This window comes from Nomascus leucogenys, chromosome 4, assembly GCF_006542625.1.
Source record: "Nomascus leucogenys isolate Asia chromosome 4, Asia_NLE_v1, whole genome shotgun sequence".
Lineage (NCBI taxonomy): Eukaryota > Metazoa > Chordata > Mammalia > Primates > Hylobatidae > Nomascus > Nomascus leucogenys.
Genome location: NC_044384.1, coordinates 133,622,403 through 133,889,171, shown reverse-complemented (window position 1 = coordinate 133,889,171; position 266,769 = coordinate 133,622,403). Strand labels below are relative to the sequence as shown.

Genomic DNA, 266,769 nt, shown 5'->3' with positions numbered 1-266,769 from the left:
CTATGAAATGTCAGACAACCTGAGAACAAAATTTTAATATTTCCTTTTTAATTACCTGGATTGTAGTTTGCTAAAAGCTTTTAAAGACAAGTGAACTCTTTTGGAGAAGAGACCTAAGGACGCTGTATTTCACAGTTTTCTATACCATGAATATTAGAATAACTGACAGATGTCTTGCCATTGATAGTTGTAAAGACTTTTCACATGTACAGTGATCCATTATTTCCTGACTACAAAACCCAGGGGTATATAGGTCAGATTATCTCCATTATTCAAATGAGGAATTGAAGCTCAGAAAGGTCAACTGACTAGCACAAGGTTACACATCCAGTGAGGGCAAGTGCTAACCCAGCCAGCCTAACTCCTAATCTTCTTTTTTAATTCCATTACATAATGACACCTCTCATTTGCTTCAAAAATCCCTGTTGTAAAGATAGATGCAACTAGCATGAGCCCTGTTGTTAGGAAAGGCATGTGATTAATTTTAAATAGATATAGTATGTAACACCACCAGATGAGTCTCCCTATGAAAAAGCACACAAAACAAAACGCTGACATAGTTTCTGCAAGTCACGAGGCAATTATGCTAATTAGCAACAAGCCTCTATGCCTAAGCAGAATAGTTCTTGTGTTAAACATATCATTTAATCTTTATAACCCTGATGTGACCTAGATGATTTGGTCTAAACCCCACAATCCTATTGTGTGACTTAGTTATATCTATAAATATAGAACCTGTTTTACTTCATTTTTGTATCAGATGGTTTGAAGGGGGAAAAATACTATACTCTGCTAAATAATTAGAGCTACTTATGCAGGCATTGGGGAATCTGAAACTTAGCCTCTAATTGTCTCCACATAAAAACAGAAGTTAACTTCTAGGGACATCTTCAGGGACTCCTCAAGGCAAATATTCAGGAATTGGGGTCTTACTGGCTTCTTTTTTCATCTTGGTTCTGGGCATGTTGCCATGTTCCTGATCTCTGAACTCTGATGCTGACCTGCTACAGACTCTAGGAGCAATATTAAGGATAAAATAATAACTCACATAACTTTGTGGCTCTTTATCCTAAAAAATAAAAAAATAAAAAGTTGGCTCAATGTTTTTTCCTCTGTGAGAAAATGCAAATTGAAACTATATTGAGAAACCATTTTTCCACTTATCAGATTGTCAAAGATTAGAAAGTTTGATAATCACAGTGTTGGTAAAAGTATAGACAAACAGTCACAATGAAAATGTAAATGTAAATTATAATGACCTCCATAGGGGGAAGGTCAGGATACCTAACAATATTGCAAATATACATATAAGAGTTTCTCTTGGCCCTGCGTGGTGGCATGGTGACTCATGCCTGCAATGCCAGCACTTTGGGAGGCCGAGGCAGGCAGATCACTTGAGGTCAGGAGTTCGAGACCAGCCTGGCCAACATGGTGAAACCCTGTCTCAACTGAAAATACAAAAATTAGCCAGGCGTGATAGCAGGCGCCTGTAATCCCAGCTACTTGGGAGGCTGAGGCAGGAGAATCCCTTGAACCTAGGAAGCGAAGTTTGCAGTGAGCTGAGATTGTGACACTGCACTCCAGCCTGGGCAACACAGCGCAACTCTGTCTCAAAAAAAAAGGAGATTATCTTACAACACACAGCAGAAATGGTATGTATCTACAACCTTATTTATTTCAGCATTGTTTATAATAAGATATTTTTTAAATACAAATACTCTTTAGTAAAGGACTGGTAAATCATGATACAGGCATAAAATGAAATCCTATGAAAGCTTTTAAAAAGAATGAGAAAGCTCTTTGTACTTTTATGAGATGATCTTCAGTATATATCATGTGCATTTATTAACACAAAACAATTACCTAATAGTATGCTACAATTTCTACTAAAAAGGAGGAAATGATACAAACTTGTATGGATACATATATAGATATGTTTGTATAAGCATAAAATAAGCATAAGCCACCAGGCATGGTGGCTTGCACCTTTAATCCCAGCTCTTTGGGAAGTCTAAGGGGGAGGATCACTTGAGCCTAAGAGTTTGAGACTGGCCTGGGCAACTTAGAACCTGTCTCTATAAAAAATACAAAAATTAGCTGGGCATGGTGGCATGCGCTTGTAGTCCCAGCTACTCTGGAGGCTGAGGTGGGAGGATGGCTTGAGTCCAAGAGGTTGAGGCCACCGTGAGCCATGATTGTGCCACTGCATTGTAACCTGGTGACAGAGCAAGACCCTGTGTCAAAAGAAAACCAAACAAAAACCCATAAAATACCTGGAGAGATATACCAGAAGCAGATAATATTGGTTGTGTCTTGAGATGGGAGTTGGATAGTTAAAGGGCAGCATTGGAAGAGACATTTGTTACTAAATACAATTTTGTACTTTTTTTGGATTTTGAGCCATATAAATAACAGAACCCATTCTAATATTTTAAAATGTTTTACCACATGAAGTTTTGCCATCAGGAATGACTAAAGTTTTTCTGTGAATAAATTTCACTTATAGATAAAATAAATGATTGGCTAGGCATGGTGGCTTACGCCTGTAATTCCAACACTTAGGGAGGCCAAGGTGGGTGGATCACCCAAGGTTGGGAGTTCGAGGGCAGCCTGACCAACATGGAGAAACCCTGTCTCTACTAAAAATACAAAAATTAACGGGGCGTGGTAGCACATACCTGTAATCCCAGCTACTAGGGAGGCTGAGGCAGGAGAATCTCTTGAACCTGGGAGGCGGAGGTTGCGGTGAGCCGAGATCTCGCCATTGCACTCCAGCCTGGGCAACAAGAGCGTAACTCCGTCTCAAAAAAAAAAAAATGTTCAATAGATGATTTTGACCCTATTTCTTCTCTAGTTTGTCTAAAAAAGAAAACTTTGGTACATAAAACTCTTACATGAGTGTGGTGAAAACGATGAATTAGCAAATTCCTTACAATTTGATTAGCAGTGACATCTCCCTTGGGTAGGGCTTCCAGCTAACTTTCCCAAAGTTGCATTCAATAAGAAATGAAAGAAGTATTCCAGGCCTTAATTCTCAAGGGGAACTCCATGGAGTCATTGCCTTTGTTCACAATCCGGGTCCCTTTTTTTTAATTTATGTTTCCTTATGCCACCATCTCATTGAGAAAGGAGTTGAACATCTTTAAAAGACAGGAACAGTATATTTTAAAAATAAATATTTCAAAGTGTAAGTATTTTTAGTATAAAATGGGATTCCCGGAAAAGCATACAGGTAACAGTAAACGTACTATTGAGCAACAAATTAAAACACTGAGCTTCCTGAGCCCCAGGTACCCCAAGCGCTTACATAATTGTCATTTTCAAAAGAGGCTGTTAGTTTCTCAAAGGAAGAAAAACTTTTTCTAGCTCTGAATTTTAAGAAAAATTTTTGTCACTCATTTTCAATTCAAGACTACAAAATGGAAAATGACAGTATACTATTAGAATACCATAAGGAACTTCATGTGGCTATTTTTCCTAGGGACTGTGAATAAAACTAGAAGTTTTTTTCTTCTTCTTTTTTTTTTTAATAGAGACGGGGTCTCACTGTGTTGCCCGTCCTGGTCTTGAACTCCTGGGCTCAAGCAATTCTCCAGACGTGGCCTCCCAAAGTGCTGGGATTACAGGCGTGAGCCACCGTGCCTGGCCAAAAAAGCAAAAGTATCGTAATAAAACTCAACTTGAGGAGGTTACTCACCCAGACGGGGACCGGTCTTATAACAGCATAATGAGATCAAGGATTGCCTGTAAATAGAAGTGTGGAAAGACGGCAGCTTCTTCCGATACACTTCTGAAAGTCAAATATGCTCATGGTAAAACATGAACATCTCCACAAATCCCTTGCCGCAGAGGTAAACACAGTTGCTTTATACAACATTCCAGAAATTTTCTAGTGAGCACTCATTAGACAGGTGCTGGAGCATTGTCAGAAGTTGCGGTAATCTCTGGCAAAGTCCCAGAATGCTGGAATTTTGTGATACTGTCGATGACCTTTTCTTTGTTTTTGTGAAGAGAATATGTATATTACACATAGTCATATGATTCTTCTTTTTTTTTTTTGAGACGGAGTTTTGCTTTTGTTGCCCAGACTGGAAAGCAATGGCACGATCTCGGCTCACCACAACCTCCACCTCCCAGGTTCAAGCAATTCTCCTGCCTCAGCCTCCCAAATAACTGGGACTACAGGCATGTACCACCGTGCTCAGCTGTTTTGTATTTTTAGTAGAGATGGGGTTTCCCGATGTTGGTCAGGCTGGTCTTGAACCCCCAACCTCAGGTAATCCACCCGCCTCGGCCTCCCAAAGTGCTGGGATTACAGGAGTGAGCAGCCGAGCCTGGCCTATGACTTTTAATTCTTGTATCCAAAGATGGTGAGACGTGCGTGGTAAGATACCCAAACTGACCAGCTATAGCAATGGCTGCATAACAAGAAAGTGAAAACGTGAGAGCAGTGAATGGTCCTGATTTATTTACCAGTAACTCCCAGGTTCTGGATTATCTATTTTTTTTCTCAGTGGACTTGAAGACCCAACTGGACTCTCCTCTTGTTTATTTAATTTTCTTTCCTTTCTTTTTTTTTTTTTTTTTTTTTTTTTGAGATGTTGTCTAGCTCTGTCACCTAGGCCAGAGTGCAGTGGCACAATCTCGGGTGACTGCAACCTCTCCCTCCCAGGTTCAAGCGATTCTCCTGCCTCAGCCTCCCAAGTAGCTGAGATTACAAGTGCCTGCCACCACGCCCAGCTAATTTTTGTATTTTTAGTAGAGAAGGGGTTTCACTGCGTTGGCCAGGCCGGTCTCAAACTCCTGACCTCATGATGCACCTGCCTCAGCCTCCCAAAGTGCTGGGATTACAGGTGTGAGCCACCGCACCTGGCCTCCTTTTTTATTTTCTTATTTTTGAGACATGATCTCACTCTGTCATCCAAGCTGGAGTGCAGAGGTATCATGATGGCTCAACTGCAGCCTCAACATCCTGGGCTCAGTTGATCCTCCAAAGTAGCAGGGAATGCAGTCATGTGCCACCATGCCCAGCTACTTTTTGTATTTTTTTTATAGAGATGGGATTTCACCATGTTGCTCAGGCTGGTGTCCAACTTCTTAGCTCAAGTTATCTGCCCACCTCAGCCTTCCAAAGCGCTGGGATTACAGGCATGAGCCACTGCGCCTGGCCCTGGACTGTCTTCTTAATGTTCCAGAAGGTGACTAACAGAATAGAAATGTTCTCATGCCGGCCAGGCATGGTGGCTCACACCTTGTCATCCCAGCACTTTGGGAGGCTGAGGCAGGCGGATCATGAGGTCAGGAGATCGAGACCATCCTGGCTAACTTGGTGAAACCTCATCTCTACTAAAAATGCAAAAAATTAGCTGGGTATGGTGGAGGGCACCTGTAGTCCCAGCTACTAGGGAGGCTGAGGGAGGAGAATGGCCTAAAACTGGGAGGTGGAGCTTGCAGTGAGCCAAAATTGCGCCACTGCCCTCCAGCCTGGGCGACACAGTGAGACTCCATCTCAAAAAAAAAAAAAGAAGGTTCTTATGGCAAAATATGAAGATTTTTAAGTATCTCAAGAAAGGAGTTTTTTGTTGCAAGTTCAAAGCAGTAGAAAAAATGAAGAAATATAGCTTCCTCTCATCAAAATGACCTGCGAGAGTTTGAAAAACTCTTCGATCTCCCTGTACCATGGAAGGCATCTTCAACAGTCCTATTCCATTTATAGACTCTCTAGAAGGAACAGTTCTTATAACATGATGCCAAAATTATTTTAGTTCACACACAAACAAGTTGTCCTGAAATTCTGCCGTGGGCCTCCTCATATTAGGAAGAAATTAAGAAAAATATAGTACCACCAGTTTGTTATGCAACCACTTTGAAAATGTTTACTTTGCTTAAAATGTCATGGCTAAAGAAACTACTCGTCTGCATAATCCACTCTGGACAGTGATTCATAACTGTGTGACATTTGGGCTTGGTCAGGCTTTACTCCAGTCAGATTGAGTCTTTCCTTAAAAAGGGGATATATTTTCAATTTCAAAGTATTTACTGCTTCATGACAAATATTAATAACAAGTTTGTGGCTTTGAGGCTTCATACCTTTGAGACTACCACAGTCTACTTAACTTTTTTTTTTTTTTTTTTTACTTAGACCTTTTGAATTTGCTTTTAAATTATGCCCCTGGCCTTGTTCTCTTGACCAAATAAAAGCCCTAAGAGAGCTTCCACTGCCAGCAGCCTTCCAGTTTGCTCTGTTCCCCCTTGGGCCCTGTTGATTGGGCCCAGTGATCACCTAAAAAGAGTGCAAAGAGTCAGGAAGCCATGTGGACTCAGTCTTTCTGTGCTGACACCAGGCCACATCCAGGCCTGATGTACTAACTGATCCCCAGTTCATTCCTTTTGCAATTTTTGGCCTTGATTCATAGTTCCTGATTCATGATTGACTCTGAAATCCTCCCCATTTGCAAGTGGGATGCAGTCAAGCAGGCCAAAGCGTTCCATGCTCTAAGAAATGTTTGCAAATCATAATAATGTAGGAAGAGAACCATAAACTAAATGAACAACAGGCGTTAGCCCTCATGTTGTCACATAAGCATTCCTCAAAATATAATCATGCTTCTAAACATGGGCTGGCATTTCAGGAAAGGGCCACTGAAAATATTAGCCTCGTTATTTTCTCTGTATAGTGAGCACAGACTAACTATGCCTAAACCACATTGCAGTGTGCCAGCATTATAAATTAATGCCTGATTGGTTAACTAAAAGTAAGACAATCTTACTTTCAGGCATCTAGAACACTGAGAAATCCAGGATGGACCCTTAACACTACCAAACATTGGTCTATTTTGGCTAAGTATACTTCTGATCTCTTTTTGAGGACTGTATTAGTCCATTTTCACACTGCTATAAAGAACTGCCTGAGGCTGGGTAATTTATAAAGGAAAGAGGTTTAATTGACTCAGAGTTCTGCATGGCTGGGGAGGCACCAGGAAACTTACAGTTATGGCAGAAGGCAAAGGAGAAGCAAGTACCTTCTTTACAAGGCAGCAGAAGAGACAGAGAGGGCAGGGGAAACTGCCATTTTTACGCTACCAGATCTTGTGAGAACTCCCTCACTATCATGAGAACAGCATGGGGGAAACCGCCCCTATGACCCAATCACCTCCCACCATCCCCCCCTCAACACGTGGGGATGACAATTCAAGATGGAATTGTGTGGGGACACAGAGCCAAACCATATCAAGTACCTACAGAATTATGGTGAATCTTCACTAATTTGCAAACTGATTATCTGCAAATCTTAGAGACTAAAACACAAAAATATCATTATCCCTCCAGAACTGAGGACACAAATTGGATTTAGAAGACTTAGCTTTGACATCTAGATAGGTTTTCATTGATTTGACCTAACTTGATCTCAGTTTCTCTTTTATGGAATTAGTTCTTTAGATCAGAGATCCCCAACCCCGGGACTGCCACTGGTCTTTGGCCTGTCAGTCACCCGGCCACACAGCAGGAGATGAACGGCATCAAGCAAGCATTACCACCTGATCTCCACCTCTAGTCAGATCAACGGTAGCATTAGGTTCTCATAGGAGTGTGAACCCTTTTGAGAACTGCACATACAAGGGATCTAGGTTACATGCTCCTTATGAAAATCTAACTAATGCCTAATGATCTGAGCTGAAACAGTTTAGGCCAAAACCATCCCTCCTGCACCCCATTTTGTCTTCCAAGACAAAAGATTATTCAAGGTTACTATGAACACCTTTATGTGGACAAACTAGAAAACCTAGAGGAGATGGATAAATTCCCGGAAATATACAACCCTCCTATATTAAACCAGAAATAAAAATAAATCAGAAACTGAACAGAACAGTAACAAGTAGTGAGGCTGAAACAGTAATAAGAAAAATTGCCAAGAAAAAATAATCTAGGACCAGATGGATTCACAGCTGAATTCTATCAGATATTCAAAGAAGAACTGGTACCAACATTATGGAAACTATTCCAAAAGATAGAGAAAGAGAAAATCCTCCCTAAATCATTCTGTAAAGCCAGTATTACCCTAATACCAAACCCAGGAAATGACATAACAAAAAAAGAAAACTACAGACCAATATCCCTGATGAAGATAGATGCAAAAATCCTCAACAAAAGGATTCTCAACAAAACACTAGCTAACCAAATACAATAGCATATCAAAAAGATAATACACCATCATCAAGTTGGTTTCATACCAGGAATGCAGGGATGGTTTAACATACACAGGTCAATAAATGTGATACACCATATATGGTTGTCTTATGAAAGTTTTTTGTCAAGTAGATGCCTCAGGAAGTGTTCGTGGAAACAATATTCCCTGAATTTTTGCACAGTGATTACATTTTGTATGCTGCCTTTATTTGGAAAACTACTGAGTCATATTTTGTTTCATTAAATATCTTAAATATATTACTCCATTTTTCATCTAAATCATTGCTGTTAAAAAAAATTGATGGCAAATCTGATTTTTTTTCCTTTATAAGTGGATTTTTTTTTGTCTGGATGCCCAAAATAATTTTTTTCCCCTTTAAAATGTGTAATTTTGGTGGGACGATCACTTGAGCTCAGGACGTCAAGGCTGCAGTGAGCTGTGATCACACCACTGCACTTCAGCCTGGGGGTCAGAGAGAGACACTGTCTTGAAAAATATTTTTTTAACTAGTAATTTCATTATAATATGTTTTGGTGTTACTAGTCCTGGGTCAGATTTTCCAGGTATGTAGTATAACCTTTCACCATGTAGCTTCAAATACATATATTGTTAATTTGAAGAAAATGTTCTTGATTATAGTTTTTTGGTAGTCCTTCTGTGCCTTGCTTTGGTTTTTCTTCTTGAGAAACTCTTGTTAAACATATTTTTGTATATCTGTTTTGCCTGTCTCTAAGTTTGTTTCTTTCTCTCAAGCCCTTTTTATTACTTTCCTTCAATTAAAAAAATGTTTTTCTCTTTCATCTTCTCTTCTTAAGGTATTCTCTGTATTTATTCTTCCATTGCTTTCAGTTTAGTTTTTTTGTTTGTTTGTTTGTTTGTTTGTTTAAGAGATAGGGTCTCACTTGTTGCTCAGGCTGGTCTTGAACTATTGGGTTCTTGAACTACTGGGTTCAGAGGATCCTCCCGCCTCAGCCTCTCAAACTGCTGGGATTACAGGCATGAGCCACTGCACCCAGCCTAGTCTCTATTTTTGACTAGTGTTTCTACATCTTTTTCCTCAGCCTAGTCTCTGTTTTTGACCATGTTTCTATGTCTTTTTCCTTGGCCTAGTGTCTGTTTTTGACTATTGTTTCTATGTCTTTTTCCTAAGTATATCTATCACCTCATTTCTGATATTTCCCAAATCTCATTTTTCTTGTTTTTTCATATCTTGGATGATTTCTTTAACGTCTTCTAGCATACGTTGAAATAATAAGTAATGGTTTGCATCTGTTCTGTAGGTATGTCTCTTTAGCATCTTTGGCATTGTCTGTGGGGATGTTTTCCAGTTTCTTCTCTTCTTTCCTGACAGTAATTTTGTATGAGATTTAATCTTGGTAGTTTTTTGGTCATTTAAAAAAATATGAAATAATCTTCTTAAACTTTCAGGAGGAGGTAGGATTTGGGAAAGCATTTCCAATTTAACAACTTGATCACTCTCTTTTTTTGTTGTGTTTGTGTTGTGTTTAAAACTATTGGGGCTTACTTTTTTTTTTTTTTTTTTTTTTTTTGACGGATCTCGCTCTGTCGCCCAGGCTGTAATGCAGTGGTGTGATCTTGGCTCACTGCAAGCTCTGCCTCCCAGGTTCACGCCATTCTGCCTCAGCCTCCTGAGTAGCTGGGACTACAGGTTCCCGCCACCACGCCCGGCTAATTTTTTGTATTTTTAGTAGAAACGGGGTTTCACCTGTGTTAGCTAGGATGGTCTTGATCTCCTTGACCTTGTGATCCACCCACCTCAGCCTCCCAAAGTGCTGGGATTACAGGCGTGAGCCACCACACCCGGTAATCGCGGCTTATTTTCTGAGATGGTCAGACTGTTTTCTTTCGTTGCTTTCATCTGGACTCCGTCTTTCCTTGGTCTCTGTTGTCCCAGTTCCATACGATGAGCATTCTTTTCCACGAAGTTTCTTCTCTGTGCAGTGCTTGTCCAGGAGTGGAAATTTAGGTGGTTAGTTTTGAACATTCATTGTGCCCCTCAGACACTTTGCATTCCCCTGACTTTGGAGTATGCAAAACTTTTTCCAGTTTCAGCTGCTGTTCCCAAGTGGAACCTCCAAGCTTTCCAGCAATTGCCTGCTTGCTGTTTTGAGATTATCAGATTTATCAGTGTCTCATAACTTCCCTCCACTTTCTATTATACAGTTGCTGATACCACCTAGCCCTTGTATCTGTCTGTGGCTTTCCTCAATTCCTTATGTTCTAGGGTTCGTGGGCACACTTCATCACCTAATTTTGTTATAGATGTTGTCCATAGGTTTTTTATTTTATCTTTTGTCCTTTGTCTATATTTGCAGCAGAATTTTAAGTTTAAAAAATGATGATCACCAGATACAGGTGCCCATTGTAGGGGTACAAGGAAAATACCCCCTTTGTCCTCTGAAGATTTGCTTAAAAATCAACTCATAAAAGACAGATTAATTGGAATAAAGGTATATAAATTTTATTAACAAGTACATGAGAGCCTTTAGAATAAAGACCCAAAGATACAGAGAAAATTATCTTTTTTTGTTTGTTTTTGTTTGAGACAGGGTCTCTCTGTCACCCAGGCTGGAGTGCAGTGGTGTAATCACAACTCACTGCAGCCTTGACCTCCTGGACTCAAGGGATTTTCCCACCTCAGCCTCCCAACTAGCTGGGACCACAGGAATGAACAATCTGCTAATTATTTTATTTTTAGTAGAGACAGGGTCTAGCTATGTTGCCCAGGCTGGTCTCGAGTTCCTGGGCTCAAAGGATTCCCCCACCTCAGCCTCCCGAAGTGCTGGGATTATAGGCATGAGTCCTCGAACCCAGCCTGGAAATTATTTTTATGTTTAGGTTTAATAAAGTACAGACAGCCATGTAGAAATATAACTGGACAAAAAGGGTACTTTCTAATGTTAATAGACAAAGTAGGGAAACACAGGAAGGCCTGATTAGACAGTAAGCTTGGATAGTAAGGCCTGTGTATTAGTCTGTTCTCATGCTGCTAATAAAAACATAACCGAGACTGGGAAATTTGTAAAGAAAGATGATAAATGGACTCAGGATTTCACATGGCTGGGGAGGCCTCACAATCATGGCAGAAGGCAAAAGAGAAGCAAAGGCATGTCTTACATGGCAGCAGGCAAGAGAGATTGTGCAGGGGGACTCCCATTTATAAAACCATCAGATCTCGTGAGTTTTATTCACTACCACAAAAACAATATAGGGGAACTGCCCCCATCATTCAATTATCTCAACCTGGCCCCGCCCTTGACACATGGGGATTATTACGATTCAAGGTGAGATATGGGTGAGGACACAGCCAGACTGCATCAGCCCATCTCTCTGAGTATGTATTTTTTTCTTTTGCACGTAGGGTAGGACCCTCTCTGGCATGGGGATCGTACGGCCTATAATTAAGGTAGCTCAGATAATTTTTTTATGACCAGGTTTTACACAGAAAGCTGCAGGGAAAATTAGAGTAATATTTTTAGGTTTTTATGGCTGGCTTTGGGGCAAAGAGGTTCTCATTTGTATGACCCGCTTTGGGGAAGAGGGATTCTAGTTTCTATGGCAAGCCTGAAGGAGAATGGGACCTTAGTCTTAGACAAGTCTTAGTCTTAGACAAGAAGACAGGAGAAAATTAGAAAAAGAAGTTTTGCTTCTAAGACTGTTTCAGAGGCCTTTATTTTGGGGGTGTGTTTTGAGTCCTAACACAAATAGATCTTGGTAGCCACTGGCTGTGTATGGTGAGTACTCCTCGACAGCACCAAGAATGAAAGGCTCGAATAGGTTGGCAGAAGTCCCTGTGGATGCTAAAAGGTTGCCATAGAGAGGAAAAAAGAGCAGAAGGCAACCAGCTTTTATTTGAGATCTATGTGCCAGATATTTTGCTAGTAGCTTCCACATATATTATTTGATTTGATTTAATCTAATAATCACCCCAATCTTCTGAAGTAGAATCTTCAGGTCTTCCTAAGTCCTATGCTCATTCAACATGGAATTGTAAGAAGCTTAATCTCCCTGATGGAATAGGAATCAGTTAAAGTGCAACAGAGTAGAGGCACCTGAGTCAGCACTAATGAACCTTGTGAAGTCCTTTAGTGTTTGTCAAAACTACTGTAAACATACTATCTGAGACTAAGTAATTTATAAAGGAAAGAGGTTTAATTGACTCACAGTTCTGCATGGCTGCAGAGGCCTCAGGAAACCTACAATCATGGTGGAAGGGGAAGCAGGCATGTCTTACATGGCGACAGGCAAGAGAAAAGTAAGTGCAACCAGGGGAAATGCCATCATGTCTCATGAGACCTCACTCACTACCATGAGAATAGCATGGAGGAAAACGCCTCCATGATCCAGTCACCTCCCACCAGGTTCTTCCCTTAACACCTGGGGATGAGAATTCAAGATGAGATTTAGGTGGGGATGCAAAGCCTAACCACATCAATATGTATCATGGATTCAAAGATTTCTTGATTAAAATTATGAGATATTAAGATTAATTATGATTCTAAAAATAATACCAACCTTGACTGTGTACCATGCACGATTTTAGACATTTTACACTTTACATATATTAATTGTGTAAATATTCATAACATCTCTATTAGGTAGATATTATTATTCCATTCTTCTTCTTTTTCTAAGAGACAGGTCTTGCTATGTTTCCAAGGCTGCTGCTGACCTCAAACACCTGGACTCATGTGATCCTCCCACCTTGGCCTCCTCAGTAGCTGGGACTATAGTCATGTGCCATGGTGCCCAGCAGGTAGATATTATTATATTCATTTTATAAGTCATGAAGTTGAAACCCAGTCTGGTTATAAATATGCCCAGTGTCACAAAGCTAATAAATAACAGGATTAGGATTGAAATCCAGGTCAGTCTGACCTCTGAACCACCAAATATACTGCCTTCTTATAACTCTGCTCTTTGGAGTTCTGCATTTGATTTACTTTTGTGTTTCAACCCCAGATGTATAGTTCAAAAATAATATATAACTTTTAAAATAAAGAAAATTTTTAATGAAAAGAACCAGAATTAATTGTATAATCTGTTGTTAAAAAAATCTCTTGGCCAGGTGCAGCAGCTCACGCCTGTAATCCCAACACTTCAGGAGGCTAAGGCAGCAGATCACGAGGTCAGGAAATCGAGACCATCCTGGCCAACATGGTGAAAACCCATCTCTCCTAAAATACAAAAAATTAGCCAGGTGTGGTGGTGCACACTTGTAGCCCCAGCTACTCAAGAGGCTGAGGCAGGGGAATCGCTTGAACCCAGGAGGCAGAGGTTGCGGTGAGCCAAGATCGCACCACTGCACTCTAGCCTGGTGAGTAAGCAAGACTCTGTCAAAAAAAAAAAAGAAAAAGAAAAAGAAAGTAAATGCAACGAAGAAACACAAGTCAGAAACACTTGAGCCAATTTACTTAAAAAACAGAAACATACAGAGGGTACCCCTGCCACCGCTATCATTAAACAGAGAATGTAGAAAGATTTAAATGTGTTTTACATATTACATGGTTGCATACTTAAAATGTCAGCAGAATCAAACAAAAAAAATTCTTATACAAAACTAGAGTACAGAATTTATGATATCAATAATAAATTCAATACCTAGCAATAAAATTAACTTGAAACAGATGTGTTTTTTAAAAAAATTGATTGAAGGGACAGACAAAGATTCCCTGACAAAGATGCCAAAAGCAATTGCAACAAAAGCAAAAATTGACAAATGGTATATAATTAAACTAAAGCGCTTCTACACAGCAAAAGAAACCGTCACCAGAGTGAACAGACAACCTATGGAATGGGAGAAAGATTTTGCAATCTATTCATCTGACGAAGGTCTAATATCCAGAGTCTACAAGGAATTTAAACAATTTACAAGAAAAAAATGAACAATCACCTTAAAAAGTGGGCAAAGGACATGAACAGACACTTCTCAGAAAACATGCAGCCAACAAACATAAAAAAAAAGCTCAACGCACTGATTATTAGAGAAATGCAAATCAAAACTACAATGAGATACCATCTCACACCAGTCAGAATGGCTATTATTAAAAAGTCAAAAAACAACAGATGCTGGAGAGGATGTGGAGAAATAGGAACACTTTTACACTGTTGGTGGGAGTGTAAATTAGTTCAACCATTGTGGAAGACAGTGTGGTGATTCCTCAAAGACTTAAAGGCAGAAATACCACTTGATTCAGCAATCCCATTATTGGGTACATACTCAAAGGAATAGAAATTATTGTCTTACAAAGATACATGCATGTGTAAAAATAAATAAAAAGATACGTGTACACGTATATTCATTGTGGCACTATTAACGATAGCAAAGACATAGAATCAACCTGGACACCTATCAACAATAGAATGGATAAAGAAAATGTATATATACACCATGGAGTACTATGCAGCCATAAAAAGGAATGAGATCATGTCCTTTGCAGGGACATGAATGGAGGTGGAAGCCATTATCCTCAGCAAACTAACACAGGAACAGAAAGCCGGTCACCGCATGTTCTCACTTATAAGAGGGAGCTGAACCATGAGAACACATAGACACATGGGCAGGAACAACACACACTGGGGCCTCTCGAAGAAGGTGGGATGGTGGGAGGGAGAATGTCAGGAAGAATAGCTAATGGATGCCCGGCTTAATACCTAGGAGATGGGTTGATCTGTGCAGGTCTGTGTAGCAAACTACCGTGGCACACGTGTGCTTATATAACAAACCTGCACATCCTGCACAGGTATTCAGAACTTAAAAGTTGAAGAAAAATAAGTTGATTAAATTATAATGAAAAAAAGCTAAACATACCTAAATAACTATGCTACATTCTTTTTTGGAGAGATTAAATAAAACATCAATTAAAAATGTTTAATACATAAATTTATTGCAGTTACAAATTCTGTGAGAACTGATAGTGAAAAATAAATGGATGAAATTATCAAAACATTTTCATTGTTAATAAGGGTGAACTCAGCAAACTTCGAAAACTGAACACACTGCAACAATGATCAAAATCATATGGTCTTGAGTTATCACAGTCTGAAAAAAGAATCCAACCTATAGGGCAGGGGAAAACCACATAATAAATTGTCTTCCAAATAGTTGGCTAACAGGCTGGAAAAAAAATCATGTTAGATACATAAATACACGGAAACAAACAGTATAATAAATTCCAGCTGCATCAAAAAGTAACAGCACTTTTTTAAAAACGGAAGAGTGGTGTGTCTATCTCATATGGGAAAAAGAACATGCATTTTTATTTTCTTTTTTGAGACAGTGTCTCGCTCTGTTGCCCAGGTTGGATTGCAGTGGTGTGATCATGGCTCACTGCAACCTCAATCTCCCAGGGTCAAGCAATCCTCCCATCTCAGCCTCCCACGTAGCTGTGACTACAGGCATGCATCACCATGCCTGGCTAATTTTTTAATTGTTTGTGGAGACACAGTCTCACTATGTTGCCCAACCTGGGGAACATGCATTTCTAATCACTGCAGAAAACAAAGGTTGTTACCAGAAGCCGGGGGGATTAATTGAACATATTTAAATTTTTTAACTTTCATGCAACAAAATGTAAAATAAAAATGCTATAAAGAAAACTTTCTAGTGTAGAATATATTATAAATATAACCTGATAATAGCTTTCTCCTAAAATATATGAAAAAATAAATGATTATGTAAGTCAATAACCACTTTCCACTTGATGAATGGACAGTTTGCAGTTAAGAACATTTAGACTACATCATTGTGTTTTTAAAAATCACAGTTTTATTAAAAAATCAAAATAAAGGTTAATTGAACTCACATGAAGACTCCCTTACAGATGCATTAAACTGGAAGACATTTTTTATTTTTTTTTTTTTATTATTTTTTTTGAGACAGTGTCTTGCTCTGTCACCCAGGCTGGAGTGCAATGATGCGATCTTGGCTCATTGCAACCTCTGCCTCCCGGGTTCAAGCAATTCTCCTGCCTCAGCCTCCCGAGTAGCTGGGATTACAGGCACCTGCCACCACACCAGGCCTGTTTTTGTATTTTTAGTAGAGACGGGGTTTCACCATGTTGTCCAGGCTGGTCTCAAACTCCTGATGTCAGGTGATCCACCCTTTCAGCCTCTGAAAGTGCTAGGATTATAGGCTTGAGCCACCGCACCCGGCCTGGAAGACATTTTTTAACTTGTAAAACCCAACCTGGACAAGTCTTTGGGAGGAAGGCAGATGTATATTTTGTATGTTAATGGTAGAAATGTAAAATGGTTACATATTTCTGGGGGGTAATCTACAACATGCTCTTTGACCTATTACCCATTCCTTCCCCTGAGAAAGGAAAATGAACTTATAAAGCAATTTTCACTGCAGCCTTACCTGTAGGGGGGAAAATTAGCTTCAGTTCAAATGCCCAATAGTATTAAAATGTTTAAGTAAACCATGGTGTATTACCATATACAAATTAAAATGGCAAGTAAATGGAGGATGTAGCACATAGATATGTTTATGTGAAACAAGATGAAGTAAATAACTTGAACCCATGATTGCTTTATACAATTAGATAGACATATATAAATGTAAGCCGGGTGCAGTGGCTCACACCTGTAATCCCAGCACTTTGGGAGGCCAAGACAAGTGAATTGCTTGAGTCCAGTAGTTCCAGACCAGCCTGGGCAACATGGTGAAACTCTGTCTCTACAAAAAATACAAAAAAAAATAGCCAGGTGTGGTGGCACAAGCCTATAGTCCCAGCTACTTGGGAGGCTGAGGCAGGAGGATCAACTGAGGTTGAGGCTGCAGTGAGCCATGATCACACCGCTGTACTCTAGTCTGGGCTACTGAGTAAGACCTAGACATTTATATTTCTTTTTCCAGGTATGTCATGTATCTATATATATATGTGTATATATGTATTTTTTTACTGGTTTGTAATATATAGTCATATATAAGAATATATATATAAATATATATGAATATATGCATATATATGATATATATGTCATATATATGTCACATATATGAATATATATATGACAGCATCAGTCTTAATAGCTTAGATGATTTCTATTTGCTAGTTGCTTTAAATGACTTCCAAATTCTGGTCCTTACATCGCATGTCTACGTCTCCATTCATTTCTCTAGTGTGAAAAAAAGGGAAAAAACTGAAAATCTCAAGAGGATTCCAGGAAATCAAAACAACGAATTATTGAATAAAGAATTTGAAAGGGAAAATACATGCATATTGAAAAAACAATTTTGTTCAGTGAGATAGATGTAATAATGAAGACATGTTGCTAACAGGGGAGGCTATGTATACATGAGGGGAGGGATATATTGGAAACCTCTGTATCTTCCTCTCAATCTTGCTGTGATCCTAAAACTGCTCTAAAAAATATTTGGAAAAGAAATAATGATGTAGTAAATATGTTCTGTTATTTAAAAAGAGAGACTTTTCATAGCCACCTCCCTCCCCCTCTACACACATAGAGTCATGTCCATCTTGATTCCCTTACTCGATAATTTGTACAGACACAACCGCTGGGCTCCAGTAATCCTAAAGTTTCTAGAAAATCAAGCACAGAAAAAGGTTAAAACCCTGAGGGAATAAAAGAATTCCTTTGTATCCATTGCATTTCTCAGGAAGTGAACTAACAAATTCACTGCTTTTAAAGGAGGAAATTTTCTCAGTGAAATTGATTCCAAACCTTCGTTAGGTCATCTGTTCCCAGACTTCTTAGCTGATGCCTGATCTGACTATTACTTTAGTACAGAAACCAAGGTGAATGACCTTTAAAAAACATATTACACTGTTGACATGTCTTCTATTTTGTACTCCACGTAAAAACGATAAACCAGAAAAAAGAAAGTGAAATTCAACCTTAGGCTCATGGATCCAGAGTGGATAATTATGAGTCTAGTATCTAAATGCATGTGATGAGGTTCAGGGACAATAACCATAAAGCAAAGACTCAAAAGGTTTTATCATTAGAATAATTGTAATTCACTTGATCTCTCAAAGCAACAAAATACTTCAGTCTACTGTCCTAAGCCATTATTATGTCTTACACTCAGCATGTTGGTTTGTCTACCATTAAATATTTATTTTCTACAGTGCTTTCTGGAAGGCAAACAAAGCAGCCAGCAGCCACTCTGCTACTTTATATTGATTCCTGAGTTGTCCTTAGGAAACACTTTCAGGAAGTTTAATAGGTCTGAAAGATACTTAGACCTGTGACTGGCAAATATACTTCCTTCTTTTTATTTCAATAAGAGAGTGCTAGAACTTAGATCTTTCTTTATTGTTTAATCTAGTCAATGCTGTCATTGTTAATCAAGTTCTCAAATGACATTTGTTCTGAACCGTAACTGATCTATTCAGAAGAATATAAAAATAGTAAAGAGGGCAACTATGCATGCTTTTACTGGACACGATTTTAATTGCTTTAAAAGGAAGTTATGCAACCAATGAGGAATGGAGCTTTTGGAGCGGCCTGAAGCTAAAGGTTTCAGGTGTATTTTTGCTTTCTTTGAAGAAAGAACTAAATCGTTTTATTTAATAAAAAGTCCGTTTATCAAGAATTACTTAAAGCTGTTTTAAACCTGAGTTTGCAATTTATAGAATATGTTCAAGCAGCCTCAGTGCCCTTTTAATTGGATGGTTTTCACAGATTTATCCAATTTGAGATTTATCCAATGAGAATTCCCTTTGGTTCAAGTATATATGTCTTCTCTTCCATAAAGCAGATTCAAATGGAAGAGTGCAATCTGTTATATCAGACATATCAGTTATACATTTGATGTGGTAAATTTATAAAAGAGGCCAGTTATTGTTATGAAAAAATACATCGAAATACATGATAGTCATTTACTGTTTTTATAGCTAATCTAAAAGTATTTACTAAAAATAAACTATTTCTTTTCATATGTACTTTACTTTTTACTTTAACTCTTCATATGTCCTTTAAATAAATTAAGAAAAGAAAAAAGTCGTTTATATTTATCCACATATTTTCTATTTCAGGTGGCCCTCATTCATTCTTGTAGATCCAAGTTACCATCTGTTATTATTTTCTTTGTCACCTGAAGAATCTTCAGAACTATTTCTTCCTATATGTAGCATGTACAGATACTCTAAAAAGTCCATTATATGATGTAGAAAACAAAGCATACAATGTAGTCTCTGCCATAATTATTTGTAATTTATATAAAACCTTTTGTTATTTTTTATTTTTAATTGGTTATTTTATTTTATTTTATTTTATGTTTTTGAGATAGTCTTGCTCTGTTGCCCAGACTGGAGTGCAATAGCGTGGTCTTGGCTCCCTGCAACCTCTGCCTCCCAGGTTCAAGTGATTCTCCTGTCTCAGTCTCTCAATTAGCTGGGATTACAGGCAGCACCAACACACCTGGCTAATTTTTGTATTCTTAGTAGAAACGGGGTTTCACCCTGTTGGCCAGGCTGGTCTTGAACTCCTGACCTCAGGTAATCCATCCGCCTTGGCCTCCCAAACTGTTGGGATTACAGATGTGAGCCACTGCACCCAGCCTAATTGGTTATTTTATTATTTAGACTCCACATATCAATTTTCTTACTATGGTGGTATGAAATAGCCATTAACCTTGAAATATCATTTATTTTTCCCTATTACTACATTTCCCTTAAGAACTATAATAAATTATTTTACTGAAAAACATTGTCCTTAACGTACCATGAGCTAATCATCCAAGAATTGTGACTAAATTATCTAAATTATTTCGGTGTAATCACCTGAGGTTCTAGGTAAGCCCTCCTTCTCATTCTCTGCTTCACACATGCCAGTGATTAGAAGATCAGATTATCAGCCAGGCACTGTGGCTCATGCCTGTAATCCCAACACTTTGGGAGGCAGAGAGGGGTGGATCACAAGGTCAGGAGTTTGAGACCAGCCTGGCCAACACAGTGAAACCCCGTCTCTACTGAAAATACAAAAAAAAAATTAGCTGAGTGTGGTGGCAGGCACCTGTACTCCCAGCTACTCAGGAGGCTGACGCAGGAGAATCACTTGAACTTGCAGTGAGCTGAGATTGCGCCATTGCACTCCAGTCCAGGTGACAGTGCGAGAGACTGTCTCAAAAAAAAAAAAAAAAAAAGATCAGATTAAGTAAAAAAATAGTCAAATGGAGTTCCACTTTTGGTAATGGTAGGGTAGCTGGCATCAAACTAGATCTCCTGCAGATCAAAATTATGTATTGCAAAAAATGTAAATAATGTCTATCTGAAGGCACTGGAGAGTGTCTAGAAGCATGCAGAAACAAGAAGGGAATCCTTTAAAGAAGGGAACTATATATGGTTTTTCAGTTGAGGATACTCCCCAGACCTTGTGGTAGAAAGAAGCTAGAACTGAAGCTAAAACCACAATTTTAATTGCTTGAAGAGTTAAAGGACAGAATTTGGGACTGCCAATATGGCTGGATTATGAGGGGTGAAATTTCAGAAAGACGGTAGCCACAGATATGGGAGCCTCTAAATCCATGTGTAAACTCTCTACACACATTCCTGCAGACCTCTGAACTGTGTATGTGTGTAGGTGACTCCAAGGAACCCAAACAGGAGGCTGAAAAACTGAGTAGAGATTTCAGCTAATGCCCTGACAAGGGAGAAAAAATTTGGGGTTTGAGTCCAGCTAGGTAATTGCCTGCTAAAACAAAACTCAACACTCAGCCAAAAAAATAAGAAAATCAAGAGTATGTAAAATGTACATACTTTGATTGCATATGGTACATCAAGTGCACCATATGATATCAAAACTTACTAGACATGCATGCAAAGAAACAGCATATCTCTTGACCCACAGTCAAGAAAAATTCAATCAGTAGAAATCTATCCCAATATGTCTCAGATGTTGGAATAAACAGAAAAAATCTTTTTAAAACTTTTAAATATATTTAAGATCTTAAAAGATAATATCAGCAGAAAAATAGAAAGAACCAAAGTAAATTCCAGAATGAAAAAATATAATAATTAAGTCTTTAAAATCGGCTTAACAGCAGATTGGAAACAGTAAAAGAAAAGATTAGTGAATTAAAAAAAAAAATCAACAGAAATCATCTAATCTGAAAAACAGAGAAGAAAAAGAAATTGAGAAAGTTCTTTTGAATTGAGTAAAGAATCTATGAAGAAATATCAAACATACGAACACAGATATACTTAGAGTCCCAGAAAGAGAGGAGGTAGAAAACAGTGTAGAAAAATATTTGAAAAATCAGCCAGGTGTGGTGACTCATGCCTGTAATCCCAGCACTTTGGGAGGCCGAGGTGGGTGGATTACCTGAGGTCAGGAGTTCAAGACCAGACTGGCCAAGATCCCAAAACCCCATCTCTACTAAAAATACAAAAATTAACCGGGCATGGTGGCATACACCTGTAATCCCAGCTGCTCAGGAGGCTGAGGCAAGAGAATCATTTGAACCTGGGAGACAGAGTTGCAGTGAACCAAGACCATGCCACTGCATTCCAGCTGGGGTGACAAAGAAAGACTGTGTCTCAAAAAAAAAAAAAAAAAATAGAAAGAAAAAGGCCGGGCGCGGTGGCTCACGCTTGTAATCCCAGCACTTTGGGAGGCCGAGGCGGGCAGATCACAAGGTCAGGAGATCGAGACCACGATGAAACCCCGTCTCTACTAAAAATACAAAAAAGTAGCCAGATGTGGTGGCGGGCGCCTGTAGTCCCAGCTACTCTGGAGGCTGAGGCAGGAGAATGCCGTGAACCCGGAAGGCGGAGCTTGCAGTGAGCCGAGATCGCGCCACTGCACTCCAGCCTGGGCGACAGAGCGAGACTCCATCTCAAAAAAAAAAAAAAAAAAAAAAAGAAAGAAAAATATTTGAAACATTGTGGCCAAAAATTTCCCAAAATTTGGTGAAAATACAATTGTACAGATCTAAGAAATTCAACAAACATAAGCAGAAAGAAAAATACTGAAAACTATGCCTAGATACATCATAGTAAAATAATTTTTTAAAAAAGATAAACAGAAAATCTTGAAAATGTCTATAGATAAACTACACATGAGAAAAAGGGGACTGATTAACCAAGTTTTGACAAGTCAAGGGAAATAATAGATTCCAGGAGACAATGGAATTACATCTCTCAGGTGCTGAAAGAAAAGCCTGTCCACCCAATTCCACATCCAATGAAAATGTCCTTCAAAAATGAAAGAGAAGGGCCAGTCGCAGTGGCTCACGCCTGTAACCCCAGCACTTTGGGAGTCTGAGGCCAGCGGATCATGAGGTCAGGAGATTGAGACCATGGTGAAACCCCGTCTCTCTACTAAAAATACAAAAAAAATTAGCTGGGCTCAGTGGCAGGTGCCTGTAGTCCCAGCTACTCAGCAGGCTGAGGCAGGAGAATGGCGTGAACCTGGGAGGTGGAGCTTGCAGTGATCTGAGATCGCGCCACTGCACTCCAGCCCGGGCGACAGAGCGAGACTCTGTCTCAAAAAAAAAAAAAAAAGAAAGAGAAGTAAACACATTCTCAACAAAAGTGAGAGAATGAGTCACCAGCCAACATGCACTACAAGAAATGCTATAGAAGACTCTTAAGGTGACAAAGGAAATAACAGCAGATGGTAACTTGGATCTACAAGAACGAATAAAGATCACCAGAAATGGTAAATATATAGATATATATAAAAGGGTACATTTTTTCTTCTCTTATTTAAAGGACATATGAAGGGTTAAAGTAAAAATTATCACACTGTATTGTAAAGTTTACAAAATAAGCAGATGTAATATATATGATAAAATAGCACAAAAAATGGGCAAATAAAATTATGCAGTTGCAAGACATATTTTACATGTAGTGATGTAATATTAACTTGAAGCAGATTGTACTAAAATTAAGGATGCATACTGCAATCTCTAGAATCACCACTAAAAACTGATGTAAAAAAGTAGAGCTAAAAATTTAGGGGCCAGATATGGTGGCTTATATCTCTTAGCTCAGTACTTTGGGAGGCCAAGGTGGAAGGATCACTGGAGGTCAAGAGTTCAACAAAAAAGCCTAGGCAACAAAGCAAGACTCCATCTCTACAAAAATTAAAAATTAAAAAAAAATAGTTGGGTGCAGTGGCATGTACCTGTAGTTTTAGTTGCTTAGGAGGCTGAGACAGGAGGATCTTGAGCCCAGGACTTCAAAGCTACAGTGAGCTATTGTTGCACCACTACACTCCAGCCTGGGCTGGGTGACAGAGTGAGACTCTAAAGAAAAAAAAATCAACAGAGAATTGATATGAAATACTAAAATATTGTATTAACATAAAAGAAAGCACAAAAAGAGGAGCAGAGAAACAAATATCAGACTGGGCAAATAAGAAACAAATAACAAAATGATAGCCCTAAATCCAAAAGTATTTATAATTATATTATATGTAAGTTAAAACATAGAGATTGTCAGGATGAATTTAAAAAAGCAAGAATCAAAGATATGCTGTCTACAAGAGATGCACTTTAATTATAAAACACAAATAGTTTGAAAGTTTGAAAGTAAATGAATAGAAATGATATGCCATGTAAACAGAAACCATAAAAAAGCTGGAAAGGCTTTTTTTAATAATTAAAAAAATACACTTTAAGAGAAAGAGTTTTACCAGAAATAAAGACATTGTATAATAATATAAAAGGGTCATTAATCAGGGAGACACTATCGTGAAAGTATTTGTACCTAATAATAGATCATCAAAATATAATAAACCCAAACTGACAGAACTAAAGGGAGAAATAGACAAGTTCACAATTTTGAGTGAGACTGTTAACATAGCCATCTCTGTAAACAACAAGGTAACAAAAAATCAGTAAGGACTTAGAATATCTGAGAAACATTATCAAACAACTTGGCCTAATTGACATGTATAGAGCACTATACCTAACAACTTCAGGATATTTGCGTATAGAACATTCATCAAGATAGAACTTATGTTAGGACATGAAATAAGTCTCAGTAAATTTCAAAAGGTTGAAGTCTTACAGAATATATTCTCAGATTATAATTAGATTATAACTAAATATCTAAAAGAATTTGCAAATAGTTAGCAATTAAACAGTATGCTTTTAAATGTGTTGAAGAAGAAATCCTAAGAAAAATTAGGAAAAAATGGAACTGAATGATCACAAAAGTACATTCCTTCCAAAAATCTAAATTCCCAAATAGAAGTTTGTGAGACTCATCTAAAGCATGGTTTAGAAGAAAATTTAGAGCTTTAAATGGCTATATTAAATAAGATAAAACTTTCAAATCATGATCTTTCTACTTAAAAAGCTAGAAAAAAGAGGAGAAATGAAATCTGTAGTAAGTAAAAGCGATGAAAATAAATAAGACTAAAAACCAAGAACATAGAAAGCAGACACAATAGAGAAACTTAACAAAGTCACAGTTGATTCTTTGCAAAGATAAATAAGATGAGTATATCCTGGTGAGACTGAAAAAATGGAGAAGTGGGACAAGAGACCACAAGAGAAAGAACGCACATTACCTATGTGAGGAATAAGAGGTAATAGGAGAATATTATAATAGACTTTACGTCAATAAATGTGACAACTTAGGTGAAATGAAAAATTACTCAGAAGACCACTTATCACACTCGATACAAGATGAAATAGAAAATTTGAATAACTACATCTATTACATAAGCTCTTTCAGAAAACAGGAAAAATAAATACGTCTCAACTCATTTTACAAGGCCATCAAAATACTGTTTTCTGACTTTGTCAGCATAACTCTAACAAAGACATGAACAAAGGAAATTAGAGACCAATGTTCCTAATACAAGCACAATAATCATTAACAAAATATTAACCAACTTATCCAATAATATGTTAAAAAGATATTATATCATGACCAAGGGGGTTTCTTCCAGGAATGCAAAGTTGGTCACCATTTGAAAATTAGTGTAATTCACCGTATTAACAGAATAAAGAAAAAAAAACACACGATGATTTCAATAGATGCACTTGTGATAAAAACTCTCAACAAACTAGGAATAAAAAGAGACTTCCAGGCCGGGCATGGTGGATCACGCCTGTAATCCCAGCACTCTGGGAGGCTGGGGCTGGCGGATCACCTGAGGTAGGGAGTTTGAGACCAGCCTGACCAACATGGAGAAATCCTGTCTCTACTAAAAATAAAAAATTAGCCAGGCGTGGTGGCATATGCCTGTAATCCCAGCTACACGGGAGGCTGAGGCAGGGCAATTGCTTGAACCCAGGAGGTGGAGGTTGCAGTGAGCAGAGATCGCGCCATTGCACTCCAGCCTGTGCAACAAGAGCGAAACTCTGTCTCAAAAAAAAAAAAAAGAAACTTCCTCAACCTGATATAGAGCATCAGTCAATATCACACTTGATGGTTAAAGAGGTAACTCCTCTTACATGATTGGAAACCAGGCAAAAATGCCTCTTCTCCTTTAACTTCTATTCTATAAACTTCTGAACCAGTTTGATAAGCCAAAAAATGGAAATAAAAAACAGAACAATTGGATAGAAGAAGAAACTGATTCCTATTTGCAGATAGTATAATTCTTTATGTAGAAAATCTTAAGGAATCTACAAAAAGTTACTGAAACTAATATGTGAATTTAGCAAGATTTCAAGATACAAGTTCAATAAAAAATAAATCAATTACATTTCTACATACTAACAGTAAACACATTTTTAAATCAAATTAAAAGGTTATTACTTTAACCATAGCTTTAAGACATAAAATATTTAGAAACAAATTCAGCAAAAGATCTGTAAAACCTCAATGTTCAAAGCTACAAATACTAATCAGGGCAATTAAATAACACATATAGAGATACCCCATGTTCAAATGTTGCTAGACTCAATATTATTAAGATGACAGTTTTCCCCACAAGGATCTTAGCTATAATCCTAGCAGGCATTTTAGTAAAGCTGACAATCTGAGTCTAAGACTTTCGGAAATGTAAAGAGCCTAGAGTAGCCAAAACAATCTTGAAATAAAAGAACAAAGCTGGAGGATTTATATTATTTAACTTCAAAACTTAACATAAATTATGATAAGATGTGGAACCGGATAGACACATAGATCAATGAAACAAAGAACGAGGTAGAAACAGACCAACATCTAGCGGTTATTTCATTTTGAACAAAGGTGGCAAGGCAATTCAGTGAGGAAAGGAAAGTGTTCAATAAATTATGTGGGAAAACTAGATATCTATATGGAAACAAAAGAACCATAACTTCTACCTCATTCATCCATGGACCTATATATAAAAGCTAAAACTATAGATAGTCTTTAAAAAAAAAACCTAAGTCTACAGTGAAAACCTCAGGTAAGTGAAGATTTCTTAAAACAGAAAACCACCACAGAATTGTTTTAAAAGATAAATTAAACTTTATCAAAATTTAAGCCTCCTCATTAAAAGACATTTTAAAAATGAACAGAAAGCCACAGACTGGGAGAAAACGTAAAGTATCTATCTGACAAAAGACTCGTATCAAGAACATATAAATAACTGCAGCAATTCATTAGTAATCACACCAATGCAAGAAATAAAGTAAATAAAATCTGTAATAGACACACAATAAAGGAAATATTATGCATGTCCAATAAGCACATGATCAAGTTCTTTATTAGTCATTGGAAAAATGCAAATTAAAACTTCAATGAAATACTAGCTTATACCCAACTAAAATGGCTAAAATTAAAAGGACTGAAGACACCAAATATTGACCAAGATGTGAAAGTGGAAATATCATACATTGCTAATGGGAATCAAAAACAAAAAGGATTGGTAATTTCTTATAAAGTTAAGCATATACCCGCTCTATGAGCCAGAAATTCTACTCCTAAATGTTTACCAAAGAGGGATTAAAACATAGGTCCAAAAAGCATGAATGAGGACATTCATGGTCACCAAAAACTGAAAACAACCGAATTGCTCATTAATAGGTGAATGGAAAAACAAATTGTGATATTGTACACTCAAACAATGAAAAACTATCCACAGGAAAGAACTCTTGATATATCCAAAATATGGATGAATCTCTCAGATATGCTGAGTAAAGGAAGCTGGACACAAAGAGTATGTTCCATGATTCCACTTACATAAGTTTCTCAAAGAGGTTAGAAAATATGTGCTGAAAATCTGTGGTGGAAAAATAATCTAGAATGGAAAAAAAAGAACAAGAGTTTGCCTCTGCCAGGAGTGTTAATTAGGAAGAGGCATTAGGGAACTTTAAGGGTGAAAAAAAAGCTCTGAATTTTGATAGAGGGTTATACAGAATATTCGTGTCAAAATTCATCCAACTGCACACTTAAGATTTGTGAATTTCACAGTATTTAAATTTTACCTCGAAGATAAAGAACCAAAAACAAATATCAGCTCTAGTAGATTTGCTTTTCTCAGTGGATTAGCAATTCCAACATGAGTTTTTGTGTATTCTAGGTTGGAACAAATATATGAATTTATTGAGGATAATGAAAGCCAGGTTTTTCATTGTTCATGGAGAAAGTTAGAAACACTGAAAAGGGAAACCAAGCTGTGGATCGGAATCAGAGGTACAAATATGAGGTAACGCTTTTTACCATCTAGATATAGATTTGTAGATAGAGGTAGCAATAGTTATGGAAATACATAGATATGTATGTATATGTATGTATATGTGTCTATGTAAGTATATGTGATTCCTAAATCTGTCCACTCATTGGACCTAGAAGGGCCTTCAGCAAAGAACACAGCGGCTATCCAGATAATTGTCTGTAAATATCTTTACTCTAATAAATGGAACCTAGGTTCCTTGAATAAATGCTGACTCCAAAACTAGAGCAGGAAAAGTGGAAGATGAATCAGGAACATCTTATTGTATCTGTAAGGATATGCTCAAAATATGATGGCCCCATATCAAAAGGACAGGGGTTGGCTTGAAGTGGTTCCCACTAACCCAAACTGGCAAAATTGCACATTAATATAAATAATAGTAACACTGGGTTATAATCCATTGAGTAAAGTTAGAATGTATGAGTCCATACTGATATGAATAGAAAGAAAGAAAGGGAGGGAAGTGGGTTAGACCGTTTTTGCATTGCTAGAAAGGAATACCTGAAACTGGATATTTTATAAAGAAAAGAGGTTTGATTGGCTCATGGTTCTGCAGACAGTACAAGAAGTGTGGTGCTGGGCCAGGTGCGGTGGCTCATGCCTGTAATCCCAGCACTTTGGGAGGCTGAGGTGGGCAGATCACCTGAGGTCAGGAGTTCGAGAACAGCCTGACCAAAGTAGTGAAATCCTGTCTCTAATAAAAATATGAAAATTAGCCAGGCATGGTGGCACATGCCTGTAGTCCCAGCTACTTGGGAGGCTGAGGCAGGAAAATTGCTTGAACCCGGGAGGAGGAGGTTGCAGTGACCCAAGATCGTGCCAGTGCACTCCAGCCTGGGCAATAGAGTGAGACTCTGTCTAAAAAAAAAAAAAATATAGTGTGGTGCTTGAATCTGCTTATGATGAGGGCCTCAGGAAGCTTCCAGTCATGACAGAGGCAAAGGGGAACAGGTGTCTCACGTGGTGAGAGGGGAAGCAAGAGAGAGATGGGGGAGGTGCCACATACTCTCATTTTAATTTTTTAAAATTTATTTTTAAATGTTTAAGTGTTTGATGTTTGTGGGTACGTAGCAGGTGTATATATTTATAGGGTACATGAGATGTTTTGATACAGGCATGCAATACGTAATAATCACATCATGGAGAATGGGGTATCCATCCCCTCAAGCTTTTATCCTTTGTTACACAAAATCTAAATACTCTCTTTTAGTTATTTACTTACACGTACAATTAAGTTATTATTGACTATAGTCACCCTGTTGTGCTATCAAATAGTAGGTCTTACTAATTTTTTCTATTTTTTTGTACTCATTAACCAACCCCACCTCCCCTCCCACGCTCCCCCTGCTCCCAGTCCTACCCTTCCCAGCCCCTGGTAACCATCCTTCTACTCTCTATGTCCATGAGTTCAATTGTTTTGAGTTTTAGATCCCACACATAAGTAAGAACATGTGATGTTTGTCTTTCTGTGCCTGGCTTATTTCACTTAACATAAGGATCTCCAGTTCCATACACTTTTAAACAACCAAATCTCGAGTGAACTCAGAGCAAGAACTCATTCATCACCAAGGGGATGGTGCTGAGCCATTCGTGAGGGACCCACCCCTGTAATCCAGTTGCCTCTCACCAGGTTTCACCTCCAACGCTGGAGATTACATTTCAACATGAGCATCGGAAGTGACTAACATCCAAACTATATCAGGAGGGATGGCGGGAGGAAGGGAGGAGGGAGGGAGGGAAGGACAGAAGGAAGGGAGGGAGGAAGAGAGGGAGGGAGGTTGTTTGCTACACTGCCAGCCTCAAAAGGAAAAATGTTAACATACATTGCATAGGGTTTTGCAATCATATATACTCATTTTAATACCTATAATCTTTATTCAGCATTTTAAATTCACTGTATCTATTTCCTATTTATGCCAGCTTAAGAACATGTGGCTTTGAATTATTTCAAATGCAAACTTTTTTCCCCATTTTATCATTTTGTTGGCTGTATTGGTTTTCTATGGCTGTTGTAACAAAATACCACAGATTTACTGTCTTAAAACAACACAAATTTAATCTGTCACCATTCTGGAGGTCAGAGGCTAACATGAGTCTTAAAGGGCTAGAATCCTGGTACTAGCAGGGCTGGTTCCATCGAGAGGCTCCAGGAGAGAATCCTTTCTTTGCCTTTCCCATTCCCTCTCTCCAACATGTCTTTGGCTTTGCCTTCTGCTCTAACAGAGTCCAATTTGTCCCTCTGTTTCTTTCTTTGAAGAATACCTGTGATTATATTTAGGACCCATGAGGCTAATTCAATATAATCTTCTCGTCCCCAAATCTTTAACTTAATCACATCTGTGAAGTTCCTTTGCCATATAAGAGCACACTCATGGGTTCTGGGCATTAGAACATGCACATTTTAAGAGGCCATTATTAAGCCCACCACATTGATTATTCTAACTACTTAGTCTCTGTCCACCAGAACACTGAAATGAAATATTTGTTATTATAATAATTTATATTTTATTATTTTACTCTTAAGATGAATTTACAATACTTTATTTCATATGAATTAGAATATTTAAAAATATGAAGACTAAACTTACACTTAATAAGTAATTATACATATTTTTTTTTTTTGAGACGGTCTTGCTCTGTCCCCCAGGCTAGAGTGCAGTGGTGCAATCACTACTCACTGCAGCCTCTACCGTTTGGGCTTGAACAATTCTCCTACCTCAGCCTCCTGAGAAACTGGGACGACGCGTGCATGCCACCATGACCGGCTAATTTTTTTTTATTTTTCCTTCAGATGCAGTCTTGCTATATTGCACAGGTTGGTCTTGAACTCCTGGGCTCAAGCGATCCTCTCCCAACAGCCTCCCAAAGTGCTGGGATTACAGGTGTGAGCCACTGAATATACTATTTATATATCACTTATAAATAAATATATAATATATTAATAATAAATCTAAACTTCATAAGACTATTCAATCTGAAGTTTTTTCCATTAGTTTAGTTCTCTTTATACTTAAGATTCTAGACAAAGAGTAACTGTGAAAAGTAATAAACAAGAATCAGATTTGGAAGACAGTCTATCCTATTCTAGTTGCCTAGTCATTCATTGAACAAATACTTACTCGGTCCCAATTGCTATTGTAGATACTGTCCCGCAAAGAAGACTCTATTTCCATTTGCTCTTCTCTGTTACGGCAGATTGTTTTTTCCAAGATGGTTATAACAACACCTCCTGTTCTACCTGCTCATCTTATCATACAAGTTGTCACTCTTCACTTTAAGAGATGGGGACTATATTCCCTTTCTTCAAATCCAGACAGGCCTGTGATACAGCAGTTTAGCCATGCGACTTCTGAGGTTAGGTCCTACAAGTTAACACAGCTTCTGCCTGGCTCTCTTAGGACAATCAGTCTTGGAACCCATCTCCCACACTGTGAGGAAACTTAAGCCACATGGAGAGGCGACTGTGTTCCATCATGTGGGTGTCCTAGGCAAAAGTTCAATACCATCAACTCACCAGCCAGATATGTGACTATGGAAGCTTTAGGGAATAACTCTATTCTTTCAGTTGAACCCCAAATTCATGAGAAATAGTAATACAATAATATAGTTGTTCTAAGCCACTAAGTTTTGGAGTGATTTGTTATATAGTGACAGATACCCTGAATATCTATTACCTACTCATTTTATGAACATATACCATACTTACATTTCATAATATATAAAATTTAGAATGATCTCACTTCCTATTTTACTAAACTAAATGATACCATGTATATGTTATTCTTTGAAGGTCAATGAAAAAAATAACAAATTAAATTCAAAGTGCTTTCTATGTGCCTTTTAGATTGTTATTGAGGAGATAAATGGATTTAAAAAATCATTCAAGCTGGGCACGGTGGCTCACGCCTGTAATCCCAGCACTTTGGGAGGCCGAGGTGGGCAGATCACGAGGTCAGGAGTTCGAGACCAGCCTGACCAACATGGTGAAACCCCGTCTCTACTAAAAATACAAAAAATTAGCCAGGCGTGGTGGCGGGCGCCTGTAGTCCCAGCTACTCGGGAGGCTGAGGCAGGAGAATGGCATGAACCCAGGAGGCAGAGCTTGCAGTGAGCCGAGATGACGCCACTGCACTCCAGCCTGGGCGACAGAGTGAGACTCTGTCGCAAAAAACAATAAATAAATAAATCATTCAAGCAAGAATTTCAAGAAAAAGTGGAAGCTTCACGACTTGCTGGGGCAAAATCACTATTGCCTTTGTTTTTTGTTTTTGTTTTTTTCCTTTCTGTCTCATTTTTAAGCCATCTGACTTTCAAAATTACCCTGCAAACTCTGGTGTTCTTCTAACTTTCCTCTCTCAATGTGTGTCATCATCCATGCAGTTACTCAAGCCAGAGGTTTTAAGAGTTGTCCTTGACCGCTCTGTCTTTCACATCCATATCCAATCTATCACTAAGTTCTGACCAGTTCTTCCCAAAGAACTTCGGAAATTTTCTCCTTTCCATCTCCCCTGACACGATCTCAATTCAACAGAAACCTATCAATTGTTCTCCCCAAATTTCTAGTCCTCACCAATCCTTTGTGTCAGAATGCAAACCTGGTCATGTCACTGCCCTGCTTTCCTTTTTTTGAGACAGAGTCTCACTCTATCACCCAGGCTGGAGTGCAGTGGTGTGATCTCTGCTCACCACAATCTCTGTCCCCCAGATTCAAGCAATTCTTCTGCCTCTGCCTCCTGAGTAGCTAGGACTACAGGCGTGTGCCACCATGCCCAGCTACTTTTTGCATTTATAGTAGAGATGGGGTTTGCCATGTTGGATAGGCTGGTCTCGAACTCCTGACCTCAAGTGATCCGCCTGCCTTGGCCTCCCAAAATGCTGTGGGATTACAGTCAAGAGCCACTGCGCCCGACCCTGCTTTGTTTTGATGGCTTCTTAACACTCTCACAGAAGGAGATCAAATCCTAACCATAGTCCACGAGGCTTTGGATCATGGGACTCCTTTCTCCCTCTCCGGCTTCTTCCTGGCAGCTTCTTGCCTTGTATTCTAGCCATAATGGCCTTTTGTCATTTCCCTGTGTCTTCCTACGTCGGAGTCTCCTTGACTAAGATCCCTATGCCTGAAATCTTCTCACATCATTTTCTTTGTTAATATGGTTCTTATTTAACTGTCCAAGCCTCCTTTAAAAGGTTCTTTCCTCAAAGGATTCTTCCCTAATTCCCAGCCTAAGTCCAGTTCTCTGCATTTTTACATCTACTGTACTGTGTCACTAAAAAATATAACAGGAACAGAAAACCAATTCGTAAGATTTCCTATGTTTTTCCACCACCACAATCACTAAAGAAAACTCTCGCCAGGAGGTAGCTTCATTTGCATTGAGGATAGAACAGATGGAAGAAGAGGAAAAGACAGGAGTAAGAGGTCAAAGAGCCAGGAACCTCTCGGGCCAGGGGTCAGGAAGAACTTAGGAAAATTCATTTTTATCAGTGAGTAACTGGAAAGGGAAACTTTGAGAATGTAAGACACAGGAAAATATGTTAAAGTTTTTCTGTTTTGCAGTAAGATGGACTCTCTTGGGTATTTACTGAAGAGTTGCAATAAAGTTTTTTTCTGCTGGACTGACCAAGAGAGGGGCTGGTTTATATAGTTTATGCATATTGAATATTAATTTAACAATGCTGTCCTCCTCTCACCTCCACTTATGTACAAACTTTATGTGGTCAATGTCTTGTTTTGCTTGTCATTGCAACCTTGGTGTTTACACAATTCGTAGTGGTGGCCGAATCAATATTGATTGAATTAACGTGTGATTTGGGGCAATTTGCTTAACCTCTCCAGACTTCAATATTTACCCCCTCCTCCCACCTCCAGAAGTCTGGGACAGCCTGAAACAGCTAATTACAGTTCTGATATTTCTCTGGAGTTTCTTTGAAGTTTCATGTTTTGTCTAAAAAACTTGTTTTATGATTCATTTTACAACTTTAATGTTAATATTCCATACCATTATATGTCAGTATTTATTTAAAATTAAAATAATTTTATCTCAAGTCTTCTAACAAAATGAATGGCATTGTACCTATTACCTCCAGGGCTATACAGACTTCAAACCAGTTTGACAAACTCAAGTATTCCTTAAATAATCACAAAGGCTCTCTTTGAGCCAAAAGTTTTATGACTCTTGGATTCTAACAAGTGGAACAGCTAATATTTACTGAATTCCTTTTATGTTCAAGTCACAGGGGAGAATACAAGGAACAATGAGATGAACTGCCTTGGAGATGCAGTTATGATGACAAGTCATGCATATGTACAAGGTAATATTATGAGGCAGTACAGACTGCCAAGTGAGTAGAGCAGCTTGTTAATGCAGAAGAATCCAGGATGACTGAGCCCTCTAGGCCTCAGTTTCCTCACCTGTAACATGGGTAACCATGCTCATGCTTTTATATCACAGGATGGCTATAGAGCTCAATAAGATGAAATGTACCTACATACAAATTAGAAAGCATATTATTCTCAGAGGGTTTCGATCACATGGTAAAACCTTGAGATGGGGTAGGAAACAAGTTGATACACTAGCATAGCAGAACGGCCGTCAGGAAGACACAGAAAAAGAAATACACCACAAAGACACAGGAAACTAAAAATGATAATCTTTATGGGGTGGAAAGCTCAATCAAGGGAGATAGGTCTGAAAAAGCAGAATATTGCGGGCCTTGAATTCTAAGTTAGGAAATTTAGAATCACTACTGTGGATGTCATTTTCAAAAGATAAATCCCTTGGTACATAATTTGGTTCATGTTTTGAGACAGCTGGGAACATTTTGGCACAGACAAAAGGGCTATTTTAAATGCTTTGACTCCTTTAAAGAATATTAAAGGGAGACTTGAAGAAATCAGATAATTGCTTGCAGAGATCAAGTGTCAGGATGGTAATATTGCTAAAAGAGGAAAGAAGAGAACATGGTTTTTTTTTTTTTTTTTGAGTTAAAAATGAATTGGCATTATGCCAGATGTGGGCAAACAGAACAGAAGTAAATTTGAAAGGAGTTTCAATATAACTCTTGATGCTTGGAGGCAAAAAGCAAATGGCCCTCAGCGTAATTTGGAATAAATTCTAGCATTATTGGATGAATAACACATGGCTTAAATTTTAATCCAAAAGCTCAACCAGCTCTCTAAGATGAAAGTGTGGCATTGGTAGAAGAATGAGTTTTTGAAAATAACATAGAGGAAATAGTACCCGGTGATGGTGATAATTCTATATATTCAATCATTTAAATGAGATTTTTGAAAATCAACTAAAAAGAAAATACATTGTTAGTATACAGTATTAGCATTTGTTTAATGGAAGAATGTAAGTGCAAAACAAATCTTTATTTTAAGAAGTTTGCAGAAAGCACATCCCTTTTGCAAAATGTAGAAAAGCCCACCAGTGTTGAAACCATATACCTCTGAGTGTTATTAAAGATGGCTGCATTTGAACACTGCATATTGTGCTATAATTTGTGTAGAAGAGAAAGAATACATCTACTTGTTAGTCTATAAATAAAATAACCCTGGAAATCTACAAAGCAAACCTGTAATCTTGGTTTGCCGCCAGGACATAGGAGAGAAAGGGAGAAATTTCTTGGGTTTTTTGTTTTATTTGTTTCTTTTTTGAGACTGAATCTTCCTCTGTCGCCCAGGCTGGAGGGCAGTGGTGCGATGCTGGCTCACTGCAACCTCTTCTTCCCGGGTTCAAGCGATTCTCATGTCTCAACCTCCCGAGTAGCTGGGATTATAGGCACCTGCCACCACACCCAGCTAATTTCTGTATTTTTGTAGAGACAGGGTTTCACCGTGTTGGCCAGGCTGATCTTGAACTCCTGACCACAAGTGATCCGCCCGCCTCGGCCTCTCAAAGTGCTGGGATTACAGGAGTGAGCCACCGCGCCTGGCCGAGAAATATCTTTGTATATAATTTTGAATTTTTAAACTTTGAATCGCATAAGTAAATTTTGTAGTCTAATAAACAGATAAATCAAATGACCTCAAATAAAATGATTATCTTTGATATGGTTTCTAGAGTTTGAAGTTCACTTTATTAATAAATAAGTCAACTTACCCTACGTACTCAGATGGGTAAGATAATCCTCTTTCTCCAGCACATTCTTCCCAAGCGTTTTTAGTGTGCATCAGAATCACCTGGGGACTGTTAAAAACAGATTGCTTGGCCTCATCCCCCAGATTTTCTGACTCAGACTGGCTGGGGCAAGTCCCAGGAATTCTCATTTCAACAAGTTCCCAGGTGCTGTTGCTGCTGGTTGTCTGGGGACCAAAATTTGAGAACCACATTTTGTTTGTGTGTTGTTGTTGTTTGTTTGTTTTTTTGAGAGAGTCTTCTTGCTCTGTTGCCCAGGCTGGAGTGCAGTGGCATGATCTCGGCTCACTGCAACCTCTGCTTCCCAGGTTCAAGCAATCCTCCTGCCTCAGCCCCCCTCGTAGCTGGGACTACAGGCACGGACCACCACACCCAGCTAATTTTTGTATTTTTAGTAGAGAAGGGGTTTCACCATGTTGGCCAGGCTGGTCTCGAACTCCAGACCTCACGTGATCCAGTCACCTCAGCCTCCCATGGTGCTGGGATTACAGGCATGAGCCACCGTGCCAGGCCAAGAACCACTGTTCTAGCAGTAACATCAGCAATGAGTCACTGGTGCTGTAAAACACTTCACATTCCATAGCAGAAATAAAAGTGTATATGAATTAGAAGACTGCTGGGTGCGGTGGCTCATGCCTGTAATCCCAGCACTGGGAGGCCGAGGTGGGCAGATCACCTGAAGTCAGGAGTTTGAGACCAGCCTGGCCAACATGGTGAAACCCTGTCTCTACTAAAAATACAAAAATTAGCCGGGCATGGTGGCGGGCACCTGTAATCCCAGCTACTGGGGAGGCTGAGGCACAAGAATCGCTTGAACAAAGGAGGCGGAGGTTGCAGTGAGCCGAGATCACGCCACTGCACTCCAGCCTGGAAGACAAGACCAAAGCTCCACCTAAAAAAACGAAGAAACAAAAAATTCACCAGGCTCTAGAGAATGTAAGCAAAACTTTATAAACCTAAAATGTAACAGGTTTTGAAGGTAGCATCTCTAGATAAATTGCTTTAAAAAGTCTTCTCTGTGATCGGTAAATCAACGCCATGCCCAGCACACTACTATTATGATTACTCTAATGACATAGAAGATACCCCTCTGCCATCAAGGAGCTTTGAATCTAGTTTAAACCAATGAGTCCCTTTTTGAGAGATGATCCATTTAAATGTTTGTTTTAATACTGAATTACATAGAAGGTGTAACTCAAGAAGTTTTGTGTAAAGTTTAGTATCTCTTGTATTTATTTCTCATTAACTTTTACCCAAATTCAGACCTGTCAATGCTTGATGAAGAGTAAACAATTTGCAATTTGCACATGGTGAATTGAAAGCCCATGAAAATACAGATGTGGGCCGGGCGCAGTGGCTCACACCTGCAATCCCACCACTTTCAGAGACCAAGGCTGGCGGATCGCTTGAGCCCAGGAATTTGAGACCAGCCCGGGCAACATGGCAAAACCCTGTCTCTACTAAAAATACAAAAATTAGCCAGGTGGGTGCTCCTGTAGTTGCAGCTACTTGGGAGGCTGAGGTGGAGGGATCAGTTGAGCCCAGGAGGTCAAGGCTGCAGTCAGCTATGATTGTGCCACTACACTCCAGCCTGAGTGACTTGTCTCAAAAATAACAAAACAAAACAAAAAACAGATGTGGGTTGAAGGACAAGCTTTACTGCTAATGTTATGTAAGCTTAACTTTTCTTATACTGTTTCATCTAAAACTGAGTATAATTTTAACTATACCAAATGTGATACTCTGACGATAATAATAAAATCTAACATTTATTGAACACTTACTAATAATTTACATGCATTAATTCATTCTTTCCAACAACCCTACGAGATACGTACTATTATTATCATTTTCCAGATAAGAAAACAGAAGCTCAGAAAGGTTTAAGAAACATATCCAAAGTTAGTTGGCCAGTAAGTGATACAGCCATGATTGGAATACCTGTTCCTTCCATAATCACCACGCTTGCCGCTTTTCTTAAAAGCTGGAGATGAAGATAGACCTTTTTCCACCTCAAACACCTTAGCTATCTTTGGTGGGTCGTATAAATGGGCCTTTGTACTTTAAAAAACATATTGCCCTGATATGTTTCTATAAATGTGGAGAAAACAGATGTACTTATGTTACTGTATGATACGGTTTTTTGTGTGCGCACAAGGTAGTGCTCTGTTAGACCATTGCATAAAAGTCTGTTAAGTTCAGGTAATATCTTGGCTGGGTGCAGTGGCTGAAGCTTGTAATCCCAGCATTTTGGGAGGCTGAAGTGCGTAGATCATGTGAGGTCAGGAGTTTGAGACCAGCCTGGCCAACATAGTGAAACCCCGTCTCTACTAAAAATACAAAAAGTAGCTGGGAGAGGTGGCAGGCACCTGTAATCCCAGCTACTTGGGAGGCTGAGGCAGAAGCATCAGTTGAACCCAGGAGGCAGAGGTTGCAGTGAGCTAAGATCGTGCCATTGCACCCAGCCTGAGTGACAAGAGTGAAACTCCATCTCAAAAAAAAAATTCAGGTAATAGCTTAATTGCAAAAGATATATAGCCAATATTTATTGAATATTATACTCTTTTTACTTCTTGGTCAATACCCCACACTCAGCATTAGACAGATAATCTAGACAGAAAAATCAACAAAGAAACATTAGATTTAAATTAGACTTGAGATCAAGGGGACCCAACAGAGATTGACAGAGCCTTCTACCCAACAACTGCAAAATATACATTCTCTTCATCAGCACCTGGAACATTCTCTAGGACAGAATGTATGTTAGGCCACAAAACAAGTCTCAACACTTTAAAAAAATATTATTGGGCCACATGCAGTAAAACTAAAAATCACCGGGCGTGGTGGCTCACACCTGTAATTGCAGCACTTTGGGAGGCCGAGGCGGGTGGATAACCTGAGATCAGAAGTTCATGACCAGCTTGGTCAACATGGTGAAACCCCATCTCTACTAAATATACAAAAAATTAGCCAGGCATGGTGGCAGGCGCCTGTAGTCCCAGCTAATGGGGAGGCTGAGGCAGGAGAATGGCGTGAACCCGGGAGGCGGAGCTCGCAGTGAGCCAAGATCACACCACTGCACTCCAGCCTGGGTGACAGAGCAAGACTCCGCTGCAAAAATAAACAAATAAAACCAAAAATCAATACCAATAGGCCTATCAGTCCCAATACTTCGGGAGTCTGAGGCAGGAGGATCACTTGAACCCAGAAGTTCATGACCAGCCTGGACAATATAGTGAGAGCCCATCTCTACAAAATATATAAAAGTTAGCTGGGTGTGACGGCACATACCTGTACTGCCAGCTACTAGGAAGGCTGAGGTGGGAGGATTGCTTGAGCGCAGGAATTCAAGGCTGCAATGAACGATGATCGCATCACTGCAGTCCAGTCTGGGCGACAGGGTGAGACTCCAATTCAACAAAACACAACACTAAGAACTCTGGAAAATATGTAAATATATGGAAATTAAACAACATGCTCCTCAATGACCATTGGGTCCACAAAGAAATTAAGGTGGGAATAAAAAAATTTCTAGAAACAAATAATGGAAAGAACATATCAAAACCTGTAGGATTCAGCAAAAATAGTGCTAAGAAGAAAGCTTATATCAATAAATACCTATGTCAAAAAAGTGGAAATTTTACAAATTAGCAATCCAGCAATGCACCTAAAATAGCTAAAAAAGCAAGAACAAACCAAACCCAAAATTAGTAGAAGAAAATAAATAATAAAGATCAGAGCAGAACTAAATGAAAGAGAAAAAAATCAATAAAAAGGACTGGTGAAAGGAAAAATTGGTTCTTTGAAACGATAAACAAAATCGACAAAAGTAGACATTTTTTTAGGGCAGTTTTAAGTTTACAACAAAATTAAGCAGAAAGTACAGAGAGTTCCGATATATCTCCTGCCTTCACGCATGCATAATCTCCCCCATAAACAACATTCCACCCTCAAGTGGTACATTTGCTAACAATCAATGAATCTACGTTGACACATCATTATCACTCAAAGCCCATATTTAGGGTCCACTCTTGATATGGTATATTCTATGAGTTTTGACAAATGCATAGTGACATATGTCCTCCATTGTAGTATACAGAATAATTTCACTGCCCTAAAAATCCTTGGGCTCTGTCTATTCAGCCCCTCTCCCCACATAACCCAGTAATATTTTTTCTTTTTCTTTGTTTTTTTTTTTTTTTTTTTTTTTTTGAGAGAAGTTCTCACTCTGTCTTTCAAGGTGGCATTCAGTGGCACGATCTCAGCTCACTGCAATCTCCACCTCTAGAGCAAGAGATTCTCACGCCTCAGCCTCCTGAGCAGCTGGGATTACGGGTGCCCGCTATGACACCGGGCTAATTTTTGTATTTTTAGTAGAGATGGGGTTTCACCATGTTGGTCAAGTTGGTCTCGAACTCCTGACCTCAGGTGATCTGCCCACCTCGGCCTCTCAAAGTGGTGGGATTACAGGCACGAGCCATTGCTCCCGGCGATAACCCACTAATTTTTAACAGGTTTTTCTTATACAAATAATATATAAGGAGGAAGAAATATTTTCATCCAAATAATATAGTGTGGTTAAGAATGTTTGCTTAGTATAGACATGAAACTAATTATCAAGAATATCAGACAAGTCTATCAAGCACTATAACTTCAGAATCATAGGATGAGCCTTCACGTGTCTTGTACTTAACTCGTCCTCTTCTGCGGTTAGGTGAAGATTTCTTTTTTTTTTTTTAAGACGGAGTCTCGCTCTGTCACCCAGGCTGGAGTGCAGCGTCATGATCTCGGCTCACTGCAAGCTCCGCCTCCCGGGTTCACGCCATTCTCCTGCCTCAGCCTCCAGAGTAGCTGGGACTACAGACGCCCGCTACCGCGCCCGGCTAATTTTTCCTATTTTTTTAGTAGAGACGGGGTTTCACCGTGTTAGCCAGGATGGTCTCAATCTCCTGACCTTGTGATCCGCCCGCCTCAGCCTCCCAAAGTGCTGGGATTACAGGCGTGAGCCACCAAGCCTGGCCAGGTGAAGCTTTCTTAAACTGGTGATTGAAAACACTAACCACAAAAACAAAACTAATAAATACTCAAGAATTACCCATCAAAAGAGAATGAGAAAGCAAGCCACAGACTGGGAGAAAATACTTGCAGAGCTTATATCCACATATAAAGGAAATCTACAAACCCTTAGAAAAAGACAAACAACTGAATTTTAAAATGGGCAAAAGGCTTGAATAGATCCTTCCCAAAGGAAGTTACCCGGTGGGCGTAATGGAATGAGTATATGCAAAAGTGCTCAGTCTCTTAGTTAACTATCAGGGAAATGCCTATTACTGAGATGCCGTGATGTACCCATCAAGATGATGAGTTAAAAACAAAACAAAACAAAAAGCCTGAAAACACACACTGTTGGAGACAATGTGGAGCAAATAGAAGTCTCATACGTTGCTGATGGGGGTATAAATTGGAAAGATAACTTTGAAAAATAGTTTTGCAGGATTAAACTAAAGCTAAACATCTCTATACCGCATACGAGGTACATACAGAAGAGAAGCAAATGCTTTTGTCCACCAAAAGGAACATACAAGAATGTTCCAAGAATATTCATAGCAACTATATTCATAATAAACCAAACCCGAAAACAACCCAAATGCTCAACAATAGTGCAATTGGTAAATGAGTTGGAGTATATTCATACAATGTATTATACTACAAGCAACAGGAAGAAACAAACAATTGTTGCACGTTAGAAAATGGATGAATCTCACTCAAAAATGTTTAGCAAAAGAGGCCAGGCACAAAAGTACATACTCTAGTGGGTGTGTGTGTGTGTGTGTGTCTGTAAAGTTCAAATACAGGCAAAATGATGGTGATGAAATTTAGAATAGTATAACAGTAATTGCTTCAATGTTCAAGCCCAGGGAAGAGTGAGAAGAGATGTGACAGAGCGTTTGGGGTGCTGGAATGTTCTATATCTTGATTTAAGTAGTTCTGCACAAATGAATACACATGAAAATTCATCAGATTAAGATTCACGCACTTTACACCTGAATAAAAAAGAAAACAAAGTCATTCTGATTAATATAATAAAATACATATTTCCATGCTAAATATTATCTTTACAGCTTTGAAAGATTAAAAGACTGAAGAAGTAGTGAGTATTAATCTAGTCAGAAGGGTCTGACTGCCTTTGCTAAATATGGAATTGGCTTGGTAAAATTACACTTTACCCATGCAGTGGTGTGCAGTGATTCCATCAGTGGGACACTAGGGGGAAACTATTGAGTAACTTTCACCCAGTGAATATGCTTTTTGTTAAGAGACGCTTGCTTCTAATTGCTTTAAATTTGTGAGTCAGAAATTGGAGGAAGAAGGGGTGGAACCATTCCCCACCCTTCTCCCCTTGGCGCCCCTACTGACCACAAATCCTTGGCTTTGAATCTTATTAGAGGTTTTCTGTCCAATTTTATGGTTTTCCGTGTTCTAAAACACACATTGTATAAATAAATGACACATGCTTAGGGCTTGCAGATGCCTTTAGATGTTTCTCAGACTTCCCTGTGGGCCAGTTCTCCACCTTCCTGGTATTTGGACTTGAATTCACAGTCAATAGTTGGAATTTTACTTTGGACTTTCATTTGTCTATTGTCCCAGTGGCTCTAGGTAGGATTTGATTAGGATTACCCCATAGGATTTCAGTGAACAAATTTTAGAAATTGTTGGAAAGGTCACATCCACCAAAATAAATTTTGTATTATGTCCCTAATGCATGTTAATAATCTGTTGGTATATCATATGCTGCATTCTGCAAAACTTAACTGGAACATATCTAATATAATTGGTAAAGGTAGAATTCAGTCAGCTCCTACCTCCAAGTTCAAGGATACATCCTGCTGGCTAGGTAGAAAAGAGAGGCTGAAATTTCTGCATAGAAGCTTGACTTAAGGTTTCTGCAAAGACAGCACACTAGAAATGATAATGAATGTTTGCAAGCTCTTTCTTCACTTACCACTCACTATACCAGATTAGGAGGAGTAAAATATCTAGGATCTGGAGAAGATGGAGCCTTATGTTATCTTGATGTACAGTATCAGGTGCAGATTAGGGCTAAGGGCTTAGGTGGTGAAACGTCATTCTGAGATTGTAAACACTCTCCCACTGCTCACCCAGCCATGGGCAGGACATAATAGTTTCTTATTGCTCTGAGTCTGTGGGCTCCTGAATCCTCATTCATCCATCCGAGCTGGGGTTTTGGTACAAAGATGATGATGATAAGAAGTAGTTTCTTCTCTTTATCCCTGCAGATGGTTGCAAAATGGATCTTTTCAGGATTTTATCATCGGGGTGTCAGGTCAGATCCATGAGGCAGGAAAGTCAAGTTGGGTAAAGGACGTTCTAAAGTGAATTTATTAAAATGATTCTAAGAGAGAATTAAAATTGTGCTAAGAAATTTTTTTTTACTGGCTTTACACAAAAGCCTCACGATGGTAGTTATTTACCTGTCTTTGAAAATTAGAATTTCGAGAATTGAAATATGCTAGTGTATGATTCCTTAGTCAATTTTCTTTACACTTGCCTTGATTTCTTTCCTCCATGACTCATTTCTTTCTCCTCGGCTTAGAGATACTTTGTAAAGTGTGATTATGCGTAAAGTGTGTGGATTCTAGAGCCAAGGTAACCGAATTCAAATCCCAGCCTACTAGCTGCATGATCTTAGGCATCATTACTTAACCTCTATCTGACTGTTTCTTCATCCGTCACAAGGTGGGGGTGATTATTGTAAAACCTAGTCACAGGGTCACTGGTAGGATGAATGAGTAAGTAGAGACAAAGCTCCTAGCCCAGGGTCTGGCACACAGTAAACACTGCATTAAGGATCAACTTTATCTTTGTTCTTGTTGAGGGACTCCCCTCTTATCTTTCATCGCATGGCTTGGCTCTTCCTGATGCTCTGTCTTTCCCAGTCTTAACTCCAGGCTTTGCTCTACATCAGCATACCAACTTGTTTATTTCTTGGTATAGTTTATTCAAAAGTTTTGAATCCTAAAATCTGGGTGGTGGAGAAAGAAGAGATTATTATTGACCTTCATTACATGCCTACAAAGACCTTGCTGTAGTACGTGAAGACTGTCACTTGTTAAGTGACTCATTCATTACCCAATACTGTCATGCACTAGTCATAAGACAGTTGGAAGGGACAGATGAAAAGAACAGCCATCTACTTTAATTGCTATGTTTTGGAAATAATGCATAATATTAAAACCACAACTCCAGATCGTAAAGCCTAAGGTTTGGAAGAGACCGAAGATCACTCAGCCTAACCACCCAGGTGATGCTTGCGTGTATTTGCAATATTCTCTACAGAAGGTTCAGCCTCAATTAGCCTGCCCTGCCATGATACTCTTATCAAGTCAAGAAGCAGTTTACTTTATCTTTTAGATAGCTCGGAGTCTTTGGAGGATCTTTCTAACTTTAGTCAAAATTAATATACTCACAGTTTCCATCTATTATGTATTTACATGTATTAATTTACTCTTGAAGTCTTATGGAATAAATGTTATACATCTTTCCATTAAAAGCCTTCCAGATATTTGGTGACTGCTAGCATGTTTTTTCTGGAGTCCTCTCTGGATGTTCCAGTCAAGCTAAATATTACTCATCTTCTTCAATGTGGATGATCTGTTCTGAATGAGCTACGATTTCTTAATATCCTTTTAATGTTGGTCCCAAATTGAACCCAATACTGCATATATAGTTGGGTAAGTCCAAAGTAGTTACTACCTGTGTCTACTACTCTAGCTTCTAGATGGTTATACTTCTATTAGTGAACTCCAATATCATATTAGCTTATTTTTGGTAGCTGCATCATATTTGTGAAAAATATTGTATTAATTCTGTCCAAATGACTTTTTCCATGCCCTAAGACAGACCTAACTAGCAGCTTATTCTTTGGAGTTTCCACAGCATTTTGTATGGATTGCTATTGTAAAACAAAACCCAAAAATTTATCTACAGTTATACACTGCATCAGAACATCTTGGTCAATGATGGACTGCATGTACAATGGTGGTCCCATAAGATTATAATACTATATTTTTACTGTACTCTTTCTATGTTTGGATATGTTTAGATTCACAAATACTTATCATTGTGTTACAATTTCCTACAGTATTTCACACAGTAAATGTTGTACAGGTTTGTAGCCATGTAGATTTGTGTAAGTATACTCTATGATGTTCACACAACAGCATAATCACCTAATGATGCATTTTGTAGAATGTATCCCTGTTGTTAAGTGATACGTGACTGTATATTATTCTACTGTGTTTTTATTCTAATTATTTTATTGTGTTCTTGCATTTGACTATGAACTCTGCATAGGGAAAATTTTCATTATTTTGTTGTGGTGACTAATAACCCATCTGTTACTCGAAACATGTTTGTCAAATAAATGTTGAACTAGTCCCTTGATAGAGCATTTTAAGGTAACTCTAGTCAACAAAGACCACTGCACCATAATGTCATATGAAAATTTTGATATCAGAGGCCCACAGAGATTGATAGCCCCATCTCCTTTTCTAGAGTCTTACTTATACCTAAACCATCCAGCTAAAGATTTGTATAACGGAGGTCTAATGGACTTCAGGAAAGGGAATTAAACCCAGTAGCTTAGTCAAGTGCATGTCCTATGTATGCCTCTAACTATAGAACCATTGGAAGTATCATGCAAGAGTGTGGATAGATCACTTTGCAGTCAGCATTCACCATGGCAAAGCAATCAGCTTTAGAAGACAGAGGCCATGTGGGAAACTGTTCCAAGGAAACCTGATCCTGGAAACTTGCAGTGAACTCGGCTGCCTTGGCAGTGACATCTCATCTGGCAGCCTGGAACAGGAAAACTTATTTAGAGAACAAGCATGCCTTTTAGGAGATCGCAATGAGTCCAGTCCTAAACTGAAAACTCGGGGCCTAGGAGATTATGGTTCTGTTTATGTTGTTTGTGTTTTACATATGCTGCGTATCCTTCCTTAAGTGGTCTTTGGTTAATACGTATTCCTCGCTAACAGTTGCTGTATTGAACACAGAGGAACAGACACACCTCTAGACCTTCATTCTTTCGGATTTTGCAAACCCGATAGTCAATTTCCAGCTCAGCTTTGATTGTAATATTTCCAAATAATAAGGAACAGGAAATGTCGCAACAAGTTCTCCTGACAATGAGGTCCTGTGTGCCTAGGTTTTGTAGAATGTACTGAAAAAGTAGGTGGCCATGTCTTTGATATGCTTTACAAGGTTCATGCAACTACAGTTTCCTTCCTTTCTGCCCAATAATTCCCATCAACGAACTTAGGCCTAAAATAAATAAAGCTGTTTTTTATAAACTATTATTAAAGGGCATTTCCACTACCTGAGAAGGAAGGGAAGACATTCTAGCTCACCCTTATTAGCACCGTAGGAGGCACTGATGAATCAATACCTGAAAATGTACAACTCCCAGACAATCAGTACTCAGAGGGAGAGTGGGCAGTGACTGAACTTGGCCCCAGGCCCACCTGTGAAGCCTCCTAAAGACACCGAACAGCCTGATGCAGAGAATGCCAAGTCCTGGGGGGGGACACAAAGGTTCCAGACCAAGCTCAAGGGTGTCCCAGTGCACTGGGCCAGCATCCTAGGGAGGAAGGGGTAAAGGAAGGAAAAGAAGAAGCCTAGATTCACCTACAATTTGATCTGTGAGGAGCAGCCTCCTTTGCAACTATAGCTTTGGAGGGAAAACAAATGCATGGTATAAGTTCCCAGTAACATCCTGCCTGAGACAGACTCAGTCACTCTGTAAGACCCCACTGTGCAGACAGGGAAAGAGACATAACTGCAGCTGATTCTGCAAACAGTGGCCACAGTGTCCTACCAAGATGACAGAACAGAGGTCACAGCCACCCTCTAAAGGGCCTCGGGTCTGGCACCCACCCCCTCACCACCACCTTCTTGCCAAACCCGTAAACACCCAAGCTGGAAAAAGCTGATAAGTGTGTCTTAATTTCCCACCCCTGTTTGAACTTTCTTGGTTGAACCACTTCATAAAATTTCCCCCTCACAAAGAGGAAGACTTCTTACATTTTTTTTTCTCTTACTTTAGGAAATTTGAACAAAATATTTTTTTCCGGTAAACTATACAAATATTTATTTTTAAATATTTGCATGTCAAAATACACTCAGGCCCAGAAAGTAGTCTTAATGGGAGACTCATCAGATCTTGGTATTGAAGGCTCTGTGTTTTGGCAGGTTTTCTTTATGGTTATACAAAAAAAAGAGTACCTGAAAATGAAAATGGTTAAATAGACTGCCCCTCACTTTACCATTTTCTTTCTTTTCTTTTTGCTCTGGGCTTGAGATCAGCATGGAAAAGTTTTAGCTTCTAAATAGACTCTTTCAGGAAGATTTAGATGCTGATGAAGACGGTGTAAAGAAAAGTGGTGTACCACCCTAACTTGAGATTTTTTGTTTGTTTGTTTTTGAGACAGAGTCTCGCTCTGTTGCTCAGGCTGGAGTGCAGTTGTGCTATCTTGGCTCACTGCAACGACCACCTCTTGGGTTCAAGCGATTCTTTTGCCTCAAGACTCCTGAGTAGCTGGGATTACAGGCACCCACCACCATGCCCGGCTAATTTTTGTAGTTTTAGTAAAGATGGGGTTTCTTCATGTTGGCCAGGCTGGTCTCAAGCTCCTGACCTCAAGTGGTCCGCCCACCTGGGCCTCTCAAAGTGTTGGGTGGCTTGAGTGAATAATGGCTTGAGCCACCGCGCCCAGCCACTTGTGCTTTGATTAACATTATTTTCCTGTGAAAAAATTAAAGTGATCAATGAGCTCCAGGGGTTCGTTTTTAATTAAATGATGAAGCAGCTGGCATTCATGGCCTCTTGGCAGGTAGTCCAGCCTGGGCTTGCCGACTGGAGGAATGAGAGTGGGGAACTTACCAGCTGTCCAAGCGTCTTGGTTCCAGGTAAATGATACTTATTGGGCTGTTGAAGAATTTAGGGAGCACACCCGATAGCCATGTGCACACGGTCAGCTTCATTGAATTATTCTTTTCTCGCTCTGTTTCAGAAAACTGTATGAGAATATAAATCCAAACTTTTCACATAAACTTTTATCACTTTTAGGTTTGTTCTGAAAGATTGTCCTTGAACCGAAATGAATACATGAAAACTGCTCAGCTTCTCTGAATGGGAAGTATTGAGAAATGATCTTTAAACTTTGGGGTGAATCACATTTATTTATGGAACTTGTTAAAAATGAAGCAGCCCGTGCTGGTGGGCGCCTGTAGTCCCAGCTACTCGGAGAGGCTGAGGCAGGAGAATGGCGTGAACTCGGGAGGCAGAGCTTGCAGTGAGCCGAGATCGTGCCACTGCACTCCAGCCTGGGTGACAGAGCGAGACGCCGTCTCAAAAAAAAAAAAAAAAAAAAAAAAAATGAAGCAGCCCAGGCTTAAAACTTGGTATGAAAACCAGCCTTGAGAGTAAAATACCCAGTTCCTCCAAACTCCTAGTTCCTCTCAGTTACTCATTCTACCACGTGATGACTCACATACAAACAATATACGGATGTTCTTTGAACCTGGATGTCAAAAGATCTGTATTCAGAAAGAATTCTCAATCACATTCACCATATTCCTAATAGACTCCAAAAGTTCTCAGAATTTTCTTATTCCCGATCCTGCTGACCTCTGAGTCATCATGGAGCCCCTGTTAAAATTTTATTTTAATTTGACATTGCTTTATTTTGCATAACCATTGTCTATGTAAAAGTCTATCTGCTTCTGACTTTTTAGAACGAGATTATTTTATAGAAAGTGTTATTTATTTCCTATCTGTTCAACGTGAGTAAATGCATGAGGACATTAAGATTCTTTCAAACACAATTATTAGCATAGGACAAAAGTTGAAAGAGATTAGTGACTTTCCATCCCAAAGCTACGTACTGTAGTTTCAAATGTAACTTTCCTGTAACTAGGGAAGCATGGGCTATTTTTAAGCTTTTTTTTTTTAAATAGTGATTAAAAAACTAGTATTCTCTATAAAGGACCTTCTTTGAAGAACATATGATTCCTAAGAATCTCAATTAGTTGGTCACCAGAAAAGGACAGAGAAGGCTTTATAGCTAGCAGACTTTTCTAAGGTTTCATTTTATAATTCAGGAGCTGTGTGTTTTAATACCACTCAACTGTCAAGAGATACTGTAGGTGGAATAAAGCAGGGAAGTAAAAGAGATGAAACAGCCGGCATATGTTAGCCAGCTTTAAGAGCTCCAAAATTACCCAGTATTCTGGAAAATTATGACGTGCGTGATCATTCTCTCTGGGAGAGATGCTGCAGCAGAAAGCAAACAGTGATGTAGTATGCAACAAAGGGGCATCTTTTTGGCACCCTGAAGAAAAATATCAAATTGCCCCCACATCTAGACAGTTTGGGTAAGGTTATCATCTTCTAATAAACTTAAAATTCTAGCTCTTCCAAGATATGCTCCTGGCCCCGTTCCAATTACTGTATGACCTTGGAGAAATGTCTTTTGAAGTGTTTCTGTGTCTGTAAAACCTGGATAATAATACTGTCTGTCCCAGATGGTTGGAATTGTATGAATTAATTAGTTCAAGCTGGAAAGGTCTTTGATAATGTTAAGTGCTGAATATTGTTGTTATTATAGATGCAGGTGGAGGCCATGCTACACAGCACATCTATAATTAGAAAGGCCTAGAAGCTGAAAGTCGTGCCAACACCACAGGAGTTAAGGAGACAATACCCTGTGTCATTTTCTCCCAACACTCGGTCAGTTTGCTATGATGGAATACTTAATTCGCTCTTATCCTCTTCAAAAGGTTGAAGCTTGTCTTGGACTTGCCGACCAAGCAGCATAGTTTTAACGGGTGTATGTGCTTTTTCAGGCAGTGTTTTGAATGAAGTGCTGACATTTATTAGAACACAGGATACAGTCTTGGGTTTACAATGCTTGTTAATTGTTCTGAGTCAAGAGACCAAGAAATTCCATTACCAGAAATACCTGTCATCTCAAAAATGCAGATTTTTTTTTTTTTTTTGAGACAGGGTCTCACTCTCTTGCCCAGGCTGGCATGCGATGGAACAATCATAGCTTGCTGCAGGCTCAAACTCCTGGGCTCAAGCAATCCTCCTTCTTCGGCCTCTCAAGTACTCTCAGGACTACAGATGCACACCACCATATCCAGCTAATTTTATTGTTTTTGTAGAAATGGGGTTCTTGCTTTGTTGGCCAGGCTGGCGTCAAACTCCTTGCCTCAAGCTGTCCTCCTGCCTTGGCTTCCCGAAGCACTGGGATTACAGGTGTGAGCCACCACACGTGACCAGAAATTTTCTTGAGCTATAAAATGAAGAAGAGGTCTAACCTTCTTTTAGAGATTAAAAGGTTTTCTTTTTTCATAAACAAACTGCCAAGTGTTATGTGGAATCAAAATACATAAAATAGGCTGGGCGCAGTGGCTCACGCCTGTAATTGCAGCACTTTGGGTGGATCACCTGAGGTTAGGAGTTCGAGACCACCCTGACCAATATAGTGAAACGCCGTCTCTCCTAAAATTACAAAAATTACCCAGGCGTGGTGGCGTGCGCCTGTAGCCCTAACTACTTGGGAGGCTGAGACAGGAGAATTGCTTGAACCCGGGTGGTGGAGGTTGCAGTGAGCCGAGATTGCGCCACTGCACTCCAGCTTGGGGAACACAGCAAGACTCCATCTCAAATAAACAACAACAACGAAACATAAAATAGGTTAAAAACTGAGCTGTGCTGAATAAAAGGAAAAAGGGAAAGATTATCCTTGAATTTGTAATAACCCTAAGGAATGTTTTCAGAATCTAAGGCTCCCCTGAGCCCAGTGGACCATATCATGTCTAAACCAATTTTTAACACCTCATTTTTGAGTATTCTAAATACCAGCAACATTAAAAAGCTGCACTGCTGGGCTGTTCTAGAAGACATAGTTTACCCAGACTGACAATTTATTTCATATGCTGTCTCCCCTGGAAAACCTCCTCTGACCATCTCCTCTCGTCTTACAATTTCAACTCTTCGTGAAAGTCATACAGCACTCCAATTTAGCATTTCAAATTCCTTTTTTATCTTCTCCTCTGTCATCATCATAGCAAATATTTATGAAATACTTATGTGCCAAGCATGGTATTATCTCATTTAATCCTCTCAACACTACCATGGGACAGTTATAATATTATTCATATTTTAGAGATGAGAATATTCAACACAGGGATGTAAAAGAATTGACCACCTAGGAAATGGCAAAGACAAAAGGTAAACCCCAAAGAGCTTGACTCAAGTCTTCTTGGGCAATAGCAAAACCCAAGATCATCTTGTTTATCAGTCGGTGTAGAGTAACTGCCTATGTATTTACTTGTCTTTCTCCAAAACCAGACCTGTCAGTTTCTTGAGAGCCAGAACTCTGTTATGCTCATGGCTACATCACTGTGACCTCACACAGCACCTAACACACAGTAGTTCTTTTTTTTTCCCTCATAGGCTTTGGGGGAACAGGTGGTGTTTGGTTACATGAGTAAGCTCTTTAGTGGTGATTTGTGAGATTTTGGTGCACACATCACCCGAGCAGTATACACTATATCCAATGTGTTGTCTTTTATACTTCAGTCCCCCTCCTACCCTTTCTCTCAAGTCCCCAAAGTCCATTGTATCATTCTTATGCCTTTGCATCCTCATACCTTAGCTCCCAGTTATGAGTGAGAACATACTACGTTTGGTTTTCCACTCCTGAGTTATTTCACTTAGACTAATGGTCCCCATTTCCATCCAGGTTGCTGCAAATGCCATTATTTCATTTCTTTTTTTTTTTGAGACAGAGTCTTGCTCTGTCACCCAGGCTGGAGTGCAGTGGCACCATCTCGGCTCACTGCAACCTGTGCTTCCCGGGTTCACGCCATTCTCCTGCCTCAGCCTCCCGAGTAGCTGGGACTACAGGCGCCCGCCACCACACCTGGATAATTTTTTGTATTTTTAGTAGGGACAGGGTTTCACTGTTAGCCAGGATGGTCTTGATCTCCTGACCTCGTGATCTGCCTGCCTCGGCCTCCCAAAGTGCTGGGATTACAGGCTTGAGCCACCGTGCCTGGCCTATTTCATTCCTTTTTATGGCTGAATAGTATTCCATGGTATACATATATATCACAATTTCTTTATCCACTTATGGATAGCAATCACACTCCTGGGATTGATAGTAGCTGTGTGGATTAATACTGGGTATCTGCCCAGAGGAAAAGAAGTCATCATATGAAAACAGTACTTGCACACAGAGTAGTTCTTAATAATTGTTAAATTATAAAACGCAGCATGTTTCCTTCAAAGGATAAAACAATTTGCCTGTGGTTATTCAAAAGAGTAAAATATTAAATAAATTAGAGTTATGGTTGAATAAAGTTTAAAATGAAAAATTTTAAAAAATAATTTCCAATAGAAAACACTAATCTTTGAACATTTGGGATGAGGCTACTTTGGTGGCCAAGCCTAAATTCTTATTCTGCCCAAAAATGTCAAATTGACACAAACTTTAGGAAAGGAATTCAGCAATTCCACTTCTGCAAGTTTATCTTATAAGTAATTCAGAAAACAAAATAAATAAAATTACTGTGTAGAAATATATTTATTACAACATTTTTATAACAAACAATTGGAAATAGTCTAAATATTTAAAAAATAATTAAAAGATTTTTGAATGGTCAACAATCAGAAGAAGAACCTTATGATAATTTTTTTTTTTTTTTTTTTTGAGACAGAGTCTCGCTCTGCTGCCGAGGCTGGAGTGCAGTGGCGCGATCTCGGCTCACTGTAAGCTCCGCCTCCCGGGTTCACGCCCTTTATGATAATATTTTACAGAAACTTCAAAATTATGTATGAAAATATATTTTAATAGCTTGTGCATATAGTTAAATCACAGTACTGCATTAAGTAAAAGAAGGAAAATGTAATCCTACATTATAAAGGATTAAATGTATTTAATGTACATATTAAATACATTTCCCCAATTGTTGTTAGTAAAGCAAAAGAAAAAAAGAATAATCATCTCCAAAGGGTAACATGGGTTAACTCTGGTTGATGAATGGTGTTTGTTTTTTCCCCTTAAACATTTCTGCATTTTAAATTTTTCTACAAGAATATATTATGATCAGAGGAAAAATAAACTATGTGGTATTTTTTTAAGTGTTATTAAAGAGCAGCCATCTGGTATCACAAGATCAGTTAGGTTAGATTTAGGAAACTGATATGAAATAAAAAAAACTAGACGAGCAAACTTGGTTGTTTAATTCCTAGAGTCAAATTGTACGTCACTGTGTGTCACATAGTGTATCACGTGCACACAATCAGTTCCCCAAGTATCAGGAGTTAAGAAGACGCATTTATTAAAATAAGAATTGATATGATGTCCGTGTTACTCTTATTTTATTCTACAGTCGTTTCTGCTAGTATTGAAAGTTTTTGACTGGGCGTGGTGGCTCACATCTGTAATCCCAGCACTTTGGGAGTCCAAGGTGGGCAGATCACTTGAGGTCAGGAGTTCAAACCAGCCAGGCCAACATGGTGAAACCCCATCTCTACTAAACATACAAAAAATTAGCCAGGCGGGGTGGCACGTGCCTGTAGTCCCAGCTACTCAGGAGGCTGAGACAGGAGAATTGCTTGAACCCGGGAGGCAGAGGTTGCAATGAGCTGAGATCATACCACTGCACTGCAGCCTGGACAACAGAGCAAGACTCCGTCTCAAAAAACAAACAAACAATTTTTGAATTTGGGTGGTGAGGTAAATATCTGGGCTCGTGAACATATTAAATGCATAATTGTTGCTTATAATTTCATTTATCGCTCTTCAGTCAGATTCAATATGACCTACTATGTTGCCAGACACAGTGCTAGATGCTTTTTCACTGTATCTCATAATTCAACTCACATAACAACTTTTTCCAGCCAGTTTTAATGTCCACACTTGACAGATGAGGAAACTAACTTTCAGAGAAGTGATCATTCCAAATTCAAGTAGTTTGTTGGGCTATGAATGCTGATCTTCAGCATCTGAGAATCTTTTGATAGTGTCAGAAGTAGACCATTTATCCTGTTAGAAAACTAAAACGCAACAAACATATTTATTTAAAAAATTTTAAAATGATAAAAAAATTAATAATAAAAACAATTCTCATCTTTAAAGTTGGAACAGTCTCTAGGGCTTAGTAACTAGAAAAACAATAATTGAATCTCCATCCAAAATTATGTTCTCTTAGCCAGATGTGATGCCACACACCGGTAGTCCCAGCTACTCAGGAGGCTGAGGTGGGAGGATCACTGAACCCTAGGACTTTGAGGCTGCGGTGAGCTATGATTGTGCCACTGCACTCCAACCTGGGCAACAAAGCAAGACCCTGTCTCTAAATAAATAAATAAGTAAATAAAATTATTGTTTCCAATTTGTTTTTTATTTCTATAGAGTTTAATGATTAGCAGATACTATAATGTGTGAGCAAATTGCATAGTCTTATGGCCCAATGCGTGCCCAACATAGAATTCTTCTAGACTGTGTTCAAACCTACATAAAAAGAAATTAATACAAACAAGCCTTGCATGCACAACCAGAAATGTATAATCTCACTAACCCATAGCCCTAATAATAATAAGGACTTCTCAAAACCAAGCTGGTCTATGTGTGAATGTGTGTGTGTGTCTGTACATTTTAAGGAACATGTGTGTGATGAGGTTAGAAGCCACCATTCAAAAATCTCTTTTGAAAGACATACATGCAGCCAACAAATACATGAACAAATCCTCAACATCACTAATCATCAGAGAAATGCAAATCAAAAACACAATGAGATATCATCTGACATTAGCCAGGATGGCTATTGTTAAAAAGATTATTAAAAAACAGATGTTCATTATATCAAAAAGATAACTGCATACGTATGGTTATCACAGCAGAATGTATAGTTGCAAAGATATGGAACCAAGCTAAGTGCCCATCAGTTGATGAGTAGATAAAGAAAATGTAGCATATATACACTGTGGAATACTACTCATACTACTCAGCCATAAAAAAGAGAGAAATAATGTCTTTTATGGCAACTTGGATGGAACTGGAGGCTATTATTCTAAGTGAAGTAACTCAGGAATGGAAAACCAAATACCATAAGCTCTTGGTTGTAAGTAGGAGCTAAGCTATGCGTAGGCAAAGGGACATAGAGTGGTATAATGTCCCTTGGAGACTCAGAAGTGGGGAAAGTGGAAGGGCATTGAGGGATATTGGGTACAACGTACACTACTCAGGTGATGGGTGCACTAAAACTCAGAATTCACCACTATATGATTCAAGCCTGCAACCAAAAACCAATTGTACCTGAAAAGCTATTGCATTTCATATATATATATATATGTAGTGTGTGTGTATGTGTATGTATATGTATAAAACACAACAGATGTTGTTGAGGCTGTGTAGAAAACGTAGCATGTATACAATTTTGGTAGGAATGTAAATTAGTTCATCCACTGTGGAAAACAGTAAGCAGTTTGGAGATTTATTTATTTGCCTTTTTTTTTTTTTTTTTTGAGACAGAGTCTTACTCTGTTGCCCAGGCTGGAGTGCAGTGGCATGATCTTGGTTCACTGCAACCTCCACCTCCTGGGTTCAAGCAATTATCCTGCCTCAGCCTCCTGAGTAGCTGAGATTACCACACCCAGCTAATTTTGGCATTTTAGTAGAAACGGGGTTTCACCATGTTGGTGAGGCTGGTCTTGAACTCCTGACCTCAGGTGATCCACTTGCCTCGGCCTCCCAAAGTGCTGAGATTACAAGTGTGAGTCACCGTGCCTGGCCTACAGTTTGGAGATTTCTTACAGAACTTGAAATATAACTACCATTCAACCCAGCAATCCCACTACGGGGTATATATCCAAAGGAAAATAAATCATTCTACAAAAAAGACACGTGCACTCATATATTCATCACAGCACTATTCACAATAGCAAAGACATGGAACCAACCTGGACACCCATCAGTGATAGACTATATAAAGAATATTGGTGCATGTACACCATGGAATACTACACAGCCATAAAAAGGAATGAAATTATGTCATTTGCAGCAATGTGGATGCAGCTGGAGGCCATTGTCCTAAGCAAATTAAAGCAGGAACAGAAAACCAAATACCACGTATCCTCATTTTTAAGTGGGAGCTGCACACACTGAATATATATGGACTTAAAGATGGCAACGATAGACAGTGGGGACTACTAGAGGAGGGAGGGTTGGAAAACTACATATTAGGTACTCTTCTCACTACCTGGGTAATGGGACCATTCACACACCAGCCCTCAGTGACATGCAACTTACCCATGTAACAAACCTGCACGTGTAACCTCAGAAGCTAAAATAAAAGTTGAAAAAAATCTCTTTGGAACCCCTTACAAGAGAATGAATGAAAGACAAAAGAATATTCAGCCTTTTTCTAGTAAGCCAGGTAAATCTATTTTGACATGATTTTACAATAGCTGTCCCTGTTTGTAGTGACATCTGGGGCTTACAATAGCCTCAGTATTGTTCTATGAATGGCATTTTAAAAAGGAAACATCTCCTCTATAGGGTGTAAGTTCTTTAAAGGCAAACCATGTTTATGTATGCAGTATTTGCAACACTTAGCACTGTGTTTGATAAATGGTTTACTTTTTTAACTGTTGGAGCAGATTTTTTTTTTTTTTTTGAGACGGAGTTTCACTCCTCTCGCCTAGGCTGGAGTGCAATGGCGGTTCGGCTCACTGCAACGTCCGCCTGCCAGATGCAAGAGATTCTCCTGCCTTAGCCTCCCAAGCAGCTGGGATTACAGGCACCCGCCACCACGCCCAGCTAATTTTTGTATTTTTAGTAGAGACGGGGTTTTGCCATGTTGACCAGGCTGGTTTAGAACTCCTGACCTCAGGTGATCTTTCTGCATCGGCCTCCCAAAATGCTGGGATTACAGGCGTGAGCCACTGTGCCCGGCCTAGATATATTTTTTAAAAAGGAAACGTATATCTAGTTTTTTAAAAACATTAATTCACTCAACAGTCACACCTAAACAGACATATACTATCTTTGCAGATTGTAGGCACACCGTATACAGGTTGGGTGAAAATTCTTTGGCATTACTGTTCAAATAAAAATGTAAGACAAGCTGGTAATTAGAGCAATATATGTAATTTTAAAATTTCTTTCTTTTTTTTTGAGGTTGTCTTGCTCCGTCACTCAGCCTGGTGCGCAGCGGCGAGGTCTCAGCTCACTGCAACCTCCACCTCCCAGGTTCAAGCAATTCTCATGCCTCAGGCTCCAGAGTTACAGGTGTGCACCACCACACCCGGCTAATTTTTGTGTTTTTAGTACAGACAGGGTTTCACCATGTTGGCCAGGCTGGTCTCAAACTCCTGACCTCAAGTGATCCGGCCGCCTCGGCCTCCCAAAGTGTTGAGATTACAGGCATGAGACACTGTGTCCGGCCAATATACATAATTTAAAAATGTCTAATAATGGCATTTAAAAAGTACAAGTACAGAGGTCTAATTAGTTTTAGTAATATATTTTATTTAGCCTCATCCATCCAAAGCATTATTTAACAATGTAATCAACACAAAAATTATTCTTTTTTGTGGAGGTATTTTCTCTTTTTCTGGGATACTATGTCTTCAAAATCTGTTGTGTATTTTATACTTATAGCTCTTCTGAATAAGGACTAGCCTTATTTCAAGTAAGCAGGAGCCACATGTGATTGGTGGCTGCCGTATTCACAGCGCAGCTTGACAGCGCTTTTCAGGATTTTTGTTTTTGTTTTTGAAATAAACTAAATTGCCAAACCTACATGTAATATACCTGATAGAGTCATATCCTTAATGTCATTTGATTTATTTCTTTAGGACCAACAACCTATTTTATTCACTTTGCTTATATAAAAAGTATTATTATTAAATATGTACTATGCACATATGATAAAACATTTCATAGCATTAAATGGTAGGAAATAGAAAAAGGAGTGTCCTTTCATTACATCTCCAAGCCCAGTCCCCTGAGGTAACCATTATCACATATATATGCATATTTTTTCCACATATATATGAGATATGTATATCTTTTTAAAGTATCAGTGAGGACATAACTTACTTTTCATAGTCCTGATAAAACACAAACAAAAACTTTGCTATATGCATAAGATTATACAGGATATTTTCATGTGTCAATTCTTTTTTTTTTTTTGAGGTAGAGTCCCGCTCTGTCGCCCAGGCTGGAATGCAATGGCGCAATCTCGGCTCACTGCAACCTCCACCTCCCGGGTTCAAGTGATTCTCCTGCCTCAGCCCCCTGAGGAGCCGGGATTACAAGCGTGTGCCACCACGCCCGGCTAATTTTTGTATTTTTAGTAGAGACGGAGTTTCACCATGTTGGCCAGGCTGCTCTCACACTCCTGACCTCAGGTGATCCAGCCGCCTCAGCCTCCCAAAGTACTGGGATTACAGGCGTGAGCCGCTGCGCCCGGCCCTTGTAAATTCTTTACTAGCAATGAGGAAAGAAAAAGAAAAAGTAAGAATGTGGGATCTTAAATTTGATACTATTTTTAGACATTGATTTTGTAGGATCCAGTATTTTGATATTCATAGAAATAACCAGTGGCCATAAGTTCTGTAATGTCAAATGAAGTAGCACTCCTCTATGGAGTATACACTTTACATTCATTACATGGTTTCTTTTTTTACTTACTTCCTCAATCAGTCAGTCAACGAATATTCGAGATCCTGTCGTGTGTCAGACACTGTGCGGAGAGCTGGAGATAAAACTGTCAACAAGATGAATGCAGCCTCTAAACTAAAGAGTTTGTAATCCAGTGGATTCTCTGTTCACGCAACCAGGCTTCTTGTATTTTCTCTACACTTTGCTCTATCAAAAAAAAAAAGCATTCAAAACACTCACAAGTTTGTTGACCTTAAAGTGGAATCAGCTGATACAAATTAAAAGCATTTTGCACTTCAAAAAGTGATAAAGCCTAATAAATAACTCACTAATGGTGAAATTTCAGAGACATTTATTTTAGGCTGGGGTCTTCCTAATTGAGAAAAAATCAGTCTAGTTTCCCTATTTTACATCCAAACTCCTCAAATGACCAATCTATAGTCTCTCTCTCTTTTTTCTTTTTTGGAGAGGGAGTCTCACTCTGTCACCCAGGCTGGAGTATAGTGGCACAGTCTCGGCCCCCTACAACCTCCACCTCCCCAGTTCAAGCAATTCTTCAGCCTCAGCCTCCTGAGTAGCTGGGACTACAGGTATGCGTCATGATGCCCAGCTAATTTTTGTATTTTTAGCAGAGACAGGGTTTTACCACGTTGGCCAGGCTGGACTCAAACTCCTGACCTCAAGTGATCCCCCCACCTTGGCTTCCTAAAGTATTGGGATTACAAGCGTGAGCCACTCCTCCAGGCCCCAAGCTATTCTCTCTAACAGCTTTTATTTCCTGGCCTAGATCTCCCTATCATTCCCCTGAAATGGATTTAAAAACACAAATAACATTATCAGTAAGTCCAAAGATCTTTCATTAGAACTTCTTCTCTTCCATTATTTTATGGCATTTTAAATTTTTAAAATCACTCCTGCATTGAAAAACTATTATACTGAGGTTTGACGCCATAATTTGTTTAGCTCCCCTCCCACTTCTCTGTGGAATCATTTTTTTCTCCTTTAAAACCTTTTCTTCTTTTGATCTCCTAATTGTGTGAGTTCTTCAGCCTACTACTTGAGCAATTAAGCCCATATTTAAAATTGTCACTGATGATCCATTATTTATAGCTTACCAACATGTGTTCTATGGAACACTGTTCCCACAAGACCACAATGAAAAACAATCAAGAACCCTGGCAAACATTTCTCCTTTGCCTGCACATTCTATAGAGATCATAAAAATAAATGTTCTTTTTCCTGATCATACTTCCAGACGGAGTGAACATATGATACAATTCTGAGCAAAAAGGCATAAACTGAAGTCTGTGTACCCTTCGCTTTTCTTACTGCTTTTAACATGAACTCAAAGCAGGAACTGCGGTAGACAATTTGCAATTTTGAAGGATGGGCTAAATGAATTGCAGGGACATCAGCCTCCATGCTGCACTGAACATAGGTCAGCAATTGCTTACCTCCTGAGTTCTCACTACGTAAGATGAAGAAATCTTTATTTGTTTGGACTTCCGTAATCAGGTGATTTATACCTTGCACCAGAACATACTCTTAATTAGATATAAAAATGCTACATACTATATGTCCTTCTTGGAACTTCAGAATGCACATCAGAAAATTAGAGAACTGAGAAATTCCCAAGAGAAGAAACCTGTGGAATTCTCTTGAATATGTCATCTCCTAAATTTATTTGATCAAGCAGCCCTTTTCTTCTTTCTGTACTAAACTACCAACGTCTCACAGAACTGTGGCTCTCTAGCTTTTTGCTTTTCAAAGTGTAATTTCTAGACCACCAGTATCTGCATCATCTGGAAACTTCTCAGAAAACCCAAATATTAGGCCCCATCCTGGAATCAGAGTTACATTTTAGCAGGATCTTCAGTTGGTTTGTATGACACTAAAGACTGAGAAGTGCTGCTTGGGAAACACTGATTTAGAGAATAAAGTACAACTAACCTTAATATCCTTATGTGGCCTATGATTTCAAAGGCCTCTATATCATTACTGTCCCTTAATGCCTACTTCACAAATCATCACACCTAGTTCTTACTGAATGCTTACTTTGTGCGAGGTACTATGCTAAGTGCTATAATTTTATAATTCTCAAAGCAACCCTATGAGGCAGGTACTATTGTAATCGTTATCTTGCAGATGAGATAGCTAAGGCTCAGAGAAGTTAAGTTCCCTACCCAAGGTCACATAGCAATTAAGTGGCAGAATCCTTGGCTTAAGGATTTAAGGATCACTCAACTATATTGGCTTTCTAACCTTTTGTTCCCAAGCACTTTCCTGCTCTGCGTACTTTACATACATGATTCCCTCTGCTTGCAATATCTCCTCACGTACACCTTGTTAAAAGGTCTCAGCTCAAAAAGTCAGTTGTTCTGGGAAGCTTTTCTGATCTCCTACCCCAAAGCCATGTCAGATCCTCCTGGTAAACATTCCCCAGGCACGTATCTTCACTTCATACATATCAGCTTTTAAAATTATGTGTATTTTGTGGTTCTATGATTAGTGTATGTGTTTACCAAAAAACCAAGCTCCGTGTGGGCTTTAACTGTATCCTCTGTGCCTGTCAACATAGTTGACACACAAATATTTTTAGAGTATCTTTTTTTTTTTTTTCCTGAGATGGCATCTCGCTCTGTCGGCCAGGTTGGAGTGCAGGTTGGCACGATCTCAGCTCACTACAACCTCTGCTTCCCGGGTTCAAGCAATTCTCCTGCCTCAGCCTCCCCAGTAGCTGGGATTACAGGCTCACAGCACCACCCCCAGCTAATTTTTGTATTTTTAGTAGAAATGGGTTTTCATCACATTGGCCAGGCTGGTCTCAGGCTCCTGGTCTCAAGTGATCCGCCTGCCTCAGCCTCCCAGAGTGCTGGGATTACAGGCGTGAGCCACCGTACCCAGCATTTTGGAGTATCTTTTACTCTCATTTGAAACGTTTTCTCCCTATTCTGCACCAATCCAAGTTCTATCCAGAAGAAGCTATAGGATGGTGGCAAGACATTTCATTTAGCATCAGAAGACTTGGATTTGAGGCCTTGTTCCCCTACTTTGTAACTTCGAGCAGTCACAAAAACTCAGACCCACTAATTCTCAGCTCTGTTAAATGGATATAATAATAACCTCACAGTATTGGCATAAGAATTAAAATGAGCCCTGTGAGAGAAGTGTATAACCTACATAAACTTCCTAAAAATACGAGTAGGGTTTTGTAGTGATTAAGATCCCGGGTTGTGCTTAAAGGTTTCCACTCTGTAATCCAAAACCTGAGTTCAAATCCCAACTCATAATATTTGTCTCTGCAGTTGATTCGGCAATCCATTATTTGCTGGATTTTGTCATGTGTTTTGCCAATTGCATTCATAATTTATTATGCATTTATGCTTGTATCTCCTAGGTCATGTTATATAATCTATGCTTTTTATGTTTTGTCTGACATAAGCTCTTACCAGAGCCCTTTGCACACAGGGATTCAATAAATATTAACACAATCTACATTTATTTGATGAATATTGCATATCTGCTGTACTGAAAGTACATTAAGTAACAAAGGCAAGTAAGAAGAATGAAAAGCAGTACTCACAACAGTGATCGTGATTGCACATGGATATGTTCAGAATGAGTATTTTTCAAATCACTTTAAACAAAGCTGAATTACAGAAACGAAAGCCCAACAGCAACAATTAAATTACATTTGGAATAAAATCATTTGGCCTAATTTTCATAACCACAGATTTCAGAGAATACCACCACCCATGCCAGGTGTACCAAACAATCCCATTGTCTGTTTCAGCCGTGTACGGGCCGCTGTAGTATACACCATTCAGGTTTGCAGAGTGACACCTAGTGGAAGGGGGAAAAAAAAAGGAAACGACAATCAGACTGGAAAAATATTGTTCAGAATCCCTTTTATTTTGCTAGCAAATACTCAAAACTTTTGAACTATGAATTCTGCCATTTTTCAGACAAGTAAATATTTACTAGTTTCCAAAAGCTGAGAAATTTCTACAGCAGATGGCTATTGTATTTTTTCTTATTTTTAAATTTTTTTAATAATAGAGACAGGGTCTCTCTATGTTGCACTGGCTGGTCTCGAACTCCTGAGCTCAATCAATCCTCCTGCCTCAGCCTTCCAAAACGCTGGCGTAACAGGTGTGAGCCACTGCGCCTGGCCTCAGAGATGGGTATTTTAAACTGGTGAGTTTTACTGCAATAACAAATCTGAAAATACAACCCAGGCCACTCACAGTGCATTGAAAAACAAGCATTTCAATTTTCGATTGCCTTTAAACAAAAAATTAAAACAAGCAAACAAAAACGCATCCTTGTAACCTCCAGCCTTACAACCTCCTGATTCAGAACAGTGTTAATTTCATACTTAACAAGAGCTAAGGTGAGTGTCAGCAAAGCAAGGCGTGGGCAAGGTGCTCTACTCCTGGCTTTCCGGGATAATTTGCACTCACACGTTCGTTCCTCTGCTGCTAAGACTTAGCTTTCATAATTCAAACTCCCTATCTCCCGTTCTTTAAATTGCTAGCATATCAATTATTTTAATCTCAAGGGTAAGCAAACAAACCTAAACGACCATTTAAAGTTTTGCCACCCATCAACCAATAATCATTTTTTCCTAGTTGCTGAGTTAATTTTTTACATATATTGCACAAACCTAGATAAGCTGATTAGGTTATCGACAATGTAAAAATGTGTCTTTCCTCCTTTGGAGTCTGTAAATTTAGTCCTTGATATGTATAATTTACATGTAAGAGTATGTAATAAGTTTATGTGTGTTGTTATGAAATTACTTACCATATACTTCTTTATTGATACAATTAATGAAAAGATGTCAGAATTAGGATAGAAGGAGAACATTCACAAGAGGTAGTTCTGAACATCTATGGAAAAATCCAAATTATTGAATCAAAAAAGCACATAGTCTACCCATTAAGGCTGAGTGGCTGGCTTGAATCACTTACCAGCTTAATGATTCCCTCCTACTGAGCGTTCTCAAAGTCCTCCTAACTTAAATGAATGTAATTAATTGAAAATACGTACGTCAAGTCTGCAAATGTCAAAGCCTACTGTGTTTTGGCCGGGCGCGGTGGCTCACGCCTGTAATCCCAGCACTTTGGGATGCCAAGGCGGGCGGATCACGAGGTCAGGAGATCGAGACCATCCTGGCTAACACAGTGAAACCCCGTGTCTACTAAAAATACAAAAAATTAGCCGAGCAAGATGGCGGGCGCCTGCAGTCCCAGCTACTTGGGAGGCTGAGGCAGGAGAATGGCTTGAACCCCGGGGGGCGGAGCTTGCAGTGAGCCGAGATCGCGCCACTGCACTCAAGCCTGGGGGACAGAGAAAGACTCCATTTCAAAAAAAAAAAAAAAAAAAAAGCCTACTGTGTTTTTAAAACAGCATGGAAAGTAATGCCAAAAAAGAAAATACTGTAAATTGAGACTCCAGAATATACATTTTGGCATATATTTGTCTATCTAGAGACATCTGCTAACTATATTTTTATATTTGGTCTATGATTTGAATCCCATTAGGAAACCGACTCTGTGATGAACATAAGAAACCTTTGCTATTCTGAGACCAGTTTTCCAGCATCCTTTAGTTTTTAGAACAGCCTGGATTTGAAACTAGGTTGAGGGATGATTGGGGCTTCCTTGGTGAAGAAGTAGCTATGAGCAATTACGTGAAATGCTACACTAACAAAGAAAAGACATCAACACACAGTGATTGGTTTGCTACGTGGAAAAAGAACATCTTATAGGTGGGTCATAGTTATGAAGTGCCAACATTTCATGTAAATTAGAACTATGGGATAGAAAAAAAGCAAGAGTAAAAAGGAAGAAAAGATGATAGTCAAACTCACTAACAATAGGCATGGTAGAAGTAGCACCAAGTTTCTAGAACAATCGACTTCCTCTCCCTTAATGCCTACTGATTTTCCAATTGCACAGCCTTATCAACTCCTTTGATTCCAAGGACAACGTGGGCTCTGTGGCTGGCTCCACCTAATGATTCGCCTTTCTTTGTTCTCCCTGAACCCTTGTCTTTAAAGTCAGGTAAATCATTCCTTTGCCCACATTAATATGTATGGTAGTTTTCATTCAGATGCCTTAGAAGGCAGTCGGCTGGATAAAGTAGACGGTTCTGATCTCAGGATACTACTAGTAATTATTTCTGTATATGAAATTCTTTTCAAAATCAAACATTGTTGATGCTTGCAGACGACTTCATGAATTACACGTAAGTTTTAAGTCATGCTAACTTAGAAGAACAAGGGGGAAAGAAAGGAGGAGTAGGAACAGGTGAAGAAGATTGTTTTTAAAATAACAGGAAAACCACTAAGGAAAAGACCATCATCACCTTAAATTTCCAAAGCAGGAGAGAGAAATTTGTTTCTCTCCTTCATACTACTGGAAATACTCCAGTTCCTTTATAAATGATCAAATATTAAATAGACTCAAATGTTTTTTTAAAAAAGCAAAATATAGAAAAAATGACTATTTTTACAACAGCAGTAGTACTTCCTCATCTGCAGGGGATACGTTCCAAGATCCCTAGTGGACGCCTGAAACTACAGATAACACCAAACTCTGTATATTGATACTATGCAGTTTCAGTCTGCTAACCGAAACAGCTACGAAGTGAGTAATGAGCAGATAAAGAAAATAAAATTTACCAAACGGAAGGACATGATATAGATTGAAAAGAACCACTGAGTACCCACTATAGTAAACAAAAAGAAGACCACAACAGTGTATGTCACTGTAAAATTTCAGAACGCTAGGGGGAAAAATCTTTTGGGTGTAGGAAGGAAAAAAACCATCTATAGTAGTTCTCTGTTTTTCCCTATAATATATATACCTATGATAAAGTTAATTTATAAATTAGGCACAGTAAGAGATTAACAACAACTAATAATAAAAGATTATGATTATATAACAATATGTCAGCATTACAGCTTTGGTGCTTTGGGACCATTATTAAATCAAATAAGTGTGATTTGAACACAAGCACTGTGAAACTGCAACACTGGATCTGATAACTGAGACTTCTACTAAGCGTCTTGGGGCAGGGAGGGCTTTCAGCGTGGATACGCCAGACAAAGCGGTGACCCACCTCCTGGCAGAATGAATCCAATGGTACGAATCTCTGCTCAGAATGACGTGCAATTTAAAACTTATGAATTCGGCCGGGTGCGGTGGCTCACGCCCAACACTTTGGGAGGCCGGGGTAGGTGGATCACATGAGGCCAGGAGTTTGAGACCTGCCTGGGCAACATGGCAGAACCCCATCTCTACCAAAAATACAAAAATTAGCCCATGTACCCCAGAAATATATAAAATATTTTGTATCAGTAAGAAAAGAAGCAACTATGTACAATCAAAAATGGAATGAATTTGCTGATAAAGTAACACGAAAGTATTCAGTCAGAGGGTAGAATTAGGTTTCAAGATTATTGTAAAGGAAATTTCTGTATTGGGAGAGGCTTAGACTCAATGAATTAATGAAAGCCACAGTGATTGAAAAGTAGTACTATACAGAAACGTTACAGCAATAACAGCGGCTCTTCTGTGTGATATGGTCAGGTGAAGAACTAGTTGGTTATTAGGATGCCAAATATTGTCCATATGTATATATGCTCTCTCTTTCTTTGTGTGAATTTGTGGCCTTCTATTTATAACTCATCCATAATTCAGTTCGCAAATGATCTTTGTAAAAGTAATAATTTATTTCTATGACATTTAAACTTTACTAATGTACACAATGAACAAATCCTCAAAACTACTTCATTGCTGAAGAATTCTAATAAGAATGATTACTTAATAATACTAATATTAGAAAGACTAACATTACCATACATATTATATTGATAATTAATGCCTATCAGTGAGATATTATCAACTCCATTACGACTGTGCTCATAAGACATCAAACCTGTTAAACCACCAGCCAGACTGATCTTCTTCTGCGCAGTTCCCTTTATAGTTGTCATGATCTCTGTCCCATGTGCTGAATTTCATTCTTTGGTGACTAGCCCACCACTGCACCTCAGGATGAAAATTCCCCGCAAGGGAATCTCCAGCTGTTCCAGAATATTCCCCAATATTCAACTCGTAGAAATTCTAAAGTAAAAGAGCATTTCTACTGTCAGTGGAGTTCCTCTATGACCATTTTAAAATCGAGTTTATTTCATAAACAAAAGAACAGGTTCTGTTGTATATTTTTATTTCCACTGACTCCAGGGTCATATTGCACATTTTAAGCATTTATTCATGGTTTTACTTATTAGAAAATTGTAGTACCTTTTCATCTCCAACTTTGAAATTCTTATATTGAGCATAACGGCTATTTTTTTCAAAATCTGCAAGGTCGATTTTTAAAGTGTAGTCTTCTAAAAAAGAAACAAGAAATTATAATTTTTAAAAATGTCTGACATGACAAGGACTACTGCAGTTTAAAAATAATTCAGAGCTCTATTTCACTTGTACCATTTCCTTTGGCCAAGAAACAGTTTTCAAAGATTAAACAGTGACTCCTTTGTATTTATAACATGAACATTTTATCGTGTAATTTATTTGAAAAAAATGATGGATACAATATTAAATTTAAAAAAGTCTACTAGATCTCTCAGAGGTAAAACCTAGTGCAATTCACTTAATAATGAACAACAGAAAAAATAAGTGATTATTTAAAGCAATCTAACAATGAAAGGATTGACGTTTTTACGTTTAATAGTTTGTCCTCTTTTTCTTGATTTCAATAAGAATGTTGATCTTGAATATAAATGGTGACTTTTTTTTTTTTTTTTTTTTGTATTTTTAGTAGAGACGAGGTCTCACCATGTTAGCCAGGATGGTCTCGATCTCCTGACCTCGTGATCCGCCCGCCTCGGCCTCCGAAAGCGCTGGGATTATTAATGACATTGTGTAATCTCTAGTAGCTGAGCCACTAGGTTTGTAAAATGTAGTTGCCATTGCCTGCATATGCCTGAACTTGGTTATTTTCCTGATAGCATAAAAGATCAGCCAGCAAACCCTTTAAGAATAATTTGAGGAAGAAATATGAATCCTAATTGTTACCTGAAAACCTTCCTTTGATACTGGCTCATAAGATCAAGAGACTGTTTGCATCAAAGTTTGTAGAGTGGATGTCATTGGAAGAGAATTTCAGAAACAACAAGGAAACATTCTTGAGAAATGCTGTACCACCAACATTCTCAATGGCAGAGATGATGATAATTACTGGAAAATACACTAACATCAATGCCTCTAAGTAAAAAGATATTTCTGAAGAGTTGATATCTACATGTAAAAGCATTTTAAGAATACAATGTGGCCAGGGGCATTGGCTCACGCCTATAATCTCAGCACTTTGGGAGGCCGAGGCAGGCGGATCACAAGGTCAGGAGATGGAGACCATCCTGGCTAACACGGTGAAACCCCGTGTCTACTAAAAATACAAAAAAAAAAAAAAAATTAGCTGGGTGTGGTTGTGGCGGGCGCCTGTAGTCCCAGTTACTTAGCATGCTGAGGCAGGAGAATGGCGTGAAACCAGGAGGCAGAGCTTGCAGTGAGCCTTGATCGCTCCACTGCACTCCATCCTGGGCGACAGAGCAAGACTCTGTCTCAAAAAAAAAAAAAAAAAAGAATACAATGTATTGGGTATATATTCTCTTTTACATATGCTAAAGAACGATATATGATGACAAAAAATCTCTAAACGTTAAAGATATACTTTAATGACTGTAAAAATTTTATGTGATAAAAGGGCATTATATTTTTAAAATGATTAAAATAGTTGCTATCTTCAAGTAATCTTTTTTTTTCATTGTTCCATTGTTTGGAAATAACAAAGACTATTCCTTTTTCAGAAACAGAACTCTTGTCAGGTGCACCAAAGGTTATAAATCAAATTATTAGACGATATCTGTTCTATCCTCCTACTTTGATAAATAAGATATAACAATGACTTGTAAGATCAGGTTAGAATTTAGAGCCTCACTTTCCTAGGAGTTTCAAGCCAGAGCATGGAGACACTGGGAAAGAGGGTCCCTGAATAGTCCTATCACCTAGGCTCCATCTCTGGTTGGCCTCTTCTCTCTTCCCATCCCCATCTCCGTCACTTATAGCAAGGGGCTTTGGATCCACTTGTGGACATCCCAGGCTGCATATCCAAGTTCTATTCACACCCAAGTTGGGTGGATTACAAGGTCAGAGGATCGAGACCATCCTGGCCAACATGGTGAAACCCCGTCTCTACTAAAAATACAAAAACTAGCTGGGCATGGTGGCGCAAGCCTGTAATCCCAGCTACTCGGGAGGCTGAGGCAGGAGAATTGCTTGAACCCAGGAGGTGGAGGTTGCAGTGAGCCGAGATTGCACCACTGCACTCCAGCCGGGCGACAGAGTGAGACTCTGTCTCAAAAAAAAAAAAAAAAAGCAAAGCCACTCTTTAGCCTCCCCTCAAGCTTAAGGGTGCACACACCAGAAGCAGAAGATGACAGACAACACAACAGCCTGAAGGAGTCCTATAAAGCAACTCAAGGCTGTTGGGGTAGGGAATGCTGGATTCCTCATGACTGGAGTCCCTTTAAGAGGGGATGTTGGCCTCTCTTGGGCTTGTTGATTTAGCACCACAATTTCCTTGCCCCAGGGAGCTCTCTCAAGGTAGTAAAGGTCACATGAGAGAAGACTGTAGAGTGTGTAAGAGCAGCAAGGCAGGCTAAGTCAACTGTCTTTAAAAATATTCTATTACAGTCTAGATGCAGTGGTTCACACCTGTAATTCCAGCACCTTGGGAGGCTGAGGCAGGCAGATCACTTGAAGCCAGGAGTTTGAGACCAGCCTGGTCAGCATGGTGAGACCATCGTCTGTACTAAAAATACAAAAATTAGCTGGGTGTGGTGGTGTGCACCTATAATCCCAGGTACTCAGGAGGCTGAGGCATGAGAATTGCTTGAGCCAAGAGGCAGCGGTTGCAGGGAGCCAAGGCTGTGCCACTGCACTCCAGCTTGGGCAACAGAGCAAGAATCTGTCTCGGAAAAATAAAAAATAAAAAAACTTCTATTATAGAAGAGATATAAAGTCTCAATTTTTTGGCTAACCATTTAAACGTCTCATTGTTCAATAAGTAAACAAATTACATTTACCATTACTAAATCAATTTTATTGCCACTACTTCTAGTCGAGATTTATGTAGTGGGGATAAAGCTATTCTCAGAGGTAATTCATTAGCTCTAATGCTCTCATAATTAAAGAATGCAGAGACAAAAGCACTGCCTATTGTCTGCATTGATGGGATACGTGGTTGTGGGTCCAGGAACTGAAAAATACATTTTTACTGCCATGAGATTAGCCAGCCTGAGTACAAAGTCGAAATACGAAAAGGAACAGGTTTGTTGGCAAAGTTCCTTTGGGCAAATATGTACATCATAATAACTTGAAAAACAATACATTTGAATTTCATATATTTAGAAAGAGCCAAGGGTTACTGCTCTGGGGTTTTCATAGTTTCAGTAAGAAGGCAGATAAATATCAATGTGCAAATGAAACAGAAGTTGGTTTGGAAAATTTTATATATCTGGCATAAAATTCTTAAAACTAGAATAACAGAAATGTTGAAGGAAATGAAGCCTTAAATAAATTTAGAGAGCACTGATCATAAGAAGGACATACAAAGAAAGTATAAGGTTTCTAGGATTACTCAGCCTGTCTAATGTTTATTATTCTAGTGTCTCAAAGAACTTTATAACCATAAGCCTACTACTATAAATATAGAAACACCAATAGCTTTCCAGAACTTGGATGGAACAAATGAACTCTTGTCTTATTTTAATTAATTTATTATTACTATTATTATTTGAGACAGTCTCACTCTGTCACCCAGGCTGGAGTGCATTGGCGCAATCTTGGCTCACTGCAACCTCCACCTCTTGGGTTCAAGCGATTCTACTGCCTCAGCCTCCCAAGTGGCTGGGATTACAGGGGTGTGCCATCATGCCCGGCTAATTTTTGTATTTTTAGTAGAGATGGGGTTTCACCATGTTGGCCAGGCTGGTCTCGAACTCCTGGCCTCAAGGGGTCCACCTGCCTCAGCCTCCCAAAGTGCTGGGATTACAGGCATGAGCCACCATGCCCAGCTGTTTTATTTTTAATGCAATTGCAGCGCAACTTAGCATGCTTTCTTGGGCATGACAGTTGCCTTTTATGAAGGATTCAGGATCAGACTTGAGTGGGACTGATGATAATCTCAGACTACAACAGAGGTAGGGAAGACAATGGATTGGAGCAAAAGAACATGGGAGATAGAAGCTTGGAAAAGTCATTAACAAAACATTGATATTCTAGACAAATATTAAACTCTAAAGATAAGAATTTAAAGGTATATAGGGAGACTTGTCCAGATATCTGCTATTTACTTTGAAATTTATATACAGAAAAATGGATTGATGGTTGGATTGAGTAATGGGCAAACGGATAGATATGTAACAAAAACAAGCAAAGTAAAATGTTAACATAGGATACAGGTGGTAGGTTGAAACTTCTTTCAAGTTGGTTGCATCTTTGAAAAAATGTCAACATAAAAGATGAGAGGTATGTGGAAACGTGGACATTTCATATGTTATAGTATTTTATTGGAAAAACAGTGCCAATTCCCCAATTCTTCACCTCTCTCTCGTAATATGTCTTCATAACTCCTCCTATTGTTTATTTCCTTTTTTAAAAAAGTCTGAGGTGCTCCTGTGATTTGCTTTCACCAATAGAAGAAAAATGACTCCGTGCCAGTTCTGAGCCTAGATCTCAAGAGACTTACATACATCCACTCTTTTTTCTGGAACCCTGCCTGTGCTACAAAAACAAGTCCAGGCTAGCTAGCTGTAAGATGAGAGACCCTATGGAGCCAGGTTGAATCCTTCCATCCTAGAGCAGCAACTTCAATGAGGAAGTTGATTGCAGACTCATAAGCAAGCCCAGCCATGATCAGCAGAGCCCAGCCCTGATCAGCAAAATCACCCAGCCAAGCTGCAGATTTGTGAGAAGTAATAAATGGTTGTTGATTTTAAGCCACTAGCTTTGGAAGAGGATTGTTACACGTTATTATTGTGACATTAGGTAACTGATACAGTGTATATAATCTTCAGGAACCCAAGGCATCAAAAAGGAATAATTATGACATTATATATCCTTTTCAGAAGTAGAATATATATATATTCTATATATATCTATAGATATATATAGCGACATATATCCTATATATCTATATATAGCTATATATATACTATATATAGAATATATATCTATCTATAAATACATATATATAGATATTTCTCATACATATATATGAGAAAATAATTCCCCCCAACCCAATTCTAGCTTTTTTTTCTGTTTCTAATTTTAGGCAGCCACATTTTACATTTGGGATTATCACCCAAAAGTTATCAGTACCATCTGCAAATCATAGCAATTATTGAATTAGTTCCATTGCCTATAATTTGGTTAAAAAAACTGTGTTGTTTTTATTGTATTTCAAACAAATTTGACATCATTCAGACCTTACCTTGAGTGGTCAAGAAGTGAAGATTTTTATTGCCCAGCCAATATTCACCATGTTTTTGGACAAAATTTCCAAAGCCATTTTCATAGTCTTTCCATCCTCTAAAAAGTGTAAAGCGGAAGCTGATTTGAGCAAACTCCATTTGTGGTACCAAAGTGACCACCACCCACCCCCTGCTACCACCACCTCCAATATTTTCTTGATTAGTTAATTCATTTTCAGTATTCTTATTTAGAGAGATTGAAATTCTGTCTAATAGACTTCAGGATATGGTCAAAATATTTGACTTATAAATCTCACATTTGCTGCTACAAATAAAGTCTTACATCATAATTCGCACACCTGTTAAAGTTCTCACTGCCATCAGACCGTCTCTGAATTACAGTCCATCCTCCTCCATCGGACATGTCACAATAAACAGAAAATTCTGCTGGGCTCTGGAGAGGTTTGATTTTGTAAAATCCACTGAGCTTATACCCATCATTGAAAATCTCCGAACAATCTGTTTTTAAAACAAGGTAATGTAACATTCATTATGCGTCTTTTTTTTTTCCCTTAGGAAGCCTCTGAATGAGACTACTCAACATCACTGGAGACAGATAACACATGGTATAGAAATCAGCGTTTTAAAATTGCATCTTGTACATCTTCCAGTGGATATTAGGAAAGTTTTATTTCCTTTGCTAATATTTGCCACCTGAATCCTTGATATAATCATGGAGGAAAAAAGGGAGTGAAATAAGAATCTAGTTTTTTGTTTCTTTCTTCTTTTTTCTTTTACATGTTTTTTAAGAGATGGGGGGTGTCACTCTATTGCCCAGGCTGGTCTCAAACTCCTGGCTTCAAGCAATCCTGTCCTCCAGTCACAGACTCCCAAAGTGCTGGGATTACAGGTGTGAGCTACCAAGCCTGGCTTAGTTTCTAATTTCTGAGTTTTGTAGAAAACAATATTAAAAAAACAAGTTATGTGTAGTCTGTTAGTAACAGTATATTTAGGTGGAACTTACAGTTTTATCAGACGGAATAGTAAAATTTATCTCACCCATGAAGCTAAAAATGAAAGCAGAAATGTTAACACCAAACAACTAAGTTACTACAGGTTATCTTGACTTAGAGCATGATAAATCAATCTGGACATCTGAAAATAAACCCAAAACAGTAATCTTGTCAAAATCTTTTTTTATTATTATTTAACTTCTAGGGTACATGTGCACAATGTGCAGGTTATATATGTATACATGTGCCATGTTGGTGTGCTGCACCCATAATCTTGTCAAAATCTTATAACCTCTTAGCCTTGTTAGATTTTTTACTAACCCACTGAAGTTTCTAAAAGTACATACATTTTTACATGTTTTTGCTAAAAACTGCAAGCTTCTGCTATTCTTTTCATCCCTTAGTTCTTTTTTGCTGTGGTATTTCTTTGAACACTGAAGCAAATATAGCTACCCCTTTGTCACCAAAAACTGGTATCTGTTTCTTTCTTTCTTTTTTTTTTTCCTTTGAGACAGAGTCTTGCACTTCAACCAGGCTGGAGTGCAATGGTGCGATTTCGGCTCACTACAAGCTCCGCCTCCCGGGTTCAAGCAATTCTCCTGCCTCAGCCTCCTGAGTAGCTGGGATTACAGCCATGCACCTCCACACCTGGCTAATTCTTTTTGTATTTTTAGTAGAGACAGGATTTTGCCATGTTGGCCAGGCTGGTCTCAAACTCCTGAGGTCAGGCAATCCGCCCACCTCGGCCTCCGAAGTGAAATCGAGAGGTGACAGCGTGCTGGCAGTCCTCACAGCCCTCACTTGCTCTTGGCAGCTCCTCTGCCTGGGCTCCCACTTTGGCGGCACTTCAGGAGCCCTTCAGCCCACCGCTGCACTGTGGGAGCCCCTTTCTGGGCTGGCCAAGGCCAGAGTCCGGGTAGGCGTGGGCTTGGTGGGCCCCGTACTCGGAGCAGCCGGCCGGCTCTGCCGGCCCTGGGCAATGAAGGGCTTAGCACCTGGGTCAGTGGCTGCAGAGGGTGTACTGGGTCCCCCAGCAGTGCCAGCCCACCGGCGCTGCGCTTGATTTCTTGCTTGGCCTTAGCTGCCTTCCTGCCGGGCAGGGCTCGGGACCTGCAGCCAGCCATGCCTGAGCCTCCCACCCGCTCCGTGGGCTCCTGTGAGGCCCAAGCCTCCCGGATGAGCGCCACCTCCTGCTCCACGGCGCCCAGTCCCATCGACTACCCAAGGGCTGAGGAGTGCAGGCGCACGGCGCGGGACTGGCAGGCAGCTCCACCTGCAGCCCTGATGCGGGATCCACTGGGTGAAGCCAGCTGGGCTCCTGAGTCGGGTGGGGACATGGAGAACTTTTATGTCTAGCTCAGGGATTGTAAATACAGCAATCAGCACCCTGCATCTAGCTCAGGGTTTGTGAATGCACCAATCGATATGCTGTATCTAGCTACTCCGGTGGGGCCTTGGAGAACCTTTATGTCTAGCTCAGAGATTGTAAATACACCAATTGGTACTCTGTATCTAGCTCAAGGTTTGTAAACACACCAATCAGCAACCTGTGTGTAGCTCAGGGTTTGTGAATGCACCAATCGACACTTTGTAGCTACTCTGGTGGGGACTTGGAGAACCTTTGTGTCCACACTCTGTATCTAGCTAATCTAATGGGGACGTGGACAACCTTTGTGTCTAGCTCAGGGATTGTAAACGCACCAATCAGCGCCCTGTCAAAACAGACCACTGGGCTCTACCAATCAGCAGGATGTGGGTGGGGCCAGATAAGAGAATAAAAGCAGGCTGCCCGAGCCAGCAGTGGCAACCTGCTCGGGTCCCCTTCCACGCTGTGGAAGCTTTGTTCTTTAGCTCTTTGCAATAAATCTTGCTCCTGCTCACTCTTTGGGTCCACACTGCTTTTATGAGCTGTAACACTCACCGCAAAGGTCTGCAGCTTCACTCCTGAAGCCAGCGAGACCACGAGCCCACCGGGAGGAAAAAACAACTCCAGACGCGCCGCATTAAGAGCTGTAACACTGCGAAGGTCTGCAGCTTCACTCCTGAGCCAGCGAGACCACGAACCCACCAGAAGGAAGAAACTCTGAACACATCCGAACATCAAAAGGAACAAACTCCAGACACGCCACCTTAAGAGCTGTAACACTCACTGCGAGGGTCCGCGGCTTCATTCTTGAAGTCAGTGAAACCAAGAACCCACCAATTCCGGACACAAAAGGATAACAGGTGTGAGCCACCACACCCTGCCAAAAGGTGATGATCTCTGTTTCTTAAGCCACTTGAGGGTGACGTAAATTAACACCCATTGGGTCTCAGCTACGTTGATCTGTACGGACTTAGAGAATGTGGCCAATGGGGACCTCTCTATTGTTTAGATGCATAGCAAGCTAGATTTTAGGATGATTGAAGTAGTGGTCACTATAAACAGATAGTCTCAAGAAGAGCCATCTACAAACATTTGAAAAAAAATACTATAACATCATCACCTGTAACTTTTACCCTTATTGCTCTCTTAATTTCCTTATGAAAAAATTTTTTTCTGATTGGATAATTCCATTCTTGTAGCATATTTTAAAGTTCTTTTTCATGTTCATTGTTTTCATACTAAAATGCCAGATTTATAACTCTCTTGTTTTGTTACAGATAAAATATATTGCACATTAAGTGGGTTGAATAGGCCATAGACATCAGAAGAGAAAAGAAAAGAAAGAACCTTAGTCATTTTATAAAGCCTTCACGTGGTCGGGACCAACCATATACTCCTGCTTTGGTGAGATGTTTACCTTTGTAATGATTTAGGCTTTATTCTATATTTATTTTCAAGATTCAGAAGCAAAAGTGTTCAAATACATGCTAAATTATAAAAAGGATACTGTTTGGCAATTAAACAAGAAGCAAAACAAAGAGAAAATGATTACCTAAAATTGGTTCAATGTTGTTATAAAGCTTACATCTTATAGTCAAGTATATAGTACAACACTTTTATTATAGTCAAGTATATAGTACAACACTTTTATTAAAGTAAGCAGATTTTAGCCCTATTTGGAAAGAAGCTTTTTGCTTACATTTAGTTTCCTACCAAAGAGCTGAATACTAAAGATTCACAAGGATCAAACTATGTTCCAGGCAAATATGGAAGTGATTAGCTATAACATTTGCCTCTGGAAAACTTAGTGAATATAGAGGTTTCAGCCAACATTTTCTACTTGTTATTATTTTATGCTAACTGCGAGTTTGTTATTTTTTTGGTCTTGTTTTTGAAATTTTCCTTCTCCCCAGAAGAAAATGCCAAACACAACTTAAGAAAAGCTTTTAACTGAAATAAACAGTAACACAACAACAAAACCCCCAACGAATAAATAAACATTACAAAAGCAAAAAAGCACCAGTAGTTCAACTTGCTTACAGCTAACAAGTTAAGAAGCCTGCTTTGGGAAATGAGACTTAAACCGTAACAGCAGAAAGTATGAAAAATGCAGAATTCAAAATATGAGCTTGATATTTAAAATGATGATTTTCAAAATGTTCTGACCCACTCAACTCCCTGGAGAATAGCTAGAAGAAAGGCAAGGTTAAAGAGCTTTGTGTTCATAGGAGTTTTTTTTTTTTTTTAAAGAAAAAGAATTTTGAATATTTACATAATACTAGAGTGAGGCCAAGGCGTCCTGCCTTGTGTTTTGACAAACACTGTATTAAACTGGATGATGTGCGTCCTCTCTCTGATCATGCAGAAAGCAAGCCATTTTGTAAGGCTGAATGTTTAAGCTCATAAAGTGACATGACAGCCTGCCAAATGGGCTTTTTCCTCTTGTCTCAGGATGGTGGCTGAGGCTCAAAGCTGGGAACCGAAGGCACAAAGTACCACACATTCTAAACACAAAAAGAGGTCAGCAACAGAGGTCAGCTGCCACTCCCTGGAGCATGCTGGGATATGCCAGAACTGGCCCTGCTACCGCCATCTTCACCCCCAGGCAACATAAGGGAAAAACAAAAGGATAAAGGAAGGTGGGTACATAGTAGGTGTATGTATTTGTTGGGGTACATGTGATATTTTGATACAGGCATGCAATGCATAATAATCACATCACGGAAAATGAGGTGTCCATCCCCTCAAGCATTTATCCTTTGTGTTACAAACAATTCAATTTTGCTCTCTTTGTTATTTTTAAATGTGCAATTAAATTAATATTGAGAGAAGGCGATACTCTTGTAGGGTAGAGTGAGTAGGCTCTCTCCCTTGAAAACAAGGGTATAATAATGTCCATAGATAGCTGGCATTCATTGAGTACTTCTTTTGCTCTACGATGTTAAATATATTAACTCATTTTATTTTGTTTATTTATTTATTTGAGATGGGTCTCACTCTGTTACCCAGGCAGGCTGCAGTGCAGTGGCACAATCAGCTCACTGCAGCCCCAAACTTCTGCAATCCTCCTGCCTCAGCCTCCTGAGTAGCTGGGCCTGCATGCATGTACCACCAAGCCTGGCAATTTTTTTTTTTTTTTTTGTAGTGTGAAAGTCTGACTATGTTGCCCAAGCTGTTCTTGAAATGCTGGCCTCAAGCGTTCCTCCCACATCGGCCTCCCAAAGTGCAGGGATTACAGGCATGATTCGTGGCACCTGGCCAAAATATATTCACTAATTTGAATATATTTTAATCCTTACAACAAATACACAGCATTCTTATTCTCATTCTTCAGATGGGGAATATGGGACACATAGAGGTTATGTAATGTCCCCAAAGGCCACAGCTAGCAAGATGGGCAGCTGGACTTTGAAATCAACCTCCAGAGGCAACACCTTAGGCCACTTTGCATCCTACCTCAAGACACTCACATGCAGACTGGGAGCTCCTGAAGAAGGGGAGATGGTGGAGCTAGTGGTCTTGTCAGCTGAACAGCGGTGGTGATGCCAGATTTTTGTTATTGCCACTAGTTGATATGAATTTGATACGGTAACCTTTTAATTCATAATTTGCTAGCACCCAAATGCTTTAAAAAAAAGATACAGCTTAATAGTATGCTGTAGAAAATCATGTGCCTTGTGCATTGTTTGCATAAATTGCTAAGTTGTATGTAATTGGGTGTTTTCTACCATCAGATAAATTAGAATTCAGAAAATAACTAATTTAGTAATAATAAAGTAACTTGTAAATAAGAAGAAAAAATTTATATTTCTACAGATTATATGTATGAATACTTAATTGTTTTACATTTAAGGACACCAAAAACATAAACTTTGATGGGAACGAGTTCTTATATATTTTATACCATATTATATATATAAAAAACACTATACTTTATTGGAATTTTTATGTTATATATTTTATTTATTGAGTATCTGTTCTTAGTACCCTCTCTAGTACTATTTGCCTATATACTAAAATATAAAGAACAATTGAACTGTGTTTATATTTTATATTTTATTTCCCCTTTTTCTCCTTCATGCTTGTACTTAATGTATGAAGAATATTGTTTTAATCTACTGAATTCTGATCTTTTTGGCTTTTATATCAAAAAACAGTCATCTCAAATTCCTGTCATCTGTCTTATTATTATAACAGTCTTATATTTATAATAATTATAATGTTTTTTCTGAACCATCTCTATATGACTCTTCTAACTCCTGCTTGTACAGTTAATCCTGCTCTGACCTTGGCATCGTAATTTCCAAGTAACTGATTTCTTCCCTTATTCCTTGGTGACCCCTTGCTTCCCAAAGTCTGCTCCCCAGCACTGTCAACACAAGGACTGGATTTTCAGCTCTTGATATGATTTGGATGTGTGTCCCCACCAAATCTCATGTGGAGTTGTAGTTCCCAGTGTCGGAGGGAGGGCCTGGTGGAGGTTATTGGCTCATGGGGGTGGAGTTCTCATGAATGTTTTAGCACCATCCCCGTTGGTACTGTACAGTGAGTGGTGAGTTCTCATGAGATCTGGTTGTTTAAAAGAGTGTCGCACCTCCTCCCTCTCTTTCTCCTGTTGCCACGATGTGAGATGTGCCTGCTTCTGCTTTGCCATCTGCCGTGATTGTAAGTTCCCTGCGGCCTCCCCAGAAGCAGATGCTGCTATGCTTCCTTTACAGCCTGCAGAACCATGAGCCAATTAAACCTCTTTTCTTTATAAATGACCCAGCCTCATTCATTTTGTTATAGCAGTATTAGAACGGAATAATACAGCACTTAAGCCTCAGTCTTCCCATGACTGGTTGTAGAGGCCTGGGAACAAACATCTGATTAGCTGCCTCCTGCCATGACTGACCCTTGAGTCTGTGTCAATAACCTGCTCAGAATGTGTTTGAATAGACACCCCAAGTCTTGGGCTTGGTTTGAAATTTGGAAAAATGGTGCTCCACTTGCATCTACCAGTTCCTTGCCCTTGAGATTAGCTTTGTATGTACTTTTGGGATCACTTATCTGTATGCTCATCCCTTAAATGATAGTCTATTTGCTTCCCAAGCCCATTTTTACCCAAACTGTCCCTGGTTCCTCTTGGCTCCAGAGGCACTGGCCATCTTCACGCTATAGCCATCCCCACTACTGCAGACCACTGGCCCTGGCCTCTTTCTGATCTCTAAGGGCCAGAGGGAGGGCAGTTGGATCAACATGCTGGCCAAAAGAGAAGCAGGAGCCCAGGGCGAGGAGTCTGAGCAGAGGGAGATAAGGATCTTGGTAGAAAAAAAGGGAGCATTTTAAGAGTCTCATGCGCTGCTGTCTCAGCTAGCCAGGTGCCCTGAAGCATTTTATTGAAGCATAGGCCCCCACAACTCCTATATCCTACACTTGTATGTTTAGAAGCAGAAAATAAACACGTTTCTATTCCCATAAGATTGGCATCTCTTTGACCTCTACGTCTTTCAATTCTAGTCAAATAGTTTTCCCAATTTATATTTGCTTATCTTGCTGTTCCTCTCCCTATGAACTACCTTCCCTTCATTCCTGAATATGAGGATCCACTATGTTCCAGGCACTCTAATAGCCAACAGGGAGATAAAAGTACATTAAATATCATTCTAGACCTTACAAAGCGCCCAGTTAATTGACCACAATAGACTCATAGACAGAAATTACAATGTAGCATGGTAGTGCTAGAGTACACATATGGACAAAGTGCTCTCGCTAGCATTCTTTTTGTTTCTGACAATCACTGTTTACTCTAAAAGATACCTTTTGCTTCTGGAGGAATTCAAATGAACAGTTTTCCATAGAGAATAATGATTTGTGCAGCAATGTGTGTAATGTGTTCCCAGTTTAAAATCATTTAGTTTCTGGGGAGAAATACCTCATGGAAAGGAACATTATGAAATCACAAAATATACATATAAAAAACGACTCTTTTATTTTCCTTAGTAATTCTGGTTCTTTTTCCTTTTTCTGCTCCTTTATTTTTTACCTTATTTGCTGCCCTAACGCACATTAGGATTTCAGAAGGGAAAACCGCATACATGTAACAAGGAAAGACACATAAACACAAAGCTCAAATGCAAAAATTCCCAATTGTAATCTGCCATGTGTACACTGATTTTTTTTTTTTTTTTGAGACAACAGACTCACTGTGTTGTCCAGGCTGGAGTACAGCGGCACAATCTTGGCTCACTGCAACCTGCGCCTCCCGGGTTCAAGTGATTCTCCTGCCTCAGCCTCCCAGGTAGCTGGGACTACAGACACCTGCCACCACGTCCAGCTAATTTTTGTATTTTTAGTAGAGATGGGGTTTCACCATATTGGCCAGGCTGGTCTCGATCTCCTGACCTTGTAATCCGCCCACCTAGGCCTTCCAACATGCTGGGATTACAGGCGTGAGCCACCGCGCTCGGCCGTATCCATCAGTATTTAAACAATCTATTGTCCTGATTTCTTATTAAATGATATAAATTCTCAGATATTTAGCATTCACAGTAAATGCCCTGGCAGAGATAGAAAAACAGTGTCGGCTGGGCGCGGTGGCTCATGCCTGTAATCCCAGCACTTTGGGAGGCCGAGGCAGGCAGATCACAAGGTCAGGTGACCGAGACCATCCTGGCTAACATGGTGAAACCCTGTCTCTACTAAAAATACAAAAAAATTAGCCGGGCGTTGTGGCAGGCGCCTGTAGTCCCAGCTACTACTCGGGAGACTGAGGCAGGAGAATGGCATGAACCCAGTAGACGGAGCTTGCAGTGAGCCAAAATTGCACCACTGTACTCCAGCCTGGGCGACAGAGCGAGACTCCGCCTCAAAAAAAAAAATAAATAAAATAAAGCATGAAAGAAGACATTTATAATTGATATAATGCTTCATATTGCTTGTTACTCAAATAGGAAAAGCCTGAAATAACTAGCACCATCATTGTACATGGGTGCGTAATGGAAGTTATTGAAACACTTAAGAAAAGTCCATTCTGACCTGCATACTGCCTCTTGCTTCCAAGATCAATGACAGTATTCTCATCTCCTTTATCAAGGAACTGGACTTCATTCTCCTGCAAAAGCTGCTTGATCTTGACCTGCTGCTGCTTGACCCGGGTCTCAAGCAGGCGCACCTGGGCTCTGAGCCGCACCTGCTCCTGGGCACAGTCCTCGAGCGCCTGTAAAACAGGTGAGACGAGATGAGTATGCATCTCATTTTCATGGAAAACAAGTGCTTTTTAAACATTTGGATAAATCAGTGATTCCATTTTGTCTCCGGTTCCCGTTTCAGAATATCATTCCAAACAGAAAGTGGTTTGAAAAGTTCTAATACCACCTACTATTTGAAGAATTGGAAATTATGGCTTATGCGAAAACTCCTGGACTCAAAAGATCAAATAATATAAAATAATCAGAATCGCTATGCTAGGAGCTTTACAGTTGTCTCATTCGATCCTCATAACAATTCCATGCGGTAGGAAAGGGCTCAGTCCTGATGCCCAGTGGGTAAGCAGAGGTGGGATTCAAATTCAGTTCAAGGACCATGCTGTCAATCTCTATATGACCTTGCTTATGTGTTTTCTAAACAGTAATGTGCTTTATAGAAGTTAATTGTATTCTTGGCATGTAAATCTCCATAATAAATGAGGTTTTTAAATGGCTGTCTGGTATACATTTACATACATATATTTAATATTTATTTATAAATATATATAGATATATATTAAATATATATCTATATATTTATATATTATATATCAAATAACATATAATATATATTAAATATATTATATATTAAATATATTATATATAATATAATATAATTCTATTATATTCATTATATTATAGTCTATATTATATAATGTTATATTTATATAAACATTTTTATAAAATTACATAATATATTTGTATTATATTATATATTATATCAAATACATATGTATATATAATATATTTATATTTATATATAGTCTATCTATAATATATATATATTTTATATATATGTAGTATATCTCCCCTCCCTGCCATCTCTAGGTCCAAGTCATGGAACCTCTCCCAGCCATTTTTCTAGGATGATTTCTCTCTTTTCCTTCCCCTTCCCCTTCCTCTTCCCTTTCCTTTCCTTTCTCAGAACCTCTCCCAGACATCTTTTCTAGGATGAATTCTTTCTCCTCTTTTCTTTTTCCTTTCTTTCGTTCTCTTCCTTTCTTCCTCCCTCCCTCCCTCCTTTCCTTTCATTTCCCTCCCTTCCTTCCTTCCTTCCTTCCTTTCTTTTCTTTCTTTCCGTTCTTCCCATCCCTAGGTCCAAGTCACAGAACCTGTCCCAGCCATTTTTCTAGGATGATTCTTTCCCTCTCTCTCTCTCTCTTTCTTTCGACAGAGTCTCGCTCTGTTACCCAGACTGGAGTGCACTGGTGCAATCTCAGCTCACTGCAACCTCTGCCTCTCTGGTTGAAGCGATTCTTGTGCTTCAGCCTCGCAAGTAGCTGGGAATATACAGGTTGTGTGCCATAACACCCGGCTAATTTTTGTATTTTTAGTAGAGGTGGGGATTCGCTATGTTGCCCAGGCTGGTCTCAAACTCCTGGCCTCAAGCGATCCACCCACCTCGGTCCCTCAAAGTGCTGGGATTACAGGCGTGAGCCAATGCGCCAGGCCTCTCTAGGATTATTTCTTATTTGCTCTTGTTACTCTCTCCCTATCACTCAGATTTATCTCTTCTGAGAGAGTTATTTACTTAGCACCTTGAGTCACATAGGCTAAAAAATGAACAGCAAGAACATTTTATGGTGTCTGGGTCCTGTGTTGTTTTACAACAGTGGGGGATCGGTTGTGATATTGTTAAACATAGTGCACTATGCAATTTTAAAATAACTGAAGAGATCACAGGTGAAGTGCGCCCAATCTTTATGAGACTGCATATGCCTATTTAGTAAGCTTATTTAAAACCTAGGAGTTTTCTTTCTCTAAGAACTTTGAATGAATGTTTTGTCTTTTTTATTCACAAATAAAGGACAACACAAGTTTGATGTAATTACTTTCAAATAATCTGGTTAGTTTTACACTTTTCAATATTGAAAAGCTCAGGGTTAATTTTAATTACTATGGACTGTTTCAAATTTCTAATATTCCAACCAAATAACTCCAGTGAATTTTTAAAAATTACTTATTGCGAATACTTTATATTTGAAAAAATGTAAAACACTTTTTTTTTTTGAGATGGAGTCTCACTCTGTCGCCCAGGCTGGAGTGAAGTGGCATGATCTCAGCTCACTGCAATCTCTGCCTCCTGGGTTCAAGGGATTCTCCTGCCTCAGCCTCATGAGTAGCTAGGACTACAGATGTGTGCCATCACACTCGGCTAACTTTTTGTATTTTTTTTAGTAGAGACGGGGTTTCACCATATTGGCCAGGCTGGTTTCGAACTCCTGACCTTCTCATCCACCCACCTCAGCCTCCCCCCCAAAAATGTAAAGCACTTTAAAGTACTGCTTTACTACGTGTCCAGTGTTTCCACCAGGCTCTTTGCTTTTCCCACGTAGTTAAGTTTTTTCAATGACAAGCCGCTATAGATTTAATGCAAAATGAAAGAAAATTCAGATAAAAGCAGGCATTATAAGTATAACAATAGTTTTCACAATAAGCTTACCGAAATTTCCCTGCCCATTATCAGAGCAGTGGTAACAAGGATGAAACTGAACATCTTCGCCATGTTCCCCGTTGAAAAAACTGCAAGAACAAAAAGAATTTTATAAATGTATCAACCTTGAATTTTTCATGAGACCAGAGTTCAGACTTAAGTAGCTCCAGGAAGTCGGATGCAGCCGCAGGCCATCCCTAATCTTAGAGTCGCCGAGGAAATTCTCCCAGACTTTCCCAGCCTCTCACCACACAGAATGACACTCAGTGTTAACTAGAATTGAACCTGTTTCATCACAAAAACAGAGGAAGGACTCTGGTTCTTTTCGCAATCCTCATGTGCTGTTTGTGTTATGCTGTGGAAAAGGCACAGGAGCGTTATAATCAGTTACCTAATGTTACACAACAAGGAAGCGGCTCAGTCAAAATATGCACACAGGTCTCTCTGCTTATGGAGCTTGTGTCTTTTTCTCCCTATGTTGCAAGGCTGGTCTCAAACTTCTAGGCTTGAGTGATCCTCCCGCCTTGGCCTCCCAAAGTGCTGGGATTACAGGCACGAGCCACCGCCTAGAGTAAGATTTTTGAAAGCAAAGGTCACACCTTGCTAATTTTGGTATCCCTAGCGTTTAATTCTTGTGGTGACCCCAATAACTGTTGTCGCCTATACGGAATTATTCCTCAGGAGGCAAAATCCTTCACAGAGGGAAAAATGTAATTTCCCTGCTTTAAACTACAGCCTGTTTATACTGACGCACTTTCCTCTTTTACTGGAAAACAATGGGCTAAGAATAGTTTTGAAGGTAAGAGTTAAGAAGGAGTTGGGGACTTTTGGTTGGATTGAACACATAAATTTAATTTTTTCCTTCTCACAAAGCCCACTAGAAAAAGAGTAAAGAAAAAGTGTAAAAGACGCGAATTGACAAAGTCAAAGAGAAAGGGAAAGAACAGCTAGTGTGCAATGTCAGCAAGCTGGTAGATGATAAAAAGCATGTGGAGGGCCTGGTGTGGTGGCTTATGCCTGTAATCCCAGCACTTTGGGAGGTCGAGGTGGGCAGATCACTCAAGGTCAGGAGTTGCAGACCAGCCTGGTCAACATGGCGAAACCCTGTCTCTACTAAAAATACAAAAATTAGCCGGGCGTGGTGGTGGGCGCCTATACTCCCAGCTATTCGGGAGGCTGAGGCAAGAAAATTGCTTGAACCCAGGAGATGGAGGTTGCAGTGAGCCGAGATCGTGCCAATGCACTCCAGCCTGGGTGACAGCGTGAGTCCCTGTCTAGAAAGAAAAGAAATGAGAGGAGAGCAGAGGGGAGGGGAGGGGAGGGGAGGGGAGGGGAGGGGAGGGGAGGGAGAGGAGAGGAGAGGAGAGGAGAGGAGAGGAGAGGAGAGGAGAGGAGAGGAGAGGAGAGGAGAGGAGAGGAGAGGAGAGGAGAGGAGAGGAGAGGAGAGGAGAAGGGGAATTGGCAAAGCAGCAGTAGAGAGGAGCACCATGAGAAGCGAGAGAAGTCACATTGTAGCACCCTAGGGGATTCTGGATTGGAGGCACTGCTAGCTTGGAAGTGAAAGTAGATGCAAATGGGCTGACAGTCACATCCTCATCTAAACCCTGTGCAGCCAGGTGAATGCTGCTTCCCGTACCCTTTCAGAATATGGAAGATTTACTTTGTGTTAAGATTGCCCAGAGATGTTCCAGGTGGCATGACAGCAGAAGCGATGGAGGGGAGGGGAGAGACACTGTTCAAAAAGGGTGAGGCTTTCCCAGGCTACTTCTCTTGCTGCCAGGCAACCAGCTCTACACTCTTCCTACCACTTTGCAGGCCAGAGAACGTGGGATTCCTCACTGGAGGAATTGCAGAGATTCACAGAAAAGATCTTCAGAGACTGATATTGGGGGATTCTCCATCAAAGGAGCCTTTTGATCACTCTCCAAAGAAGCCCACCAGATGGGAAGCCTCCTTCATGCACCTGGAAGAGGTATAAAAGGTATAGGCACACTATTCTGCTTATTTCTTTCAACCTAAGTCTTTCTGAAGAGAGGCATATTTTACATTTCATTCTCTGTCCACATCAAATGGTCTAAAGAGAAACACCAAATTTCTGTATTACAACACTGGGCAGAAATTCATATTATAGCAATTAGTCATGACTCAACCCTTTCACCCAACATTGTGAACAAAATAACCAAGATGGGCCGGGTGTGGTGGTTCACGCCTGCAATCCCAGCACTTCGAGAGGCCGAGGCGGGCGGATCACGAGGTCAGGAGTTTGAGACCAGCCTGGCCAACATAGTGAAACCCTGCCTCTACTAAAAATAAAAAAAAAAATAGCTAGGTGTGGTGGCTGGTGACTCTTATCCCAGCAAACTGGGAGGCTGAGGCAGGAGAATTGTTTGAACCCGGGAGGTGGATGTTACAGTGAGCCGAGATCACGCCACTGCACTCCAGCCCAGGTGACAGTGCGAGACTCCGTCTCAAAAAAAAAAAAGTATCTCTAGACCCATTTTTCCATTAAAGTTATCCTTTTAAACATGTGATATAATTTGTAGCAACAATTTATAAGAACTCTGGCATTTCACTCTTTACTTTATGTTAGTAAATATTTTTGCTTTAAAATTCAATCGTATATTGAGTATGTACCTACCTTAGGCCCAGTGATAGAAATAGTAGATATTTTTATATGTAACTTATTAAATATAATTGATTTTATTAAAATATTTGCTGATATTAAAAATAGAGAAAATTAACTTTCTGATATTTAAAACCCTTACCAATGTGAAAAAGAGACACCCTCTGTGTATTTTTATAAAAGATAAAATGGGGTGAGAATAGGATTGTAAAGGAACGGAAGTAGTGAGCAAATTAGAAAAAAAGATGATTAGGTTTGCTATCAATTAATATTTGCTAATTAATATAATAAGCTTGGACTTATTTAAGGAACACTTTTCTAGGTCACCTTTATTATTGTCATGAAAGATAAAATCACTTTCTTTAAGATAAAAACATTGACTGCACTAAAGAGTCATCGTTTGCAATGCAATAGTGTCCTAAATCTCATATTCCCAGATGTCAAGATTAAGTCTACAAATTAAGAAAATTTCAAGTTGAAATAACTATTCTAAACCAAAGACATCTGATGTTAGGAGCAAACACACTTTCATTCTGATCCTGGGGTTAGTTTCATGTTTTCTTTTGTTTTTCTTTTTTTGTCTGAGGGTTCTTGGGAACACTCCTTATTCATTGTGGCTGAATTTTTTCCACATCAGCATTGAATACTGTTACAAATGACTGTATCAGTTATAAATCAATAGTCAATAATTTTATTAAGAAGCAAAAGCCATCCATTTAAACTGAATTACAGGAGGAAAATATATTTGTAAAGAAGGCTTAGAAAAAAAAAACAATAACAACAAACTAGAATGAGATTATTTCAAGCATATATTTTCTAACTATTCGTAGGTAAAGTTTTAAAAATTGAATGGGTTCTAGTCCTCTAATCCCTGTCACTAGAAAATGACTGACCTACAGCATGATTTAGTATCTTTTCTTCACAATAAGAGAATAATATTTTAATAATGACACAGAGTAATTACTAAATAGGTTTGTTGGCACAATTCGCGTAGTTCCACAAAGATGCCAAGCAGCCTGCACGGCCTGGGGCATTATATAAAAATGAGCTAGCCATTCAAGTAGAATGTACCTCTGCAAGGCTGCAATATTACTTACATTAAAGGGCCTATCAAGGGGACAAGGGCTATTTCCCCAAGTCTAACATGTGGATTGGAAAAATAAGGAATACTCATCTGAAACCATATTGTGTTTGTGTTTGGGCATCACTAAACACTGCCAAACTTTGGCTGGGCATGGTGGCTTAGGCCTGTAATCTTAGCACTTTGGGAGGAGGAAGTGGGAGGATCACCAGAGGTCAGGAGATCAAGACCAGCCTGGCCAACATGATAAAACTCCATCGCTACTAAAAATACAAAAATTAGGCAGGTGTGGTGGTGCATGCCTGTAATCCCAGCTACTCGGGAAGCTGAAGCATGAGAATCACTTGAACCTGGGAGGCAGAGGTTGCAGTGAGCTGAGATTGTGTCACTGCAGTCCAGCCTGGGTGACAGAGTGACATTCCACCTCAAACAACAACAACAATAACAACACCCCAAAACACTATCAAATTTTAATTGGCCATTTTATTTTATTTCATTAGCCTCACAGTGAAAATAAGAAAATAAGCACAAGGAAGCTTATGATTTCTCCAGGACCATTCAACCTCTGGGGATACCCTCTGGGAATATCTCCCAAATTTCCTGAAACTCTTTCCTTATTGCCTGGTTCATCCTTTCTTACTGTATTAGGTTGAACTATAAGAAATTTCAGATGTTTGAGCATTTCTGACTTAGAAAAATGGCAATTTCATTGTTTCGAATTAATGCATATTGGTTTGATAGGAAGAACACATTTGAAATCATTATAATCATTTATGCTACAATGGATACCAAAAAAAAAATAGGTTCAAAATACAGTTTGCAGCTTACTCGATAAGAGAGAGAACAAATTGGCAAGAACCTGTGTTTATATCAATGCTGCCTCCCATGTTACTACATTAATGTGTGCCATTTAAAATATGTTTACAAAATTGCTAATACATCATCAACACATGGAATCTCATGGTTTTGCCATCAGCTAATCTTCACGATGCCTTTAGAAGAGAAATTATGTTTATTTTTTACCAAAGGAAGCTAAAATAGTGAAGCAAAGTAACTTTCCTAAGGAAAGACTCTACGTTCAAAATTTATACAACATCCAATCATTTCTCAGCACCTCTACTGCTACTGTCTGGCCCAAGCTACCATTGGAAGATTCCAAACATTTTTTTAGAATTACAATGAGATGACATTCTATACTGAGCCTTTCCTGGGCAAACTAGGATATTTGGTCATCCACCAACAAAGCTTTACGTCATCTGTGAGCATCCACCTCCCCAACACACATCCTTTCCCATCATTTTTGCCTGTTCTGGCCACATAGGCCTCTTTGGCATTTTTGGAACACCCTGAAATACATAGACTTCTCAGGGCGATTGCACTTGCTGTTCTCTCTACCTGGAATGCTCTCCTGAAAATCTGTATGGTTTGTTCCATAACATCCTTCAGGTCTTTGCTCTGGTATTCCCTTCCCAGAGATACCTTCCCTGACTACCACATATAAAATAACAACTGTCCCCCATTGTCTTAGTCCATTCTCATTTTATAAATTTACCCAGTAAAGAACTGCCTGAGACTGGGTAATTTATAAAGGAAAGAGGTTTAATTGACTCACAGTTTGCCATGACTGGGGAGGCCCCAGGAAACTTACAATCATGGTGGAAGGCGAAGCAAACATGTCCTTCTTCACATGACGGCAGGAAGGGGAAGAGCCAAGCAAAAGCCCCTTATGAAACCGTCAGATCTCAGGAGAACTCACTATCACGAAAACAGCAGCATAGCGGTAGCTGCCCCCATGATTCAATTACCTTCCACTGGGTCCATCCCACAACATGTGGGATTACGAGAACTACAATTCAAGATGAGGTTTGGGTGGAGACACAGGCAAACAACATCACCCATACACTTCATATCTCTATTACAATGGATTAAGTTTCTCCTTAGCACTTACCAGCAAATACAATGAAATATTATAATATATGTGTTTATTGTCTACCCACTCCAACCACCATCTACTATATAAGCACCAAGACGTGAGTGGCTACATCTATTATATATACTGCCCTAATGGTGGGTGGATGGTTAGGTACTGTACTAGTTTCTTAAGGCTACCATTACAAATTACCATAAACTGAGTGGCCTAAAACAACAGGAGTTTATTATCTCACAGTTCTGGAGGATACAAGTCCAAAATCAAGAAGAACAGGGCATACATCCTTCAAAGGCTCTAGGAGAAAATCCTTTCTGGTCTCTTCTAGCATTTGGTGGTTGCCAGCAATTCTTGACATCCTTTGACTTGTGGCAGTATCACTCCATTCTCTGAAACCATCTTCACATGGCTGTCTTTCCTCTGTGTGTGTCTGTGTCTAAATTTCCCTCTTCATATAAGGACATCAGTCATTGGATTAGGGTCTGCCCTAATCCACCATGACCTCATCTTAACTCACTTACATGTACAAAGACCCTATTTGCAAATGAGATCACATTCACAGGTAATAAAAGTTAGGAATGAACATATTTTGGGGGTCACAATTGAATCTAGCACAGGTCCTCAACAAAATATCTATTGAATAGATGAGAAGAAAACTTGTAAACCTAAATTAGAACTGTAGAACTTCCCAGGATCTGTTATTGTAATTTCACAGTTGCTTATGGGAGATCATATTCTTTTGTATCTGTTGAATTTATAAGATGTCTTTATCAGATTCCCTCCATCTTCACCCTTCTAGCAATAACAAAAATAACCACTCTTAATGAATTACGCTTTTCATAAACTTTTTTGTGATTTGAAAATATGTCATGTCAATATGTAGTAGCTTATTTTGGTTTTAAAAGAGATATCTGGATTTATAAAATCCCAAAAGAAAATACATAACTGAAAAATTAATAGCTAAGATATTTAAAAGTTGGCTCTCTCACTAGGCCAAGGTCATTACCATAGCTATCTCATAATAAGTTTTTGGTTTGACTCATGTTTTCAGTTGGCAATAAATATGTTTTTTGAGCAAAATTGTAATAGCTATGTTGCTTTTTAAATTTGTACCCTTGTGTCTTTAACTATCTAATTTTAAAATTTATCACAAAACTCAAGTAGCAAAAAGGAAAAGGACAAATGCCCTTACTCAAATGGTGATTTCTTAAACATAATCAATTGCCTAGTCACAGACATACAACCACAAAGTATTTTTCATGTTATGGAAAATAAGAAACAAAAACATTTTATTATAAGGAAGCAAAAGAAAGATGGATAACAAAATATTTTTAAAAAACATATAAAGAGATTTTAGAAATAGCCTTGTTCCCCGAGACTAGAACATGCAGACAAAACATAATTAAAGGAAGTGACATCATTCAGTCAAATATCATCAATACTAGAGGAAACGAGGCTCAGAGACGGAAAATTGTTTGCCTAAAGACATAAAAGAGACTTTCACTAAGTATATTCACACTAGTCTGGGAAATCAGCATAACGATATGATATAAATACCATTTATTTGTGATTCCAACTCAAATTGTTCTTCTGACTGAAAATAACCAATGTGTTTAATGGATTACTGATTAGGATTTTTCCTTGATAAATGAAACTGCTAAGGATCAGTAGTAAAAATAATGTCCTCTTTTTTTATGTGATAGGAAACAAATCTTCATTATTTTAATCCACTCCCAGATAACATTCAGGAGTCAAAAATTAAAAGTCATGAAATGTCTGGGTCTTCCAGACTTCGCTTTAATGCTATTTGTTGAAATTTTTGTTTATTTGGTTCAAGTCTTCTTATACATTTGTGGGATCAAGTACTTTATTTCAGAAGTGAATAAATTAGCTTAAAAAGTTAGAGCTTAGCCAGACTTGGTGGCTCATGCCTGTAATCCCAGCACTTTGAGAGGCTGAGGCAGGCAGATCACTTGGGTCAGGAGTTTGAGATCAGCATTGCCAACAGGGCAAAACCCTGTCTCTACTAAAAATACAAAGAAATTAGCCGGGCATGGTGGCACACACCTTTAATCCCAGCTACTGTGTTGGCTGAGGCATGAGAATTGCTTGAACCTGGGAGGCAGAGGTTGCAGTGAGCCAAGATCACACCACTGCACACCAGCCTGGGTGACAGAGTGAGATTCCGTCTCAAAAAACAAACAAACAGACAACAACAAAAAACACTTAGAGCTTAAAAAAAAAAATTTCTTATTCCGGTGTTTGATTCTGGCTCTTACATAAATGAAAGTATGTTTTGAAAATGCTCTGGGTGATGCACCTATATATCATATAATTTTACCTATGCACACTGTATATATATGTGTATGTGAGTACACAACATTACTCTACATAATTATGTATATGTTATAGATTATATTATATATACATTATATAAGTTATATAAATATTGCTTAGCATTAGATTTAGTAAAAAATAAAGGGCTAATGAAATTTTTTTGACAGGCCTCTGTCTCTTGATGTCCTGAAATGTTCATCTCATTGCCATTAAGATAATCCAATAATCAAAAAGGCACCCCCTCGTCTGGTAGCATATAAACAATAAAGCATTTCAAAATGTCATTATATATATTTAGAAAGTCATTATATTACTTTGATTAGCTTTAGAATAATTCCTGAGAATATCTTAAGTTCTCTAAAATTTTCCGTTTTCCTCGTTTGTAATTCTAACCAACATTCTCTGTAATATTGAAGAAATGCTAGGTATTAAGAAACTTGCTTTGAAACTCTGGTCTCCATCATTCATTATAGTAAACCATTATTTATTCTGCACATCTGGCTTACAGTAAAGTTGTATCAAATTATTCTGTTCATTTACTGCACAATTAGTTGTATTTCTTTTATAATATTTTTGCTGTAGGCAGTTTCAAAACTTTAGTTATTATAAAATTAAAATTGTTCTCGAATGACTGTTCTTTGGTGGACTATATTATTTTACATAAATTATTTTAATGCTATGAAGTCTAATTCCTTCCCCACTGCATTTAAAGAAATATTTAATTAATTACACTGCATTACATTTAAAGATGAAGACATTAAATTTGTAAGTGAAAAGTTCTACAGATAATATATAATTTTTAAAAACAATTACAAAACAGAAGTATATTAGTAGCATGTAAACATTTCAAAATTGGTATGTTTTAAGTGAGCCATTATAAAAGGATATATAGAAGAAATAAAACGGAAGGAAAAAGTTATTGAACGAAGTATATTTAATAAGTTAGCATTCACAAATGGATTATAACCTAAGCCAGTGAGTTAAAAATTTACCCATAAACACAAGCTTAGAGACTCCTTTTAAGCTATTTCCTTCCAAATTTTTTCCAAATTCTTTCTGTTCTTTTCTGAAAATGGAATATAAGTGTACTTTTGTATTTTTCTTAAGAATCTGTACTCACTGAAAGCCTTACAAAGCTAAATATATTTGACCTCGCAAGAAATGCAATAAAGAAAAATGTTTCTGAAGTTTTTACTTCTGAAGTGAAATTTGTCATATAGTCCATTTTATTTTTAATTTTTTATACTGAAACTGCAAACCTATCATTTACATCAAACTCCCATGCAATTCATTCAAAATGTAAAGGAAAAATAAAAGATACATAATTCTAAATCTCTTCTCCAAGTTGCAGAAGCAGACTTCTTGCTAGTCGACCTGACTTCTTGCAAAAGCTGATGGTTGTTACCTGAGTTTTGGTTACTATCATACCTGTGAAATAAATTAGCATTATTACAAGCATATCAAAAATGCAGAGACATTAAATAACTTGCCTAAAGTCAGAAATGAGTCAGAGACCGAGCTCAGGCTCCATCCAGACACTCTGCTTCCCAGGATCCTCTAACTGCATTCAGAATTTGTAATTATTTCTCCATTATTTGATTAGAAATAGGGACAATGTTGATTCTGGCTTCAATCCAGAAACAAGCGTGGACATTGGTTTAACTGAAAAACTAAAAGTGGAGATTCAAGGACAAATCCCAATACTCTGATATTTTTCTTTTTTCCCCATTTGTTTGACTTTTTGTGAAAGATCCAATAATATATCTTTTTAAAGATATATACATTTTACAACTTATTATTATGTTCATTCAGAGAATTTTTGTACTTTAACTTCAATAATGTTCCACTCAAGATTAAGTAAAACAAAGTCCAGCTGAAACTTTGCTTTGTATTAAGGGTAAAAACATTTTACCCATAAAGATATGAATTAATATGTCATCTCAACTAAAATATGGAGATAAGCCAAATTTTTCCTAGTTGTAAAGAATGAGGCAGGTTAATAATTGCCAAGGTGAAATGGTCAGTTTATTTGCTCTCTAAAAAAAACAAAAGTATTCCCTGAGGTGCAAAATTGTGAAATTTAACTGGAAGTGTCAATTATACTCTGGACAAGTTGTTCCTTTTGTTTTAAAATCCTGTAGAAGATTTTCTAATGTGTAATAGGCACTTGTTGGCTCCATTAATCATATCGTGTAACAGTTTCATATTGGAAATCCGGGTTCATCATTTCTTCTTTCCTTCTGTTGTAACTCAAGCAGTTGTTTGCCATTTGTCCTGTGGTCCCTATTTATTCACTCAGATTCCAGTAAAATACCAAAGTTTTGTTTTCTTTCTGTTCTTTGTTATCTACTGGACTTGGGCACTGACGATGTTTGGTCTTCCCGTTAAACATCTTCCTGTCCTTCACGTGGACATTTTGAAGATTATCAAGGGAAAGGTAATCCTGTTGATTTACTGGAAATAAGAAGAAAAAAAAAAAGCCAGTTGGGCTGAAGTGATTTGCACACACACAGAAGAAGTGGAAATTATACATTCATAATTGTAGATAATTCAAGCTTCTAATGTTAAATTTCAAAAGCAAAAATATGGGATTATTTGGCTAATTTGATAATTACCTCTGTGGAAAAATGACATATTTTGAAATACAAACTTATCTTTCCTTCTTGTATGCCTTTAGCTTTCTCCCCATTCAAGCAATAATTTAGCCTTGTGTCCATTTCCTCACTGGAGGGACATACTATTAACAGCAGCTAACATGTGGTATACTTATCATGTGCTAAACATGGTAATTATATTAACCTACTCAGCCACACAGCCCTATAAGTAGGTACTGTTAATGATCTCCATTTCACAAATGAGGAACCCGAGGCACAGAGGTTTAAGTGACTTGCACAAGGTCACACTGCTAACAAGAGGTGTAGCTAGGGCCAAAGGCAATCCTGCTCAGAATCTGTGCTTTTCTCTTCTAAAGGTAGACTATGCTGTCTTTCGGAAACTTGGCTGGCATCATTGCCTCAGGAGAAACTCGCAAAAGCTAATCAGGCAGTAAGGACTACTCTAGGGCCGATATTTTGTGGAGGAGTTCCAAAAGCCAAATTCTCTTGGAGTAACATTATTCCCTGGATGTGCTGCCATAACATGGTGGAGGAACTATCAACAAGAAAGGTCAAAATTATGGCCAGGTGTGGTGGCTCATGCCCGTAATCCCAACACTTTGGGAGGCTGAGGCAGGTGGATCACCTGAGGTCAGGAGTTCGAGACTAGCCTGGCCAAGGTGGCAAAACCCCATGAATTTCTAGTTTCTACTAAAAATACAAAAATTATCCAGGTGTGGTGGCAAGCATCTGTGGTACCAGCTACATGGGAGGCTGAGGCAGGAGAATTACTTGAACCCAGGAGGCGGAGATTGCAGTGAGCTGAGATCGCGCCACTGCACTCCAACCCGGGTGACAGAGCAAGACCCTGTCTAAAAGAAAAAAGCAAGAAAGAAAAGAAAAAGTTGTGACTTTGCACAATTGCACCAAAGCTATGAAATGAGAATGAGACCTAAGATCACTGGCTGAAAGAGGTACAAGAAAAGAATGATATAATCGGACAACGGGTACAGTTCCACCAAGATCAGGCTGATTAGGCTCCCAAACAGATTAAACGGACACTGTCAATTTTCTTTTCCTTCTCCTTGTGGAAGACCTTTTTCAGAGAACTCTTCAATTACTACATCAGTTACAGCACAACTTTCATCCAAACCCTCTGGACCCTGTATTGTGCCTGCTAGATTGAATATCGGTCCACTATTTCATACTTGACCCAGTACCCGTGGGAAGGTTTAATTCCAGATCTCCCCGCCTCCAGTCCACTCAAGCTTGCAGCGAGGAACATGTCTGCTTAAGGCTGCATGAGGAGCTAGACTCAGACAACGGATCTTATATCCTTGACTGTATTCTACTAGCATAAATTTCTGATGGTTATATTTTCCAAACTTGACTCCCAGTTCAGGAGGCACCCTTTTATGGGACTTATAAAACTCCATGCTCTGATTACAATGATAACATTTTAAACTTCAAATATGCCTTTTATTAAAATATTTAGAATGGAGTGTATTGTAGGTTTCAAGGAAAGGGGTCGTTAAGAACAGTATTCGTTTCACACAACTAGCAGAGCCTTCTCAGGTGGAGGTAATCAACTTCCTTCCTAAAATGCTGGTTTCAATGTCATCTCAGGCAGAGTCCTGAAAAACTAGAAAATTTATTTGCACATGACATAGGTTTCAGAAATTTCCATGGAGAAGCATTTTAAAATTAATAAAACTAAACCAATTTTACTAGTGAGTTATCCTAAATATTCCCATTGTTGATGTAACTAGCAGAAAGTTTAAATTAATAGATGCTCAAGAAATAGTTCCACCTTCACACACACGGATAAAAATAAACACGAAGAAAAGGAACCAAGAAAAAGTGAAGTGCTTTGTAATGCGTCAACTTGGGTAGGCCGAACTACACTTCCCAGAATTCCCTTTGCCTTATGTTTTCCATTAGGAGCAGCTGGAGGGCAGAAAGGAAGTGGCAGCCATGTTTGTAGCTCCCCCATGCTGTCACGTATCTGATTTGCTTTAAGATAGTGGCTAAGCCTCCAGCTGTTTCACTTCCCTTTGGATATAATGTAGAGCCTCCTTTAGCACATAACAAATTGGTCTGGCTTCTGTAGGACACCCACATCAACCAAGGTCAGAGGCAACAAGAACTGACACAGGTTTCAGTCCGTCCTCATAGATTCCAGCTCCTGCTTCTATTACGCTCATCTACACTCTTGCTTAACTGCAGTTCCTACTTCAAGCTCCAACATCATCCGTGGAGACAGCTGCCTTTCAAAGAGTACTTAACCAGCTCCCACAGTTGTATTAATTCAAATCACTTGTATATCCTAGAAGCCCTCTGCTTCTCTGATTGAACTCTGCCTGTAACTCAGGCTACTGGACAGGAAAGCCGAATGCCACAGAAAGAATTTTGTCACTGCACCATTGTTTCTTCCTCCCAGAGCCCTCTGTTCTTTTGCCCATATCTGGATTGCTCTCCCTCTAGGCCTGCTACATGAGGCATGTAAAAAGTATTACTGATAGACATTTGGCAGATTCCCCCAAATGTGTAGCTTCAGGTTCCACACAACCTGTATCCTCCCCTGCATACTAGTTAAGATAAAAATGAAACGCTTTTTCACTACTCATCTTTTCAGAGCTTTCTCACCTATGTGTTTGGATTTTTTCCTCTCTGATTATCAAACTAATTTTAAATTGGTTCCCTAGCAGGAAGAGTGCAAAAGATGTTTTCTTATTTTTTTTCTGCCACAAAAAATAAAAAGTGTTCTTGCTAAGGAATACGTTTTTCTTTCTGTGTGTATGCAAGGACTGTGGACTGGCATTTATTTTATGCTTCTGAATAATAACATCTTTCTTATTAAAGAAGAATCTCCCCAGAAGGTCACATGTCAGTAAAAAAAACAATTTCAACCAAATACACGTAAATTCTAATAGAAAACAGATTTTTTACCCGTTAACACATGAAGAAGAAATTTAGCTATATTGTATAAAAATATGTGGGGAAAAAAGAAAACGAGAGCTCATGTTAAGTAAAACCACATTTTAAAATATGCCTTTAGGAACACGGAAGACGGAAGTTATCACAAGATACCTGCTTTCATTCTACTACTCGGTGATGATGTATCTGCCTTTTTTTTTTTTTTTTTGATGAATTTGCAATGTATCTTTTCATCCTGATGCCTAAATCCAATCTCTATGTGTGCCTCTTTTCTCCAGTTTTCAGACTCTTAAAATATTATCTCTTCATGAAGTATTCAACTAATTGGAAAATGCGTGATTCCTACCACTATGACAATATCTGAAAGTAGAATCCTCAGGGTTGCAAGCTATTCTGACAAAATTTCTGAACTCTAGCAGAAAATGTAAATATATCCGTTTGACAAAACTATATTTGCCCATTTGAATTTAAATTTTGTCTTTTTTTCTCAGTTTTTATTTCTTAGAAAAAGGAAGACAATCTAAACATAATTCCCTGATATATAGTTTCCTCCTTTCACTTCAAAAGAACTGTCCATTAGGTTGAGAAACAAAAAAACGTCACTGTCTACAATTACACATACTTTCTGATTAATTTGTTGGTTGGCCACATTTAGTTCATCATGCACAACTTATTTTTCTGCATGTGCATTTGGGACAATAACTTGGCATATGAAACCTTTAAAATTTACATTTAAAAATTTATATTTGCACTTGGATGACTTTGCCAATAACTATAGCTCCCTCAAAAGAAAAATGCTAGGTACCTGACTCCCATAGGCATGACCAAGAGTACACCACAAAATGATTCCTCTGAGACCGAAATGTTTTTTTCCTGCTTCCCCCTCCGAGAGACATTGTGGAAAAATTCTAGAACTTTTAGAATAGACATTGTGTGCTTGACTCCAGCGATGAAAGATTCTGAAATATTGAGGCCCCATTTGAGAGTCATACACTCATACCAGTTTTATTTGTTGTTGTTGTTGATAATCTAAAGAAATGAACTTCAGCCATCTAGAGCAAAAATAATTGGATTTGTTGGAGGGATACTGACTGAGGTAAATAATAGAATCAATGACAGACTGATACAAGCCAAGAGAAGGCAGAATAAGGACAGCTCCAAAAATCACTCAAAGATGTGTCCTTGGATTTATTCTGTAGTATGCGGCCCTTAAAATGTTTTAGTTTCAGTGGAATTTTGGCCTCAGTGTCTTTCCATACAAATCTCACATCCCTAAGAGACAGGGAGAATCCAATTAGCCCAGTCATCTATGTTTCTTTTTTCTTTCTTTCTGTTTTTTTGAGACAGAGTCTCGCTCTGTTGCCTGGCTGGAGTGCAGTGGTGCGATCTTGGCTCACTGCAACCTCCACCTCCCGGGTTCCAGCAATTCTCCCACCTCAGCCTCCCGAGTAGCTGGGACTTGGGCACGCACCACCATGCCCAGCTAATTTGTGTAGTTTTAGTAGAGATGGGGTTTCACCATGTTGGCCAGGATGGTCTCGATCTCTTGACTTTGTGATCTGCCCACCTCAGCCTACCAAAGTGCTGGGATTAGAGGCGTGAGCCACTGCACCCAGCCATCTGTATTTCAGTGTACACCTAGATATATGGCACCCACACACTGAGGCCACACCTTTACTCTCTGGCCCAAAAATTTTTGTTAAATGTGGCTGCTGGGGGATCTGTTGTGAGCAAGAAAATCTCCATAGTTTGTGCCATTCTCCTACTACAAAATTAGGAAATTTCAAGAGAAATGAAGCCGGGAGATCTGTCCAGTTTAATGGAAGATTGCCTGGCTCAATAAAGATGCTTGGCAAGCCTAAGATTTCATCTCCAATGACTCTTTCACCAATGAATAAACCATAATATATGTACTCTTTTCTATTGCTGTGATGTATATAATTGTTACCTTTTTATTTATCTATTCTAATTTCTATGTACCCTCTCTCAATGAAATAAGTCTTAATTAGCCACCAGCTCTTCTCCTAGCCCATCCACCAAGGCTAGATGTTCTCCTATGTATTTACTTCTCTTAAGTCACACTTCACTAAGTTGTGTACTGGAGCTTCTCTTTTCATTCCAGGGAGACCAGGGGCTTGTTTTTTCTTATTTCAATATCCACAGCACCCAGCATATGCACATCACACAACAGAAGCTCAGAAATATTTATTATGCATGGTATAATAATATTGCCAATTTCTAGTAGCATATAATGTAAATATTCAAAATTGGTAACTTGATTAAACTTGATAACTTACATGAAGTGCTTTTGACAATGCCTGATAGAAAATATGCAATAAATATTCATTTCCTTCTGTCTTGAAACAACATCATGACTGTTTAATTCATTCTGTAAAGAAGGAGGCAGCAGGCTGGGCGTGGTGGCTTACACCTGTAATCCCAGCACTTTGGGAGGCCAAGGCGAGTGGATCACTTGAGGTCAGGAGTTTGAGACTAGCCTGGCCAACATGGTGAAATCCCATTTCCACTAAAAATACGAAAACAGCCAGCCATGGTGGCGGGTGCCTGTAATCCCAACTACTCCGGAGGCTGAGGCAAGAGGATCACTTGAACCTGCGAGGTGGAGGTTGCAGTGAGCCAAGATCACACCATTGCACTCCAGCCTGGGCAACAGAGTGAGACCCTGTTTCAAAAAAAAGAGTGAGGCAGCAATGTACACACAAAGATAATAAATCATTTTATAAAGATAATTCCAATGTTAGATGAGGAAGCCACCATGCCCAGCCTGCTGCCTCATTCTTTACAGAACTAATGAAATAGTCATATTATTTTTAATAATGTAGAACTATTTGTGAAATGTGGACACAGTGAATGTTGATGCAGACAGTACAATGCCCCTAAAGTCATTTTACTAACATCCCAAGTTTACTCATGCTTTAGCACAAGAATTTTACATTTCAGTACAGAAAGGTGAAAGAAACTTCATTAATCTGTAATGGAAGACCTTGTAGCACAACAAAATTTCTACGAAGAAAGTTGAAAAGTAGATAAAATATAAGAAAAATATTTTTGGGACCTGGATTCACAAAGTCTGGGATTATGTTCTTACTCGACAACTATTTAAATTGGGATTCCCTGAAAGCAGAGCCTGAGACAAAGATGTGGATACAAGTAGTTTATTTGGGAGGTGATTCCAGGCAGCATAAACAAGGGAGTGGTCAAATGAGATGGAACAGGGAGGAAAGCCAAAAAGTACCTAATGAGTGGGGTACACTCATAGAAAACTGAGGCTCCAACCTACTGAAACCTCTGAGAGCCCCACATCAGAATTTTCCTCTCAGGCGGCAGGAGACCAAGAGTTGGTATATATCCGCCAACCCCAGGTCCTTGTTGCTTGAAGGTTGCTTCTGTGGTATTGATTCCACCTGTTGTAGTGTTATCCTTCCACCTGTGCTTTAATCCCCAGCTCCTCATTTCTTCTCTAGAGCTAGGTTGATTACCTTCCTCTTTTTCACTTTTGACTTCACCCTTTCCTTCCACAGTCGTTTCCCCTTTTCACTCTATGAACAAGCCCAAGTCTACTAAACCCTAGAAAATTAAAACCTCTCTTATTCCTGCCTCTAGCAACTTTCCCATTTTCTCTCCATTTCAACTATGCTTATTGTTTTAAGAAGACAGTCCACACTGATTCCACAGTCTCTCTTTCCATGAACTCCTCACTTAAAGCCAGTGACTTCTGACTCCTTTACTGCAATCGCAGCTGCTTACAAGACGCCACAACACTCCTCATGGCAGTTTCTCACTGAATTCTCAGGCTGCTCCTTCTTCCTCAAAAGTTCTTCTTCCACAGGCTTTTATAAAACCCATCTCTCTTAGTTCTCTGGGTGTCCTCCGAGTTTTCCATCTTTCCTTTATGGAGTATTCTTTCCTTTTTGGTCCATTGAATGTTAGTGTTTAACAGCTCCCAAATATTTCATTCCAGCTATTACTTCTCTCTGTAACTCCAGAAGTATTTGTCCAGTAGCCTGCTAGCTCAGACTAAATTTATTATAGTCTCTTCTCTTCCTGTTCCCTCCCCTTGGGAAGAAAGGCTTGCCTTCGAAAGAACATAGTGAGTTGGCAAAACCACGATTTACTCACTTCATTTACCCACCTCAAAATCTTGAGATTATCAGAGAACATTCCTCCTCCTCATCCTGCATTTCCAGTTAGTCAGTAAGTTCTGCCGATTCTACCTTCTAAATGCTAAATTCTCTCCATCAGCCCTATTGCTGCTGCCACCTTAATTTATGTATTCATCACCTTGGCATAATCTACTGGTATCTCTTAGTTGATCAACGTGCTTCCAGTTTCTTCCTCATGCAGACCATCTCCTACAGAGTATAAAACATTATCTTGATGCAGAAAAAGACTACATTACTTCTCTACTTAAAAAGGCTTAGAAGTTCTCCATCAAGTCAACAATCAACAAGCTAAAATCCGATTTCTTTTATGTGGTGATCTAGCTAGTCCCAGTGTCAGTATCTAGAAGCTGCTCAGGTGGTCCCTATGGCTAAAGCCATCATGAGCCAGCCAACCTGGCATGTGTGGGTGCTTGGAAATCAATGGTTAAAATCTGAGTGTGGGAATGGATCCTGAGACCTTGTAGCCCCAAGTCAGTACTGGCACAGAGCCTTCTCTGTAAACTTAAGTGCCAACATTTAGAAATCACTTACTATGAGCCAGGTACTCTCTGAACACTTCCTATGTACTAATTCATGTAATCTCCAGAGTAGCCCTTTGAGATATGTATTATTATTTTTAATTCCCATTTTCCCAGTGGGGTGACTGAGAAATAAAGAGAGCAAGCAATTTGCTTAACATCATATATGCCACGATTTGACTTGAAGTAGACTGTTCTAGAAGCAGTGTCTTATCCATTTGCTATGGGCTTTGTTAGCTTTACGCAGAGGCTGTGGGGTTCCCAGCCTTAGAACATAATTCCAGCCTGTGCAGGGATCTAGACGAATCAGAGGTGAAGAATGGAAGAAAGAAGCAGAGTGGAAGCCCAAGCCACCGATGGCAATCTGAACTTCGAGCGTAACATCACTAGGAGAATCTTTATGTCCACATCTTCCCAATCCTCTACAGTTCTCCATTCCAACACACACACAGACACACACATACACACACACACACACACATAGACACACAATCCATGAGAAGCTTTCACCAGATCAGAAGTGGAATTATTGCTGCAGAAGATAATGATGGGTGGCCCCAGACCACATGAGAATGTTTTTAAAAATGACAAGATGTTGGGAATATAACAAACAAACAAAAAAGTGGGACCTATCTAGAGAGCCAGATGTGGTCTCTAATTCCTCCCTGCACTGTGGGTTTGGACTGAAAACTGGCCCCTAAGAACTGAGTTAGCCATGCCCTGTTCTTCTCTTGAATATAATGGGAGGGGATGTCAGGGAAATGGAGATATCTCTTCTCACAATATCGGTTAATCAGGATTAAGGGCCTTGTGCAATTAATTTTAGCTTTCAAAAAAGAAATAATTTCTTAGAACTCCATGGTGAGGAAATAGATCATACTCATTAGCGTAGTCATACAGGAAGAACAGTGTTTAATAATAGAACTGGCTAAAATAGGCTAGCAGTGAAACTAGAAGGGCAAAATTATTCTGTTAATGAAGAATTAATGAAGATTTTGGAGTTTCCGTTGGTAACCCAAGAAGAAAGGGGTGAAAAAGGAAGGAGTGAATGAGACAAGAATGGGGAGGAGGATGTGAGGAAGGAATACATCAAGATGCCAGATTGCTGAGCAAGAGGCACCCAGGGAGAAGTTCTGGGCTATGGCCAAGGATCTTTAAATAGTCAGTTTTAAGGTGTTTGGTGCAGCCTAAATTCCTCTTCCTCGTCCCCTGCCTGAATCTTCCGTGAGAATCTACTACACAGAGATGCCTTGTATCTGCAGCATTTTGAGAAGAGGGAAAGAGGCTGTTGCTTTGGGAATGATGCAGAGTGGAGAAAAAGAACAGCCAAAAGAGGCTAGACTTGAGAGAAATCACAGTAATTCAGTACAAGCTGGAAATAATAGAAAAACATTAACTCCAAAGATCCTGGAAGGTGCCAGCAAGTGAGGTTAGGTTTCCCACTGTAGATGTGATGGAAACATGGTTTCCCCACCAACTTCGAGGCTTGAGAGCATTCAGGTAACTGATACTTGACTATGTAAGTAAAGTGGGTATGTGTCTTCTGACAATTCACATGTAAAATAACTGCAACTCAGTTTTCTAATTGAATTTCAAGGCTCCATTCCATGGGCTCAGAGAAATCTGATCCTCTACTCGTTTCAGCATGATATCAGATAGTTTAGAGTCTCTCTCCAGTCTGAGGGTTGCATATGATTTCTGGAGTTTGGGGTGGTGTGAAATTGGTATAATGTCACTACAACTGTCTACTCTTGCTCTAGTCACTGGCACCTCAGCCTCAGGGACTACACAGATTGCTGCTGCACCTTCCTTTTGAGCAATGCAAGGGAAAACATCACATTCTTTTGATTTCCCACCAATTCATCCTCTTTCCACCTAGGCAAATTGTGGGAGTGGCAGCTCCTCTGATTTTAATCTTTTTTCATCTGTTGCTTCTCGTATTGCTGGCTGTGACAATCCTCAGAGTAAATGCATGCCTACCTCTAGTCTGAATAGGGAAAAACAAAATCCAGTATATAAGAAAATATATGGTACAGTGGCCGGGCATGGTGGCTTGCGCCTGTAATCCCAGCGCTTTGGGAGGCCAAGGTGGGTGGATCACAAGGTCAAGATACCGAGACCATCCTGGCCAACATAGTGAAACCCTGTCTCTACTAAAAATACAAAAATTAGCTGGGCGTGGTGGTGCACACCTGTAGTCCCAGCTACGTGGGAGGCTGAGGCAGGAGAATCACTTGAATCTGGGAGGTGGAGGTTGCAGTGAGCCATGATTGTGCCGTTGCACTCCAGCCTAGTTACAAAGTGAGACTCTGTCTCAAAAAAAAAAAAAAGAAAAGAAAATATGGTACAAACTAATACCTACAAATATCATTCAGTTATATTGGCTTTATACCCTACCTTTCTATTAGTTCAAAATAGTACTTATAAAATAACCTTTCTGTAAAGTAATGAAACTGAATTTTATTCCATTGCTAATTTCTCCTCTGACCTAACATTAATTATCTAAGAACTTAAGTGTTTAGTGCTCTACATCAGAGGTCAGCAAACTATTGTATCACCCACAGTCTAAACTGGACCCATGGTCCATTTTTATATTTTTAAGTAGTTGAAAAAAAATCACAAAAAGATCAATATCCTGTGACCTGTGAAAATGTTAAAAAATCTAAATTTCAGTGTCTACAAATAAAGTTTTATTGTGATATAGGCATGCCCATTTGTTTATATACTGTCTGTAGCTGCTTTCATTCTATAACCACAGAGCTGAGAAGTTGCAACAGACTGTATAGCATACTATGCTGAAAATATTTAATATCTGGTCTTTTACAGAAAAAGTTTGGTCAACCTTGTAGGGGAACCAGCCTGCTACACTACCGTGGGTTCTCCCCTTCCCGGTGGAGACAAGGGAATGAAAAAAATAAATAAAGACAAAGACATAAAGTTCAAGAGTTAACAAAAATGGGTCCAGGGGTCCATCGCAACGTGGAAACTGTGACGACCCTGAGCTCTGGATTCCATTGATATTTACTGAGTACAATTCCTTTGATCCTATAGGCTGATGGTGGGCAGATGGTGGGGTGATCATAGGGTGACCATGGGGAGAGGTGGCAGAGGGGGTAGCGTGCGTCATCAGCAAGTTAATATTATTTACTATTCCACTATGTAAGCTAATACTCTATGTTTAACTTACAGATAATCATTAGAGTCCAACTAAGCGGTTAACAGAACAGAACAGGACGTGAAAGCAGACAGCCCGTCAGACCACAGGCCTGTGCATCAAAGGAGCAGTCCACTCCAAGCACCATCAGCAGAGCAGCAGAGCTCTCTGCCTCTGGGAACGAGCTGGAGATAGAAGACTTCCTCCTTATCCTCAGAGGACTTCTCCTCTTTTACAAGCAGCCTCCTGCTGTTCCCTTCTGGGGAATGGAGCGGGGGTCGCTTCCCTTCCCACGAGACGTTTGTTCAGGGACTCAAGTGAGAGGTTGAGCAATAAGCAAGCTTTCTTGCTTAGAGGCTCTGCACACTTCCTGCAGTTGTTTGTTCCATTCTGTGGTCAGTCAAGCAAGCTCACCGCTTATTCTTATATTGTTGGACTAAGCACAAGCTATTCTTATGATTCATGACTATATTAATAAAGCACTATTCTAAAGCATATATTGTTAATCCTTAAACAGGCACACTGTAGGCCAGCCCTCAACCACCTCGGCCCATACCCAAGCCCCTGTTTTGACCCACATTTCCCCCTTTTTTTAAATTTAAAACTGCCATCTCAATGATAACTTGCTTGTGGTTTCGATTTTCTTTCAGGAGCTGCTTTCCACATCTGCAGACTAAAAACAGACAACATAAGCAGACACAAATTAAAACAAAATTAGCAATGGCAGAGCTTCCCAGAGTTTTAATCCATTTGATAGAATTGAGCTCCGAGAGCCCATCTGCAGCTCCAGCAAGCACTTCCGCTCCAGGCAACAAATTTAAGTGAGCCTGCTATGCTGCAAAAATCTCTTCTTTTAATTTAGTTATATCCAGGATTAGATTATCTTTTCTTCCTTGTAAGTGGCATTGGACCTTTTCCCACTGATGTTCAGTAACATTATAAGGAGTAATACAAAAAGCAGATGTATTCCAGTCACATTGCATTTGCATAGGACGCTCTAAATTCATAAAACGATCTCTTATCCAGGTGACTGTTTGCCTCAAATCATTAATTTGATTGGCCAATTTCTGATCAATTTTTGCCTGAGAATTCCATAATCCAGTGGAATTTTTCTGCCAGGCACTAACAGAATGAGCAGTTTGAATGGAAGAATGCAAGGCAACACCTGCCACAGCCGCAGTGGCGGTGACAGCAATCAGGCCCATAATCACAGCAATTAAAGTAAAAATAAATCTTATTGTACGATTAAGAATCCCTTTTAAAACTCCAGTTATTACATGAATAGAGGGAGAAGCCTCCCAAGGCCTGTTAAGAGTAACTGAAATCCAAACGCCCTCTTGTGCTCGGACCAGCAAAATGCTATTCCTCATATCAAAAGTAGAATCAATACAAGTAAACAGATGGCAATTGTCACAAGTAATGGTATGAGAGTCAGGTAAAATGATAAGTTTTCCAACAACTAACATGTAAGGAGGTTTAACACAACTTTGAAGACAAATAGACTGATGAGACTGAAAAAGCATGGTAAACAGTAGCTTATTACTTCTTGTTCGCCATGATGCTTCCCCTTTCCACACTGTCATTCTGGAGGTTGCCATAAGCAACTTCCACAATTCTGGATGCTCCGGACCCATGAGTGGACTAATTATCTTTGGTCAGGGAGGAGCAGTACCTTTATCTTCCCATTTCAATGGATATAGCGATTCCCATCTTCTAACTAAAGTGGGGGGATTATTGGGACTTTCTCTATAATCTATCCTGAAGGAATCCTCAGCACACCCAGCATTTTGTCTGGTGTAATTTCTAGCAAAGGATCCTTTGGGGGTCCAAGCTATAATTGTTCCATAAGAATCATTTTGCAAAATTACTGCACCATGTGCTACACAGTCCTCCCAAGTAAGAATCTCTAGTTTTTCTGACCATTTTGGATTTCTTTTAGGACAAGCCAGTCCTTTAGGTTTGTAATTTTTGACTTTTAAATTTGACCGAAAATAAACATCCCCGTAAGTTTTTACAGTCATGATAGGTTGGAAAGACATTCCACTCACTACGTGATAACTGGGTCAGGTACGATTATGGGGAGGTACACAGATTATCCATCTTTGTATTTGCAATGGTAAACACCGAGGTGCAATTCCTCAACAAATTGGAGGGTATTCATACCAGACTGTTACATTCATCAACATGCCCTCCCTCTCAGGCTGTGCAGGACAGCAATCATCAATCGGCCCAGGCATCAAAATACTGTCATTTGTGTAAACTTCAATAGGGGAATCCGTCCAAGTAACTGGCCTAATTAAAGGAGGAAATGGAACAGAAGCCAGTATGTAAAATTTTGTTCAGCCCAGACAGCAGGGAGACTTATCGCCGCGGTAATTACCATCAAGGCAGCCAAGATCATATTACCCGGGGTAATTGCCAGTTGTTTCTCCTTTAGGCTGTCCTCTGCCATTTGAGTCAGCTTCTTTACCTGTTCTGTTGGTGGTGTAGCCTGGCGAGTCTTCTCCATCTTCTGTTGTTTCTCTGAGATGCTCAGCTTCGCCATCTTTCTCAGCTCCCGAAAGGACAGATCAGAGGGACCAGTCTTCCTCTTTGGATTCTTCCCTTTCTTCTGTCCGGTCGGTGTAGGGTTCATTGTAGAATTTCAAATGTCTGTTGGGTATCTAAATGGGTGTTTGATTGTCTCTTGGTGAAACACAAGCAAAAGCCCTCCCCCAGGTGATAATTTTTCCCAATTCCCAAGTTTTAGTTCTGGTGTCCTTCCACCAGACCGTTTTTCCTTCATGTAAATTAACTTTCTGTCCAGAAAAGTGTTCGGCTGCTGTGGAGACCTGATCTCTGGAAATGTTCAAAAAATTTAGAGTCAAAAGGGCTAATCGTAACTGCCTATGGGACTTGGTATACTCCTTACTACTTTCCCCTTTCTTTTGTTTTTCTAATTGTGTCTTAAGAGTCTGATTGGCCCTTTCTACTATGGCCTGACCTTGGGAATTATAGGGTATTCCTGTAGTGTGTACAAATTTCCATTGCTGAACAAAACTTTCAAAAGTTTTACTGCAATATCCTTGTCCATTGTCCGTTTTCATTTTCTGTGGCACACTCATGACTGCAAAACAAGACAATAAATGTCGTTTTACATGAGCTGTACTTTCTCCAGTTTGGCATGTAGCCCAGAGAAGCCGAGAGAAAGTATCAACAGTAACATGCGCAAGAGAAAATTTTCCCAATGATGGGACATGAGTCACATCCATTTGCCAAACAGCATTTGGTTTAAGCCCCCTAGGATTAACTCCAGGTTCTTGAGTAGGTAGCTGTAGCACCTGGCATTGTGGACAATGTTGCACTATATTTTTAGCTTGTTTCCAGGTAAATGAATATTTATTTTTTGATCCAGCAGCATTTACATGAGTTAATGAATGGAATTCTTGAGCCTCTGTTAAAACAGGTGTCACTAATAAATCTGCTTGATTATTTAATTGGGTTAAAGGTCCTGGTAAATTTGTGTGAGCTCAAATATGTGAAATATAAAAAGGAAAATTTCAAACTCTAACTGCTTGTTGAAGTGAACTAAACAAAAAATTTAGCTGATCATCAGAAATATATTTTATTAAAACTGTTTTTACCATTGTTGTCGCCTGAACTACACAGGCAGAGTCAGAGACAATATAAACAGGTTGATCAAAATCTTCTAATACAAATACAACTGCTTGTAGCTTAGCTCTTTGTGCAGAATGAAACTGGGTTTGAATAACCTTTTCTTCTGATCCTGTATAAGCTGCTTTTCCATTCTGAGAGCCATCAGTAAAGACAGTTACAGCCCCCTCCAAGAGGATAGAACTGGTTATTTTAGGTAAAATCCAGGTAGCCAATTTTAGGAACTGAAAAATTTTAGTTTTAGGGTAATGATTATATGGCCAAAAAACCCAGCTAAATTAGACTGCCATTCTGATGAATTTATAAAGGCTTGTTGAACCTGTGCTTTGTTTAAAGGAGCTGCAATTTTATCTGGATCAGTACCAGTGAATCTAACTCTTCTTAATTGGGCTTGGCCTATAAGAATAGCTATTTGATCTAAGTAAATTGAAAAAGTCCTAGTTGTACTGTGGGGTAAAAAAGACCATTCACCCAAGTCAGCATCTTGAATAATCACTCCTGTAAGAGAATGGAGAGTAGGAACACCAAGAGCTGTAATGGAACACCAGGATCTATTCTATTGACTTGAGCACTTTGAATTTTTTCCTCAATTATTCTTAAGAGCTGAAGCTGTTGCAGGCATCAGAGTTCTTTTGCTATGTAAATTTGCATCCCCTCTCAGCAAAGCAAACAAGTTAGATGTCGCATAAGTGGCGATTCCTAAGGTGGGCCTTATCCAACTAACGTCTCCTAATAATTTTTGAAAATCATTTAACGTTTTTAAGGACTCCTTACGAATTTCTACCTTTTGAGCCTTAACTGTTCTCTCCTCCACCTTCATTCCTAGGTAATGATAGGGTGTAGTAGTTTGAATTTTATTTGGCGCTATAGCGAGAACTGTAAGCCCCACCATCTCTTGTAACATAGAAAAACATTTGATAAGTCTATCCCTACTTGTAGCAGCACATAAAATGTCATCAACATAATGAATAATATCAACAATCAGGAAACTGATCTCGGACAGGCTGAATGACCTTCCCAACGAAAGTTTGACAAACGGTAGGACTATTTAACATTCCTTGGGGTAAAACTTTCCACTGATACCTAGTAGCTGGTTCCTTATTATTTATAGCAGATATTGTAAATGCAAATTTTTCAAAGTCCTGGGATCCAAAGGAATGGTGAAAAAACCATCTTTCGAATCAAATTTTTTTTTTTTTTTGAGACGGACTCTTTCTCTGTCGCCCAGGCTGGAGTGCTGTGGTGCAATCTCGGCTCACTGCAAGCTCCGCCTCCCGGGTTCACACCATTCTCCTGCCTCAGCCTCCGGAGTACCTGGACTACAGGCACCCGCTACCATGCCCGGCTAATTTTTTGTATTTTTAGTAGAGACGGGGTTTCCCCGTGTTAGCCAGGATGGTCTCGATCTCCTGACCTCGTGATCCTCCCGCCTCGGCCTCCCAAAATGCTGGGATTATAGGCGTGAGCCACCGCGTCCTGCCCAAATCAATTATTACCATCGGCCATTCTCTTGGAATCATGGTCAGGGATGGCAACCCTGGTTGGAGAGCCCCTATCGGTTGAATGACTGCAATAACCGCTCGTAGGTTGGTCAACATGCGCCATCTACCGGATTTTTTCTGAATTACAAAAACTGGGGAATTCCACGGTGAGAAAGAAGGTTCAATATGTCCTTTGTCTAATTGCTCTTTTGCTAGTCAATGTAATGCCTCCAGTTTTTGCTGAGGAAGCGGCCACTGATCAACCCACACAGGTTTTTGAGTTTTCCATTTCAATGGGATGGGCTTTGGAGGCTCAACAGTGGCCGCCCCTAAAAAGAGTACCCAATTCCTTTTCAGTCAAATTTAACTGAGGCTTCAATCGGCTGAGTTATTCCATCCGCTTTCTTTCCTAATGCTTTTCCAGGAGTATACCCCATTTTAGTCATCATGCTTTGACTCTCTGAACTGTAAATCATAGAGGGAATGGTGATTTCTGTACCCCATTGTTGTAAGAAATCTTTTCCTCACAAATTAATGGGAATGGTAGTAATTATAGGTTGGATGGTGACTTCCTGTCCATCCGGTACTCAACAGTGTAAAATTGTAACACTCTGATAAACTTCAGATGCCATGCCTATTCCAATTAAACCCACAGAAGCTCTCTGTTTGGGCCATGTTTTTGGCCACTGATCCAGGGCTGTAATAGAAATATCAGTGCCTGTATCGACAAGTCCTTCAAAGTGTTTTCCCTGAATCGTTATTGTGCACACAGGTCTATTTTCGGAAACTTGATTTACCCAATAAGTTGCTTTTCCTTTGCTATCAGTGCTGCCGAAACCACCTTCTCTTTTTACCATAATTTCTCCTACTTAGGTAATAACAACAATTAGGTAATAAGGTAATAACAACAATTGAGCAATTCTATCTGCCAGGCTTGCAGTCCAAGGAATACTAGAACTAATAACCAATTGAATTTCTCCCACAAAATCTGAATCTATCACTCCAGTATGAATTTGAAATCCTTTTAAATTTAGACTAAATCTCCCTAAAACAAGTCCAACTGTTACCTCAGGTAAAGGGCTAAATACTCCAGTGGGCACCTTTTGAGGTGGTTCCCCTGGAAGCAGAGACACAGCTCTGAAGCAACATAAATCTAAAGCGGCGCCCCCTTTTGTAGCTGGCACCAATTGTGTTACGGTGGTGGTTGGGCTAAAGGTATTTGTGTCACTTGAGGGATTAAAGGCACTGGTGCCGACTGAGGGACAAACTGCTGGAGAGGGAATGCCCCAGTTTGCAGTGGGGCCTGTGGCTGGCCCCTCTTCCCGTTTCCCGATTGCGCCTGCAAGGGTTGGGCATTTTCATCAAATTTGGAGTGACACTGTTTAGCCCAGTGTTTACCCTTCTGGCACCTGGGACATAAGCCAGGTGGCTCCTTTGTTTGATTAGATCTGGATTGTTTGTTTGATTTGTTCTTACATTCCTTTTTTGTATGTCCAGATTGCCCACAGTTATAACAATTGCCTGAAAAGTTTTTCACTGGACCTCCCACCTTTAATCCTGCCATGGTTTGAGCCATTATCATAGCCTCATCCATGATTCCACTAATCTATCACATGCCCTGATATACTCATTGATTACATCGACTCCCACCGGAATCTTTCCTTTCACAGGGCGAATAACTGATTGACACTCAGGGTTGGCGTTTTCATAGGCCAACAATTCTATAATCACCTTCCTGGCATTTTCATCAGTGAGAGCCTTCTGAGCTGCATGTTGAAGACGAGCAATAAAATCAGGATACGGTTCTTTTGAGCCTTGTCTGATAGAATTAAAAGAGGGATAAGAAGTTCCTGGGTCCTGAATTTTTTCCCATGCCCTCAAGCAACAATTGCGAATTTGCTCAATGGCATCATCCTGAAGCACTAATTTCTGTTGTACAGTTCCTCACTGGCCCCCAACTCCCAACAGTTGTTCAAGTGAAATGGCATCAACGGGATTAGCAGCACGGTTTTTTCAATCTTGATTTTGAGCCTCATTGGTCTACCAAGTTTTAAACTGAAGAAATTGCGAGGGCGAAAGAGTAGCTTTTGCTAAAATCTCCCAATCGTCCGGAGCCAATCGCTTGTCCTGAGTCATGAGTGTAATAGTGACCGGACGAAAGGCGAATTGGGACCATACTGACCAACAGCTGCTTTGAGATCTTTAAGCAGCTTAAATGGTTCCCATACCACCTGATGGGCACCACCCTGCTGCTGTGGGGGTTGCAAAACTACTGGAAACTGCCAGGCATCGGGATCTCCAGCTAACCTAGCCTGCCGAATAACCATTTGAAATGGTGATTCATTGACATTCGGTGGCAGTGCAGTCCTATGCTGTACTGGTGCTGCAAAAATGTGTTCTTGATTCCTGCGCCCCTAATTTATCCATTCGGGAAACAGAGCAAATTTGAGATTCGAACCTCCAAGGCTCCAGGTTACATTGCCTTATTGGAGGCGGCCACTCTGGATGATCCCAATGAGGAGCCGAAGATTCCTCAAGACTCTTCTTTGTTTTAAACATATTAGCATAAATAGCTTCTCTCTTTATTTTAGGAGCAGCTGGAGGTCCCACATGCTCCTCAAAAGAAATTAAGTCATCTCCAGGTTTGTCTATACTTTCCTCAAAATCTTCTTCACTATCCTCTTCTCCTTCAGCTTCCTTTATATTTATATTGGCGGCAGCACCGCCTTCCTCTGCTGGAATTCTTTCTGCTGGAGGATAAACTTCATTTTCCGTTTGAAACTGTTCCAACGCTGCTTTAACCATAGCCCAGTCTGACCAGACTGTTAGAAGAATAAGTTTTCCTTCCTTATGAACTTGTTTTAAGGCAATTCCAACCTGCTCCCAATCTTTTAAATCCATGGTACCTTGTTCAGGAAACCAAGGGCAATACTGCTCTACTGTTTGAAACAGAGTAATCAAGTTTTCTGTGCTAGCCTTTATTTTCCCCCTCTTTAAGAGGAGTTTGATAAAGTTTAAGTAAGCAGAGTGCTTACTTTCCAATTGTCCCATGGTGTCCCTGGAATACTCTGAGCACACAAGCTTACCGCAAGGCTGACCACACGTTCTCGGGAGTCCCTCAACAGACTGGTCTCCGCAATGACCACACTCAGGCATAACTTCACCTGGGTACAAGGAGCCCACGCTGGGCGCCAAAGATGTAGGGGAACCAGCCCACTACACCACATGTGGGTTCTCCCCTTCCCGGTGGAGATGAGGGAATGAGAAAAGAAATAAAGACAAAGACACAAAGTTCAAGAGTTAAAAAAGTAGGTCCAGGGGTCCATCGCAAAACGGAAACTGCGAAGGCCCTGAACTCTGGATTCCACTGATATTTACTGAGTACAATTCCTTTGATCCTATAGGCTGATGGTGGGCAGATGGTGGGGTGATCATAGCGTGACCATGGGGAGAGGTGGCAGAGGGTGTAGCATGCGTGATCAGCAAGTTAATATTATTTACTGTTTCACTATGTAAGCTAATACTCTATGTTTAACTTACAGATAATCATCAGAGTCCAACTAAGCAGTTAACAGAACAGAACAGGACGTGAAAGCAGACAGCCTGTCAGACCACAGGCCTGTGCATCAAAGGAGCAGTCCACTCCAAGCACCATCAGCAGAGCAGAAGAGCTCTCTGCCTCTGGGAACGAGCTGGAGATAGAAGACTTCCTCCTTATCCTCAGAGGACTTCTCTTTTACAAGCAGCCTCCTGCTGTTCCCTCCTGGGGAATGGAGCAGGGGTCGCTTCTCTTCCCACGAGACCTTTGTTCAGGGACTCAAGTGGGAGGTTGAGCAATAAGCAAGCTTTCTTGCTTAGAGGCTCTGCACACTTGCTGCGGTGGTTTGTTCCACTCTGTGGCCAGTCAGGCAAGCTCACCACCTGATTCTTATATTGTTGGACTAAGCACAAGCTATTCTTATGATTCATGACTATATTAATAAAGCACTATTCTAAAGCATATATTGTTAATCCTTAAACAGGCACACTGTAGGCCAGGCCTCGACCACCTTGGCCCACATCCAAGCCCCTGTTTTGACCCACAAACCTCTCCTCTATACCAGTGTTTCACCAACTGTCAGGGTTTTACTTGTTTCCTTATCTAGATAGGGGAGAGTCTTGGATAGACCAGCCTGCCATCCAACTTCCTTGGTTTTTAGCCCTGGAGATTATTTAGTTCTGGTAAAGAGAGGGCATTTTCTCTCACCTGGTTAATCTGAATTCACATGTTTTGCTAGTTCTCTCCTGACTTTGGGATCTTTCTCATGGAAGGAGGAATGCAATGTAGAAGCCTTTTTATGGTAAAACAAAAAATTATAAGGCCAAGGTCGGTGGATCACAAGTTCAGGAGATCGAGACCATCCTGGCTAACACGGTGAAACTCCATCTCTGCTAAAAATACAAAAAATTAGCCGGGCGTGGTGGCAGGCGCCTGTAGTCCCAGCTACTTGGGAGGCTGAGGCAGGAGAATGGCTTGAACCTGGGAGGCGGAGGTTGTAGTGAGCTGAAATCGTGCCACTGCACTCCAGCGTGGGCGACAGAGCGAGACTCCATCTCAAAAAAAAAAAAAATTATAATATACACAGCTGTAGCTTTCCTACATAATGCCCTGAATTTAACGTGAATCGTTGCAACCCGAATCATGCCACATACTCCTCTGCTAGTCCGTATGGATACATATTACAAATGTAGCTGTCACCTGCAGCTCTCTTTATTTCTGTGAATAAAAACTTTTTTGAGGCAAAAACCATCTTTTATAATATCATTCCAGATTATTCCTTATAACTATGACAATTGTAAGTCCTTATTTCATATCATTTTGTTTTGACGGCGTTTTTAAAGTGAAAGCTGAGGTTTAATTTTCATGCCTTTCTAACATTTTTCCTATGAATTAGGACACAAAATCTGTATCAGCCCATATTTCCATATTTTTGGAACTCCCTCACCTAATTATCCAATTTTTCTACTTAATTACCAACAAATATCTAGTTACATAGTTCTGGTTTAACTGTTTTGGTATAGCGTTGGTGGGCAACAAGGAAAAAGATATAGATTATTTTCCTTGTAGTTTTAAAAAATTGTTACGCATATCTTTTTGTTTAAACCTCTCCAACTTGGTGTGTCTTGGGAAGGAAGCAATTTGCTCAAGATTTTACTACATGATTGCAGCTTTGACCAGATTTTCAGTGAATAGAAAAGACGGTGTAAAAACATACACACAAGAAAAATACAGGAAGACTCATGTAGTAATCACAACTCTGTAGAAGTAAAGCCACGTGAAAACTGATGAAACGCAACTAAAGATGAAATTGTCAGAATCACAAGGGTTACATTTATTAAACGAGCGATTTTTGAAAGAAAAGAACATAAATTGATTATGAAGGAAGGGGCAGTTCGGACTGTTACAAACGTTAATATTGTATGTCGACAGCAGTAATTAGGTATTTTCAAATCTAATAATAAAGAATCCAAACTAGGCAGTAATGAGAGATGTTCTGGTAATTACATCTAGGGAAAACAAAGCAAGGTAAAAAGAGCCTTGAAACATTACTTATGCATGTGGATTTGATAGAATTTGTTGACATAATTATATAATGGCTGGTTGATTAGATTATACACATGAACTTTTAAGTTTTTGAGCAAAAGAGTTATGGAAGAAAAATCTCCCCCACCAAACTCCCGAGGATGCTTGGCAATCAATATCAGGAGACATTTTTGGTTTCCACAATGGGCAGGGGTTTGCTCTAGGTATACAGTGGGTAGAGGTCAGGGATGTTGCTAAACTTCCTGGAATGCACAGAACCGCCCGACAACAAGAATCACCCAGCCCAAACTGTCAATACTACGAAGTTTAAGAAACTCTGGGCTAGATTAAAAGGTAGAGAAGTTAACAGTGCTAAAATTTAACCAAAAGGTGTAAGAATTAGGTCAGAGGTCTCCAATTAGTCTTTTGTTTGGCATGACCAAACTCTTCTTCCATTAATTTACCCAGAAAGCCCAGTTATATTTTTAAGAAATATTCAAAAATTAATTTTACATTCTGCTCTTAATAAATTTGGGGTTTATATCCACTAAAATGGATGAATCACAGAAACACAATGTTGAATGAAAAAAGCAAGTCAAGCAAAAATATATTCAGTATGATATAATTTATATAAAGCTTGAAAACAAGCAAAATAAAACACAATATTTAAGGGTATCCACAGTTACATGAATAAAATGAAGGAACGATAACATTGAATTCCGGATAGTATTTATGTCTGCAAAGAAGAAGAAAGAGTTTGAAGAAAATGTGGCAGGGAGTAGTCCTTAAACATCTTAAGTTCTTTTTTTTTTTTTTTTTGACATGGCGTCTTGCTCTGTCACCAGGCTGGAGTGCAGTGGCACAATCTTGGTTCACTGCAACCTCTGTCTCCCAGGCTGAAGTGATATTGTCCTGCCTCAACCTCCCTAGGATTACAGCCTCGCAGCACTACATCTGGCTAATTTTTGTAGTTGTAGTAGTGGTGGGGTTTCATCATGTTGCCTTGTCTCAAACTCCTGACCTCAAATAATCCTACTGCCTCGGGCTCCCAAAGTGCTGGGATTACAGGCATGAGCCACTGTGCCCGGACACGTTTTGATTAAATTCTATTTTCAAGGTTAGGTTGTGGGTTTTTTAGTGTTTCGCTCATTATTGTACTGTCTGTCTGTCTGTCTGTCTGTAGAAACGGTCTCCTTAAGTTCCTCAGGCTGGTCTGGAGCTCCTGGCCTCAAGTGATCTTCCAGCTTCAGCCTCCCAAGTAGCTGAGATTACAGGTGTATAATGTGCCCGGTTGTCAGTATTGTACTATAGAGTTTACATGTATGTTATATATTCTTTTGAGTGCATCAAAAAATCACATAATAAAAACAAATAACATCCAGTTATAAAGTAGTGTATTTGTCCCTGAAGATTTTTCCTTGAAGTTCTATCACCATCTGCAGGTTAAAACTAGGTATTGCAGAAAACTGTTTTTTTAAAGAATTAAAAAGTACAAAAGGCTGGGTTTCTGTTACAGACATGCTTACAATCCATCTCTGGATAAGAAGCACACAGAATACATTAAAGAGATAAACAATATAGCGCCAAGTGTTGTTTTTTTTTTTTTGAGACAGAGTCTCGCTCAGACTGGAATGCAATGGCGTGACCTGGGCTCACTGCAACCTCCACCTTCTAGGTTCAAGCAATTCTCCTGCCTCAGCCTCCTGAGTAGCTGGGATTACAGTTACATGCCACCATGGCAGGCTAAATTTCGTATTTTTAGTAGAGACAGGGTTTCACTATGTTGGTCAGGCTGGTCTCGAACTCCTGACCTCGTGATCCGCCTGCCTTGGCCTCCCAAAGTGCTGGAATTACAGGCATGAGCCACTGTGCCCGGCTGTGTTATCTTATAAGTACCACCTGGTTAGTGTCCTACCAAATATCAAGAAACAGAAATAGTATTTTCACATATAACAACCGATTTAGTTTATGTTAATGAAAATTTAAATCCCTTACTTTATTCATCCTGCTACTATCTTGGGCCAAGCCTTCACTACTTCATGAGAGATTGGCACCTGTTCTCCTTGTCTTCTCTTCCTACTCTTTAGAAAACATTGCCACTAGATTGAAGTCTTCAAATAACCATTTCATTACAGCATTGACCTCTTCCAAAGTCTCAAATGGTGTCACACTACCTGAAGAACAAGGTCCAAATTCTTTAGATAAGTAGTTGACTTTCTATAGTTTGGACCCAACCTGGTAATAAACCTTGCCTTCTCCCACCTCCCCATCACTTACCATATATAAATCTTCTACTTCAGCCAGTCTGTTTGTTGTCCATTGCTTACTTTGGATGTGTGATCTGTGTTCTTGGTATATCCCACTTCCTTGAACATCATTCTGCAATTTGGAACTTCCACTCCCTGCAGATTTAATACACGTGTTAGGTTGTTCTCTTCAATATGGAAAACTGAAATGCAGTTTCAATGTTTATCTCTTAGAGGCCATTCTTCTGTTTCCTATCTACATTTCCACAGACAGCTGCCCCTAATTTCATCCTACCTATAAATCCTAGAGCTATCGTTATCTCTGAGACAAAACATCCCTATTTTAAAAATCTAAATACCAAAGCAATCAGTGTCTACATCATTTGTTTCGCATGGTGACAGATTATTAACGCTAAATTGATTCATTTTGATAAAGTTTGTTTCTAAAAACAGATGTTAAATTTCTGAAAGCCAGGTATAATTTTATCGCTTCTTGTTTTTTTCTTTCCTTCTTCCCGTACAAAAATCAGTAATGCTCTTATTTGAGTTTGAGAACCCCTTTACAATGTAAATATTTCTCAAATTCCTCTTATCTCCTAACAAACAATAGTATTGACATTATGGGGCTTCATAAATTCAGAAAACATAATGACTAGTAAATATTACAATTTCATGCTTTTGAATTTATTAGAATTGTTTTAATGGTAACAGCTTCTACATTTCAATGTAAATATTTCTCAAATTCCCCCTACCTCCTAATAAACAATACTACTGATATTCTGGAGCTTCATAAATTCAGAAAACATGACTAGTAGGTACTATAATTTCATACTTTTGAATTTATTAGAATTGTTTTAATGATAACAGCTTCTACATACGTTTAATAATACATATGTATAAAACAAAATAATGATGATAGCTAATATTTTGGGCCTCAACATATACTAGTGTTTTTATACGCATTTTATTTAACTAAAAAAATCTTTAAGGAATCAGGTAGACCTCTGTTTAAATCTAGGCTCTACCACTCGTAGCTGCTAGAAGTTTGATTTATATAACCTTTCATTGCTAAAACGGGTCAGATTCAGAACCAGCCTCTTCAGGGTAACTGTGAGGATTAAGAAAATCACAAGAGCCAAAGTGCTTTACAGTGTGCCTGGCATAAAACAAACTCTGAGAACATTTTTTAAAAAATCCCTTCAAGATAGGAAGTATTATTCCTTCCCCCTCATTTCATAGATGGGGCAATTAAGGCTCAGAAAGGCACGTCGCTTGTCCAGGATCTTGGAGCGGTGGAATTAGGATAGGGCATTCTGGACCACAATAAACACCTGAGCGTTTAGCTGCTGTGTTCTGAGCTCCCACAGCACTTTTTATTACAACACAAACTTTATTTACATCACACTCCACTTCCCCATCCTTCACTAAAATATGAGCTCTTCAAGAGCAGGGACTCTATTTTTGCTACCTCAGTACTTAGCGATACACACACAGACTATGAGGAAAAAGTTTCTGACAAACCATCAATGCACTCACGACTGAACCTACCGTGGCAAATTGCAGTGGGATAGAAGAGCTTTATCTGAATTGGTTACTGAGATGCAGACCTACTATTTTGGGAACAATTTGTTTTTGCTGTTGAAACCCAGAATGCAAGTCTTCTTTTTACCTTTACTTTGCTTAAAAAGTTATTCCATAATTATAAACTGCGTAAAACTAGAAGAATGCCCTTGCATTCAACTAAAACTGAAAAGTGTTTTAAATTTCCAGTCAGGCACATTGAAGGCCTTGTGACTTTATTGATTTTTGTTTTTTAAAGGGAGGACCTGCCAATTTACTAATCTTAATAGAGCTGTAACAGGAGAGTATAAATAAAAAGATAATTCAGAGAAAATTTACTGAAATTAAGTTTGGATTAAAGTCATCTGGCTCTTTTAAGGAAAAAGGACATTAACCAAAAGTGGCGTTAACTATCAACAATATTTACCATTCTCCCACTCAGTAGATACATACGACATTTGGTAAATTGTTTAACTTCCGTGGAACAATCCCCTCATATGTAAACTCAGGAGGTTGGACTACATGATAAGTGTCCTTTATGTTTCCACCTCTTCGTGACCGGGATGTAGGTGAGGAAGGGGCAAAAAAGCGATCCCGGTCTTGGCTCCTTCTTCCGCCACGGGCCGGAGCTGACACCCCCACGGAAAACCGCACAGCGCCTCCGCTCTTTCTCCACAGGCTCAGAGATCAATGCACTTCCGCATAGGCCTAGGGCCCCACGTTCCGCGATAAGCGCCGGAAGCGCACAGCATGCTGGGATTTGTAGTCCTCCATCTGTGGTCGGCAGCTGTTTAGAACGCGAGGTCTAGTTGGCATTCTGGGATACATAGTTCCTGGGCGGGTGGGGGGCGGATTCGTTCGTGTAATCTATTTTTGGCTTAAAGAGCCAGAAGCGACACCACAGACTCCGGTGGGTCACATGACTCCAGTCTAGCGTGTAGATCGCACTGCGGCTCCCGCCCAGGCGAGTTCTCGGCCCCGCGCGGCCGTTGCCGAGGAGACGGCGCATGTCCCGCCGCGCGTTGCCCCCTCTGCAGTCCCCCCGCCCCTCTTCTCCCACCACAATGAGATCCTAAGATGGCGGTGGCTGCGGCGGTTGGCGCTGCGTAGCTGAGGTCGAAAAGGCGGCCATTGGGGCCAAGGCAGCCAGGAAACGTGTGGGCCTCCCTGCTGCGGTCTCCGAGGGCTGACCGCTGCCGGTGGCGGGTCGTGGAGGCTGACTGCCGCTCTGCCTTTGACAGGAGAGGCTGCTCCTTGTAGAGGTAATGCCTGCGCGTCCCCAGCCCTTGGCAACTGAGGGCGGCGCGCCCCAGGGGCGGGAGAGTAACGGCTCCGGGACAGTTGGCCCTGTTGGGTCTGGCCACGGGCGCACGCGTCCTTGGTAGGCTCCCGGGTCTTTCTGCCCCGGGCTTCCCGTGCCCTAGGCGGTCAGTCCGCCCCCTCCCTCAGGACCGACCTCCGGGATTCCCGGGTGAGCACCTCGGGACGCGTTGGTGATTGCAGGACCCCCTTGCCTCCTCGCCCCTCTTGCTGGCCCTGCCGGGGAGGCTGTCTTGCGTCCCGGTGGCTCCGGGAATGCCCCTTGCGGGCGGAGGAAGCGGAGGGGGGACTCTGGTTTGGGTGCCAGGGGCACTGGGTCGAGTTCTCAGAGAAACAGGCCTTGGTGGCCGTAGTTCTTCCCCGCGTTCCCTCCGATTTTATTCTGTGGAGCTCTCGGTGTCCAGAGTTTGGGGTGCAGAAGGGCGGACGAGGAGCGACGCGACTCTGAGGAGTTGCAGTCGAGCTGTGAGCTGCAGGACTTCCGCCGTCTCTGGTGCTGTGGGAGCCGACCGGCCGGGGGAGGCGTTCCTGGGAATGTTAATGGAGTAATTATTGCCCCTTCTTTCTCCCTTCCTGCAGATGTAGTTAGAATTGGGCCTAGAGCCGGGAAAGACTAAATGCCCAGTGGGACTGGGGGAAACGTTGCTTGGTTTGCAGAAACTGGCGTTTGGGGGTTAGGCCCCGCCGGGGAGGCTGGGCGCGCCAATTTTGCATCCCTCAGCCTACTCTCCAGGAACTCGCCTGGTTTATTTATTTATTTTTTTTGACCGAGTTGAGGTCTGTATCGTGTGTCTTACGGGTGACGGTTCGTGTTTGGGCGCTGAAAGAAGCGAGCTTTCCGGGCGCCCCTACCACCCCCGCCCCATAACCGCTTTCCAGACTCCGCCTGCTGGTGTTCTCTGGTTACCGGAGTGGGTGTTGCGGAGCTTCGGGTGCACCTGCTCCTTTCTTTCCCTAGCACCTTCCTGGTGAGGGCCACTGAACACCAATATAACACAGAGTTTTTGAATTGAAGATAAACCTGGTATTTATGTAGTGACGAGGTTATTTTATTATGAAGTACAGTAGCTTTTAAATGAGCAAACGTTTTTTAAATCATGTGATATACCAGGTTGTTAAATAGTTTGAGTAATAGGAAGCTCGATCAATCAGAGGAGTAAACTTTGTCATAGACTATTAAAGGATACTTAGGACTAACTATCTTTGTTATACTGTTCGGAAGTAGATATCACTTTGCTGTTTGGTAGGATTTCAAAAGTTTGGAGGATTTAAGCCTTTATGGATATCACAGTATTTTCCAAAAGAATTGAGGTAACTTAAATTTAAAATATGGGTAAGTTGTATTTTTCCCCTTCTTTTTATCTTTCTAGACATATTTTAGACCAAAACTGTAGTATTTGTTATTGTGTATTTCATAGTGTAAGTAATTCACTTAAGTGATATATATCTTTAATCCTAAGCAGGAAACACCTTTGAAGTGTGGAGCGGGAAAGGAGCAGTTTCTGAGCTGCAAAAACTAGTTTCTAAACAGGGAATTTGACATTATCTGTATTCTTTGTATTAGAGTTGGAGAAGACTTTATGGTGGACACTGCTATCACAATTACAGTGCATGACTGAGGACCCTGTCTGCTTAGTAAACAAACTTTCTGGGTCCACCGCCCTGTTTGCTCTGCTTTTCGGCCTGCTGCTTTGTCCTGCCCTTATATCTTTGTTAGGAAAGGCGTCATTCCTAAATATTAAGTACTAGAATGGTTTATGCAGTACCGTCTGAAATTTATTTGTCTTCACAGAATTTTTTCAACCTGTTTGAATTTGTCCTGTAAGTGGATAGCCTCTCTTTCCAAATCCATTTAATCTCAAGTTCTCTTCTACAACATTCCTGTTAATTGGCTGTTCATGAACTCTACTTTTTGAACTTGTTATACCTTGACCGAAGTTTAGTTGTCTAAAATTACTTTATTATTATTTTTTGTACTTCGATCTCCCTTTCCTGGTATAAAGTTATTTTAAACATTGCTTTTAGCGCATAGTGCATTGTCACATGCAAGTGACATAATGATATTCTCTGTCCAGCAGAATAAAGTCAGTGTTGTAGAATGAAAGTTCGCTAGAAGTTCAATAATTGTTTGCAAAGGGCAGTTTGGAAAAATGGCTAAAAGATTATTAGAAGTTTGTTAAAAGCTTTTAAGAAATAATTGCTCTTCAGAAAAAACCTCAGAAATAAATAATCTAAATTTAATTCTACTCTTAAAATTTTAAGAAAGTTCATTTTGAAAGTTTTATAGAGGCCAGGCGCGGTGGCTCACGTTTGTAATCCCAGTACTTTGGGAGGCTGAAGCCGGCGGATCACGAGGTCAGCAGATCGAGACCACGGTGAAACCCCGTCTCTACTAAAAAATACAAAAAATTAGCCGGGCGTGGTGGCGGGCGCCTGTAGTCCCAGCTACTCGGAGAGGCTGAGGCAGGAGAATGGCGTGAACCCGGGAGGCGGAGCTTGCAGTGAGCCGAGATTGAGCCACTGCATTCCAGCCTGGGCGACAGAGCGAGACTCCGTCTCAAAAAAAAAAAAAAAGAAAGTTTGATAGAAATTGGCTGGGCACAGTCGCTCACGCCTGTAATCCCAGCACTTTGAGAGGCCGAGGTGGGTGGATGACGAGGTCAGGAGATCGAGACCATCCTGGCTAACGTGGTGAACTCCATCTCTACTAAAAATACGAAAAAGATTAGCCAGGCGTGGTGGCGGGCACCTGTAGTCCCAGCTACTCCGGAGGCAGAGGCAGGAGAATGGCGTGAACCTGGGAGCGGGAGGTTGCACTGAGCCGAGATTGTGCCACTGCACCCCAGCCTGGGCAACAGAGTGAGACTCTGTCTCAAAAAAAAAAAAAAGAAACAAATCAATATATATTCTTGCTTTCTACAAAAGCAGACAGATTTTTGTTTTATAGCTCTCCTATGAAGATGTGAAATGAGACTCTCATGAAAAATACAAATAGTTGATGTATATCTTAATTATAATGTTCAGTGGGGTTTTTTTTTTTTTTTGAAGTGGAAGACCAGCAAAACGGCAAGAAAAATGGAACTCAAGGGAAAGGTCACATGTGAGTGTGTGTATTAGAGTTGTTAATACTAGAGTGATTGCTGTATGGTGGGCTTTAGTAAAATAAACAATAAATACAAAATTAGTTATATAATTTTCCTTTTAGCACATTGGGGAAGATGATGGATAAGACGAATAAAAATAAAGGGTAATTGAGTTAACTTAAATTGGAAGACCTGGGTTTTTTCAATAGATTTGACCATTTTTTTCTGAAGGAGGAAAGTGGATTTGAGACTTGGAGAAACTAGTAAGGCTGTGAGATTCACAGTACAGAACTAAGAAGACAACCAGAGATACATAGCAGTACTTTCATTTTTACAGATTTGAGTGCCCTTCAACATGCTATGTAATGACTAAAGTACTAGAGATACAACAGTGTGCAAAAGAGACAGGGTGCCTTTCCTCGTGGAGTAAACTTACATTTTAAAAGTATGTGTATATAGAGTGTAGTATACCTTAATAGTGATCACAGTCAATGCCATTTTATGATGATTTCCCCACTTTTTTGACAGCTTGAGAATAAAAGCAGAGAAAACAGATAGTGGAGTTTAGCCAGAATTGAGTTGACACAGTAGGCAAGTAGGTGAGGAAGTGAAGGATGGTAGCTAGCAAGGCATTTTTGCAATGACTTACTTGGGTTTGGGTTTGAGTAAAGAATCAAGGGATTGATGGATTTAGGGAGAGAGAAACGATCAGGGGGCTGGTAGTATTCAGGAAGGCTAATAGCAGTTTCAGCAGGAATAAAGTGACAGAAGTAGAATGCAAAAACTTATTATCAGAAAGAGGAACTTCAGAAGTTCAGGATCTTGAACAAATTACCAGTTCGGTATTGGAATAGAGAAGATGAGATGGATATTGGAATTGAGGCCAGAGTCCTAGAAAAATCATTGCAAGTGTTTAGGTCATGAAAGCAGGGAATGAAGTAGAAACTGAAACCATGTGCCAGTTACTATCAGGAAAAGTACAAGAATATCTTGGATGTTTTCAGAGGTGATTATGAGTAATTTAATGCCGTTTGAGAAAAAATTATTTTCTTTACTGATTACTTTGTGTTTGTTTGTTTTTTTTTTTTTTTTTGGAGACAGTCTTGCTGTGGTCCAGGCTGGAGTGCAGTGGCGCTATCTTGGCTCACTGCAACCCTCTCCTCCCGAGTTCAAGCAATTGATTCTCCTTACTCAGCCTACCAAACAGCTGGGATTACAGACATGCCCCACCACATGTGGCTGATATTTGCATTTTTAGTAGAGACAGAGTTTCGCCATGTTGACCAGGTGAATCAAGTGATCTGCCCGCCTCAGCTTCCCAAAGTGGTGTGATCACAGGCGTGAGCCGCTGCACCTGGCCTGATTACTTGATTACTTTGAATTTCTTCTATACCTTATATTCTTATTTCAAAGGTAAACTGTAGTCATAGTTATTTTCATGGTAATACTGTGATATTCTACCGTAATACGCCTCTATAGTAAGAATCCTGCAACGGGATATTCTTTTTTTTGGCGTTGGAGTCTTGCTCTGGCATCCAGACTGGAGTGCAGCAGCGCAATCTTGGCTCACTGCAACCTCTGCCTCCCAGGTTCAAGTGATTCTCCTACCTCAGCCTCCCAGTAGCTGGGATTACAGACTGTGCCACCATGTCCGACTAATTTTTGTATTTTTAATATAGACGGGGTTTCACCATGTTGGTCAGGCTAGTCTTCAACTTTTGACCTTGTGATGCTCTCGCCTTGGCTTCCCAAAGCGCTGGGATTACAGGCGTGAGCCACCGTGCCCAGCCTAACAGGATTTCTTAAAAAAAAAAAAAAAAAAAAAAAATTAGTCATTGAAAGTAGCTTAAAATTGCCATAGTATATTTTCATTTTTGTGTCTTTGTAAAAAAAAAAAAACCACTAAGGCTGTCAAAAATAGCTAAATGAAACTTGAAAGTAACAGTTTCAACTTTGTTTAATAAGGCATAGCATGAGTAGAAGTGCGTGTTTAAAGTAGAAGAATTTCATTTTTATCCCCATTCAGCTGCCCATAGTACCGTCATCAATCGCTTCTACCAATTGTTTTTTTACAGCTTCAACTTTCTTATCTTACTGTCTTTCTGTTAAACTTGCATGGCAAAATTTCAGCCTTGGATTCAGTGGAATGTTTGTATTGAGGGTTATGAGCACTGCTGGAAAAAAATATTTGTAGTACCTGTTATATCAGTCTCTCATTTCCCTAAGTCCGTAGTGCTGCCCACAGTCATTCTCCATTCCCTACTTTCCTACTATCTGTCAGACACTGGTTTCTCACCCTCACATTTAATGTACAGTCCTTCCTACTTCACGACACTTAGGAACACCCTTGGTTTCCTACCACCACATCTGCTAACTAGCCTCCAACCAATTCCATCCTTTGTTTTTTTCAATTAAAGAGGTGTTCTACTTCCTGTCTACAGCTAATCATTTGTCTTTTCCTCTGGATCCCAATGGCCCCCGCCTTCTCAGAGCCCACGTGCTAGTTGCTTGTCTCCTTTCTCTTCTGCATTTTTAGTATCTCCCTCTTTTTTGTGGTTTTTTTTTTTTTTTTTTTTTTTGCAGTGAGACGAAGTTTCTCTTGTTGCCCAGGCTGAGTGCAATGGCATGATCTCAGCTCACTGTTACCTCTGCCTCCCGGGTTCAAGCGATTCTCCTGCCTCAGCCTCTTGAGTAGCTGGGATTACAGGCATGTGCCACCATACCTGGCTAATTTTTGTATTTTTAGTGGAAACAGGGTTTCGCAGTTTTGGACAGGCTGGTCTCAAACTCCTGACCTCAGGTGACCTACCCGCCTCAGCCTCCCAAAGTGCTGGGATTACAGGCGTGAGCCACCGCACCCGACCAGTATCTCCCTCCTTACCAACAAATTGTAAACATACTGAAGATACTTATATTTTAATAAAACTTTCTTTATGACCGTCTGTGCTTGCTTCTCATCATAGGCTGATTCCTTAAAAATATTAGCTAGTGACTTCCTTTTTTTTTCCCCCCTCCCTCCAATTATACATTCCAATTATGGAATTGACCCTCACCACTCCTGCTGAAATTTCTCTCCAAAGTCAGCAGTAACTTTGTTGCTAAATCCAGAAGGATACTTCTCAGTACTTCTCATATGTGGCAAAGTAACTGTTTGGTTTCTTATCACATTCTCCTTGATACACTGTTCCCCTTTTGGCAGGCTCTCCTGGTTTCCCTACTATCTTTCTGTACCTTATTAGTATATTAGTGTGTCCTTTTCCTCTGCCTCTTTGTTTAATACCGGTGTATTTAAGATCTGGTCTTCTCTTACTCTTTATCGTTTCCCTGAGTCCTTTGTCCCACTTTTTGAGTGGATGACTCTCCAGCCCAGATTTCTCTCTTAAGAGATAGATCACTATTTGTGAACTGGACAGTTTAATTGGGTGTACTATAGGCACCTCAAACTCAGCATTTCTAAAACTTGAACTCATTATCATCCTTTCTCAACAAAGAAAACTTGTTTCTTTTCTAATCAGTTTAACTGTGTGTCACATACCCAGTTTCTAGCAACCTAGGGTTTATCCTTTAATTCTTCTGCTTCCTTATCGCCCGTGTTGTAATACAGTAGTCTGCTGTTTTTTCTGTGGGATACCTTCCAGAGACCCCCAGTGCATGCTTGAAACTGGGTAGTACCAAACTCTATGTGTATGTTATTTCCTGTATGTATATAACTGTGATAAAGTTTAATTTATAAATTTGGCACAGTAAGAGATTAACAACAACTAATAAGATAGAATAGTCACAACAGTACACTGTAATAAAAGTTACAAGAATGTGGTCTCTGCCGTCAAAATAACGTACTTTACTCACCTGTTTCCTGACCATGGTTGACTATGGGGAACTATAATCCTGCAACACAAAACTGCAGATAAGGGGGGATTATAGTCACCAACTTCTATTGATCTTGCCCGGAAATTTTGCTTGAATTGGTATTCTGTACATCCTTAGTCTTTTCTTTATTGGAATACTTTCTTTCTTTCTTTTTTTTTTTTTTTGAGATACAGTCTTGCTCTTCCGCCCAGGCCGGAGTGCGGTGGTGCTATCTCAGCTCACTGCAAGCTCCGCCTCCCCAGTTCACACCATTCTCCTGCGTCAGCCTCCCGAGTAGCTGGGACTACAGGCGCCCGCCACCACGCCTGGCCAACTTTTTGTATTTTTAGTAGAGACGGGGTTTCACTATGTTAGCCAGGATGGTCTTGATCTCCTGACCTCATGATCCCGCCCGCCTTGGCCTCCCTAAGTGCTGGGATGACAGGCGTGAGCCACTGCGCCCGACTGTTACTGCAATACTTTCTGTACTTGTAAGTACTAGTTAATGTGTTTACGGAATAAAATTTAGAAGGCAGAGATCCTGTATTTTTAATGGTGACATTAGGTGGTTAGAGAGGTTGACATAAAGAAGAGAGAAATAACATGCCATTACTCCTATGAGGGAGATACTTAGTATTTTTGGGAAATGTTGTGAATGGGGAATGTTAATATGTTAAGAATTCATCTGTATGCAATTATTTCTTTAGCTTCATACTAATAGTTTTACTTTTTAAAGGCATACTAATAGCGTGCCTTTTAAACACGTTTAAGTGTCATCATTATTAAGTTATAAAGTATTCTACCCCCTATGGCAATCACAGTATAGCAGTGGATGAAATTGTTTATTTTACCAAGCTAATAGATTAGACTTTAGTAAATTTTCTTTTAAGAAATACTGAAAAAACCTCTGTTTTTCCCAAACTAATTAGAGTGTATAGTTTTAAAATTGTTTTAGAAACTTATTTTAGTCGTGTTCAAAGTCATTAGCCAGAAATAGGTCTTTGGAACAAGCTCTGCATTTTAGGCAGAATTTATTGTAATAGGAAAATAGAATGTAAAATATTCTTTCTCCAGATATATTCTTTTTTTTTTTTTTTTTTTTGAGATAGAGTCTTGCTCTTGCCCAGGCTGGAGTGCAGTGGTGTGATCTCAGCACACTGCAACCTCTGCCTCATGGGTTCAATTGCTTCTTCTGCCTCAGCCTCCCGAGTAACTAGGACTACAGGCATGTGCCACCATGCCTGGCTAGTTTTTGTATTTTTAGTAGAGATGGGATTTCATTATGTTGGCCAGGCTGGTCTCGAATTCCTGACCTTGTGATAACGCTGACCTTGGCCCAGATATATTCTTAATACATTTATCTTACTTTACTTTTACTTCATTATTCTATTGATAGAAAGTATAGCTCACATACTCTTTTAAGATAAAAATGATAAGTAGTAATTTTGACTTAAATATCTTAATTTTCCCTTCCAATTTACGTTTCAAAACAATTGCTTTTAGTACTTTTAAATATGGCATCACTTCTATTGCATGCCTGTTTTATTCTTCAGTATTACAAATTATGTCAGTATATGTAGAAAACAGTAGTTGCAAAGTGTTTTATTTAAATGAGTCATTTTGGTTCACTGGATATACTTCTATGGGTATTATTTTTTAAAGTTTTAAAATTTATTTCTAGTATAAATAATTATGTAAACTATTCCTGAAAATACATGAGACAGAAAAAAGAAGAAAAATCACCAGTGCTTACCCTGTAACCAGCAATTGCTTTTGTGAAAGCACTTTAATAAAGTTTCTTAGCTTTTGTTTAAAAAAATTTATATGTAATTTTTCATCCTGCTTTTTTACTTTTTTATATTACTTTTTCCATGGTATAATGACAGGTTATATTGTCCAGTCTTCATAATTACATGTTTTGAAGGGTACTTAGTATTCTACCCAGCAGGTGTAGTACAGTTTGCCTAATAGCATTGATTTTGTCATTTGACATTTGGTGTTATTTTTTAATTTATCACAATTGTAGCGTAGTAAACAACTTCATTATAGTTCTTTCCACCATATTTAAGGTTGTTTTCTTAGATTACATATGGAGAGGTAGAATTAGTTCATCAAAAAATCAGTTTTACATCTTGATACAGTATTGCCAAAATGATTTCCCGAAATGTTATACTGGTTTATATTCTCAATATAGTGTCTGAGAATTCCATTTTCCTTTTACTGTCATCAGGATTAGATAATATGTAATTTATATGAAAGTTAGCAAATTTAATAGTTTCTTATTTTAATTTGCATCTGGACTTTATATATTCGTATTATTTTATGGGTTTTTTTTTTTTTTGCAAACTACTTGTTTTGCTTATATTTCTCCAGTTTTTTTTTTTTAAAACAAATTCTCTGTATAACAAAGGTATTAACTATACTTAGTATTTCTTTGACATTTTTTTTTCTCCCAAGCTGTCATTTACTATTCTCAGCACACTTAGGATTTACTTTTATGTGAATAAAATCTGTTGAACTTTTTATTTTTTGTTTCTTTGTGTTGTAAATTTAGTAAGTTCTCTATTTTTAAAAACTATTCAATTTTTTTGTCTTTTTAAAATCTTAATTGATGTTTAAAATTCTGTTTTAATCTTTGCCTATTTTGATAGTGTGATATAAGGCAACCTTTCTCAGTTAGGAGAGAATTAAGCTCCAATACCCTAAGGCATCTGTTGTTTACTGTGAATTAACTTTTTTTCTGTGTGTCTGGGATGGATGGTACTGGATATGTACCATCCTTGGGAGAATTGAGAAAGTAGTGACTCAAACTATTTTTTCTCTCTTCTGTGATTGAGGTGAAAAATACCACTTAAGAAAGACTGTTAAAGCTCCAAATGTATCTTTTTCAAATCTGTTAGCAAATTGTTCTATCAGTTGCTCACTCCTACATCATAGAATTGTTATGAGGCTTAAATGACATAATGGACATAAAATATTTTAGCATGGTGTTTGGCATATAGTAAGCAAAATAAAATGTGTTAGCCGTTACTAATTTTTCTTACTACATTTTTCTGATTACATGTATTTGAGGGTTTTTGTTCCTGAGCTAGTACTGATTTAACCATATAGACAGCATTGTTGAAACCATATAGCCAGCTAACTTGGATTAGCGTTCCAACCTCCTGACCTCTGTTGTTATTCTTGCTTTATTTTACAGATGGTAACTTTTTTTTCTGACATGTTTATTCTTCCAGATAAATTTTAGAATTATTTTGTCAAGTTCTAAGGAGAATCCCAGTGGGATCTTAATTGGAATTGCATTAAGCCAATATACATTTAGAAAAAGTGGTTGGTTGTAATATTTTGTTTCCGATCATGGAAGATAGTTTTTCTACTTATTCACATTTTTTCTCCCATATTGTTTTATAGAGTTTAATAGTGCTTCTTGACATGGAGCCAAATTATTATTCCTAGATATTTTATATATTTGTCACTATTATAAGTAGCATCGTTTTTCCCCATTATGGTTTCTAAGTGGTATTGGTGATATTTTGACGTTCTCTAGATTTTTAAAAAATACATACTCTTTAAGAATACCACCTTTTCCCTTTTCAATGTTAATATTTCTGTTTCATATTTGTCTGCTTGATAGAATTTCTGAAAGAATGCCAAGTAACTGATATGTAGCATTCTTATTTTGGTCTTTATTAGAAATGTCCTTCATGTCTTACTTTAAGCATAATGTTGACTATTTGTTTATAATTATTTTCAACTCTTTAGAGAATTATTAAAGTAATATATACTCATTAAAAAAACAGTAAAATATAACAGGAAGGGTCAATGTGATTTTTAAGTTTTTTAAAATTAATGTTTTGTTGAATTTTATCATTTTTATTTTGAGATAAAATTTAATTTGCTATATAACTTGTTAATGTAATATGTTATTCTAATAGATATTCTAGCATTAAAACATCTGTGGGACAAATTCTACTTTTTCAGAGTTGATAATCCTTTTGATATTTTTTCTCTAGTGAATGGGATGAATTAGGATCTTAGAATTAAAGCAACTTGGATTTTTATCATTATTACTATTTATTTAATTTTTAATCTTTTTTTTTTTTTTGAGATGGAGTTTCACTCGTCACCCAGGCTGGAGTGCAGTGGTGCAATCTCAGCTCACTGCAACCTTGGCTTCCTCTGTTGAAGTGATTCTCCTGCCTCAGCCTCCCGAGTAGCTGGGATTACAGGCACCTGCCACCACGCCCGGCTAATTTTGTATTTTTAGTAGAGATGGGGTTTTACCATGTTGGCCAGGCTGGTCTTGAGCTCCTGACCTCAAGTGATCTGCTCACTTCAGCCTCTCAAAGTGCTGGGATTACAGGCGTGAGCTGCTGCACCCAGCCTATTATTTTTTTATTGCCATTTTTAACTGAATGACCTTGGCCAAACTGTCTCTTTCCAATGTCATTGCTTTTGTTTGTAGTTTAATGACTTTTTATGTCCCTTGAATTTTAGATAAAATTATCTCAACCTCTCCTCTCTCAACTAGCACCCCTTCAACCTGTACAATTCCACAGCTAGTGGAAATCCAAAGTCTTGAGCAAGATTATGCAGAAATCTTATTTTCTGATGATCATCTCTGCCTTTGAACGTCTACTTCCACCATTGCTGCTGCTTTTTCTCATCTCTTTGACCCGGGTATGAAATTCAGTCCCTTTCTTGATTTTCACCTGTACAAGCAAAAACCCCATTTTTATGGGAAGGATTAGAGTTTGGTAGTCTTTACCAAATTTAGAGAAAGCACTAAAACAAATTAAACTAGGGTAGTAAGCATCACTATTCTTAAAATGTCTTCTAGCCACTGCACTTTTAGATTTTTTGGCCCTAGTCCTTCTTCTCTTTCCCCACCTTCTTATAATCTTGCTATTGTACCTTCCTTCCTGTTAAAACCAAAATTTTCTTCTTGTTTCTTGCAGAGCAGTTCTCCCCTCTTTGAATCTTTGGCACACAACTAATGCCTGTGTTTTCAGGGTATCGTCTTCATCCCAAGTCCGTTGTCAGAACAGAGATACTTTCTTTCCTGAGAGAAGTTCTGGGTCTACCTGTTTATGACATTTTTCCTACTTTATTGTTTTACCTTTTGGAACTGTGTTGAATTAAGTAAGTAATCTTCAAGCATGCAGACTAGTGTGCATAAGGTATATTCAGGGGTTTTCCTTTCCTTCTCTGTCATTCCAACTACCTAACCCATTTTAATCGTAATATGCCTGTCACAGCTAAATCAATTTGTCTGTGATGGGGTTGACAGTGCCTCATTTTAGTTCATAAAAATCAGTGCTTCAAAGATTGTATTGCTAAACTTCATGGAATGATTTAAAAATTGAACTTGTTTTTATGTGTTATAAAGCTCAGTTCTTAACTTGTTTCGCAGAGAGTTAATTGTTAAAGCCAGTATGGCCACAGGAGGAGGTCCCTTTGAAGATGGCATGAATGATCAGGATTTACCAAACTGGAGCAGTGAGAATGTTGATGACAGGCTCAACAATATGGTATGATACCTTACTCTTCATGGTGTGTTGTTGGCTGTTAATGTTTAAAATGCAGTTTTCCCCTTGACCAAATTTAACTCACTGATGCTCTTCGTAAACACTTGCTGGCCAAGATATTAAGGGACCCTGGGCTGTTTATTATATTAATTGAAGACATGGAAATCAAACTGAGTTAGCTTTTAAGCCCCAAAGCAGATTTACTGTTATATAAAGATGTAAAAGTGTATTTTTTATGGAAACCATGTTTAAGGCATGCAGCTGGGTTTTAGGAAGGGACTGGGAGAAGGAATTGGGAAATTATCAAGAATTACGTTTTTACCACCCTCACTCTGCTTCTGAGTGCATCTGCGTAACACAACTTTCTCTTTACAGACCAGTTTTCTCTCTCCTCTGGTCCATGTGATATACTGTGGCTGTCCCATCGTTCTAAAGTTTTTAGTTTTGGGTGTGGTTGTGTACTGACTAGTTAACCTCTTAGTTCCAATTTGAAATTTTATAGTATGTTTATCCTAATTTGGATTAGATACGTGTTTCTTTTTTCAGTCTTCTGTGGCGAAGGTGGGGTGAGGTAAGTAGTGTAACAGGTTGGCAGGAATATTCACTCATAGATTGGATGGAAGGACAATTCATAAAGAAGGGGGCTTTGTTAAAATAAGGAAAATATCCCAAGTGGTTTACTATACTAGTAACTAAAAGAATTTTCCAATTGGATAAAGTGGGAATTTACAGACCTTTTTGTTGAATGAATTAGGTTATGTGGGTATAACTAAGTAAATAAAAATGTTTTCTAGGTAAAACTATAAGCACTTTTTGTAACTCCATATTAGCTGTTATTATGTACATTTTTACCTATAAAAATAATAGCTATATTTATTGCTTGCTAAATGCTAGGTACTAATTATTTTTAATCGTATTTTGAAGGTGACAGTATTTTAGAGATTAGGAAACTGAGACTGTAGAAAGTGAAATAAATAGCCTAGGGTCACACAGTGGAGTGTTTTTTCAGAAAACAGTAATTAGTTTTAGAACCTAGGTTGATTCGATTTCAGATCTCTTTTTGATACATACTGACTTTATAGGAGGTCAGTAAAGGTATCTGTAATTTATTTCACTATTTATAATAGAAAATCACAATGTAAAAAAATCCTCTTTGAAATATTCAGATTGATTTTAGGGTTGACGTTTGAGGATTTGTATTTGTTAGTGATCTTGATAAGAAAATAATTATTTTCAGAAGGATGGGCTATAAAATTAAGGGTAGATGTAAAATGAGGGGAAAATGGGTTCATAGAAGTAAATGTCTGTCTCTAGGAGTATAAGTCTGTCAAAAATGTTTTGTCTTTTTTAATTTTAAAACTGACCAAAACTTTTTAATTATCCCAGACTGTTTTCCTGGTTTGATAGAGGCCAGGTTAATGTTTGCTTTTACTTTTTTAAAGGATTGGGGTGCCCAACAGAAGAAAGCAAATAGATCATCAGAAAAGAATAAGAAAAAGTTTGGTGTAGAAAGTGATAAAAGAGTAACTAATGATATTTCTCCGGAGTCATCACCAGGAGTTGGAAGGCGAAGAACAAAGATTCCACATACGTTCCCACACAGTAGATACATGAGTCAGATGTCTGTCCCAGAGCAGGCAGAATTAGAGAAATTGAAACAGCGGATAAACTTCAGTGATTTAGATCAGGTTTGTGAATTATTTTTAAAAATCAAGTTATTAGTGTGAGAAATACTTGAAATGGTTAAAATAATTTGTCTTAGGAATAAAAAATTGAGCTGTTTATGTAATTTTTAGAAAAAGTTTCTGTGCCTATGGAAAGAATTTTAATCACTGGGGATGGTCCTGTGTTCTTCAGAAGGAAATGAAGTCCCATTTCTAAACTTGCTAAAGATATGCATTTCTGGACTTTATACTGTGTTATGTGACTAACTCAAGTGATTTTACTATGAAACTAAATTTTGCATTTTGGTAACTGAATAAAATTGGTATTAAGTAATGGAAAGTTCCAGTTTAGTATATACATCATTGGCTAAGTTTGGGATGTGCTGGGTTACCTCAAGTGTAGAATGAAACTATTTTGTATTTATAACCACCAAAATAAAGTTTAGATCTAAAAGTAAGTAGAAATGATAATAAATTCTTGACAAATATTTCACTGTCAGATCTATATGTCATAGAGACACACACATTTCCAAAAATGTAGAAAGGTAGATTCAAGTCTGATAATGATGGTAATGATCATGTATCATTTATTTATATCTATTTATCAATTATTGAACACTTAACTGTATGTCAGGCACTGAGCTGAATACTTTTTTAGACAGTTTTTCATACAGACACAACTTTAATTACATTGATTCATTGGGTCGAAAGCCTATAAAAATACTATAAGCAAGTAATAAAAAGCAGTATGAGTTAAAGTGTGATCCATGGTCCTAGGACACGTTGAGCATCCCTAATACGAAAATCTGAAATGCTCCAAAATCCAAAACTTTTTAAGTGCCAACGTGAGTGGAAAATTTAACACCTGACCTTGTGTGACGGGCTACAGTGAAAACACAGTCAAAAGTTTGTTTCGTGCACTAAATTTTTAAAAATATTTTATAAAATTACCTTCAGATTATGTGTATTAAGGTGCATATGAAACAAATGAATTTTATGTTTAGACAGTTCTCTTTCCTAGGATATATCTCATGTTTATTCATATATTCCAAAATTAGAAAAAAAGTGAAATTCATAACACTTCTTGTCCCACATATTTTGGATAAGGGGTACTCAGACTGTACTTCATTTACACTAATCTTGTTCATATTCATCGGTTGAATTGTCTCAACAAAGTGAAGTCCAGAAAATGCTAATCACATTTTTGTATTGTAGTGAAAGACTTACAGAGCCAAAGCTCTTTCAGGTCTTACTGCAAAGCTGTTTGTGTGCAATTTCTGAATCAGTATCTGATGGCGAAACTAAGAACATTGGGGTTAAAACAAAATTTTGTCATAAGGTTAATATTTGTGTGATTTGATTTCTTTTTCATATATAGAGAAGCATTGGAAGTGATTCCCAAGGTAGAGCAACAGCTGCTAACAACAAACGTCAGCTTAGTGAAAACCGAAAGCCCTTCAACTTTTTGCCTATGCAGATTAATACTAATAAGAGCAAAGATGCATCTACAAGTCCCCCAAACAGAGAAACAATTGGATCAGCACAGTGTAAAGAGTTGTTTGCTTCTGCTTTAAGTAATGACCTCTTGCAAAACTGTCAGGTGTCTGAAGAAGATGGGAGGGGAGAACCTGCAATGGAGAGCAGCCAGGTGATAACATTTGTTTCTTTTGCTCATTCTTTTCACAAACCTCAAAATATGAACATTAAGATTTAGAAAACTAGGTTATGCACACAGGAATTTTAGTTAGGTGGAATCAAAATGCTTCACTGACCCTCTTCGTTAATCTGCCACATTTACTTAAAATAGGGTAAATTTCTGTTTATCCAAAAAAATTTTAGAAATGTCATATTCAGGTTAATTAAAGGCTTCTGTTTATTTACAAAATAGCATATTGCCAGTTGTTAGCAAAGGGGGATTGGAAGCAAAGTGATTAATAGATTTTTGTAGGAATTTTTTAGAATGGCAATATTCTTTTGAAAAGTAGTTGTAAAACTGTAATACATTTAATTTTTAACAATATTATGTAAACATTAGGAAAGTTTATATAAAAAATAGTATGCAGTTGTAGGAGTAAAATTTTTCAGATACTGTAGATTAAAATTTTGAAATTTATTTTTGAATTGACAGTGATTGGAGTTTTTAGTATTACCAATTATGTTTTGATTAAAATCTAAGCTGGATTCAGATTTTTTGCATGTATTAATTCACACAATAATCCAAGTGTCTTTGGTTATCTTCGAAATAAAAATTTGTAAAACTGTTGCTATTGAACTAATTATCCTCAGTTTTATATATTGTGTACTTTCATGCTTTTTTTTTTTTAATATTTCCCCTGCAGATTGTAAGCAGGCTTGTTCAAATTCGTGATTATATTACTAAAGCTAGTTCCATGCGGGAAGATCTTGTAGAGAAAAATGAGAGATCTGCTAATGTTGAGCGCCTTACTCATCTAATAGATCACCTTAAAGAACAAGAGAAGTCATATATGAAATTTCTTAAAAAAATCCTTGTAAGTATTAGGCTTTTTAAATAACATATTGAGTTATTTTTGTAGTATCTCAGTGTATATTTACCGATGACATTCTGATGCCACCCCAGAGGAGTTAACATATTTTCAAAAAATCTTGCCATCCATTATAACAATTTATTGCCCATTTTAATAGTTGTATGATTTATACCACTAAAATATTTCAGGCTAGAGAAAATGAGGAGGAGGATGTTCGGACTATAGATTCAGCTGTGGGATCTGGTTCTGTAGCTGAGAGCACATCGCTAAACATAGATGTGCAGTCTGAGGCTTCAGATACCACGGTAAGCGGCTTTTTGGTAATTAAAGTGCTGGAAATGAAGGTTTAAGTTTTTCTCCCAGTTTTCAAGATGTTATTTTATAGGCGTTCCTTAATGAAAAGTGTATTGCAGGGAAGAACCCCTCAAATTGTTAATGCTGTATGTATTCTTCTGTATTTAAACATGGAAGTTACGTTTTATTAACGCTAAAAATAGTTTTAATGGTTGATTTGAAAATGTAATTTTTGATCTTCAGTTTATAGAAACATTGTTTTTGTAGATTGTTTTGTTAAGCAAAGCTTCACTAATTTTAAGAAGCATCGAGCAAGTTAAAATTGATGGTGGAATTAAGGGCAATAGGCAACATTAGTGATTACTTAGCATATAGTCTTTTGGAAATAACCAAGTTCATTTGTCACTGAGGACACCTTAAGGATATTAGAATTTTTCATTTCTTGGGCTCTATCCTAGTACTGGAGCAAAACCAGATGACTAAAAAATCAAGAGAAAGACTAGTAAATGGGACAGGATTCCATTTACATTGTGATTTATTCACAATGAGAAAAATGCTGTAATTGCTGACTTGCCAAAATGAAATTTGTGAAGTAAAGTACTGTTTTTCTGAAAAATAGTAATTTACAAAACTTTGAGGAAAGATTTCTAAAACTTCATGTGGTTCAATGCTAGGGTGTTTTTAGGCATTTTAAACAGGTGTGCCTGTAACCGTGCATTATTGAACTTTTAACGCCTATTACAGACTAGTAAAGCTTTTGTTTTGAGAGGATAAACATGTATCTCTTTGGGTTTTGAGGTGTTCAAAATGCCATTCAGCATTAGGAATTTGAAGGTTTGTTTCCTATCAGTATTGACCTGCATAATTCTTGAACCTGCCTCCTTTCTCTTCCCGGACCTTCCTAATTTGAAGAGGTGATTTGGATTTCTTTTCTCTACATTATTTTCAACAGGAGATAGTTAGCCTAATCCAAACAGTTGTTGAAGAACGGATTTTACTGTGGGGAAATTCTTTTTCTATTTACAGTGGTGCTAGGCATAATTTCTTCCTTAGGTTCCAGCAGAAATGGAAGGGTTAGGACAATGTGGGTAAAGGAATTCTGTTGTGGAGGAGTGGGAACTTGTATAGATTTATTGTAATTTATATAAAGTATTCATTGTGATGACAATTTCTTTCATAATATAAAATCATGATATGAAAGTTGACTAATAACATGTAGCAGAATAAATGTTAAAAATGTGCTTTAACAATTGTGTAGTGTAGAAATTCCCCAGGATGTGGTAATTGATTAGTTATAGTAAGCAAGTCTAGTCTACAGAAAACTTAAAAGACTAAGTTTACTGCCACTTGGAGGGAGATGTGGATTGATGTATTTTTTTTTTTTTTTTTAAAAAAAGGTGGACTGGTACTTTTTAAATTGTTTTACAAGGCTGGCTTATATGTTGAACAGGAGTTTGTGTTAAGAAATTAATATGCTACACTATTTAATAAAGGAGGAGGCATCTTTTAGTCTGAGAATTCGGCCGTGCATTGAGGACCAACTAGGGAATTCAGCTTCACAAGAACAGGTTTCAGACATTAACGTTACTACAAGTCCAAAAGGGAAAGGTGACAGACCTCAGAATGACAGGGAACTGAGGCCTAATAGGAAATATAGCCGAAAACGTGGATTTCCCTCAAAGGTATACTGTACAATATTAACTTGGGAAGTCTTTAAATGAGCACTTCTTTCGTTCGTATTTCCTCTTCTTTATTTGCTTTTCTGTTGTTGCTGTTACTCTTACATATTGTTAATATAGTTGTCATACTGTAATTTGCTTTAGTAAAATTCTGTCCCTTAGTGTTTTTCTTTCTACTTTCTTACATACTTCTCCATGGCTTATATCTGTCAGCTGTTTTTAATTTACATTAACAAAGGTTTTGAAATGTAATTTATTCCCTTTTTTATAAATTGCGAATATAATTTATAACACGTTCTTAAACCTCGATCAGCAGTCAGTTGCCCTTTGTTTCTGATATTTGTGTTTATAAATTTAGATGGGGCCAGGCGCGGTAATCCTAGCACTTTGGGAGGCTGAGGTGGGCAGTTCACCTGAGGGCAGGGGTTTGGGACCAGCTTGGCCAACGTGGCGAAACCCTGTCTCTACTAAAAATACAAAAATTAGCTGGGCATGGTGGCGCACGCCTGTAATCCCAGCTACTCAGGAGGCTGAGGCAGAAGAATCGCTTCAACCTAGGAGGCGGAGGTTGCAGTGAGCCACTGCACTCCAGCATGGGTGACAGAGTGAGATTGCGTCTCAAAAAAAAAAAATAAGTAAAAATAAATAAATTTAGATGGTACTTTAATGTCAGATTTTTTGGGTTATATTTTTATTTTTGGAAACCCCTTTCATTTCCTTTTTTTGGAAAAATTATCCAGTTGACTTGGTTGTCTCTGTTTTTGCTGGTTTTTTCTTCAGTGTTTAAATGGTTTTTTAATTTTCCATGATTTGCATAATGGCATTCTAGATAGAGTTAAAGACAACTATTTGTAGTTCCACATAAAAGAGTTTGAATAGGCCGGGCATGGTGGCTCATGCCTGTAATCCCAGCACTTTGGGAGGCTGAGGCAGGTGGATCATGAGGTCAGGAGATTGAGACCAGTCTGGCCAACATAGTGAAACCCTGTCTTTATTAAAAATACACGTAAAATTAGCTGGGCATGGTGGTATGCGCCTGTAATCTTAGCTACTCCGGAGGCTGAGGCAGGAGAACCACGTGAACCCTGGAGGCGGAGGTTGCAGTGAGCCGAGATCGTGCCACTGCACTCCAGCTTGGGTGACAGAACGAGACTCTGTCTCAAAAAAAAAAAAAAAAAAAAAAAGAGTTTGAATAAAAATACCATTTATAAAAGTGCACGTATTTGTTGGCAGGAGCAAAGTACTATTTTAATTGAGTATAGGTAAGACTAATTTCATGTTTTATTACTGGTTTATTACCTACGACTATACTTTCCCATTTTGTAGCTATTTTATGGGTTTTTTTTTTTTTTTTTTTTGGTGTGTGTGGCTATTTACAAATGATAAAACTTAACCTGTAGATATTTTGGCAGTTTTTTTTTGTTTATTTTTTCTGGTTCCTACAAGAATTTGAGAGCACAGTTTGAAATTAGTTATGGGAATCTTATTATTATCAAGTATCAAGTAAAATGTGCCCCAGCTCAGCAGTACAGTAAATAAAGTAGCTGATTATTTTAAAAACTAGTGGCATTGGAGAACAGCAAATAAACATGAAGCATAATAGGTAGCCTTTGGAATTTTATTCTCTTTAATCCTTCTGAATGGTGACAAGCAAAATTTAAGAGTTAATAGTTAATACAGTATCTGCCAGTTCTTTTTTTCTTAGGGCATTACATATAATTTAAAACAACTTTTCTGTTTTTAGGTTTCTTTGAATAATATCCTTATAAGTGATTATTATTCTTTTTTGAATTCTTGGCATTTATTTCCATTTGACTTTCTTGATTCATAAGGCTGTCTCATTGTTTTTCTGTTAGTATTCTATTTGTAAAATCATTTTAATTTCTTCAGGGAAAAAATCTTAATTCCCACCACCTGTGTTTATTTTTTCTCTGCTCTGCAGGAACTGTCATTCTTACCACCCCACCCCTGTTTTCTCCTTAGAATCTTTTCAAAATGTAGTATTCTGTTAGAATAGTGGAAAATACAGTTGAGGGTCTTATATGAGATTCAAGGTTGAAAGCAACCTTGAGACTTACGCATGATATGAAATGATTGATATTCTAGAGCTGCCTACCAAGGGCACATTCCACTTTATGAAATATTTTAAGACATGATGACATCTTGCATAATTTTACAAAAGAAACCCTTCTACGAGTAGCCATGCCTTCATTGTTTTCCTGTACTCATGACCCCCAACTTAATCTCACCTCTTAAAATTTATAAGCTTTCTTTGTACCTTGTACTTGTGTTTTGCCATTATTTTCATCATTGCTAGTTATTTTGTGTGACCTTGCCCTGTCTTCTAAACCAGCTATGGTTCTTCAGACATGATGTCTTATAATTCTGTATTTAGAACCCAGCACATAATTTGGAGCAGCTAGTATGACATAAAGAAGACTTAGAACTTAAGAACCTGATTTCCCTTAACTGACACTGGAAAAGTCACAACTTTATCTTCTCTGGGCTTACAGTTCCTCACCCTTCACATGAAGAAATTGAAGTACATAATTATCTGAAGCTGTAAAAATACATGTGGATCCATTAATAATTACTAGGAGAACCTCAGTTGAGTAGAGGAAAGGAAGATTGAGAGTTCTCTGAAATTGGACTACTACATATTTACAACTCAGGGTTTGATGCCTAAGTTATTTTTTAATCTGTAAACTAAGAATGTAGTTGGTGAAAGTGACTTTTTCAAAAAAAGTTTAAAGAAAAATATATGTTTGAAGAATTAATATACACCTAGCATCCTTTTTTGATTTCTGTTCCAGGTGCCATCTTCCTGGTGTGTTCTTACTCCTACCTAGATATTTTTATTTTCTCCTCTTCTGTATATTTTATCATAGGCTGTACTCCCATCTGTTGGCTCAGTTTTTCTGAGCATCAGTCTGAAATGTTTATATGAATGTGAAAGTTATTGAGTAGTAATATTTCACTAATTTTGAAAATTGTTGAGAATTCATTTTTCGATTAGTGAGAAATCTGAAGATAATTGTATTTAATAGCTTAGAATTCTTTATAATTAGGTTATCAGTTTTGTGACTAATAAGGATTAAAGAACTTTTTAAAAAGTATGCTTTTTTCTCATTTGCATAATTTTTTTCTCCTGATTAAATTTATGCTTTGCTAGAGGAGTATTTGATCAACCTGGAGAGATTTTTTTTACTCCTTCCATTGATATCTGTACCTATTTGATTTGGTTTTACATTTTACCGTTGACTTTGATGAAATCATTATAAAATTATTTTTGCTGCATTCTGAGAGGGCTAGCTGTTGATAATTATCCCTACCCTTCAAAGTTTTTTTTTTCCTAAAGATGTAAACCATCTGGAAATAAGCCAGACTAGGATGAATTTCCACGGAAATGGATGTAAATATTTACAAGGTAACTCCCCTTATATAGGATAGGAGAGAACTGAGTAAACAGTACTTAATTTGTTAAAAGTTTCAGTTTATTAGAGGTTCAAGACAACAGAAAAACCTCTAATAAATAATTGGCTTACCAAGATCCAGGTAGGCTGTTTGTTTCCCATGTTCATGAAGTCTAGAGATAGTCTAGGATAGAGAGGCACTGACTAGGCACCTCTGATGTTTACATGAAATAATCTAATTATAGTCAACTTCCTGTTTGATCATAACTTTCTTGAATATTTAACTCTTTGCCATGTACTTATTTGTTTACTTATTAATTTTATGGATTTCCAAGTCACAGTGTAAAATATTACCACAGTTACTCATGTTTATTCACAATACTGATGACTTCTACTTGGGGAGGTAAAGAAATTTTTATGTAGTATTGTAAAGGATGTCACCCAGAAGGGAGTTTCTCTTGAGCCCATCTGCATGCTCCATAATTTCTCCGGGAATCAAATGTGCATAGCAAGTGTAGATCAGTGCATTTTTACTTTCAAAAGAAATCTTTGAACTTCTTTGCTCTCTTTAGTCATTTGTTTATTTAAAATTTACATAACCCAGCAAAAATTTGTTAGCAGTACAAATTTAAAATTGACTAAGTGAAACAAAAGTAAAATATTTTGTGTAAATATTAGGTAAAATCATTGAACTTTTAAAATAAAAGACTTTTTAAAAGATAAATCAGTGATGAAAAATACAATTACGGTATACATTTCAATGTATAATTTAGCTTGTAATATATTGTTTCCAGGTTGTATTTAAATTCGTCTTGCTTTGCTTTTCCATTTTCTTGTTGGGTTACATTTTGAATAGTTTCAAGATTAACACTTAAAATTTCATCATTTTTTGTAAGTGCCACTTATTTAATACATCCCTCTACTTTTAGACTAGATGATAACCTCCTAGCATTTTCGGGGAATTTGGAAGTAGTTACTTCCATTTTATGTCATCAGACTCAGATGAATGAGCATAATTTAAGAGGAAAATAATGGTGCCTTTCATATAGAATATAAAATTTGTTATTTTCTTATATGTCTGATAATGTGATGTGATTAAATTCTTTTTACATAAGATTATCAAATAAAAAATGTATTTTTAAAATTTCAGCCCTTTGTTAGAAATAGTAGGTGTGCCTGCTTTCTAGGTTTTGTTGTTGTTTTTAAATATTACTTCCAGTCTTTTTTTTTTTCTTTTTTCTTTGAGATGGGGTCTTGCTCTGTCACCCAGGCTGGAGTGCAATGGCGCAGTCTCAGCTCACTGCAGTCTCCACCTCCTGGGTTCAAGCGATTCTCCTGCCTCAGCCTCCTGAGTAGCTGGGATAACAGGCGCGCACCACCACACCCGGCTAATTTTTGTATTTTTAGTAGAGATGGGGTTTCATATGTTGGTCAGGCTGATCTCAAACTCCTGACCTTGTGATCTGCCCGCCTCGGCCTCCCAAAGTGCTGGGATTACAAGACTTTCAGCTCATTAACCCAGTATAATGTGCTCCTGCTTTTCTGTAGGGGCCTAGATTCTTCAGTGCGTGTGTGTGTGTGTGTGTGTGTGTGTGTGTGTGTGTGTGTGTATTCTTCACTGTGTGTGTGTGTAGATTCCTCTGTGTGTGTGTGTGTGTGTGTGTGTGTGTGTGTGTGTCCCTCTTGGCCTTTTATGTTTTGTATGTCTTTCTTTTCCTTTTGTTCATTCCTATAGCTTTTTACTGTGAAATTACCTCTTAAGTGGCAGGCTATATATATCTCTGTGTCATCATTCTATTCTTACTCTTTTTTCTTGATGTCTACTAAAACTATATTTAGGGTTTTATATTTAATAATTTGTTATCAATGTGTATACTTTGCCATTGATAGTTGAAACAGCAACATGGATTTTAATAGTCAGATACCAGTATTGTTGGTCTTATTTTCCAGGCCAGAGATCCTCAGCAGGAGCCTATGGAAGAGATAGAAAATTTGAAGAAACAACATGATTTATTAAAAAGAATGTTACAACAACAGGAGCAACTAAGAGCCCTACAGGGACGGCAGGCTGCACTTCTAGCTCTGCAACATAAAGCAGAGCAAGCTATTGCAGTGATGGATGATTCTGGTATGTCACAGTCTGAGAATATTCTTTTTGTAAGGAAGACTCATACATAATTGTATTGCAGGGTGGATGCTGATTATTACGTAATCAGATCTTGATTGTTGTCTAGTTTAGAAAGCTTCATATGAGGCTTATACTTTCCTGTGTTTTTCTCTGGTTATGCAAAAAAGGTTGCAGGGACAACTCCTGGCCATCATACTATACCATGCAGACAGCCAGATCGCTCTCCTTTTCATCAGAGAGTACCCTTAAGAGGTAAAAGAGACAGGCTGTAGTTCTGTTTTTGTACCGCAGACTGATAAGGCTCGTGATCTGTTTATTTCCTTTTTTTCTCTTTTATTCAGCTAGGATTGTCATTCTTTGCTTGCCTCCCAAGAAAGGGTTAAAACCTTAAGTGAGGCAGTGAGTAAATTTATAAAGTATCTTTAGCCTTCAAGGTTAGTAGCAGCGGTTCTTTTAGATATCCTTTTGTATATGCTGGCTCCTTAGAACTATATTTATAGTGTATACATTCTTCCTAAGACTCAGAAATTTTCTTCCTCGTTTCCTCATAGCCATGTGTGAGTTAGATGAAAGTTGTGTTGAATTTATTAGTATTCAGTCTAATTTTGTAAGTTTATCATCACCTTCAAACTTATTTTAGTTTCTCATTAAATTGAAAAAAAAAGATGATTAGTTCTTAAAACTCAACAAAACTAAGTTATGTTTCCTAGTAGTCTGTTCCCCACCATCCCCTTCTAATAATAATTTCTCTTCTTTGAGCACTCTGTTTTTGTGAGTGAGTTTAGGTTCTCACTAAGGCTACCCTGTTGTCAATCAGTTTATTCTGCTGTGCAAAGCTAGCCCACTGGCTCAGCTGTCTAATCCCTGTTATACCTAATTTAAGTTTGCATTTTCACAGGGAACATTATGACTTTCAAATAACTCTTTTTTTTTTTTTTTTTTTTTTTTGAGACAGAGTCTCGCTCTATTGCCCAGGCTGGACTGCAATGGCATGATCTCGGCTCACTGCAACCTCCACTTCCCAGGTTCAAGCGATTCTCCTGCCTCAGCCTCCTGAGAGCTGGGATTACAGGCGCTCACCATCACACCTGGCTAATTTTTGTATTTTTAGTAGAGTCGGGGTTTCACCATATTGGTCAGGCTGGTCTTGAACTCCTGACCTTGTGATCTGCCCACCTTGGCCTCCCAAAGTGCTGGGATTACAGGCGTGAGCCACCGTGCCTGGTCAATAGCTTACTCTTTTGTAATAATGATATAGCTGTATATAGTACTGTATATAGTAATAATTACAAAGATTTTTGTCCCCATTCCTCCATTGTAAAATTTAAAGTACCATTAGCTTTTATATTTAGGAAACAGATAATTTAGGAAAAGGCAATTAAAATACTTTAACATAATGACTAATACTAGTTTGGTTAATGACTAACCTTTTAAATATTTTTCGAGTTTGGAATATCAGATTTAAAAGCTTTTGTTTGATAGTTAATATTAATCTCTAAACTTGCATAATCTCCTTTGATCATCAGAGATTTCTAGGTTAGAGCTTTAATTCTTATTTCTGTTTTATGGAGAAGGAACTCTACAGAGTTTGGGACTTGCCTAGATTTATATAGAATTTTAGCAGAATTACATTTCTTGAATTCTAGGTCAGGGGTCTTGTTTCTGTTTCTGAACATGAACTTTTGAAAGTAAACAGATAATTTCTTTTTAAAAAATACCCTATTATGAGTCAGAGAATAGGAGTAGAATGCACATGAGTTTGAACTTCATGCTATTTCAAAAAGAATTTTAGCTTAGTAATTTTAAAATAAATTTAGTCTTGTATTTATGAGATTTTGCAGGGTCATACTAATGAAAAGCCATGAAAAGCTACAATTACAGTATTTAATCTGGTATGTGAGACATTATCTTGGGATAATTATGTTACCTCAAAGAGTGTCCCTTTCACCGTTTAACTAGCAAGTTACATATGTTATCAGGACTGTAATTTGTTTCTTCTCAGCATAGAGTTTTGACTAAATATACAGGATTCCATATAGCCTTGAAATTCTCAGTTCTCAGTGGAAAAAAGGTAGTGTTTTCCTTTAAAACAGAAGCAATTTATAACCAATTGTCTTTTTTCTTTCATCTTTTTTTTTTTTGAGACAGGATCTCGCTCTGTCACCCAGGCTAGAATACAGTGGGGCTCACTGCAGCCTCGGCTCAATCCCAGGCTCAAGCGATTGTCTCACCCAAGCCTTCTGAATAGCTAGGACTACAGGTGTGATGTACCATGCTGGGCTAATTTTTGTAGTTTTGTAGAGATGGGGTCTCACTGTGGCGCCCAGGCTGGTCTTGAACTCCTGCGCTCAAGTGATCTGCCCACCTTGGCCTTCCAAAGTGTTGGAATTACAGATGTGAGACACTGTACCTGGCCACCAATGTCTGTTTTAGAGTTGGAGAGTTAGAAGTGAGGTTAAGGGTGGAGTTATTTGTTAGTAGAAGAGTAACTATTGTGAAAATTGTTGTCACAAAACTGCTTTATGAATATGGGGGTATTTTTTTTTAAATTAAGAAGATAAAAACCACAGTCTTTTAGTATGACTTGTATCACAAATAGCCGCTTCAATAAATTATCCATTTTACTGCAGGGGTCAGCAGACTATGGTCAGCTGAGTTTGGCTCATTGCCTGAAATAAAGTTTTAGGGAACACAGCCATGCCCATTTGTTTACATTGTCTGTGGTTGCTTTTACCCTGTAGAGTTGGGTGGTCGAGACAAAAACTGTATTTCTCACAAAGCTTAAGATATTTACTATTTGAACCTTTAAGCAAAGTTTGCCAGCCCCTCTAGCAGAGAATGGATTCTATTCAAGAACATGGAGATTGAAACCTGTCAGAATCAGCTGTGGTTTTTTACACTATCACTTTCCCTTTCACTCCCCACTGATCTTAGACAGACCTGCTCCACTGAGTCACTACTATTAATTGGAATGTAATAGTAACCCTCCTTGTATGTTGGGACAGAAAAAGATGAACCACTTTATTAGAGTTTTGTGACCATCCCTTTATTTTTAAGTTAGATGGTAACTTCTAATAAAATGATTGTTGGCAGATAGATAGGATTGTTAACTAGTTTCAAGTTACGTATGTGAGCTTTTTAAATTCTTTTTTTAATTTATTTTTAGCTTCTCAGATTAAAAAAGGTGTTTGACTTATTTATATTAATCAATAGTTATAATTTCTTTCCAGTTGTTGCGGAAACTGCAGGTAGCTTATCTGGTGTCAGTATCACATCTGAACTAAATGAAGAATTGAACGACTTAATTCAGCGTTTTCATAATCAGCTTCGTGATTCTCAGGTAACCTAGATGTTTTAGTATAGTTGAGTTTAAAAAATCACATTAATTAGAACAGTGATTCAGAAACTTCAGTGAGCATACTTCTCACCTGGCATGATTGTTGAGCAGTGTAGGTTTCTGATTGGTGGGGTCCCCCCACCTCCAAAATTATGATTCATGGATTTGGGGTGGGCTTCTCCATGTCTCAGTCCAGTGCTGGTGGCCTGGGGACTATACTTTAAGAATCACTAAATTAGAGGAGAGTTTACTTTCAAGGAAGTGATTAATGAAGTTTTTCTTTGTATGCTACTGGATGATGTATTCTTTTTTCCTCTAAAAGACTTAATGGTCACAACCATTAAGACTTTGCTTTAAATCTGTGTCCTTCGACTAGATACATGGGATTTCATACAGCCTTGGAATTCTCATTTGAAGGAATATTTTACTAACAATTTTAAGAAAGTTCTTAATTTGAGAGTTAGTAAGTGTTGTAATTTGATGCACTTTGTAAGTGATATAAATGCAGATTTTCAATATGTGGGCCTTGGGTAAGAAAGGGTGAATTAATGCCTCTCCATTGGAAGTGAATATGATTGAAGATGTAGTGTCTCTTGTCTTCTTGCTGACCAAGTGAAAATGAGAGAATATGGCCCAACCACTTTGGAGAGTTATATAGCAGTACGTAGTAAATTTCTTCTGGTAGACTTGGGACTTACTTTAGAGAAACTCTCACATGTTCAGAAGGAGGTAGATAGAAGAATATTCATGGCAACTCTGTGTTAATAGCAAAAAACCAGAAACAGCCCAAATGTCCATCAACAGAAATGGGCTAATGAATTCTTATATAGAGTGAAATTCTTTACAGCAGTTATAGTAAATAAGCCATTGCTAATGAATACAAAATTCAAGTTTAAGAAGGATCCCACTTACCTTATTTTAAAAAAAGTCTACATTTTTAATGTGTATACATAGGCATTAGAAAATAAAAATGTGTGAGAAGGGTAGATAGCTGATTCCAGGTTGGGGTTACCTTTGGAGTGGGTAATGACATTGGAAAGGGTACAAACAGAGCTTTAGTTAAATCTGTAATGTTACATTTTTCTTAAAATAATTGATGCAAATATGGGAAAATCTTAAAATTTGACTAAGCATAATGGGAGGTATTCATTATATGATTTCCTAAGCCCTAGTGGATTCTTGCAAAGTTTCATAATTAAAAAAAAAGACGGCCGGGTACAGTGGCTTATGCCTGTAATGCCAGCACTTTGGGAGGCCAAGGTGGGTGGATCACTTGAGGTCAGGTGTTTGAGACCAGCCTGGCCAACATGGTGAAACCTTGTCTCAATTAAAAATGCAAAAATTAGCCAGGTGTGGGGACATGCACCTGTAATCTCAGCTACTCTAGAGGCTGAGGCAGGAGAATTGCTTGAACCCAGGAGTCGGAGGTTTCAGTGAACTGAGTTCACACCACTGCACTCTAGCCTGGGCCACAGAGTGAGACTGTGTCTCAAAAAATTTAAAAAAAGAAAAAAAAAAAAAAAAAAAGGAACATGAGAGAGAAGTGATGGGAAAAATTGATAGGTTAAGAAGTTTACGGTGGTAGTTCTAGAAAGAAGGCAAGAGAGAGTGAGATTTTTAAAGGTTTATTTATATAACGTGGTATTGTTACTACTTTTGATTCAAGTAATGATGTCTAGTGAATCCAAGACCTCTGTGTGGTCATGTGTCTGTAAAACCATGTAGAGTCAGCTCTCAGTATCTGTGGGTTCCACATCCATGGATTCAGCCAACCATGGATCAGCAATATTTTGGGGGGAAAAATAACACAACAATTTTTAAAATGCAAATTTAAAAATATAACAACTATTTTATATAGTGTTTATATTGTATTAGATATTATAAGTAATCTAGAGCTGATTTGAAGTATATAGGAGGATGTGTGTAGATTATGTGCAAATACTACACCATTTTATATAAGGGATTTGGGTATCTGTTGTTTTTGGTGTCCCCAGGGGTCCTTGAACCAATCCCTCATGGATAGTGAGGGATGACTTCATATGTTAATAGTGGCAAATCAGGAAACCATATTTAATTTGGGAATAGTAAGGGTATATTATATACTTACCTACTAGCACAACCTAGCAAATATTTCTTTCTCTTTATAAAGAATATTTATGCATTTAAAAAATGAGAATGCCTTTAATTGCCTTAGGCTTAATTCTTCTTCTTTGTTTTGTTTTTAAATAAGCCTCCAGCTGTTCCAGACAATAGAAGACAGGCAGAAAGTCTTTCATTAACTAGGGAGGTTTCCCAGAGCAGGAATCCATCAGCTTCACAACGTTTACCTGATGAGAAAGTCCAACTTTTTAGCAAAATGAGAGTGCTACAGGAAAAGAAACAAAAAATGGACAAATTGCTTGGAGAACTTCATACACTTCGAGATCAGCATCTTAACAATTCATCATGTGAGTAAATCTGGTTCAGCAGTATTGGGTATAAAAAGACACACAGGACTGTCACATAATAAATTTAGTATTTGGTGAATGAACACATAGCTCCTCAAAAGTATTTGTAGGGACTTAAGACTTGCATATGAAAAGTTTTTAAGTTACAAGCCAATATATATGAAAGCCAAATAGGTGATAAAATCAGTTTTATAATTCAGAAAAGGGAAAGAATAAAGTTGGACCTTGAAAAATTAGTAGGATTTTAACAAGGGAAAGGTAGAAGAGAAGGTAACTGTTTGATACGTGGACATAATAATACTATGTTTTTTAACATATTCAATATTTTCCCTTAAAGAAAAGTTAATCCAGTTAGTACTTTGATTTAAAAACCCAAAACTGTGAAACATAGAGAGGGTCTATTAAAAAAAAAAACACAAAACTATGAAAAACTTGTATATATGGTTTAGTATAGACAGTCCAGAACTTCTAACTGCTGGACTTATATTCATTTTTTAAAAATATATAAATAATCATCTCAGTCAGCTATAACTGCAGGAGTTATCTTTTCTGCTCCATACATATTTAACCTTTGTCTAAATCAGATCTAGTCTTCAGTTCGTATCCTAATACCTTTTCAAACATGGCTCCTGTCTCCTATCCAAATAGTAATAGAGGCTCAAGCATTAGAAATTGAAGTCAGTAGGGACGACTTCCAACTAGTCTTTAAACATTCTAGCTGCTGTCTAATTAAAGAAAAGACGAGGGATTTAAAAACAACAAAACCATTGTCTCTGGAGCCTCTGGTCCTTATTCCCCACATATCTCCTTTTTCTTTTCCACCCACAAAAGAACCTTACTATTCCTGCCCTAAAACATACTCCTTTCTTTTCCCTGACTTCTGCTAGTCTCTTTCTCCTCTAGAGTATAATCCCAGTTTTTATTCTTTACAAACACATGAACACAACTAAGAAAACCTTAACATGTGGGCCAGGTGTGGTGGCTCATGCCTGTAATCCCAGCACTTTGGGAGGCCGAGGCGGGTGGATCACCTGAGGTCAGGAGTTCGAGACCAGCCTGACCAACATGGAGAAACCCCATCTCTACTAAAAATACAAAATTAGCCAGGCGTGGTGGTGCATGCCTGTAATCCCAGCTACTCTGGAGGCTGAGGCAGGAGAATCGCTTGAATCTGAGAGGCGGAGGTTGTGGTGAGCCGAGATCGTGCCATTGCACTCCAGCCTGGGCAACAAGAGCGAAACTCCATCTCAAAAAAAAAAAAAAAAAAAAAAAAAAAAAAAAAAACTTAACATGTGAAAGTTGCACTTAAGTCCTTGTGGTCAGTTTTGTATGCATAAAGTAGCACTCTGTATACTGATGACTCTTAAAGGCTATTTTTTTTCCTCACTGGGAAGCAGTGTGAGAGCAGCAGCAAAAGGTAGAATGATCAAGGAATAGAATAATGAGGAGACTGCTGGAAGCCACCTACAGGAATTGTGGTACTAAAGTGAGCAACAAATAATGATGGTTCCTGTGAGAAAGATACTGGTAAATGACAGCACTTTTGAAATGGTAGGAGGTAGAGAAGTGCAAAGATTCTTAATCTTTAATTCCTCTTGAAAGCATGATTTATATTTGATAGTGAAAGAAGTTAAATAGAAAGTAATTAAATTTAGTTCAAGGATCATAGAGGATTACCCATTATCTAAATAGCAGGTTTTTATTGCTGTTTAATATTTAATGGTTTGAGGTACCACAGTCACTTTAACACTTTTCTTTCTCTCCTGGAGCAAGAAAAGTTCCGTCTTGGTGTCCAGATGTAACTTCCCTGAGCTGTGGGTGTGAAAAACTGATGAAGACCTAATCAGCTAGAGCTACCCTATGAAGATTACAGATTGAGTACTGCACATGATTCATAGTGGTCCTGTTTAACTTAACCTAGAACCAAGTTTTTCAAGTTAGTTACCAAGTTTACTCGTTAGTTAAAACTAACTAGAGTATTCCTCTAGTTAGTTTTCCAAGGTAGAATATCATTATTCTTGTCAATTTCCATCTATTTTCTTTCCTTTCTGTTTTAACCCACTGGTTGTGATGTAAAGGTGATAGAGTCTCTGGAAGAAAGAGGTAAACGTGTCTCTGTGTGCATTTTGATGTGTTTAATTGTGGAGTAAGTTAATAAACAAGTTTCTGAAATTTGAATCTGCAGAAATTAAGTTGTTAATGATTTTTACTTTTTATTTTTCAATATCCAAGCCAACTGTAAGTGTTTGTTGATGGTAACTGGTGATTTAAAAAAAATTTTTTTTGTTGTGCCTTCTTCAGCCTCTCCACAAAGGAGTGTGGATCAGAGAAGTACTTCAGCTCCCTCTGCTCCTGTAGGCTTGGCACCGGTTGTCAATGGAGAATCCAATAGCCTCACATCATCTGTTCCTTATCCTGCTGCTTCTCTGGTCTCTCAGAATGAGAGTGAAAATGAAGGCCATCTCAATCCATCTGAAAAACTCCAGTAAAACATTTATAATCATTGTTTACATGAAGTTAAATAATAGGGATAAATTCTGTTTTTTTTTTCCTTTGTGTTGAAAATTCTGGCAAAATGAGATTTATTTAATATTGTTGTAAACATTCTTAAGTGATAGGTAGAAGAGGCGTGTGTGTGTTCTGTGGGCATAATTTGAGTTGTCTGAGAGATGTGATGTAACAGTTTCTGTGAACTGATGTTACTTTCTTGTTTTTCAAATAAAGGATCAAAAATAAGACTACAGTTAAAATATTTCTATATTCAGATGGTTTAGAGACCAGGCTGTAGAATTAGACAGCCCTGAAATTGTATCACACAAGGTTGTGTTACCCTGTACAAATAACTTAGCCTTACTAAGCCTGTATTTCCTCATCTGCAAAATAGGCATAATAATATACCTGTTCATAAATATGTTTTCATTAAAAAATGTTGGCACAGTTCCTGGCACTTACAGTAAGAACTCAGCAAACTTAATTTTTATTTTTGGTAAACATAGTATGTAGTGTATAGATCTCATATGTGCAGACAAATCAAGAACCTTCCATACATGCTCTGTAATGTCTATATACCTGATTGGCCTGAGAGGTAGTATTCAGTAGTACTTCACACATTTGATGCTTGAGAGACCTAGAAGTATTTTTGACATCAAGTTTTCTGCTATTAACATTTACACCTGCTTAAAATGAACAATTAAATTGAAATTGGTTTTCTTACACTTTTGTCCCTAACAGCATAGGAAAATAATGTGAGATTTTGAGTAAGCCATACTTGGCATTAAACTCATCCCCCCTGGATAGTTCACTAGGTGGATATTTCATTAGGTCTAAATTTTGTTTGTGTTAGCTGCTATTATATGAAAATAATGTCTGCATTATTTTGCTAAAATGGGCGTAAACCTTATACGTAAATTTTTTGTTTATCAGGAAGTTAAATGAAGTTCGAAAGAGATTGAATGAGCTAAGAGAATTAGTTCATTATTATGAACAAACATCAGACATGATGACAGATGCTGTGAATGAAAACAGGAAAGATGAAGAAACTGAAGAGTCAGAATATGATTCTGAGCATGAAAATTCCGAGCCTGTTACTAACATTCGGTAAGAACTTTTTGGGGATGTTTTTCCAGCATATTCATTCTATCTTGATACTTTTAATGTGGGAACAAAAATACTTCGTTAAAGTATTTACTATTTGCCTTTTATTTAAGCTTTTCTCTTGTAAGTCTACCATTTTGGTCAGTGTAATCATCTCTGCCCTGTGAAGAAAGATGAATAGGAAAGTATGGAGTACAATAGTTCAGTAAATTTGCCATTTGTTAGATTGAATTCAAGTAAATCATGAGATGTATCTAACTTAGCATTTTGCTGTCTCTTTATTTTTAGGTGTAATTTTCATTTTTTCAGATGTTTTTCTACTTAAATAGCACATATGCAGAAGTTAATGAAAAGCAGGAGTCGATTATTCAGTTTGAATTTAAATGGAATAGCCAGCATTGTTCTTGGCTTGGTGTTATTTTATTAGCAGTTCTAAACTTTGATTTCTTTCTCTCTTTTTTTATGCCTTAAATAACTTCATGCTGTTTTCTTTCTTCTAGAAATCCACAAGTAGCTTCCACTTGGAATGAAGTAAATAGTCATAGTAATGCACAATGTGTTTCTAATAATAGAGATGGGCGAACAGTTAATTCTAATTTTGAAATTAACAACAGATCTGCTGCCAACATAAGGGCTCTAAATGTACCTCCTTCTTTAGGTATGACTGACTGTATTTACATATAATTTTGCCGTGTTATTCTTACAAAGTGGGTTTTCGTTCATGTGTGCTCTTTATTTTAAAAGTTACCGATTTTAATTATACTTGTTTTCAGCAGATTGTCGATATAATAGAGGAGGGGAACAGGAGATTCATGTTGCACAAGGTGAAGATGAGGAGGAGGAGGAGGAAGAAGCAGAAGAGGAGGGAGTCAGTGGAGCTTCATTATCTAGTCACAGGAGCAGTCTGGTTGATGAGCATCCAGAAGATGCTGAATTTGAACAGAAGATCAACAGACTTATGGCTGCAAAACAGAAACTTAGACAGTTACAAGATCTTGTTGCTATGGTACAGGTAAATATTGCTTGGTCTTTTAAAAACCTATTTGTCAAATAGTACAGTCTTAAGTAAAACTTGTGTATGATAATTACTTTGGTTTAATTATGCTAATACACATTTATGTATTATATGTGAGGTTTAAATTTTTAGCACTTTACATGCTGTACATCAGAGGTCAGCAGCCTTTTTAAATTAAGAGTGAGTTGGTTAGATAGTTGAGGCTTTGTGGCAATATAGTCTCTGTCACAATTTCACAATGCAAAAGCAGCCATACATAATACATAAATGTGAATGATTATTTGCCAATATAGCATTATTTTATTATAAACAATATAGCTGTTTTTATTTACAAAAACAGAAGAGGTTTTGTTGTTTTTGTTGTTTTGCTGACAACTCTGAACTTACATTATTTAGAACTTGCAGCATCGCAATGAGGTAGATATTAAATAGATTAAAGAGATCTTAATTGCCAAAGTTTATATGACTGTCCAAGCCAGAATTCAGAGTTCCTGATACCAGAGCCTGCGATCTTAACCTACTGTATGTAAAAGAAAAACCATGTTATCTTAGTAAGGTTAAAGTTAGAACTATTAATCATAAATTTTAAAAAGCAGTTTATACATATTTTGTGTTAATAGTTAACGCAGTTAACTATAATTTAATATACAATTGTATATTTATACAAATGTAAAAATACACAATTATAGTTAATTATATAACTATTAACACAAAATGTGCATACACTTACAATTGTATAAATATGTAATTAACTATAATTGTATTACCGTATAACTATTAACACATTTATAAAGGTGTTGTGTATATATGTATATATATATAAATCATATAAAATGGTTTTTGTGAAAGAAAAACTCAAGTTTTATTAACAGTTTCTTTTGAAATGCTATGTACTTTGTATTACTCAAGTGAAAGGTGAGTGTGCTCTCTCGGTTCAAAAAAAGTAGGTATTTGTATTTATTTTTTGGGGACAAGGTCTTGCTCTGTCACCCAGGTTGGAGTGCAGTGGCATGATTTTGGCTCACTGCAAGCTCCGTCTCCCGGGTTAAAGCGATTCTTCTGCCTCAGCCTGCTGAGTAGCTGGAATTACAGATGTGTACCACCACACCTGGCTACTGTTTGTATTTTTAGTACAGATGGGGTTTCACCATATTGGCCAGGCTGGTCCTGAACTCCTGGCCTCAGGCATTTCACCCACCTTGGCTTGCCAAAGTGCTCAGATTACAGGCAAAAAAAGTACCTATTACTAGTAAACTCCCCCTTCACCCCCATTAATAATCCTATTCTTCACTGAAGTTGCTAGGCCTTTTCTGTGCAGTTAGGTACATCACTATGCACCTGTTTTTAAAACAACACATGACATTTTGTGGTATGTTTCTTTGTTTTTACAAACCGTATATATAATACACTAAGTTATTTTATAGCTTTCCTTTTTTCTCCACTCGACATTGTCTCAGAGAACTTTCATGTCAGTATAGTTCTATATAATTACAAGTAATTAAGAAACACAGATATGATAATTGTAAAATATAAATAATACTGCATATATATATACACAATACATATAGTTATTTTTAGCTGCAGTATAGTTTTCAGCGTATCAATGGACTTTAGTTAATGTATAATAGCATCCAGTTACTGCATACTTGTTTTCAGTCTTTCACTGTTTAGAAACAATGCACCAAAGAATATACTTGCACAAGCTCCTGTGCATTTGTGTTTTTTCAGTAAGATTTGGAGAACTGGAACTACTATGTCAGAGTTTGTGTACATTTTAAAGGACACAACTTAATTGGTCTCTAGAACAATCAGTTTTCTAGAGAGCAATTTCCTGTATTTCCATATGTATTTATATTTCTATATGTACAGAATTTTTGATATGTATTCATATTTTTCTGTATGTATTTTCTATATTTTAAGCAGTGGTATATGAGAGTTCATTTTGCCACACCCTTGATTACATTTTATTTTTATTTATTTATTTATTATTTTATTATTATTATTTTACTTTAGGTTTTAGGGTACATGTGCACAACGTGCAGGTTTGTTACATTTGTATCCATGTGCCATGTTGGTTTGCCGCACCCATTAACTGGTCATTTAGCATTAGGTATATCTCCTAATGCTGTCCCTCCCCACTCCCCCCACCCCACAACAGTCCCCAGAGTGTGATGTTCCCCTTCCTGTGTCCATGAGTTCTCATTGTTCAATTCCCACCTATGAGTGAGAACATGCGGTGTTTGGTTTTTTGTCCTTGCGATAGTTTACTGAGAGTGATGGTTTCCAGCCTCATCCATGTCCCTACAAAGGACATGAACTCATCATTTTTTATGGCTGCATAGTATTCTATGGTGTATATGTGCCACATTTTCTTAATCCAGTCTATCCTTGTTGGACATTTGGGTTGGTTCCAAGTCTTTGCTATTGTGAATAGTGCCGCAATAAACATACGTGTGCATGTGTCTTTATAGCAGCATGATTTATAGTCCTTTGGGTATATACCCAGTAATGGGATGGCTGGGTCAAATGGTATTTCTAGTTCTAGATCCCTGAGGAATCGCCACACAGACTTCCACAATGGTTGAACTAGTTTACAGTCCCACCAACAGTGTAAAAGTGTTCCTATTTTTCCACAACCTCTCCAGCACCTGTTGTTTCCTGACTTTTTAATGATGGCCATTCCTACTGGTGTGAGATGGTATCTCACTGTGGTTTTGATTTGCATTTCTCTGATGACCAGTGATGATGAGCATTTTTTCATATGTTTTTTGGCTGCATAAATGTCTTCTTTTGAGAAGTGTCTGTTCATGTCCTCTGCCCACTTTTTGATGGGGTTGTTTGTTTTTTTCTTGTAAATTTGTTTGAGTTCATTGTAGATTCTGGATATTAGCCCTTTGTCAGATGAGTAGGTTGCAAAAATTTTCTCCCATTCTGTAGGTTGTCTGTTCACTCTGATGGTAGTTTCTTTTATTTTTTTGATACACTGTAGCTTGTTTAACCATTACTGGAATTGGCCTTTTCCAAATTTCCCAATTATAAGAAGAGTTGTTGAGGTGAGATAAACATGTATGCAAATACAAAAGTGTATAAACAAATGTATATTGAACACATGTAAACATGTATACAAGCATGCTTTCTTTACTGCTTTAATCTTTTTATGTAAATTTTACAGAGTAGTGGTATTTACTAAGCTGTGAATTCGATAATGTCTTTAGGTATCAAGATTGTTTTAATGTAATGATGCTCTTTCAGGATGATGATGCAGGTCAAGGAGTTATCTCTGCCAGTACATCAAATTTGGATGATTTCTACCCAGCAGAAGACGACACCAAGCAAAATTCAAATAACACTAGAGGAAATGCCAATAAAACACAGAAAGATACTGGAGTAAATGAAAAGGCAAGGTAGGTTAAGCTTTTGGCCTTCATTTAATATAATAAAAATTTAGTGCCTGTTTCGGAGAAGGTACTCAGCTAGGTACTGTGTTACGTTGTGCCTAATGCTTCATCACATTTGATTGGAGTCCATAAATATAATGTCAATTTAATTGTAGAGAGAAATTTTACGAGGCTAAATTACAGCAGCAACAGAGAGAGCTAAAACAATTGCAGGAAGAAAGAAAGAAACTGATTGACATTCAGGAGAAAATTCAAGCACTGCAAACGGCATGCCCTGACTTACAGGTAATTATGAAATTTATTTGTACTTGTCTGAAAAAAGATGTTTAAAACCTGATGTCAACTGAAAGTACTCTTTTTTCTTTTTCTTTTCTTTTTTTTTTTTTTTTTTGAGACAAAGTCTCACTCTGTTGCGCAGGCTGAAGTGCAGTGGTGTGATCTCGGCTCACTGCAAGCTCTGCCTGTCAGGTTCACGCCATTCTTCTGCCTCAGCCTCCCGAGTAGCTGGGACTTCAGGCACCCGCCACCATGTCTGGCTAATTTTTTGTATTTTTAGTAGAGACAGGGTTTCACGGTGTTAGCCAGGATGGTCTCGATCTCCTGACCTCGTGATTCGCCTGCCTCAGCCTCCCAAAGTGCTGGGATTACAGGCGCGAGAAACTACTCTTTTTTTCTAGTATTAAGGTGACAGAATTATATCTAGTAATTTTGTGATTAATGAAGTGGAATAACTAATGAAGAGTCGGGGTTATACATTTACAGTGTAAAAGAGAGCACATAGGAATTGACTCTGATTATTTTCATTCTTATTGGGCTGGCTGGCCATAGATTCAGAACATGTGTACTCATAACTGTTTATTATGTTAAAATATTGTGGTTTGACTTTTGCAGTTATGGACCAGCATTTCCATCTTTTACTGGCCTGAAATAATATAATAAAATCTTTAAGCCACCATAAGATATCTAAGGAAAATAACTGTATGTGGTTTAAAGAGTAAGTTGTATATACTTTTGCTTATTAACTAGTACCCTATAAATGGGTCTTGAGATTGAACAGAAAATAAGATATCTTTGATGATATCAAATAATCAGTTAATAATATGGGAAGGGGATAATAATTCCTTCTGATATTTTCCTGGAGTTTATTGGCTAGCTTTATCTTCAGTTAGGTTGTGTTTTCAAAGAAAGGAAAACACGTCAAATGTGTTTATTTTCTAAACCCTTGCCTTTCCTACTGTATCTAATCCTTTTTCTCTCCTTATCTCCAATCTAAATAATTGGAGATATATAATTCTAGAGAAATATGTTGCAAAGTTGGGTTAAGTATACACAATTTTCCGTTATCTTTTATCCCTGTTGTTTCTGTTGTTCCTGAGGGCTTGTGTTTGTCAACCTCAGCTTGTGTTTTCATCTTTGTTTTCTTATTTCAAGCTATCTTTGGATGATGATGGCAATCGGGGTCTGATAGCAGATTAAATATGGCACTAGAGCCTTAGTACCATCTTTAAAGTAACTGCTTTTATGAAATTAATATAATTGCTTTAATTCGTCATAACTTTTTTTGTGAATTCCTTTTTAGCTGTCAGCTGCTAGTGTGGGTAACTGTCCCACCAAAAAATCTATGCCAGCTATTACTTCAACCCCAACTGTTAATCACCACGAGACCAGTACAAGCAAATCTGTTTTTGAGCCTGAAGATTCTTCAGTAGTAGATAATGAGGTATTGTAAATTGTAAATTGTACTCCCTTGTTCCTGAGTTAGTCTTTTTTTTGTTTTCCTTTTTTTTGTTCTTCAATAAGGCACATCTTAAGAAAGGAAACTGAATATCCTTGAAACATGTTTGTAACTGGTAGTCTGCTTTGTGCCTTTTTTAGTAGACACAAAAATATAATAGATTATAATAATAGAAAAAAGACAAAACATTTTAATTTTTAAACTTTAATTGAAAAGTTTTCAATAATTTTTTCTAAAAAGTAATTATCTTTTAAAAATATGCATGGTCTTTGTTAGTAAATATTTGGCAGAAATATATAGGGGGGTAGTTGCAGCAAATAGTAATCATTTCAGTTAGAAAGACCAATCCTTTGACATTTTATTTATATGTAGTTTGTAGAAAATATAATTTTTCCTAAATAATTTCTGAAGTATATTTGAGTTCTACTTGTTTCTATTAAGAATTAATAGGCCAGGCACGGTGACTCACACCTATAATCCCAGCACTTTGGGAGGCTGAGGTGGGCAGATCATGAGGCCAGGAATTCAAGACCAGCCTGGCCAACGTGGTGAAACCCCATCTCTACTAAAAAATACAAAAAAATTAGCTGGGCGTTGTGGTGGGCGCCTGTAATCCCAGCTAATCGGGAGGCTGAGGCAGGATAATCACTTGAACCTGGGAGGCAGAGGTTGCAGTGAGCTGAGATCACACTACTGCAATCCAGCCCAGGCGACACAGTGAGACTCTGTCTCAAAAAAGAAAAAAAAAAAAAATTGGCAAATTTTTTTGTATTCATAACTAAATTATTATTTTAACCTTCATGGATATGTTAGTGTGAAAAGGAGAGAATGAGAATAGAAAGCTTTGTTGATACTGACAATACTATTAGTCTTCTACTCTTTTAGGCTACAGCAAATCCAAATATTTACTTAACTCTGGTTTCTTAAAAAAAATAGTTGTGGTCAGAAATGAGAAGACATGAAATGTTGAGGGAAGAGCTGCGACAGAGAAGAAAGCAGCTTGAAGCTCTGATGGCTGAACATCAGAGGAGGCAAGGTCTAGCTGAAACTGCATCTCCAGTGGCTGTGTCATTGAGAAGTGATGGATCTGAGAACCTGTGTACTCCTCAGCAAAGTAGAACAGAAAAGTAAGAGAGCTGCATTAATCACTTTTCTAAAAATGTCACCTGCCAAAGATTGTCCTGTAGGCTAGGCAGCCACATTTCTCCTCTACACCACAGCACAAATCTGCTATTTCAGTGAGGCTACTATTTAACTACCACCTTTGTGACCCAGTTTAACTGAATCCATCCACTTTCTGTTCTGACTTCTCGTAGCATCAGCTTTCTCTTTTGTCTTAAATTACTATGGCACTTGATCAAATGGTGATACAGATTTTCTTATGTGTATAAGTCTTATTTTCTTAGTTAAGTTTATAAGAAGAAAATGCTTGATATTTTGTAGTGCTTTTCTGTCAGGCCAGAAATAAGCACTTTTTTGCTTAAATTGAGTATCTGCTGTTTGTAAGGTTCTTAAGGATCTTAAAACATTTTATTATAATAATAATTTAGTTTTTAGGATTTCAGGTTAAAATGTCCATATTTAGAATATTTCTAAAAGAGTTGGTCGTCTATAAGATCAGTGAATTATTTAGCTATGTGGTAATACCCATATCTAAAATTTTGAAATTTAGATTTGTTTATGACCTTCCCTTTTGATATCCTCAGATGGCATTTCTGGAATTTCTGGAATTTTGCACCAAGCCCTACTCTCTTCTCAGATGAACTTCTATTCTTGGAGTCCCAATATGCATTTTACTGATCAGACTATATCTACAGTGTTTTTATTCTGTTCTGGGTACTACACATCTGTTCTTCTACAGAGTTCTTCAGATAGTTTTGATGAGCATCTGGTTTCAGAGTCATTGGTCTGGAGTTTTGCTGTCCAGTATGGCAGCCACTAGATATAGGTGGTTATTTAAATTTAAATCAAATGAAATTAAAAATTTATTTTCTCAGTCATATTAGCTACATTTTAAGCGCTCAGTAGCCATGTGTACCTAGCATCTACCATATTGGATAGCACAGATATAGATGATTGCCATAATTACAGAAAGTTCTGCTGAACGGCACTGATCTTAAAAACCCCCTCAAGGAAAAGTTAAGGGTAGTTTAGCTTTGGGAAATAGTCCCAGGGGATATGATGATTATTTAAATTTACTTGAAGAATTGTTTTGAGGAAGGCAAACTAAACATATTCTATATATAACAGCAATAGGGAGAGTGCCACCCATAGCATAGTTATTGTGATTAAATGAAATTTTATATACAGACGTGTATATTTATGTTTGAAACAATGCCTGGCACATAGTGTCGGTGGCAGAGTATTTAGCTTATCTCCAGAATGACGTCTGTTTTATGTCTCTTAATCACTAGAACAATGGCAACTTGGGGAGGGTCTACCCAGTGTGCACTAGATGAAGAAGGAGATGAAGACGGTTACCTTTCTGAAGGAATTGTTCGGACAGATGAAGAGGAGGAAGAAGAGCAAGATGCCAGTTCCAATGATAACTTTTCTGTGTATCCTTCTAACAGTGTGAATCATAACTCCTACAATGGAAAGGAAACTAAAAATAGGTTAGTTTATTTTAATTTTGTGCTTAATTTTAGAGGCTCAGGTCTTTTTGACTGACAGCAAGCACTTCTGCAGTTTTCCAAGCCAACTGCATGTCCTACAATTTGATTCAATTTTTACACTAACTACTCAGAGTGCAGACCCCACAAGTTAAGGGGCTCAGTTCGGTAGGACTGCCCTCACCTCAGACTTTAATTTCAAGTGCTTGGTCCCCACGTTTCCCACACTTCTGTGCAACGTGGCTAGAAATTTGGGAGTTCCTACAGCCCCTTTCAGGTTTATTTGCTACAACAACTCACGAAATACAGGAAAACACTTACTTATGTGTACTCATTTCTTATGAAGGATTCTGAACTGCTAAATGGAAGAGGTGCGTTAGGGCAATGTATGGGTTAGGGAGGTGTGCACAGCTTCCATGGTTTCCTCTGTGTGTCCCACCCTCCCCAGCATTTTGATGTGTTCAGTGACCCAGAAGCTGCCTGAATTCTGTTTAGGGTTTTTTAGGAGATTTCATTGCTTAGGCGCAATTGATGAAATTGTTGACTCTTGGTGATTGGTCTCATTAGCAAAAATTCAGATCTGGTTGAAAGGGGCTTGTTATGGATAACAGAAGACACTATCACTTGGGAGATTCCAAGGGTTTTAGGAATTCCGTGCTAGGAACCAGGCACAAAAAACAGATAGATATTTCATTATACCACAAGAATGTTGTTCCAGTAGATCCAGGTAAACTGGATCAGTCTTCACTCCTGCTGTTGAGAAGTAACCAAAAATAACAAATTGTAGACAGTGAAAAGGGTCTGCCAACAAAGATATTATTATATTGTTACTATTAATTATAACAGTGAAAATTTCTTCATGAATAACAGATGGTGAAGTAGATATAGTGGTTCCACTTGATGAAATACTATGTGGTTGAACTTAAAGCATGAAGAATGGAAAAGTACTTGTGACATAATAAATATTTTTATTTTGCAGAATACTTAATTATATGGACAATTCTGTGTAAAAACATATATGAAAAAGACCGGAGACTAATGAAAACTAGTAATGGTACAAAGCTAAAGATCTGGACTTTCTCCCCCCTCTATATTTTTTAATACTTTATATGTTCTTTGAATTTAAAAGAGAATATTGGCCCATAGGCCTGAGTATCAGAGTTTATTGCTGTATTTTAAAAACCAAATTATTATGTATGATGACTTAATGCTTTCAATCTGTATTAGGTGGAAGAACAATTGCCCTTTTTCGGCAGATGAAAATTATCGTCCTTTAGCCAAGACAAGGCAACAGAATATCAGCATGCAACGGCAAGAAAACCTTCGTTGGGTGTCAGAGCTCTCTTATGTAGAAGAGAAAGAACAATGGCAAGAACAAATCAATCAGCTAAAGAAACAGCTTGATTTTAGTGTCAGTATTTGTCAGACTTTGATGCAAGACCAGCAGGTAAAATTTGCTATGAAAGTATATTTTTCTTCCATTTTTATAACTTTCGAAGCAATACAAATTTTTCTCAAGTCATCAGTAACTATTAACAAACATTTTCTTTCAATAGACTCTATCTTGTCTGCTACAAACTCTTCTCACGGGTCCTTACAGTGTTATGCCCAGCAATGTTGCATCTCCTCAAGTACACTTCATAATGCACCAGTTGAACCAGTGCTATACTCAGCTAACATGGCAACAGAATAATGTTCAGAGGTAATCTATTTCTTAGAATTATTGAGACTGTATAAGAGCTAACATTGAGCAGAGGTTTTACAGTTAGCTTCTGGGAGAAAAGAGCAAGACCAAATTGCTTATTTGGACATTCTCTTTCCCTTGAGAATTTTGTAAGTGGTGATTTACCTAATGTTTCCTTTTAATACCATGGATATGTTATTAAATTTTACACTTATATTTTGGCAAATTTTATGGTATGTAAATTGTACCCCAGTGAAGCTACAAACAAACAAAAAAGTGAGTTTCTTACAGTTTTACCGACTGTCGGACAGAAGTACTAAGTTCATTTCTTGTTCCAGAGGGAAAGTTATTGAATTAAGCCTTATAGAGCAAGCACGTATTTGTTACAGTATCAGAGCAGTTTGTCTGCATGCTTTTGAATCATTTTTTACATGTATTCTTCCTGAATGTACTTTATATATATGGTAATATAACTAATTCTTAGATTACTGACTTAAATTTTTGTAGGTTGAAACAAATGCTAAATGAACTTACGCGTCAGCAAAATCAGCATCCAGAAAAACCTGGAGGCAAGGAAAGAGGCAGTAGTGCATTGCACCCTCCTTCTCCCAGTTTATTTTGTCCTTTCAGCTTTCCAACACAGCCTGTAAATCTCTTCAATATACCTGGATTTACTAACTTTTCATCATTTGCACCAGGTAAGTGTCTTAACCTAAAGAGAAAATAAATAAAAGCAAAGTGTTTGAGAACATAATTTGTCTATTGCCTAGATGTTTTAACATTTTCTTTTGGAATGGGGTAGGAAATGTTAGCAAAGAAAGTTACAAACTCTTTTCTATATTTTATTTATTTATTTATTTTTTGAGGCAGAGTTTCACTCTTCTTACCCAGGCTGGAGTGCAATGACATGATCTCACCTCACAGCAACCTCTACCTCCCAGGTTCAAGGGATTCTTCTGCCTCAGCCTCCTAAGTAGCTGGGATTACAGGCATGTGCCACCATGCCCAGCTAATTTTGTATTTTTAGTAGAGACGGGGTTTCTCCATGTTGGTCAGGCTGGTCTCGAACTCCCGACCTCAGGTGATCCACCTGCCTTGGCCTCCCACGGTGCTGGGATTACAGGCATGAGTCACTGTGGCCAGCCTACGTTGTTTCTTTTAAACCAAACTTTAATAATATGGTTGCTAATGAAATTAAGTAAACTACTTAGGAATGATTGCCTCAACTATTTATTAAGAGGAAAGTGAATTAACATGTTCAATGGCTGCTGTATACTGGGCACTATGTAAAACGCTGGGAGAGTAGAGATGAATAGGACATTGCTCTTCTAGAGGAGTACCATGTCTTGTTAGGGGGATACCAGTAGACTAAAGGAGAGCACATTTAGCTTAAGCTTTTCTTTGGATGTTTTTTTCTGCGCTCATTACGTACCAGACACTATGTAAGTTACTGGGATCTAAAGATGAGTAACAATGATCCTTTAAGGAATTCGGGGTCTAGTGAGGATGCTATTAATGAATGCTTATAGTACAGTGCCTCGGGTGCCGTAACAGTGGTGCAAATGCTGATTAGAAATGAAAGGGCTTTCTAATAAATAGAACCACTTAGAGTTATAAAGCAATGAAACAGTACATCACTCAGGGAATTTAGAGGTATTTAAGTGTGGCTAGTATTTAGGGGAAGAGTAATTGATGTGGGTGAAGAGTGGCAGAGAGATTTTATGATGTGCAAAGAAGCTTAGGTTTTATATTGCAGACAAGGGTGCTATTGAAAGGCTTTGAGCAAGGGATAACATGAAATTTATATTTTAGATTACACTGGTGAAAGTGTTCAGGAGAAGTTAGAGGAAAGGAGTGGAAGATTTAGCTGGTGAGAAGGCTGTCATAATAATATGGAAAGGATGATAGCCTGGCCTTAGGCCTTGTCAGTAGGGATCAAGAAAAAGGAGTGACTGAAAGACATTATAGTGATGGAGTGAATAAGTTAAGTGACCGATTATATGAGGTGAATCATGAGGAGGAGTTAAAGGTGTTGGCAGGGAATATAGGAGGAGAAAAAAGGTTGAGAGGGCTTTGTGAATATATATACATATATATATATCACAATATATATGTACTCAATGCTTCTTATATGTTACAGTGTTATGCCCAGCAATGTGTATATATATGGATGTATATATATGTGTGTGTATATATATATGTGTGTGTGTATATGTATATGTGTGTGTGTGCGTGTGTGTGTGTGTATATATATATATATATACCACAGTGTTTTTTAATAGGATTTTCAAGACAGTGGCATAAAAAATTTAACAGGCTCTTTAGTTCTTGGGCGTCAATATATTGGCAGCAGAGATCACATGAGTAGACTTTTAAGTAATAAGAAATTGCAAATGCTCTTCCTTTTTATTAAAATATACTTCATACCCACACCAACTCTATATAAAGGCTCTTCATTCTTTTTAACAGTACAAATTTTTGTGAAACCTTCCCAGTCCCTTTCCCCCATGTTGTTAGTAGCCTCTTGCAAATACCTCTGATACATAACAGTATTTGGTTAAGTATTTAATTATATTCTACTTTCCCAATGAAAATAGAGTAGGAACAACATAAGCGTAGGAGTCATACAGACCTGAGATCTAACCATCTTTTTCATTTATTAGACATTTGATTTCTAACCCTATTTTCTCACTGGTAAAACGAATGCAGTATCTATTTCATAATTTTTTAAGTATTCAACCAAATAACATGTGAAGTGCCTGCAGTAGAGTGTGTCACCCAGTAATTGATAAGTGTCCGGTACTATTATTTCTAACTTCGAGCTCTGAAGAGAGTGGGGATTATTAGTTGTCTTTGAGCAATGCCTAAAACATAGTGGCCTGAGCTGTAAACAGTGATTGGATAAATAATAGCTTTTTTTTTTTTAATTAACAGTTTTTTGTTTTGGTGGATTTGAATGACATATTTAATTAAAACTGTCTTTTAATTTGATTTTAAAGCTAAAGACATTTATTTATTTTTCCTCTTACCCATTGCTTTTACTGATTAGGTATGAATTTCAGCCCTTTATTTCCTTCTAATTTCGGAGATTTTTCTCAGAATATCTCTACACCCAGTGAACAGCAGCAACCCTTAGCCCAGAATTCTTCAGGAAAAACAGAATATATGGCTTTTCCAAAACCTTTTGAAAGCAGTTCCTCTGTTGGAGCAGAGAAACCAAGGTACCTGATTGTAAACATAGTCTTTTATTGCTTAGACATTCACTTTTGTGATTACATCTAATTATGTGTAATTCGAAAACACAACTAGGGAGGACGTTTGTGATGATTTAGCTTGATGATGTTGGAAATGTGAAACTTTGACGTATCAGTAGATGAGATGCCAGAGACTTCCTGGTAACCCTGGTACACGAAAAGTTCAGTTTGGAAGGATGTGGCATAACTCATAGGATTTATTTTGTCTCTGATTTGATATCTGTCTTTAAGGTTAAAGCACTTTGCCGTTCAATGACTTAGGGCTAGAAACTAATATTAACTGCTAGAAGATAGTTGTTAAGTGATGATCCCTTTTTTTGATTCCTAACTCTTGATTAGAATCACTTCCTAAAGCCTCTTCAAATATAATGTTGACTACTATTAGATTATAAAAACAACTTTTGTCTCATAAGTTTTGAGGATGCATGGTATTAATCATATTTAGGATTTTTTCTGAAACACAATTTTTTACTCAGTGTGAAAGGTTGGCTCCGTTGAACCTAATCTGTCAGATGTATCTCTCTGATTGTCTTTCCTACTCTGTAAAAATATATAAAATTCACATTATAGTTCTCTTTCGCTATGTGATTAGGAAGGTCTCAGGCTCTTATATTAGCATTTTGACACTGTTTAATTACTGAGTCATTAACTAGGATTTTTTTTTTTTACTTGATTAACCAATAACTGAGAATTCCAACTTTTATTTACACTAGGAATCCTATGATTAACATCCGTTACTTTGTTGACTCCTTTCTTTTAGTTGTTCTGTTTTTTTCGTGTTAAATCTCATGTTGCTCTATAAAGGTATTCTATTGTCAGAAGACTAACACAGTGTTAGTTCACAGTTGCCATTCCGAAATGATTTTGAATGAATATCCATCACAAGCAGTAAACATTTATTCAAAGCTTCAGTGAATAGACCTTCCTACTAGAATGTCCCTACTTCATTATTTTCCATCTTTTTTATATTATTGATTCTGGTTCTAACTTAGTTATTTATATCATTTCTAGGATGGATCTGAATGTCTATTAATATTTTAGATATTTGGCCTAGTTCAGATTAGACCTCATTTCCCAAAATATCAACTATTGTAATTTCATGGAATTAAATGACTAGAGATAAAAAGTCAGATAAAATCTTGTAGTCTTATTCAGGGGTCAGGGGTCAGAAAACTTTTCCTATAAAAGACTAGATAGTATTTTAGGCCTTGCTGGCCATATAGTGTTTATCATAGCCATTAATCTGTGACAGTTTTGCACAGTAGCAACCATAGACAATATGTAAACATGAGTATGGCTGTGTTCTCCAATAACACTTTATTTATGGGCACTGAAATTTTGTTTTCATATAATTTTTATTTGTCACAAACTTTTTTCTTTTAATTTTTTTCTTCCAACTATTTAAGAATATAAAAGCCATTCTTAGCTCTCAGGTCATATGGAAACAGGCAGCAGGCTGAATTTGGCCTGTAAGTTACAGGTTTCTAACCCTTGTCTTGAGTTAAATCCTGTAGGTCACTGTCTCCGAGACTATTCTTAGGAGCAGTGTTGTTGTTCACGCTAGGTTCTGTGATAAAGTTTTGGACTTGTTGCTCACTACCACTCTTAAGAGATTTATAAAGCACGTTGGCATATTAAAAGTTCTGAGATATTTTACAGACTTGTTTAACTTTGTTTTATGTGTTTTCTCCCCAACCTAGACGACCGATGAGTACCTATTAAATATTAAGGGATGCTAGTGTTCAGCAGATAAAATTTGGGAAATGACAGTAGACTAATAGAACTACGGACTTAAGGAGTGGAGAAATAAATTACTAGTTGAATGACCAATTGTTTTCACCAAATTCTTGTTCTACTTGAACTGCTTTAGGTGAACACAAATCCGTGTATGTTCCCAAGCCCTCTGCTATAGCTCTTTCTAAGCCATTCTTCCAACATTTTGTTCTTGTATATCCCATCCTCCCTTGATTTTTTTGTTGTTGTTTTTTCTAGAGACAGGGTCTCACTTTGTTACCCAGGCAGGAGTGCAGTTGATATGATCATAGCTCGCTGCCTCCTTGAATTCCTGGGCTCAAGGGATCCTCCTGCCTCAGCCTCCTGAGTATCTAGGACTGGAGGCACATGCCACTGTGCCTGGCTCATTTTTAAATTTTTTTGTAGAGATGGGGTCTCACCGTCTTGCCCGGCCTGGTCTTGAACTCCTGGGCTCAAGCAGTCCTCCTGCCTCGGCCTTCCAAAGTGCTAGGGTTACAGGCATGAGCCACCGCAGCTAGCCAGGTTTGTCTTTCCCACTGTTTTCCATTGCAAATGCTAGATCTTTGATAAGGAACTTTCGCCACTAAAAGTGGTTTAGTGAGATGGGTCCAGAATTAAAACTAATGTAGTACCTTAGCTTATGTGATATTTCCATATTTAATGTGTATTTTTGTGAAAACATTTTTATAGCCTGTTGGCAATTTTATTCACCTAAATCTACTCAAGAGTAGACTATAAATCCAGTATATTTGGAGTTTTTGTAAATAATCTGTAATTGTTAACTTATAAAAACTTGTTTTCATTGGTAAGGAATAAAAAACTGCCTGAAGAGGAGGTGGAAAGCAGTAGGCCATGGTTATATGAACAAGAAGTTGAAATAGAGAAACCATTTATCAAGACTGGATTTGCAGTGTCTGTAGAAAAATCTACAAATAGTAACCGCAAAAATCAATTAGATACAAACGGAAGAAGGCGCCAGTTTGATGAAGAATCGCTGGAAAGCTTTAGCAGTATGCCTGATCCAGTAGATCCAACAACAGTGACTAAAACATTCAAGACAAGAAAAGCATCTGCACAGGCCAGCCTGGCATCTAAAGATAAAACTCCGAAGTCAAAAAGTAAGAAGAGGAATTCTACTCAGCTGAAAAGCAGAGTTAAAAACATCAGTAAGTGTTGAAATTTGTTGAATGTTGATCAGTGTAAATGTTGGTAATCTTACTTTGACATGTTGACATATATATAGTTTCAGTAAGGCTACATGTGCAGGTGCTGTTCTAGACTTAGTTGAACAGAGTCATTTTTAGTTACCTTTATATATATATATATATAATTTTTTTTTTACAAAATAGTATTTGAAATAGGGTTTAATTTTCTGGATTACTGTTGTAAAACATGGCATTTATTTTGTGTACTTCTTAAAGCTTAAATTTTGTAGGTTATTGAAAAATTGCCAAAATGCCCAGGTTTACTATTTTTTTTCTTTTGCTATTGTATCGGATCCTGCATCAAACTCTTTGGTCATGACTTTTAGATGGATTCTTGATTGATTCATTTAAAGAATAGTGGGCTTCTAAATACATTGCAGTTTTTGAATATCATATAGATAAAACCAGTTTTAAAACAGGCTGGCTTAAGTCCTTCTGGAAGTAAACTCGTATTTTACTCAATCTTGCCATTGAGTGTCATATTAAAGTTCTTTAAAAAATTTTTTTTAAGTTTTCTTTATGGTGTTAGTGATACCTCTTACAAAAATAGGTTTTCTGTGATTTTTGAATTATTTACTGAAGTGTAGTACTAGATTAAAAATAGTTTGATTAGCTAAAATTGCAGTGTTACAGCTGAAGGATATTCTTTTTATGTTTGCAAAGGATGGGCTATGGCCTTGAAAGGTTGTTCTGAGTTTAAGGAGATAGTATTTGGTGCTTAAGGCTAGGTGCGGTGGCTCGTGCCTGGAATCCCAGCACTTTGGGAGGCTGAGGCAGATGGATCACCTGAGAGCAGGAGTTTGAGACTAGCCTGGCCAACATGGTGAAACCCCATCTCTACTAAAAACACGAAAATTAGCCAGATGTGGTGGGCGTGCCTGTAATCCAGCTACTAAGGAGGCTGAGACACAAGAATCGCTTGAACCTGGGAGGCAGAGGTTGCAGTGAGCCAACGTCATGCCACTGTACTCCCAGCCTGGGTGACAGAGCAAGACTCAGTCTGAAAAAAAAAAAAATTGGTGTTTAAGAACATAGTATTCTAGACTTATAATCAGGAAAGTTTGAAATGCACTGCACACGGCTAACTCCCTTTCTTGGAAGTTCACAACACATGCAAGTATAGTAAAGGCCCTGAGAAATCCTGTAGTAAAAAAATACACTTGTAAACTTTGGCAACCTTCATCTTAATCACTTTTAGATAATGAAACCTTAGAAAAATCTAATGAAAACCACAGATATAAGAGAATGTTGGCACATTTTTTAAAATTTCAGTAATTCATCTACCCTTGAAGTCGTTGGCTCCTACCTTGAACCCCATGTGAAGAATCTGACGGATGGTTTAAAAAGCAAATTTGAACAGGAGTGAAAGGGGTGACATTTTTCTTAGCATACACATTATCAGCCTTGAAGTAATTTTCTGGTTATAAAGGTTTAGGAGAAGCTGGTTTATTTAGTAAATTAATTGGTAATCTGAAGCTATTCAGAAAGTTACTGTGCTTTTCCAAGATTACTGTTGGTGCTACCAGAGAAGATTTAAATAGATAATGGCCATTTTGAGACAGGGCTGTTAGGCAATTCAGAACTTTCTATTTCCTAGTGCTTTGCCCTCACAAAGATGCTCTTTGTCATATAAATAAATGAAGCAAAGCTGACGTTTTAAATTTCAGCACTGTCTCATTCAAATAGTTAATTTGAATCTGATAGGTCAGTACTTCTTTTTTTTTTTTTTTTTTTTTTATTTTTTTTATATACTTTAGGGTTTTAGGGTACATGTGCACAATGTGCAGGTTTGTTACATATGTATCCATGTGCCATGTTGATTTCCTGCACCCATTAACTCGTCATTTAGCATTAGGTGTATCTCCTAATGCTGTCCCTCCCCCCTCCCCCCACCCCACAACAGTCCCCGGAGTGTGATGTTCACCTTCCTGTGTCCATGAGTTCTCATTGTTCAATTCCCACCTATGAGTGAGAACATGCGGTGTTTGGTTTTTTGTCCTTGCGATAGTTTACTGAGAATGATGGTTTCCAGTTTCATCCATGTCCCTACAAAGGACACGAACTCATCATTTTTTATGGCTGCATAGTATTCCATGGTGTATATGTGCCACATTTTCTTAATCCAGTCTATCGTTGTTGGACATTTGGGTTGGTTCCAAGTCTTTGCTATTGTGAATAGTGCCGCAATAAACATACGTGTGCATGTGTCTTTATAGCAGCATGATTTATAGTCCTTTGGGTATATACCCAGTAATGGGATGGCTGGGTCAAATGGTATTTCTAGTTCTAGATCCCTGAGGAATCGCCACACAGACTTCCACAATGGTTGAACTAGTTTACAGTCCCACCAACAGTGTAAAAGTGTTCCTATTTCTCCACATCCTCTCCAGCACCTGTTGTTTCCTGATTTTTTAATGATGGCCATTCTAACTGGTGTGAGATGGTATCTCACTGTGGTTTTGATTTGCATTTCTCTGATGGCCAGTGATGATGAGCATTTCTTCATGTGTTTTCTGGCTGCATAAATGTCTTCTTTTGAGAAGTGTCTGTTCATGTCCTCTGCCCACTTTTTGATGGGGTTGTTTGTTTTTTTCTTGTAAATTTGTTTGAGTTCATTATAGATTCTGGATATTAGCCCTTTGTCAGATGAGTAGGTTGCAAAAATTTTCTCCCATTCTGTAGGTTGCCTGTTAATTCTGATGATAGTTTCTTTTGCTGTGCAGAAGCTCTTTAGTTTAATGAGATCCCATTTGTCGATTTTGGCTTTTGTTGCCATTGCTTTTGGTGTTTTAGACATGAAGTCCTTGCCCACGCCTATGTCCTGAATGGTATTGCCTAGGTTTTCTTGTAGGATTTTAATGGTTTTAGGTCTAACATATAAGTCTTTAATCCATCTTGAATTAATTTTTGTATAAGGTGTAAGGAAGGGATCCAGTTTCAGCTTTCTACATATGGCTAGCCAGTTTTCCCAGCACCATTTATTAAATAGGGAATCCTTTCCCCATTTCTTGTTTTTGTCAGGTTTGTCAAAGATCAGATAGTTGTAGCTATGCGGCATCATTTCTGAGGGCTCTGTTCTGTTCCATTGATCTATGTCTCTGTTGTGGTACCAGTTAGGTCAGTACTTCTTAAACTTGAGTTTCACACGAATCTCCTTAGGAATACAGTTTAAGTGCCGATTCTGATTCATTTGGCTTGGAAGGGACTTGAGAGTCTGCTTTCCTAACAGACTCTCTTGTGTTGCCAATATTGGTCTTTGGACTATACTTCAACTAGCAGATTTTAGAGGAACCTTAGCTAATTTATGGCTATGACCACCTAACCCTAGAAATATTGGTATGTTTTAATTTTTTCTGAAACCCCTTTATTCTGGGGAATTACTTTTCCACATAAATAATTCAGCCTTTTAACTTCAAGACAAAGATCGACATTCTGATCTTTGTGCTCTTTTCCTTCATATTGAAGTATAAAAATACCTGCTGGAAACGTACAGTCACATTTGCTCAACAAGCATTCAAGACCACCTGTCAGTGAGTGCCCCACTTTAAGGCACACATACTCAAATAAAAGGCTTGATAGCAGAATCAAACTATACATAGCGGAGCCGAAGTAATATGGGGTAGAATCAAATTAGCTCAATCCTTGTTACTCAAAATCTGAACTGTGGACAAGCGACATTACATCATCTGGGAGACTATTAGAAATGGGTGCTTTTGGGCCTCACCTTATGTCAACTAAATCAGTATGTGTTTTTCTTCAGTATGCATTTTAGCAAGATTTTTGATATGAAGATATGTACATGAAAGTCTGAAAAGTACTGAACTAGACCACTGGTTTATGTGTTTTTTGTTCCTTTTGTGCTATAAGAATGGTCAATATTTGTTAGAAAAAAGGATTTTTACCGTATGTTTAACCTCCACCTCTTGGGTTCAAGCAATTCTCCTACCTCATCCTCCCGAGTAGTTGGGATTGCAGGCATGCGCCACCACACTGTGCTAATTTTGTATTTTTAGTAGAGACGGGGTTTCTCCATGTTGGTCAGGCTGGTCTTGAACTCCCAACATCAGGTGATTCACCCCCCTTGGCCTCCCAAAGTGCTGGGATTACAGGTGTGAGCCACCACGCCAGGCCGATTTTTATTGTATCTTAAAGGAAGTGGTAAATAGAGGTGGGTGGGGAAAAGTTTAGAACGCCTTTCAAATTGTTACTACAATAAGAAAAATATAGAGTGCGGAACAAGCAGGATGAGAGGAATTGGGAACGGATGTGACAGACATTTCTGCATAGTGGGAATTACATTGCTGTCTTGAGAGATACGGTATAGCCAGTTATACTGTCCCATACTTACTAGACTGATCCAAATATATATGTGTTTTTTTGCATGTTGACATTCTTAAAGAAGTAGCTTGGTAAATCTCACATAACTTGTTTCTCATGATGGTAACGTGTTTTAATCCTTAGAAGGTCTTTATATGTGAAAATAGATATTGCATATGAGGTAAGAATATATAAATTATGTAATAATCGTGTTGTAAACTTGAGTTCAGACTTAGACCATATGAGTTGAAGGTGATTTCCTGCCTTACTGAATTTTTCTGTTATCAGACCTATAATTTGGTTACACTGTACTCTTCTGATATTATTAGAGAGTAGGAGCCTAGATTTTCTTCACTCTTTTCTTGGAAAATTGGATGGAACTGTTAAGGTACTGCCTTCTGGATTCTTAGTGTCCTTGAGTCTTTTCATTTCTTCCTTCCTCCCTTTCCTGTTGCCCACTAATGAAGATGGACATGAAATGGATGTGAAACATTAGGCAAGGCAAGGCCTGACAGATTTGGCTGGTAAACAACCAGTAAGCTTTTTGAATTTAGGCAGTTACTAATTTCTTAGGCAGAGAAAAAAGTAGTCCAAGGTGCCATTTCTGTGTGCCCCTTGTCTCACACTTGGAAAGAGTGACACTGAAATAAAAGGGGCTGGCTAATGATTGTCCCTTGAATGGTGGGACACCCTGTTGCTGAGGAATCATTGTTATACTGCAGCTAAGCCTGTTCAATCTGCAAATGTACCCTACAAGGGTGAGGAAGAAAGGTCTCATGTTTCATTAGAACCTGAGACGAGATGGGAAACTCTCCTGACAGAAGCATCCTGGGGCGAGAGAGAGGTGAGTGGAAAATGTCCATCCATATAGCAACTTCTCAAAAGCCTCTCTTGTCCATGTTCCAGGATGATTCCATGGCCTTCTGCCAAGACAGCTTGCACTGTGATTCAGACCTTAACCTCTCTGCACTCTTTGGACATGTGCAAGGTCTCCAGAGTGCCTTGGCTGATCTGTTTCCCTTCAGTGGAGGCCCAAGTAGAAGTACTGTTTCTTCTACTAATGTCACCCCCTCATGCTGAGAAAAACAACGACAAAGGGAAAGAGTGGTGAAGTGGCATAGGAGATGACATCTTTATCTCTCATCAGTCACACATTAGTACCCTAACTTTGGAAATCTAGCCTTTGATGTTTTTAATTTGGGACTCATATATAAAACCATAGTTTTTTTTTTCTCTTTTCATAGCATCTTAATAATTATAGCCTACTTCGCTTCACAGTTTCAGCTATTTTGGAGGATGACTGTATGTATTCCTTTTTAAAGTACCTATTGGGACTCCCCACTGAGAATTTTGTATATGCCACATTACCTGTATTTTAATTTTGATTAAAATTTATTCAGCACTTTTCATGTGATACAGTAACAGCGTTTAAATGTTTAATTTCACTTATATAAGTGTTCATGTTAGAATAACATACTTAAAATCTTTTTCTTTAGATCATTGTATGTTATTAAATGAGCAACAGTACTACCAGTCATGTCATTTTACGTATTACTTTTGGCACTCATACCCTTTATTGCTGGTTTTACATTAAGATCAATAATAATCAAGAAGTCTCTCTTTTCAGTAAATTTCACGCAGACTGGGTGGCAAGAGACTACACTTTAGTCTGAGAGACCAGTGAAAAAACCTGGAACCTAAATTTGAGATGATGAAGTCTTATATGATGGCCTTGGAAATAGGGAGGGTCGAATATAGATGGGATATCACAGATAATAAATTGACAATATTTGGGGAAATTATTTGTTATTAGTAGACCTGCAGTGATCTGGAAGATGCATGCAAGGCTTTAGGGTCTGCTGGCTTTTTACTAGAGTGTCAGGAGCATGGTCAGATCTCCATGATTCTTGGAGAAAGCTATGTTGGAGGAGATCCTTGCAATTCCTCCTATTATTGACTCTTCCCCTTACCCCCAAGAGTAGCAATGTATTGCTACTGCAAGCTACTAGTTGGCAGAAAGGTTATTGAATAAGTAGGTGGCAGTCTTCCTTAACCCTGTACATGGGAGAGCATTAGTCTTTGCAGCTGAAGAGACTAAGCAGTAGAGAAGGTTCCTCTCATTGTCTTGATGAGGGACTGACAACTTGCTAGTGAAAATGTTGCTTGACCACAGGAATGAGACTTCCATGCACCCTCATCTTGCCATCATTAAAGCTATCCAGCATTTGGGTCCAGCTTTAAGAGAAGGTGAGAGTCATGACTAGGCCAATGAATATAACAGTACATATAAAAGGGACCTAGTTACCAGGGAGAAAACAGAAGTAGACCACTGAAACAGGAAAAACCTAGTGAAAATAGAATTATTGAACAAAATATTGAACAAATACCCGTGAACAAAATAATAAGGGCACATAAGCAGATTGGGTTACAACAAATTCTTTAGAGCTAGAAGAAAAATGACTCTAAGTTTTAATGTTTAGATTATTTGAAAAAGAGGACACGTGCTATTAAGTTCCAAATTACTGGCCTAGAAAATCAAGGGGAAGAATTATGTCATTAAGTGGAATGAAAGTACTAACAGATAAAATCAAGACGATTAGAGGCTTACAAGAAGTTCTAAAAGAGAAAAAAAAAAGCAGGTGGACAAGCAATAACTAAATAATAGATGGGATGAAGAAAGACTTGAGACTGCAGATGAGAACAGCTGACTGTTGTCTAGCCAGGAGAGAAGTGAGGGAAACACACAAACACCTGTGCAGAGTCTGGTAAAATCCCTGAATTCCAAGGAAAAAGTAAAAATCCTCTAAGCTTCCACATGAAAGACCAAGTTGCATACAAAGAAAAAGAAGCAAACCGACACCAGGCAGTCTTCCTTACCACACAAGCAGAAGTAGAAAAAAGTGGAATGACGCTACACAGTTGACAAAGAACTGCAACTCAGGAACCTTGTACTCAGCCAAAGGACCCTAGATACTAGTTTATCCTATCTGAGGAAAACTAAAGAAACAACCTATGAATCAGAATAGAGACCTTTATACAGGGGAAGATAAAGAAGAGAGAGAACAGTTTAATAAAGAAAACGGTAGATCAGTCTCAATAATATAAATTCAAAAGTAAAAATAAAATATTAGCAAACTGAATCTGCCATTGTATCAAAAGAATTCTAGACTATCAACACTAGAGTTTATTTCAGACACGTAATGATGATTTGTTATCAGGAAATCTGTCAAAATAATTTATCAAAGGGACAAATAATCATAGCAGATTAGATAAAATTTGAAGCTGTTCTCATGAGAATGTGAAGTAAAATGGGTATAAGAAGGCAGTTATGCCTGTAATCACAGCACTTTGGGCGGGTGAGGCAGGTGGATTGCTTGAGCCTGGTAGTTGGTGGTTGCAGTGAGCCAAGACTGTGTCACTGTACTTGAGCCTGGGCAGCAGAATGAGACTCAGTCTCAAAAGAAAAGGAAAAAAAAAAAAGGCAGTTATTTAAGTGTAATAAAGACTGTTAGCCAATGTACACCATTGTAAATGCAAGTACTCCAGAGATATTTCCATCTCAATTAGGAACTAAACAGGGATTCCTTTTGTCCCACCATCATTATTTACCATTATTTGGGAAGCATTGTGTCAAATAATTGGAATTATAATGGTAATAAATATTGGGAAAGGAAGGAAACAAATTTTATTTGTTTTTTCTAGTGGCATTTTTGTATACTAAGAAAGCCCAAGAGATACTGGAAAGTAGCTCCTAGAGTTACAAGGTAAACTGTTAAAGTGGTTGGTTATGGAATAAGTGTGTGAATATTTTTCTCTATTGTAATATCCAGTAGCATGAAATTGGAGAGGAATGCTGTTCTCATAGTACTCAAAATGTTTGAGTGGGGGATGGTGAAATGTAAGGAACAAATTTAACAAGGAAAGTACTAGGTCTATAAAAAGCTATAAAGTATTCTTGAAGAACATCAGAAAGATTGAACAAATAAAAACATAACCATGTTCTTAAGATGGAAATGCGTAAGATTGTTAAATACCAGTTCTCCTCAGATTAATACATTCTTTTAATTTGATTCCATTTTGAGTCCCCAGAGATTGTTTTTAAAATTGAAAAAAAAATAACAAAGCTTATGTGGAAGGACAGATGCCCAAGAAGAGTCAAGAAAAAAGTGAAGCTAGTGGTACTTGCCTTAGCAGATGTTTGATCATACTGTATAACTTGTGTTTCTAAATGAATGAAAATGGCATTGGAATAGCTAAGTTGAACACATAACATGTCCAAAAATAAAACCCCAAATATTGGAATTTAATATATTGACCGATGTATATTTTAATTCAGTGCAAAGAGGGTAGGCATAGCCACCTATCCACGTGGAACAACAACAACAAGAAAAAATGGAATTTCTACGTTGCGTATATACCAAAATGTTTTAAAAACTTGAAAATTTTGTAGAATATATGATCAGTGGGTAAGACCTTTTAAACCAAGTCACGTCACGTAAAAGATAACAATAAGAAAGGCAAACGTATTTGACTACTCTCCCTCTATAATGGATATATGTATATATTGGATGTGATTCTTATGTTTCCTAATATTAAAAATAGCTAACTTGGAATTCTAGTAGAGATTTGGGGTCATGAAAGGTCTGCCATATACTTTGAATTGGAATATACTCATTAAGATGAGTATCAAAGAACAGTGAAGGTTAGATTTATTACTGTTAGCTCATACTTCTAAAGGGTATTGCAAAGATACCTCCAAGACATATTTACTGTTTTGTATCCTATTTATACCAGGCCTTCCTAGCATTCTAAATTGAGTTACCTGTACTGTTGCACAATGGAAACCGATTTCCCTTTTAGTTTGAGTTAGTTGCAACTGATAACAGTTGTCACTTTTTTTACTCAAGGGTATGAAAGTGCCAGTATGTCTAGCACATGTGAACCTTGCAAAAGTAGGAACAGACATTCAGCCCAGACTGAAGAGCCTGTTCAAGCAAAAGTATTCAGCAGAAAGAATCATGAGCAACTGGAAAAAATAATAAAATGTAATAGGTCTACAGAAATATCTTCAGGTATGTTCTTTTTTGGTTTGCATTAATATAAGGAGGTTTTCAGCTTAGATTTGAAAAGCTATAATAAAGCAGGTTTTAAAATTGGTGTTTCACACATATCTATCATGTGGAAGATTTTATAGTGGAAATTATAGTACACATTCCTTGATATTAAGAAATAAAAACTGAAAATATTTTTTGTTTTACTATTTAATAGTTTTGGACACATTTTAATAAAATTCTAAACAAGCAAAGGATAGTTACAGTTGTGGAACTCCTCATTTCAAGTTCTGAAAATCTTATCTGATTAGATTACGAATTAGATATGAAATCATGTCATCCGCTGCTTCAGTCCTTTGGCTCACTGTGCCTACAGGATAAAGTCTGAATGCCTTCATGGAACGTACATGGCCATCAGGGATTTGGTTCCTTCCTGCCTCTCCAGACTCATTTCTCAACACACTCTGCCTTGAACTTTTTTCTTTCTGTGGCACTGAACTGAAGTTTTTGTATAGCTATCACATTCTTTCTTACCTTGGTAGCTGTTTTTCTATCTCAAGTCCTTTCTGCATTTTTTGGAAGTTCATTTCTCTGCTGGACTCTTAATACAATTTTAATTCTGGAACTCCATTCTGATCCTAACTGGGATAGTTTCCCCTTTCTCCTGTTTTCCTTGTAGCTTGTGTAAACCTATTTTGTTGCCTCAATCACATTATTATAGTAGTTCCCTGTTTGTCACTTTTTTGAGTCCCCTAGCAGCAGATAATACTTAAATAAGCACCAGTAGTTTCCTAATTTGTAAAGAATATCTCAAAGAAATATGGAGAGAGGCAATAACATGACATTAGACTATAGTGGATAGACCTTAATCTAATAGCTTTCATTGACATTAGTATAAAATGCATGCATTTTTTGCTTAAAAATGATAATAGCAGCTATCTTTTGTACCATGCTCCATTATTTTCAGATTACCAACAAATCTCATTTGAGCCTCATAATGCTGAGTTGGTTTTATTTCTATTTTTCAGAGGAAACATGGTCAAAGAGGGAACTTTTGTTTTGTTTTGTTTTTCAGTACTCATAAAGGCCCAGTAATATAAACTGGTACTTTTCTGGAAAGCTTCAGAAGTCATGCCCTTAATCCAGTAATTGTAGTAATCCATCCTAAGAAAACCAAAGGGAAAAATAAAAAAGAAATTAAGACTTAGTGTTGTCTCAACAGTATGATTTCAACTATGTATAAACAAAAATTTGAATGCAAAAAGGCTGGAAGAAAATGCATCAAAATGTTAATAGTGGTTTTATCATCTTCAAACTCATAATGAGCATTTATCATTTTGTAATCAGAAAAGAAACATCACATTTGTTTGCATTTTGAAATGAATTTCTCAAGTCCACATTGCTAGGAAATGGTAAAGCTGAACTTAGAAGCTGTGCTTCTGTTAAGTCTGTGTTCCTTTCTGCAAAAATATCAATCCTATTCTCCTGAACCCAGAATTTTACTAAAATTTAGTAATTTTCATCTCCTTTTACTCTCTACCAAATAGTGATATCTTCAAAAAATAAACAGTCGGGTAGAGGTCGAAGAAGGACACTAAACTGAAAGTCTTAATAAACTGAGTATCAATTACTTAAATAATAATTGGACATAGTACTTCAGGCCCTATTACTGTTACTTAGTGAAATATAATGATTGAATTTCGGTGAATTAAAAAATGTTTGAATATATAAATATACACAAGTTTACATATTTACATTCTGAAAAGATTTTTAAAAAAATTTTTGAGACGGAGTCTCGCTCTGTCACCCAGGCTGGAGTGCAGTGGTGTGACCTCAGCCCACTGCAACCTCTGCCTCCTGGGTTCAAGCGATTCTCCTGCCTCAGCCTTCTGAGTAGCTGGGACTACAGGCGCCCGCCACCATGCCCGGCTAATTTTTTGTATTTTTAATAGAGACAGGGTTTCAGTATGTTAGCCAGGGTGGTCTCAATCTCCTGACCTCGTGATCCGCCTGCCTTGGCCTCCCAAAGTGCTGGGATTGCAGGCATGAGCCACCACGCCCAGCCCTGAAAAGATTTATTTTTAGTTTTAATCATTACCCTAAAATTCTTTATAGCATGTAAGGCATGTTACTTTTTGTAACTCTACTCATAACATATGATTATTAGAGTACAGCATAATATGACTGCTAGTATTAAGTTACGCAGTCCTCTTCTCCCGTGGGTGTTGTGGGAGGTTCACCTTGATGTGTATGCTTCTAAAAATGAATGATAGAAGTTTATTATGATAGTCATCATCAGTTGCCTTAATATACGTTTATAGCAAACCTTTTGAGATTTTTTTTCTTGAGATTATTTTTAAGTAGAGCATAAGCCTTAGTTCAAGCAAACAGTTTTAAAGAAATTTGCTTATTTCTTTTTTTCATTCACTTATTCATGTTATAGACCCTGTCTTTACTACTCATACACATTTTATGTTCATCCTTATGTCTGCCCTTTCCTACAGCACATGCTAGGAGAATACTACAGCAGTCTAACAGAAATGCATGCAATGAAGCGCCAGGTAACAATCTGCATAGTTTTGGTGTCCACTTTTTGTTAATTTTTTCCCATTGGTCCTAGAAGTTTTATTGTTCTGATTTTTTTCTTTTTTAAATTTAGCTTAGAGTATATATGTTATGTGACTATTGTAAAAGATAATTTATATTCATAAAATTCTGAACCCATTCATTTATAATTCTTGGTAAAATTGGCTGCTTTTGTTTTCATATTCTGTTAGTGTATGTAACCTAACACATTCATAAGGGTAATAGAAACCTTTTTTACAGTTTAGTACTTGATTTGAGGTTATTTTGTACTTCTTCAAAGCATTAATATTTCTTAGAACTAGAAATATAGTTACTTTTATAGTTTATCTTTCCTTTTTAGCCAACATCTTAGAAAAATAAGTCATCAAACAAAACTATGATTACATCTAAAGACGTGATAAATAAACATCATGGAAGTTACAAAGATTCCCAAATACTATTTTAGTCTCTAATATAAGTATTCTCATTAAATGTGGTTCTTTATGATTTAGAGTTGTAAATTTTTTTTTAACTCCTCTTGCAGCTTTACATGAATGAAAAGTAAAAGCCAGTTTGAATGGAACCCTTAGGGGACTCTAAAGATATAAAACAAGGACCCAGAACTGACAAAGCTGAATATATCAGTGGCACTGTGAAAAGAAAGAACTCTGAAAATAGGATATAAAAACAAGATGGAATTAGAGAAACCTGATTAAGATTAGGGATTTTTCCAGCCAAAGCTAATCAGTTTCAGTTCAGGAGGAGAAACTGGCGTAAACTTTCCACCTCTTGACTGCACAAGTGGTGGGGGAATGAAGCTAGTGTTTAAACGGCATATTCATTATTTGAGAATAATTTAATTTTTAATGATATGCAATTTAGAATGATAATTTTATCACATACAGAGGTATTAAATATGTCATTAAACATAGTTATAGCTTTGAAATGAAATTTTTAAATTAAGTATGATTAAACTGCAATATAGTATATAAGATGAAAGTTTGCATATCAAATTCTTTTTACCTGGATTTTTCCCATTAGTAGAGATTGCTTACAGAGATAGTTTTGGTTCCTACTTACTATAGTAAGTGTCATTTTTGTAATAGTTCATACTTTAAAACTACTAGGAGAACTTTAGTGTATCACTTGATTTTATACCTGTAACTGAGGCAAAATAGGGAAGTTGCATATTTATTGTTATATATAATTAATATATTTTTCTATTAATATATTAGTAATGTTGTTATTTTATGCTTGTGGAAATTGAGACCTGAAGATATTAAATTATTAGCCAAGTAGTGGAAAATTTTTCTATTAGAGCACATTCTTTTTGCATTTTCTTACCATTCTCACAAACATGAGTTTTTATGATCTTGTATACTTATTTGAAAGCACAATATATTAAGATACTCAACATTTTAAATGTATACATTTGAGTGTGATAATTTTGTGTTATCAACAAGTAAATATAGCCGAATTGTAGCTAAATAATAGAGTGATGCCTAGATTCTGTGAAACCGAAAACTTCAGTTGGGTCACTTGCCTGCTCCAATACACACTGAGTATGTAAATAAGACACAGTGGTGAAATTGACCTATTATGTTAGGTTACAAATTTGGTTACTCATCATCACAGCACTTTTCTGTGTGATGTATATTTGATAATTAGTAGAGTATACTGGATAGACCTTAATCTAGTAGCTTTCATTGGCAGCATTCAGTTTATTCTTTTTAACATTAACAAAATATACAAACTTCCTTTTCTGTAATGAAGTTCATATTAGCAAAAGCAAAAAAGAAATTAGCACTTAGCTTATTTCTAAGTGTTGAAAGATTTTCACTGATTTTTCCCATGAAATGTATAATATTTTCTTTATATTTTATATGATCAGAAATAAACATGTTTCTTAGTAATGCTAGGTAATGTTATTCATTAAAATTTTATTTTTAGTACAAAATGCATATCTTGGTATCTTAAGATTTTATTTATCTTGGTAATATTAAGCTTCTTTTCTACTTTAAAAGCTCTGAAATAGAATTGTCTAAAATAGAATTTTTAGATAATTTAAAGCTGAGAGTAATGATACTAGCTAATAAAAGTTGTCATGAAGGTACTTCATCAATATTAACTTTCTGGTCTTTTATGTATTCCAGAAACTGGGAGTGATTTTTCCATGTTTGAAGCTTTGCGAGATACTATTTATTCTGAAGTGGCTACATTAATTTCTCAAAATGAATCTCGTCCACATTTTCTTATTGAACTCTTCCATGAGCTTCAGCTACTAAATACAGACTACTTGAGACAGAGGGCTTTATATGCATTGCAGGTATCTGGTACCTAACATAATTTTTCCTACCCTGTTATCACCTTCTTCATGATTATCTCTGGTTGCTGTCTTAGACTGAAGCATGTACCATATGAATTTTCATCTGTTCTCTGTGTTTTCTTGACATTTTATTTAAAATTTTTGTATAGCTTAAGTATCATTAAAGTATTTTTTTGAGTACTTTTTCAGTGTTTTGTCTACTTCCTCACACTTAACCTGTGAGGATAGAAACAGTACGTTTTTCCTTCCATCTGCTTTTATTTTTGAATCTGTAATATAAATGAATGATGAAGCATGTATGTTTTATATAAATGATGATCTTATTTTCTTATTTAGGACATAGTATCCAGACATATTTCTGAGAGCCATGAAAAAGGAGAAAATGTAAAGTCAGTAAACTCTGGTACTTGGATAGCATCAAACTCAGAACTTACTCCTAGTGAGAGCCTTGCTACTACTGATGATGTAAGCTGATAATGATTAGTGAATTGTAGACATAATTTTAGTATGCACTAAATAAAAGTTAAATAGGTTATTGTCAAATTGTAGGTAGACCTAATATATTTGATTTTCAGCTTTTTTTTAAAACCTGGGTATAATGTGTTATTTTATTTTGAGGGCGAGATACAATATGCAATGAAAATATGGTAGCAAACACCAAAAATTATGTATGTATGTTAGATTATGAGGTCTGAGATAGCCATATTTATGTTGTTATTACCCAATATAGGGGCTGATTCTTAAAAGACATTTACAAATATATGTTGTATTTATTTAAGACACTGAGTAAAACAGACAGCAATCAGATTATAGTAAAAATGCTTGAATGAATAAATACAGGATAAATCACGTCTTTGGATTTAAAAAGAAAAAGCCTAGACAAAAGAAAGTCTTCCAGGAAAAAAATTGTAATTTAATGTATTCTGATTGATGGAGAAAATTTTGAATAGAGTAAAAAGGACCTGGAAATGGAGAAGAGTGCTAAGGAGAATGGTATAAATTCAGTAAGCTGTGTCCTCCAAATAGCACTTAGCACATCGTTGATTGAATAACAGTGACAAAACTGCTAGTATACTGAGGAGATAATGTGCTAGGTGTTTGGGAATCACCTATTTCAAGGTTCAGGCCTTGATTTTATTGGAAAATATTACATGTGGTCGTGGGATAGCAAATACATTCCTTTTTTATGACAACTCTAGCACCTAGAGATACGTGGGTAAGAGTTCCATAGTTGATTAGCAAATACCAGCTATAGGTAGAGAGTTGGAAGTTACTGCTTCTGCCTTTTATTGAAGTGTTAATACTAAGTTTTTTCTGAAGCCAGTGTTTTCTCAAAGGATTATCTTGCCTCTTCAGATACAGTAGTTTTCTGAGTTTTTCTCAATTTTTGCTCTTTAACTTCTACTCGTGTTTAAAATACTTCCCCAGCTCATCTTTTCTGTTTAAAATGTTTTCCCACTGGACTCTGACTCCTTTAGTACTATAACATAAACCTGTGTCTAAAAACTACATGGTTTTAATTAACTTTGCAATGTGAAATGTAAATTTAGTGTCAGTGTTTGCTCCTTTGGATTGTTACAACTAATTGAAAATTGTGTATTCCTTTTTGTGGGAAATGAAATGTCACCTGCTTGAATACATTAAAAATGATGTTAAATTATACTAAGGTTTATCGGGCATTGAAATAACTTGAGAGAGAATGAATAGTCTCCATTCCTAGACGTATTTTTCAATAATTTTATATCCTTAATTCCAGTGGTTTCACTTTTATCCAAGTTTCATGCAGGCAGCATTACTTCCATTTATTTTAAGAGATTGGAGCACATTGGTTTGCACCATCGATAGCACATTTTGAAAGTTGAGCTACAGTTTAGGATAAAGTTAACCTAAGAAGGTTTTAAAGTTAAATGAAATTTAAAGATGCTGTACTACTTGATAAGTAAGGACTTGGGATAGTAATTGTATTTAGTATTACTTTTAATTAAGTAACTAAATCAGTTCTTCGATATTTCTTCTGAAACTTAAATTCAGCATTAAGGTCAACATCTTCCCTTTACTAATGCCATTTAATCAGCGGCACCACAATATCCAGTGTAGATACTCACAGATCTGATGCAGCAGTGTCCAGTAGAACTTTCTATAGTGACAGAATTGTTTTATGTCGGCATTGTCTAATGCTGTAGCCATTAGCTACATGTGGCTAGCAAGTACTTGAAGTATAGCTATTGTGACTGAGGAACTAAATTTTAAATTTTATTTAAATAGCCATGTGGTGTTTTTTGTATTGGACAGATTTAGAGCCTCATTCTCTAGATGCTTCTGTGCTTCTTGAGCTTCATTTTTGGAGTTTTTACAAACGTATATTCAGATGTGTAAGAGATACTGCTCTTTCCCAGGAAAGAGAGAAATGAAAGTGAAACTGGGTATCTGGGAGTTGTAAGTCAAGGAGGATGGAGTAGAGACATTGAGGTTTAGGAAGAAGAAAACACACTTTGTGTCTCCTGCTCCTGATGATAATAAAATGGTAAAAGCAATCTGTCTTCAAGTCTTACTTGAAGGAGTAAAAAAATGGTTTCCCTATTTCTAAAATATGTTCCTCAATGTCTAAATTTCCTTTAATCAGGAACAAATCTTTGATTTCATAATTGAAGATAGGAAACTTTAAAAAGATCAATAGTTAAGGGAAAGAACACAACTGTAAAACGTCATAATCAAAATATAAGTGAGACACCCTACCACCATCACACTATACACAAAATTAATTTGAAATGACCTAAAGTCCTGTAAAAGCCAACACTATTAAAACTTTTAAAAGAAAATGGGAGAAAATTTTGACCTTGACATAGGCCGAGTTTTCTTAGGACAGAGAAAGCACTAACTATAAAAGAAAAAATTAATAAATTAGACTTGACAAAAATAGGAATTTTCTGCTTTTCAAAAGATACTGTTATGGGAAAATAATCCCAGTATATATCTCTGACAACTGACTGATATATAGACTGTATAAAGCTTACAACTCAGTTGTAAGACAACTCAGTAAAAACTGGACAGGAGATTTGAACAGGTACTTAATGAAAGAAGATATATGAATGGCTAGTATGCAAATTAAAGCCACAGAAAATACCACTTCACATCAAGAATGGCTAAAATGAAAAGATTGACAAGAAGTGTTGGTGAGAATGTGGAACAGTTGGAACTCTCACAGTCCTTATGAGAATGTAAAATTGCACAACCACTTGGAAAGCAGTTTGGCAGTTTCTTATAAACATAAATGTGGCATGTGACCCAGCAATTTCTCTTGTAGGTTTTCATCCAAGATAAATGAAAATATGCATCACAAAAACACTTGCACATTAATGTTCATAGCTTCTTTAGTCATGATAGCCTCAAACTGAAGCATCAAGAGATAAATGGATAAACAAACTGTGGTATATCTATACAGTGGAATACTATGCAGCCATTAAAAATAATGAACTTCTGAAACACACAACATGGATTCATTTCAGAAACATACTAAGTGAAAGAAGTCAGACAATGAAGAGCGTATATTGGCTGGTTCCATTCGTATGAAGTTCTACAACCAGCAGAACTGATCTACAGTCGTAGAAATCATGAGTAGGGTGTGGTAGAGATTGACTGTAGAGGGTTGTGAAGAAACGTCCTGGGCCAGTGGAAACGGTCTTTATCTTTAGGGAATCTGGTTACATGAGTGTATACATTTGTCAAAACTCATCAAACTGTACATTTAAAGTGAGTGCATTGTATATAAATTATATTTCAATAAAGTTTATTTTTAAGAAATGCAAATAATGTTGTGATGTTTTTTTTCCTCATGTGAGGCAACCAGATAGAGTAAGCTACTAGACATTGTTAGCATTTGGAGATAGGAGAATGTCCCTGAGAGTACAGAAATAATTTAAAATGTTAACTTTGCCAAATTAGAATTTAATCAGTAGCTGTCTTTGTGTATGTTTATCTACATAATAACAAATATTCTGCAGGGCTACTTACATTACTGTTCTGTGTGACTCTGTATTCAGCGTTTAATGACTTTGGTTATATTATCATCTTGTTTGGACAGAATACTGAGGAAACTTACGAATATCTTTTAAGTGTACAATTTTATGTAAATAGTTATCTCTGTTAGATCATTAACATGAAATTCTTAAAAGAAGTATTAGTGATTTTTGTTTGTTTTACTGTAACTTAGGAAACTTTTGAGAAGAACTTTGAAAGAGAAACACATAAAATAAGTGAGCAAAATGATGCTGATAATGCTAGTGTCCTGTCTGTATCATCAAATTTTGAGCCTTTTGCAACAGATGATCTAGGTAAGCAGAATTTTTTATAATCTTAGAAACAACTTTAAGTTGATCTGGTCCAGCCTTTGAATTGGCGTTGATAAGGAAACAAGTCGAGAAAGGCCAAGTGTGTGTGTGGTTTAAAGAATGTGGACTTAATTATCTATCAGTCTAAAATCAACAATCTTCTGACTCTTAACCCTGTGGGCAAATCATCCAACATTTCTGACTCTGCATATACTAAGGAAATGGGAATCTTAATCTACCTTGCTATGTTTGTGTGAAAATATAATGGAACTTACTTGCTTGAGTTCAGAAAATGTTTATTTCCTTTTCCTTAAAGGAAAGGCTATCGTTTAAGGTCATCTAGTTAATTCATGGGAACAATTCAGGCCTCATCTAATCATATTTTTAATAAAAATGTTAACTTTGTAATTTCAGTTAAGCAGTCAGATTTCCTAAATAACCTGTAGTGAAAACCTCAAGTAACTCTCAGGCATAGCACATGGTTTTGGTTGTTTTTTTTTGGTTTGGGTTTTTTTTTTTTTCCCCTCTCCCATCAGCTGTAAAACAAAAGAGGTTTAGAGTGTTGCCTGGCTGCAATGGAGAAAAAACTCGAGTCCTAGACTTGGAAATTTAAGGAAAAGAAAAATACATAGATACTTGATACGTTTCTAGACTGTGGCCAATCAAAAGATAACCTGAGAATTCAGTCATTCTGCCATCCAGGGCGCTTAGTTGATAAAATAATGTAATGTCCTGTTACTCTCGTGTTTGTTCACGTGATGAAGAGAAGATTTAGATTATTTCAAAGGTATTTTTCCACTATAAAGAAAAGGGCTTAGCCTTGCCCTATCATTACATTTCTACTGTTCTCCAAAACAAAAGTCTTCCTTTTGCTTATTGTAATTACTGAGGACTCTGAGCCTTAGCTGACCTCTAAATATTTGGGTCTGCATTGAGTTCATCCCATTACAGAGAAAAATTGCTGTGTGGCCTGCCAACCCTCTCCCCTCAGGTTGTCCATCCCTTTCTGACTTGCCAGAATACTTTGACTCCTACGTATTTTCTTTCATTTACTGGTATTTTTTTTTTTCTTACAACCCTGCACCAGTAGCTGTGTCTGAAAACATAGAATTGGGAAATTTCATTGATAGGCCTTTTTCTTACCTAATTTGCTTGTTTTAGGTTGCATTGTTTTCATCAGAATTTGCATGACATTTTGGAATTTACTTGTGTTGTTTAAATGAAACAACAAAATGTGATGAAATAAATATGGGCTTCAGAGTTTGATAACTAAGTTTAAATCCATGTTCCTACATTGAACTGTGAAACCTTGAGCAAGTTACTTAAGTTTTCTGCAAATGAAAGTAATGTCATCTAATTTATAGGATTATTTTAAGGATTAAATAAGTTTGTTAATGTATATGAAGTACTCAAGTAGTATAGTGTGTAGAACTTGTTAAAGCTAATTTTCCTTCCTTTTGTTTGGACATTTATTAATGCGTTTTGAGGAATATATGAAAAAGTTCACTTTTACATACTCAAAAAATATTTTTGTTCCAAATGTAGGTAACACCGTGATTCACTTAGACCAGGCATTAGCCAGAATGAGAGAATATGAGCGTATGAAGACTGAGGCTGAAAGTGACTCAAATGTGAGATGCACCTGCAGGATTATTGAGGATGGAGATGGTGCTGGTGCAAGTACTACAGTTAATAATTTAGAAGGTATATATTTTTGTTTTCAGTAGGTTTTTGGAGAACAGGTGGTGTTTGGTTACATAATAAGTTCTTTAGTGGTGATTTCTGAGATTTTTGGTGCACCCATCACCTGAGCAGTATACACTGTACCTAGTGTGTATTCTTTTATCCCTCACCCCCTTCCCACCCTTTCCCCTGAAACCCCAAAGTCCATTGTATCCTGCTTATGCCTTTGCATCCTCATAGCTTAGCTACCACTTATGAGTGAGAACATGCAATGTTTGGTTTTCCATTCCTGAGTTACATCACTTAGATTAATGGTCTCCAATTCTATCCAGATGGCTGCAAATGCCATTATTTTGTTCTTTTTTATGGCTAAGTAGTATGCTGTGGTGTATAAATAAATAAATCTATCTATCTACACATATACATACACCACATGTTCTTTATCTGCTCGTTGATTGATGGGCATTTGGGCTGGTTCTATATTTTGCAACTGCAGATTGTGCTGCTATAAACATGCACGTGCAAGTATCTTTTTCATATAATGACTTCTTTTCTTCTGGGCAGATACCTAGTAGTGAGATTGCTGGATCAAATGGTAGATCTACTTTCAGTTGTTTAAGGAATCTTCATACTGTTTTCCATAGTGGTTGTACTACTTTACATGCCCACCAGCAGTGTAAAAGTGTTCCCTTATTACCACATCCACACTAACATCTATTATTTTTTGATTTTTAAGTTATGGCCATTCTTGCAGGAGTAGTATGGTACCACATTGTAGTTTGTGCTTTGATTTGCATTTTCCTGATAATTAATGATGTTGAGCATTTTTTCACTCAACATCACCAAAAAGGTTTTTGGCCATTTGTATATCTTCTTTTGAGAATTGTCTATATCCTTAGCCTACTACTACTACTTTTTATTTTATTTTTTTAATTGGAGTACAGTCTTGCTCTGTTGCCCAGGCTGCAGTGCAGTGGCACAATCTCAGCTCACTGCATCCTCTGCCTGCCAGGCTCAAGTGATTCTCATGCCTCAGCCTCCCGAGTAGCAGGGATTATAGGCATGTGCCACCATGCCCAGCTAAGTTTTGTATTTTTAGTAGAGATGGGATTTCAGCATATTGTCCAGGCTGGTCTTGAACTCCTGGTCTCAAGTGATCTGCCCACCTCAGCCTCCCATTGTGCTGGGATTACAACTGTGAACCACCATACCTGGCCTTAGCCCACTTTTTGATGGGATTTTTTTTTTTTTTTTCTGATTTGTTTGAGTTCTTTCTAGATTCTGGGTGTTAGTCCTTTGTCAGATGCATAGTTTACAAAGACTTCCTCACACTCTGTGGGTTGTCTGTTTACTCAGATGATTATTTCTTTTGCTGTGCAGAAACTTTTTAGTTTAAGTTCCATCTGTTTATCTTTGTTTTTGTTGCATTTGCTTTTGGGTTCTTGGTCATGAAGTCTTTGCCTAAGCCAGTGTCTATAAGGGTTTTTCCAGTGTTATCTTCTAGAATTTTTGTGGTTTCAGGTATTAGATTTTGAAGGTATATTTTTTATTGATTAGAAGTAATAATTCTATGTAAAAAATTTAAATATGTGATATCTAATAGTGGTTTTATTACTGCTTTATTTTAATTGGTGGGGGTGCTAAAACTACAAACATGTTTCTTTGTATTATGTTAGCATAAAATCATCAAATTTAATATTTTTCAAATTTCAACATAAAGGCATATTTGTATATATAATAGGCTTTGTTATGCTAATGTATTTTCTTTTTAAAAATTAGAAACTCCCCTTATTGAAAATCATAGTTCACAACAACCTGTAAGTGAAGTTTCTACCATCCCATGTCCTAGAATTGATACTCAGCAGCTGGACCGGCAAATTAAAGCAATTATGAAAGAAGTCATTCCTTTTTTGAAGGTAAGCAATTATTTTTAAAAATAAACAAAACTTTCTATGTTTTGTTTTTTAATTCATACAAAAGACCTTATTTTGATAAAGTTCAATGGTATAGGTAAACGAAAGAAAAAAAAACTATCACTCATAATTTTTTCACCCTACCAACATTCTTTGAACCTTTCAGTAATATTTTGTACACGTGCATATTCTGCCTTTTTCATTTACTATATCATAAACTTCTTTCTGGATCATTATTTTTCTACCGCATTTTTTCAGGATTTATCACCTTTATTCTTATTTTATTTTTAGTTTTTGTGAGCATATAGTAGTTGTATATATTTATGGGATACGTGAAATAGTTTGATATAGGCATGCAATATGTAATAATCACATCATGGTAAATGGGGTATCCATCCCCTCAAGCATTTAACCTTTGTGTTACAAACAATCCAGTTATACTCTTTTAGTTATTTTAAAATGTATAATTAAATTATTGACTGTAGTCACCCTGTTGTGCTGTTAAATAATAGATCTTATTCATTCATTCTAACTACTTTTTGTACCCATTAACCATCTTCCCTATTCCCTATTCCCTATTTCATAGCCTCTGGTAACCATCCTTGTACACTTTATCTCCATGAGTTAAGTTGTTTTAATTTTTAGCTCCCACAAGTAAGTGAGAATGTACAGAGTTTGTCTTTCTGTGCCTGGCTAGCTTCACTTAACATAATGACCTCCAGTTCCATCCACATTGTTGCAGATGACAAGGTCTCATTATTTTTTATGGCTGAATAGTACTCCATTGTGTGTCTGTGCCACCTTTTTTTTTTTTTTTTTTTTTGAGACAGAGTCTCGCTGTCACCCAGGCTGGAGTGCAATGGTGCGATCTCAGCTCACTGCAGGTTCCACCCCCCGGGGTTCACGCCATTCCCCTGCCTCAGCCTCCCGAGTAGCTGGGACCACAGGCGCCCGCCACCTCGCCCGGCTAATTTTTTGTATTTTTAGTAGAGACGGGGTTTCACTGTGTTAGCCAGGATGGTCTCGATCTCCTGACCTCATGATCTGCCCACCTCGGCCTCCCAAAGTGCTGGGATTATAGGCATGAGCCACCACGCCCGGCCCCACATTTTCTTTATCTGTTCATCTGTTGATGGACACTTAGGTTGCTTCCAAATCTTGGTTGTTGTGAACAGTACTGCAACAAACATGAGTGTGCAGATACCCCTTTAATACACTGATGTCCTTTCTTTTCTGTATATACCCAGCAGTGGGATTGCTGGATCATATGGTTGCTCTCGCTCTATTTTCAGTTTTTTGAGCAACTTCCAAACTGTTCTCCAGAGGGGTTGTACTAATTTACATTCTCACCAGCAGTGTATGAGAGTTCCCTTTTCTCCACATCCTCGCCAGCGTTTATTATTGCCTGTCTTTGGGATAAGTGCCATTTTAACAGAGGTGAGATGATTTCTTGTTGTAGTTTTGATTTTCATTTCTGTGATCAGGTTGAGCACCTTTTATATGCCTGTTTGCCATTTGTATGTCATCTTTTGAGAAATGTGTATTCAGATCTTCTGCACATTTCTAAATTAGATTATTAGATTTTTTTCTATAGAGTTGTTTGAACTCTTTATATATGCTGGTTATTAATCCCTTGTCAGATGGATGGTTTGCACATATTTTCTCTCATTCTGTGGGTTATCTCTTCACTTTGTTGTTTGTTTCTTGTGCAGAAGCTTTTTAACTTGATGTGATCCCATTTGTCTACTTTAGCTTTGGTTGCCAGTGCTTGTGGGGTATTAGTCAAATTTTTGCCCAGACCAATGTCCTGCAGAGTTTCCCCACTGTTTTCATGTAATAGTTTCATAGTATGAGGTCTTAGATTTATGTCTTTAATCCATTTTGATTTGACTTTTGTATATGGTGAGAGATAGAGGTCTAGTTTCATTCTTCTGCATATGGATATTCAGTTATCCCATCACCATTTATTGTGAAGAGACTCTCTTTCCCCAGTGTATGTTCTTGGCACCTTTGTTGAAAATGAGTTTATTGTAGGTATGTGGGTTTGTTTCTGGGTTCTCTGTTCTGTTGTATCGGTCTGTGTTTCTGTTGTTTGTATGCCAGTACCATGCTGTTTTGGTTAGTATAGCTCTGTGGTATAATTTGAAGGCAGGTTATTGTGATTCTTCCAGTTTTGTTCTTTTTGCTCAAGATAGCTTTGGCTATTCTGAGCTTTTTTTGTGGTTCCATGTAAATTTTAGGATTCTTTTTTCTCTGTGAAGAATGTCTTTGATATTTTGATCACAATTGCATTGAATCTGTAGATTGCTTTGGGGAATACAGACATTTTAACAATACTGATTTTTCCAATCCATGAACATGGAATATCTTTCCATTTTTGTGTCTTTTTAAATTTCTTTCATCAGTGTTTTATAGTTTTCATAGTAGAGATCTTTCACTTATTTGGTTAATTCTTAGGTATTTAATTTTATTTGTGTCTGTTGTAAATGAGATTACTAGCATACAGAAATGCTACTGATTTTTGTGTGTTGACTTTGTATCCTGCAACTTTACTGAATTTGTTGATCAGTTCTAATAGTATTCTTGTGGAGTCTCTAGGCTTTTCCAAGTATAAGATTATATATATATCATATACAAACAAGGGTAATTTGATTCTTCCTTTCCAATTTAGATTCCCTTGATTTCTTTCTCTTGTCTGATTACTCTAGCTAGGACTTCCAGTACTCTGTTGAATAACAGTGGTGAAAGTGGACATCCTTGTTGTGTTCCAGATCATAAACGAATGGCTTTCAGTGTTTCCCCATTTAGTATGAAACTAGCTGTGGGTCTGTTGTATGTGGCTTCTAGTATGTTGAGGTATGTTTCTTCTATACCCAGTTTTTTGAGGGCTTTTATCATGAAAGGATGTTGAATTTTATCAAATGGTTTTTCAGCATCAGTTAAAATCATATGGGTTTTGTCCTTCATTCTGTTGATATGATGTATTACATTGATTGATTTACCTATGTTGAACCATCCTTGCATCCCTGGGATAAATCCCACTTGGTCATGATGGATCATCTTTTTAATGTATTGTTGGATTGCGAGGTCTCAGTTGTAATGTCTCCTTTTTCGTTTCTGATATTATTTGGGTTTTTTATCTTTTTTTCTTAGTCTGATTAATGGTTTGCCAATTTTATGTATCTTTTAAAATACCAACTTTTTGTTTCGTTGCTCTTTTGTATTTTATTTCAATTTCACTTATTTCTGCTTTGATCTTATTAATTTCTTCTATCTTGGGTTTGGTTTGCTCATGCTTTTCTTGTTTTTTAACATGCATTGTTTTCGTGTCTGTTATGTGTATGTTTTTGGATTTCAGGTTACCATGAGGATTGCAAATGCTTTCTTATAACTTCAGTATTTTAAACTGATAACACTGATCACATAAACAAACAAAATGAAAACTTATGTAAATGTTAACTTTGTTCCCCTTCTTTTTAACTTTTTGTTGTTTCTCTTTATATCTTATTGTACCATGTCTTGAAAAGTTGTTGTAGTTACTATTTTTGATTGGTTCATCATTTTGTCTTTCCACTTAAGAGTAGTTTACACACCACAATTAGAGTGTTATAATATTCTGTGTACTTTCTATTACCCGTGAGTTTTGTACCTTCAGACGATATTGCTCATTGATGTCTTCTTTTAGATGGAAATAAAGTATTTAGTATTTCTTGTCAGACAGGTCTGGTGTTGATGAAATCCCTCAGCTTTTGTCTGGTAAAGTATTTCTCCTTCATGTTTGAAGGATATTTTTGCTGGACATACTATTCTAGGGTAAAAGTTTTCTTTCTTCAGCACTTGAAATATGCTCAGCACATGACATTCTCTGCTGACCTGTAAGGATTCTAGTGACAAGTCTACTGCCAGATATATTGGAACCCCATTATATGTTATATGTTTCTTTTCTCTTGCTGCTTTTAGGGTCCTTTCTTTATCCTTGATGTTTGGGAGTTTGATTATTAAATGCCTTGAGATAGTCTTATTTGGATTAAACTATCTTGGTTTTCTGTAACCTTCTTGTACTTGAATGTTGTTAAGCTTTCTCTGTCTCTCTCTACCCCCTCTTTAAGGCCAATAACTTGGATTTGTCCTATTGAGGTTATTTTCCAGATCCTGTAGGTGCACTTTATTGTGTTTTACTTTTTTTTTCTTTTGTCTCCTCAAGTAGTGTGTTTTGAAAGAGCCTGTCTTCAAGCTAATTCTTTAGCTTGATCAATTCTATTAAGAGATTGATGCATTCTTTAGTATGTCAGTTGTGTTTTTCAGCTCTAGAATTTCTGCTTAATTCTTTTAAATTATTTCAATCCGTTTATTAAATTTATCTATGAATATAGAATTGTGAATTCCCAGCCAGGTGCTATGGCTCACACCTGTGATCCCAGCACTTTGGGAGGCTGAGGTGGGTGATGACTTGAGGTCAGGAGTTTGAGACCAGCCTGGCCAACACGGTGAAACCCCGCCTCTTCTACAACTTACAAAAAAAAAAAAAAAAAATAGCTGGACATGGTGGTACACACCTATAATGACAGCTACTTGGGAGGCCTAGGCAGGAGAACTGCTTGAACCTGGGAGGTGGAGGTTGCGGTGAGCTGAGATTGTGCCACCGCACTCTAGCCTAGGTGACAGAGCAAGGCTCTGTCTGAAAAAAAAAAAAAAAAAAAAAAAAAAAAAAAAAAAAAAAATTCTGAATTCCCTTCCTGTGTTATCTTGAATTTCTCTTTCCTCAAAACAGCTATTTTGAATTCTCTGTCTGAAAGGTCACATATCTCTCTTTCTCCAGGATTGGCCACTGGTGCCTTATTTGGTCCCTTTGTTGAGGTTGTGATTTTCTGTGTGGTCTTTATGCTTGTGGATGTTTGTTGGTGTCTGGGCATTGAAGAGTTATATATTTCTTGTAGGCCTCACAGTCTGGGCTTCTTTGTGCCCATTCTTCTTGGGAAAGCTTTCCAGGTATTCAAAGGGACTTGGGTCCCAAGTCCAAAAACGCTGTGCTTTTTGCAGACTCATAGAGGTATACCACTTTGGTGATTTTGGATAAGATCCAGAAGAATTCTCTGAATTACCAGGTGGAGACTTCTGTTCTCTTCCTTTACTTTCTCTCAAATAAATGGAATCTCTGTGCTGAAATGCCTGGAGCTGGAGATGGGGTGATGGAGGCAGCCCTTTGGTGACTACCACTGTGACTGTGCTGGGTCATACCTAAAACCAGCACAGCACAGCACAGCACTGGGGCTTGCCCAAGACCCTCTGTAACCACTACCTGGCTATCGCCTAAATTTGCCTAAATTCGCTCAAGGCCCTAGGGCTCCTACTTATTAGCAGGTGGGGAAGCCAGCCAGGTCTGTGTCTTTCCCTTCAGGGCAGTGAGTTCCCCCAGGTCCCTAACGGGTCCACAGGTAGTGTGCTTGAGCTTAGAAATCTATCTGGTATTCTGTCCTACTGTGGCTAAGCTGGCCTTTAAACCACAAGACAAAGTCCTTCCCAGTCTTACCTCTGCTTTCAATAGGCAGAGGAGTCTCTCCTGGTGGCTACCACCACGACCACTGGCCCATGAGTTCTGCTATTACTCATTTAAAGCCCAAGGGCTTTTTAGTCAGCTTGTGATGAATGCTGCCAGGCCTGGTACTCACCCTTCAGGGCAGTGGGCTCTCCTCTGGCCCAGGGCAGGTCCAGAAATGCTGTCCAGGAGCCAAGTTCTCGAATTGCGGATCCCAGGAGCCTGCTTGGTGCTCTACCCCACTGTGATCGCACTAGGTACTTAAGGTGCAAGACAAAGTCCCCGTTTTCCTCTCCTTTTCTCAAGCAGAAGGAATCACCATAGCCATCACAGCTCGGTATACGTTGGATCTCACCTGAAGCCAGAACATCTCTGAGTCTCACCCAAGGCCCATGGCATACTACATGGGTATCACTGTCAGTTATTCAAGGCCCAAGGGCTCTTTAGTCAGCAGGTTAAGATTAAGCCAAGATTAATCCTTCCGGGACTGGGTCCTTCCCTTTAAGGCAGTGGGTTTCCTTCTGGGCCAGAGTGTATCTAAAAATGTTATCTTGGAGTTGGGGCCTGGAATGGGGACCTCACGACTCTCCCTGTGCCCTGTTGTAGCTGTGGCTGAGCTGGTATCCAAGATACAACACAAAGTCCTTTTTACTCCTTGCTCTCGTCTCCTCAAGCAGAAGGAGTCACTTGCATTGCTGCAGTCAGTGCTGCCTGGGGTTGGGGGAGGGGTGGCGTCAGCAATTCAAGATGGTCTTTCCTATCCTCTTCAGTGTCCCTTTCAGCAATACAAAGTTAAAAGCAGGTACCATGATTGCTCACCTGGTTTTTATTCATATAATGGTGCTTTTTTTGTGTGTAGTTAAAATTTGGTGTTCCAGAAGGGGAAGATGATTGGTGGAGGCTTCTGTTCTGACATCTTGCTCCACCCCTGCCTTTTTTTTTTAATGGTTCCACAACATTCATTGCAAAATATTTATAAAATGCCTACTTAATGCCAGGTTTGGCAGACCTAACAGTGAACAAGGCCTTTGCTCTCATGGAGCTTGCATACTAGAGTGGGAATACTCTCTGAAATAACGTAAGTAAATAAAAGACATACAAGTAACTGTATATCAGTTAATGATACGGGCCATGCAGAGAATTAAAATTTGGCGATATGGCGGTGTCTGTTTTATATTGGATGATGAGGGAAAGCTTCTCATGAGGGAACATTTAAGTAGAGATGTGACTAAGGAGCCAGTGTAAACCAGGATCATTCCAGACAGTGCACTGCCCTTAAGGTAGGAATTAGCTTCGCATGTTGAAGGAACTAGAGGGAAAGCCTATATGGTTGGAGGATATTTGTATGAGACTAAGTTGAAAGGGAGGCAAGGGCTAATTGTATAAAATATTACAGGCCATGATCAGAAGTTTTGACTTTGCTCAAAGTTTGAAGGGAAACTCCTAGAAGGTTTTAAGCAGAGAAACAAAGTCTGGCTTGTTTTTAGAAAATTGATTATAAGGGGGTCAGGAGTGCAGTGAGACCAGAAGAGAAATGATAGCAGCTAAGGGTGGTGATAAATACATAATTGGGATATAGTTAGGAAATCAGTAGGTCCTACTAATGGTTAGAGTGTCGAGAGATAGAGAAAACTGGCTGGGAGGAAATACGATTTACTGAAATGAAGAAGGCTTGGGAGAAGGGGGAGATGAAGAGCTCTGTTTTTTTTTGGGGGCGGAGGGGTTTGAGACAGAGGTTCACTCTTAACACCCAGCTGGGAATGCAGTGGCGTGATCTCGGCTCACTGCAACCTCTGCCTTCTGGGTTCAAGTGATTCTCCCACCTCAGCCTCCCAAGTAGCTGGGATTATAGGCTCGAGCCACCGTGCCAGCCAAGAGTTTTATTTTGGACTTTAAAATTGAACTGTCTTTTAGGCAATCGTTGAGTGGTCAAGTAGTCATTTGGTTACTCAGCTAATTCCAGGCACAGGGGTAGATAGACATAAGGTAGATTATAGCATATAGCTGCTGCCTAAAGCCAGGGCATTTGATGTGAGAATAGAAAGGGGCCTTCAACTGGGATGTGGGACCAGGTGATTCAGCATTTGTAAGTTGTACAAAAGCAGAGCCAGAGTTGACCAAGAAGGACTGCAAGGAGTTATGTTGATGGCTGCTATGAGGTCAAGTAGTCATAGAATACAATTTTCTATTAATTATTTTTTCAGTCCCTATTGTTAAATATTTGTGTTTATTCTGGTTTCTTTTCCACTATTACAAACACTTCTTCAATGATTGAAGATAATCTGTTTACTTTTGTTTCTTTGGAAACAGTCTTTAGACATAAAATTTTTAGTTCAAAGGTCATAAACATTTTTAAAGCTTTTTAGACAAGCTAATTGTCCTTCAGAGAAACTAACCAGTTTATATTCCCATCAACATTGATAGTATCAGACTGGTAAGCAGTACTATTAATTTTATTTAGTAACATTGATCAGGGCAGATGGAGACATGTGCAACAAATCGAATAGGAAGACAGGACTTCTTTCTGAGATGGTACTCATTACATTCTAATTTAAAATGGAAATTTTAACAATTAGAAGTGAAAAGTAATTGTTTTCTTTTCATCCAGATATGGTAAACTACAAAATACATTGTCACTGGGCTAGTTTCTTATAATGTACTCATACTTTTCTTTGTAAGCCATGTACCACAGAGAATTGCTTCCAGTGTGCTTATATTTCTTCCCTCAGCAGAAGTAATTGCTTTTTTTTGGAATGTTTTGAGAGAAGAGAGATCTTTGAGAAAGCACCTGTAGAACCTGCTTTCTCTGTATCTGACTTTACAGCTGAGAGGAAAAAGTCAGCTGATAGTGTCCAGTGTCCAGATTATTCCATGTAAAAACAGAAACACCTAGCCTTGTTCTGGGCAATTCCAACAGTTCCTAAATGGCCTTACTGTCCTTTTGCTGCTGCTTCTAACCTTTCAACTCTCCTACTAGAGTTGTTAGCACTTCTAAGGCCTTGGCACTTGCTAATACTTCTGCCTGGAATGCTCTTCCTTCAGATATCTACCTGCATGGCTTGTTTTCTTGAACTCAACTGTTTGGTCAAATGTCAACTTTTGCTGAGTAAACCTCTCCCTTATCCTTTACCTGTTTTCCTTTACCTCCATAGTGCTTGCACGCCACCTTTAACCTATGTAATATTTGTCTGCCTCTCCATGCTAAAATACAAGATCCATGACGTCTGAGATGTTAATCTCTTTTGGTCACTGTCCAAAAATAGTACTTGCATATTGTAGACACTCAGTAAACATTAATGAATTAATAAATGACTGGACTCTTCAACCCTCAACTGTAGTTGAGCTCTTTAGACACTATAAGTGTGAAAACAACTGGCCCATAGAATAAAAGACCAGGTTCAATATCACTCACAAAACCTTTTACAGCTTGGTCTGGCCTGTTAAGCCTTGTGTCCTAGTTGACATTATTGAAAAAGGCACATCGCCTACATTATGTCCTTTACCTAGGATGACCTTCTCCTCTTTCTCTGTCAGTTTCTCCTGTTTTTCAGGAGCCGGCCCAAATGTTATTGCATGTGTTTACAGGCAGAATTCCTGTGTCGCTTCACTGTTCCTGAGATACTGGATTCATGCCTTCATTATAGCACTTATGACAAAGGATCATAATTATTTATATCTCCCCCCTAGAATAGTATCTCATAGTACCTATAGCCAAGAAGTACTTAAGATACTGGATAAAAAGAATTTGAGGGATAAGGCATAAATACATCAGTTTTACCAACTGTTCTGTGAATTTATTTCCTGTTACTTATATGTATATATTTACCTTCTGTAAAAGAATATACTTACAAATTTTAAGAACATACATTTTTTATATAGATATTTATCTCAGAGTTTGAAACCATTGCCTCAAGTGAATTGATTTAAATTTTCTTAGTTACTGCTCGCTTTCATCTTAGGCCTAAAGTGTTGCCTTTTTGCTTTTATACTTTTATTTTAGCATTAATAGTATAATAAATACTTGTAAACATGTCTTTTAAAAACTAATAGGTATACTTGTAGTAATATTTATTTGATGTGTACAGTTACTTTATAAGGGTTAAAAAAAGCCTACATGATTTATCTTTATGCTTAGGGAGTGTAGCCTTCAGTTAGGAAATTGATTGTTTTTACTTTTTTGTGTCTGATTTGATGGAAGAATTACGTAAGTTACATACTATCTGCTCAGAAACTGTTATACAATAAAATATTTAATACTTGAGCGAAATAGAAATCACCTTGAGTTTGTGAAATGTTTAAAAAGTCTTGAATTTAAAAGAATTACATTTTTTTAAAGTGATTTTTCTTAAATGTCTAAGATATTAGGAAATATTGATGGTATTTTAGTTGGCTAAAGTGGCTAGTGACACTCACTTAATAGGTTTTCCACTTGACCTTCTAAGCGCTACTAGCATATCTAGAGTTACCTAAAACACAAACTTATCTTGTCACCTTGTTTAAAATCTAAATTGTTCCTCCTCACTTTACCTGTATAGCCCTGATTTAAGTGATTTCATGAGGAAATGAAATAATAATAATTTAGCATTTCAAAAAGTGTCTGCGGTCAGTAAACAGAGTAGAACTAATAATCTGATTTTAACTATTTATGATGTCTCATTTCACTTCAGATCTTGACTTTTTTTGTAGGACTGTAGAACTTCTTTGTTAATTATACCCAGGCAGCATTACACCCAGTCACCTGAGTTAGACTCCTTGACTCTCTTTATGTCATCACTAGTGAGTCAAAAATGTATTCTTCTCCGTAGAGTCATCAGTTTCACTTTCTTCTTTCTAGTAGCATAACCTTAATTCGTATTCTTACCTTTTGCTTAGACTACCTGTTGTAATAGGCATGAAGTGCATTTTTACTAAGCCATATCCTACCCAAACTCCTTAGTCTTCAAGCGGCTTCACCGCTGGATCTGGTGTGCTTTCCCACCCTAGCTACTCTCCATCTAGGTACATTCACTTCACATTATTCAACATTTTCCATATCTGCTGTTACTTTTTCACATATTAGCCGTTTGTACGAGTTGTCTTGTCTATCCAAGATGTAAAATACTTTCACTCTTTTCTGCCTGGCTGAAATATTTCTTCAGAAATATTTGTTGTTGCCTCCAGCATGCTCCTATAGCTCCTTAGAGCACCTAGTGGGTGCTTTTTAAAAATACTTACTTATTCAGTAAGTAATGTCTCCTGTGAGCCACTGTATTTTGTGATAAATAAGAATACCTGCAGTTAAAAAAGTGTTATCTACCAGACAGCACGGAGCTTATAGTGATTATTTATGTACATATCTGACTCCTGCACTGGTATTTGACTCTCTGAAGACAGGGACAGTTTTTTTTTTTTTTTTAATCGCCTGTCTTGACACATACATTATTTTAAGTGAGCTTAAGTCTGAGATGGGACCTTGAACATCTAGGTTAGCACCCTTATTTTATAGATTTGTATGGCGGGGGAGAAAACTGAACTGAGAAAAGGTTATAGGATTTGCTTAAATGGATTTAGTAGAGTAAGAAGGATTAGAACCTTGAGATTGCTTGATATTGATGATTTATGGACTCAACCTCAGAAAGTTAACCATGATTCATATTATTTTGTAGCTCACACATGCTTCTTAAGGAAGTTTAAGAAGAGACACTTGACTGAAGTGATTTGTTAAGAAAGTTAGGGGATGATGTTAACCCTCAAGACATTTCAGAATGTCTAAAGATATTTTTAGTTGTCAAGGCGGTGTAGGGAGGAGGTGTTACTGGCATCTAGTGGGTAGAGGCCAGGATGATGCTAAATATCCTACAATTGCACAGGATGTCAATAATGCGAAGGTTGAGAAACCCTGAGTTAGACAATAATAGGGAATTGGGTACAAGGTGAGTATGCTTGTAAGAGCATTTGAAATTAACTGAACTGAAAACAAAGATTGGCAAAATGGAAACTAGCATGAATAGTTCTCCTTAAGGTACAGAAAGGTACGGAAAGAAAGTGCCGAAAAGTACTGGGTCAGCCAGTTCTTTTACTGGCCATCATCTGCTTTCATGGGTCAAAATTGCCAAACCTCTCAACATGTATGAATAAAGTAGGAGTTTGGCTTTTCTTATGAATGGATATTTCTAAACAGACATCTGAAAATTGAGGAGCATCTATGAAAGAAAATTAAAAATTAACATTTTATATTATATGGATTGATTTTCTTTTTTTAAACAATAGGTAAGTTTATATTCTAACCAATTAGGATTTTTCTCAGGAACACATGGATGAAGTATGCTCCTCGCAGCTTCTAACTTCAGTAAGGCGCATGGTTTTGACCCTTACCCAGCAAAATGATGAGAGCAAAGAGTTTGTAAAGTTCTTTCATAAACAACTTGGAAGTATATTACAGGTAAGAGTTTATACTTGTATGATTTACCAATATATACTGTGGGGTATGGTTTTTTTTCGGGGGGTGGGTGAGGCATTTTCTTGCATTACACAATTTATTCTGGTGGACATCCAATCTAGCGTCCTTTCGGGATGATGTTTTAATACTTTTTTAGGTTGTCACTTGGTTAAAATAATATTGTATTATTAGGTCCTGTTTGTATCTTCATTTAATTTTGTCATCTCTGAGGCATGTCTCTTATAAGCTTTTACTGGTTTGGTTTATCTTCTCCTCAGTGAAAACATTTTGAGATTGAAATGTTTAGAAAGTATTCTGTGACTGTTTCTAAAATAATTGGCTAAAGTAATTTGACTAATCTGGGAAATTTCAGAAGCCAGAGACCAGCTGGTTGTAGAGACTTTTTAGGGTGTACCAGTATGCTTAAATTATAGTAAGTCAGTAAGTGGGAGAGAATTTGCCTCCTAGGAGACATTGAGCAGTGTCTGCAGCCATTTTGTTTATCACAGCAAGTAGTGTGGAGAAAGTAGGGAGGGCTGAAAGGAGGACAGGTACTGGCAACTAATGGGTAGAGACCAGGAAGAATTTTGATAAACATTTGACAATACACAGGACAGTCCCCCATAGCAAAGTATTATCTGGCCCTAAATGTCAATAGTGCCAAGGTTGAGAAATCCCATGTTAGTGTTAATAAAATTACCTTGTTTATTCCATAGGACAAACATCTTTACCTTTATATTTACCTGAATGTTTTCCCATTGAGATAGTTCAGTGATGTGTATTTTTACTCCACATTAGGTGACACATTTTTCTTTTCATCTTTATTACAAAATTTTCTTACGAAACTTGGCTTTGTTTCTTATTTCTGTGTTTAAACTGGTTTTAGATAATCACAACTTTTTTTAAACCCTGGGCTTGATGCAAATTTGTATCACCGTAATTTTCCATTTTGTTAGTATTAAGACTAAAGGATAAATTGTCCTGGCCCCATTAGTAGTAATTAGTACTAACAGATAATTTCTAAGGACTATAAGACATTGATGGTATTGTGCATTGTAGGAAACTCCATTTTAGAATAAGGCTAAAAGAGAAATTATAATTTAAATATTTTTTATCAAGATCCATGTAGCCCTTCCTCATTTTTGCCTTCTATGATAATTGTGGACAGATCCCAAAGCATTAATTTGGAAATAAGATTTTTTTCTCAGTCTAAGGTTTGACTGCTTTTCTTTCATCCCATTCTTGATTTTTTCACAAGATGACATACATGAAGAATAAAAGTTAATTTACGTTAAATATTGCCCAGAGTATTGAAAAAATTTTATGATCTAGAGCTTAAATTACCATCTTCTACATTTTTCCTTCTGAAACCCGTTCAAGAATTGTTTTTTCCACAAAGCACCCAGCATATGTACGTTTTTACCATAATTGTACTAGATAAGATAGTCTTTTGGTGGGGGAGAGGAGCAGGCACTGAACATCATAGTTGTTTGCCTGTTTGCTAAATAGGGTAGTCCATATTTTAGAAAGAAAAAGAGGAGTGGTTTTACTAAAAATGTGTAGAGTATACTTACTTATGTGAAGATTCTCAACCTGAAATAATCAAAAGGGTCAGAATCTACTTTAAAGAGAGTTTATTCAAGCATAGTGTTGGAGGGATAGCTGCCTGGGAAGCTCAGATTCCAAGGAAAGACATCAGAAGTTTGGGATCATTTATATCAGGGGTCCCCAACCCCCAGGCGGGTGAGCAGCAGGCGAGTGAGCAAAGCTTCATCTGTATTTACAGTCCCTCCCCATGGCTCTCATTACTGCCTGAGCTCCACCTCCTGTCAGATCAGCAGCAGCATTAGATTCTCATAGGAGTGTCAACCCTACTGTTAACTGCACATGTGAGGGATCTAGGTTACATGCTCCTTATGAGAATCTAATTCCTGACCTGTCACTGTCTCCCATCACCCCCAGATGAGACCATCTAGTTTCAGGAAAATAAGCTCAGGGCTCCCACTGATTGTACATTATGGTGAGTTGTATAATTATTTCACTATATGTTACAGTGTCATAAAGGGCACAGTTAATGTAATGTGCTTGAATTATTCCAAAACCTTCCCCCAGCTATAGGTTGGGGGAAAAATTGTCTTCTGTGAAACCAGGTCCTGGTGCCAGAAAGGTTGGGGACTGCTAATTTATGTGGACAGAGTTTAGGGAAGCTTAACAGAATTTCACCATCTTTCTATATAAGGCTTTAATGCATAGTTACAACAGTCTAATTAGTTGAGGTGATGTTTTTCTTTCAGAAAAGGTTGAAGATGAGTCTTTTCTGTCACCTGATTTGATTTAGGTACAGGACAGTAAAGGAGGCAGTTAATCTGTAACAAACATCAGTGGTTGGAAGGCAGGAGGTCTGGTCTCTGATCTTTCCTAGTCATTTACAGAACAAGAACAATGAGGAAGAGAGTTCATGTATTGTCTAAGAAGGAGAAGTCACCAGCGTTCAAGTTGCCAGGGCTTAACTTCCTCCATGACATAATAAATGTAAAGGGTCTTGAAATCCTATTTTCTTTTACATGATCCTATATATCAACTTGAATAGAACTAAAGTTTACTTTTGAAGAAAAATTTAAATTAGAATGGTTGTCTTAAGTAAAGGCGGAAGCTTTAAAAGTATTCTAATGGTACATTTAGAGGTGGAAGATTTTGTCTTTTCCTTTCATAGCACTTACTGTTTATTACTGTAGTATATATCGTATCTCCTATACTGTCAGGGAACTTTCTGGTATTAGAAATCCCTGTCTGAATTCATTTGTGCCCAGCAGTTACATCAAATAGGGACTAAATATAGATGACCATATATGTCCTTCCCTTGTATATACTCTTTAAGCAGGACTAGCAACATTCCTACTTATTAATATAGCAGTATTCTTTAGTAATACTAACCTATCTTTCCTTATTAATCATAAACATTAGTTTTGAGTTTTTCAATACTTAATGGTATTCTATAATTGAAGTTTACTATCTTTAAAAATTATTCGGTTTATCTTTGAATAGGACTCACTGGCAAAATTTGCTGGCAGAAAACTGAAAGACTGTGGAGAAGATCTTCTTGTAGAGATATCTGAAGTGTTGTTCAATGAATTGGCTTTCTTTAAGCTTATGCAAGATTTGGATAATAATAGTGTAACTGTTAAACAGAGATGCAAAAGGAAAATAGAAGCAGCTGGAGTGATACAGTCTTATGCCAAAGAGGTAAATAACATTCATTTTGATTTTAGGATAATTGGCACATAAATACAGTTCTTGATCATTGTTATTAACTGAAATCACATTTTACCTCAGCAAAAGTAGTTGTTTTTAGTAATACCAGTTAATCACATTATAAGTCATTACATAGGCTAGTCACTTGTGGAATTCGAGGACTAACAGCAGTTGCTAAAGATCAGGAATGCAGACAGGAATTGATGTTAAAGGTACATTGGCAGATAACCAGTTCACATTATTGTCCTGTATTCAGGTCTTGAAAGATGAGAGAAAGACTGGGATCTGGTCCCGGGCCAGTGCCAGCTGCCTGCCATGGCTGTTATCGATCCCTGTAGATTGTTCGAGAATATGCATTACCCAGAGGTCACTCCCAGTCAACACAAATGCTTGTTAGTTAGGGCTTTGGTTTTACATCCCTGTAGTTTGTTCTACCTTGTCAAATTGATTTTGATCACATGTGAGATTGGATGACTGTTCTGCCTCAACCTGAGGCATACCAGGAAGCCTTTTCCCTAGATGTGTACCCTTTTCCTGACCCTCTTTTATGAGAGGGAAACAAGCCAAGACGCAAACACAAAGAGATGGCTCTTCTTTCTTAAAATCTAAAGTAGACGAAGTCAGGCTATCCATTTCACACTTTTCATGATATTTATTTTCTGGATATAAATAAATTTCAGACATTGCTAAGAGCTTGATGAAAATAAAACAGCATGATACTATAATAAATGATTAGAAAGTAATACAGGCCGGGCTCAGGTCTATAATCCCAGTACTTTGGGAGGCTGAGACATGAGAATTGCTAAATTATGTGTCTAAGTATATTGCTAAATTCTGTGTAATTGATTTGTTTTAAAGGCTAAAAGGATTCTTGAAGATCATGGCTCACCTGCTGGAGAGATTGATGATGAAGACAAAGTATGTGCTAATTAATTTTTGCCTAAAAATATGGCTGGGCGCGGTGGCTCATGCCTGTAATCACAGCACTTTGGGAGGCCAAGGCAGGTGGATCACGAGGTCAGGAGTTCCAGACTAGCCTGGCCAACATGGTGAAACCCTGTCCCTCCTAAAAATACAAAAATTAGCCAAGCGTGTGCCTGTAGTCCCAGTTATTCAGGAGGCTGAGGCAGGAGAATTGCTTGAACCTGGGAGGTAGAGGTGGTATTGAGCCAAGATCATGCCATCGCATTCCAGCCTGGGCAACAGAGCAAGAATCTGCCTCAAAAAAAAAAAAGCCTAAAAATAATGCTTTTGAAACAATATAAAATTATTTTAACAGCTTTTACCTTAACGTTTGAAAGCAGACTATATCATCAAATGACCTTGACCTTTTTTCTGAGACTTTTTTCTTTTAAACATAAAACTAGACTATCAAAAATGGTTGTTTTTTTTTTTTTTTGAGACGGAGTCTCGCTCTGTCGCCCAAGCTGCAGTGCAGTGGCGCGATCTCGGCTCACTGCAAGCTCCGCCTCCCGGGTTCATGCGGTTCTTTGTATTTTTTATTAGATAATGATCATTATTAATATGATAGACTTACTATATACCTTTACACATGTACTTTACGGAATTAATTACTCAAATATTTTTGTGTCTAGGACAAGGATGAAACTGAAACAGTTAAGCAGACTCAAACATCTGAGGTGTATGATGGTCCCAAAAATGTAAGATCTGATATTTCTGATCAAGAGGAAGATGAAGAAAGTGAAGGATGTCCAGTGTCTATTAGTAAGTTTAAAGGCTCTGTACTATCTTTATACTTCAGTTTTTTGTAGGTCATTTATTGGAACAGTTTGGTGGAGTGTAACAAGTGTAGAATTAAGTGTCAGAGAACTCTGATTTTGAATTTCACTGTGACCCTGACTAAATTATCTGGACTTTCTGCACTGTAAGTTTTCTAATACATACTGTTTGAGGATCTCAGATACTGTATATAAAGCATCTGTGCCATGCAGGAATGCAATAAGTGGTAGCTATTGTTAAGATTATGTGCTGAAATTTACTAAAAATTGTGTATTAATCAACTTAGATTTGTCTAAAGCGGAAACTCAGGCTTTAACTAATTATGGAAGTGGAGAAGATGAAAATGAGGATGAAGAAATGGAAGAATTTGAAGAAGGCCCTGTGGATGTCCAGACTTCTCTCCAGGCTAACACTGAAGCTACCGAAGAAAATGAACATGATGAACAGGTATTCCCGTATTGACTGACACGCTTCCATCGGCCTTATTTTAACTAATCAAAGTAGATCCTTCTAAATTTTCAGCTTTCATGAATGCAAGCCTCATTAATATGCTTATTAAAATCTGAAATACCAGTTTATTTTTTATGTTTTTTTTAGAGACAGGGTCTTGCACAGTCATCTGGGCTGGAGTGCAGTGGTGTAATTGTAGCTCACTGCTCATAGCCTCAAACTCCTGAGCTCAAGCGATCCTCCCACCTCAGCCTCCCAAAGTTCTGGGATTACAGACATGAGCCACCACACCCATCCAGTAATTTATACATTGTTTTTAGTGGTGTGATTAAATTTCACACCGGCCTGCTCCTTCCTATTTGGGTTGTGAATCATTACATTGTCCGGCATGTCTACACTGTATACACTACCTGCTTGTTAATCACTTAATAGCCATCTAGGGTAGCAGATATAGACTTGCAGTATCACAGTGTTCAGACAACCCTTATTTGACTTAATGGCCCCAAAGCACAAGAGAATTGTTCTGTTTTATTATTAGTTATTGTTAATCTCTCACTGTGCTCAATTTATAAATTAAACTTTATCATAGATAAGTATGTATGGGGAAAAACAGTATAAATGGGGTTTGGTACTATCCAGTTTGGGAACATACACTCTATGGATGAGGGGGTACTTTTTTATATGTTACTTTCCTCCCTAATCTAGATCTTTTCCTCTGGAGTTTGACATTTTACTGTGATGTGCCTTGTTGGGGTCTTTTTTCATTATTTGCAGTGGATACTCAGTGATTGTTTTCAAGTTGGTAAATTTTTAAATTCTCTTTATTACTGCCACACCATTTTCTCTTTTCTTTCTCTCCTTTTGTAATTAATATTATCAGATATTATTAGTACTCATGGATTGATCTTCTAATTTTCTCTTTTCCTTATCTTTTGGTTTTACTTTGAGATATTTTCTTTGACTTTAACACTTGTATGAAATTATTTTTATTTCAGCTGTCATATTTTTAACTTCTGAACACTTTCTTTTTTTCTGATTGTAACTTTTTTATAGTGCCCTGTTATTTCACAGAAACATTATCTTCTGTTTTCAAATGTCTGCTGAACTTTGGTTGTTTATATTGAACAATGATACATCAAAAAGCAAGTTAAGGTTCTTTTGGGCTTCACTGCAGGTAGGGCATTTGGGGAGACAGCCAGCATATTCCCAGAAACTTCTAAATGTCAGTATCTATTGGTCTTTTCTTTGAGATGGTTTATATTCTCCAAATTAGGGTCCTTCACTGTCCTGCTCTTTCCTCCTGCCTGGAGTATGTAAGCTTGGCTGCTGGTATTCTGAAGCTAGATTGGGAATGGGGCTGAGGTCCCACCGTTATACGGGCATGCACTAGATTATTCTGTTTAGGTTGGTGCAAAAGTAATTGTGGTTTTGGTCATTATTTTCAATAGCAAAACCCACAGTTACTTTTACACCAATCTGATACTTACTGTGTCCTCGCATTTGTGTCTCCACCTCTACTCCCAGTGGCCCCAGGTCTGGGGCTCACTAATTTCTCTAAAATATAATCTGCCATTTTCTGTTGAGGTTGGAGGAGAGAACCTACATAGCCACATTTTCCTTAAACAGTTTTAAACAACTACCACCACCGTTTCATCACCAGCTCCTGCCCCAACATCATGTGTCTTCCTTTCTAGATCTGTTACAGTTATGAGGTGAATCTCAGTTTTTGTTTCCTCGCCCTGCTGAAGGCATTTAGCTTTGTTCATCTTCCTCTCATCACTTTCTCCTTCATTCCCTTGTGTGCATTGTCTTTTAGAGTCTGAAAAAAAATGAACAGTGCAGTCTGTTTATTCCAGTTGTATTATTTTGTGTGTGTGTGTGTTTTTAAGGCAACAAGGAAACCCTTTAACTTAGCCATCTTGAAATCACAACCAAAGCCACCTCCTTGAAATAGTTTTAGAAGATACTTTTAAATTTCTTTGTATGAAGGTCTTGGGTTGGACAAAAAAAACTACACACTAGTAATCATCTCTTCTATAGTGACCATATATTTCAGGCCCTGCTATTAAAACATTTTTCCCTTCTAGGTCCTACAACATGACTTTAAAAAGACAGCAGAAAGCAAAAATGTCCCATTGGAACAAGAAGCCACTAGTAAAAGTAAGAAATCTAAATAAGTCTTTGATTTTAAGATAATTTCCTTTATTTGCTTAAAAGCTAAAAAAAAAAAAAAAAAAGCAATTAATCACAGAAAACACTAAATTCTTGGTTTGAAAGTACTTTGGACCTGATGTATATTTTTCTTCTCCCTATAAATCCTTTGTAGAAAACATAAGAATTTGTTTCTATAAACAATAAAGGTGACAAATATTTACCTGCACAGACAAAAATTCTGTCAAGAGCATCTTTAGATACAAATATGGGAGATTTTTTAAAAAAATATATCCATTTGTAGGCCTTATTCCTGAAAGTCCTAATTAGAAATCAGGTGGATTTCAGGAATCTGAGTCTTAAAATGCTCCCAGGTGATTTTGATCAACTAAATAAGGAAAATTTGTAGTTGCCTTTTCTTTTTGGTCTTAAATGTCTTGATTGCTCTTACTCAGGCATATTGTCTTTATTAGTATAATAGAGAGTAAAATTTAACATTTTTTGCATTACACTGATGTTAAGACTTTCTTTTGATGACAGATGACCAAGATAACTCTCCTGTGAAACCCTGTTACCTCAATATCTTGGAAAATGAGCAACCTTTAAATAGTGCTGCCCATAAGGACTCACCTGCTACTGTTGATTCAACTCAACAGCCTAACCCTTTGCCGTTACCTTTACCTGAAATGGAACCCTTAGTGCCTAGAGTCAAAGAAGTTAAATCTGCTCAGGAAACTCCTGAAAGCTCTCTGGCTGGAAGTCCTGATACTGAATCTCCAGTGTTAGTGAATGACTATGTATGTATCATTTACGTTTCCAAATATTTTTACTTTTCATTTCTGTGCATATTTCTTCATTTCAGATTAGCATTCTCGACATGTAAACCATTTTGTGTTTAGGTTTAGAACATGTCGGAACATTTTTCTAGTTCACACTTAAATTTTAGCAGAAGGGTAATAGTGAATTAAGATGACCAACTCAAAACCCACGTGCTGTTCTATGTTTTATAATTTTGAGAACCAAAGAGATAAAAAGAGTTCATCTTAAGTTCGGATCTGAAGTGGTAATGATACATGAATCGTTGTTTATCCTTTTATACTACCTGTTCAGAATATATTGCAAATTTTCAATAAACTTAAAGGTTTACACTTGGGATAGGAAATAAAACAGTTTGACAACAGAATCTTTATACAGTGAATGATTAAAAAAATAAAAAAAACTAGGAAATCTGTACTCATGATAGTACTAAATGAAAATTCAATTGAAGCACAGGTCTGAAAAATACTTGAGCAGAGAAAAGCAAAAACCTTTAAAGTAATTAATCTTGCTTAAGCTGCAAACATAAATGAAACTTCACTTGGGTCATTTCTGATAAATGCTTATGTTAGAACCAAAGCTTAACCCCAGCTGGTCATAAGTAGCCAGCTAACATATGGATATGTGACTAGGGACTTTCTGAGAAGGTACCTGATAAAAGACAATTTTGTAATTGCAAACCAAGCAAATAATTTATTTTACTTCCACATTTTCCAAATAAATACTTGCCTCTGATATTTTGTCAGTGGCACACTAAATCTCTTTTGGTCTGGTGTTGCCAGTTCCTGAATTGCTTCTTACTCAAATAAACTCTAAAATTTTTTTGTGCCTCAGATTTGTCTTTTACAGTTTGGTGTCAGAGTAGGATTTGAAAGAGACCCCCTGTGGCCTCTGGAAGCATCGAGGAACCAGGCAAAAGGTGTCCATTGTGCTCACTGCCTTCTCGCTGCATCTGGAGGTCCTGGGTAAGTCCCTCTCGGATTTCAGGCTCCACAGTTTGTGTCCTGAGCTCTCGGAGTTTATTTGAGTAATTTTATTTTATTTTATTTTTTGAGACGGAGTCTTGCTCTGTCGTCCACGCTGGAGTGCAGTGGCGCGATCTCAGCTCACTGCAACCTCTGCCTCCTGGGTTCAGTTGATTCTCCTGCCTCAGCCTCCTGAGTAAACTGGGATTACAGACGCGTGTCACCACGCCCGGCTCATTTTTTGTATTTTTAGTAGAGACAGGGTTTCACTGTATTAGCCAGAATGGTCTCGATCTCCTGACCTTGTGATCCGCCTGCCTTGGCCTCCCAAAGTACTGGGATTACAGGCGTGAGCCACCGTGCCCAGCCAAGTAATTTTATTTTATTTTTTACTGGATCCAGAGGTCGAACTAGATGTTTGACAGTAACTAGACTGGGTCCAGTTGGCAGCCTCAGGTAGGTGAAGTTTAGAAGATAGGGTATTGTGGGTTCATTAACACCTAAAGACTCTGGGACCCCTCTTTCTAGAACTCTAGCAAATTTTATGCTTAGAAATTATGAACATGAAACTATGCCTTTCTAGAGAAATGGTTGCACTTTACCAGAGAAGAGTTAAAGTTACAGTGGAGAAGTTTTAATCTAGATAAAATTGTTTATGGGGACATTAGAAAAGAAGGGATTCCAAACGCCTCAGAAACAATGGGAAGCAGTTTTTGATTGTTGTATAGAAGCTTCTAAAAGTCCTAATTCCAAAATTGCCTCTCTAAAAGATTCCTTGCTAAAGGCAAATAAGACGACAGATGAAAAGCTTAAGCAATGAGTTGACAACAGACATAAAATGAATTATGTGTAGGGAGTGATTTCACTGTGACGTGTTACTCTGCTTATCCTCCGCTAATAATTCTGAATCCACTAACCCATTTGTTCAGTCATCTTAATCCTTTTGCACAATTACCCTTTCACTCTGGATGATGTGACAGAAAGGAAGTTAGGCTAATGCTTTCCTTAGTTAGACCCTCAGCCAGGACACGGAGGTCTGGCTCCTGTAACTACTTTTACTTCTGTGTCAAAAGCTGAACTCAGAGCCATAGCAAAAGATTTTCCAAATCCCAAGGAAAATCCAAAACAGTTTGCGGAGGAATTTAGAATTAGAATGACTCTGGGCTTCCTGATTTCTGTCAATTTATACGCATGATATTAGCCACTGGGGAAGCAAGTTAATGGATGACTATGGCAGGATGGCATAAGCCTCAGAAGAGTATTGCCAACTCTTTAAGAGCTACTTCTGTGGATAGCCCAAAAGATGCTACAAAAACAACTGGAAAACATCTAGAAGCTATCCCATGGTCTTTCTACAAAAGATTGACTAGTCCAAAAAGTTGAATCTATTTCTGATTACACGGCTAGATTGGAAATCTCATTTGTTAAACATTCTGGTCTTAAAATACAGCAGGGAGTATTTCCTGCGGGAACTGAAATGGTTTTTATGGTTTTATTCATTAATAGTCTCTGACTAGAGTCTGGTGACTTGATTAAAAAACACAAGATTGGATGGCAAGTCACTGATACAGCTAAATTAGTCACCATAGCTGAACATTTTGAGAGAACGTTAGAACTAGAAAAAAATAAGTGTCTGTAAACAGGCCATTGAAGAAAAGATTGTCCACGCTTGCCCAGTCCTCTAATGGACCTACCCGTGTTGGGCCAGACTACTGCCTCATTAGATGAAGTTCCCAAGGCTGGGCCGGGCACGGTGGTTAACGCCTGTAATCCCAGCCCTTTGGGAGGCCAAGGCAGGTGGATCACCTGAGGTTGGGAGTTCAAGACCAGCCTGACCAGCATGAAGAAACCCTGTCTCTATTAAAAATACAAAATTAGCCAGGCGTGGGGGCACATGCCTGTAATCCCAGCTGCACAGGAGGCTGAGGCAGGAGAACTGCTTGAACCCGGTGGGCAGAGGTTGTCGTGAGCCAAGATGGTGCCACTGCACTCCAGGCTGGGCAACAAGAGCAAAACTCCATCTCAAAAAAAAAAAAAAAAAGTTCCCAAGGGTTTGACTCTGAAGACAATAATCAACACCAATGGGACATCGAGGGATTCTCTGGTATGGTACTCTCCATAAGGCCCTTAAATAAACATGAGGAAACTAAGATCAGCATCAGTGGGAGTCATGTACAGTGTTGGTGGATACCTTATCCGCTTTCAACCCCATCCTAATAAATCAGCCAATCCCTTGGAGGAAAGAAAATATTTCACGTTTCCAATCAAGTTCAGAGAATCCTCTGTGAACCAGTCAAATGACACTTGGACTACTCTCAGAAAAGCATGCCTTCCTACAATATGACACTAAATTGAGAGGGCACATAAAGTTCTCTTTGGAAGGAAAGTTAATTTTAGAGCTTCCTGACCCTTCTAAACCTGATGTGCTCTGTTTCCTACAAGCAGGAATTGATCATATTGAAACTCACTCTTATACCAACCCAGACCTTTCTGAAGTACCCAGATGTTGGTGGGCTTGTTTCTCAACTGACAAAGGGAAGATTAAAAGTGGTAAGCCTATAAAAATCCAAATATATTATTCCAAGCCATTGCCTAAATTGCCCTAATGCCCCCTAGAGTCAGAGGCAATCCAAGGGCTTTACTCAATTATAGAGGATTTAATAAAACAATTCCTTGTACTTGTCTCTATAATACTGTAATCCTACAGTTAAAAAATCCATCACACCTTTAATCCCAGCACTTGGGAGGCCGAGGTGGGCGGATCATGAGGTCAAGAGATTGAGACCATCCTGGCCAATATGGTGAAACCCCGTCTCTACTAAAAATATAAAAATTAGCTGGGCGTGGTGATGCACACCTGTAGTCCCAGCTACTCAGGAGGCTGAGGCAGGAGAATCGCATGAACCTGGGAGTGGAGGTTGCAGTAAGCTGAGATCGCGCTACTGCACTCCAGCCTGGCCACAGAGCCAGATTCCATCTCAAAAAAAAAAAAAATGTATATATATAATACATATAATATATATATAAAATACATAATATATAATACACTATATATAATATGTAATAAATATTATATAATAAATAATACATAATATATATGACAAAGTTGGAGATTTGTTCAAGACTTACGTGCAATAAATAAAACTGTCAATCCAAGATTTCCTGCTATTCCAAATCCTAACACTTTGTTATCTAATGTGCCTACAGATTCTAAGTGGTTCACAGTGTGATAGATCTTTGCTCTGCCTTTTTCAGTATTCCAGTAAGCCAGTAGTTCTCTGCTTGTACCTGGAAGAACCAGCAATATACGTGGACTGCAGTGCCACAGGGGTTTGCTGAAGCTCTATCTTGTTTTTCTCAGACATTATACCAAGACCTGTCAACCTTACAATTCCCTAGAAATTGTATTCTGTCTATATGTAGATAATCTTTTATACATGTAGCTTATAAGGGACATAAGGCCTCAATGGCAAAACTTTAGTTCTCTAGAGCTGCTGTCCTCAGCCTTTTTGGCACCAGGGACTGGTTTCATGGAAGACAGTTTTTCCATGGACTAGGGTAAGGGAGATGGTTTCAAGATGATTGAAATGCATTACATTTTTGTACATTTTATTTATATTATTATTATGTTATGTAATGAAATTGGTATACAACTCACCACAATGTACAGTGGGAGCCCTGAGCTTGTCGTCCTGAAACTAGATGGTCACATCTGGGGATGATGGGAGATAATGACACAGCATCAGGCATTAGAGTCTCCTAAGGACCACTCAACCTAGATCTCTGGCATGAGCAGTTCACAATAGGGTTCAAGCTCCTACCAGAATCTGTTGCCACCAGTGATCTGACAGGAGGCAGAGCTCAGGTGAGAATATGAGTGATGGGAGTAGGTTTAAAAAAAGGTGAAGCTTGGCTTGCTGGCTCCCCCCACCACTCACTTCCTGCTGTTTGGCCTGGTTCTTAACAGGCCCTGGACCAGTACTGGGGGTTGCGGATCCCTGCTCTAGAGTAAAGGTTCATTCCTAGGACATGGTCTGACTGCAGAGGGAATTTTCCTCTTAACTGAAATAATAAAAACAATCCAAGGGTTCCCCAGGCCCATAGCTAAGGCAGTTAAGGGAGTTCATTGGTCTTGCAGGATACTGTAGATCTTGAATCCCAAATTTCTCTGCTGGCTTCCCCCTTGTCTGAACTTAGAAAAATCTCTGTTCCAGAGCCTTGCCATGGGAAGATAATTATGAACAAGCTTTCAATAAAATAAAACTGGCCTTATAATCTCCCTCCAGGTTCATGATACCCAAATTATTTAAAGCCTTTCACTTTGTGATTATCAAATGTGATAATCCATCCTTAGAAGTCCTTACTCAGAAACGTGGAGGAAGCTACTGACCCATTGCTTATTATAGATTACAGTTAAATCAAGTTGTCAGAGCATATCGAACCATCTAAAAGCAGTGACAGCAGCAGCTAAATTGGTAGAAACTTTATCTGACCTAGTATTAGGGAATAAATGTTACCTACAAGTTTCACATGCAATTGAAAGCTCATTACCTTCCAGTCAGATCCAACATGTCTTAATAAGTAGACTAACATTTTATGATATACTTCTCCTGTCACCTTCTAATCTCTATCTCAGATGTCAATCTGCTTAACCCTACCACTTTGCTGCCTCTGTCCGAACAACAGGAAGACCAAAACTGTGTGTGTGTGGTATCATAACTATTGACTCCACATTGACTTATGGAAAACTTCATTAAATAATTCTGAATAAATACATTTTATTGATGGATCCTATGAAAAAATTGTAGAGGAGAAATACTGGGCAGGACATGCCGTAACAACTCAGTATGAACTAATAGAAAAGGGAACTTTTCCTCAATTTAAGTCAGGACAACCCGAAGAATTACGTGATCCAAGACTTACCATATAGCAAAATGCCAATCAGTTTCCATTTATAGAGGTAATAGGTATGCCTTTGGAGTGAGTGATGATTTTGGAATGTTGTGGAAACAGAGAGGGTTTCTCACTTGTAGTGGAACCCCCATCAGTACTGGGCCTCTGCCAGATGAGCTTCTTTCAGCTATTCTGCTGCCCTCACAAGTAGCTCTTAATAAAAAGGATGCTCATGCTCGTAAGACTGAACCTGAGTATCAAGGAAATGCGTGTGTGGACTTTTATGGCCAAGTCTGAAATTGACAAAATACGCACTTTGAATCAACTCCACAGAATTGACCAAGATCAAATCACTCAGGATAATTTGTTCAGTAAACAATGCTGTGCACTTGAGTTGAAACAACAAAAATGGAATCTTAAAGGTTGCAAATTTCATGCTCAACAAGGACTGAAGGCCCAGACAACCACCTGGTCCTTTTGAGTCCTTCAAACTGCATTATTAAAGGCCCTCCACTCTGCAAATCATCATGGTGAAGAAAAACGTTTCAGATTATGAAAAAGATGATGAAAGCAGAAATAGCTTACAACAGTGTGGCTTGTCAGACTCATAAACCTGGAAAGACCCTTAGATTTCTACCACCTGCTAGACCATATGTAGGTCTGCAGATGGATTTCATTCAGTTGCCACCCTCATTGAGGTATCAGTACATTCTTGTGGTAGTGTACCTGTTTACAGGATAGATTGGGACTTAACCCTTATAGAAAGGCTGATGCCACAACAGTAGCAAAAAATTCTTAGGAAATGTATTTCCTTTATGGGGCTTTTCTAGAGAGACCTCCAGTAATAAGGGAACTCATTTCCCTGAACAGGTTATCAGATAAACAAGATTTTCAAACTCAGTGGCACTACCATTGGCCTTGTCATCTTCAGTCTTCTGGAAAGCTTGAATTGACAAATGGTATCTTGAAACTAAAATTAGCTAAATTGTCAGCTGGATTACCTTGGCCAAAAATTTTACCACTGGCCCTAATGGCAATTACATCAACCCCTACAGAAAAACACAAATTTGACCCCTTATGAAATAATTGGAAGACCTATGCCTTTAATACTAGAACCCCGTGTATCACCTGTATTTGTTAGCTCTGAAATGACTTAATACTCTAAGACCTTAATGGATTATGCAAAAGTCTATTTATACCAGCTGAAGGAGGCTTTTTGTGAACTGCCTACCAATGATGATCCATGACTGGCTTCCATAACTTAGAAAGTGGAGGTTGGATCTTTTGGAAACAACAGCAACGAAAAATTGCCCTTGAGCCTCATTGGAAAGGACTGTAGCAGATGGCTCTTACTACTCACAATGCAGCAAAACTTCAGGGTTTTGAGCCTTGGGTCCATCTCTCTCAAGTAGAGAGAGCTTCCTTAGACTCTTGGACTTGGCAACCTATAGGTGACTTAAAGATATATAAGGGAAAGCCTTCCCTAGGAGCAGGTGGCATCACGAAGTAAACAACTTCCTACCACAATGAAACAAGACTACATTTAACTTTTCTCATTAAGATTTGATTTGGTTTTGCATTAACACAAAATGTTTAAACTTCTGTTAGGAACTTTTCCTACTCAAACGGAACATCCTCTAAGGCCTGATGTTCAAAGAACAGCCACTCTCACTCAACCAAAGCATTTTTTTTTGCTGGCCATGTAGTCATGTAGATGAATGGAATCACAACTAATACTGAAATCTACTCCCCCACACACTTGGTTTTATGAAAAGGTTTGGTATCCTTCCCCTAGCAGATTGGTTGATATTTATGTTTGACCGACTTGGCACTGGGAAGAAGTTACAGAAGCAAAGGTATGTCCTGTAACTACTATTGATTTTATTGCTGGTAATTTTGTCACTATGGACAGAAAACCTTAATGGAACTGGGCCTAATCTAGGCAGGGTTCCAGTCTCCCTATGTGCAGTCAGACTTACTCGTTTAGCACAAATTAGGGAGATTGCTCTCCTATATAATGACACATATTTAAAATCAGAACTTCACCATAATACCCTTGACTATATTAGTAAAGAACTGACAGAGACTGACATTGGTTCAAAGGAAACTCCAGAAGCAAATGGAATACCCCTGTAGTTTCACTACATACAATAGGGTTTTTAAGATCAATATTCAGGGCATATTTGAAAAGGAAACAAGTCATCCTTATTTGGCGATGGTACCCATAGGTAATACATAGAAGTGTTTTTTATTCCTCTTCCTATTTAAATCATAACCATTCTACCTGGCAGTGTGCAGATGCAGATATGACAGAGAATAACCATGACAATCACATCATTCCCAATTGGTGGGTAATAGGATCTCCTTTGCACCTTTCTCTCAGTAATACTGGATTATTCATCTTGTATGTCAACAAAATATATAAATGTTTTCACGTATACGGTCTGGACACTGTGGTTTGGGCTATTTCCTACCTAAAATGACCAGATATGACTCTTTAAGTGGTAGTGAAATTCTTAATCTGGGGTTGTTTGTACATGAAGTGACCCCTTACAAAAGAACTCCCTGTGATCTCCCAAACTCAGGTATATGAAGGGGTTCTAGATTTTGTTCTTTCGTAAGATCGCTTTTTCTTTAGCTGGCAGTCTCTGAATTGGAAAAATCGCTTATGGATATTTCAGCAACCCTTGAAAAAAAGTTTTAATGATACTTTCGATACTCTTCAAGCAATACAATCTGAGATAAGTCATTTGGCCTCACTGGAACTCCAGTAGAAGTTTAGCTGCTCACAGGGATGAGCTTTGGGTGAAACTTACTGTTTTTATGTTAGTTAGATATTGTTGCCTGAAATTTAAAAGATCTTAATAAATCAGTTTTTTTTTATCAGATAAGCAAGGCCTCCTCTATTGATTTATTCAGTTGGTTAAATTTTAGGCCCCTGGGACTCTTTGCTTAGAGGGATCTTTAAGTTCTTGCTACAGTTACTGTGTTTTCTTCCCTTGTGCTTTATATCCCCACAAGGGGTTTAAATGCTTTCCAGCAGCCACACACACGTCAGATGATTGCCATCAGGGAAGCTAACACTGACTGTGTAAATCTTGATGGAGGCTGTGTGACTAAGTCCCAACATAACTTGATGATAACAACTTTACCTGACTTTTCATCCCAACATCTGCGTCAGTAGTGGTTACAGGATAATGCTACCCCATTTGGCCACCTTCAAGCTGAGAGGGCAGTCAAAAGGGGGGAATTGTTAAAGCAAAATTAAAATGGAGATCAGGCCTGATCTCCATAAAACAGGCCCCCATAAAACAAAGGCCTTTAAAACGGCCTTAATCTTCCTTGAACTGCAAACATAAGTGAAACTTAACTTGGGTCATTTCCAATCAATGCTTTTTTTGGACAGACCTAAATGGAGTTTGAGACCAACCTGGGCAACATAGTAAGACCCTGTCTCTACAAAAAATTAAAAATTAGCCAGGCGTGATAGTGCATGCCTGTGGTCCTAGCTACTCCGGAGGCTGAGGCAGGAAGATCACTTGAGCCCAGGAGTTCTAGACTATGGTGAATTATGATTGCCCCCGCTGCATTCCAGTCTGGGCAACAGTGAGGCCCTGTGTCTTAAAAAAAAAAAAAAAAATTTTCTTCTTAAATATACATTTACAGTTACTTCATAATTTCTTAGAAAGGGGGCTTATAATCTTTGAAAAACATTAGTACAAAGAATAACTCTTTTAACTCTTTTGTTTGCCTCACTACGAGTACAATTATACATTTCAAAACTGAAAATTACTGGTTAGATTTATTCTTATCTGATCATTATGTAGAGTTGCCATAGAAGACATTTAATTGAAATTAAGTCAAAGGTAGATTATAAAAGCTCTTGAATCTGAATTTTAGTCAGGGATCCTACTGAATGTTTTTATGCAAGGAAGTGAAATGGTCAAATTTATGTGCTGTGAAGATTAATCTGATGACTATAGCATATACTGTCAAGCTAGATTGGGGGATCTGCTATTTTATAAGTATGAAATATGAGCTGAACAGGAGCAGGGTGAGAAATACTGCAAGAAGAAGAAAAACCTAAGATTTCTACTTGGATAATTGGTAGAATTATGATACTATTAAAAATCAGAAGGGAGAACTAGGAGGAAACAAAATAGAAGTCAAGTTTGGGAAAAACAGTTTGAGGTGATCACAAAAGACAGTTACTAACTTCATATGTCAGCTTTCTAACTGAGCCCCATCAGAGTTGATATATTGAAAAGTTTGTAAGTGGTTACTTACATTCTGCCGGGCACAACTCTCATGTGTTCAGTAAACATATGAAAAAATAAGAGTTGTCTTTCTGTTTTTAATCCTGGTTTTAACTATTTCTTCAGCATGTATAAACTGCCCCCGCCCCCGCCTTTTTTTTTTTTTTTTGACAAAATGGTAACAGCTTGACAGTATGTTTCACAGCTGTGATATGTAGCTTTTCCTATGAACTGCATATTTCTAAATTATTCATAGAGCTGAATGTAGAAGAAAACGAAATGTGATAGAACTACTGAGAAAATAATTCACTATTTCTTCACATGGATGACTGTGGTTTGGATCTAGAGTATGTCTTTTTTTTTTTTTTTTTTTTTTTTTTCATTACATTACAGGAAGCAGAATCTGGTAATATAAGTCAAAAGTCTGATGAAGAAGATTTTGTAAAAGTTGAAGATTTACCACTGAAACTGACAATATATTCAGAGGTATTTGGCTGTCTTTAATGAAACTTGTCTTTACATAACAAATACTGTTAAAATGAAAAATGGTTTGTATTTTTAATTTTCATTCCAAAGGCAGATCTAACGAAGAAAATGGTAGAAGAAGAACAGAAAAACCATTTATCTGGTGAAATATGTGAAATGCAGACTGAAGAATTAGCTGGAAATTCTGAGATACTAAAAGAACCTGGTAAGAGTTATCAATTTAAATCTTGCCATATTGAAAAATCATTGAATCTTCATACTACTATTGTGTTTTATTTTTTAAATATGCTACTAGTAACCTGGGAGATTTAAGCCAAATACTGGAAAGTATAATTCTGTAAGAATTTTAGTTCAACTGTTTATAAAACAGTGTCAGATAATTTTTTTCTATTAAAATCTTCAGTTTTAAAAAATGTAGACATGCCAGCTGGGCGTGTGGCTCACGCCTGTAATCCCAGCACTTTGGGAGGCCGAGGTGGGCGGATCACGAGGTCAGGAGATCGAGACCATCCTGGCTAACATGGTGAAACCCCATCTCTACTAAAAATACAAAAAATTAGCCAGGCATGGTGGTGGGTGCCTGTAGTCCCAGCTACTTGGAAGGCTGAGGCAGGAGAGTGGCGTGAACACAGGAGGCAGAGCTTGCAATGAGCTGACATAGCGCCACTGCACTCCAGCCTGGGTGAAAGAGCAAGACTCCATCTCAAAAAAAAAAAAAAAGACATGCCCATGGTTTAAGAAAGGTACAAAACCCACCTTTTTTTTTTTTTTTTTCTTAAGACAGAGTCTCACTCTGCCACCGAGGCTGGAGTGCAGTGGTGTGATCTTGGCTGACTGCAAGCTCCGCCTCCCGGGTTCACGCCATTCTTCTGCCTCAGCCTCCCGAGTAGCTGGGTCTACAGGTGCCAGCCACCATGCCTGGCTAATTTTTTTGTATTTTTTAAGTAGAGACGGGGTTTCACCAAGTTAGCCAGATGGTCTTGATCTCCTGACCTGGTGATCCGCCTGCCTCGGCCTCACAAAGTGCTGGGATTACAGGTGTGAGCCAGCGTGCCCAGCCCAAGAACCCACTTTTTATTAATGATTTTTAGTTCTTTAGGAGACTATTATGATTCTTAGTGTTTAAGATGCAGATAATACCTCTTATCTACCCGATGACAGGTGTGTGTCTAGCCCTACCTCTCTCTCCTCTTCCTCTCAGTGTTCATATTATTTTTGTTACTTTCTGTTTCGGTTAAGTGTATGTGCATTTTGTTCCATCAACTTTGGTCATTATCCCTTGCTGCTGCTCCTCTGCTTTCTTCCTGGTTCTCTGTTCCGTTTTACCCATATTCTTACATTACTAAGGCTATTATATGCACTTAACATTTTGTTTTTGTAATATAATTAAATGGTTCTGTACTTTCTCTGAGAATGCTTCTATATAAATATCATTCATTTTAGAGCCAAGCGATAGTCTCAGATTTTCTGTATGAGTCTAATAACACAGCTCTGGAGCCACTCAGTGTTTCTTGCATCAGGATCAAAGGGTTTCCTTTTTGTTGTTCTCCATCAGTTCATCAGTTGATGAAAATCACATGATATCTCATTGTTTTTGTTTTTCCTGGAAATGGAGTGAGGAGAAGGACCTTCAGATATCAGACCTTCAGTTAATTTCTCAGTTTTCAGCCCACTTCTCCCTGTTAGAATATGGTACCCTTCTCCGCTGCAGCCTCTTGCAAGTGTTTGAGCTGCAGCTTCCTCCACTGTCATTGGGTATGCTTCCATCTGCATTGAGCATTCTGGTAATTTGCTGATATCCCCTGTTCTGTTTTCTCACAACCAGTCTTCTTTTGTTGGTCTAGATTCATTGTATTCTATAGTTGTTTTGTTTTCCTAGTGGAGTGTTTTTAGAGAGACAGGAAGTATCTGCTCAGTCTGCCTTGTTGAATCAGAAACCTCACCTATTCTTTTTTTTTACTGTGTGCTATTAGGGAATTGTATTAGCAAGCTAACTTAGGATTTCTTTTATAATAACCTTATATTAAAAGTAAAAGCTTTAATGACAGAGAACAGTGTTAAATTCTAGTAATTCGATAAGTAATTTATAAAGCATTATTATTCTGTTTTTCAGAAACGGTGGGAGCCCAGAGTATATGAGATGTCTTCAGAGGCTCATCTAACTGTCCTTACATACTCAATACATATATGAAAACAGTACTAAATAAACATCTGATCTGTATAAAAATGTAAATTAGTTTGACACTGCTTTTTTGATAGGTGTGGTCATTTCTCCCCATGGTAGTTTAAAACATCAGAAACTGAATTCTGGACAGATTTAAGCCTTGACACACTGTTTTTGTTTTTGTTTTTGTTTTCCCTTCTTTTTTTGGGTCTTGATTTTTTTCCCCATTGTGATGTTTGGTAACGAATTTCAAATGTAGTTTTAAATAAAGTTTGGACTTAGCTATAAAGTATCTTTTTTGGAAATTATGTTGAATTCTATACAGCAAGTCGATGTTTTATATAACTTTAGGCTGCTCAGAGAAGAGCAATGGTTAAGAGTTAGAAAAATATATTATTTGTTATAAAGCCCATCCATTAGGCCAATCTTCCAAATAATGCCAGTGTTGCTGCTGTTGGGTCTGATGTTCTTTTAGATACCTGCAGGTCCTATTCCTGTGCAAGAATAGGGCAGATTATCAAGGTATCCAGGATACCTATGAAGTTATTATAGAATATTTATTAATCCATTGAAGTTGGATAATAAGTTTAGAACATAGGTTCTCAGTATCTAGAACTTACATCATTATCTGTTAGGATTTCAAATTCTGGAAAATATTTACCTACATCGCCTCAGACTAAAAGTAAAAAAATAAGCTTTATATAATTAGGGAGATTTCTGCACAGAGAAGTAACATTGTGGTTAATTTTAAATGAAAAACTTAACTTCTTCAAGTGGGGATAAATACAACTAAATTTCTGTAATAAAATAGTAAGATTCTATATGCCTTCAGATAAACTTGCCTATTGAGATGGTAATTTGAAGCCAAAGCATAGCAGTTTCTTTTGTGTGTAGTGAGGTTGAAGCAGATTTGCAGGTGAAGTATTGAAAGTTTATGTGACTTTAAGTCAGCTTTTGAAAAGTGATTTACTTTTTATCCCAAACTGTCCATATACCCAATAAGGCTTCTAAAAACCAGTCAACAATGAGTAAGTCAACCTTATAGATTCTTCCTCGAATAAAATATGAAGAATTAGTTCCAATAAGTATTTTAACTTTGTTAACAACTGAAATACCCCATAAAAAAAGAACTTGTTGAGAGTATTCCTTTAAAATTGTTACTTGCTGCCCAGGCACCATGGCTCACTCCTGTAATCCCAGCACCTTGGGAGGCCGAGGCAGGCAGATCACAAGGTCAAGAGATTGAGACCATCCTGCCCAACATGGTGAAACCCCGTCTCTACTAAAAATTAAAAAATTAGCTGGGAGAGGTGGCACGTGCCTGTAGTCCTAGCTACTTGGGAGGCTGAGGCAGGAGAATGGCCTGAACCTGGGAGGTGGAGGTTGCAGGTTGCAGTGAGCCGAGATCATGCCACTGCACTCCACCCTGGCAGCAGAACGAGACTCTGTCTCAAAAAAAAAAAAAAAAAAAAAAAAAAAAAAATGTTAACTTGCTGTATATCTCAGTGTAATGTCCATTCAAGGAGTATTAAATGAGGATTTCCCTATGAGGACATTTACTGTATTGCTACTTAAATTATGGAAGACAGTATATCTTCAACTTTAATAAAACCTATTCAGAAAATTACCAATTCAGAATTCGGAGTTCTTATCCAGGTGCTCTAACTTCAGGGAAATTGGAACAGTAAGTTATGTTACATGCACCCCCAAATTCTTTATTTTCTAGACTTTAAGCAGGAAAGGGTAAAAACTGTTTTGGTACTCAAGCCAAGCCTTACATACTGTCTCTCTCTCTCTGCATGCATATTAAAGTGGAAAAATTGTATTTATATCTTAGTTATTACCATAGTACCTACGAACCTTATCAAAATTGCTTATTTGACTTGTGTTACAGCTGCTGTTAATCTAAGTATTGTTTTTCTATTTTAGTAGATAATTTAGTTTTAAAATACCTAGGGTTTGAGAGCAGATATATTTATTTAATCTGTTTTCTCTAGTAACTATTGCTGAAGGGTTAGGCATTCTGTATTCCTATTTGTCCTAATTTTGAAATTAAAAATTTTGGTTACAGATAGAGGAAGAAAAGTTCAAAATGAGTGAGAGAGAACTTTATGCAGGTTGAGATAATGCCTAAAATAATGAGCTGGCCAGACTGCGGAGGTACTCTTTGTATTTTGTAACATTGACTTTGGGTAAATGCTTTTTCACTGTTAATAAATATATATCCTGTATACAACCCTGAATTGTATTTTCTTTTAAATTCACATACTCATTTATGTTTTAGAATTTATTCCACAATCGTGGCTCGACAGCTTTAAATGTAAAACAAACAACAACAAACAAACCTAACATGAGCAACGATGTGTCAGTCAGCCAGAAAGCTGACTGAACTTGAGATTTTTTTTGTTTTTACAGTGAACAGATGCTTTATTATTTCTCAGTTATATTTATTTTATATACTGTTGTAAGAATGTAAATGTTGGCTGGGCATGGTGGCTCACGCCTGTAATCCCAGCACTTTGGGAGACCGAGGTGGGCGGATCACAAGGCCAGGAGATCGAGACCATCCTGGCTAACACGGTGAAACCCTGTCTCTACTAAAAATACAAAAAATTAGCCAGGCGTGGTGGTGGGTGCCTGTAGTCCCAGCTACTTGGGAGGCTGAGGCAGGAGAATGGCGTGAACCCGGGAGGCAGAGCTTGCAGTGGGCCGAGATGGTGCTACTGTACTCCAGCCTGGGCAACAGAGCGAGAATCCGCCTCAAAAAAAAAAAAATTATATGTTGAATAACGGTATGATAGAAGTCATTGGCCACAGGAAGAATAAACTTGAAGTAAGTTTATTATACTCAAAGGCTTCAGAGTGGGTTACCGCCAGCGCAATGGCTCACACCTGTAATCCCAGCACTTTGTGAGGCTGAGGTGGGCTGATCACCTGAGGTCAGGAGTTCAAGACCAGTGTGGCCAACATGGCAAAACCCTGTCTCTACGAAAAAATACAAAAATTAGCCAGGCGTAGTGGCACATGCCTGTAATCCCAGCTACTCAGGAGGATGAGGCAGGAGAATCGCTTGAACCCGGGAGGTGTAGGTTGCAGTGAGCCGAGATCACGCCACTGCACTCCAGCCTCAGTGATACAGCGACACTGTCTCAAAGGAAAAAAGATCTTGAGTTATCACATGCTATATAGGGTCATGGGCAAAGCACCAAATTTTGGTCATGTGGCATAAGGAGCAAGGGGCAAGACTAGCTAGATCCTTTATTGAGATTTCCTTAAGAAAGGCCAGGTAGGGTAGAGTAAATGGTTTAAGATTGGCTAGTTTGAATAATACTGGTAGGCCATAGGGATGGTGTTTGATTCTCTGGCACCTTGTCCTAGGATGATTTGGGATGGATAAATAGTGGCTTGGTGTGCAAGTATTAGATAAGGAGTGTGGTTGGGGGCTATAGACTTGGGATTGATAGGTATGTGTATGAAAGACCTGCTCCTGGCTGAGCCCTTTGCTATCTCTAAGAGACCTATCGCTAAGAAAGACCTTTGCTATCGCTAAGAGAGAGACCCTGAACGGGGTGGTTCCTCTTTGATCAGCAAGCATTTAAAGATGTCAAAGCATCATAAAATACAGCAAATAAAAAGCATGAATAACATGTATACTCTAGAGAGAACATTCTTACATTTACTCAAAAACAGACTGATTCGTTTCTTGTCCGACTTTTTTTTTTTTTTTTTTATAAAGACAGTCTCGCTCCGTCGCTGAGGCGGGAGTGCAGTGGCGCAATCTCGGCTCACTGTAACCTCCGCCTCCCAGGTTCAAGCGATTCTCCTGCCTCAGCCTCCCAAGTAGCTGGGACTACAGACGCCTGCCACTGTGCCCGGCCAACTTTTTGTGTGTTTTTAGTAGAGATTGGGTTTCACCATGTAGGCCAGGCTGGTCTCAAACTCCTGACTTCATGAGCCACCTGCCTCGGGCTCCCAAAGTGCTGGGATTACAGGTGTGAGCCACTGCACCCGGCGTGTCCAACTTTCTTTAATCAGCTCATCTGTCAAAAAGAGATTGACTCTAGATTTCCCATATTTCACTATACAAATAAAGTTTCCAAGTCCCCTTGACTGGAAGAGCCAGCATTTCCTGCTGTACAACTCTAAGTGTTACTCTTACAGTCCCTGTCTTTACATGTCTGGTTTCTTCCTCAGATTCACTGGCATCATTTTCTGAAAATTAAGGAACAGAAGGGAGCTCTGTGCCTATAAATGACTTTGATGCACGCAAGCACGCACACACGTATACACAAACAGAGAGATTCAGTATCCATAGTTGGAAATGCTCCAAAATCCACAACTTTAAGTGCTGACATGACCCTCAAAAGAAGTGTTTATTGGGGCATTTGGGATTTTGGATTTTCATATCTGGGATGTTCAACCAGTAAATATAAATATTCAAAAATTCAAAAAAATCCAAAATCCTCAAGACTTATTTCCAAGCACTTCGGATGAACAATATTCAGCCTGTGTGTGTGTATGTATATACATGTATATGTACACTTCTAATTATTTTACCAGTTCATTTCTTCTTTATAGGCTTAGAAAAATCTGTAACAAAATAAAATTTGGAGCAGCAATTTAAAGAGCTCTTGATTTCCTTGTTTTAAAAACTAATCACAGTATAAAGTTTCTATGCAACAGAGTTCTATTATATCTCTTTTACATCCTAAATGTATTTCTTGCCTTAAGACTTTTCCAAAGTGTAGTTAGTTGTCTATCACCCATATGTAGGTGTAACAAATCACATGATTAATTTTAAAACAAATCATATAGTTGCAAATATTTTGCTAGGAATCCTCACCTTTAATAAATAGCTTCCTGCCTAGAGCTTTTCTGTGGATCAGATCACAAAAAAACTGAAAGATGCAAAGAGCTATGTCATTTCACACTAGCAGTTGTCAACATTTGTGTTAAACCTCACTTAGTGAGACTATGGATACAAATTTAGAGTTATCCCATCTCCATTGCTATTTCTAAAAATTTCACTTACTAATGTGACCATCAGCTCTTGTCTCACAGTTATATTCAGAATTTCCCTAGACTGGGAATAGGAATAGGTTATTCTATTCAATAAAATAATGCTCATAAGAATGTTTTAAGTATAAGTGCTATACAAATTACCTATGTTGGAGAAAAAAGACAACACAGTATGGATTAAGTTCTGGATTTGGGATTTTTTTTTCTTTCAAATTTTGGAATACTTACATTATACTGGTTGAGCATCTCAAATCTAGAGTTCAAAATGCTTCAGTGAGCATTTCCTTTGAGCATCAGGTCAGCACTGAAAAGGTTTTGCATTTTGGACCATTTCAGATCTTTGGGTTTGGGACGCTCAACCTGGAGTGGTTTTGCTTTCTTTTCAATGTTCTAACCAACATCTCATTAAATTAATTTCCAGGGCAGAGTTTTAAACACTGATTGTCCACCAGAACCCACAGTTGCTTCTATGTGTCCTTTGTGAACATGTTCTGGCTATATACTTTTTTTTTGTAGATTTTCCTTTTCTTAGGTGACAGAGACTAAAGGGCCTTCATTATGACGGATCTTAGATGTGCTGTTTCCCCCCAGTGTCAGCTTTGCCATTTCCAATCTTTCTATTCCCTCACTCTTCCCTCTACTCCCCCCCAAAATATTTAAGACACAGATAATGAATTTTAAGTTATAAAATCAGTATTTCAAATAGCTTTTTGGATTATGATTTCCAAATTTACCTTGGATTATGTAATTATGCCTCTTTTTTCTGCCCTTCCCTACCTTTCTCTATATTCCCCCACCACCAGTTGTCAAATTTATATTACACAAGTATTCAACAGATAAATCACTAATAACTTATTTTTGTGGCCCATCGAATTCCATTGAATTTGAGTATATAATAGCTAAAAAAAAAAAAAAGGCATTTTTCAGGTGGTGTTTTCTAGCCAAATGAATATATGTATTTTGTATTTCATATAATTCTGAAGCTTATTATTTGGTACTTTCAGTGGTCAGTCTAAATTTTTACGTAGGAAAGTTCTATACTCTTCCAGGGCTTATCAGGATTCAAAAGTTCAATTTATGTAACATTATATAGTTCAATTTTTTCTTCTATCGATATTAGCAGTCATATATACATTAGATATATGTTAGAATGCTTTTGGTTTTAACCTATAATTCCTTACCAGGCAATATTTGGACAGTATTACAATAAAGGAACAAAGAGATAGGGTTTCTATGACATTTGGAAATGTACAATGCAAAAAAAAAAAAAAAAAACCAAAAACCCTGCTGTTCTTCATTTTCCTATCTGTGAAATGAAGGAAGAATTATCCTAGATCCAAGGATGCTTTTAGTATTTTCAAAGGAAGACTTATGAAAAGAATTAAAAATGGAAATTAGTGAATGAGAAATTATACAAATAATTATCGGTGTTTATTGAAGTCCCAGCGAATAAGAAAGTGAAAAACCATAGTAACTATTTTGTAACAAAATTAGAATTAAATTACAAGGATTCAGGTGACCCCAACTTTTGTCCATTTTCTATGACTTGGGAGGCTTCTGGACTTCTCGGCATGGTGGCACTGCCTGAAAAAAAACAGGGACTTCTTGTTCCTCAAGTCTTCTTGGGGCATGTTACTTAGTCGACAACACAGAAGAAGGATACTACTATAAACTGTTTTTCTTCCCACTCCTAGGCTTTGGAGTGGGAAGTTATTGTAGTCCATTCTCCAACCTTAAATGTAAACAACTAAATGATATTTTAAGTTAGTTTGCCACCCTTGGCATTAGACTATTTCTGTATGGTAAGATTCAAAAAATTCATATGGAAGTACGTTAAGGTTTGTGTTAAGGTTCACATAGATATTAGATATTGACATGTGTTAAAACGGAGTTGTTGGTTGCCCCACATCTGATTGTTCTAGTCTTCTCATCTTAGTAAGTGCCAATTCCATCCTTCTACTTTCTTAGGACATCCCCCTTGACATTGTCTGTGGCTCAACTCTTTGTCCCAAACCCTTCATCCAACCCTTTAGTAAATACGGTCAGCTACACCTTTAAAAAGTAAGTAGAATCCAGCTAGTTTTCACTACCTCTTCCAATGCCATCTTTATTCAAGTCACTCTTATCTCTTGCCTCGATTCCTGTAGTAGCCTCCTAATGGACAGACCCCTCACTTCCTAGACTTTCTATCATCTAGTCTCAGCACAGCAACCAAAGTGATACTGTTCAGATGATACCAGTAGCTTCCTATTTTATTCCAAGTAAAAGCAAAAATGACTTCAGAAGGCCCTACAGGACAATTCTCTACCTCTTCCTTTTTTATTTTCCCTGCGCTTCAGTCACACTGACCTCTTTGCTGTTCAGACCTGCCAGGCATCATCGCATGCAGGGCCTTTTGCATTTACTGTTACCTCTACTTAGAATGTTCTTTCCTCAGATATTTTTATGGCAGACGTTTAGTGAATCTTCTTTATGTATCCAACCTAAAATTGCATCTCCCCACAATTTATTTTTATCTTGTTGCCCTCAGCTTATTTTTCTCCATATTACTTATCCACAGTTAACAATATTTTACTTATTTTATGTCTTCCTCCACCCCCTCAGTTAGAATGTAAGCTCTTTAAAGGTAGGAAGTTTTCTCTGCTTTGTTCACTGCAATATTTCTTGTCTTTAAGCAGATCCTAGAATGTAGAAATTTTTCAATATCTGTTACATAAACAAGTAAATTTGAGTATTTCAAAGAGAGATTCAAGTTCGTCAGTATGTTTTACTAGGAAGGATTGGACATCTTATTTAACTATGGCAAATGGATTCTTCTCCACTTCAACAGTTTTAACAAAAACAGTGGAATATTCCTATAATAGTACTTTTCAGAGAGAAAAATTTCAGCTGAGGAAAATGCAAATATATGATTATCTATTCCAAGTCTGCTAATAGGTAAGTCATATTAGTTGATTGATATAATTTGACATTAACATGAAATTTAAGTTTAAAATGCAGTGAATCCGGGTGGAGCCAAGATGGCCGAATAGGAACAGCTCCGGTCTCCAGCTCCCAGCCCCAGTGACACAGAAGACGGGTGATTTCTGCATTTCTGCTTGAGGTACCGGTTTCATCTCACTAGGGAGTGCCTAACAGTGGGTGCAGGACAGTCGGTGAAGCGCACTGTGCGCGAGCCGAAGCAGGGCGAGGCATTGCCTCACTCGGGAAGCGCAAGGGGTCAGGGAGTTCCCTTTCCTAGTCAAAGAAAGGGGAAGCAGACGGCACCTGGAATATCGGGTCAGTCCCATCCTAATACTGCGCTTTTCCAACGGGCCTGGAAAACGGCACACTAGGAGATTGTGTCCCGCAACTGGCTCGGAGGGTCCTATGCCCACGGAGTCTCGCTAATTGCTAGCACAGCAGTCTGAGATCAAGCTGCGAGGCGGCAGCGAGGCTGGGGGAGGGGCGCCCGCCATTGCCCAGGCTTGCTTAGGTAAACAAAGCAGCCAGGAAGCTCGAACTGGGTGGAGCCCACCACAGCTCAAGGAGGCCTGCCTGCCTCTGTAGGCTCCACCTCTGGGGGCAGGGCACAGACAAACAAAAACTCTGCAAGAACTTCCACAGACTTAAATGTCCCTGTCTGACTGACAGCTTTGAAGAGAGTAGTGGTTCTCCCAGCACGCAGCTGGAGATCTGAGAACGGTCAGACTGCCTCCTAAAGTGGGTCCCTCACCCCTGAGCAGCCTAACTGGGAGGCACCCCCCCAGTAGGGACAGACTGACACCTCATTCAGCCGGGTACTTCTCTGAGACAAAACTTTCAGAGGAACTATCAGACAGCTGAATTTGTGGTCTCACGAAAATCCGCTGTTCTGCAGCCACCGCTGCTGACACCCAGCCAAACAGGGTCTGGAGTGCACCTCTAGTAAACTCCAACAGACCTGCAGCTGAGGGTCCTGTCTGGCAGAAGGAAAACTAACAAACAGAAAGGACATCCACACCAAAAACCCATCTGTACATCACCACCATCAAAGACAAAAAGTAGATAAAACCACAAAGATGGGGAAAAAACAGACCAAAAAAACTGGAAACTCTAAAAAACAGAGCACCTCTCCTCCTCCAAAGGAACGCAGTTCCTCACCAGCAACGGAACAAAGCTGGATGGAGGATGACTTTGATGAGTTGAGAGAAGAAGGCTTCAGACGATCAAACTACTCTGAGCTACGAGAGGAAATTCAAAACAACAGGAAAGAAGTTAAAAACTTTGAAAAAAAATTAGAAGAATGGATAACTAGAATAACCAATGGAGAGAAGGGCTTCAAGGAGCTGATGGAGCTGAAAGCCAAGTTTCGAGAACTACGCGAAGATTGCAGAAGCCTCAGTAGCAGATGCGATCAACTGGAAGAAAGGGTATCGCTGATGGAAGATGAAATGAATGAAATGAAGAGAGAAGGGAAGTTTAGAGAAAAAAGGATAAAAAGAAATGAACAAAGCCTCCAAGAAATTTGGGACTATGTGAAAAGACCAAACCTACGTCTGATTGGTGTACCTGAAAATGATGGGGAGAATGGAACCAAGTTGGAAAACACTCTGCAGGATATTATCCAGGAGAACTTCCCCAATCTAGCAAGGCAGGCCAGCATTCAGATTCAGGAAATACAGAGAACGCCACAAAGATACTCCTCGAGAAGGGCAACTCCAAGACACATTATTGTCAGATTCACCAAAGTTGAAATGAAAGAAAAAATGTTAAGGGCAGCCAGAGAGAAAGGTCGGGTTACCCACAAAGGGAAGCCCATCAGACTAACAGCTGATCTCTCAGCAGAAACTCTACAAGCCAGAAGAGAGTGGGGGCCGATATTCAACATTCTTAAAGAAAAGAATTTTCAACCCAGAATCTCCTATCCCGCCAAACTAAGCTTCATAAGTGAAGGAGAAATAAAACACTTTACAGACAAGCAAACGCTAAGTGATTTTGTCACCACCAGGCCTGCCCTAAAAGAGCTCCTGAAGGAAGCACTAAACATGGAAAGGAACAACCGGTACCAGCCACTGCAAAAACATGCCAAATTGTAAAGACCATCGAGGCTAGGAAGAAACTATAGCAACTAACGAGCAAAATAACCAACTAACATCATAATGACAGGATCAGATTCACACATAACAATATTAACGTTAAATGTAAATGGGCTAAATGCTCCAATCAAAAGACACAGACTGGCAAACTGGATAAGGAGTCAGGACCCATCAGTGTGCTGTATTCAGGAAACCCATCTCACGTGCAGAGACACACATAGACTCAAAATAAAGGGATGGAGGAAGATCTATCAAGCAACTGGAAAACAAAAAAAGGCAGGGGTTGCAATCCTAGTCTCTGATAAAATAGACTTTAAACCAACAAAGATCAAAAGAGACAAAGAAGGCCATTACATAATGGTAAAGGGATCAATTCAACAAGAAGAGCTAACTATCCTAAATATATATGCACCCAACACAGGAGCACCCAGATTCATAAAGCAAGTCCTGAGTGACCTACAAAGGGACTTAAACTCCCACACAATAATAATGGGAGATTTTAACACCCCACTGTCAGCATTAGACAGATCAACGAGACAGAAAGTTAACAAGGATATCCAGGAATTGAACTCAGCTCTACATAAAGTGGACCTAATAGACATCTACAGAACTCTCCACCCCAAGTCAACAGAATATACATTTTTTTCAGCACCACACCACACCTATTCCAAAATTGACCACATAGTTGGAAGTAAAGCTCTCCTCAGCAAATGTAAAAGAACAGAAATTATAACAAACTGTCTCTCAGACCACAGTGCAATCAAACTAGAACTCAGGATTAAGAAACTCACACAAAACCGCTCAACTACATGGAAACTGAACAACCTGCTCCTGAATGACTATTGGGTACATAATGAAATGAAGGCAGAAATAAAGACGTTCTTTGAAACCAACGAGAACAAAGACACAACATACCAGAATCTCTGGGACACATTCAAAGCAGTGTGTAGAGGGAAATTTATAGCACTAAATGCCCACAAGAGAAAGCAGGAAAGATCCAAAATTGACTCCCTAACATCACAATTAAAAGAACTAGAAAAGCAAGAGCAAACACAATCAAAAGCTAGCAGAAGGCTAGAAATAACTAAAATCAGAGCAGAACTGAAGGAAATAGAGACACAAAAAACCCTTCAAAAAATTAATGAATCCAGGAGCTGGTTTTTTGAAAAGATCAACAAAATTGATGGACCGCTAGCAAGACTAATAAAGAAGAAAAGAGAGAAGAATCAAATAGATGCAATAAAAAACGAAAAAGGGGATATCACCACCGATCCCACAGAAATACAATCTACCATCAGAGAATACTACAAACACCTCTATGCAAATAAACTAGAAAATCTAGAAGAAATGGATAAATTCCTCGACAAATACACCCTCCCAAGACTAAACCAGGAAGAAGTTGAATCTCTGAATAGACCAATAACAGGTTCTGAAATTGTGGCAATAATCAATAGCTTACCAACCAAAAAGAGTCCAGGACCTGATGGATTCACAGCTGAATTCTACCAGAGGTACAAGGAGGAACTGGTACCATTCCTTCTGAAACTATTCCAATCGATAGAAAAAGAGGGAATCCTCCCTAACACATTTTATGAAGCCAGCATCGTCCTGATACCAAAACCTGGCAGAGACATAACCAAAAAAGAGAATTTCAGACCAATATCCTTGATGAACATTGATGCAAAAATCCTCAATAAAATACTGGCAAACCGAATCCAGCAGCACATCAAAAAGCTTATCCACCATGATCAAGTGGGCTTCATCCCTGGGATGCAAGGCTGGTTCAACATACGCAAATCAATAAATGTAATCCAGCATATAAACAGAACCAAAGACAAAAACCACATGATTATCTCAATAGATGCAGAAAAGGCCTTTGACAAAATTCAACAACCCTTCATGCTAAAAACTCTCAATAAATTAGGTATTGATGGGACATATCTCAAAATAATAAGAGCTATCTACGACAAACCCACAGCCAATATCATACTGAATGGGCAAAAACTGGAAGCATTCCCTCTGAAAACTGGCACAAGACAGGGATGCCCTCTATCACCACTCCTATTCAACATAGTGTTGGAAGTTCTGGCCAGGGCAATCAGGCAGGAGAAGGAAATAAAGGGTATTCAATTAGGAAAAGAGGAAGTCAAATTGTCCCTGTTTGCAGATGACATGATTGTATATCTAGAAAACCCCATTGTCTCAGCCCAAAATCTCCTTAAGCTGATTAGCAACTTCAGCCAAGTCTCAGGATACAAAATTAATGTACAAAAATCACAAGCATTCTTGTACACCAATAACAGACAAACAGAGAGCCAAATCACGAGTGAACTCCCATTCACAATTGCTTCAAAGAGAATAAAATACCTAGGAATCCAACTTACAAGGGATGTGAAGGACCTCTTCAAGGAGAACTACAAACCACTGCTCAATGAAATAAAAGAGGATACAAACAAATGGAAGAACATTCCATGCTCATGGGTTGGAAGAATCAATATCGTGAAAATGGCCATACTGCCCAAGGTAATTTATAGATTCAATGCCATCCCCATCAAGCTACCAATGACTTTCTTCACAGAATTGGAAAAAACTACTTTAAAGTTCATATGGAACCAAAAAAGAGCCCGCATCGCCAAGTCAATCCTAAGCCAAAAGAACAAAGCTGGAAGCATCACGCTACCTGACTTTAAACTATACTACAAGGCTACAGTAACCAAAACAGCATGGTACTGGTACCACAACAGAGACATAGATCAATGGAACAGAACAGAGCCCTCAGAAATGATGCCGCATAGCTACAACTATCTGATCTTTGACAAACCTGACAAAAACAAGAAATGGGGAAAGGATTCCCTATTTAATAAATGGTGCTGGGAAAACTGGCTAGCCATATGTAGAAAGCTGCAACTGGATCCCTTCCTTACACCTTATACAAAAATTAATTCAAGATGGATTAAAGACTTATATGTTAGACCTAAAACCATTAAAATCCTACAAGAAAACCTAGGCAATACCATTCAGGACATAGGCGTGGGCAAGGACTTCATGTCTAAAACACCAAAAGCAATGGCAACAAAAGCCAAAATCGACAAATGGGATCTCATTAAACTAAAGAGCTTCTGCACAGCAAAAGAAACTATCATCAGAATGAACAGGCAACCTACAGAATGGGAGAAAATTTTTGCAACCTACTCATCTGACAAAGGGCTAATATCCAGAATCTACAATGAACTCAAACAAATTTACAAGAAAAAAACAAACAACCCCATCAAAAAGTGGGCAGAGGACATGAACAAACACTTCTCAAAAGAAGACATTTATGCAGCCAGAAAACACATAAGAAATGCTCATCATCACTGGCCATCAGAGAAATGCAAATCAAAACCACAGTGAGATACCATCTCACACCAGTTAGAATGGCCATCATTAAAAAATCAGGAAACAACAGGTGCTGGAGAGGATGTGGAGAAATAGGAACACTTTTACACTGTTGGTGGGACTGTAAACTAGTTCAACCATTGTGGAGGTCAGTGTGGCGATTCCTCAGGGATCTCGAACTAGAAATACCATTTGACCCAGCCATCCCATTACTGGGTATATACCCAAAGGACTATAAATCATGCTGCTATAAAGACACATGCACACGTATGTTTATTGTAGCACTATTCACAATAGCAAAGAGTTGGAACCAACCCAAATGTCCAACAACGATAGACTGGATTAAGAAAATGTGGCACATATACACCATGGAATACTATGCAGCCATAAAAAATGATGAGTTCGTGTCCTTTGTAGGGACATGGATGAAACTGGAAAACATCATTCTCAGTAAACTATCGCAAGGACAAAAAGCCAAACACCGCATGTTCTCTCTCATAGGTGGGAATTGAACAATGAGAACTCATGGACACAGGAAGGGGAACATCACACTCCGGGGACTGTTGTGGGGTGGGGGGAGGGGGGAGGGACAGCATTAGGAGATACACCTAATGCTAAATGACGAGTTAATGGGTGCAGGAAATCAACATGGCACATGGATACATATGTAACAAACCTGCACATTTTGCACATGTACCCTAAAACCCTAAAGTATAAAAAAAAAAAAAAAAAAAAATGCAGTGAATCCAATGATAACATACAACAATAGATTTTAAAGTAATCATTGGAAAACCTTCAGAAAAACTAGGCTGTTAGTCAAATTTAAGAATATCTCCTAAGCATTTCTGGAAAGAGACCCCTGCCCTAATTTCCCACTAAAAGGTCCAGAAAAATTGATGCCACCTGTAGTTTGGCAACATGCACTAAAAAGTTCAAGATGCAGTCTTTGGCATAGCAATTTAATTGCTAGAAATCCTAACAATAAATATCTTAAGCTCTAAGAATCTTTATATATATAAAATGTATGGATAATAATTCTTTGTCCTACATACTTAAGCTCTATCATCTATTTCAAGTAATTTTTTTTGGTATGGTGTGAGGTAAGGATCAGGTTTTATTTTTCTCCTATATAAAAATCCAGTGCCTTCATTTGTTCAAAGGACTTTTCCTATTGTCTTGTTATCTTTGTGGAAATCAATTGACCCTATATGTGTGGCTCTATGTCTGGAATTTCTGTTATGTTCTGTTGATTTATATGTCTATTCTTACATCAGTATTACACTGTCTTGACTGCTATAGCTTTATAGTAAGTCTTGAAATTAAGAAACGTAAGTCCTTGATGACTTGGGATACAGAAAAAAAAAACTCCTCTGAGCTGTTCTAACACTCAATAAAGTTTGTCTTCATCTTGCTCACCAAAAAAAAAAAAAAAAAAAAAAGAAAAGAAAGAAAAAGAAACATAAGTCCTCTAACTTTGTTGTTTCACAGACATTTTTGGCTATGTTCTTTTCATTTTCATGTTTTGCATTTTCAGTTTCAGTTTTCACAAACCAAAAACCTGCTGGGAGTTTTATTAGAATTGCATTGAACTTACAGATTAATTTGGAGGAAATGGAAATGTAAACAATATTGAGTTTTCCAATCCATGAACATTATATAGTTTTCTTGGAAAGAAGTCTGCTGTCATTTTTCTTCCCTGTGTAATGTGTACTTTTCAGCAACTTGAATATAATATGCCTGTGTATACGTGGATGTGTGTATCATGCTTGGGGTTCATTGAGCCTATGTGAGTTTGTAGTTTCATCAAATTTGCCTCACACCCTCCAGTTATTCTCTATCCCATCATTTTCTTTTTTTTTTTCTTCCTATACTTGTCACCATCTGAAACTATCATGAGTAGTATATTCACATCTGTCTCTTTTTGTTAAGGAGTCAAACTTGTTCAACACTATATCCCCAGCAACCAAACAGGGCCTGGCACAGAGCTGGTGGTATTTGTTAGCTTTGTGTATTATTGCCTACAACATTTACCACTAGGATAATAACTCAGTTGTCCTAATATTTGCTGTACATTAGCTATCCACAGTATTCTAAGCGTTGCTTATTTCAGTGTCAGATACTGATATGTTAAAAGGGAAAGGATTAGGTAGATTTTTCCAAATACACTGTTGTTCTAGAAAAGGAGTAATTGTTATTAAATCACCACCATTATTACTGCCTGGTGGTTCAATGAACCTCTAGCTTAAGGGAAACAAAAACAACTTGATGTCAACTCTTCAAAGCAAATGGTTTCTACTCTGTCTACCTCTCCAAGTAGCCACATATCCCAAGTGTTCACAAAATATTTATTTTTATTGAGGATCCTAGATGTGAGAGGGGTATAGGGCAGGGCCAACTTTATCAACACTTTGGCCTCAAAGATAAATGGAACCTTGCCCTCGGTATTTCTCTGTAACTGCAGTTTGGTCGAGTAGGGCAGAGGAGAAAGAACAGTATCTTGTCTGTCATTTTTGACTGTATACAATTTGCTGATCAAATGGGAGCTCAGGGAATAGCCTACAATATTATTAGAATGTTCAGCCACCATCGTCTGCCTACATTTCCACCTAAAACAGTGCTGTTTCCTATTTGCTATTTTTTAGAGGGTTAGTTTCTTCATATATATATATATGTGTTTGTGTGTGTGTATTTTATATATATGATATATATAATAGATATCATATATATGATATACGTGACATATATAAGATCTATTATATATCATATATATCATATATATATTTTATATCATATGATATATCATATATATGATATATAATATATATTATATATATTTTATATGATATATATTTATATATATTTTTATATATGATATATAATATATTTTATATTTTATATATGATATATATTATATATGATATATATTTTGTATATGATATATTATATATATATTATATATATATTTTATATGATATATATATTATATATATATTTTATATGATATATATCATATATATTTGATATATGATATATATCATATATATTTGATATATGATATATAATATATTTGATATAATATATATTTTATACATGATATATGATATATATTATATATATTTTATACATGATATGATATATATTTTATATAAGATATATGATATATATTATATATATTTTATATATGATATATATATATATTTTATATATGATATATATTATATATATTTTATATATGATATATGATATATATTTTATATATGATATATGATATATATTATATATTTTATATATATAGTGGCTGGGGTGGGGGTAGGGGGGCATATAAATTTGTATCAACTTTCCAATGACACTGTATTTCCAACAAGGTTTAAGTAGGACATCAGTGATTGGTCAACCCCTTTGAAGGCTGTCTCTATGCCAAGTAAGAAGATTCTTTTTATGTGGAATGCAGTATCAAATCAGCAAAGCAGCAGACTTATCAAGGAAAAATTATACAAAGAAGTTCGGGTAGAGGAAAAAGTTAATATGAAATCTTTCTGAACTTACATTATAATTACTGAAGGTCTTTAATATTATAATAGCTGGCAATAACCCTGATAGTGGCTTTTCAATGGAATTTTAAAAATTCTACATTCTACTTCCACTGGAAAATGTCATGTCAACAAGTTTAATTGTAAAATAAGGATAAGCTCAAAAGGGTGATAACAGAGAAAAAAGTAATCAGGCCACTATTGAGAAGAAATGCAATGAAAGTGGTCAATAATATATCACCTTACATGCTATTCTACTTCCCCACCCTTATCATCATTCTTCCCTGGCACTTTAATTAAAAGAGAAAGGATGAAGGAAAGAGCATATATGTGGAACTCTATTCTGTTGCTAGACTCTATACCCCTCATTGATATGAGAACTTCTTTAACTCCAGTTTAAAAAATTAGACACAATCTCTTTTAAAACCATGAAAAAGAAATGAATGCCCCTAAGTATAACTTACATTCCACACTGTGCTACCGGTTTTACCCAACATTGTCAGGCAAGAAAAAATGTGTACGAATTTGGAAAGAAAAAAACTGCCATTATTCACAGATGATTTGTTGTCAACAAAGAAAATCCAAATCTACAGACAAATCATTTGAAAAAGTGTGTTTAGCAAAACTGTGTTATACAAGGTGATAATTTACAAATCATTTTTATACATCAGCAGTTAATAAGCAATGTTTTGGAAGTTATTTAAAATTGTTTGAAACTTACAAATACAAGATAAAAATAAATGTCACAAAAGATGGACAAATTATAAAGTTTTTTGAGTCATTAAGGAAGATCTCAATAAATGGCGAGGTGTACAATATATTTTGAGAATACAACTCAATAATGTGTAGATTTCAGTTTTCCCCAAATTGACCTAAAGATTGAATGCAATCAAAATCAAAAGTCCGTGTAAATTAGTACAACTATGATAGAGAACATTTTGGAGATTTCTCAAAGAACTAACAGTTGAACTGCCATTCAACCCAGCAATCCCATTATGGGATACATACCCAAAGGAAAATAAATTATTCTACCAAAAAGGCCCATGCGCCTGTATGTTCACTGCAGCACTATTCGCAATAGCAAAGACATGAAATCAACCCAAATGACCATTAACAGTGGATTGGACAAAGAAAATACGGTATATATACACCACGTAATACTATGCAGCCATAAAAAAAGAACAAAAATCATGTCCTGTGCAGCAACATGGATGCAGCTGGAGGCTGTTATCCTAAGTGAACTAATGCATAAACAAAATCAAATACTTTATGTTCTCACTTATAAGTGGGAGCCAAACACTGGGCACACATGGACATAAAGATGGGAACAAAAGACACTGGGGACTACTAGAAGGGATAAAGCAGGAGGAATCAAGGGCTAAAAATCTACCTATTGGGTTCTCAGCTCACCCAATATGGGTGATGGATTCCCCTTCATATCCCAGACCTCAGCACCAGACACTATACCTTTGTAACAAATATGCACATGTACCCTCTGATTGTAAAATAAAGCTTGGGAAAAAAAATCAAAATTCCAACATAGTTTTTCAAGGAATTGATAAACTAATTTTAAAAGTAATAGGGAGTATCAAATGCCCCCAAATAGCCAAGATACTTTGGAAGCAAAACAACTCAACGAAGGGGCAGTGGTTGCCCTACCAAATATAAAATCTTATCATAAACCTATAGTGCTTAAAGATAGTATACCTAGGTCCAGGGATGGACAAACTGAATAATGGAAGGAACTCAAGCATATATAAGGTCTTATACTTGACAGAGGATGTTATAGAGCAGCAGTGAAAGGAGGAAGTAATCACTACATACTATTCAGTGATTATCCATGTAGAAAAGAATAAAATTATCTCCCTTGTCTCTCATCATACATGAAAACCCAACTCCATGTGAATTAAAGACAAATGTGAAAGAGAAAACTTGATTAAGAAAATACATAAGATTTTTTACTTTGAGGTAAGAAAATATTTCTTAAACACAAAAACAATCCATAAAAGATTGATACATTTTGCTATAGTAAGAATACGGGCAGATCTTAAAGACAATGTTGAAGGAAGGAGCAGTCACAGAAGATTATATATGTAAGATTCTATCTTCATATTGCTCAAAACAACTAATACATGGGTAAGGAATATATACACATGTACTGATTTTTTTTAAGCATGGAAGGGCTAAAGATGAAATTTAAGACAGTGATTCCCTCTTAGAATAATGAGAAAGGCATGAGAAGAAACAAGGTAATTTCAGCGTGAGTGAGGTGATGGTGGGTTTGATACTGTTGTTTCATTATTGTGCTTCATAGTTTAGCTATACCTTACTTATATGCTTTTGGATGTGTCAAATACTACACAAAAATTTTAAGAAAAGGAGTAAGTATTGGCACAGTCTGCCAACTCTTCCACCCCAGTCAGTGGGTTGCCTACCTGCTCATAGTGCTCATAGTGATGCTGCCAACCAGTCAAGAGTAGCTGTTGCCAGGACTTAAAGCCTGTGGGCTGGGCATGGTGGTGCACGCCTGTAAACCCAGCACTTTGGGAGGCTGAGGCGGGAGGGGTCACCTGAAGTCCAGGAGTTCAGGACCAGCCTGGCCAGCATGGTGAAACCCCATCTCTACTAAAAATTCAAAAATTAGCCGGGCGTGGTAGCAGGCACCTGTAATCCCAGCTACTGGGGGAGGCTGAGGCAGGAGAATCGCTTGAACCTGGGAGGCAGAGGTTGCAGTGAGCTGAGACGACGCCACTGCACTCTAGCCTGGGCGAGAGAAGGAGACGCCGTCTCAAAGGAAAGAAAAGAAAAACAAAAAGCCTATGAATGCCTCACCGATCCTGTAATCAGCCACTTTTTGGCGGACTGTGTGCGTATCCATACTGATACAAGCCATTCTGCACCCCAGTATGTTTAAGGAATTTGCCTTAGCACCTGAGTCAATCCTATAGGTATTCATTACTCTTGCCCCAGACCTGCCATTAGTTACCACTCACATCCCCTCACCCCCAACCCCAAGGTTCACAGGGAAAAGAGGAAGCCACAACTAGAAATAGAATATCCAGCCTCTTCACCTGTAGCCAAAGAACACATTTATATTCTTCTTAACGTCTTCTTAGGTGTCTTTGAATTAAGCCTTTGTTACTAACCCAGTGCTGGCTCTTCTGAGGAAAATGAACGGGCTTTTTCTAAGCACAAAAATGATAATAACTTTCTCTGTAAACAGAACTAGGAAAATTACATCCTATTCCAAATAGCTGTAAACTCTAGTTTCAAACTTAGATCAACCAACTCTAGCAGCCCTTACCTGAGGCGATGATTTAAGAAATCCTGTCGGTGATAACAGTTTGCTCCTGTCACACAATAAAGAATCACCAGAGAGAACAAGTATGTGGGCAGAAGTGGAAACTGATGAAAGAAATGGAAGGGAGGATTCTTTGCTTAATAATCTTAAAATCCATGAAGACAGAGACCTTGCCTTGTCTTTTTTGTTCAACGTGGTATCTCCAATACCTAGCCAACCATCTGTATTGCTGAATGTATTCTCAATACGTTTTTCACACCTTTATTGAGGGATAATTGACATATAATCAAGTATACTTTAAAATGTACAATTTGCCTTTTGACACATGTAACACTGTCACTACAATCAAGATAATAAACATACCTATCGTCCCCAAAAGTTTCCCGATGTCCTTTTGTAATCCCTCCCTCTTGCATTTCCCCCACTTAACCCCATCTCCAGACAACCCCATCTCCAGACTTACTGTCACCACAGATTAGTTTGCATTTGCTAGAAATTTATCTAAATGTAACCATACAGTATACATGTTTTTTTGGTCTTGCTTTCTTCACTCAGCATTGTATTTTGACATTCACTCATGTTGTAGCAAGTACTGATACTTCATTGCCTTGTATTACTGAATAATATTCCATAGTATGGATATACTAATTTGTTTATTCATTAATCTCTTGATGCATATTTAGGTTGTTTCTGGTTTGGGGCTAGTACAAATAAAGCTGTTACTGAAAAATTTTGTACACTTTTTTGAATAGACATGCTTTCATTTCCGGTAAGTAAATACCTAGGATTGGAATGGCTTTATCATATGTCAAGTGTGTGTATTTAACTTTAAAAGAAACTGCCTGATCTGTTTCCAAAGTACCATTTTACATTATTCCACCTTTACACTTGGAAAATCCCAGTGCTCCACATCCCTGTCAGTGCTTTCTATTATCAGTCTTTGCAATTTTTAGACATTCTAGTACATGTGTAGTGGTATCCCATTGTGGTTTTGACTTGTGTTTCCCTAATAACTAATGATATTGAACATCTTTTCATGTGCTTATTTACCAACTATATATTGTCTTTGAAGTATTCAAATACTTTGCGCATTAAAAAAAATAGAGTTTTCTTTTTTTTTTTTTATTGAGACGGAGTCTCACTCAGTCACCCAGGCTGGAGTGCAGTGGCACAATCTGGACTCACTGCAACCTCTGCCTCCAGGGTTCAAGCGATTCTCCTGCCTCAGCCTCCCGAGTAGCTGGGACTACAGGGGTGTGCCACTATGCTCAGCTAATTTTTTGTATTTTTAGTAGAAATGGGATTTCACCATGTTACTCAGGATGGTCTCGACCTCATGATCCACCCGCCTCGGATCCCAAAGTGCTGGGATTACAGTCGTGAGCAACCTCGCCCCGCTGGTTGTTTTCTTATTATTTGGTACCCATATATCTTTTTGGTGAAGTGTCCAAATATTTTGTCCATTTTAAAAACATGGTTGTCGGGTTTCTTGAGTTGTGAGTTTTATAGGTATTATAGATACAAGTTCTTTATCTGATAGAGTATTTTGCAGACATTTTCTCTCTGAGGCTTGTTTTTTCATTTTCTTTTTGGTGCCTGTTGAAGAGCTGAAGCTCTTGATTTTGGTGAAGTCCAATGTATTAACTTTTTCCTCTTAAGCATCATGCTTTTAGCATTATATCTCAGAAAATTTTCCTTAACCCAGAGTCACAAAGATGTTCCCCTGTGTTCTTCTAGAGGCTTTATAGTTCACTGATCAATTAAAAAAACGTTTTTAATTTTTGTAGCAGGGTCTTGATGTGTCACCCAGGCTGGAGTGCAGTGGCACGATCATGGCTCACTGAAGTCTCGACCTCTGTATTAGTCCATTTCTACACTGCTGATGAAGACATACCCGAGACTGGGAAGAAAAAGAGGTTTAATTGGACTTACAGTTCCACATGGCCAGGGAGGCCTCAGAATCATGGTGGAAGGCAAAAGGCACTTCTTACATAGCGGCATCAAGAGAAAATGAGGAAGATGCAAGAGCGGAAACCCCCGAGAAAATCATCAGATCTCATGAGACTTATTCACTACCATGAGAACAGTATGGGGGAAACCGCCCCCATGATTCCAATTATCTCCTACTGGATCCCTCTCACAACATGTGGGAATTAAGAGAGTATAATTCAAGATGAGATTTGGGTAGGGACACAGAGCAAAACCATATCAACCTCCCTGGACTCAAGTGATCCTCCCACCTCAGCTTCGCAAGTAGTTGGGACCATAAGCATGCACCACCATGCCCGGCTAATTTTTTGTAGAGACACGGTCTTGCCATGTTACCCAGGCTGGTCTTGAACTCCTGGGCTCAAGCAAGGTGCCCGCCTTGGCTTCCCAAAGTGCTGGGATTACAAGTGTGGGCCACAGTGCCCAGCCTGATCAATTATGAATTAGTTTTTGTATATGTGTGAGGTTTTCATTAATGTTCATTTATTTGCATTTGAATATCCAGTTGCCCCAGCATCAAGGTTGAAAACACTTATCCTTTCTCTACTGAATTCCATTTGCACCTTTGTTGAAAATCAATTGACTATGTGTGCAGATCTACTTTTGGACTCTTTTCAATTCTACTGATACATTTGTCTGTCTTTATACCATTAGCACAATGTTTTCCTCACTATAACTTTATTATAATAAGTCAGGTAGTGTAAGTCCTCCAACTTTTCAACTTTCAAGATTTCTTCAACTATTCTAGGTCCTTTGCATTTCTATATGAACCTCAGAATCAGCAATTTCTTCTAGAAAATCTGCTGGAATTTTGTTTGGGATTGGTTTGAATCTATAGGTCAATTTGACAATTTTCATCTTCACTACATCAAGTCTTCCATGAACATGATAGCTCTAAGTTTTGTCTAATTCCTCTCAGCTATGTTTTATAGCATTCAGTGTGTAGGATTTACAGATAATTTGCAGATTTATCCTATATGGATTGCTATTGCTGCCATAAAAAATCACCACAGGCTTAGTGGTTTAAAACAACAACTGTATTATGTTACAGTTCTCTATAGATTAGAATTACAGCATGGATCACATGGGCTGACATCAAGGTGTCAGCAGGTCTGCTTTCCTTTCTAGGGACCCAACGAGACAACTCATTTCCTTGCACATTCCAGCTTCTGGAGGCCACACACATTCCTAGGCTCATAGCTTCCTTTTTCCACCTTCAAAGTCAGCAGACCTGCGTCTCACTGCAACCCTTCTTCAGTAGTCATACATCTGACAGGGCAGAAAAAAATTATCTGCTATCCATGTGACTAGATTAGGTCCACTTGGATAAATCTCCTTCATTGCAGGTCCTTAATCACATCTGCAAAGTTCCATTTGCCATGTAGGGTAACATATGCTCAAGTTCTGGGAATTAGGACATGGACATATTTGGGGGTCATTATTCTGCCTATTGCAAACTCACAGAGTTTCCTGCATCACTGATGGTATTGTTTTGAATTTCAATTTCAGGTTATTCATTGCTAGAAGATAGAAATGTAATTGATTTTATACAGAGATCTAAACTCACTTATTGATTCTAGTAATTTTGAAATTTTTTTTTAGATTCCAAAGGTTTCCTACATAGATGATCATGTCATCTTCAAAAAAAAAAAAAAACAATTTTATATCTTCCTTTTCAATCTGGATGCCTTTCACTTCTTTATTCTGCCTGGTTGCACTGGCTGAAACAACCAGTACAATGTTGATAGAAGTATTAAGAGTGGGCAACAATCCCTTGTTCTCAATCTTAGGAGAAATGTATTTCACCATTAAGTATGATATTAGCTGTATGGCTTTCATATTTGCCCCTTATCAGGTTTGAGTATTTTCCAATCTACCATGTTTCTATAACTTAATCTTTCCTCTAGCTTGTTGAGCACTGGAGTACAATTAGAGTAACTGTTATAACATCTTTGTCTGCTAATTCTATCATCTGTGTTATTTCTGGCTGATTTTCATTAATTGATTTTTTCCCTCATTAGGAACCATCTTTTTCTCCTTCTTTGTATGCCTGGCAACTTTTGATTGGATGCCAGATATTGTGTATTTTACGTTATTGGGTGTGGATATTTTTGTATTCCTATAGCTATTCTCCACACTCAGCCCTTGCCCTGTAATCTTTAGCTGCCTTTGCTAATTACACCCAGCTCCATCACACTTCAGAGATACCCCAGGCTCTGCCGTTGCTCCCTCTTTCTGCTCCATGGCATGCAAACTCTCCAGGCAGTAGGCTGGGGCAAGCAGGGCTCTCCTTGTTTCCCACCTTTCAGATAGCTCATATTCGATGTCTTAAAAATCTTCATTTCAAATATTTTATCTGGTTTTTCTATGTGGCATCAGGTAGAAGGTGAATCTGACTCGTGTTACTTCATCCTGCCTGGAAGCACACGTTGTGATGACATTTTTCTGCCTATATATTTGGTTGAATGAATAAATGGGAGCTGCAGAGTTCGTTTCTTTACTGAGTTGCAGGTGGTTAGAAAGGATACTGAGAAGGGTGCTGGCCCATTTGTACTGATAAGATTGCAATCATGTTAAAAGCAGTCCCCTGGATACGGGGTTAGGATGGCATTCAAAGACCACCACATGGAGAAGTGTTCACAGAACCGGATCTTGCCCTTATGCATAAGACCACTGGGTCGCTTCAGCCTGGTTCTGTCTCTAACCAGTAACTTTGAGGACAGAGTAGCATCTTTTTCCTCTTCCTCTGCTACAATGAGTTGTTGTCCCCAGAGGCTTCTGGAATTCAGTGACTCAGCAACCAAGAGGGTAGTGTGAAAGTTAAGTAATTTATTTTTCCAACATGATTTGATTTACAAAATGGCAATTACAGATCCCTGAGCCCATCTGTTGACCTCTCTAACCTTGTATTGCTGCAAGCACTTGACAACTCATAGTTCTCCAAACTGGTCATACTGTTTCATGCTTGCATGCTTCATACACACTCTTTTTCTCTGTCAGTCAAACCACTTATTTCCTTCTTTATCCATTGAACTCCTGCTCATTCTTCAAGGCCTTGTTCTTCTCCAGCCCTCCCTTTTGGGCTGCAGTTTCTCATTTCTGTGTTTACCCTGTGCCAACTCCCATGATGGCCAATCCCACTGAGTGATTTACTCTCCTAACTCCCATTTTGGGCTGTATGATCCTTCAGGGAAGGGGCTGTTTCTTAGCCAGCCCAGTACAATGCCTGCCATGGTTTTCACTCAGTGGTGAGCTAGTTGAATTCAACATGAAGTGTATGGGTTACAGGCTATTGATTTGATCTTGGTCAAAAATAGTGGCTTGGAACATAGGGCAACTGCTAAGAGTCTTTTGTATTTAACGTGGGAGTCACAATCACATTCTTTTTTGCTACCCTTTCAGATCAGATTTCCCAGGTTAGAGGGTTCTCTGTTCTGATGTCCCTTCTCCTTTCACTTGCCCTGACACAGGCACCTGTGCATCAGTAGTCACAATGGACCCTGTGTCAGATTAGGGTTGGAGCCCTGTGGGCCCCATCTCCCCAGGAATGTCTTTGCAGGGTGCCCCAAGAATCTGTGAAAATGAACGCAGTGATGGGAATAGAGTAATTCTCTCACTCTTCCAAGTGTGTTCACTGATGTCATAGATTCATTAGCTATGGTAATTACTGTTTCTGAGTGTCTGGGGAAAAAAGCATTCTCCCCACTGCTGGCAGTGTGCAGTGATTCAGACATTTTGGAAAGCACTCCAGTAGAATCTTACAAAATAAATGTGCACCTGCCACATCTATTCTTTCTTGTGTATCTGTTGTCTATTCTATAAACTGTTAGATATGTACACATACGATGCTCACTGCAGCATTACTTATACCTACAAAGCTCTGAAAACAAACTAAATGTCCATCAATAAACTTTGGAATCCTTCAAAGCACTTAAAAAAGATGATAAAAATCTGTAAACAGTCACATGCAAAGAAGTCCATACTGTTGAATGAAAAACAAAAGCCACGTGGCGTGGCACATGCCTTTAATCCCAACGCTTTGGGAAGCTGAGGTGGGAGGATCGCTTGAGCCTAGGAGTTGGACACCAGCCTGGGCAAAATAATGAGACCTTGTCTCTACAAAAAATAAAAAGAAGCGGGGCATGGTGGTGCATTCCTGTAACCCCAGCAACTTGCAAGGCTGAGGTGAGAGGACTGCTTGCACCCAGGATGTTGAGGCTGCAGTGAGCCATGATTGTGCCACTGCATTCCAGCCTCGGTGACAGAGTGAGACCCTTTCTCAGAACAAACAAACAGCCCGGGTGCAGTGGCTCATGCCTGTAATCTTAGCACTTTGGGAGGGTGAGGTGGGTGGATCACCTGAGGTCAGGAATTCAAGACCGGCCTGGCCAACATGGTGAAACCCCATCTCTACTAAAAATACAAAAATTAGTTAGGCATGGTGGCAGGTTCCCGTATTCTCAGTTAATTGGGAGGCTGAGGCAAGAGAATAGCTTGAACTGAGGAGCGGAGGTTGCAATGAGCCGAGATCATGCCACTGCACTCCAGCCTAGGTGACAGCGTGAGACTCCATCTCAAAAGCAAACAAACATGAACACAGAGCCAAACAGAGAATATGGGTAAGAAGTTACTTCTGGGGAGGGGAGTGGAATTTGGAAGAGTGAAGTAAAGGGGAGACTTCTGTTTATTTTGTTAAATGTTTTATCAAAAAAGATAAATATATTATTTGCACGTTTTAAAGAAAATTTTAAGATAACCTAGCTCAGTGGTTTTTAAATGATTGTACCTGATGAGACAAAGTGTCAAGTAGCTCAGAGATAAGATGACCTGATAAAAACAGATCTAATGGAAGCTTAAGGTGCTATCTCTGTGAACAAGTCTAAATGAAATCCTTTATTTTGCCGTACATGGTTCACATAACTTTACTAGTCAAAATTTAAAATTACTATTAAATAAAGTTTGTAGCAATATCTAAAGCAAAGCATGAAAAGATAAGAAAATATTTCTTCTAAATAAATTTGTCATAGGCACATAGACCAATGGAATAGAATAGAGAACCCAGAAATAAACTCAAATACTTACAACCAACTGATTTTCAACAAAGCAAACAAAAACATATGGGGGAAAGGACACCCTTTTCAACAAATGGTGCTGGGATAATTGGCTTACCAGATGTATGAGAATGAAACTGGATCCTCATCTCTCACCTTATACAAAAATCAACTCAAGTTGGATTAACGACTTAAACCTAAAACCTGAAACTATAAAAATTCTAGAAGATAACATTGGAAAAACCCTTCTCAACACTGGCTTAGGCAAGGATTTCATGATCAAAAACCCAAAAGCAATTGCAATAAAAACAAAGATAAATAGCTGGGACCTAATTAAACTAAAGAGCTTTTGGAGGGCAAAAGGAACAGTCAGCAGAGTAAACAGACAACCTACAGAGTGGGAGAAAATCTTCACAATCTATGTATCTGACAATGGACTAATATCCAGAATCTACAACCAACTCAAACAAATTAGTAAGAAAAAAACAATCCCATCAAAAAGTGGGCTAAGGACATGAATAGACAATTCGCAAGAAGATATACAAATGGCCGGGGGTGGAGCCAAGATGGCCGAATAGGAACAGATCTGGTCTACAGCTCCCAGCATGAGCGACACAGAAGACGGGTGATTTCTGCATTTCCATTTGAGGTACCCGGTTCATCTCACTAGGGAGTGCCAAACAGTGGGTGCAGGACAATCAGTGCAGCGCACTGTGCGTGAGCCGAAGCAGGGCGAGGCATTGCCTCACTTGGGAAGCACAAGGGGTCAGGGAGTTCCCTTTCCTAGTCAAAAAAAGGGGTAACAGACGGCACCTGGAAAATCGGGTCAGTCCCACCCTAACACTGCGCTTTTCCAACGGGCTTGGAAAACGGCACACCAGGAGATTGTGTCCCGCACCTGGCTCGGAGGGTCCTATGCCCACGGAGTCTTGCTGATTGCTAGCACAGCAGTCTGAGATCCAACTGCAAGGCGGCAGCGAGGGTAGGGGAGGGGTGCCCGCCATTGCCCAGGCTTGCTTAGGTAAACAAAGCAGCCAGGAAGCTCGAAATGGGTGGAGCCCACCACAGCTCAAGGAGGCCTGCCTGCCTCTGTAGGCTCCACCTCTGGGGGCAGGGCACAGACAAACAAAAAGTCAGCAGGAACCTCTGCAGACTTAAATGTCCCTGTCTGACAGCTTTGAAGAGCGTAGTGGTTCTCCCAGCACGCAGCTGGAGATCTGAGAACGGGCACACTGCCTCCTAAAGTGGGTCTCTGACCCCCGAGCAGCCTAACTGGGAGGCATCCCCCAGTAGGGACAGACTGACACCTCACTTGGCCAGGTACTCCTCTGAGACAAAACTTCCAGAGGAACAATCAGACAGCTGAATTTGCGGTCTCACGAAAATCTGCTGTTCTGCAGCCACCGCTGCTGACACCCAGCCAAACAGGGTCTGGAGTGGACCTCTAGCAAACTCCAACAGACCTGCAGCTGAGGGTCCTGTCTGGTAGAAGGAAAACTAACAAACAGAAAGGACATCCACACCAAAAACCGATCTGTACATCACCATTATCAAAGACGAAAAGCAGATAAAACCACAAAGATGGGGAAAAAACAGAGCAGAAAAACTGGAAACTCTAAAAAGCAGAGCACCTCTCCTCCTCCAAAGGATCGCAGTTCCTCACCGGCAACAGAACAAAGCTGGATGGAGAATGACTTTGACGAGTTGAGAGAAGAAGGCTTCCGATCAAACTACTCCGAGCTATGGGAGGAAATTCAAAACAATAGCAAAGAAGTTAAAAACTTTGAAAAAAATTAGACAAATGGATAACTAGAATAACCAATGCAGAGAAGGGCTTAAAGGAGCTGATGGAGCTGAAAGCCAAGTTTCAAGAACTACGCGAAGATTGCAGAAGCCTCGCTAGCCGATGCGATCAACTGGAAGAAAGGGTATCAGTGAAGGAAGATGAAATGAATGAAATGAAGCGAGAAGGGAAGTTTAGAGAAAAAAGAATAAAAAGAAACGAACAAAGCCTCCAAGAAATATGGGACTATGTGAAAAGACCAAACCTATGTCTGATTGGTGTACCTGAAAGTGATGGGGAGAATGGAACCAAGTTGGAAAACACTCTGCAAGATATTATCCAGGAGAACTTCCCCAATCTAGCAAGGCAGGCCAACATTCAGATTCAGGAAATACAGAGAACTCCACAAAGATACTCCTCGAGAAGAGCAACTCCAAGACACATAATTGTCAGATTCACCAAAGTTGAAATGAAGGAAAAAATGTTAAGGGCGGCCAGAGAGAAAGGTTGGGTTACCCACAAAGGGAAGCCCATCAGACTAACAGCTGATCTCTTGGCAGAAACTCTACAAGCCAGAAGAGAGTGGTGGCCAATATTCAACATTCTTAAAGAAAGGAATTTTCAACCCAGAATTTCATATCCAGCCAAACTAAGCTTCATCAGTGAAGGAGAAATAAAATACTTTATAGACAAGCAAATGCTGAGTGATTTTCTCACCACCAGGCCTGCCCTAAAAGAGCTCCTGAAGGAAGCACTAAACATGGAAAGGAACAACCGGTATCAGCCACTGCAAAAACATGCCAAACTGTAAAGACCATCGAGGCTAGGAAGAAACTGCATCAACTAACGAGCAAAATAACCAACTAACATCATCATGACAGGATCAAATTCACACATAACAATATTAACTTTAAATGTAAATGGGCTAAATGCTCCAATTAAAAGACACAGACTGGCAAACTGGATAAGGAGTCAAGACCCATCAGTGTGCTGTATTTAGGAAACCCATCTCATGTGCAGAGACTCACACAAACTCAAAGGGATGGAGGAAGATCTATCAAGCAAATGGAAAACAAAAAAGGCAGGCGCTGCAATCCTAGTCTCTGATAAAATAGACTTTAAACCAACAAAGATCAAAAGAGACAAAGAAGGCCATTACATAATGGTAAAGGGATCAATTCAACAAGAAGAGCTAACTATCCTAAATATATATGCACCCAACACGGAGCACCCAGATTCATAAAGCAAGTCCTGAGTGACCTACAAAGGGACTTAAACTCCCACACAATAATAATGGGAGATTTTAACACCCCACTGTCAACATTAGACAGATCATCGAGACAGAAAGTTAACAAGGATATCCAGGAATTGAACTCAGCTCTGCACAAAGTGGACCTAATAGACACCTACAGAACTCTCCACCCCAAATCAACAGGGTATACATTTTTTTCAGCACCACACCACACCTATTCCAAAATTGACCACATAGTTGGAAGTAAAGCTCTCCTCAGCAAATGTAAAAGAACAGAAATTATAACAAACTGTCTCTCAGACCACAGTGCAGTCAAACTAGAACTCAGGATTAAGAAACTCACTCAAAACCGCTCAACTACATGGAAACTGAACAACCTCCTCCTGAATGACTACTGGGTACATAATGAAATGAAGGCAGAAATAAAGATGTCCTTTGAAACCAACGAGAACAAAGACACAACATACCAGAATCTCTGGGACACATTCAAAGCAGTGTGTAGAGGGAAATTTATAGCACTAAATGCCCACAAGAGAAAGCAGGAAAGATCCAAAATTGACACCCTAACATCACAATTAAAACTAGAAAAGCAAGAGCAAACACATTCAAAAGCTAGCAGAAGGCTAGAAATAACTAAAATCAGAGCAGAACTGAAGGAAATAGAGACACAATCCTTCAAAAAATTAATGAATCCAGGAGCTGGTTTTTTGAAAAGATCAACAAAATTGATAGACCACTAGCAAGACTAATAAAGAAGAAAAGAGAGAAGAATCAAATAGATGCAATAAAAAATGAAAAAGGGGATATCACCACCGATCCCACAGAAATACAATCTACCATCAGAGAATACTACAAACACCTCTATGCAAATAAACTAGAAAATCTAGAAGAAATGGATAAATTCCTCGACAAATACACCCTCCCAAGACTAAACCAGGAAGAATTTGAATCTCTGAATAGACCAATAACAGGCTCTGAAATTGTGGCCATAATCAATAGCTTACCAACCAAAAAGAGTCCAGGACCTGATGGATTCACAGCCGAATTCTACCAGAGGTACAAGGAGGAACTGGTACCATTCCTTCTGAAACTATTCCAATCAATAGAAAAAGAGGGAATCCTCCCTAACACATTTTATGAGGCCAGCATCGTCCTGATACCAAAGCCTGGCAGAGACACAACCAAAAAAGAGAATTTCAGACCAATATCCTTGATGAACATTGATGCAAATATGCTCAATAAAATACTGGCAAACCGAATCCAGCAGCACATCAAAAAGCTTATCCACCATGATCAAGTGGGCTTCATCCCTGGGATGCAAGGCTGGTTCAACATACACAAATCAATAAATGTAACGCAGCACATAAGCAGAACCAAAGACAAAAACCACATGATTATCTCAATAGATGCAGAAAAGGCCTTTGACAAAATTCAACAACGCTTCATGCTAAAAACTCTCCATAGATTAGGTATTGATGGGACGTATCTCAAAATAATAAGAGCTATCTATGACAAACCCACAGCCAATATCATACTGAATGGGCAAAAACTGGAAGCATTCCCTTTGAAATCTGGCACAAGACAGGGATGCCCTCTCTCACCACTCCTATTCAACATAGTGCTGGAAGTTCTGGCCAGGGCAATCAGGCAGGAGAAGGAGATAAAGGGTATTCAATTAGGAAAAGAAGAAGTCAAATTGTCCCCGTTTGCAGATGACATGATTGTATATCTAGAAAACCCCATAGTCTCAGCCCAAAATCTCCTTAAGCTGATTAGCAACTTCAGCCAAGTCTAAGGATACAAAATCAATGTACAGAAATCACAAGCATTCTTGTACACCAATCACAGAGAGCCAAATCATGAGTGAACTCCCATTCACAATTGCTTCAAAGAGAATAAAATACCTAGGAATCCAACTTACAAGGGACGTGAGGGACCTCTTCAAGGAGAACTACAAACCACTGCTCAATGAAATAAAAGAGGATACAAACAAATGGAAGAACATTCCATGCTCATGGGTTGGAAGAATCAATATCCTGAAAATGGCCATACTGCCCAAGGTAATTTATAGATTCAATGCCATCCCCATCAAGCTACCAATGACTTTCTTCACAGAATTGGAAAAAACTACTTTAAAGTTCATATGGAAACAAAAAAGAGCCCGCATCGCCAAGTCAATCCTAAGCCAAAAGAACAAAGCTGGAAGCATCACGCTACCTGACTTTAAACTATACTACAAGGCTACAGTAACCAAAACAGCATGGTACTGGTACCACAACAGAGACATAGATCAATGGAACAGAACAGAGCCCTCAGAAATAATGCTGCATATCTACAACTATCTGATCTTTGACAAACCTGACAAAAACAAGAAATGGGGAAAGGATTCCCTATTTAATAAATGGTGCTGGGAAAACTGGCTAGCCATATGGAGAAAGCTGAAACTGGATCCCTTCCTTACACCTCATACAAAAATTAATTCAAGATGGATTAAAGACTTATATGTTAGACCTAAAACCATAAAAACCCTAGAAGAAAACCTAGGCAATACCATTCAGGACATAGGCATGGGCAAGGACTTCATGTCTAAAACACCAAACGCAATGGCAACAAAAGCCAAAATTGACAAATGGGATCTAATTAAACTAAAGAGCTTCTGCACAGCAAAAGAAACTACCATCAGAGTGAACAGGCAACCTACAGAATGGGAGAAAATTTTTGCAACCTACTCATCTGACAAAGGGCTAATATCCAGAATCTACAATGAACTCAAACAAATTTACAAGAAAAAACAAACAACCCCATCAAAAAGTGGGCGAAGGACATGAACAGACACTTCTCAAAAGAAGACATTTATGCAGCCAAAAAACACATGCAAAAATGCTCATCATCACTGGCCATCAGAGAAATGCAAATCAAAACCACAATGAGATACCATCTCACACCAGTTAGAATGGCCATCATTAAAAAGTCAGGAAACAACAGGTGCTGGAGAGGATGTGGAGAAATAGGAACACTTTTACACTGTTGGTGGGACTGTAAACTAGTTCAACCATTGTGGAAGTCAGTGTGGCGATTCCTCAGGGATCTCGAACTAGAAATACCATTTGACCCAGCCATCCCATTACTGGGTATATACCCAAAGGACTATAAATCATGCTGCTATAAAGACACATGCACACGTATGTTTATTGCGGCACTATTCACAATAGCAAAGACTTGGAACCAACCCAAATGTCCAACAACGATAGACTGGATTAAGAAAATGTGGCACATATACACCATGGAATACTATGCAGCCATAAAAAATGATGAGTTCGTGTCCTTTGTAGGGACATGGATGAAACTGGAAACCATCATTCTCAGTAAACTATCGCAAGGACAAAAAAAACCAAACACTGCATCTTCTCACTCATAGGTGGGAATTGAACAGTGAGAACTCATGGACACAGGAAGGGGAACATCACACTCCGGGGACTGTTGTGGGGTGGGGGGAGGGGAGAGGGACAGCATTAGGAGATATACCTAATGCTAAATGACGAGTTAATGGGTGCAGCAAACCAACATGGCACATGGATACATATGTAACAAACCTGCACATTGTGCACATGTACCCTAAAACCTAAAGTATAATAAAAAAAAATGGCCAAAAAACATGAAAAAATGCTCAGCATCACTAAAGATTAGGGAAATGCAAATCGAAACCACAATGCGATACCCCCTTACTAATGCAAGAATGGCCATAATCAAACAATCAAAAACAGTAGATGTTGGCATGGATGCGGTGATCAGGAAACACTTCTACACTACTGGTGGGAATGTAAACTAGTACAGCCACTATGGAAAACAGTGTGGAGATTTCTTAAAGAGGTAAAAGTAGAACTACCATGTGATCCAGCAATCCCACTACTGGGTATCTACTCAGAGGAAAATAAGTCATATTCAAAATAGATACTTGCACACACATGTTTATAGCAGCACATTTCACAGTTGCAAAATCGTGGAACCAATCCAAATGCCCATCAACAAGTGGATAAAGAAACTGTGGTATGTGTGTGTGTGTGTGTGTGTGTGTGTGTGTGTGTGTGTATATATATATATATATACATACGATGGAATACTACTCAGCCATAAAAATGAATGAATTAACAGCATTTGCAGTGACCTGGATGAGACTGGAGACTATTATTCTAAGTGAAGTTACTCAGGAATGGAAAACCAAACATCATATGTTCTCACTGATATGTGATAGCTAAGCTATGAGGATGCAAAGGCATAAGAATGATACAATGGACTTTGGGGACTTGGGGTGAAGAGTAGGAGGGGGGCGAGGGATAAAAGACAACAAATATGGTGCAGTATATACTGCTCAGGTGATGGGCGCACCAAAATCTCACAATTCACCGCTAAAAACTTACTCATGTAACCAAATACCACCTGTAACCCCAATAATTTATGGAAAAACAAAATTAAAATAAAAAAAAACTTACACTTGTATTATCACTACGTTGGCACACCTACAAATAGTTATTTTAAAATTTTAAAGTATTTTATGCAGAATGATACACCAAATAACAATTGCTTTGGTCATGATTCTAATAATCCACTTGAATTTTTTTATTAGCTCGTGTATATTTTATTTTTTTGAGACAGAGTCTTGCTCTGTTGCCCAGGATGGAGTGCAGTGGCACAATCTTGGCTCACTGCAACCTCCGCCTCCTGGGTTCAAGCAATTCTCTTGCCTCAGCCTCCCCAGTAGCTGGGACTACAGATGCCCGCCACCACACCAAGCTAATATTTGTATTTTAGTAGACATGGGTTTTCATCGTGTTGCCCAGGCTGGTCTTGAACTCCTGAGCTCAGGCGATCCACCTGCCTTGGCCTCCCAAAGTTAGGATTACAGCCGTGAGCCACCATGCTCGGCCGCTCTTGTGTATTTTTAATGCTAGATTTGTCACTGTTCTTACGTAGCTAAGTTGAAAAAAGAAATGCAAGTTAACTAAGCACCTGTACTCAGCCCTTGAAATCTTGGGTCCAGAAGAACAGTCTATCAATTATATGATTTTAAAAAATAAGAACTATAATAACTTTTCCTAAACAACCACTTAAGATTTTTACAAATCCATCATATTAGCTTTTAGCATATTGAGAACTTAAGGAGATGATAGAGAATTATTTTTAGTATTATTAGATTATTTTGACTACGGCAGATTTTCCACACGGAGAATGATGTGAAAAATACTTTTATCTGGTCTATAAGACAGTAGTATTATTCAATACATATTAATATGATTGCTATAGATTTCTATACTCTTTTGGTTAAAAAACCCAGTCAAACAACAAAGGGCTGTCAACTTTTCACAGTCCCTTGTCTTTGACAGCCCGAAAAATTTTGCAGATATCAAACATCTTTCATAGTGCCTTAGTTTCTTCACATTTTAAATATAGGAAAACTGAGTGGCAGAGACAACACCAGAACAAGTCTTGAGTTCATCTTCCCCTATATACACCATTGCTCATTGGCAATGAATGTAATAACTTAAAAACTACTGCGTATGTGTCTTTGAGAGAGACAAATACACACACATACATGAATATGTATGTGTGTGTATGTATATATATTATGAAGTCAGTACCCTTGAAAGCAAACAAGTGAAAACTTTACACATTGTTCCCACCCAGCAACTGTAACAATCAGAAACAAAAATGTAATGAAACTCAACTACTGAAACTTGATTTTCTATAGTAAGACAGTAAACTTAATTCTCTAATAACAGAGCCAATCACTGGGTGTTTGCTTTACCAAGGAATACTTTTTCTCTGTAACTAAGATGAAAAGTCTTACTTATTCCATTTGGTAATATGTATGGTCCATTGTACCGAGCAGGTGAAAAGCAAGAACTGGCGTATGCATCAAGTTATTACTCCTTGGTTATGGCTCCTTGGCATAAGGAGATTTCACTCACCCACACACAGCCTTGGACACGCATGGCCTTGCAGTTGACTTCTTACAACTCCTACCTCTTATCATAATATTTTGAAATAACGCTATTAACCCCGCCTCATTATTTTGTATCCACAACATGGAAAGAGCTGAATTTGTGTAGGCCACTAGACTATCATAGAGCATAATGTAAATGTCTTTTTTTTTTTTTTTTTTTTTGACAGAGTCTTGCTCTGTCACCCAGGCTGGAGTGCAGTGGCGCGATCATAGCTCACTGCAGCCTCCATCTCCCAGGCTCAAGCACTCCTCCCACCTCAGCGTCCTGAGTAGCAGGGACACAGGTGCACGGTGCAATGCCCAGCTAGTTATTTTGTGATTTTTAGTAGACATAAAGTCCATGTTGTCCAGGCTAGTCTCAAACTTCTGGCCTCATGTGATGCTCCTGCCCTGGCCTCCCACAGTGCTGGGATTACAGGTGTGAGCCACCACGCCCAACCTTACTACGTTTTTCTGACATTCAACGAGGGTTGGCGTTGAACTCAGGTACTATGAAACATATTTACTGTAAATCTGTGTGCACAAATTATACATATGTGTATATATAAATTGTATATATGTATATAGAATATACATCATATTTTGTATATGTATAAAATGTCATTTGCAGCTCACAGGCCAGTTTGGAGACATCTTGGCTACCTGCCCATGACTCCCCAAACTGCATGTGCTTTCTGCCAAGTAGAGCATCACTTTGAAATACTTGATATGAAAGTTTTGACTGGATTTCACCCATGCATGTGTATGACTAGCAAAGACTACAACGGTTCTGACGAGTCCAACCACACCTGGGTGTCGGCTGCTACTGGATTCCCTGCCGAACTGAGACGCAATTTAAATCTAGATTTATCAAGCTAGAGGAATCCTTACAGAAAATTGGATCTAAACCCTCATTTTACAAAGACAGATACGGGGATGCAAGGAGTTAAGTCCTGTGTCGCTGGTCACCCAGTTGGTGATGAAGCAGTGGAAACAATGAGAGATTTGTTATTTTTTGGCCTGTTTGTATGTTGCAGTACATACCAAAAAGGGTAGTGTTTGTAAACGAGCGGAGATATAGGGACTTGGTGAAAAATTCATTACGTTTTCTTTATATGAATTATGAAACGTCTAAGTAATGAACAGAAGATAAAGTATCAGGGGAGATATTACACATAAAAAATGCAGAACTACAGATTTTTTTTTTTTTTTTGGACTGAGTTTTACTTTGCTGCCCAGGCTGGAGTGGAGTGGCGTGATCTTGGCTCACTGCAACCTCCGCCTCCTGGGTTCAAGCAATTCTCATGCCTCAGTCTCCTGAGTAGCTGGGATTACAGACGCAGCTGATTTTTTGTATTTCAGTAGAGACAGGGTTTCACCATGTTACCCAAGCTTGTTTTGAACTCCTGAGCTCAGGCAATCCACCCGTCTCTCTCCCCCCAAGTGCTAGGATTATAAGCGTGAGCCACAGAGCCCGGCCATTTTCTTAACATGTTTTTATAACCTATTTTCTATTTGAAATTGTTATACACAATTCTTGGCCAAGACTTTATGGTCTCCTCAAATTTTTGAAAAATCATTAAGGATCAATTTGTATACCTAATTGAGTGGTAAATTTAAAGCAGTGTTGTACAAGCATTCAAGGATTTACAGAAACTGGAATATTTGAAAACTAATTTTTTTAACTTTCATTGATATATGTACAACTAAGTTATCTTGGGAAGAGTTTTGAATTCAATCAAAATTTCCATATTGGCCAGTTATTGGCTCATGCCTGTAACTCCAGGACTTTGGGAGGCTGAGGCAGGCGGCTCACTTGAGGTCAGGAGTTCGAGATCAGCCTGGCCAACATGGTGAAACTCTGTCTCTACTAAAAATATAAAATTTAGCTGGGCATGGTGATGAGTGCCTGCAATCCCAGCTACTCTGGAGGGTGAAGCAGGAGAATTGCTTGAACGTGGGAGGCAGAGGCTGCAGTGAGGCGAGATGGCGCCACTGCACCACTCCAGCCTGGGCAACAGAGCATGACTCTGTATCAAAAAAAAAAAAAAAAAAAAAAAAAAAAAATCCAATCAAGTATTTTAAAATAACAATACCCTCTTTTGCAGAAAGCACTTGAATTGTTGCAACAGTCATAGGCAGCCAGCTGAGATGCCTCCAAATTGGCCTGTCAGCTACAAATGGACACAGGAATCAGATACATGTGAAGTGAATGTTTGGGCTACTGCCTGGAGCTGAATCCACCAGGAGCCCGCAGTGCCTCTGCACCTCCCTCCCACCTCTGCAGGGGCGCTGTGTGCACCGTGCACCTCCCTCCCACCTCTGCAGCGGGGCTGTGTGCTGGGCTCTGCGCACCTGGAACATGAACTCCAGTTGTGCCACAGGCCGCTTGTCTGTGAGATCTGCAGGCCAGGTGCTATTGCTCAACCTTGCAATGGAAGCAACAAGTTCCAGGTGTTATTGCTGCCACTGACGACCCGGACGACCAAGCCAAGTTTGGGTCTTGGTGAAAAACAATCTGCAGGACCCCCAGTGAGGGCTGAATGGTTAGGTTTCTTTATGTGGATTTTGCATTTGACAGAGGCAAAACCTAGTTGGCCCAGGTCTCTTCTGGTCCAGAGGGCCAGTGATTTTTACTAACTTTCTCCATACCTTGCATGCCCCACACCTCCCTTCCCAGCCTATGAGAACACAGAGGGGTGCGGTCTATCTCACTCTGTCTGTATTAGTCCGTTTTCGCACTGCTAAGTTATAAACGAAAGAGGTTTAATTGACTCACAGTTCCGCATGGCTGGGGAGGCCTCAGGAAACTGACAATCGTGGCAGAAGGCAAGAGGGCAGGAGACGACGCCTTCACAAGGCAGTAGAGAAGCAAGTCGCAGAACGACCAAGCGCCACACTTTAAAACCATCAGCTCTCGTGAGAGCTCACTCACTATCACGAGAACAGCATAGGGGAAACCACCCCCATGCTCCAATCAACTCCACCTGGTCCCTCCCTTGACAAATCGAGATGCAGTTTGGGTGAGGACACAGGGCCAAACCGTATCACTGTCCCAGTCTGCCCTTCAAGGAGCCCCAGAGGAAGCCGGGGCTGTGGGAGGCAGCCTGGGGGGCTGGCATGCCTAGACCCTGCCCAGCTGCCCCAAGGCGGAGGCACTGTGAAGGGCCTGAGATTTTACCCTGCTTGCAAGCTAACGACCTAGCCTGCCACAGCTTCCTGGATGCTGGCAGACTCCTGGGTCAAAGGCAAACGAGTGTGTTACTCTGGGAATTCCATTTGCCACCCTCCCCAAGTCCCCCAAGGAGGTGATGTGTGACAACCCAATTTATGACGTATCATCTGTATCACAGCTGAGGAACCCCAAGCTCAGGAAACCCCTCGAGTTATAAGACGGGCTGCTTGTCCAATCAACTCATCCAACCTTTGCCCTACAGGTAGACAATGATCTTTATTACCGTAGTCAGGAAACAAATC

The 266,769-nt window shown here is 38.3% G+C and overlaps 2 protein-coding genes and 2 long non-coding RNA genes across 32 annotated transcripts; 2 read left to right on the top strand and 2 right to left on the bottom strand.

The window, feature by feature from the left end:
- Positions 1-62,174: 62,174 nt before the first annotated feature.
- FGL1 (fibrinogen like 1) lies at positions 62,175-93,832 on the bottom strand. 2 transcript variants are annotated; one of them, XM_003256715.4, is made up of 9 exons: positions 93,741-93,832; positions 90,579-90,705; positions 84,292-84,371; positions 81,640-81,820; positions 72,603-72,762; positions 72,264-72,361; positions 67,010-67,098; positions 66,642-66,829; positions 62,175-62,537 (listed from the first exon to the last, which is right to left on the bottom strand). In XM_003256715.4, exons 3-9 carry the CDS (start codon positions 84,352-84,354, stop codon positions 62,378-62,380), a joined length of 939 nt encoding a protein of 312 aa, XP_003256763.1. In that variant the 5' UTR covers positions 84,355-84,371; positions 90,579-90,705; positions 93,741-93,832; the 3' UTR covers positions 62,175-62,377. The 2 variants fall into 2 exon arrangements, with proteins under 2 accessions (XP_003256763.1, XP_004087996.1); XM_004087948.3 differs by lacking the exon at positions 90,579-90,705 and having other exon boundaries at positions 93,741-93,828.
- Positions 75,907-82,193, top strand: LOC115834818. Its single transcript, XR_004029812.1, has 4 exons — positions 75,907-76,026; positions 77,074-77,261; positions 81,698-81,831; positions 81,934-82,193. It is a non-coding gene; the product is annotated as an uncharacterized LOC115834818 (long non-coding RNA).
- Positions 93,833-107,773: 13,941 nt separating the features above from the next.
- On the bottom strand, positions 107,774-120,833 carry LOC105737578. The gene is made up of 3 exons (XR_001113264.2): positions 120,690-120,833; positions 118,613-118,737; positions 107,774-108,743 (listed from the first exon to the last, which is right to left on the bottom strand). It is a non-coding gene; the product is annotated as an uncharacterized LOC105737578 (long non-coding RNA).
- Positions 120,834-121,129: 296 nt separating this feature from the next.
- PCM1 (pericentriolar material 1) lies at positions 121,130-229,188 on the top strand. Of its 28 annotated transcripts, none has more exons than XM_030812295.1 (41): positions 121,132-121,403; positions 122,925-122,992; positions 133,807-133,924; positions 135,364-135,609; positions 136,964-137,233; positions 137,925-138,095; positions 138,281-138,397; positions 145,429-145,606; positions 148,837-148,946; positions 151,174-151,390; positions 153,692-153,875; positions 154,814-154,987; positions 155,485-155,642; positions 155,761-155,996; positions 159,252-159,403; positions 159,553-159,682; positions 160,977-161,117; positions 162,069-162,259; positions 162,839-162,916; positions 163,547-163,747; positions 164,972-165,191; positions 165,301-165,446; positions 165,936-166,126; positions 168,478-168,649; positions 171,248-171,603; positions 180,867-181,031; positions 185,729-185,901; positions 186,238-186,366; positions 190,112-190,232; positions 191,775-191,933; positions 193,692-193,828; positions 205,636-205,782; positions 208,825-209,022; positions 209,890-209,949; positions 210,627-210,756; positions 211,058-211,218; positions 213,309-213,381; positions 213,913-214,169; positions 224,696-224,788; positions 224,879-224,993; positions 226,902-227,021. In XM_030812295.1, the coding sequence occupies exons 3-41, from the start codon at positions 133,829-133,831 to the stop codon at positions 226,925-226,927; spliced, it is 6,279 nt and encodes a 2,092-aa protein (XP_030668155.1). In that variant the 5' UTR covers positions 121,132-121,403; positions 122,925-122,992; positions 133,807-133,828; the 3' UTR covers positions 226,928-227,021. The 28 variants fall into 28 exon arrangements, with proteins under 28 accessions (XP_030668161.1, XP_030668155.1, XP_030668156.1 ...); XM_030812296.1 differs by having other exon boundaries at positions 155,758-155,996; positions 205,648-205,782; XM_030812288.1 differs by having other exon boundaries at positions 155,758-155,996.
- The last annotated feature ends 37,581 nt before the right edge of the window (positions 229,189-266,769 follow it).

Bases quoted from the DNA above. Each gene is read 5' to 3' on its own strand.
- PCM1 (XM_030812293.1), top strand. From the start codon at position 133,829: ATGGCCACAGGAGGAGGTCCCTTTGAAGATGGCATGAATGATCAGGAT. The intron at 145,607-148,836 runs GTATGTCACAGT...ATTTCTTTCCAG, and splicing joins TGCAGTGATGGATGATTCTG to TTGTTGCGGAAACTGCAGGT. The intron at 165,192-165,300 runs GTAAAATTTGCT...TTCTTTCAATAG, and splicing joins CTTTGATGCAAGACCAGCAG to ACTCTATCTTGTCTGCTACA.
- FGL1 (XM_003256715.4), bottom strand. From the start codon at position 84,354: ATGGCGAAGATGTTCAGTTTCATCCTTGTTACCACTGCTCTGATAATG. The intron at 66,830-67,009 runs GTACTACAATTT...CTTTTACTTTAG, and splicing joins TCAAAGTTGGAGATGAAAAG to AATTTCTACGAGTTGAATAT. The intron at 62,538-66,641 runs GTTTGATGTCTT...CCCTTCCACTAG, and splicing joins TCTGGCTGGTGGTTTAACAG to GTGTCACTCTGCAAACCTGA.